General features: G+C 52.7%; 16 protein-coding genes across 30 annotated transcripts; 4 read left to right on the forward strand and 12 right to left on the reverse strand.

Annotated features, from left to right (window-relative positions):
* Nucleotides 1–2643: 2643 nt before the first annotated feature.
* EML2 (EMAP like 2) lies at nucleotides 2644–26898 on the reverse strand. Of its 6 annotated transcripts, none has more exons than XM_068993412.1 (22): nucleotides 26727–26898; nucleotides 23887–24105; nucleotides 23671–23794; nucleotides 23382–23486; nucleotides 21316–21344; nucleotides 20985–21114; nucleotides 17031–17180; nucleotides 16217–16286; nucleotides 15994–16104; nucleotides 14474–14569; nucleotides 13453–13587; nucleotides 12584–12683; nucleotides 11651–11805; nucleotides 11207–11332; nucleotides 8951–9082; nucleotides 6240–6307; nucleotides 5879–5967; nucleotides 5547–5644; nucleotides 4929–5016; nucleotides 4394–4489; nucleotides 3188–3318; nucleotides 2644–2887 (listed from the first exon to the last, which is right to left on the reverse strand). In XM_068993412.1, exons 1-22 carry the CDS (start codon nucleotides 26896–26898, stop codon nucleotides 2762–2764), a joined length of 2550 nt encoding a protein of 849 aa, XP_068849513.1. In that variant the 3' UTR covers nucleotides 2644–2761. The 6 variants fall into 6 exon arrangements, with proteins under 6 accessions (XP_068849513.1, XP_068849514.1, XP_068849515.1 ...); XM_068993413.1 differs by having other exon boundaries at nucleotides 23382–23489; XM_068993414.1 differs by lacking the exon at nucleotides 26727–26898 and adding an exon at nucleotides 24961–24970.
* Nucleotides 26899–37083: 10185 nt separating this feature from the next.
* Nucleotides 37084–46487, forward strand: GIPR (gastric inhibitory polypeptide receptor). The gene is made up of 14 exons (XM_068993095.1): nucleotides 37084–37247; nucleotides 38135–38318; nucleotides 38732–38831; nucleotides 39328–39435; nucleotides 40098–40201; nucleotides 41064–41167; nucleotides 41355–41499; nucleotides 42884–43043; nucleotides 43255–43315; nucleotides 43631–43700; nucleotides 43817–43905; nucleotides 43985–44123; nucleotides 46146–46187; nucleotides 46281–46487. The coding sequence occupies exons 1-14, from the start codon at nucleotides 37084–37086 to the stop codon at nucleotides 46485–46487; spliced, it is 1677 nt and encodes a 558-aa protein (XP_068849196.1).
* Nucleotides 46488–50345: 3858 nt separating this feature from the next.
* On the reverse strand, nucleotides 50346–53146 carry SNRPD2 (small nuclear ribonucleoprotein D2 polypeptide). Its single transcript, XM_068992677.1, has 3 exons — nucleotides 53092–53146; nucleotides 51560–51739; nucleotides 50346–50584 (listed from the first exon to the last, which is right to left on the reverse strand). Coding segments are annotated over exons 1-3 (357 nt in total). The 5' UTR covers nucleotides 53094–53146; the 3' UTR covers nucleotides 50346–50409.
* A 762-nt stretch (nucleotides 53147–53908) lies between these two features.
* Nucleotides 53909–59532, forward strand: QPCTL (glutaminyl-peptide cyclotransferase like). 2 transcript variants are annotated; one of them, XM_068992458.1, is made up of 7 exons: nucleotides 53909–54118; nucleotides 54594–54737; nucleotides 55474–55755; nucleotides 57356–57508; nucleotides 57609–57708; nucleotides 58240–58356; nucleotides 58807–59532. In XM_068992458.1, the coding sequence occupies exons 1-7, from the start codon at nucleotides 53909–53911 to the stop codon at nucleotides 58950–58952; spliced, it is 1152 nt and encodes a 383-aa protein (XP_068848559.1). In that variant the 3' UTR covers nucleotides 58953–59532. The 2 variants fall into 2 exon arrangements, with proteins under 2 accessions (XP_068848559.1, XP_068848560.1); XM_068992459.1 differs by lacking the exon at nucleotides 55474–55755.
* A 4473-nt stretch (nucleotides 59533–64005) lies between these two features.
* On the reverse strand, nucleotides 64006–76191 carry FBXO46 (F-box protein 46). Its single transcript, XM_068992895.1, has 2 exons — nucleotides 76090–76191; nucleotides 64006–66011 (listed from the first exon to the last, which is right to left on the reverse strand). The coding sequence occupies exon 2, from the start codon at nucleotides 65932–65934 to the stop codon at nucleotides 64117–64119; it is 1818 nt and encodes a 605-aa protein (XP_068848996.1). The 5' UTR covers nucleotides 65935–66011; nucleotides 76090–76191; the 3' UTR covers nucleotides 64006–64116.
* MEIOSIN (meiosis initiator) lies at nucleotides 69972–101831 on the forward strand. Its single transcript, XM_068993096.1, has 15 exons — nucleotides 69972–70062; nucleotides 78828–78934; nucleotides 80780–80858; nucleotides 87412–87557; nucleotides 92001–92112; nucleotides 93327–93461; nucleotides 94480–94725; nucleotides 96076–96184; nucleotides 97040–97140; nucleotides 98090–98245; nucleotides 98664–98737; nucleotides 99665–99829; nucleotides 99920–100161; nucleotides 100973–101062; nucleotides 101666–101831. The coding sequence occupies exons 1-15, from the start codon at nucleotides 69972–69974 to the stop codon at nucleotides 101829–101831; spliced, it is 2019 nt and encodes a 672-aa protein (XP_068849197.1).
* Nucleotides 101832–102587: 756 nt separating this feature from the next.
* On the reverse strand, nucleotides 102588–106521 carry SIX5 (SIX homeobox 5). Its single transcript, XM_068993326.1, has 3 exons — nucleotides 105719–106521; nucleotides 103958–104754; nucleotides 102588–103700 (listed from the first exon to the last, which is right to left on the reverse strand). The coding sequence occupies exons 1-3, from the start codon at nucleotides 106519–106521 to the stop codon at nucleotides 103084–103086; spliced, it is 2217 nt and encodes a 738-aa protein (XP_068849427.1). The 3' UTR covers nucleotides 102588–103083.
* Nucleotides 106522–107432: 911 nt separating this feature from the next.
* Nucleotides 107433–117015, reverse strand: DMPK (DM1 protein kinase). 6 transcript variants are annotated; one of them, XM_068993329.1, is made up of 15 exons: nucleotides 116736–117015; nucleotides 114592–114683; nucleotides 114246–114329; nucleotides 114060–114155; nucleotides 113626–113774; nucleotides 113404–113497; nucleotides 112899–113105; nucleotides 112569–112817; nucleotides 111792–111877; nucleotides 110369–110477; nucleotides 109440–109597; nucleotides 109254–109351; nucleotides 109047–109093; nucleotides 108639–108724; nucleotides 107433–108303 (listed from the first exon to the last, which is right to left on the reverse strand). In XM_068993329.1, exons 1-15 carry the CDS (start codon nucleotides 116893–116895, stop codon nucleotides 108144–108146), a joined length of 1875 nt encoding a protein of 624 aa, XP_068849430.1. In that variant the 5' UTR covers nucleotides 116896–117015; the 3' UTR covers nucleotides 107433–108143. The 6 variants fall into 6 exon arrangements, with proteins under 6 accessions (XP_068849430.1, XP_068849432.1, XP_068849428.1 ...); XM_068993331.1 differs by having other exon boundaries at nucleotides 108639–108728; XM_068993327.1 differs by having other exon boundaries at nucleotides 112554–112817.
* A 1229-nt stretch (nucleotides 117016–118244) lies between these two features.
* DMWD (DM1 locus, WD repeat containing) lies at nucleotides 118245–125171 on the reverse strand. Of its 3 annotated transcripts, XM_068992062.1 has the most exons (5): nucleotides 124731–125171; nucleotides 123297–123479; nucleotides 120006–121274; nucleotides 119124–119198; nucleotides 118245–118778 (listed from the first exon to the last, which is right to left on the reverse strand). In XM_068992062.1, the coding sequence occupies exons 1-5, from the start codon at nucleotides 125169–125171 to the stop codon at nucleotides 118731–118733; spliced, it is 2016 nt and encodes a 671-aa protein (XP_068848163.1). In that variant the 3' UTR covers nucleotides 118245–118730. The 3 variants fall into 3 exon arrangements, with proteins under 3 accessions (XP_068848163.1, XP_068848164.1, XP_068848165.1); XM_068992063.1 differs by lacking the exons at nucleotides 119124–119198; nucleotides 123297–123479; nucleotides 124731–125171 and having other exon boundaries at nucleotides 120006–121078; XM_068992064.1 differs by lacking the exons at nucleotides 119124–119198; nucleotides 123297–123479; nucleotides 124731–125171 and having other exon boundaries at nucleotides 118245–118761; nucleotides 119983–121078.
* A 1170-nt stretch (nucleotides 125172–126341) lies between these two features.
* RSPH6A (radial spoke head 6 homolog A) lies at nucleotides 126342–150337 on the reverse strand. Its single transcript, XM_068993007.1, has 6 exons — nucleotides 149679–150337; nucleotides 142094–142328; nucleotides 133998–134762; nucleotides 131086–131230; nucleotides 130214–130331; nucleotides 126342–126579 (listed from the first exon to the last, which is right to left on the reverse strand). Exons 1-6 carry the CDS (start codon nucleotides 150335–150337, stop codon nucleotides 126342–126344), a joined length of 2160 nt encoding a protein of 719 aa, XP_068849108.1.
* A 386-nt stretch (nucleotides 150338–150723) lies between these two features.
* SYMPK (symplekin scaffold protein) lies at nucleotides 150724–183725 on the reverse strand. The gene is made up of 27 exons (XM_068992035.1): nucleotides 183649–183725; nucleotides 179556–179679; nucleotides 179364–179429; nucleotides 178063–178116; nucleotides 177896–177969; nucleotides 176058–176184; nucleotides 175185–175434; nucleotides 173683–173853; nucleotides 172245–172484; nucleotides 170382–170536; nucleotides 167942–168092; nucleotides 166568–166772; nucleotides 165577–165727; nucleotides 164397–164632; nucleotides 163294–163375; nucleotides 163029–163142; nucleotides 161682–161829; nucleotides 160460–160620; nucleotides 158874–158982; nucleotides 158442–158542; nucleotides 157769–157859; nucleotides 156616–156717; nucleotides 153013–153200; nucleotides 151930–152106; nucleotides 151624–151719; nucleotides 151069–151395; nucleotides 150724–150904 (listed from the first exon to the last, which is right to left on the reverse strand). The coding sequence occupies exons 2-27, from the start codon at nucleotides 179658–179660 to the stop codon at nucleotides 150767–150769; spliced, it is 3819 nt and encodes a 1272-aa protein (XP_068848136.1). The 5' UTR covers nucleotides 179661–179679; nucleotides 183649–183725; the 3' UTR covers nucleotides 150724–150766.
* Nucleotides 183726–184594: 869 nt separating this feature from the next.
* FOXA3 (forkhead box A3) lies at nucleotides 184595–191218 on the forward strand. 2 transcript variants are annotated; one of them, XM_068992465.1, is made up of 2 exons: nucleotides 184595–184771; nucleotides 189577–191218. In XM_068992465.1, exons 1-2 carry the CDS (start codon nucleotides 184703–184705, stop codon nucleotides 190561–190563), a joined length of 1056 nt encoding a protein of 351 aa, XP_068848566.1. In that variant the 5' UTR covers nucleotides 184595–184702; the 3' UTR covers nucleotides 190564–191218. The 2 variants fall into 2 exon arrangements, with proteins under 2 accessions (XP_068848566.1, XP_068848567.1); XM_068992466.1 differs by lacking the exon at nucleotides 184595–184771 and adding an exon at nucleotides 188889–189241.
* A 7487-nt stretch (nucleotides 191219–198705) lies between these two features.
* On the reverse strand, nucleotides 198706–201002 carry IRF2BP1 (interferon regulatory factor 2 binding protein 1). The gene has a single exon (XM_068992366.1). It carries the CDS (start codon nucleotides 200828–200830, stop codon nucleotides 199076–199078), a length of 1755 nt encoding a protein of 584 aa, XP_068848467.1. The 5' UTR covers nucleotides 200831–201002; the 3' UTR covers nucleotides 198706–199075.
* A 3007-nt stretch (nucleotides 201003–204009) lies between these two features.
* On the reverse strand, nucleotides 204010–210933 carry MYPOP (Myb related transcription factor, partner of profilin). The gene is made up of 2 exons (XM_068993272.1): nucleotides 210435–210933; nucleotides 204010–205153 (listed from the first exon to the last, which is right to left on the reverse strand). Exons 1-2 carry the CDS (start codon nucleotides 210931–210933, stop codon nucleotides 204438–204440), a joined length of 1215 nt encoding a protein of 404 aa, XP_068849373.1. The 3' UTR covers nucleotides 204010–204437.
* A 7571-nt stretch (nucleotides 210934–218504) lies between these two features.
* Nucleotides 218505–218921, reverse strand: NANOS2 (nanos C2HC-type zinc finger 2). The gene has a single exon (XM_068991686.1). The coding sequence runs from the start codon at nucleotides 218919–218921 to the stop codon at nucleotides 218505–218507; it is 417 nt and encodes a 138-aa protein (XP_068847787.1).
* A 21891-nt stretch (nucleotides 218922–240812) lies between these two features.
* NOVA2 (NOVA alternative splicing regulator 2) lies at nucleotides 240813–267112 on the reverse strand. The gene is made up of 4 exons (XM_068992603.1): nucleotides 267015–267112; nucleotides 256338–256481; nucleotides 251080–251246; nucleotides 240813–242221 (listed from the first exon to the last, which is right to left on the reverse strand). Exons 1-4 carry the CDS (start codon nucleotides 267097–267099, stop codon nucleotides 241139–241141), a joined length of 1479 nt encoding a protein of 492 aa, XP_068848704.1. The 5' UTR covers nucleotides 267100–267112; the 3' UTR covers nucleotides 240813–241138.
* Nucleotides 267113–276684: the final 9572 nt, after the last annotated feature.

The raw sequence follows: 276684 nt of genomic DNA on the forward strand, positions 1-276684 counted from the left end.
GGGAAGTCCTGCTAAACCGTTAAACTTTGAAAAGCTTTGTTCTGAAACAATGGATACTGGGAATAGGGGTCTTCAAACTCCCAGAAACGTTGCTGACCCTGCCCTCCGGTGTGTCACTCACCTTGACGTAAATAGGCTGAGGTGGCTGGTAATCTCCATCTCCTGCTCATGTGTTTCCCCACCTCCCTTCCTCTGAAAGAACTCCCCTGCCATTCCATGAGGTGTAGGTGCTGTCAGTCCCAGGTATCATACATTAACCCCTTCCTAAGCAAAGAGGTGAGCAAATGACCCAGGCCTGGCCAATCACATGACCCTAGCCCCTAGGCCAGGGATCCCCAACCTCTGGGATCTAATGCCTGATGATCTGAGGTGGAGCTGATGTCATGATAAAATGCACAGTAAACGTAATGCACCTGAATCGTCTCCAAACCACCCCCCTACCCTGGTCCATGGAAAAATTGTCTTCCACAAAGTCAGTCCCCTAGTGCCAGAAAGGTTAGGGACTGCTGCCCTAGGCCATAGAGACTGGGCACAGGATCCAAGCTGAGCCAATCTGATTCCCCTGGAGACAAGAACACTATGAGGGAAAGACTTCCTCTGCCTTTGTTATCATGTGGCCTGGCAGAATGCCTGCAGTCACGGTGTCTGTGTTCTCAAGTGTAAAAATAATCAGCCAACATTTCTAGAAGGCTTTTTATGTGTCAGGCCCTGTCCTAAGCTTGCCGCAGGTATTTAAGTCATTTTCACAGCACCCCTAGGGGGCAGGTGCTATTATTAACTTCTATTTTATACACCAGGAGACTGAGGCCTTGAGAGGTTAAGAACTCCACTCCAGGGGAGAAGCCAGATCCCAAGAGTTCATGAAAGTGAAGTCTCTCAGTCATGTCCGACTCTCTGTGACCCCGTGGACTGTAGCCCACCAGTCTCCTCCATCCATGGGATTCTCCAGGCAAGAATACTGGAGTGGGTTGCCATTGCCTTCTCCAGGTGATCTTCCCAACCCAGGGATTGAACCCAGGTCTCACTGCATTGCAGGCAGACGCTTTAACCTCTGAGACTCCAGGGAAGCTCATACTCTCTGATTTAAGTTCATACGCTCTGATTTAAAGCAAAAGTGGGCCAACTATCAGTACCACTGTGGACCAAATTGTATCTACTGCCCATCTTTGTATGGCCCATGAGCTAAGATGGTTTCACACTTCTAAACACAATGAAACTAAAACAATGGTATCTCATGACACAGCAAAAATGTTGCGGAACTCAAGTTTCGGTATCCATAAATAGCTTTATTTGAACACTGCCAAGCTCATTCATTCACGTGTTGTCTGTGGTCACTTTCACACGGACAAGGTCAGAGTTACTTGGGACAGAGACTGGGTGGCTTCTTAAGTCTAAAATATTTACTACCTGGCCCTTTCTGGAAAGTTTGCTGACCTCTGATTTAAAGTTCAAAAATGGGTAAAAGTGTTCTATGGTGTGAGGAGTAGGGTAGTGATTATTGAGAGGAGAGGGGAGCAAGGACTAGGAAGGGACTCAAGGGGGCTTTCTGGGGGCTGGGGATGTTCTGTGTCATCACCTGGGAGATGGCTGCATGGATGGGATCCGTTTGTTTTTGTACATTTATGATGAGTGTACTTTTCTGAATGTAACATATCAACACATCAGTAAAAGGTTAAAGTTCAAAATTTGCTCAAGATTACAGATTAAAAAAATTGAGAAATCCCTGATGGGAGAAACCCAATTACCACAGTCCAGCTAGACCCCTCCTGGACTACTCAGTTTCATGACCTGGCAATTGCTTCTTATTGTTTCTGCTGGATGAAATTAGGTTTCTGTCTTTTGTAATGCAGAACGCTCATACCTCATCCACCAGATCTCTATAGTGTCATCACTCCACTTCTCTGAAAACTTTCCTTGCCCTATTTCAACCCTATGGTTCAAATGAGGCTTCCATGTTTTTAATGATTCCATCTTCCTGGCCACAATCATTGGTCCAGGACTGGTCGGCAAATAAGTGGAACTAGCCAATCACAGTAGACCAACCAACAGTCCAGGTTGATTGATTTGCAGATGGGCCAATCATAGCCCTTCTCTGGGATTTTTGGACTTGGGGTTCAAGCTGCCGGGTGCCATCCTTCTGTTGAGTGGAGACTACTATTCCCAGAGGAAAATGCTGGCTTGCAGAAGATCAGAGAAGGTATGGAATACCTTGATTGCCCTCAAACCCTTGGTTCATGGGCCCTGAAAGTCAGAGGGGACAACTGCCTTTCCTTGTTTGGGTATGTTGGCCAACTGGGTACTCCTTTCGCTTAAGTTAGAGCTAGCTTGGTTTCTATCAAGCTTAAAGACCAATTAAGACCTAATAATGGTCTCTCATCACAAACACTAATACACACACACATACACATATACTTATAGACACACTAAATCTATGGATACGCCCATACACAGACCCTGAAACTCCACCTCAGTGCACATGTTTTTATTTCTGGATGATATAAAATAATAAACTTAAAAAAACACTCTGAACCAAACACTCTAACGGCTCCCCCAAATCAATGTGACCCCTCTTCCCACCCTGATAAATAGAGACTTCTGTCTGTCAGTCCACCCGCCCACCCCCATAACCCCCTTTGCTATAGACATACTCTGGGTATATATTACTCTACTCGGCAATAGACATCTCCCGAAAATAAAATTGCAGCCTCACCACCTGACTCTACCTGGGCCCCGTGTTCCTGGGAACCCCACCCTCCTCAGTTCAGACTACCCGCCACTGCAGCACGCTGGTGTCCTTGCCCCCCGTGGTCAGGGCCATGCTGTCATCCCACAAGAAGGCCACGTTTGTCACATGGCTGCTGTGTCCGCCGTATTTGTGGCTGAGGGCCTGTGATAGGGGAAGAAGGAAAGAAAAGGAGTCACCTGTCTTGTCCACTGCTGTATTCCGTGTGCCCCAGTGTATAGCAGGTACTCAATAAATATTTCTTGAGTTAACAGGATAATAGAACCAAAGGTTTCATAATGCAGATGCTCAGAGCTTTAGCACTACAGACTCAGAAATTTATCAAGTTTCAAGTTAAGAAAGGCCCTTGGGATCAAGTCACTGCCCTCTTTGTATAGATGGGAAACTGAAATCCGGAAAGGGCTCCTTGGTACCTCCACCCTGCCAGCCGCCACAGGGACTCACTCGAGGCTGACAGCAGGGGTAGCTGAACAGGTGGACTTTGCCAAAGTCGTCAGCTGAAGCCAGCAACTTCCCATCATGGGAGCGGGCCACAGCATTGATGTCAGTACCATCCGCTCCCTCGGACCAGATCCCTGTGGACAAGATTGGGGGTGGGTGGTGATGGTAAGATGTCAGTCGGGGCCAGGAAACCCCAAGGCGAGCAAGGCCCCAGCTGCAGCCTCCCTGCCTTCCTCTCATCTAGCCTGTCTCTAGCCAGGGATGAGAGTTGGAAAAATCTTTTGGAAATATGTATCTGACCCTATCTTCCATCATTCAAAATCTTCTCATGGGGAATTCCCTGGTGATCCAGTGGTTAGGACTCCATGCTGTCACTGCCAAGGGCCTGAGTTCAAGCCCTGGTTGGGGAACAAAGATCCCATAAGCCACACAACGTGGCCCAAACAAAACAAAAACCCTTCCACTGTCCAGGCTTCTCACCATGACCCCTGTGCTCTGCCAGGCCCCTCACACTGCTCCAGCCTTGCCCTCACCAATGTTTCCCTTGAACTCTGCAATGACTTAGCCATCCTGCCTTCTTGCATTTCTCCAAATAGTAAGCTCTGTCACCTCTGGGCTTTTACACATGGCTATTATTCCCTTTGCTTAGAGGCTGCTTTCCTTCTTCACCACACTGGAATGTAACTCCTCATCCTGCAGGGCCCAATTTGGGTGTCCCTTCCTCCAGGAAGTCCTCCCTGACTCCCTCCTAGACTGGGGCCAGATGTCCTCTCTGGAGTTCCCTGCCTCTGACTGATCTATTCTGGGTTGTCTGGGGACAGGTCTATCTTGCCCACTGGATTGTGAGTCCCACGATGGCAAGGCCAGGGCTGTCACGGTCACCACTGGGTCTCGGCACTGCCCAGCTGTGCAGAGAGGTGCTCAGGGAGTATGTGTTGAGTACATTAATGCCTGAATGAACTCATGACTGGGACACAGGCCGTGCAAATCTCTCTGAGCCAGGCGCCACCCCTCATTTGTTCTCATTTCATTACAGCTACCTTGAACAGTCATTTCACCCTCCTCTTTCCTCTGACACAAATATGGCTGTTCACATGGCTAAAGGAATGAGTTTCCCAGCCTGGTAATAAGAGGCTGTAAAAACCACCAGTGAGGGATATTTCTCAGAACTCCTGTCCTCAGCAAGACTCTGTCCATTCCACAACTTACCAAACACCCCAAACCCTAAGACACAAGTAGCCGTGGCCCATTCCACATTCCTCACAGTTTCGGCAGTAGTGATCTGCTTACAGGTAGATGAATCCCCTGGGGCAGAAAATGGAGGAGAGATGTTCAGAGCATAAAGAACTACTGACAACACACCCATTTCACAGACAGTGGACACTGAGGTCTGAGACAGGAGGTTAAGGTCCCAGGGCTTATTCTACCTCTTCAGACTGGCTGAGGGGACTAGATCCTGGGAGGTGATGACACCCTAAGGCCAGAGCAAGGGTATCTGCTTAGAAACCTGTACCCAACCCATCCAACCAGGGAGGGGAGGAACTGGTTAAAAGCTGGGTCCACCAGGGAGGAAACCAGAAGTCAGGAGACCAGCCCAATAGATCAGCCCCTGAATACACCAGCCAAAGGAGAGGGACTTGAATGCCCTGCCTTTTCTGCCAGAACCCAGGGAAGGCTATGCAAATCGCACATGCGCATTTGGAGAGGCTGAGGGAGGCGTGCCTTTGGGTTTCAGAGAACTCACAGTACAGAATCTCGTAGTCCCCAGAGTTGGTGACAAAGCAGCTGCTGTCCTGGGCCCAATCCAGGTGGGTGATAAAACTGGAATGGCCCTGCAGGGGAGGGAAGGGATGGGTTAGAGCTGGAGAGGGCAGGATCCGCCCAGGATGGGGGAAGGCAAAATACGGAGGTAGAGTGAAAACACGAGGGGTCTAGAGGAAGGGTACACAAGCCTTTGGAGTGTGGGGCCAGACTACCATGGGCAGGGGCAGACCGTGATGGGCAGGGCTAGACAAGGAGGGCTTCGAACACACGGGGAGTTTAGAACAAGTGGGCCGAGCTAGACACAGAGGGGGCGGGCTTTGAATGCAAGGGGCTGGGCTATAACACAGAGGGTGTGTTTAGAACGTGAGGGGCGGGGCTACACGAAGGGGCGGGCTTAGAATGTGAGGGGCGGGGCTACACAAGGGCGGGCTTAAAACACAGGAGAGGGTAAATGTGTGTGTGCCCGGCTAAGACTCCTAGACGTAATCAGGGCAGTCAGTTGAGTGTTGAAGCTGCGCTCCCTTGAGGTAGAAAACTGGTTAATCCTGCACCCCCCGGACGGGGTGGCGGCGCGGGCTGGGGGCCATGGCCCACTCACCGAGCACTTGCCCAAGCGGCTGACCTTTCGGCCGCCTTGGTCCACCGTGTACACGTACACCAAGTTGTCGTGGGAGCCCACGGCCAGGTACGCCCCGTCTGGGGGAGGGGGAGGGGGCTATGAGGAAGCACCCAGGTTCTACCCCCTCCTCTCTCAGATTCAGCCCCCCCACTATCCCAGACAACTCAGTAGTCCCTAGCTCCATCCCTACCACAGTCCTGGCCCCACCCTTAGGCTGGCGCCACACAGGCTCCAACCCTTCCTCCTGCCTGTAAACCAGCTTTTCTGTTCCCAGGCCCTGCCTCTCCAGCACCCCCAGTCGCGTTCCTTACCGGGAGAGAAGCTGACCACTGAGATCTGTTCATTCCCATCAGTATGGATGGCCACCAGGTCATGGGTCTCCGTGTCCAGCAGGAGCCATCTTTAAGGAGAAGGCGTGGTGGGGGGAGGAGGGGTGAGCTGATCTGGTAGAGAGGGGTGGCAATCTGTGGGGGCCTTGAGGGAGGGACCCCAGAAAGACATGGGAGAAAGCGGACTCCCAAAGAGGAATGATGGGAGATTAACTCCTGGCAACCAGCTGGGACCTAATTATCGTTCTCTGTAGGCTTTGGGGCAGTAGGGAAGGAGAGGGGAATCAAGGGATAGTTCCTGGGGGGAGCACAGAAGCCCACCCCAAATGCCCATCAGTGTTACCTGCCAGTCACTGTGCCGACGGCCAGGACAGAGCCACTGGGGTGGAAGCCGGCAGAGCGGGCAGGATCCTGAGGAGGGAGAGAAGAAACCGGGCTGGAAGCTGGGGTCCCCGTCCATCTGGCCCACCTTCCCGGCCTCGGAGCCTGCCTAAGGGCTCTTACTTCCCTCTGCTGCCCTCTGGTAACCCCCTGCCGCAGACACTTAGAAAACACTCTCCTTCCCTTTAACATGTTGGCTCGAACAGAAAACATTCCGCCTATCACTGTGGATTCTGGATCCTTTATCACTCCTGTTCTAAATCCCCACAGTTTTAGTCACCCAAGATGATCTCCTTAGGGACTTTTCTAGACATGAGACTGTTGGGATCAAGACTGTCCACATTCCTAAGACTTTTGATATATCGTGTCAATCTGATTGCCATAAAATTATATCAGCTTATCATCAGGTGTGTCTGAGTGCCTGTTTCCCCGCATCTTTATCTCCAGCAAAAAAATATTTAATTGGAGTGTGGGTATGGGGGGAATTTGGTTGATTTACAAGCAACAGAACACCATGGGATCAGACCTGGCTTCAAACAGTGGCTCTGACACTTCCTAGTATGTGACATCAAATAGGTTTCTCCACTTTGGCTGTGGTTGTCTCAAATGGAGAACATAAACACACACACTTCCCAGGACTGTTATAAGCAAGGTGTAAAGCCCTGAGAATGGTAAGCAAGATGGCCCACGGGAAGCACTCAATAAAGGTCACCTATGATCGTAATTTGGGGAAGGCAATGGCACCCCACTCCAGTGCTCTTGCCTGGAAAATCCCATGGACGGAGGAGCCTGGTGGGCTGCAGTCCATGGGGTCGCTTACAGTCGGACACGACTGAGCGACTTCATTTTCACTTTTCACTTCCATGCACTGGAGAAGGAAATGGCAACCCACTTCAGTGTTCTTGCCAGGAGAATCCCAGGGACGGGGGAGCCTGGTGGGCTGCCGTTTTATGGGGTCGCACAGAGTCGGACACGACTGAAGCGACTTAGCAGCAGCAGCATGATCATAATTACACTTGATGATTTTACCTTTCTGGGCCTGTTTCCAAGTGAGGATCCATCATTCCTACTGCCTTGTGGAGGTTGGGGGCGGAAGCGGTTAAAAAGATGATGTTATCTGCCAGCCTGGATGGGAGCTAGGTTTGGGGGAGATTGGATACATGGATACGTATGGCTGAGTCCCTTCGCTGTTCACCTGAATCTACCACAACATTGTTAACTGGCTATACCCCAATACAAACTTAAAAAAAAGATGATGTGGGTAAAGTGCTAAGGTAGTTTCAAGCATGGTAGGGAGACTGCCTGAATCAGAATAGCCTAAGGGAGCTTGTTACAATCTGCAGAATCTGGGACCAAACTCAGACTTCTTGAATCAGACTTCCTGTGCTTGGAGCTCACGATTCGATTCTTTGTTTCTGACATCTCAGGTGGTTCTGATGCCCTGGCTAGAGAACTGCTGTGCTGAACATGGAACCTGGCATATAGCAGGTGTTCAGTTAGCAGCCAAGGTGAGGATCACTACATATGGCCCCAGTAATTTCTAGGACACACCATCCCTGACTCCTAGAAGTTGAAAGGCCATCAGGTGTTCCAGGATCACAGGTAACCCTGGATTCCTAAAGCAATACCTCAAAAGGTGGTGTGAAGACTATGACAACTGACCTTCTACTCTCCCATACTGCACAGGCAGGGGAGCTTAAAAACTACATTGCCCAGAAGCCCATGCGGCTAGGGTCAGCTGTGATTTGCGTCCAACAATCAGTTACACTGCTGTGGGCTCTGGAAGACGCAAAGTAGAGGCCCCACTCTGCCACTTCCGCTGAAGAGTTAGGTTGTGAAAACATCTGCTGTGCAGCCGAGCAGTCACTAGCCTTGAAAGGCAACGGCACAGAGGATCTGCTTCTGGTCAGTGCAAATATAGCCAGCACTGAGTCACTCTAGATCTCCCCACTGTCTTGCTAGACAGTGCAACAGAACTTTCTACGACGATGGAGATGTTCTGTATCTGCACTTGCCAATTTGGCAGCAAATAGCCACATGTTTTGGCTCAGCAGGTAAAGAATCCGCCTGCAATGCAGGAGACACAGGAGATGCAGGTTCGATCCCTAGGTCGGGAAGATCCCCTGGAGAAGGAAATGGCAACCCACTCCAGTATTCTTGGCTGAAGAATTCCATGGACAGGGGAGTTGGACATGACTGAGCAACTGAGCATGTAACACACACATGCAGTCACATGTTTGGAATGTAGTTAGTGCAAAGGAGAAACTGAACCTTTCACTCTTACATTTAAAGTTAATTTAAGTTGGAATAGCCACATGTACTAGACAGTATAGCTCTCGAGCCAACACTCGAGTGACCACAGCATCCTGATTTCTGGATCGCAGTTATGAGGACAGCATTTTCTTGAACCCAGTGGTTCCTGACTCCCCACCTTCCTCACTGTGGAAGAGGCAGCAGCTCCTCAGGCACGTCAGGTCTGGGGTGTTGTTCTAGGCTTCCTTCCGGTCAAGAACTCACTCCCCCCAGCCCTCCCAAGTGAGTTTGTAAGCACTCAATTCCCTGCATTAAATCTCCTTCTGCTGAAAGACACTGGGTGTGGTTCCTGTTTGATCCCTGATACACTGAGACAGGTGGTCCTGTTAGAAGGGTGTATGAAGTTCCCCAGCCCCTTACCTCGATGGTCCTACTCCACAGGGGCTGGTGGGACTCCACACTCCACAGATGCACCAGCTTATCCTGCCCGCACGTCACAAACTGTGCCCGGCTGGGATGTGTGGCCAGGCCCCACAGCTCTTCCATGTGGCCCTGGCAGGAAGGAGAGGTTATAGCATGGAGATCACCGATCCAGATCTTTCCTCCGCATCCCCCACCTCTGACGCCAGAAAGAAGTGCTGGACTAGCCTCAGCAAGACACTCTCCCCACAGGTGACCCAGGGATGACGCTTTGCCCAGGGTATCTGAAGGAGGCAATGATTGGGCAGATCCCTGCCCCAGTGGGGGGCTCCAGGCAAATGTGCCCCCTCCCCTCAGACCTCTGCTTTCCAGTTTGCACAATGAGAAGCAAGAGACGTGGTGCGTAGGAGCTTGATCTTAGGAGTCAGATGGTGCCCAGAAAGTTGTGGGAAACCATGGAGGGTACTCAGCCTAGTGTCTGACCACATCTCACTTATTGACTATGGCAGTCACCTGCGCAGGTGACTTCTCCTTGAAGCCTTGGTTTCATCTTCTGTAAAATGGGTCCAATCACTGTATGTGTCTCATGGCATTCTGCTTACTCAAATTGTGGATGGAAAGTGCAAATACATGGAAGATGGATGAGGCTGGTACAAACTGCTCATCAAATGAAAGTGGCTGACTATTATTGGTAATAATAACATATCCTATTAATATAGTATTAAAATAACTATGATAATCAACAGAACTGTAATTATTGATAGCAGCATAATGATTAATGGTAAATAATACAATTCTAGTAATATACTAATCATATATAACTTGGGAATTCCCTGGTGGTCCAGTGGTTAGGACTCCGCTTTCACTGCTCAAGGGCACAGGTTCAATCCCTGGTTGGGGAATTAAGATCCCACAAGTGGCCCAGTGTGGCCAAAAGAATAAAAAATTTAAAAATATGTATAACTAATACTGTAAAACATTGATGCTATTATTAGGGGTCTTTAAGGTCCCTTCTGGCCTTGGGACACCTAAGAAATCTCTCTAGCCCTTGTTTTTCTTCATACACATGTGTGTGCTGAGTCACTCAGTCATGTCCAGCTCTTTGTGACCCCATGCACTCTAGCCCGCCAGGCTCCTCTGTCCATGGGATTTCCGAGGCAAGAATACTGGAGTGGGTTGTCATTTCCTTCTCCAGAGGATCTATCTTCCTGAACCAGGAACTGAACCCATGTCTCCTGTGATGCAGGCAGATTCTTTACTACGGGGCCACTGGGAAAGCCCCAAAGAGCCAGAAAGGGGAATATAAACTCAGTTGCATGGATCTCAGCCACCTTGTAAGAGGGAAAATGCATGTCAGGAATGAAGGAAGGGGAAAACCACTGAACAAGGAACTTTTTTTTTTTTCTCTGTTTGGCCATGCCATGCAGCATGGGGATCTTAGTTCCCAGACCAGGGATCGAACCTGTCCGTGCCCTCTACAATGGAAGGTCAGAGTCTTAACCACTGGACTATTAGGGAAGTCTCGGCAAGGAGCAGTTTTGGCCAAGATTCTTTGTGCACTTACTCTGTGCCAGGCATCATTCAAAATGCTGTATATGAATTGACTCACGGAATCCTTATAAAACCCTGTGAGATCAGTTGTGTTACTCTCTCGTTGCATAAAGGCACAGAGAAGTTACTCATTTGCCTCATATCACACAGCAAGTGAGCGACAGGGTTGCCTTTCACCCCCAGGCAGTCACTCCCCAGAATTCATATTCTAAGCCATCCTTCTAGACCACCACTTGGTAGCTGGGCTCTTTAAACTGGATGTGGGGTAGGGTTGTGGGAGGAGGGAGGCATGGGCGTCTGAGGAGACTCAAGAGGGCTTTCCTGAGCCCTGGAGCCGGAGACCTGCAAGGTGTGTGGCCCGGGGCCTGTGGGACAACCTGCCAGGGCACTTACAGAAACAGCACACTGCCCTGACCAGCAGGGGGCAGCATAGCTGGAGCAAGGTCCTGGGAAGCCCCTGCTGTGCTACCAGTTAACCCACTGCTGGGCCATGGGGTGTTCTGGGGCAGGAGTCCTAGGGCAGGGGTGGGGTTATAGGTCACAAGCAGGTAAAAGGAAGGTAAGAGGTGTTAACTAGGCCAGAGGATAAGGAATGGGGCAGAGAGGTGAGGAGAGATGGGAGTGGTAAGAGAGAAGTGAATGGTGCAGAGGAGAGGAGAGAGGCAGGTAGGGTTGGAGCGGGGCAGGTGCAGAAGAGATGCTGACCTGGACCAGCAGCGAGAAGCCGGTGTGGACAGAGCCCTGCAGGACGGAGTTGCGGGTGGTCCCCACGTACAGCGTGTCTCCCCGGCCCTCGGCCACGGTGCGCACGGGGCCGAAGTCCTCAGGGACCTGGAGGGGGGTGGCGGTGGGCAGATGTTTAGAACACACATAGAGGTGGGGGGTGAGATGGCTGGATAGCACCAACAATTCAATGGACATGAACTTGGGCAACTCCAGGAGATAGTGACGGACAGGGAGGCCTGGCATGCTGCAGTCCATGGCGTCGCAAAGAATCGGATGCAACTCAGCGGCTGAACAGCAACAACAGAGGTGAGGGCAGGGTGGGGATGGGGGACACAGGCTGGGAGAGCAGGGTCTAGTGTTAGGAGCCCTGGTGCCGTGGTGGGAGATCTCCTCACCTTTGTATGAGTCTCTCCCCCTCCTCACCTCCACCTCCTGCAGCTTGTTGTAGTCGGAACCCCAGAGGACCACCCGCCGATCGCGGCCCCCTCCGGACACCAGCGTCCCGTCCCGCAGGGCGCAGAGCCCAAACACGCCGCCATCATGGGCACCCAGCACTGCCTGCGTGATTCGGTTCCCACCTGCGGGGTGGCCAGGGGCAGGGGTCAGCAGGCGGAAGCTGCCCCACACTGACCCCAGAAAACACCTTAAACTCTCACTCCCACATCCAGCCATTCACTCACCTTTTCTTCTACCTGGCGTCCCATCTACCCAACCACCCTACCATCCATTCTAATAAGCCATCTGGAAAGATAGTGTATTCATTTACTCATTCTTCTATTCACTGAGTAGGACAACCCCTACATTCATTCATTGCCTTATTCATTCATTCCTTTGTCTGGAACAAACCATCTTTCCATCCATCTAACCTGGGTTAACCCATTCATTTACAGTTCAAACTTGATCACCACCAAGGGGTTTGCAGGGGACAAGGGAAGGGATACGTGAAGATTTCGTGCAGGTGGGGATAAAGCTGAACCTTGATGGAGGCGTTAGACTTGGTCAAGTAAGGATTTAACCTGTTGTATCATACCCAGGGCTTCCCAGGTGGTGCTAGTGGTAAAGACCCTGCCTGACAGTGCAGGAGACGTAGGATAAGTGGTTTGGACCCCCGGGTTGGGAAGATCCCCTGGAGGAGGGCATGGCAACCCACTCTAGTATTCTTGCCTGGAGAATCCCATGGACAGAGGAGCCTGGCGGGCTACAGCCTAAAGGGTCGCACAGAGTTGGACACGACTGAAGCGATTTAGCACGCACGCACGCACATCATACATTCCAGCAGGGTCTGAGGAAGGAAGGCACAGCCAAAGGGAGTCAGGGAGGACTGGGTTGGGGACCAAATGGTGGGGTGACACTGACCTTTGCCCCAGACATAGAGGTTCCCCCCAGAGTCCCCGGTGACCACATCGCCACCCTCCAAAAAGGTCACACACAGCACGTACTTCGGTTTCTCGTATTTCTAAGGTGGGGGAGAAGGGGATGGTATCAGAGGGTCACTGAAGCCGGGTGGCCTCCCCGAGCTCACCCACCAGCCAGGACCATGGTCCAGGGGACGTCCTCCCTGCTTCTAGGTGCGGCCCTGTGAGGAGCGTCCTTGTCTCCAGTGTACATCCATGCAGCGTCACATCGCCTAGAGTTTCTGACCCCACTGTCTCCCTTCCCCACCCCAGATTCCCTTCCTCCCTCCTCCCTCTCATCTTGACTTCTGTCCCAGTCTCTGTCCTCAGTTTCCCCTGCTGTCTTCCCCTCTCTGCCCCACCCCTCTCCTCTCCTTCCCTCGCCTCTAGGTCCCTCTCCCTGCCCTGCCCCACCTTCTTCTCAATATCTCCATTTCACCTCCATCTGAGCCTGGTATTCTCAGGGCCTCCTCTGTTGGGGTGGAAGACCCAACTCTCACCAAAGGCGGGCCTCTGGTTCCTGCTGTTTCTCTCTCTCTCCCAGTCACCAGGCTCCGACCTCTCTATTTATCCAGACTATCAACAACCACAGCAACCCATTTACCCAGCATCCACTATCTGATAGGAGCTGCTATACTCTTCATCCCATTGAATCCTCAAAACTTAAGAGTTGAGGAGGACCATCCCCGGTATGAATAAGGGAACTGATGCCCCAGCAGGCAATACCTCAGCATCCCTACACATTCCAGCCTGTGGGGTGTCTCCAGCTGTCTGGGGGGTCCCTGCCAGCCTCCCTCAGGGCCAGCCAGTCCTGGGACCCCTGGCACTCACCTCAAAGAGGCCCTGCCGCTTGCTCAGGCTGCCCCCCTCCAGGTTCCAAAAGTAAATGTGGGATTTCCCACAGGTGATGAGCACGGTGGGATCTGTGGGGTGGAAGGTAGCCACCAGCACGGCCTCGTTGGAGCACTTTAAGGGGTGGAGGAGATTCAGAATGAGGACCTCAAAGCCACCAGGACCACCACACCCATCTCAGAAAGGACTGCCCTAAATACAGCTGTGTGGGTTGTGTACTGCACAACTGACTTGCCTGTATCTCTCCTATACAGGCAAGCTAAAGCACAGGAAGCAGGGCCAGTGAAGCTTTATTGCCTTCCTCACCAACCTAATGGCAGACACGTGGAGAGCCCTTACTTTGCACCAAGCTCCGTGCCAAGCCCTTTACATCCATCAACTCATTTAACCCCACAGCACCCTGTGAGATAAAGCTCATTAGTACCTCCCATTACAGATGACAAAGTGAAGCTCAGAGGGGAAGTCACTTGGCTAAGGACACACAGCCAGACTCCGTCTGGAATCAAATCACTGGGAGCCCAGCCTCTCAACTACTTCTCCTTCCCCAGACCATGGGCCCCCCATTCTAGGTCTCTTGCCCCCAGCCCAGAATGAACATGTGACCTTGGGCAAGTAGCTCTCCCCTCTGCCTCGGGTTCCTCATCTGTAAAACCAGCCAGAGATGCAAGTCAAGGTCTATCTTAGACATCACAGAGCAATTGAAACAGCAGCAGCCACCTTGTACTGGTCCTCCTGTTTGGCCTGGTCTGCCCACCCCATATCCCAACATCAAAGCCAAATTTTCCCTACAGGGGAGATGCTACCATAACTCCCATTTTACAGATGAGGCAACTGAGGCACCAAGAGGGCAAGCCACTTGCCTGAAGTCACACTGCTAGCAAATGGCAAAGCCAGGACTTCAAGGTGAGTCTGCCTCTGGACTCATGAACATTGAGATCTGGCCACCACAGAGGGACCCCAAGGAATGAGGATTGAAAAAAAAAGGGGGGGGTTACTTCACCTTGACATCCACCACCTTGGTCTCCTTGGCCCAGTCCCACACAGAAAGCACGTGATCGTTGGATTCATCTACTGCACATAGGAGGTTGCCTCCATTCTAGGAAGAGGAGAGAGGATTGGGGAGGGGCAGACAGCTCTGGGTCTACCCCGCCTCCCCGCCCCCAACACCAATACCTTGCCCACTGGGGCATTAGCCACTCAGGCCTGTTTTAAGATTTTCAAAGGCCCTGGCCCAAGGCATATGGAACACATTAAAATACACTCCCCATCCAGGGCCACACACATTTTAAAGGCTGTTTATAGTTTTCCTTTTGAAATGACTAGTCCCTAAGAAATTCATCTAATTTCCCCTCAGCAACAATTTCTCTGCAACCAGCACACCCTCAGGAATTCTCACTAAGAGCATCTAACCTGCCTCTTTATTTGTAATAACTTGTATGACTATGAAGTTAAACAACTAATAAAGTTGGGACAATGTTGCTGTTTTATATCTTTAGTTAAGCACAGGTTAGTTTTGATTTTGCTGGCAACAAAATAGCTTTATTTCTCCAAAGGTTTCAGAAAACCTGTAAGGCTTTTAAACGGTAGGTGGGAGGACCAGTTGTTTTTTATTTCCTGATTCGCTGCAGCCACTACTTTGGTGAAATGTGATAAAAATGTAAAATATGATTTTAGGAAAAAACCACCAATCACACACTTGGATGTGTGGGAATGTCAAATTGCTCTACAAATCACTAAAGCCTTACTCTTGATTTTTGTGCTTACCTCCCCCATATCTGCCAACACCCATGTTCTGGATGGTACTAGGAGCAGGGCTGCGCTAGACACAGGGCTTAAAATGCCTACAGATAAGGATCCTTCCAGGATGAAGTGAAGTCGCTCAGTCGTGTCCAACTCTTTGCGACCCCGTGGACTGTAGCCCACCAAGCTCCTCTGTCCATGGGATTCTCCAGGTAAGAGTACTAGAGTGGGTTGCCATTTCCTTCTCCAGGGGATCTTCCCAACCCAGGGATCGAACCCAGGTCTCCCGCATTGCAGGCAGACGCTTTAACCTCTGAGCCACCACGAAAGCCCAGAATGGAAGGTGGTGTGAAAACGTGAAAAGCATTACCTGATCTACAAAGGATCATTGCGGAGTCTGTCTGGGGGCAGACATGCTGTTTTACTGTCGTTTCGTTGCTAAGCCGCGTCTGACTCTTGCGACCCCATAGACTGTAGCCTGTAGGCCCCTCTGCCCATGGGCTTTTGCAGGCAAGAATAGTGGGGCAGGTTGACCACTTCCCAACTCAGGGATCAAACCCACATATACCCACATAGGCCAGCGAATTCTTTACGGTTGAGTCACCAGAGCAGGCCGGTGAGGCTGCAACTGCGGGCACCCAGCCTGGAGGAGCAGGAGGGCCGGGAGTTTGGCCGGGGGCGTGTCCAGAACCCGTGACGTCACGATGAAGGCGTGGCCTCCAACCCAAAGAGGAACCAGGGGCAGGAGAGGGCCCAGGGCCAGGCCTGCACAGGACTTACAGATTTAGAAAAGCCCACACAGCATACAGCTCTGTCAAACACCCCCAGGCCCAGCACGTGTAAGGTGGAGAGGGACACCGAGTCCCAGATGCGCACGTGGGGCGGCAGCGGCTGCAGAAAGGAGAGAGGCCAGTTACCTGGGGGGCCTGGCTTCCTGACACCCCTCACCCCCCACCCCCACAACTCCATTCCAGCCTCCAGGTCCTGCCCGCTTCACTGTTACCTTCCCCTCCTTAGTGGTGCCTGCCACCTGTCCAGTGGCGATGGTGACCATATCAGGGTGGACAGCCAGGCTGAGGAGAGAAGAGCAGGTGGAGGAGACTCAGGGAGTGAGGTGGGGGGCAGGGATGACAGCAGCCCAGAACCCCTCCAGCAGCAGCCACAGTCATGATGGATTATTCATTCCACGGGTGGGTTCAATGAGCTATTTTAATCCAGCAGTCCCCAACGTTTTTGGCCCCCGGGACTGGTTTCGTGGAAGAAAACTATTCTTCAGACGGGGAAGAGGGAGATTGGTTTGGAGATAATTCAAGCGCACTATATGTATTGTGCACTTTATTTCTATTATTATTACATCAGCTCCATCTCAGATCATCAGAGATTAGATCCTGGAGGTTGGGGACCCGTAAATTAGTCAATGAACATTGATGTCGTTCTTCAATAACAATTAGAGAACACTCTCTGGGTACCCTGGCTCAGAAGCAAGACTCAGTCCTCTGGCCTCTAACTCAGAGGCCCACAGGGCTCAAGCCTGAACCACAAATGGCCAAGAGAACACACTCATCGAAAGGGTGGCTGCCACCACAGGATTCCAACACACTGCAGGACTGTCTGGTGTGTCTGCTTGAAGTTTTCAAAAGAAGTGAAAAGTCCAGGTATCAGAGTGAATTCACCGACATCTGAAGTACTGATAATTAATCCACGGTGTCTTCCCCCGACTTCTGCCTGAATTCAGGCCAAGTGAAGACCTGGCCCCACCCACCTCCCCTTCGATGCCCTGTGCGGGAGATGTTTGGCACCCTTCTCCCTGGCCTCACCACTTGATGTCATCGTTGTGTCCCAGGTAGTGCCGCTGCCTCTGCTCCTCCACGCTGTACAGAACGGCCACGGAAGCCACGAAGTACACTATCTCCCCCGTGGGCAGCAGGTAAAGGTTAGCTCTGCAGTCTCGGCCACGGTAACCATAGCTAGAGATGCCCCGGGGCCAGTTAAGGAGTGTCCTTTTCATTGCAGCTATTGGCTGACTCCCAGATGAAGGTCATGGGAGCTAGGTTTTCCTGTTTCCACTCTTACCCCTGTAGGAGGTTGAATAACCGCCCCTCCCCCCAACTAAAATATGTCTACTGTGGGACTTCCTTGGAAGTCCAGTGGTTAAGACTCTGAGCTTCCAATACAGGGGATGCAGGTTCAATCCCTGGTGAGGGAACTAATATCCCACATGCTGCCTGGCCAAATAATGAAGAAAAAAAAAGTGTCCACCAAAGTATTACCACCTGGAAACTGAGCATGTGACCTTACTTGGAGAAGGAGTCTTTGCAAATGTAATTAAGGATCTTGAGATGAGATCATCCTGGATTATCTGGCTGGGCTGTCTAACTCCAAAGACAAATGTCCTTGTAAGAGGCAGAGAACAAAAGGACACTGACACTGGGTGGGATAAGGCAGTGTGAGATTGGAGTAGATGGAAGAGCTGAAAGGCTGTCAGCAGCCACCACAAGCTAGGAGCCGGGGAAAAATTCCCCCAGGACCTCCAGAGGGACCGTGGCCCTGCTGACACCTTGATTAGGGATTTCTGGCCTCCAGAATTGTGAGGTTTTTCTGTTGTTTTAAGCCACCAAGTTTGTGGGCATTTGTTAAGAGCAGCCACAGGAAACTAATCTGTCTACCCTTCTTCCCCAGAGGGATCCTGTTAAAACCTATTATCACTAAGTCAGTTTTCATGTGTCCTCTGCTCAGGCTCTCTACTCAACTGTCAGCTCCTTAGAGAGGCCTTCTCAGCCTCTCCTAAATAGTTCTGAGATATTTAAAACTGCAAACCGGAATTCCCTGTCGGGTTAGTGGTTAGGAGTCAGCACTTTCACTTCCGGGGCCCAGGTTCGATCCCTGTTTGGGGAACTAAGATCCTACAAGTCTTGCAGCATGACCGAAAAGATCCTGCAAACTCAAGACTCCTTGGCAAGCCAGTGGTTGAGACTTCCCCTTCCAATGCAGGGGGTTTGGGTTCAATCCCTGGTCAGGGAGCTAAGATCCCACATGCCTGGGGTCCAAATAACCAAAATATAAAACAAAAGTAATATTGTAACAAATTCAATAAAGACTTAAAAAAAAAATGGTCCACGTCAAAAAAAAAAATCATAAAAAATAAAGAAAACCCATACACCCTCAGTGCCCCCATCCCCCTTCCCTCTCAATTTTCCTGCAGTACATTCATCAGCATCCCACATGTTCTGTTTTTGTTTTTGTTTTCGCCACATCCCAGGGCAATTCCCCAACCAGGGATCTAACTTGTGCCCCTTGCATTGGAAGCACAGCGTCTTAACCAGTGGACCACCAGGGAAGTCCGTCTGTTTAAGTTATTCTGTGTCTCCCCAACTGGAGTGCCTGCTCCAGGAGGGCATGACCTCTATCTATTCTGTTTACTGATGTACCCCTGGTACACAGCAGACATATGAGTTCAATATTTGTTGAAGGAATGTGACCCCTCTTCTGTTCAGAACTTTCTGTAGCTCCCCAGTTCCCCTAAGAGGAAGTCCAAGCTCCTCTTGCTGGCCTTGTTTGCCCTCCCCTGGTCTTAGCTTCTGCCCTCTGACGCTGGATTTCCCCAAAACACCATGATGATGACCATCACCCAGGTCTTGGCACTAACCGTTCCCTTTGCCTACTACACGCTTCCTGCCACCTTTCTCAGCTGTCACATCCTCAGAGCAGGCCTCAGTCTCACTTCGTCTGCTGGACTCATCCTACTCATCTGATCAATGTGGTAACTGCACCTAGCCCTTGATGAGACTGTGAATTGCATGGCAGCCAAAACTGGGTTGTTTTGCTCTCTTCTGTAACTCCTCCTTCAGGAAGCCTTCCCTGATGCCCAGGCTGGGTCGGCTGCCCTCTCTGGGTTCCCCATCCCAGCTTTGCCCACTCTAAGTTGTCATTTTCATAGATTCTGTGCCCACACTGGACTATAAGCCTAGGAAGGCAGGTTGATACTAATTTGGGGACTGTTGGACTACTACTTAGTCCAACAGAATGTCCTTAGTCCCAGAATGTTCATGAAACATTTGAATGGATATCAATACGCCTATCCCAACCCCATAGAAACTGCTTCACCTTGCAGCCATTTTAGGGCTGGGGAATGAGGCCCACATGGACTTGCTGTCTCAGCTGCTTTTCTCCTGATGCTCACTTATCAAACCAAGCCTGGCATAACAGCATGGTATTCTTCAATTCCTGTGAATATTTCCAGCTGCCTTAAAGAGGTTCTGGGCTCCAACTATTCCTGCCTCCTCCAGAGAAAAAAACCAAGGCCAAGAGAGGAGGACAGGGAGTGGGTCCCCAGGATGCTAACCCCAAACCTCAGTTTGTGTTTTGAAAAAAGCTGCCGTGCAATTGACAGTCTCATCAAGGACTAGGTGCAGTTACCACACTGATCAGAGTCAGAGTTCTGGCCTCAGTTCTGCTCTGACTCCCTAGGACAGGGCTGGGACCCCTCTCGTGGCCTCAGTTTTCTCATCTGGAAAGTAAGGGTAATCATTCCCAACCTGCAGGCCTCAGAGGGCTCTTGGAGAACACTGGCTATAAAAATATATTCTGAACCCTACAAAAGAAAAGGATATTATTCGACGTATTTATATTGAAAGAACTTTGAACAGTGCCTGGCATACAATAAGCGCTCAATAGGGACTTCCCTGGCAGTCAGGTGGTTAAGACTCTACACTTCCAATGCAGGGGACGTGCGTTCAATCCCTAGTCAGGGAACGAAGATCCCACGTGCCATGTGGCATGGTCAGTATGTGCTCAGTAGTGACTAGTTATTATTTTAATCAATTTCTGTTTATAGGGCACATATTATGAGCACATTGTTTCACAGTCTAATGAATCTGAGATCATGACACCACTTTTCAGAGGAGGCTAATCAGGCACAAAATGGCAAGGTGATTTGTCCAGGGTCACAAAGCCAGCCAGAGGCTGGGCTGGCATTTCAACCTATTTCTGCCAGGCTCCAAAGACAGGGTTCTTAACCAATGCCAACATTGGTTTCATTTCTCACATTCACCAAACTCACTCTGGCCACAGAGTCCTTGGACCTGCCGTGCCTTCTGTTCTTCCTATGAAAGTGAAGTGAAACTGTTAGTCACTCAGTTGTGTCTGACTCTTTGTGACCCCATGGACTATAGCCCACACGGCTCCTCTGTCCTTGGAATTCTCCAGGCAAGAATACTTGAGTGGGTAACCATTTCTGGGGATCTTCCTGATCCAGGGATCAAACTCAGGTCTCCTGCACTGGAGGCAGATTCTTTATCATCTGAGCCACCAGAGAAGCCCTGGCCCCTAAATGTTCAATTCTCAGCTCAAATGCCCCCTCCTCAGAGAAACCCAGTTACTCCTCTCACTTGAGCTTAGGTTACTGTATGACTAGCATTTATTACTTAGCTGAAATTATCTTATTTGTTGACTCACTGGCCTTAGTCTCCCCCACTTTAGAAGGGAGCTCAGGGAACCTAGCCTGTGTGTAGAAGAGAATCTGATAGAGGGCACTCAGCAAATGTCTGGAGCTCTAATGAATCATAAAAGTCACGTGAGCTAATCTGCCTCCCTCTGCTCCCTGCAGACTCCAGGCTCTTCCTGATCCCTCACTTCACAGATGCCTGAGAAGTCCCTTTTCCGTACAAAGACCCTCCCTCTAGCTGCGGTCCCAGGGAAGGGCTTCTGTCCCTTCCGGATTGGGGGGGTGGGGGTGGGGGTAGCGGGAGGAAGACATTAAAGTAAAAGGATACACCCAGTCCAACTTGAATCTGCGCGAAGGCAGCTCAGAGCGCGTGTCCAGGCTGTAGGTGGGGACCAGCTCCTCCGGGATCAGCATGGGTACAGGGCGACCCCTCAGGAACATTTTCACCGAGCCCTCCTCTGCTAGGATGCATATTCCCAGAGGTCAGGTGCTGACACCAGTCTGCAACCCCGTAACCTCTCCCCTTCTGACTTCACTTTTTAAATGTTTTTTAAGTAAAAGAAGGAAGGGGTTGGGGGTGGGGATGAGGTCAAAGAGGTTTCCTGACCTCCAGCTCTGGCCTCTCACCCCAGCGAGGCCCTCCCATTCTCCCTACTTACCCATGCTGAAGATAACTTCTTTGGTTTTGCTGTCAGGAAAGGATAAAGAAGGGGCGGGGCGGGGGGGAAGAAAGAAAAGAAAACCCTAATTAGCAGGCAAGTCAGAAACTGGAAGAAACCACTTCCCCCACCCCACGGCTCTCCAGAGGTCTTTAATGAGTAATGGGGGGATGAGGGGCGAGTAAGGAGCGGAGCGCTGCCTCTCTGCAGGCCGTGTGCTTTGCTCGGTTGATCTTGCAGAGCCTAAGACACAGGCCCAGAGAGGCAGTGATCGCCAAAGATCACACAGCACGAAGTGGCAGGGACGCGATCCTGGAAGCGGGGAGTCACAAGGTACCCTTCCCTCCTAAGTCAGCACAGTTCTCCCAACGCTCTCCACCCCCAGTCCCACAGCGCCCCAAACTTCTAACAAAGGGAAGAGGTGAGGGTTTAAGGGAAGGGGCGTGTCTCTACACTCCTTTTTGCTGACGGAAAGAGGTGATGCCCGCGGGTCTGAGTCCTGCTAGTGCAAGGAGGAGGGGGTGTGTGCAAGAGGGTCTCACCCAGGTCCAAAGCTACTCATGGCGGCGGCTGGCGGCGCTTCTGGGCTGGGGGTGGAGCCGGGACCAGCTCCGCCGCTTCCGGCCCTGGGAGGCGCCCGCGCCGCCGCGCCCTGCCCCGCCCTCCGCGGCAGACCCCGCAGCCGGAGGTTAGTGTTCCGGGGCTGTGGGGGTCCTGACACCAGGCTCTTTTGTCGGACGAGGGAGAGTGTTTTTTGAGAACACGGACTCGAGGACGTGTCTGCCTGAGTTCAAACCCAAGCTTTGCCAGTTCCCAGCGTTGTGAACAAGCGGCCAAACCTCTGCCTCGGTTTCTTCACTTTTCACTTGGGGATAATAAACCTCTCAGGCGATTGTGAAGCTTCAATTGCTTAATTCATGTAAAGTGCCTTGTGTAGTACCTGGCACATAGCTCTGTGTACGTGTTTGCTATTATTTCAGTGGGGTGAAATGTGTGGGGTTTTGACTCCGGTCCAGCCTTGACCTCGCCCACCGCATGGGACTCCACATTTAGGTTTTTACACCGCCCAGACATTCAGTCTGGCCCGGCCTCTGGGAACTTGACCTCGCCCAACATTCTGATCATAGTCCCACCTCTCCTTCTGACCCTACCCCTGAATCGACAGCTCCCCCATGGAAACTCCTATCGTCTTCAGGTCTGGACAAGCAAGCAGACCAAGATAACCTTTACCCTTAGTCCCTGCTGACCTACTGAGGTCTGTCCACGTCCACCTATGACCACAGTTCAATTCAGTCGCTCAGTCGTGTCCGACTCTTTGCGGCCCCGTGGGCTGCAGCACGCCAGGCTTCCCTGTCCATCACAATTCCCGGAGCTTGCTCAAACTTATTTCCATCGAGTCGGTGACGCCATCTAACCATCTCATCTTCTGTCGTCCCCTTCTCCTCCTATGACCACACTCAACCTTCAAATTCAAACCGCGCCCATTTCCACCTGGCAGCGCCCAGGCTCCGCTCATCCGTGTTTCTTGCACCGGACACTACTGTACATGATCTCAGCCCGTTACCCTCACCCCAGGTTCTGATTCTGCCCAGTTTACCCTCTGGCCACGCCCTCAAATTCCTTTCACGCTCGTTCCTCTGATTACCCCATTTCCTGCAGAAACTCCTCTTAGAGCCCTGACCTGGCTGCCTCCCGGAGGCTCAACGCGGACTCTCCCTTCACCTTAATAGCCACTCCCACAATCCTGGCTCCTCCCTAACTTCTACTCGGGCTCTTCCTAGAGACTCTGACCATCCACGCCTCCTACGCTCTAGTCCAGCCTCTAAAGCTTTGACCACGCCCCTCAATGTTGGCTCCGCCTTCCCGTGCCTTTCACTACTACCAAGCTGTTTCAAGATTGGTCCCTCCGATCCTCCCGCACCGTTTCCGCTTTCAGAACTAGATGACCATGCTTTAGGTTATTACCTCGTGGCCTGGGGCATCACCCTAGTCTCCCCATCGTTTTCTAAGCCTAACTGAGGTCTTGGTCCCACCTTTTGCTGTACGACCCCGCTTTGGACACTTACCCTTCCTTTTTGGCGCTGCAGTTGCTGCTAGAGGATGTGGTGCGGCTGCGGGGGTCCTCGCGGCGCACCGAGGCGAGGCGCTCTGGTGACAAGTAGCGCCGGGCACTGCTAATAGAGAGCACACAGTTAGGGTCAGAACCTGCGAAGCCAGCAGGCGAGTGCCAGACGCGGGCGAGAATTTTTCAGGACCTTCCCCTGCTGACGTTCAGACACCCGAGTCCATCCCTTTTCATATAAACAGCCTCCGAGGTCTTGGAAGAGGCTATGGATCCCGACTTCCGCGCCTCACCTGCGCCCAGAGGTCGCCTCCTTTTTGGGGGAGGATGGGGATGTGGCATAGCCGCCCACGCGCCGCGGGGGTCCCGAGCCATTGAGGGGCGTCCTGGTGGGAAGACCTTTCAGGAGCTGACACACTAGAGAGATGGAGTTAGAGGACAGAAGAGGATGAGTGTGAGGTCCAGGCCCCAGCCCCGACCACCTCACCCCTCTAGCCTAGTGAGGATACCGGAGGCAGTGGTGCCTAGGCGAGGAGGAGCCCGGCCCTTGGGGGTGCCCCGCGCGCGCAGCGCTGCGCCTTGCTCTTCGCATGCCCGCAGGCGACGCAGCGCGTCAGCCAGCGCCGCCTTTAAGACCGCCAGCTCATCTTCCTGCAGCTGAAGCCGCTGCTCCAGCGCCGACACGCGGTCGTCCACTTCCATCCCGCTCGTGCCCGACAAATTGTCATCTGGAAGGCAAGAGATCACTGCGAGGGCCACCCAGGAGCTCCAACGCCCAAGGGGAAGTGTCCCACCCACCTGCCCGGGGCTAGGTCTGGGGGCAGCCACGCCCCCTTCATCTCCCGCGACCTAGGGCTGGAACGCCTGGATGTGGGCCAAGAAGAGGGGAAGGAAATCCCCATGGCTCTCAACCCTTGCCTGCACACTCCTCTCTGCCGCAGCGCCCTGGAGGCGTGACCTTAGGGAAGTCCCTTCCTCGCTAACTTTCTAAGAGAGTCTACAAATCAAGAGCCTCTCGACTCTGGTTTTAAGACTCTATGACTAAGATGCTAAATACCTATGAGTGATATCAACATCTTAGGGATGACATCAACTTTTCCCGAATGACACCAACATTCTAGAATTGATCCCCAATATCCTCTGACGAATATCGAGATTTTTTATCACGGGTACTAACATCTCCTCTCTGTTTCTAACACTTTTCAAGCCAAAAAGGTCTGTGCCTGGTCCCTCCGCTTTCTCTCCTCACCGAGGGGTTCGACCCCAGAGCCTGCTGCAAGGACAGAATTTCTGCGGCCCCTGGCGGCAAATTTGGGAGTTGCAGGCAGCTCCTCGAAGACCCGAGATTCGCGCAAGAGAATCTGACACCCAAACTAACTTCCCCGACCCAAGCTTCTCTCCTCTGATCCTCTTTTAAAATGTAGCTTCTGTACTCCCACGCCCCTGACTCGGCTCTCCCTCTCCTCTCTACATGCAGCCAAATAACTCCTCCTCCATCTCCCGCGGTCCTCATTTTCCCGAAGTGGGAGGGGCAGAGTACCAAAGTGTTCCCCCCTCCCCCTTTCGTCCCAGACCACTCATACCCAGACTCATTGCTGGCAAGAACCAAGGAAGCCCTGGCTCCCAGTCCGGTGGAAGTAAAGGTGGTAGCCTTAACAGGAACGGGGCTTGGAAGTAGCACCTGCTATCCCCCGTCCATAGGATGCCCCGCCCGTCCGCTGGGCTCCGCAGTGCAGCCATCGGTCCCTCCCCTCCCTCCCCCACCCTCTGCGGCCCAATCGCTTGCCTGGCCTGGCCTGCCCTGCCCCCCACCCAGCGCCACTCTGGTCGGGTGCCTGGACCTGCATTGGAAGGTGGGGGTTAGGTCTGAGGGACAGAACTGTCAGGACTCGGAACTCATAAGAAAAGCAATCTCAGGGGCCTGTTGGCATTGCGTTTTGCAAAAGAGGAAACTAAAGACGGAGAATGGGGGAGAGTATAGAGATCACCGAAGGTCAAACAGGCAATAGGGGAGGTGCAGGAAGGCCTGATCACCTCCTTGTGCCAAGACCCCTCTTACTTACCATTAATAATACTACCCCCCAAAATGAGATTTGTCATACAGAGCTTACACGTGCAAAACACTTAGCATCTCACCTGGCTCTGGTATGTGCTCAATAAATCCAGAATATAATTAAATGTTATTATGGTACCACACTGGAGGAGGGCATGGCAACCCACTCCAGTATTCTTGCTAGGAAAATCCCATGGACAGAGGAGCCCGGTGGGCTACGGTCCACAGGGTCGCGAAGACTTGGACACGACTGAAGTGACTGAGTACATGGTACCCAATGTCCCAGCAACTTTAGTAGCTCTAGTATTATACCCACTTTAGGAGGCAAGAAGATAGATGGGGATTGAAGCCCAGAGAGATGAAGTTACTCGAACATGGACACACACCCTTTCAGCCCCAGAACAGGTATTTGATCCAGGTTTAGGCACCCTGTCAGCCTGCTCTCAGAGGGGCTCAGGAGGACGAAAATGAGCATTCTGGTCCCTGACACTGGGGTGTATGCCCGGAGGTAAGCCTCCAAAAGGGAGTTCCTTCTCAGGGCCTCAGAGTGAAGTGGAGGAACTGTTACTTTGCCCCTGCAACCCCCATCCAGGGAGCCAGCTCCTTCTGAGGCCTTGACCTGCCCACCCACCCCTCACCCACCATGACTCAACTCCTCTGTTCCCTCCTGCCGGTTCATCCCCCCACCTTCAGCTCTTTTGCCCAGAGGGAAGCCCCCACTTCCCACTTCTCCCCTCTGCCTCCAGCTCCCTTCATCCGGGTCTGACACCCACAGTGGTGTTTCTTTTTCATACCCATTTGTCTAGGGAGAACGGATGAATCCTAATGGGCGGGAGGGGTGGGGCCTGAGGACTTGGGGGGTAGTGTGGAGGCAAAGTCCTCTGGTCATCCTGCCTGGTCCCACACCCAGCCCACAAGCCAACACCCAATTCCACTCTCCCTCAATCGGCCCCTCTGCTGAGGAGAAAGGAGAGGGTCCCGGAGGATTGAGAGGAGATGGAGAGAGCAGAGTTCCACACCTCCAGGCCTTCCCTCCTTCAACCCCAAGCTCCTAAAGGCTCTGCTCTCTTCCCTCGGTTCAGCCACCTGGGGAAAAAGCGGAGGGTGGAAGAAGGTGGGGGACTGGGATCAGGGCTTTGGGGATCAGGCACCTTGCTCTGGGGTCAGGGTCCTGCTAGGGGAGAAAGGAGAATCTTCAGCTAGGGGCGAGGATGGGGACTTGGAAGGAGGTTGGGGTAGAAGGAGATAGGTCCAGCCCTGGGCGGGGCCAGGGTCGGAACTGAGGAGGGGTCTCACCGTTGCAATATTGAAGCAGCGAGGACGTGTCGTAGAGGCCGCAGAAGGCCGGGCCGCGCTCCGCCATCGCCCCGCCACATCCACCGCCGGCCCCCCCGGTCCCAGCTCGGGCCCGGTCTCCCCCCACAGGCCCTGCCTCCCGTTGCCATAGCAACGCCCTTCGTTCCAGCATCCCCGGCTCGGCCCGCCCGGCATCAGGCGGCCGACGCCGGGCCTGGCACCGGGGTCATCCCCCAGGATGCCCAGAAAGGGGGAGGGGGTCGGGACACCCCCTGCCAGGCCCCCCAACACAATCCTCGGGCCAGGATTGGTTGAGCCGAGATCCCTCTCGGTACTGTCTGGTACCGCCCACAACAGGCGCGTATTCTCTAGACCCCCTCCTCGCCTGTTCAGGACCAATGAGAGCCTGTCGCGCAGGCCCCCTCCACCAATAGGGATGCAAAAGGATTGGAAGGGGCAGGGCCTTCTCTGCTCTTCAGCCCGAAGCATAGCCCCCAGCTCTTAGAGAAAGGTAGGGTAGAAGAAGACACTCCGACATCCCCCAGACCTTCCTAATCTTTTCCTGGGTTTTCGAGAAGCCCCCTTGCAAGACCAAATCCTGGAGCCTCAAACCCGCCCAGATACCCACAAGCTCCGCCATGGAACTCTTATTCTAGCTCATTTCTTCGAGCTCTTGTTTATTCTATCTATACCAACCCTCAGGGCTCTTAGCTCCACCCCGCCCCGCACCCCGTGGGGGGAGCTAAAGTTCTATTCCCTCCCTCAGAGCTTTTGGCACCGCCCCCTGAGCATCCCAGGGCCAGAGCCCTAGACCCAGCCAACCGATAGGATTGGTTCCACCCTTGAAGTTTAAAGGCCCCGACCCTGTCTGTTAGTCCCGCCCTCACCTTTCCTTCCACTTTCCTATTGGCCAGCCCAGGCCCTTAGCTCCTCCCCCACAGGCTTCATCTCCCACCTTATTATCCAGTCCGGGTTTTGACAAAGGCCCAGTTGTGATGCTTTGGACGGCCGGCGGTGTCAGTCGGAGCTGGCTCCGAAGTTGTGGGAAGAGAAAAGGGAAGAAAACCTAACAATGGATTTAAAGAATACTGGACCGCCTTCTCCAAGTACCCATTGAGAGTCAGCCCCTAGAAATGACCCAGACCATGCTTTATAGTTGGGGGCCAGATATATAGCGACATATGTATGCCAGCCAGCCAGTGCGTGCTCAGTCGTGTCAGATTCTCTGCGACCCCATGGACTGTAGTCCCCACTAGTTTCCTCTGTCCATGGAATTTTCCAGGCAAGAATACTGGAGTAAGTTGCCATTTCCTTCTCCAAGGGATCTTCCTGACCCGGGGATCGAACCCTGGTCCCTTGTGCCTTCTGCATTGGCAGTCTGATTCTTTACCAACTGCCCCACCTGGGAAGTGACCATAAGTCAGAAGATATTTGCTTCTGGACACAGGCAGGCCTTGAAGCTCACGGCTTTGGAACCAAATTGACCTGGGTTTGAGTCTTGACTCCACCAGGGTCTGATTGTGACTCTGAGCCTCAGTTTCCACATCTGGAAACAGCGAGGAAGGGGAGAGTGGAGGTTATATGTCGAACCGACTTCTTTTATTCATTAAAAAATGTTTACTGAGTGCCTATCATATGCCAAGCTCTGTTCTAAGTGCCTGACTTAAGCAAGTCGGCCCCCAGAATTTGCCCTCATGGACCCTGCAGTTTGCGGAGGAGGTTAAACCACAATACACAAAATAAATAAAGAGTGTTAATAATAGCTAACATTTACCGAGCACTTTCTATGTGCCAAGCGCTCAGTTATCTTCACTACAAGCCCTATTTTCATCACCATTTGATAGATGAAGAAACAGGCACAGAGCTTGCAAGATCATTTCAGCTCTTGGCATTAGAGAGATAAAACAGAGTGATATTGTCGAGGATGGGAGGCTGAGGCTAATTTAGAGAGTGTGGCCAGAGAAAGTCTTTCTGAGAAAATGACATTTGAGCTGAGATGTTAATGACAAGCAGGAAGCAATCACACAGGGGCAGGGGGAAGGGGGGTGACTTTCCAGGCAGCGGGAACATGAAGTACCAAGGTCCCAAGGTAGGCATGAGTTTGGCAACAAGAAGGCTGTTGATGATGGAACTGTGGAGAGCTTCCATATGAAGAGAAGAGCAGGAGGTAGATGGCATCAGGAGATAATGGGAGCACCAAATCTTGTAGGACCTCGAAGGCTGTGGCAGATGTTGGCAATTTGTCACTGTATTCTCCATGAGCCCCAGGGAGGCCACATTGGTAAATCACACAGGAGGACAGTGCCTGGCACACAGTAGGCACACGTAAAGGGCAGCAACCCCTGTTCAAGTCCCAGTGAACAACTACTATGTGAGGTCAATAGGGGCTTACTTCCCTAAGACTCCACGCTCCAAATGCAGAGGGCCTGGGTTCGATCCCTGGTCAGGGGACTAGGTCCCACACGCTGCAATTAAAACCCGACACAGCCAAATAAAAATAAATTTTAAAAGATCAATAATACGTTCCAAGTGATGACCAAAATAGACGTGGGCCATTATCATTCTATGATCACAGCTAATTTTCTTACTGAAGAAACAAAGCAGGAACTCAGATTTCTTGCCTTCCTAACTCCCATTCTCCCAGCCTCACCTCTCTCAGCTCTGATTCTAGGAAAGAGGAAATCAGACTCCTGCATACAGAACGATATGCAACGGGCTGAAATGTGCAATGTGCTAAGGGCTGTTACTGGAGTGTCCCCAGAGGATGGAGGGAGCTCAAGGGACTTCAAATCCTGCAGTTGGGGAAGAGGAGGGGAGCAAGGGTGTGAATGAAAGAACCACAGGCAGAGGAGTTTAGGCTGCTGAGCTGTTGAGGGTGGGGTGGGGCAGTAAGGATGACATACCAAGATGTCAGGATTTCCCTGGTGGTCCAATGGTTAAGACTCTGAACTTCCACTGCAGGGCACATGGGTTTGATCCTTGGTCGGGGAACTAAGATCCCATATGCCTTGCAGTTTAGGCGGGAAAAAAGCCTCTGCTGAAGGTCTGTTATGAGGATCAAGTGAGGTACATGCATGTAAAATGCCCAATCTGGTGCTTATTAATAAATATAGCACCTATTATTATTATTTGTTAATTAGTAGTAGCAGTTCTGTGGTGCTGGAGAAGACTCTTGAGAATCCCTTGGACAGCAAAGAGATCAAAGCAGTTAATATCAAAGGAAATCAACCCTGAATATTCATTGGAAGTACTGATGCTGAAGCTCCAGCACTGTGGCTACCTGATGGGAAGATCTGGTTCATTGGAAAAGACTTTGATGCTGGGAAAGATGGAAGGCAGGAGGAGAAGGGGGAGACCGAGGATGAGATGGTTGGATGGCATTACTGACGAATGAACATGAGTCTGAGCAAACTCTGGGTTACGGTGAAGGACAGAGAAGCCTGGCGTGCTGCAGTCCGTGGGGTCGCAGAGTGGGCCACGACTGAGCAACTCAACAACAGTAGTAGTAGCAGTACTTCTATTTCTGATTTGGGACTGTGGTGTTTTTTTTTTCTCTCTCTCTCTCAGCGTCTTTTTTTCCCCTCTGTCTTTCCAACTCTTTCTGTCTTCCTGTTTCTCTTTCTACCTCTCCTTCTGTTTGTTTAGGTCTATGCCTGGGTGGGGAGCTCCGTGAAGGCAGGGAAAGAGCTATCTTGGCCATCGGGATCCCCAGCATTGTCAAGCCCAGGGCCTGATATATAACAAGTACCCAATGAAGGAACCTCTTTATGCTGGTAAAGTAGTTAAGACTCTGAGCTTCAGGTTTGACCCCTAGTCACGGAATAAAGATCCCACACGCTTCACACCATGGCCAAAAAAATGAAAAAACAAGTACCCAATAAAGTAAACCGAACCCAGCTCTGTGCCGAACCAGTGTTGGGAGATGCTGAGGACCCAGCAGTAACTGAGACAGCCCCAGCCCTACTTCCTCAGAGCTCACGATCCAGGAGAGGAAATCATTATTTGTTGAATGAATGAGCTAATTTTGAGGTGAGCTTGGAAGACTGGACTGAAATTGGGTGGAGGTATTTGAGGCAGAGAAAACTGCTGGGACTGAGGTAAGAGAGGGTGGGAAAGAGTCTGAAGAGTGCGGAAGTGATGGAGAGAGGGCTGGAGAGCTCAGCAAAGGCCTGGAAGGCTGTGGAGAGGAACCTGAGCTTTCTTCTCTTGAGGGCACTGGGGAGCCATGGCAAGTTCTGAGCAGGGGAGGGACCACGGCAGGTTTGTGCTTTAGCAGGACCACTCTTACAGCCTGGCTGCCCTGGGGAGGTCGAGGCGGGGGGTGATGGATGGAAGGAAGATGGACATGACTGGGGCAGCAGAACGGGGGGCCAGAAGCGAACTGGATCAGAGTAGGGGCTGGGGGGAGAGGGAGGAAGAGCCAGATTCTAAAAACCAGGACAGGAAATTCCCTCCGCGCTTTCACTGCCGAGAGCCCAGGTTCAATCCCTGGTAGGAAAAATAAGATCCCAGAAGCCCCGCGCGGCCAGAATTAAATAAATAAATAAATAAATAAATAAATAAATAACCAGGAGGAAAATGTCTCGGTCAGCCTGCTTTCCGTGATGCCAGAAAATGGGCTTGACGGCTCACGCACCACCACCAGGGGGCAGCCGGGACTTCAGGTTTGCATTTCCCAGCGGCTTCTCCCCCCGGGGCGGAGGAAAACTGCACCTAGATACCGAGGTGTGGAGAGGTTGAAGTTGTCTTCCGGGCCCCAGCTGAGAGTCCCTCTGCTTTCCTGCTCCACCCCGCAACACACACACCGATCCTGGCCTCTTGGTTCCCTGGAGCCCCTACCCCACCAGCAAGAGATTATGTCAACACAGTCCGGCTGATTCTGTCCAGGACAATATTTGCCCTTAGGATCTGGGAAAGTTGCTATGGAGACTGGGGACGTGCTGCGGGGCGGGGGGCAAGGGAGGAGGAGGAGAGGCAGAGCCAGAGGGAGCACCCTCCCTCCTGGAAGAGGGCGAGGGGAGCCAGGCGTCATCTCTGCCTCACCTCTGCCTGATCGAGCCTTGGGGAGTTGATCCATCCCCACTTATCTGCGTTTTCCAAGTCTTTTCCCCCCACCCTCTGGGCTCTCTCTGGACGTCTCTTCGTCTCTGTCCCTGATTATCTCTCTGGATACCTCTGCTCTCATCTCTCCGAGTCTCTCTCTCTGTCCTCTTGCTTTCTCTCTTTGGGTCTCCATCTCTATATCTCTCCACGTCTTTGTGTCTCTCTAGGTATTTATCCTGTCTATGTCTCCATCTCTCTGGGTCTTTGTCGCTCTCCAGGGTCCCATGCTTTCGGTGTTGGCCTCTCTAGGCCCTCATCTCTGGATCTCTGTCTCTGGGTCCCTGTCTTTCTCTGGATCCTCTGTCCACCTTTCTCTCTCCGTGTGCCCCATCTCTGGAGCTCTGTCTCTGGGTCCCTGTCTGTCTCTGGGTCTTCTGCCCACCTTTCTCTCTCCATGTGCCCCATCTCTGGAGCTCTGTCTCTGGGTCCCTGTCTGTCTCTGGGTCCTCTGTCCACCCTTCTCTCTCCGTGTGCCCCATCTCTGGAGCCCTGTCTCTGGGTCCCTGTCTTTCTCTGGGTCCCTATCTTTCTCTGGGTCCTCTGTCCACCCTTCTCTCTCCGTGTGCCCCATCTCTGGAGCCCTGTCTCTGGGTCCCTGTCTTTCTCTGGGTCCCTATCTTTCTCTGGGTCGTCTGTCCACCCTTCTCTCTCCGTGTACCCCCATCTCTGGAGCCCTGTCTCTGGGTCCCTATCTTTCTCTGGGTCCTCTGTCCACCCTTCTCTCTCCGTGTGCCCCATCTCTGGAGCCCTGTCTCTGGGTCCCTGTCTGTCTCTGGGTCCTCTGTCCACCCTTCTCTCTCCGTGTACCCCCATCTCTGGAGCCCTGTCTCTGGGTCCCTGTCTTTCTCTGGGTCCTCTGTCCACCCTTCTCTCTCCGTGTGCCCCATCTCTGGAGCCCTGTCTCTGGGTCCCTGTCTTTCTCTGGGTCCCTGTCTGTCTCTGGGTCCCTGTCTGTCTCTGGGTCCCTGTCTGTCTCTGGGTCCTCTGCCCACCCTTCTCTCTCCGTGTGCCCCATCTCTGGAGCCCTGTCTCTGGGTCCCTGTCTATCTTTCTCTGGGTCCTCTGCCCACCCTTCTCTCTCCGTGTGCCCCATCTCTGGAGCCCTGTCTCTGGGTCCTCTGCCCACCCTTCTCTCTCCGTGTGCCCCATCTCTGGGTCCCTGTCTGTCTCTGGGTCCCTGTCTTTCTCTGGGCCCTCTGCCCACCCTTCTCTCTCCGTGTGCCCCATCTCTGGAGCCCTGTCTCTGGGTCCCTGTCTGTCTCTGGGTCCTCTGCCCACCCTTCTCTCTCCGTGTGCCCCATCTCTGGAGCCCTGTCTTTCTCTGGGTCCCTGTCTGTCTCTGGGTCCTCTGTCCACCCTTCTCTCTCCGTGTGCCCCCATCTCTGGAGCCCTGTCTCTGGGTCCCTGTCTTTCTCTGGGTCCCTGTCTGTCTCTGGGTCCTCTGCCCACCCTTCTCTCTCCGTGTGCCCCATCTCTGGAGCTCTGTCTCTGGGTCCCTGTCTATCTGTCTCTGGGTCCTCTGCCCACCCTTCTCTCTCCGTGTGCCCCATCTCTGGGTCCCTGTCTGTCTCTGGGTCCTCTGCCCACCCTTCTCTCTCCGTGTGCCCCATCTCTGGGTCCCTGTCTGTCTCTGGGTCCTCTGCCCACCCTTCTCTCTCCGTGTGCCCCATCTCTGGAGCCCTGTCTCTGGGTCCTCTGCCCACCCTTCTCTCTCCGTGTGCCCCATCTCTGGAGCTCTGTCTCTGGGTCCCTGTCTATCTGTCTCTGGGTCCTCTGCCCACCCTTCTCTCTCCGTGTGCCCCATCTCTGGGTCCCTGTCTGTCTCTGGGTCCTCTGCCCACCCTTCTCTCTCCGTGTGCCCCATCTCTGGGTCCCTGTCTGTCTCTGGGTCCTCTGCCCACCCTTCTCTCTCCGTGTGCCCCATCTCTGGAGCCCTGTCTCTGGGTCCCTGTCTTTCTCTGGGTCCCTGTCTGTCTCTGGGTCCTCTGCCCACCCTTCTCTCTCCGTGTGCCCCATCTCTGGAGCCCCATCTCTGGAGCCCTGTCTCTGGGTCCCTGTCTGTCTCTGGGTCCTCTGCCCACCCTTCTCTCTCCGTGTGCCCCATCTCTGGAGCCCTGTCTCTGGGTCCCTGTCTGTCTCTGGGTCCTCTGCCCACCCTTCTCTCTCCGTGTGCCCCATCTCTGGAGCCCTGTCTGCTTGTGCCTCACCAGATCCTGTGTCACTGAACCTCTGTCCCTCCTTCTCTCTAAGGATCTCTCTATTTTCAGCTGCGTCTTTCTCAGTCTCAGTCTGTCTCTGACATTCTGAATCTCTGTTTGTGTGTGTGTGTGTGTGTGCACGCATGTGTGTGTGTCTCTTTCTGAGGCCTTGTCTCTCCACAGTCCTGAATCTCAGGGGGCCATCTCAGCCTCCCATGTCTGGCCTCAGTCCCTATGGGGCCCCCCTCTCCCCATCTCTCTCTGCCTCATTTCTCCTGCACCATCTGCCGGCACTCCAGGCCCCCGCCTGCTCCCTGCAGGCTCTTCTTAGCTGGGCAGCCCCATGGGGGGAGGCACAGCCCCCCCCAAATTCCTCCCCACCATGGCATCCTGAGGTGTGTGGGGGGGGCACACTGCCTGGTCATGGCTAGGGTGGAGGGAACAACAGTCTGGAGACCCGGGACCAGGGGACATGGAGAAAGGGAAACAGACAGACACCCTGAGAGGCGATGGGAAAAGAGGCATGAGAAAAGAGAAAGCTTCAAGACAGGCAAGAAGAAACTGAGCTGGAGGATGGAGTGAGCAAGAGAAATGAGGAGGGGGCAGAAGGAAATCCGGAGGGAAGAGAAGAGAGAAGACAGCCCAGCCAACAAGGGAGGAAGATGGGAAAACTGCACGCAGGCTTGGAGGAAAGGAGAAAGAAGAGATTCTCAGATCAAAGGGACTGTAGGGGGCATGGAAAGAGAAGAAGGGCAAGGGGAGAGGGCATGGCTCCTTCTCTACCTGCAGCTTCCAAAGCCCTCAGCGTGGAGACTGGAGAGGGCCCGTGTGGCTACCCCTGAGGCCCTGTTGCCTCCTCCCCAGGCCCTGGGAGAATGTAAAAGCCCCCAGGAGGGCTGAGATGAGAAGGGGGCCAGTCGGGGACCCAGACACCCCTCCTCCTGTCCTCCACGCCCACCCCGGACCCAGTGCTCTATTCTGCCCAGAGGGACTGATGAGGGAGGGGCCAGGCCGCTCATCCCCAGGCTCCTGTCCGGGTTGTCTCTCCTCAGGGCCCATCTTTACAAACTGTATCTCTTCTTTCTCTCTCCCTTTCTTGGTCCGTTTTGTCTTCCTTGATTTTTTCTCTCTGTCTCTCTCTTTTTGTATATTTCTCTCTACTTGTCTGTCTCTCTTGATTCTTTCTCTTTCTCCTGGTCTCCCTCATCTCTGCCTCTTCCTGCCTCTTCCTGTCTCTGCTCTTTCTTGGTGCTTGGTTTTTTTTCCTGTCTTCCTCACCACCTCAGTTCCTCTCCCCTGCCTCCCCCTCCCACCCCCAGTCTTTCTCCTCCCACTTTCCAGCCTCTCCCCACCTTCCCATCCCCAGCAAGTGACCCCAGACCCTCTTGGGACCAAGGAGAGGCTCCCTCCCAACCCCAGCCTCTTCCCGAGGTGCCCGGCATTCTCAGACTCCTCTCCTCTCCACTCCATGAACCGAGCCTTTCCCAGGACCCAGAGGGCGCCAGGAATGTGGGGCAGAGAGCAGGAGGCCAGCTGGAGGTCAGGAAGCCAGGAGCCCCCATGTCACTCCCCCTCCCCGAGACTGGTTTCCTTCCAGCCTTTAGTGCTGGATCTCACGCCACTCCTTACTCTCTGCCCCTCCTGGGGCCTCTGGGCCTCAGTTTCTTCTCTGCAAAATGGGCAGGCTCACCTCTGCCCCATTTATCTTCCAGCTCCCCGGGGACTGTGTGCTCATGAATGCTACTAGTATGATTAATGTGCAGGAATTGGTGGTTTGCATTCAAGGGGGAAGTGAGTGCTGAGAGCTGGGATTCAGTTTCTAAGCCAAATATTTTCCATATTTTAGGGCAAAGGAAGAGACTGGAAGTGGAGACTCTGAGGAGGTGTGTGAGTCAGTGGTGACTGTGACCGGGAGGCCATGTGAGGCTGTGGGTTCATGCATGGTGGTAGGAGGATAGTGTGCAATCCTGTGCACAACTGTGTGACTGCAGGTGGCTGTATACGACTTGTGAGTGCAAGTGAGGCTGTGATGGAGTTGTGAGTGCAAGTGAGGCTGGATGGTTTTATCCGCAGCCAGGAAAGTTTGATAAGGTCGGGTTCCTATCCGTGATTTGAAAACGCTTTGAGCTGGGAGAGTGGGAAGTCCAAGAGTCACTTCGAGCTACATGCCCTCCTCTCCAAGGTGGTCACCAGGTTCCCTCAAGTCTCAAAGACAAAGAGGCTGTGATGGACAAACTGAGCCCCATACTGTGATGGACAGTATGTCTTAGCACTGGGCGTGAGTAAGGATGACAGTGTAACATCCAGAGCTCATGGGAGTGTGTGCCTTAGTGACACTTGGGGAACATGTGTTGTTGGAATGTGACTGAGGACTCTTGGTAATTATGTGAAGTGTGTGAGACGTTGTGTGAGCATGTTAATGAGTGGAATTGTGTAACATTGTATATATAACTTTCAGACTGTCATTAAAGGATCGTATGACAATCGCCTATAACTGTTGGCCTTTATGTCATCAACAGCCTCTGCTCTGGGCTCCAAATTGTGCTGAGTGACACTGGGGCCCCAGTGGTGACAGATGCCTTCCCTGTCCTCTTGGGGGCACTCAGGCCAGTGGGGGCAGACAGACAGTATCTGTGACATGATTTAATGATGGCGTGAACACATGTGTGGTGGACAAGCATCATGGGAACTGTAGCAAGCTGTGATTGTGTTGCTGTGTGAGTGCAGGAGTCTATGCCCAGAGTGCGTGGCTGTGTGTCACTGTGGACGACTGTCAACCTGTAGGGGAGAACCTTTGGTTCACGGGGTGTGACGCTGGATTGTGGGACTATGAATGAATATGAAGAACACGTTCGGTGAGGCGCAGTATTTAAGACTCTGTGCCTCTTGGCAGCTCAGTGTATGGGATCGTGTGTGACATGGCCCCGCGTGTGGTGGCTGGGTGGGACAGGTGGGACAACGTGAGAGGCTGTGCGCGCTGGGAGAGGGGGTCCTCGGGATGCTCACTCTGTGACTCTGCTCCCCCACGTGACCCTGAGTGGCTGTGATACTCACAGATGACTGGCCCCCTGCGCCAGGTCTCTGCCCCAGCTCCCCGCTCCTGTTCCTTGGCCCGGCCTGGCCCCGCCCCCTACCCCTACCCCAGGCTGTCACCTCCTGCGGAGCCCAGGCGAGGCCGGCGGCGTCAGAAGCAAGTGCTTGAGAGGAGAGCTGGGAGCAGGTGAGGGCTCCCCCATCTCAGCCATTCCCCTGCCCGTCCCCTCATGTCTCCGGATCCCTCTTGCTCTGTGCCTTGGTCTCAGCTTCTCTGTGCCCACGGTCTATGTCCTTCTATCTATCTCTCAGTATCTCTGTCTCCACATCGCAAATCCCTGTTTAGCCGCAAGTTCTTTATCTCCGTCTCTTTCCCCCATTCTCTGTGTCTCTCCATGTCTCTACCTCCTCTCTGTCTCCGAGCCCACATTTTTGTCTCTGTCTTCCTCTCCCTTTTGGTCCCTGATCTCTGGCCGTGTCTCATTCTGTCAGTCTCTGTGTCTCTCCATTTCTATGTTTGTCTCAAGCATTTCTGACTCGTGTGTTTCTGGGGCTCCTCCTGTTTCCTCCTTTCCCTGCATGGGGCCAGATGTGGGGTGTTGGGGGTAGACTGATTTCCAAGCATCTGGGCCCTTCATCTTCCTAGTCCCTAAGGAGAGCCATTGTCCCATTAACTCTGGGTTTTATCCGCAGCCAGGAAAGTTTGAGAAGGTTGGGTTCCTATCCGTGATTTGAAAACCCTTTGAGCTGGGAGAGTGGGAAGTCCAAGAGTCACTTCGAGCTACATGCCCTCCTCTCCAAGGTGGTCACCAGGTTCCCTCGAGTCTCTAGGTCTAGACTGCGGGTGACCCTGGAGTTTCCCTTCCAGCGCAGCTCTAAGGCAACCGCACCCTCCGCAAACACCCCCCTTCCATCACCGCTGCCCCAGCAACAGCCGGGGGCGGGCCGGGGAATCAGGTGTTGGAGATCGGTCTCCGCCTACTCCTCAAGGCTCACCCCCCCTACCTGGCCCCAGATCATCCCTTGTAGTTGTGGGGGGCGCTGTCTCCGGGGTATGTGATTCCCTGAGCGGAGGGCGCTGGCGCTGGGAGAGGAGGCAGAGGCTCCTGATTCTTCCTCGGACCCCCAGACCCGGCTGCCCTCGCGTGACCGGACCCTTCGTTCCCCATGCCCTGCTGCCTACACGATGCCTACCTGTCCACCCTGGTGGCTGCTGCTTCTGCTCTCGCTGTGGGAGCTGCTGCTCCGGAGCGCGGAGGTGAGAACCAGAAGAGCCAAAGATCTCAAGGCTTGGAGGGATGTTGGGGCCGGTTTTAAGTCGTATCCCACCGGGAAGATTGTTTCAAGGCTCCCCACCAGCCCAGATTCAAATTTTAATGGTTGTTTCTAGTCCTTCTTCTTCCCCCACCCCTCACTCCCCTCAAATCCTCCTGATAATTTCCAGCCATCTCCGTCTCCTCATTTTCCTGAAGGTTTTTAGTTCCCCACAGCAACTCCCCTGGACTTAAAAGAGGTTTCTAAGCCACCCAAGACGCCTGAGCAAAACAGGACAGCCGCTTCGAGTCCCTCCAGGGTGTCTCTGGCCCTCAGGGATCTTGCTGCCTGGGAGTTGGGGTCGGGGCGCGGGCCGAGGTGTGGGGGTGTGTGGTCCTTTCTTTTCTCTTTTTGTAGGCAGGCTCTGAGGGGCAGACAGCGGGAGAGCTGTATCAGCGCTGGGAGCGGTACCGCAGGGAGTGCCAGGAGACACTGGAGGCCTCGGAGCCCCCAGCAGGTGTGACAGGGTTGGAGGACTAGGGGCAAGGGAAGGGCTGGGGCTGAGAGGAATGGGCTTGAGGCCGGCTTGGGACTGACACGCCGCCGAGGCCTGAAAGAGAAGTCTGGGGATCTGGGGTAAAAGTGGGCCACGTGGGAGAAGCCAGAGATGAAGCTTGAAAGGGGAGGTGTCTTGGGCGGGGCTTACACTCGGTGGGTGGGACCGAAAGTGGACGGTGAAGGGGGCAGGGTTTGGGGTGGAGTCTAGGAAGGGTCTTGCAGACTGGGAAGCATTTGTTGCGGAAACTTGCTTGGTGGGAGGAACTCAGAGTAAGGCTCGATAGATGGGCGGGGCCTCAGGCCTGGTGGGAGGGGCTACGAAGGAGCTCCACTCCAGGGACGCGACCACTCCCGGTGGGCGGGGCTTGTGCGGGGCTTGTGTGTGCGGGGCAGAGACTCCTTGGGCTCAAGTTATCCCAGGTCTGTCCGAACTCTGGCCCCCACGCCCACCCCAGGCCTCGCCTGTAACGGGTCCTTCGATATGTACGTCTGCTGGGACTACACTGCACCCAACGCCACTGCCCGTGCGTCCTGCCCTTGGTATCTGCCCTGGCACGGCCACGGTGAGCTGCCGGGTGGACCCCAGGCCCATCTCTGACGCAAAGATCTCCCTCCTAACCCTGATCCCAGACGCCACTCCCCCGCAGCTCCCCTGGTCCTCTTGGGCTGGGTGTCTCTCCACATAATGTCCCTTTTCTGTCTCTGTATCTCTCTGACGGCCACCAGGTTATTTTTTTTCCTTTTCATGAGTCTGTCTCTGCACATCTTGGTCTTCCTTGCCTAACTAGCAGTGTGACCTGGGGTTGTTGTTCAGCTGCTCAGTTGTGTCCGACTCTTTGTGACCCCATGGACCGCAGCATGCCAGGCGCACCTATCCTTCACTGTCTCCCAGAGTTTGCTCACACTCATGTCCATTGAGTCAGTGAGGCCATCCAATCATCTCATCCTCTGCCGTCCCCTTCTCCTCCTGCCTTCAATCCTTCCCAGCATCAGAGTCTTTTCCAGTGAAATTTCTTTATGCCTCAACTCCTCATTTGTGAATTGATGTTTATGACAATACCAAGTTCATAAGCTTGTTATGAATATTAAATTATTAGATGTAAAATGCTATATTATGGTTTATCATCATCATCACTGGATATCTCTCTCTGCCTTTGTCTCAGTTTGTCTTTCTGTCTCCATCTCTGTCTGTGTGCCTCTGATTCCCTCCCTTGTTTCCCCTCAGTGGCTAAAGGCTTTGTCCTCCGCCAATGTGGCAGTGATGGCCAATGGGGACCTTGGAGAGACCATTCTCAGTGTGAAAACCCAGAGAAAAATGGGGTTTTTCAGGTAAGAAGAGGAGAGATTTAAGGGTATGATTTCCAGGCAGCAGTAGAACAGCTCAGACAGAGCCTGAAACCTCTTGTACCATTCAGGACTCTGGGTTCCAAGTGATAGAAATTCAACTCCTTTCTTGAAGGAGAAAGAAAAATATATTGGCTTTTGTGATTGAAAATTATAAGGCTACAGCTTCAGGTACAGCTGGATCTAGGTGCTAAAATGATGTAGTTGGGAATCTCTCTCACCATATTGTACTTCTGTTTTTCTCTATGATGGTGTCCTCTTTTCTGTGTGTATGTGTGGGGGTGGTGGAAAAGGTGGCCCCCATCAGTACCAGGCTCACATTCCACCTGCAAGCAACGCTATAGGCAGACTGAGCTTTTTGCTCAATAGCTCCAATTTAATGTCCCAGGACTGACCGTCATTGGCCTGATTTGAGTAGCATACCTGCCCTTGAGTAGTCAATCACTCTGTGTGTGTGTGTGTGTGTGTATGTGTGTGTGTGCATGTGCATGTGGTGTTAGATAGCATGCTTTGATTCATTGGTCACATGCCCAGCCCTGGGGTTGAGGGGTAGAATGCCCCACTCAAAAAAAAGGTTGATAGATCCCCCCCAAAAATTGGGGTGCAAATATGAACAAAGAGCAGCTCCTTTATGGCCTGAGGGCAGGAGTTGAGCTCTATTTCTTTTTAAAGTTTATTCATTAATTTTTGGCTGCACCGGGTCTTCATTGCTTTGTGCAGGCTTTCTCTAGTTGTGGTGAGCGGGGTCTAGTTGCGGCATGCAGGCTTTTCGGTCTGGGCTCAGCCGTTGTGGCTTGCGGGAGCTGAGCTCTGTTTCTGTATCCTCTTCCCCCACCTCCACCCCCAGGACCAAAGGCTGACCTTGGAACGGCTGCAGGTTGTGTACACTGTGGGCTACTCCCTGTCTCTGGCCACACTGCTGTTCGCCTTGCTCATCTTGAGTACCTTCAGGTGGGAACCCCCAACCCTGAACAGAAGCAGCAGAGACTGGGCTTCAGTTTTCCCTGAAAGATGGGGGTAGTCAGGCTCCACCGGCAACAAGTATCCAATGGTGGATCTGTGGGGAGGGCTGGGACGTAATTTAAGGGACTCTGTGTGGCCAAGGACAGGCCCCCAGACTGCCTCCCAAACCCCCCAGGCGGCTGCACTGCACTCGCAACTACATCCACATCAACCTGTTCACGTCTTTCATGCTGCGGGCAGCTGCCATCCTCACCCGAGACCGTCTGCTTCCTCCCCCTGGCCCCTACCCTGGGGATCAGGTCCTTACCCTGTGGAACCAGGTGAGCAACATCCTTCTCTTTCTCAAATTGAGATTCTGCCTCCTCTGGTAGGGCCAGAGGATTCCCATTCCCGGCTTCCCTTGTGGCTCAGAACGTAAAGAATCTGCCTGCGATGCAGGAGACCTGGGTTCGATCCCTGGGTTGGGAATATCCCCTGGAGAAGGGAAAGGCCACCCACTCCAATATTCTGGCCTGGAGAATTCCATGGACTGTATAGTCTATGGGGCCACAAAGAGTCAGACATGACTGAGCAATTTTCACCCTATCAACCGGGCTTCCCTGGTGGTTCAATGGTGAAGAACCTGTCTACTAATGCAGGAGACATGGGTTTGATCCCTGGGTCGGGAATATCCCCTGGAGAAGGAAATGGCAACCCACTGCACTTCTCTTCCCTGGGAAATCCCATGGACAGACAGAAGGGACTAGTGGGCTACAGTCCACGCGCAAGGAAACAACAAAAAGAACAATAATGTTATCCATTGTTAATCTCTCCAGACCCTTCTGACACAACTAGAGAGGGACCCTCCCTACTCAGCCTCCCCCATCATTGAACTCTCTCATCCCGTTATTTCCTCTACTGGAACATTTCCATTCCTTTCTCTCGGTATCTCACCCATCATTGGAGTTTTGCACCAATAAGAGAGGCCCCTGCTAGAGGCGAGACAGAAGTTGGCAGGCTGGGAGAAACTAACCGATGGGGTGATTTGGCAGATACCAATTTGTTCCAGGGAGACAAGGTGGGAGAGACTAGGGGCGGGTGGGGAGAGAACCTGTCTGGCAGCAAGTTGGGCCATACCAATTGTTGAAAGCGAAGGGGGTGGGAGAGTCCATGTGCTGGTGGGTGATGAGAAAAACGTTTTGAAAGGTGGAGCAGTTGAATTCTTAGGAGATGGGGTAGGAGAGTCCATATTCAGGGGAATCTGGGGGGAACTCATGAAATTCTCCAGGCCGGAAAACTGGAGTGGGTAACCGATCTCTTCTCCAGCGGATCTTCCCAATCCAGGAATCGAACCACGGTCCCCTGCATTGCAGGCGGATTCCTTACCAGCTGAGCTTCCAGGGAACATAGATAGATAGTGAAGTCGCTCAGTCGTGTCCGACTCTTTGAGACCCCATGGACAGTAGCCATCCAGACTCCTCCGTCCATGGGATTTTCCAGGCAAGACTACTGGAGTGGGTTGCCATTTCCTTCTCCAGGGAAGATACCAATCGTTAAAGAGGTTAGAGTAGCAGAGTTCATGTACGGAAAGAGAACAGAGCGAGTGAGGAGAGGATAGCTTTATCATCCTTCGGTGATACAGAATGGGAAGAGAATATTTGATGACAAGAGATGGGCTTGGAGGGGACCCTGACCGCCCCCTCCCCCTGTCTGGTCACCCCCTAGGCCCTAGCTGCCTGTCGCACGGCCCAGATCGTGACCCAGTACTGCGTGGGTGCCAACTACACGTGGCTGCTGGTGGAAGGCATCTACCTGCACAGTCTCCTCGTGCTCGTGGGAGGCTCCGAGGAGGGCCACTTCCGCTGCTACATGCTTCTCGGCTGGGGTGAGCCCCGACCCTGCCCCCTGCCCTGCCCAGCGCGCTTCCCCTCCCGCAAACTACCCAGCTGGTCTGCCTGAGGGGGTCTCCTCCCTTCTCTAGGATTCTCTGCCTCCCCTTCCCGGCGGGGGAATTCCGCGGGTCTTGGGCCTGGCAGGGCCCGTGCGCGCTCTGACAGCTGCGGCGGGGTGGGGGGCGGGGGTTGGGGTCTGCACAGGGGCCCCCACGCTTTTCGTCATTCCTTGGGTGATCGTCAGGTACCTGTTCGAGAACACGCAGTGAGTCGCGGGGTCTGGGGGGGCGGGTCTGGGGTGGGCGGGGCTTTGAGGGATGTGGGCGGTCCTTGGAGGGACATGGGCGGGGTGAGACGGAATCGTGGGCAGGTTCTAATTGCTTCTAGGAGCCTGGGAGGGTGTCTAAAGGAACCAGTCGCTTAGGAAGATGGGTTCCAGGACTACTGCAAGGGGCGGGATGAGGGCTGGGCCTAAATAGTAGCAGTGGGTGTGGCCTTAAAGAAGGTGGGGAAGTTAAGTGCTCAATTCTGTGAGTCTAGGGTATTCTAGTCTATCTCAGCTCTACGCCCCCTCCTCCAGGTGCTGGGAGCGGAACGATATCAAAGCCATTTGGTGGATCATACGAACCCCTATTCTCCTAACAATCTTGGTACGGCCGGTCCCATCTCCTCCAGGCTGGTCTCAAGAATTTCCCATCCTGGGAAGCCAAGGTGGCGGGGAACTGGCTCAGTCTCTCTCTCTCCCCTACCCCCCCACCCCCCGCAGATTAATTTTCTCATCTTTGTCCGCATCCTTGGCATCCTTGTGTCAAAGCTGAGGACGCGACAGATGCGCTGCCCGGACTACCGACTGAGGTGGGGACGCAGGGGAGGGTGACTGGGGGCAAGGTGGGGGACTCAGGCCCCCGGGACCACTGCCACCCTCTACTCGCAGGCTGGCTCGCTCCACGCTGACGCTGGTGCCCCTGCTGGGCGTCCACGAGGTGGTGTTTGCTCCCGTGACTGAAGAACAGGCCCGGGGTGCCCTGCGCTTGGCCAAGCTCGGCTTTGAAATCTTCCTCAGTTCTTTCCAGGTGCCTAAGTGAGGTGCAAGAGCTATACCCTTTGAGTTCGGGTCCTCCTACTCAGAGAGGAACGAGGGTTAGAGTCATCCTCTGGTGCAGCCGCAGAATGGGCTGCGAAGATGGGATTTTTTTTTCATTCATTCTATACTTCCCTCCTGACTGGGGAAGCAGGGAGAAGGCAGCAGACCCGGCAGCCACAGCAGTACTGCCTCCTGGTTAAGATCGAGGGCTTTGAGATCAGCCAGGGCTGGGACCAAATCTGGGTCCTCACTTCCCAGGTCTGTGACCTTCACCTCAGGGCCAGGGAAAAGGCGAAGCATATGAAGTGCCTAACATGCCAAATGGAAGGAGATGTCCACTGATATTTAAGGTCAACCCTGCCCGTGCTTGTCCTACCCTAGCCTCCATCCTGCTTTACCTTGTTGGGCCTCAGTTTTCTCATCTCTAAAGTGGGGACAATACTAGTTTCACTTTATAACGCTGTTCATTTATCAATTCAGCAAAAATGGATTGAACACTTACTATATACCAAGCACTTTTCCAGGCTTACTATGGGGATATGGCCAACCCAATGGTCCCTCTCCTTTAGTGGGAGAGACAGATGCTAAAGATGCTATATAAGTAAAATACACAGAATGTCAGATGGTGAGATGTGCCTAAAGGAGGGAGGGATGAGAAGGCAAGAAAATAGAGATGACAAAGAATGGGATAATGGACAGGGGTCAGGGAAGGCCTTGCTGAAAAGACACTAGAGCAGATACCCAAAGAAGATGAGGGAATGAGCCAGGAAGATATTAGGGGAAATGTTCCAGGAAGAGAAATGCCAAGTGCAAGATCCCTGAGGTGGGAGAAAGTACCGATCACGATGGCACTCTCGCGGCCAGCAGGCCTGAAGCAAGGGGTGGGTGGGTAGGACAGAGGCGACATACCTGGGTAGATCCTTGGGCCTAGAGACGACCTTTTGCTTTTCCGCTGAGTCAGTTAGGAGCCATGGGAACACAGGAACGTGATCAGAGCTGGATTTTAATGGGATTGTGGAAAGTGATAATAAGATAAGCGATATCTTACTGCATGCTTAGTCAGTCGTGTCCGACTTTGCCAGGCTCCTCTGTCCTTGGAATTCTCTGGGCAAGAATACTGGAGTGGGTTGCCATTCCCTTCTCCAGGGGATATTCCCGACCCAGGGATTGAACCTGGGTCTCCTGCATTGCAGGCAGATTCTTTACCATCTGAGCCACTAGGGAAGCCCTTGTCTTGCATTAATGTATCAATTACTTTATTAATTATAAATACATTTTATATGTATCTAAATTTCTAAATTATTATAAATATAAAAATAATTTCAAAATTAATTTTTTGGATGTGCCTATTAAAGTTTATTATTATGGAATTTCTTGGCAGTACAGTGGTTAGGAATCAGCACTTTCACTGTCAAGGGCCCAGGTTCGATCCCTGGCCTGGGAACTAGGATCCTGCAAGCCCCGCAGCATGGCCAAATAAATAAATCCAATATGTCATGTAGTAAGTTATGATAAGATTTAGAAAAAGGTTTAACTATGTCCATGCACTAGAGCTTCTTAATAATACCTTAAATCTCAGCTGCTAAGTCACTTCAGTCGTGTCCGACTCTGTGCGACCCCATAGACGGCAGCCCACCAGGCTCCCCCGTCCCTGGGATTCTCCAGGCAAGAACACTGGAGTGCTGTATTATTGTTCCATTTTCCAGATGAAGAAACAGGCACAGAGGGGTTAAGCAGCTTGCCTAAGTGGGGAAGTGGGAAGCCGTGATCACATCCAAGCAGTCAGCCTCTGGGGTTACATGTTCTTAATCTCCAGTCCTGCTGGCTCTGCAAATTGGGGAGGGCAAGGGGAGGGGGAAATTCAGGAGCCAGGGAAAGGGTGACTGCAATAACCTAGGACCGTTGTGGCGACAGGTGAGGTGGTTTGGGCCTGTAAAGGGTCAGAGCTCATTGAGGGGTGTTTATAACCCTGCCCCTGCTCCCAGTTTAACCCCCGCTCCCCCCACGGCAGGGCTTCCTGGTCAGCGTCCTCTACTGCTTCATCAACAAGGAGGTAGGGAGAGCCGCGGCCCGCCGCCCGCGCCCTCTGCCGGCCGCGCAGGGAATGGCACGCGCGCCGCCGCCTCTGAGCGCCGTCCGGTTTCAGGTGCAGTCGGAGATCCGCCGGGGTTGGCACCGCTGCCGCCTGCGCCACAGCCTCGGCGAGGAGCCACGCCAGCGCCCCGAGCTCGCCTTCCGGACCCTGCCTTCCGGCTCCGGCTCGGGCCAGGTCGCTGCCGGCAGCGCTCTGTGCTCGAGGACCCTCCCAGGTCCTAGGGGTGAGGCCAACGACGTCTTAGAAAGTTACTGCTAGGCAGCGGGATTCTTGAGTCTACGCAGCATGTATTTATTGAGCGCCTGCTGTGTACCAGGCTTGGCTTGGAGGGCGCTGGGCAAATGGCGCGGGTTTGGGGCTGGGGGCGGGGAAGGAAACAGAAAAGCCCCTGTTCTCCTAGAGATTACAACTGAGTGGGGGAAACAGGAGGTGAGGCCAAACCAAATTAGACTATGTACACTGTGGAATGGCTTAGGAAGAAAGGTTAGAAGGGGACCTAGTGTGGTCAGGGCTCTCTGATGAAACGACTTTGAAGTCTTCCCCAAAAGAGGTGAAGGAGGCAGCTTTACAAAGAATTGGCGGGCGAGGTTTTAAGGCAGAAAGAAGTACACCCGCGAAGGCCCTGGAGCAAGAAGGAGCTTGGCTGTGTCAGGAAAAGAGAGGTGACCTAGGAGACTGGAGCCGGATAAGTCAGAGCCCACAAATGGGGAGAGAGAACCAGGTGGGGTCAGAAGAGTGGGCATTTTATTCCAAGTTCATGGAAGATTCTTTGGAGTGTCTCCTAGTGGAATGGGCTAAGGTGTTAACAGACCGCTCCATCTGCCCTGTGGGGTGATGGATTATTAGGGGTTATTGGGGCAGCTGGGAGCCCAGTCAGGAGTCTGATAATGGTGGGAGGTGATGTTAGCAGGACTGGGGTGGCAGCCACATAGGGTGTGAAATGGTTGGATTCTAGAGCTAGTTTAAAGGTAGAACTGAGAGGATTTGCTGAAGGAGAGACTTCAGGGATGACTTCTCAGTTTGGGATGGAGAGAGGAAAGAGGGAGGGAGATGGGGTTTGAGGTGGGGAGTACCAGGAGTGCTCTCTGGACTTGTTAAGCTGGAAATAAAGGTCTGGAGCTCACAGGAAAGTTTAGAGATAGAAATGTGAGTGGGCACTGGGGTCCAGAGAGAATTCTGAGTGTGGAAAGAAGCAATTTCATGGCAGGCATCAGAGCTGAAATCTACAATGGGAGGCCAGACCCACTGCCACCTGGAGACATACCCACCCTTTTCGGTGGCCCCTGGGAACTATGAGATTTAGGAGGGAAGCCAGCAGGCTCAATGTGGCCGGGCCACCTATATATATACACACACGACTCACTCCTAAATCGCTCCCCACCACAGACACACACATAGATTCAGTTAGCACCTGGGTGTTGTTGATTCGCTTCCTTGCGGTCCCCAGCTCTCTGGACAGATATGGCTCACAGCTGCTGAATTCAATGTGCTTTGAAGCATGCAGCCCTCCTGGGCCCCTCTTGTGGGTTCTGGGAAGGTGAGGGCCTGAGAGCTGTGTCCTTGTAAATAAAGCATGAGAAAACAGTTGTTTTCGGGGTGGGGAAATCTTGGCCAGGCCATAAAGGAGATGACAGTAGGGAGGGCAGGCTGTGTGGCCAGGTGCCGGTGGTGGCCTTGTGCCCTCTGGAGAGCAGCACTGCCTAACTTCCAAGAGATTCAAGAGTCGCAAAGAGATCATGGACACCATGCCGCCACCATTCTCCATGCCTAAGAGAAGCCCCAACTGGGAATGTTCCTGTGATCTCCTGCTATTCAAACTATTTGTAGTGTGTACGATTAAAATTATGCCCGTGATGATCATGTTCTTTTTTTAAAAAAATTAATTTGTGACCGTGCTGGGTCTTCGTTGCTGCACGTGGGCTTTTAGTTGCAACAACTGCGGGCTACTATCTAGTTGCAGTATGTGGTGTCCTCACGGCAGTGCTTTCGCTTGCTGCGAAGCTTGGGCTCTAGGCACACAGGCTTCTCAGCAGCGGAGGGCTTCAGTAGTTTCAGAATCTTCCCAGAGCAGGGATCGAACCCATGTTAGATTCGGACACAATGCAAGTGTCCCCTGCATTGGCAGGCAGACTCTTAACACTGGACCCATCAGGGAAGTCCACAGACCCAACATTTTCTGAAAGCTGCTTCTCTAGGAAGATGGTGGAGGAATACTAATGCTGCAGGAACCAGCCTGGTTCAAATCTTAGATTGGCTACTATTTAGCTGTGTGACTTGAGGAAAATTCCTAGCCTCTCTGTGCCTCAGGTTCACTTCAGGAAAATAGAAATGATCACACTGACATCCTAGGATGGCCTAAAGTTCCTAAGAGGATCTCACCAGTGCACAGAACACACTTGGCCGGTTTGCCTACTGCTTTTCCTGCAGCCTATTGTCACTTTCATTCACTTGAACTGGAAGAGGGGATTAGAAACTATTTGGGCAGATGGTTGGATAGAGATGACTGATGACAGGCAGGGTCATCAGTTCTAGCCCTAGGCTAGAATCTTTGCTGTCAGCCTGGCAAAGCAGGGAAAGGACCTGCTACTTCCTGGGGAAGACAGGAGGGATGTGTGACTGGGACTCCAACCCAAGACTGTGACCCCAGGGCTTGTGCTATCCCAGGCTCTGATCAATCACCAAATCCAGGGGGAAGGTTTCTGCAGCAGCACTGTCCCCAACCCCCCCGCCCCACCCCGGCTTTACAAGTTAGGATATCATGGCTCCATCCTGCCCCCCTCCCAGTCACAGGGTCTGGCTCCCTAGGTTTGAATTCGGCTCCACTGTTTCCTGAGTGATCCTGGACAAGTCGCTTACCCTCTCTGGGCCTCCGCTGTCTCATCGATAAAATAGGATGGTATCTATCCCTCAGATGGGTGTTTCCATTAGACATGGATGTGTGCCCTTATAACCTCACAGCCACCACCCTGCCTGTGTCAGGCCTTCTTCTACTGCAGGGTCCTCAGCTCTGTTGCTGATGGGCTCTTGGGATAACTCAGGCTGTGCCTTCCAGAGCTCAGTGTGTCAGACATCTCCTTGGATCCTGACCTCATGCCTGGGAACTGCACCAGCCTGGCACTTGGCCCTCTCTGGAGAATCGAGAAGAGAGATGCAGAGACAGAACTGAGAGAGAGATGCGGGTAGGAGGAGCATAATGGATATGCTTCAGAGAAAGACTAAAGGGATTTCCCTTAATCCACCCACAATAAGCCAGGACCACCTTTCCCACCTCCACCTCTCTACATGGGTCAAATTTCTCTCAGGGCTCATGAAGCTGTGATCTGAGGGCAGCAGAGTTCCGGGGTTAAGCCACTGGCTCAGGAACAACAGGGGTTTGAATCACGGCATCACCACTTTCAGGCTGGATTCCCCTGGGGAGGCACCATCACCACTCTTTGCCTCAGTCCCTGCCCCTGGAATTGGAGGTGATGGATCACAGTGCCTGCTCAGAGGTGTACAGACGTAGGAGCAGACAGAGCCTAGGGCCTGGCGCTCGCACAGCTCAGCAGGTGTCAGCGACAAATGCCGTCAGTATTGAGTACTAACTGCTCTAACCTCTGCAACCCACTCCAGTGTTCTTGCCTAGAGAATCCCAGGGACAGGGGAGCCTGGTGGGCTGCTGTCTATGGGGTCGCACAGAGTCGGACACAACTGAAGCGACTTAGCAGCAGTAGCAGCTGCTCAGTGAGGGCAGATTGGGGGCTTTTCTGGGCCCTGCTGTGTCCCCAGCATGGCAACACAGGGCTGGGCACAGACTGTTTGAACAAATGAGAGAAAAACAAAAAAAAGAGTGAAAAAAATTTTGAGTGAGAGTGACTTACTGAGAGGTGGGGAGGAGGAGGAGAAAGCAATGAGAAAGTAGAAAAAAGTTAAAACACAAAAGACCGCAAGAGCTCTCTCTGCCCAAGATGGGAAAATTAAGGCCTGGAGGGGCAGAGACTGGGCCTCTTCACCTGTTCAGAGAGGCCTGAGCCCATGCTTGGCCCCACACCCTGCCACCCCTCTCTGGGGTCTGTTCCGCTCTCTAGGCCCTGGGAACAGGCAGAGGCTGCTAGAAAAAACGCACAGTTTTATTATTTCAAGTACAGAGGGCAGGTCTTCGCAAAACCAGGGGGAAAGTTCTGACAGCAGGGAGGAGGCCCTACTTGCCAGCGATGAGCGGGTTCCTCAGGACCACGATGACAGAGTCCCCACGCAGGAACATCTTGGAGATGTAGCGGTCCTTGTTGACTGGCTTGGACTTCTTCTTGCCCTTGCCGCTCTTGGGGACCTCCGTCCACATTTCCTTCACATTCTCCAGCACCATGTTGCAGTGCCTGGTGGGGACGGGGAGGCAGGAGGACTGAGCTAGGGGTGTGTCCTGACCCTTCCTCTGGGCGGCACTGCCTCTGGGAACGGGGAGAGCCAGGGCTCCGAGGCTAGGGCAAAGGACTTCACCTTCTGTGCCTCAGTTTCCTTCCTCTTCTCTAAAATGGAGACATTCATGGTGCCTGCCTCCTATGGCTGTTGTGAAAATTATGTGAATCAACACACTATTCTTCTTATGGGCATGTGTGATGACAGTGTGGAATAGCTTGGTCAACAAACGTTTACAATGATTAGAGCAATGAAAAAAAAAACCAGGTAAGAGCCCTGTCTTCATGGGCTCTGCAGGCGAGTGAAGGGAGAACACGAAGCAGGTAAACAAAGACACCTGTAATATATTGTCAGGTGGTAGTAAGTGCTATGAAGAAAAACTAAAGCAAGGTAAAGGGATAGGGGGCTTCCCAGGTGGCTCTAGCGGTAAAGAACTTGCCTGCTAATGCAGGAGACATAAGAGATGCAAATTCAATCCCTGGGTCGGGAGGATCCCCTGGAGGAGAGCATGGCAACCCATTCCAGTAGTCTTGTCTGGAGAATCCCATAGACAGAGAAGCCTGGTGGGCCACAGTCCATAGGGCTGCACAGATTCAGACACAACCAAAGTGACTTAGCCCTCATGCACACACACAAAGGGATAGGAGGATACAGGGAACTATGACTGAGTGAAAGAAAGAAAAGAAAAAAGTTGGGAAAGCTCTGTATCTTGCTATATAGTAATCTACGGTGAGGAAAGCACTTCCCAAATGCTAACTAAAGGCTGCATATGTTTACTGAGCATTTATCATGTGTTAGGTACTGAGCCAAGTGCTTTTCATACATAGTATTACTGAAGCCTCATTACTGTTCTGAGGGATATTATTATGATGCATATTTCACAGGTAAGGAAACTGAGGCCCAGACAGCATACCTCCCCAGACCCTGGTGCTCACCTGTCGAAGGCCTTCACGCGGCCCAAGAGCTTCTTGTTGTTACGGCAGTTGATGAGCACTTGAGTGTTGTTTTTGACTGACTGCGTGAGCACGGAGAGCGGCCCCGTGTTAAACTCCTCCTCCTCCCGCTTCTGCAGTTCCTCTGGGGTCATCTCACTCTTGGGCTTGTTGAGGAGACTCCTGAAAAGACAAGTATGGAACCCAGAGGTGAGCAGGCCCATGGCCTGGGTGCTCATGGTCTCTCCCTCGGTGTCTCCCCGACACATATCCCTCTCTTCGTACTCAGTCCTCTCTCTTGCTATCACCACTTGGATGCCTAATGGATATTTCCAATCCTCGCATGACCTAGACTGAACTCCAGACCCCCCATAACCCCAACTTATACTATCCACAGCCTTCCTCATCTCTGTCAGTGGTGACTCCATCCCTCTGGTTCTTTGAGCAACTTGACTCTTTCTTCTCTCACATCCTACATTCAATCTGTCAGCAAATCCTGCCATCTGCCACTAAAACCTATCAGAATCTGAATTTCTTACCTTGGCTTAAACCTCCATCATCTCTTTCCTAGGTCTCCTTGCCTCCACCCACGCTCCCCAACAGTTTGCCCTCCACAGAGCAGTCTCAAGGGTGGTGTCAAGAATCATCTCACTCTTGAGTACCCTCTCAGTGTAAACAGTAAAGCCCAGTTTTACCCTCACTCTGTTCCAGGCACAATGGCCTCTTCAGTGTGGTTCCTGAAGCTATCAGGCAAACCTTCTTGGGCCCCTCTATTCACTTTTCCCTCTGCCTAGGTACGTCCCCAGGTACCTTTGCAGTTTGCTTTCTCACTTTCTTCAGGTTTTTGCTCAAGTGTTGCCTCCTTCATGCGTTCTGTCTCTCACAAGTGACATTCCACGCTGTTTTACCCTGCTCTGTTATTTCTTTATTCAAAACCCTATCCCCTAACACATTCTAGAATTTACGGATTTATTACCAGCACGTTTCCTGCCTGCCTCTTCCCATCCCGTAAGATGTAGAAGAGGATTTTTTTTCCCTTGGGGAGAGTGGAGTAATTCAGTGATATAAGCTATGCGTCTAAAGCAGCCTAATACAAACACTCAATAAATAACTGTTGAGTGAATACATAAGTAAAATCATCCCCATAACTCGTTATCCATACCAATGGCGGATGTGAGCGAAAAGCCAATTGTCTCCAGCTAAGCCTCTTACCTTAAGACCGCTTTTCCTACAAGTCCGTACTCCTCATCTCCCAGGTTTTTAATTCGTAAAAACGCTTCCTCTTAAAATTCACTTCAATAAGATTGCTTATTTGGGAAAGCCCAGCCTGTTATCTGATAAAGCTGTCCCCGCTCCCGAAGTCAGGATCCGTCAAAGGCCCCACGTCCCTTCGCAACTCATCAGTAGAAAGATACGCCACTTTACCCCCAAATGTTTGCTTCCGCGCCCATTTCTGCCTACCCACTTCAACCGGTAAGCGGCCAAACTTACACCCTCAATCCCACTGCCGCCACCCAAACCCAGCCCGGCCTCACATGATGATGATGGTGACCGCGTTTTCAAGCCACTACCGTCTCCTCCGTGGTGTGCCTCCGGAACAGAGAGCCAGAGGCGGGACTTCCTCTTCCTACGGCCCACTTCCGCGCGCGCCTGCGCAAACCAAACCAGCGAGTGGGGCGTGGCCCGTTGCTATAGCGATCTCCGCCTTCCGCGGAGGCTGCAGAGTAGAAGCCTTACTTAGTAAGTAGCTCCAGGCCACCATTCAAGACAGTACTGGGCAGATATTCACGACCATGGAGAGGAAAAGAAGGCGGGACTGATTCAAACCATTTTGTTGCAGAACCGCATAGGTTGAAGGAGGGGAATACTAGCCATTTCCAAATGCCCGCCCGCTCTGCCTTTGGGGGCGCGGCCTTCGCGAAGCCAATCCCCTCCTCGCTTCAGGGATGGGCACCTCCCCTTTCCTTCGGGAACTGTTGATTTACGTGTATATTGGTTTTTCTGGACCGGAGAGAGGGTCCATCCGGGAGCGGCGTGGATTTGCGCCCAGTAAGGCTAATGTTTTCGGTGATCAAACGCTTCTCATTGGCTTCCCCTCCTGCGCTGAGGCGGCGCCTACTTCTTACGCTCTCCCTTTTGGGTTGTGCAACCCGGGGGAACCAACCCCCAAAGCTCCCTGAAGACAAGGAGCCGCGTCCTCAGGCCGAAAGTCCCATTGGCTTTACTGCTCGCGGGAGAACGGATGGTGCAGCCGCTCTTGTTGTTCATTGGTCTGGCTTATTTCATGGGGCGGGACTTGGCTCGGCCTTAACTCTATCCGCCGTCTCCGACCGGTTTCAGGGCCAAGCTGCCATGCGTTCCGGGGGCCGCGGGCGGCCCCGACTCCAGGTCGGAGAACGCAGCCTTTTGGAGCGACCCTCACCGCCCAAGCGCCGCCTGATACCGCGGGCACAGCTGTTGCCCCAGCTGCTGCTGGCTCTGACAGTAGCCTTGGTATTCTATACCATTTGGAGCAGCTGGCATAGCCAGACTGAAGAGCTGCCGCTGGGCCGGGAACTGCGGGTGAGGACGGGCGAGGACACGGGCACTGCGGAAGCCCTTACTCCTTGCCTCCCCTTCCCCAAGGTCTCATGGGGAAGACCCTAGGTTGGGTTGACCTGGCTTTGTCTTTACCGTATGGCCCTAGCTGCAGGTGCCGCCGTCTCCGTTCTTAGAGCGCATACCCCTTTCCAACGCAATGAGGCTTCGGGCTTGTTTTGTAATAGCGGTTACCCCGTAAGAGAGTCTGGAGTAGTAAGACTTGGAGTTCTGGGTTTTAATCCTAAAGTCAGCTATTTGGAAGAGTCCCTTCCTCTCGCTGGGCCTAGATTTCCCTTATCAGGATTGCCGTGGGCTGCGCAGGATGGGTTTGGAGGGACTTCTAGAAACCTCTGATGCTGGAGGCTGCGGCTAGGAAGAGGAGGGCAGCCTCCAGGATATGGTTGGAATGAGGGTCGTTTTCATGCTCTGCTCTTCTCTTCCCTACCTGCTTCCTCAGGGCCCTTTGATCGGAAGCCTCCCCGAAGCTCAGGTGCGGAGGGTAGTGGGGCAACTGGACCCTCACCGTCTCTGGAACACTTTTCTGCGCCCTCTGCTGGTTGTACGGACTCCGGGCAGCCCGGGCAATCTCCAAGTCAGAAAGGTAAAAGGACCCCACCTCTAACCGCTGACCCCACAGCCCATCAGTAAATAGGAAATAGGTATCCTGCCCAAGTGGCAGAGCTGGGGGTCTGCCTGGAGCTAATAGGAGCTCTATTCTGCTAACCACCAGACCACTGCCCTCTATACTGCACACCCCACCCTCAAATCTTATTATATGCATCAGCAACAGCCCTATGAGCCTAATGAGGTGGGTACCAATCTGATCTTCATTGTGTAGATGAGGCAACTGACACCCAGAATAGTTAGGCATTTTGCCCAAATCCCACAGCTAATAAATGGTATGCTTTCAACCCAAATGGCTTGGCTCCAGAGCTCTATATTGCTCCCCAGAAGACACTGAAAGTCTTTTGAACACTACCTGACTTCAAATCCACCTCAGCCACTTGGTATGACCTTAAACTAATTTCAGCTTCTCTGTGCCTCAGTTTCCTCATCTGCAAAATGGAACCATTGTCAGTCCCCACTCCATAGGGGTTCCTAGAACCAGGACTGGGCACAGAGTGAGTGCTATGGAAGGGTGAGCTGTGCTTCGTTTGGGCTTCAAGAGATGGGGGCACTCCATGCCTGGCACTTAGTAGGTACTCAGAGTGTCTCAAGGGAACGATTCAACCAAAGTGGTATTGGTGGGCCAACCTGACTGCTCAGCATGGTTCACATGGCCCTTCTGACCTTCTCCCCAGTCCCCACCTACCCTCCCTCTTTTCTATTGCCACTAGTTCCTGGAGGCTACACTGCGGACACTTTCAGCAGGCTGGCATATAGAACTCGACTCCTTCACTGCCGCCACACCCCTGGGGCTATTGGACTTCGGCAATGTGGTGGCCACGCTGGACCCGGGGGCTGCCCGCCACCTTACCCTTGCCTGCCATTACGACTCCAAGCTCTTCCCATCTGGCTCAGCCCCCTTTGTGGGGGCCACGGATTCAGCAGTGCCTTGCTCCCTGCTACTGGAGCTGGCCCAAGCCCTTGACCAGGAGCTGGGCAAAGCCAAGGAGAGGGTAAGGAGAGCAGGGGTAGGGTGGGGGTGGGTGAATGAGGGATGTCTCTCTCTTGGTCCATACCGCCACCCTCCCTTGCCTGGTCTTATCTTTCTCCACTCCACACCAGAGTCCAGGGGGTCTTTCCATTTCCTGAATGTCAGATTCTGTCCCTTCTCTACCTAAAACCCTCCCATGGCTCCTCCATCATTCCGTGAATAAGCCAGAGTCCTTCTCTTAGCCCATGAGGTGTGCCCTCTCATCTCTCTGGTCTCCTCTCCCACCCCTCATCCCTCTCTCCCTCCATGGTAGCCTCCCACCTCCTCTGTGGACCTCACCCTCAACCTCAGGGCATTTGCACTTGCTGTTTGCTCTGCCTACAGTGTGCTTTTCTCAGATACCTTCCTGACTGGCTCCCACCCTTCATTCAGGGGTCCACTCTGATGTCAAAGAGACCTTCCCAGCCACTATAAAATAGCTCCTTGTCACTATCCCATGCCTCATGGGGCTTTAGGTTGATTTGTCTGTCTCCCAAGCTCAAATAAGCTTCAGATAGGTGGGCCCTTGGCTGTGTTTATTTCCTGTTGTATTCCCTGAATACTGCCCAGAATACTGCCTGGCATAAAGTAGGATGTCAGTAAGAATGTATGGAATGAAAGGAGACACTTCATGCCTCTATCCTGCTCAGATCCCTTCCGTGGCTGAAACCCCAGTGCCCTTGTAACAGAGCCCAAGCTCCCTGGCCCTTGCTGGGCCCTAGGGCCTCTTCTCAAACCTCTTTGGGCCCTTCTCTGTCCCCAGTCCTGGTCCATGCTGCTTCCTCACCAGGGAACACGCTTCCCTCTGCTCCATTTTGCCAGGCCAGGTCTTCCTCAGCCTCAGTGCAGACATATCTTCCCAGCAGACCCAACATTTTCCCCAGGCCAGGTTATGCCCCACCCCCTTGGAGGACGTTTCAGGACCCTGTTATTCTTAGAAGCGTTTGCCCAACTTTATTTCATGGTTTGTGGGTCTGTCTCTTTTGCCAAATGAACTTAAGGAATGGCTCTTACAATCAGAGCTAATCCTTATTTAGTTACTCTGCATTAGGCACTGTCCTAGGCTGTTTTATTGTTGTTGTTGTTCAGTGGCTACATCCTGTGCTACTCCTCCCAACCCCATGGACTATAGCCGGCCAGGCTTCCTTGTCCATGGGGTTTTTCAGGCAAGAATACTGGAGTGAGTTGTCATTTCCTTCTCCAGGGGATCTTCCCAGCCCAGGGATTGAACCTGTGTTTCCCACGTCTCCTGCATTAGCAGGTGGATTCTTTAGCACTGAGCCACCAGGGAAACCTGTGCTGTCTTAGGACCTGGGTTCAAATCCTACCCTATAAAAAGTGGTATTAACTCTGTTTCTACATAAGGAAGTCGATGCTTTGAGAACTTAGTAACTGACCCACTGCTGCTTGGCTACCGAGCAACCCAGCCAGGATTTAAATCCAGGCAGACTGTACTTTTGGCTATCAGGTTCTACAAGTGAGGAGACTGTTTGCCCTAGTCAGCTGTGCAAACAGGCAGGAAACGTGGATGCGTTGAGGTGGCAGGCTGGCACTGAGCTCGCCCTGACCACTGGCCCCCACAGGCAGCCCCAGTGACCTTGCAGCTGCTCTTCTTGGACGGTGAAGAGGCACTGAAGGAGTGGGGACCCAAGGACTCGCTTTATGGCTCCCAGCACCTGGCCCAGCTCATGGAGTCTACACCCCACGGCCTGGGCTCCACCAGGATCCAGGCTATTGTAAGACTAGGGCCCTGCTGGGTGCCGGTGAGGTGGGAGGAGGGAGGCATGAGGTTGGCAGCATCCCGCTGGACTGTTCAGTCCTGGCTTCTCTCCCTAGGAGCTCTTTATGCTTCTTGATCTCCTGGGAGCCCCCAACCCGACCTTCTACAGTCACTTCCCTCGCACGGCCCGCTGGTTCCATCGGCTCAGGAGCATTGGTAAGGGTGAAGGTATAGGCAGACACCTGCCTGGGATGCTGGAGAGAGGACCAGGCACCTGGCCTCTGAGGGGCCATCCAGCTTCCCCTCTACCTCCCTAGCCTCTCCCTAAAGCACTGGGGCAGAAACACAAAAGATCCCATAGCAGTCAAATGAAGTGATTACAGACAGGGGTTCTAGGGTCAGAGAGCTCTGGGTTCAGATTCTGGCTTTCCTTCTTACCAGCTGTGTGAGCTTGGGCAAGTGGTCTCCTCTCTCTGAGCCTGTTTCCCACCTATAAAATGGGCATGATGCTAATAATGGGAGTGTCTGCCTCCTTAGACTCGAAGAAATTAAATGAGACCAGGAACACAGTCAGCCTGCAGTCTGGGTAACTAACATTATCCCAGAATGATGAACTAAACATTCATCCTTATTGACATAATCACTGCTTCACCCCCAAGGCCTCCCACCCTCCTCTGATCTGTGAGCAGGGGAACCTTTGACCCTTAAGGGGCTGACCTTCTGCTTTCTAATCCCCACCACATCCAGAGAAGCGCCTGCACCGTCTGAACCTACTGCAGTCTCATCCTTGGGAAGTGATGTATTTCCAGACCGGGGAGCCCCCTATCTCTGTGGAAGATGACCACATCCCCTTCCTCCGCCGAGGTACCTGCTATGGGAATTGGGGGGCAGGGAGGCCACAGGTAGGACCTGGCCCCTTCCTAGATTTGGGGACTAGTGGCAAATTGCTTAACCTCTTTGTGTCTCAATTTCCTCATCTGTAAAATGGGGATAATTTCTCAAGAGTTGCCGAGGGGACTGAATGTAAAGACCTTTGACCAGTGCCCGGCACTAGCAAGTGTTCAGATCTTCTAGTCTTTTCATAATCCATGAAGTTTTTAGTTTTTTTGATTTGTGTTATGAATATATTGGATGTGTTTTTTTTTTTTTTTTTAATGAACACTTACCCTCACGCACTTAAAATAATTGTTCAGAGTTCTTCAAGTGGCACAATGTCGGGGGCGGGGGGAGAAGGCAGACTTCCCCAGGCGTGGGCCTGGGCTCCTGGGTCAGCTGGGGCCACACATGGGCCTGTGCCTCCTCTTTGCCCTGCAGGAGTTCCTGTGCTCCACCTCATCTCCACACCCTTCCCCTCTGTCTGGCACACATCCAACGACTCCGAGGCCAACCTGCACCCACCCACGGTACACAACCTGAGCCGCATCCTGGCCGTGTTCCTGGCTGAATACCTGGGGCTCTAGCCTGTCCAGGGGATGCCCTGAGGGAGAAAAGCCCAGCAGGAGACAGGCCCAGGCCCACCTGGGCTGTGCTGGCTTGCCCTTTTTAACCCCTTCGGCTCTGTTTGTGCTCTGACCAGAAGATGCTCTTTCTGATCTCAACCTGCCACTCCTCAAAGACGTGGAAGAGAGAGATCACCATGGGGTGAGAGCCAAAGGAATGAGCCCGGCCCCTGCCCTGAGGAAACGCTCGGGCTGCGCAGCTACAGGGGACTGAGTGCCATTCACAGTTTTAATCAGCAGACGGTGGACTGGCATCTGGACCAGCAATACCCTCGACCAAATGAATTCTCTGTGGCTTCTGTTTCCGTGGCAGTTCATTCTCCAGAATGGCAGCCTTGCTACTGCACCAGTCCAGACCTAACTCCCACAGGAATGTGGCATGCGGGGTCCACCGAGGCTCTGCTCGTGAGCAGGGACAGAGCAGGGAGAAGCCATTCCTTGGGAACTCCAGATTCTGCTGCCTCCATGGGTGATAAACCAGTGTTTCTGCAAAACATGTTCTGCACAACTAGCATACGTAGGTGTTGCATGAAAAAGGGGAACAAAGCAGGGTGAGACAATATTAAATGAATTTCTTCATTTCATGGTGTGCCATTTTCATCCAGAGTAAGAATGCAATGTTTCCCCCAAGTATTTCACCACGGAACTCCTTTATTGGGAAGCACCTCACAGAATCTGGGTACCTCAGAAGATATGTTGGGAAACATTGGGTTTTGATTGTTTGAAAGTGCTTATGGTAGAAATGGGTCTGATCCAAAACTCACTATAAAATAGTTACAGCAAACCGTCCTTTCCTTTTTGGCTGTGAGCACAGAAACGAGAGATGACATGTGTAACTGAACTCTAGTGATGGCCCAAGGAATTATTTCCCAGCCCTATCTAATTTTCAGATGCAACTGGGGTGCTTTTTGAAAAATACGGGGAATTCTGTGGCAGTCTAGTGGTTAGGCCTTGGTGCTATTACTGCTGGGGCCCCTGGTCAGGGAACTAAGATCCTACCAGCTGTGCAGTGAAGCCAACAACCAAAAAAAAAAAAATGGATTTAGAGGCTGGGACTGTATAAGCACCTGGGGAATCTTCACGATCAGCACTTTGGGACATGCTGTCCTTAAGGATATACGTTTGGTGCATTTTAGCTGCTTAGCAAACCTGCTCCAAAGAAAGCCTAGGAGAGCACTTAGGCAGGGAGTGTGGTGCTCAGCTCTGTGCCTGCTGACTTTGTGACTTTGATGGAGTCTTGGTAGGCCGCAGGGAGGCCAGGCCAGGGTAGAGGGTTAGAGAGTGAAGGTGGGGCCCTCCCTGGTGGTCTAGTGGTTGGGACTTCACCTTCCAATGCAGGGGGCGCAGTTTCAATCCCTAGTTGAAGACCCCACATGCTTTAAGACCAACAAACCAAAACAGAAACAGTATTGTGAGAAATTCAATAAATGGTCCACATCAAAAAAACCTTAAAGAGTGAAGGTGAACATTGGCTTTCCCAGACAACTCAAGGCTGACGCAAGAGGACCTGTGGGCTGAGGGACAATTTTGGTTCTCATTTTGCAAATGAGGCAGCCAGGGCTGAGAATTACAAACTGTTGTTTACAGAGTTCAGATCCTCACCCACAGCTGTGCTCCTAAGCCCGTGTCCTGCCTCTTTCTAAAAATCACCTGTGCTGGTCCAACAGATGGTTGACCAAAAAAGTAGCTCCTCCTGAGGCTTTTATTTGGCTCCAAGTTACAGTGAGGTTTAGAAGGGCGGGGACTAACAGCCTTTTAGAAGTGGAATTGACAGAAGTCAGAAAGGAAATTGCCAGATATCAACAACTAGGGTAGTAAGAGGGTCTCAAATCAGAGAGTTCCTGTTTGTTCATTTCATGATGCCAAGCACTTAAAACTACATGTCTCCTTATCATCACAGCCATCTCAGAGGTAGGTGAAACCATCACCTCAGTGTTAGAGGAAGCAGTGTGTTCAGTTCCATCCTGGACATCCAAGCCTCCCTGTAAGTCATCTTGCTGAGGGCACCACACCCAGGCACTGGGCAGGACTTTCCACTTGAATCTGGGGTCAGGATCATGAGCCCATTTTACAGATGAGGCTGCTGATGCTTGACAAGTTAATGCTTTCCCCTGCTCCCATCCGTCCCTGAAAGGCAGCCTCCCCCAGCTTCACACTATGAAGGGCCCAAGAGGGGTCTTTGATGGGCACAACTGGTGAGCACTCTAGTGTATCAGCCTTCTGAGGAACTGTCCAACATTCTTTTTCAGATTAAGAAACTGAGGTTCAGAGAAGTCAACTGCTGAAAATCACAGCTGGACACATTCATTGCATATGTCTAGGTACTTGTTTCTAGATTTATTGAGATGATTTATCAATAAATCATCTGCCTGTGATTCACTGCGTGTACCCATCTTTTTATCAGTCTGGAATTTGCAATCGTTGTGTCTTGACATACTATCATTGCACCGTTTCATTTTCTTTTCTGATTCTAGGATGCCAGTTAAATGTGTTAGACTTCCTCTATCCTCCAAAACCGTTTACATTTTCTTTTTGGTCTCTCTGCCACTTTTTCAGACCTTGCTCTAGCTGAATAACTCTTTCATTGTGTCTAATTTGTTTAGCCTAGTCTCTGATTTTTTACTTTTGGTTACTATATACCTTTGTGGGTTTTTTCCTTTCATTCTGGCTAGGCCATTATTCAGGTCTGGGTTCCCTGCCTGTATTTCCAAGCTCTCTTTTTTCTTCTAATCTTGACTGACGGGTCCACCACCTGCAGCCTTTGTGGGTTTGTTTTTGCTCTGTGGCCACAGCTGCTTCTTGCTGCTGCTGTATTTCCATGTGTGTTTGGTTATTTGACTCTTACTGCTCATTGGTGGGGATTCTAGGTGTCAGCCCCTCCCACCAGAGGATTTTTCCGTTTCTGCTAGACATCTTAGTACCCTGGATCACAACAGGTGATGCAAAACCGGGTTGCCTGTGGCCGCAGATTCTCAGGGTTCATTCCCCCACCCCTTTCCTTTAATTTTGTGTTTCCTTCAGCATTTAAAACACCTTCTCTGCAGTGTTCTGGGTCAGTCTTACCTGAGCTTGTAGTTTGGTGGGATCCCAGCTCCTATTATATTCTTCACCTTGGGCAGGCTTTGACTTCTGCTGGCCTGTCCCAAAAAGGCTACAAATTAGAAACCCAGGGTTGTTAACATCGGCAAATGCCCTCAGAGCAAAAGTGGCTTTAGGACCCCTATGGACCTTTTCCTTAAATTTTTGGCTTAGTATATCCATAACTGTGTTTTATTGGCTATTTGAGGCTTTCCAGATTTTACTTCCTGTTTTCAGCAGGATAGTCCAAATAACCCAGCCTTCTCTTTACAGGAATCCAAAATTCCACAAAACCAAGCCAAGTTATAAATCCAGGTCTCTTTGATTCTAAAATCTAAGTATTAAATAACTACTCTGACATATCCCCATCTCTGGAAATTTTGATTCCTTGGTAAGAATGTCAGAGACTGTTAGCCACTGCTCAATATCCATTTTCCCCTCTTCTGTTAGTTAATAATTAGCTGAATATCTTAAAACTTTTATTACAGGGATCTTTATGAGTTTCTGTGTGGGCATAATGCATCTGGCTAAGCATCTGCATTTCCCAGTCTCCCCTGCAGTCCTTCCATGTGGCTAAAGTTCTGATCAGTGAGCTGTGCACAGAAGCATGGTATAGTATTTCTGAGGATACTCCCTTCCCCACAAAATGGTAATGGGTGGAGTTGTAGCAGCCATCTTGGACCATGAGGCTGAGGGCCAAAGGCAAAGAATAATGGAAGGAGTCTGGGCTCCCAGTGACTTCAGGGCCACCATACATTCCCAATGCTGGGTTTCTAAAGAAATAAAAGCTACCTTGTTTGAGTTTCTGTTAATACTATTTTGAGATTTTTGAATCCAAACTGACACAGATGAAGAATCAAAAGTCATCTCAGTCCAAGGGAATTGGCTAAGGATTCTTTCAGCTTTTTCCATCTCACCACGAACTGGCCCATGACTTCCTTCTCTTTCAAACAGCTTCCCTTAACAACACACAAACCAGTCTGGGCCCAGCCTTATAAATATTGATTTTATAGAAAGGACCAATTCAAAATTGGTCAGATGCCACACGTTAGAAGCTTTCCAGAACCACAAGGATGAAAAAACAAAACCAAGAAAACAAAACAAAACAAAACAAAACCCCAAACAGAACAAACAAAAGTACTCCAGATCAAACTGCCTGAAAGTCAAGGTCTTGGTTCACTAAAGGAATCTTTAAAAAAAATATGTGGCTGGGGGATGGAGAGACCTCTAACACCCGAACAAGTACCCAGAGTGGAAGGAAAAAAACAGAAATTGAAACCCTTAGTTCCCGCCCACCGCCCCCCCCACCACGCTGTCCAGAGAGAGGCAAAGGGTTTCACAGCTTTTTTCTGTGGGGGGGGCGGGTGGGATGGGGTCATGGCAATAGCTTAAATATTGGAAGAGAAGTTTTGCACTTCAACTTTTGTTTTCCTCTTGGGGACCTAGAGAGACTGATAGCTTGAGGTTATGGAGAAAACTGATTTTTATTGTTTTAATGGGGAAAATGTCTAGAAATGGCAGGCGGCCATGGAAAGTGTCAAAATGTGATCAGTAATCTGATGGCCCCCAATTCCTAAAGAGGAGGTGAGCCCTGGTGTAGCAGGTTAGGAAGGGTACCAACGCTGGGTGCTGTGGCCTCTTGGGGGAAAAGAACAACTCCAGAGAGAAAGAACTGGGGGAAGGGATGCAAGGGGGCCGGAATGGGGGAACCCTTAAGTAGTACCAAAATTAGCTGCCGTCTGCTCCCTGCTAGTGGGTCCCTGGGGTACGGAAGGTGGCAGGGAGGGCATCGGGGCTGAATGGAGAGGAAATTGAGATGCTCATTAAAAAAAAACACCCAACTTGAGGATCTGAAGAGTAGAAAACCAGTAGGGGTCAATCGGAGTGCTTTCTTGGTCACCCCCATGAACCCCATCTTAGTTCTGGAGGGGGATCCATGCTGCCTGGGCTGGGGGTATGGGCTGGTGACCCAGTCCTGACCCTCGGCTCCCAGGGGGAGGGGGTGGGTGTGGGTGTGGTGGGCTCTTCCCCACCCCCTCCCCCGGCTTCACCTCCCCTCCTCGCGGCCAGCCCGGCCCCCACCAATGCCCGGCCCGTTGCAGGGCAGCACCCAGTTGTTATCATGCAGACCCAGGCGGCAGCCGGGGGTCTCGCGATCGGCTCGGCGGCAGCACATCCAGTAGGAACGTCCGTAAGGCAGGTCGTGGTGGTAGGGCTTGGGGTGCCAGCGGCAGAGCGACACATCGCCCTTCTCGTATCTCTTGCGGCACTGCTTGCAAGGGTCATCGCGGTAGAGTGGGTCGCGGCTCCAGCGCGAGTCTGTGGCCCGCACGCCGAATGCCTCAATGATGCCCTTGAAGTGGTGGCAGGTGCACTTGAGAGCCGCCAGGGCCCGCGTGGGCAGGAAGCTGAAGATCTTGACCAGCACGTGCTCTGGGAGCACCAGCATGTACTGCCGCGGCTCCAACAACCGCTGGATCTTGAAACGGATCTCCAGGAAGTCGTGGGACACGTGCCGGTACAGGCGGCACAGGGAGGTGTCGGCCGTCCCCTCAGCATCGTCCGGGCCTGGCGCTGTGGCCGGTGAGTCGGCTGGCGGAGGCTCGGGGGGCCCGTCCGGCCCCCGGGACTGGAGGAAAAAGAGCTGGCCAGGCGGGGGTGGCTCCTCGGGGCTGACAGTCAGGCACACCGTCTCCTCTTTCACGTTTTTGGTGCTGTCCTTGCCAAAGAAGATGCACTCGTCCACCACCCCTGTGACCACCACATCCACGTGGAAACCTGACGCTCCGCAGTCCCGGGCAGGGGGTGGCGGAGGCGCTGGGGGAGTGTCCTCGGGCCTGGCGGGGGCGGGGGTCTCACCCTCACTGGCTTCGTCTGCCCTAGCCAGCAGGAACTCCACGTTGCTGGGGAGGGCGTCCCGAGATGGGCTGATGAGCTGGTACAGGTCGCAGGTGATCTTGTCCTTGGCCCGGGCTCCAGGACCTGGGCTGCCAGGGTAGGCGCAACCCGGCCGGCCCCCGCTCCCGATGGGTAAGCTGCCATCCGGTGCTCGGGACTCTCTGCCGTTGGAGATCCGGAAGGCGATGCGCACCTCCCCGGGGCCTGGCCCAGGCCGCTCCTCCTTGCGGAGGCCCTTGGCCGGAGGGTTGTCCCGCTGGGCCTCAAAGTGGGCCACTGCCTCGGCTACACGGCTGCAGTCCCCACCGCCAGACCTTCGTTCGGATCCCAGCCCCTTGCCAGGCCCACCCTGCTCAGCCGACACGAAGACCACAGGCGCTGGGGTGCTGGGGCGCGGGTAGCTCTGCAGGGCCAGGGCGGCCCGCTGTTCCACCAGGGCCACCATCTCGGCCACAGAGAGCAGATCCACATCCTCGCCGGCGGAGACTGGGGCCGCCTCCGCGGCAGGGAGCCCGTCCTGTCCCCCTGGGTCGGGCGGAGCCTTCGTAGACTCGAGACAGCGCCTCCTCCGCTTGGCCTTGGAGCTGTCACTGCCCCAGTGCCCCTTGACCTTCATGGAGCTGGCCCTACTGCCCCCACCACACTGGTGGGCCACAAAGAAGGCCACCTTCTCCTTTGTATTCCCTGGCTTGATCACATACCATGTGTCCAGCAGGACTCGACCCTCGTCGCCAGCAGCGGCTGCGGAAAGGAGCGGGGCAGGCTGGGAGGCAGGAGCATCAGAGGCCAAGACCGGGGGCGTGTTCTCAGAGTGGGCAGGGCCATGTTCTGGCTCCGCCCCACCACCAGGCTCGGAGCAGGCTGAGGGCTTGAGAGCTGCAGAAGGCGGGCGTGGCTGGTTCTGGGAGTAGGTGCCAAAGGGCCGGGGGCACCAGAGCTGGAAGGGCAGAAGGCCACCTCGGTCCATTCTGGGAATGGTGGCAGACAGGCGAGGGTTCACCACATCGCAGGGCCTGGATGGCGGTGGGAGGCTCCACAGGTCACCTGGAGACACGGAAGAGGGGGTGGGGGAGCTGGGGAACAGCCAGCCCTGTCAGTTCCTCTCTGACCTCAACCTCTTGGACCTGAGGCGGCAGACCAGGCTATACCACTCAGATCCTGTTCCCGCCCCGCCCTGACCCAGATGAGCAAATGGAGGGCTGCAGAGAGGTTGGGACCTGCTTCTGTAATACCCAGAGTGTGACAGGGGCTGGCAGTTTGCTCCAACCCTCCACTGCCTGACTGGTTTTACTCACGATCCACAGGCCTTCTGCTGCCAGAACTTTAAACAGAATTTAAAGTACCAACTGATGGAAAGCTCCTCCTTTTTCTATTTGATCACCCAATAATAAGTTCCTGAAAAGAGAATTCCCAGCCCTGCCCACAGCTATAGGAGCCTGAACCCATGGAGGAAGGAACAAGGTGGGCTGGGCAGGGGAAGATTAGAGGTAGGAGACAGAGAGGTCCTTAAGAGTGGAGCTCTTCACTCGGCTCTGGTTGTGAGGCTCTTTGGGGATCTATTATAGCTGTGGATCCTCACCCAGAAAAATGCACACACTTGCAACAAGACTGCAGGTTAATTCCTTTAAGCAAAAACGTAGACCCCTGGCATGAGAAGGCCTTTCTAGTCTAGCTTCTTTAAGCGGGTCCCAACTTGCTGAGTTTGAGGCTCAGAGTGGGGAAGGTTTATATATTGCAAAACCAGGCCTTCAAACTTGGTTTCCAGATTTCTCAGTTTAGGGCTTATAATAGTGACCGTTTTATTTTGCAATGACTTTGTGTGCATGACCTAATCTGGAGGCAGTCTTGCTAATAAGCCTGACCCAACTATGTTCTGGGCTTCCCTAGTGGCTCAGAAGGTAAAGAGTCTGTCTGCAATGCAGGAGACCCGGGTTCGATCCCTGGGTTGGGAAGATCCCCTGGAGAAGGAAATGGCAGCCCACTCCAGTATTCTTGCCTGGAAAATCCCATGGATTGCGGAGCCTGGTAGGCTACCATCCATGGGGTCACAAAGAGTCGGACACGACTGAGTGACTTCACTTCAACTATGTTCTACTGCAAAAGTAACAGTCTCAAATCCTCAGTCTTTCCCTGGGGCATCTCCCTCCAGATATCTTGAAACCAAGACACTCTTCAAATGCCGAAACTTCCACATGCTTACAGACCAGTGAAAGTAGTCTGCTGACTCCTGGTTGTACTGTTTTGAGCCACAGGCCAAATCCAGCCCATTGCCTGTCTCTGCAAATAAAATATTATTGAAACATGTTCCTTTGTTCATGACTACTTTTATGCTACTATGGCAGAGTTGAGTAGAGGTGACAGAAAACATATGGCTTGCAAAGCCTAAAATACTCATTATCTGGCCCTTTATGGAAAAAGTTTGCTGACTTCTGCAGTATATATGGTTCCTCTAAATTCAGGCAATACCACAGACACCACTAAATCACCATTTATTTCATGGCCCTATAGCTTTAAGATCTAGACAGCCTTCAAGCACCTCCAAGCACTCACAGATACTAGTCTTAATCCTAAGAATGCTTGCCCCCCATAATTCCCAATCCCACCTACTACTTCTAACACAGCTCCTGCTGAAATCTCTTTCTTGCTTAAAAAAAAAAACAAAAACCATACAGCCCCTAAAACCTATAGATGGCTAAGTTTACCAACAACCAACACATCTAAAATGTCCAGGAACAGGGTTTCCTTGGTGGCTTGATGGTAAAGAATCTAGAGTCTACCTGCCAATGCAGGAGACACGGGTTTGATTTCTGATCTGAGAAGAACCCCCATGTCTCGGAACAAGGAAGCCTATGCACCACAACTTTGAGCCTGTGCTCCAGCGCCGGAGAGCCACAACTACTGAGTCCATGTGCCCTGGAGCCTGTGCCGAGCAACAAGAGAGGGCCCCACAATGAGAAGCCTGTGCACCGCAGCAAGAGCGGCCCCTGCCTGCTGCAACTGGAGAAGGGCCTGCACAGTGATGATGACCCAGCACAGCCGAAAGTAAATAAACAAGATTATAAATAAATAAAATGTCCAGGAATAGAAACTACCACAGCAAAAGCCACTCATTCTCTATAGATGCAAATATATCCTGACCCAAAACATCCAGACCCTCTCAAAATCTTAAAACTTCCAAACCTAAAAATAAACCCTCCAGCTCAGAAAGCCTCAATCTCAATGTAGACCCACACAAATCCCATGCCTACCAAGAACTCCAACACACACAGCAATTTCCCAACCTCACAGATGACCCAAAAGACCAGTTTTCTGAAATTCTATACTTAGCTCAAACTGTCTCTAAACCTCCACGTGCATTACCTAATCCCACAGAAGGGCCCCCGACCGCAAAACAACTAACTAAAACATCAATGCTTCCTAATACATAAAACTAATACAAAACAATTTATTTCTCAAAGTCAAAAAAACCTCCAAAATTCTCCCAAAGAAACCTCACAAAATGTTAATATGCAGACATGAGCTTATGGCACGCTCACTGGCAGTTTACTGGGTACTGTTTTAACAATTCCTGCTAATCCTCCCTCCTCCCTAGGAAGCAGGGAGTGTTATTTGTCCGAGTCCAGATGAGGGGCAGAAAGGTTAAATCCCTGTCCGGAGCCAGACAGGGAGGAAGTCGGGAGAGCTGAAAGCGTTTACATTCTGCGTGCAGACATGGGACTCTCTGCTTCTAAGTCTCTCCGTGGCTCCCCAAATCCTATACCCACCAAACACCCAAACCACATGGGCGATTCCCTACAATACATTTGAATCTTCCACAGTACATAGGAACCCAAACTCAAATCCCAAGGCGCCACCTAAACTCAAGAGAACCCCAAAGTATTCCCATACCCACGAAAAATGTTCCCACTCCCTCCCATTATAGCTTCCCTGGCATCGCCAACCTCTAAGGCTACTCTCAAAACCTAGACACGCCCCCTCGAAGGGCCCCACTAGCGCGCCGCGCCCCCTGCGGGGAGGAGGCGGCACGGGCCCCGCCCCCTCGCTCCTTCCCTCCAGCTGTCGTGCCTGCCGGGCACCCAGCTGGTTTCCCTCCGCCCCTTTGTTGACAGACGTGCGCGTGATGGCCCCAGCCAATGAGCGGCGGCCATTCGGAGCCATGCCCATATAAGGCAGGCCTTGGCGAAGGGGCCCAACTTCGAAAGAGGGTGGAGTAGGCGAGAGGTGACGAACGGGGTGTGGAAACAGTCAAGTGCAAGAGAGTGTGGAACAATTCCTAACTTCCTGCTAAACGGAAGAACAAGGCCAGCACTCAAGCCATGACAATCAAGGAAAGGTTTATTACGACGTTTCCTCTAAACCGGAGCCCTGATTGACAGCTGAGATTTAAAGGGCCAAGCAGCTCAGGGATTGAGACTCCAGGTCCGGAGGAAAGGAAGGGGGCAGAAAGATCTGGAAGTGCCTAGCTTTGGTAGGGAAACCTGGAGGGAGAGATTTCCCGCGGGAGAAACGGAGCAGCAGGATCACCTCACCCTGGAAAACAAATGGGCAGAACTGTCGTCACTAGTCCAAGCCTCTGGGCCTGGCATTCAACGCTCAGGCCGTGTGGCCAAAAGGACCTCTCAGGCCTGCCCTTCCAACCAGGCACCGCAAATAGTACAAGAAAATAATATACTTTAATAATTTTTTAAAATATTGGCTACCTGTTAAAATGAGACTATTTAGGATATAAATGAGTTAAAATGTTTAAAATTGACTTCATCTCTTTCTTTTGACTTTTTAAATGTGGCTACTAGATTTTAAATTACATGTAAGGTTCACCTTTTTTCTATTGAACAGCACTGGCCTAGATCCTTTCAGTGCCAGGCCGGCTCAAGAGACACTCCACTCCTGGCATCTGTCCATTCCCACCACCCTGTCTGCTACCAGCCATCCTGCACATCAGAGCCAGAAGGGTATTCTCAAAATATAAACCTGACTTTGTCCCTACCCTGCTCAGAACCTACCATGACTCCCCAGTACCCCTGGGGAAAAGCCCAGATACTCTCTAACTCTAGCCTCATCCTTCCCCACTTTCCCATGCCCCCAGTGGACCCAGGTAAGCACCTGCTCTGGCCTACAGAATAGTTAGAATACTGAGGCCTTCTCTGATCCTCAGGAGGAGTGGTTATCTCCATTGTATAGATGAAGAAACTGAGGCAGGTCAGGTTGCCTAACTAGCTCAAGGTCACACGTAACTGGTGGGACTTAGAGCAGGGATGGGAACCCAGGGAATCTGATTTTAGATTGCTGTGCTCTTTTGTTTAATTATATATTCTCTGGGGTTTCAGCTCAGCCATCCTCTCCTCCAGGAAGCTAAGCCCCTAAGGCTGGGTCAGGCTCCAGCTCTGGGGTCCCACACTGGCCTCCTTGCTGGATATTCCTCAGAGTCACCAAGCCCTTTCCTCCTATGTTACCTCTGATTGGCATGCTTTCCCCCCAGAAAAGAAAGAGCAAGCCCATATGGTTCTATCCCTTCTATCATTTGGGTCTTAGCTCAAATGTAACTTTCATGGGCCTGTATCTTTAACCAGGAGGCCTTCCCTGAGCTCCCTTTCTGAAAACCTTCCACCCGCCCAGAGAGGTCCTCTGCGTTCCCCAAACCTAGCCCTGTCCACTGTCACTATTGAGGGATGGATCCGTCTGCTCCACTGAATAGTGAATCCATGGGAGGAAAGGTCAGAGTTATCATGGTCGTCATGGTGACCCCAGCAACACTGCCCAGCATGGGATGGAATGGATCAAAGTTCCCTGCCCTAAGGCTCCATGTCTCAAACTCCTGGAGGCCTGGCAGTGTAAACTCTCTTTCACACCCAAATATTCTATCTGGGTCAGAGGTTACTAGGGCAGAATTCTCTAACTTCCCAAACATGAAGCTCCGAACAAGGCCATACCCTAAGGCAATGCTCCGTGAAGATCCACTTATTGAAAAACATCTGGAGCTAAACAGACTGAAAATCAAAAGACGGAAAAAGACTGACCAGGCAAATAAGAACCAAGAATCAAGTAGAGAGGCTTCCGCGGTGGCTCAGTGGTAAAGAATCCGCTTGCCAATTCAGGAGACACGGGTTCGATCCCTGATCTGGGAAGACCCCACATGCTGTGGAGCAACTAAGCCCGCGTGCGCCATAACTATAGAGCCTGTGCTCTAGAGCCCAGAAGCCGGCACTACTGAGCCCATGTGCCTTACAGGGCTGTGCTCTGCAGCAAGAGAAGCCACCGCAATGAGAAGCCCGTGCACCACAACTAGAGAGCAGCTCCCGCTTGCTGAAATTAGGGAAAAGCCCCTGCAGCAACAAAGACCCAGCACAGCCAAAAAAACAACAGTCAAGTAGAGAAGTGACAGTGCTGATTAAAAAAGACAGTTAACAACTGACAAAAGGAAAAAGGGATGATTAGGGACAAAGAATGTGACAAAACAAACTGACCCACTATACACAAAAGTTCTCAACATACGTGCTCCTAATACTATGGCACAAAACAGACAAGGCAAAAAGCAACAGAACGACAGCTTGGCAAGTCCACCACTGTAGTGGGGAACCTTATGTATCTCTTCATAAGACAGTGGTTGAAAAGAAAAAAATCAGTAAGGACCTGAACCACACAATCACCACTCTTGCTGGAATACCCACAATTAGAGAATCCAACTTTATGTCCCTCATCTGACATTCTGAGGTCCTCCTGTGTGCGGGCCCTGGATTGGGTGCTGGAGCTACAGAGATGACACAGAGATCACCAGAAAGAGCTCATGGGAAAGGGGGCAGGCATCCAAAGAAACAGTCATGGCCAAGATGAATGTATTACAGAGGAAATGATGATCACAACAGCAGTTAACACTGGAGCTCTCACCGTGAGCCAGGGTTTGTTCTGAGTGCTTTATAAATATTAACTCGTTTAATTCTCACATCGTTTTACTACTTTTTAATCTCATTTCAGATGTTAGAAAGTAGGGGCACAGAATGGCTAAGTAATTGCTGTCGGACACAGCTTTGTGGCCAAGCTTTGAATCAGAGCCTGGCTGACTCCAGAGTGCAAGCAGCTCCTTCATGGAGTATACGGAGCGATTTTCCTGGATCATCTTGTTCTGTCTGCAAAGCCTTTGCACTCTCTGTTCCTTCTGCCTGGAATACTCTTTCCCAGGTATCCAGAGGGCTCACCCCCCTCCTCAGATCACCTTCATGAGACCTTTCTTTTTAAATTTATTTTATTGAAGTAGTGTCGATTGGGGCTTCCCAGGTGGTGCTAGTGATAAAGGACTCGCCTGCCAATGCAGGAGATTCGGGAGACTCCAGTTCAATCCCTGGGTTAGGAAGATCCCCTGGAGGAGGGCATGGCAACCCACTCCAGTATTCTTGCCTGGAGAATCTCATGGACAGAGGAGCCTGGCAGGGTACAGTCCATAGGGTCTCCAAGAGTAGGACACGACTGAAGTGGCTTAGCACGCATAGTTGATTTACAATGTCATGTTAATTTCTACTATACAACAAAGTGATCCAGTTATACATACATATACACATTCTTTTCCATAATGGTTTATCGTAGGATATTGAATATAGTTCCCTGTGCCATACAGTAGGATCTTGTTGTTCCTGAGAACATCTTGATTGAAAACTGCAGTCCCCACCACAGATAGACATACACACTCTCCCTGATTTTTCTCTTTAGCATGCATTACTATCTACTATACTATAAACCTTATTATTGTCAGCTCCCCTCACTAAAATGAAAACTCCCCCAGACTGGTATTTTTTGCCTAGTTTTTTCTTCCCCACCTCTGCATCCCCAGCTTTTAGAATAGCACCCAGTGGTTGGGTACTGTGAGTGTGGTCCTCAGAGCAGCAGCTGGAGCTGGAAGTGTATTAGAAAGGTAATCTTGGGCTCTCCCCTACACCTGCTGAATCAGAAAGTGCACATCAGCAAGATCTCTGGGGGACTGCACGATTAAGTTGGAGAACCTATGCCCAGGCACACTGCAGGTGTGCAGCACTTGTTGGTTGGAACAAACCCCTAACACTGCCTTACTGTCCGCCTTCTGTACAGATGCTACCGGGGACCTCTTGGGAAAAATGAGCTGGTCCAGCCAAGTCGAGTGGTGGAAATCCTGCTCCCAGGACCAAGGCAGGAGGCCACCTCCTCCAGGAGCCGTGTTGGTGCCCTCCTAAGCCACACAGGGTCTCTTCCTCCTGAGGCCTCCTCTGGCCACACCTGTCATCTGTCCTGGCTGAGTGACAATGACCTGGGTTAGGGCCTCTCTCTCTTCCCTCCATCCTCTGGGTTTCTGGAAGGCTGGATTCTTCCCCCAGAGGCACAGCTGCTTCAGCCTCCGCACTTGGCTCCCTGGCCTGGTTTAGTTCTTCTGGCTCCATCCTTTTCATGGTAGCCAGAAAGATCTTCCTAAACACCGATCAGACCACAGAACTCCCCTGTTTAAAAATCCTTCCATGAGAGGTGCAAGTAGGCAAAACGAACGAACCAACAGAGCAGGCACAGGAACCCTTTCTCGGGAAGCTGCCAAAGGATTTGCTTCACAGAAGTAAAGGAGTAAACCAAGAAAAAGGAAGCTATGAGATCAAGGAGATAAGATGTAGTTCAGAAGAAAGACAAAAGGAAGGACTCCCCAGATGAAGATAAAGGGAGCTCCGAGGACAGCTGTGTAGCAGGTTAAGGGAGAACCTGCTTCCATAAATGCACAGAGAAAGGAAAAAGGCTGCTAATTAACAAGTTAAGCCTTGGACTTAAGAGGCTGGAAACAGGAATTCCCTGGCAGTCCAGTGGTTAGGACTCTGTGCTTTCACTGCCAAGGACTTGGGTTCAGTCTCTGGTCAGGGAACTAAGATCTTGCAAGTTGGAGAGGTCAGGGTCATGCCAGGACAGGGCTGGGCACAGAACAGTGCCCAGGAAGTGTACTTGCCCATTACTACAACAGGCATTGGTGGCAGGACCCTCATGGCACTGCTCCTGGTCTTATTCCTTCAATCCTCCACTCTCTCCACCCTGTCACCCCCCTCTACAACTGTGTCCACAATCCTGATCCATCCATGCCCCTCTATTGGTTTTTTTGGACTCTGGGTCTGCTGGTCTCTCTCCTCCTCTTAAGTTTTCCTTTCTAATAGCTGGTCAGAATCATACAAATCCTCAGCATCTAGAGATCCAGGCCGCAGACAGAATTCAGGCAGCTTTCTCACTTTTAGGGCTATGACTACAGGCAGGGTCCTTATCCCTCTGTGCCTCAGTACCTCCCACCGTAAAATACAGATAGTAACAGTACCCATCCATGGGTTGACTGCTGATTCATTCAGATCAGATCAGTAGAGCGCTCAGTGCCAGCGAGGCACCAAGGAGAGGTTCAGTATGAAGGGACCAGGATTATTTAGAAAAGGTGAGACATGGCTTCCCCGGCGGCCAGTAGTTAAAGACTTCTCCTTACGATGCAGGAGGTGAGGATTATATCCCTGACTGGGGAGCTAAGATTCCATATGCCTGGGGGCCAAAAAATCAAAACATAAAGCAGAAACAATATTGTAATAAAATCAATAAAGTCTTTAACAACAGTTCACATAAAAACGAGGTTTTAAAAAAATAAAAGGAAAGTAAGAAAAGGTAAGACAGGGAATTCCCTGGCGGTCCAGTGGTCAGGACTCTCAACCTCCACTGCAGAAGACAGGGGTTTGATCCCTGGTCAGGGAACTAAAATCCCATCAGCATGGCAAAAAAAAAAAGGGACCACTCAAGAGTCTGGCAACCACCTGATGGAGTCAAAGACTTCTTCCCTGTTTATTTTACATTCTGAAATTAAACCGGTCCTATTCCCCTACAATAATCAAAACGATGGCCATTACTTTGTTACTGTCTGGTACTGGCTCTCACCTAGTAATTAAACAGCATTTACAGAGCAGTTACTATGTGTCAGACACTGTTCTGGGCATCGGGGACATGCAGGACACAGGAGACAGAAATCCTTGTCCTTGTGGATTGGAGACAGGGTAAATTTCACAGTGCTACAGGAAAACAAATATAGTAAGTGAAAGGGCTCAAGAGTGTAAAGTGGGGATTATAATCTTAACTTAGGGGTCAGGAGCAGGTGACAAGCCAAGTCTTTTAGAAAACCTGGGGACTTCCCTGGTAGTCCAGTGGTTAAAAATCTCCCTTCTTATGCAGGGACACTCAGGTTCGATCTTTGGTCTGGGAACTAAGATCCTACATGTCACAGGGCAACTAAGCGCGAGTGCCTCAAATACTGAGCCCGCGTGCTCTGGAGCCCATGTGCCACCACTGAGACCTGACACCACCAAATAAATAAATAAATATTTTAAAAAAGAAAAGAAAACTTGCATTTTTGGGAATAATGCAGCTTTACCAGAGTTTCTAGCAATATACCACTAGCAATAGTAAAGGGAAAAAAAAAACTATATATATATATAATTCTGCACGAGTAAGCAGTTCAGGCGGTCACAAAGAGTCAAACACAACCAAGCGACTGACAAACAACAAAGCTTCAGATAAACCCAGGTTGGAAACACATTTAAGATTTGAGGAAAAGGCAAAGTAACTTGGAAAGCAGACACATTTTTGAAGACAAACAAATAAAGGAAGGAGGCAGGGGAAGCACTGCATCACCAGGGGGCGCCCAGATGTGACAAATGGGTACAAGGAGGAGAGGCTGGCAACTTTTCCCTAAACCAGCGGGGTTCCAGATCCTTCATTGCGACCTGGAAACAAAATGTTAAAAATCCAAGAAAGCTGGGAAAGATTGAAGGCGGGAGGAGAAAGGGACGACAGAGGATGAGACGGTTGGGTGGCAGTACCGACTTGATGGACATGAGTTTGAGCAAGCTCCGGGAGTTGGTGATGGACAGGGAAGCCTGGTGTGCTGCAGTCCATGGGGTCACAAAGAGTCGGACACCAGTGAGCACTGACTGAACTGAACTGAATGACAAACAGGCAGAACTGGCATGAAGGGGCTGAAAATGAATCAGGAGTAGAGTAACCCACACAGAAAAAGGAGCACAGATGCCACCAGAGATGCAAAGCTGCCCCAGAGTTGTGATAGCCGCAAGCACCCCAAGGGGAGGGTGGCAGCCTGTACCTGGGACAGGTGCTGGCAAATAGTAGGTGCTCTATCAACACGGTGGATGAGTCAAGGGATGAACCTCCATTTTCCAGAAGAAGAAACTGAGGTCCTGGGGGGTTAAGTGCCTTGCCCAAAGTCACAGAGCTGGTGGGTGATGGAGCCAGTGTTCAAATCTTGGTGTTATGGTTCTGGAGCACATGCTCAATAAATTTTTCTGGAAAGAATAAAATTAATCAAAATACATCACACTTACAAAGAACTTAATATGCACTAGGCATATTATACACAAGATCTCATGAACTGACAAGAGTTTCATGGTTGGAATGTGGCCCATTTTACATATGAGAAAACGGAGGCCCAGAGTAGGCAAGTAACTTGGCCAAGGACACACAGCAGCAGAGGTGGGGATGGGAACGTGGGCCTACGGGACGCTGATGCTTTTAACCATAAGCTTTCCTATTAGAGCCAGACAATTTAGGGGATAAACTCCGGAAGCCTACAACAAATGAACCAAACTATTTTAACATTACTTACATACAAAGTTGCGAGGTCCCAGTGACCAAAAAGTTGGGAGGGAAAAAAAACACAGTTGTTAGAAATATCTCCTATTCACTGAAATACCTGGAGTCGGGCCAGGCTGGGCATTGGTGAGTGAATTATTTATATTTGGCTGGGGCTAGGAATGGGAATGGGGACAGATTGAGTTTCTGAGCACCCCCTCAGGGAGTCAGGCCTGGGCTTAGGTGCCAGGGACAGAGGGTGGAGAACTAGAAGAGTCAGGACACAGGAGCAACCTGGGAGAGAAAGAAAAAGGCAGTCTGGCTGGTGTCTCCCTCACCAGTCTTTCTCTACCGCCCTCTCTAAGGTCTGCATTTCCCATTCAAAAAAATGACAACCCACACGTATCAAGCACTTATTCAAGCACTTTATATGCTTACCTCCCTGAACTCTCTAACCTTTCTAGGGTTACTGACCCCATTTTATAATAGAGGAGAGGCCAAAAGACTTGCCCAAGGTCACAGAGAATGTAAGTGGCAGAATTAAAATTTGAACTGAAGCCTGCTTCAGACTTCCCTGGTGGTCCAGTTGTTAAGACTCCGGTCTTCTGATGCAAGGGCATGGGTTTGATCCCTGCTCCAGGAAGATCTCACACGTGGTGGAGCAACTAAGCCTGTGAGCCACAACTACTGAAGGTGGTGTACCTTACAGCCCATGCTCTGCAACAAGAGAGGCCACTGCAGTGAGAAGCCCAGGCACCGCAACTAGAAAGTAGCCTCTGCTCACTGAAACTAGAGAAAGCCTGTGGGCAGCAATGAAGACCCAGCACAGTCAGAAGTAAATAAACAAATCTTAAAAAAACCCAAAAAACCTGAAGATGGCTTCAGTTCTCACTCTGCCCTACTCATGACGTTGAACCTCAGTACAGGAGCACAGATTCTAAGTCAGGATGCCTAGGCTGGAATCCTGAGTCTGCCATTTAATGCTGGATGACCTTGGGAAAGTTGCTGAACCTCGATGTGCCTCTGGCTCCTTTCTGTAGAACGGAGCTAATAAGAGCACCTACAACTTAGGGGTGTTGTCAGAATTAAAGGAGTTAGCACATACAAATAGCTAAGAACAAGGCCAGGCACTTCCTAAACAATAAGCGTTAGCTGGAATTGGAATGGCTGTGGGGAAACCCTCTCCCTGCCCACGCACGTTTCTGAACTGGGATGTGCCCAGATCAGTGCCAGGTTTTGAGAAAACGCCCCGGGGGCTCCACTGAAAAGGAGGGAATCCATTAGCACCTGTGACCAAGTCACATTCCTGGGGTGGGGAACTTTCCACCAACTGCTCTGAGACTAAGGACTTATCCTGAGCCAGGAGGACGATCTTATGAAGACTCCTCTCTTCTCAGTGGCATGTTGTTCCCACAACAGATAAGGGCACTGAGTTTCAGAGAGAGGACACTTGCCCAGATCATAAAGGAGTGAAGAAAAGATCTGAATGCTGGACTGCCCGTACACACACACCACCATACTTTTCTAAATCCCACTGGAGAAATGAGTGCAGAAGTCGTCTCTATGGCCTCTTCTGGCCATATTACCCTACAGTTGTGTGGCTGTCCAGTTTATCGCGAGTTTCTGGCTGGACTAAGCAAACTATCGCTACAGGCAGGCCCCTAATCTCTTGCTCCCTACGCTACCCACAGTCCTGGATCCTAACCTACACATCACTCTACCACTGATTTATTTCTTTCACCATCTCATCTTGCCCTCCTGCCCACAATCCGATCCAGAGGCTCCAACCCACCGCTTTCAGAACTGGCCTCTCCCTCGGAGCCTCCAGACCCTCTCATTCATCTAGCACTGACTCCCATGCCTTTCCACATCCTCCCGGCTAAACCCCTCGAAATTGCCCCCTTCTGGGCCTCTGCCTGGACGCCAACTCCCTTCTCCAACTCGGGACTCCTTTCCCCAGCTCTGAGCTTCCTTACAATCAATCCCAAAGCTCGAGTCTCTCCCCACCTTCAAGACCCATCCCCAGCCCCCCTTCTACAATTCCCTCCGGCTCCCGTCTCCCAATCCCCTCCCCCAAGCGATCTCCCCTCACTCCAGCCCCTTCTTTAGCCCCTGCCTCTTCCCTCTCGCTACCGGGTCCCGAATTCCCGCACGGGTTCTCAAGCGCCCCCGGCCCCGGCTCGAGGTTCTCACCATCACCCCGCGCTGCAGCTCCCTCGGCTACGCGAGTTTCCCCCACTCGCTCCTCTCCAGCCTCCCCTTCCGGGTTCCCGCCCCGAAGCCCGCTGGGAATTGGAGTCCTGGAGTCCCCGGACTACATCTCCCAGAAGGCAGCACGGTTAGGCGCGGAGGTGGGGAAGGTAGCAAACTGGGCGGGCTGAGGAAAAGAATGACTCCAACTCCCAGGAGGCAGAGAGGGCGCCTGACAGCGCAGGCGCACAGAGCGCCCCCGCCAGGTGCGCTGGGAGATGCAGTCCAGCCTCCTCCATTTTGGCCCGGGGCCCTTGGAAAAGAAACAGAAAATTGTAAAGGGGCGTTTGTGAGGGGTGGAAACAGCAAATTTACCGATTTCCTGAAACTGATTAACATGATAATTAGCAGTGCTTTGTATTTTCTCAAACACTTTCCCATCTACTTTTACCCCTGATTTTCTTACCACTAATTTACAAATAAAGAAGTTAGCCTTAAACCTTAGGAGGGAGAAAAGCTCCATATACTAGAAATTTGTATATATTATAGTTATAATAGAGGATTCACGAAGACAGGCACCTTTGTGTATCTTGTTCAAACATCCAGAACAGTGTAAATAAGTGTTGAGTAAATATTTATTTCATGCTAATTATATGCCTATTGAATTTGCCTGCAGTGCAGGAGACTCCGTTTAGATTCCTGGGTCAGGAAGATCCCCTGGAGAAGGGATAGTCTACCCACTCCAGTATTTTGGGGCTTCCCTGGCGGCTCAGACAGTAAGGAATCTGCCTGCAATGCAGGAGACCTGAGTCATTCCAGGGTTGGGAAGATCCCCTGGAGAAGGGCATGGCAACCCATTCCAGTATTCTCGCCTGGAGAATCCCCATGGACAGAGGAGCCTGGCAAGTTACAGTCCATGGGATTGCAGAGTCGGAGGCGACTGAGCAACTAAGCACAAATATGTGCCAGACACTCTGCAGAGAATCCAACCATTATCCCAAATTTATAAAAGCTAAGGCAGAAATAAATTGAGAATTTTCTCCATGGCAACACAGCCAGAAAGTGATTTAAACTGAAATGTGCTGGACACCAGTGCCTCTACTTTCCTTTAGGTTGCTAGATCGCCTCCCTTTAAGCAGTATTTTCCTGTCCGTCCTTCTCATAGGTTGTGAGAGCGAACTTTCTAAAATGCAGAGTTTGCTATATTAAGAAACATAACTTCATGAGAGGAACTGCTGTTAAGACCTGATTCCGGCGGCCCTCTTCTTTGAATCTTTTCTCAATTTATCACTTTAACGCAGCCTCTACCTCACTAGATTCTCACAGTTTGTGAGCCTTCCCGACTGCACTAGGAAGGCTGTGGCTAAATCCTCAACTTCTAGCATGGGTCTTGGCACACAGTAAGTCCACATTGCTGCTGCTGCTGCTAAGTCGCTTCAGTCGTGTCCGACTCTGTGCGACCCCATAGACGGTACCCCACCAGGCTCCCCCGTCCCTGGGATTCTCCAAGCAAAAACACTGGAGTGGGTTGCCATTTCCTTCTCCAATGCATGAAAGTGAAAAGTGAAAGTGAAGTCGCTCAGTCCACATTAACCCTGTGCTAAAGGGAAAAGTTGGAAACCGGACACCAGAGGGCAGGAGGGAAGACCAGTCAGATCTCCCTTGCTTCCTTATAGCTGGCAGTTGAGGAGACCCCGCCTCCTCGCTCCGCTCCTTTGGCCTCGGACCTCTGAAGTGGACTAGGGGCGTGGCCAGGAGGGGCGTGGCCTGCCGAAAAGGCGGGAACTGGGCGAGCCCTGATTGGTCGGCCTTTTGGCGCGCACGGGCAAAGACTGACAGGAGGCGCGAAGCCAGGCTCGCGCTGTGCTGGAAGACTGGGACCTTCCCCAGGCGCGCGTGCGCACGGCCACTTGTACCCTGCCGTTTCCTCTCCAGTCTCGCGCCTAGCACACCTTGGCAGGAACTGGTGGGGGCGTAGCCTGGCCTCAAGCGCTCACTTTTGCTCTTCTCTTCAGGCCTCAAGCAGGAACCTCACGCCAAAAGGGACTGCGCCCGCCTCACGCCTGGGCTCGGAACGTGGTGGCCGAGGCCGGCGTGAGGCTCCGGCACGCGAACAGCCTCCGGGGGCCAGCGCGAGACACTGTCCAATCAAGCTTCCAAGTTTGGGGCTGGCGCAAAACCAGAAGGGGGGTCTCTCGAGGCGGATGCTGGAGGCCAAGGGGAATATTTCGGGGGCTTGCCGGTCAGACCGGAGCCTGGGGTCCACTCAGGAACGGCATTTCCTGGCCGTGGCCACTCTGGGAGTTTCGGGGGTGGGGGGAGGGCGGGTGTGCCTTGGGTGCCCAGGCTGTATGCGAGGCGGGACCTGGGCAGCAGAGCCGGAGTTTGGATTTGAGGCAGGGCCTAGGTTTGCGGGACCAGGCTCAAGTTTGACGTATGAAGTGTCTGAATAGTATTGGGGACTTGGGGATCACCGGTTAGGACCTGTAGTCTTGGGATTTGTGTCTGGATAGAACTAGTTTTGGGAAATCTGAAAATCTTGGGTTTTGTCACTGGAACTTTCCTGTTGGAATCAGAGATACTAATGTGGAAATCTAGAAGCCTAGAGTATAATTTGGGGGCCTGAGGTCTAATTTTGGAGAATTGAAGTCTCAATATAGATTTAAGGTCTAGAATCTTAATATAGAGTATGAGATGTGAGATTTAGGGTTTGGAGTCCCAGTTTAGAACTTTAAGAACTGCTAAGGCCTGGAGTCCCCCACATTGAGTATGGGGCTGCAGTTTTAGAGTTTGGGTTTTAGATAGAACTCACATGTGAGATCTCAGTTTAGGCTTGGGGGCACAGTTTGGGGGTCTGAAGTGGCAGTTTGAGGGTCTAGAGGTCTTCGTTTTCAAATCTGAAGTAAATTTTGGGGGGGTGAGGTTTGCTTTTGGGAGCTCGGGTTTCTTTGTTTAGGGTTTGGGTTCTCAATATTAAGGTTTCTGGTCTGTGTTCTTAATATTAGTATTGGGCTTATATTTGGAGATCAGAAGTTGACAGTTTAGGGGTCTAGAATACCTCAGTATTAGAGTTTAAGGCTTTTAGGTTTAGGAAAGTCTCCTTTTAAGGCTCTAGATCCTCATTTTGGACATTTAAAATCATATGGTTGCTGTCTTAATATCATAGTTTAAATATCTTAAGCCACAGTTTTCAGGTCCGCTCTCCACCACAGAGTCTGACATCTCATTATTAAGACTGAAGCTCTGAATCAAAGTTTGGAAATTTGCTGCTTTTAGTTTTAGGTCTGGATCATGATTTACAAGCCCAAACTTCCAATTTGAGATTCATGGACTTCAGTTTAGACTTTGGACATTTTCATTTGTTCTATTGGCCTGTGTTTATGGGGACTCAGGACTTTTTTTGGGATCTCTTGAGTGCTCAGAGGAGCACCGTGGAGGGAAATGAGGCTGCCTATCATACTGTGCATTCTTCTTGGAATCCCAGAGGTCCCTAATAATTCTTTCTTTTCCCCTCTTTGCAGATGTGGGATTCCAGCAAACATGTGTGTTCTCCTGAACAGCCCAGAACCAACTCCCTGAGTCCCAGTGACAGGTAAGGGCTCCCCCAGGCCCACCTCCCTTGCAGCTCTCACCACTCTGGTAGAATGATAATAACAATAGTGTTTACTGAGCATTTATTAGTTTGCCAGACTTTTTGCTAAGCTTTTTGTTTGTATACTCGTTAATCCTGACAACAACTCCAGGAGGAAGTAGGTGCAAATATTACTGCCATTTCAAGATGAGAGAACTCTGAAGTAGTTGGCAAAGATCCTCTCTAAGCCCTTGCAGGTTTTGACATTCTGATTTTTTAAAAATGCCCTTCCTTCCTTTCTTTTATTTACGTATTTATTTTGCCATCAAGCCCCTACCAAGTGTCAGGAATCTAATAGAGAGGTTTTCCCAGCAGATTAGGGTTGGATCAGATTTCTCCCTTCCTCCAACATCTGGATAAAGAAGAGAGCCAAAATTCATCTTATCCCTTATTTTCTTCCCCAGTGACTTTTCATCTACCTGTCTCTTCATTTATTAACTCCAAAAATCAGCATCCGCTCTATTTAGGTTCTCTACTTAGGAACTGTGCTCAGAAGGAGCACGTGAAGACAATGAAGAATTTCTCTCCTGCTTGCCTATTCTTCCTGGAATTCCAGAGGTCACCAACAGTGCATTCTCTTTCCTCGCTTTTTAAATGTGGAGTCATTGTATTAATAAAGACTCAATTGCAATTAACAGAAACTAAGCTAAAACTGGCTAAGGCATAAATGGGGATTTATTGGATCCTTTAAACAAAAAATTCTGGGGCATCATGCTAGGCTGGTTCCAAGTGAGGGGTTAAATGATATGGCCAGAAATCTGCCTGTCTTGGCTCTGCTGTTGTCTGGGTTGGCTCTCCATTTGTGTGGGCAAAATGGCTCCTAAGCCCCTCCAGGTCCATGTTCTGCCAGCCTGACAAGTCTGGCAGAGATTTTCTCCTCAGGATCCATTGACTCTGATTGGTGAAGCCTGTGTTACTACCCAAATCCTCAACCAATCCCTTGACTTCTTGATTAGACTTTGTTTCAGTGCTCCCTAATGGAAGGGAGAAGTCAAGTAATTGGTTCAGGATTTGGGTAGTAACCCAGACTTAGCTAATCAGAGTCAATGGATCCTGGAAAGAGAATCTATGCCAGACTTGTCAGGTTGGCAGGATGTGGACCTGGAGTGACTGAAAGGTCTCTTGCCCTCACAAATGGTGAGCCAACCCAGACAACATCAGAGCCAAGAGTGGAAGGGGAGGTTGGGTTCAGACTCTGTGAACCACATGGACTGAGAGTGGGGGAGGGATCGTAACCCAAAGGAAATTATTACCAGAAAACGGGGATTGGATGTTGGTCAACCAAAAATGACAGTTTTATCAACCATAGTCATCCAATACAATACCTCCACCCTATTCTCCAACATCCCTTATACCTAAATCGTTCCAACAAATGACTGTCTACCTTCTATCTTGAACAAACCTTTCATGAGCACGCCCTTGGTGCTAAACACCTGGACAAGATCACGCTTTCCAGCCAGCTCCATTTTATAAATGAATTATAAACAGGTTTGGAGAGATGAAAGCACTTGTCCAAAATCACACAGCAAGTGGCAGAGCTGGAATTTCAACCAGATCTGTTTGCTTCAAAAGCTGAAGTTTATAATAACCAACTGTTATACTGCTTCTTGGGACTGCCCCTTGCTTTCCCTCATTATGGGGTGGCTCTTAAATTCTTGCACATGTTAAGCAAATTAGAGTCAGGGCCTTGGATTTCACATAGCTGATATGAGAAATTTGGACTGGCGCTTTTTTTTTTTTAAGATTTTTTTGATGTGGATCACTTTTAAAGTCTTTATTGAATTTTTTACAATACTGTTTCTGTTTTATGTTTGGTTTTTTGGCCACAAGACATGTGGGATCTTAGCTCCCTGACTAGGGATTGAACCTGCATCTCCTGCTCTGGAAGTTAAAGTGTTTACCACCAGGGAAGTCCCCTGGACTGGCTCTTGATTAAAGCTCCTTCCAGCTCCTGTAAAATAAAGGAATAGTGAGTGTTTAGGCTGATTAGCTCAGGGAAAAGGAAACCCAAGAATTAGAGTGATTTGCCACTTCAAAGACTGAAAGGCAATCATAAGACAGAATAGCATTCTTTAATTCAACACAATTTTTTGTTGAGCACCTACTAAGAGCCAGGTATTATTCCAGGAGTTAGGAATATAGCCAAAGCCATATATGACTTTTGTGGGTCGTAGGCAGTTTTGCTTTCTTGGGCTCATTCTTTCATTAAAAACACATTAAAAACTGTCATTTATGACAGCATTGGTATAAAGATGAATGTAATCCAAGTTGAATTATATTAATTTTTTTCTCTTCTGATTTCAAAAGAAAACACTTCATGAGCCCCTAAAATTATCACCAGCCTTAGGCACTGTGCTTACCTGTGCCTAATGGAGAAGTCAGTTCAGGATATAGCAATAAATAAAAGGGACAAAAATCCCTGCTCTTGTGTTTATATTTATAAGGGAGAAAGAAGGAAAGGAAAGAAGAAAGGAAAAAAGAGAGAAAGAAAGAGTTTGGATGCCGATGAATGATGTGAGCATGTGACAAAGAATGTGCCTGTTTAGATCAGGTAGTCAGGAAAGGCCTTTCTGGGGTTGTTACATTTAAGCTAAAGGCTGAATGGCAAGAAATCAGCCATGTGAAAAATCAGGGCAAAGAAACATTCCAGGTGGTGGGGATGGGAAAGGCCCTGAAGGCAGAAATAAACTTGGCAGTTGAGAGAAACAGAAAAAGACGTGTGTGGCTGGAACTGACCTGTTCCCCACAGAATCAGAGGGCAGAGCTGGGATTAGTGAGTGAAAATCATAGAGACTGTGAGGAAGACTTGTCTGAAACCAGAACCATCCAGCAAGGAAAGAAGCCCCCTTGGGAGGGAGTGCCCGATTCCCAGAGGCCTCTGTGAGCACAGCCCCGGGTCACACCTATTCAGGACTGTTGCCCAGGAGAGACCAAGATTTTGCAGTTCCTAGTTACCCTTATTCTCCCTCCAAATAAAAAATACATATTTATATGTATTATTCATATATAAATATATATATATTTATATGTATTATACATATAAATATAGATGTTTATATGTATTATTTATATATTTATATATAATTTGTCTGCGCCGGGTCTTAGTTGCAGTGTGCGGGATCTTTGATCTTTGTTGCAGCACCCAGGGTCTTTTTAATTGGGGCGTGTGGGATCTGGGTTCCCTGACGAGGGATGGAAATGGAGCCCCCTGCATTGGAAGGTTGGAGTCTTAGCCACTGGACCACGAGGAAAATCTTCTTATCCTCAGCAAATTATATAGCTGGTTTTGCTTCTAGTTGCCATTTTATGTTGTTTGTGGAACAATTTGATAGATGGATACCTGGCTGTACTGTGGGCTCTAGAAAGAGTTATTGTTTTATAGATTTTTATCCCTGTCACCAATCACATTTCCTGGCACACAGTAAGGGCTCAATAAGCAATTGCTGAATGAATGAGTAAGAATGATTCTTTCAACTTCAGAGTTTGGTTGGGGAGATAAGAGTGCCTCCCACACTGGTCCCTCATGTCCTTGAGGACAGCGAATCGATTTCTCTCCCTTTCCACAGTGTCCAGCACAGGACCTGGCAAAGAGGAGGTATCGAGGGACTTCCCTGGCAGTCCAGTGGTTAAGACTCTTTGCTCCTAATGCAGGGGCAAGGGTTTGATCCCTGGTCAGGGAACTAAGATCCTGCATGCCACACAGCACAGCCAAAAATAAAAGAGGGGGTATCAGTTTGTGGGTCTGAGTAGGAATCAGAAATACATATGTAATCAATTGGAGTATGTTTGGCTTGATCCTGCTTTCAGTCAGGGAGAAAGACGGGAGGCTTCCTGGGGTGGATGGCAATTGAACCAGGCCCTGAAGGAAGATGAGATAAGGATTGGTGGAGACGAGGTGTTCGGGCTTTCCCAAACAAGTAGCAGGAGTAGTGCCAGAAGTGTGTAATTTGGGAGAGAGATGCCAACATCTTTGTGTCTCCATCTGTCAGGAGAAAGAGGTACAGGTGTGTGTACATGGATATATTATGAATTATGGATTCAGGGATTATATCCTGAAAGTTCTGCATCTGCTCAGGAGTTAACTTCTTTCACGCCCTTATTTATCTGTTCATTTAGCAAATAGGCAGTGAGTTCCCACAATGTGCCAGACCCTGTTCTAGGTGCCCCCGACTCAGCTCTCAGCCTAGTGCAGGGATCAGAGAAATGCATGAGCTCAGGGTCAGGGGCCCCTTAGCAGAGGTACCCCACCTGTCCTGTGGAGTTGGGGGCTGTTGATGGGAGAGAACGAAAGGAAGTAAGAGATGAGACCAGAATGATCAGGTGGGCCAAGCCGTGGGGGGAGGGGTGGGCATTATAAGCCATGTTAAGGGTTTGATTTTTAATAAAATCAAGGACTTGATTCTTAATAATGGGATGGCATTGAGAGATTTGAAGTACTTCTTAGGTAACTAAGGTATTCAGTCCTATGGATAACCCTCTGTGCCTTGAAAGAATATCCTCATTCATTTTGCACAGATGAGAAAACCATAGACATTTTTGTGTTTCAGAAAGATCACTCCAGGGACTTCCCTGGTGGTCCAGTAGCTAAAATTCTGTGCTCCCAATGCCAGGGGCCCAGGTTCCATCCTTGGTTAGGGAACTAGGTCCCAAGTGCCTCAACGAGAGATTAAAGATCCCACGTGCTGCCACTAAGACCCGGTGTTGCAAAATAAATATTAAAAAAAAGAAAGAATGATCACCCTGACTCTCAGAGAGAGTATGGTTTGGAGGAGGCCAGATGGGAGGCTGGGAGAACTATGAGGATGTCAACACACGGACTAGAGTAGAGGTGAGGGGATGGAGAGAAGGGATTGGAGGAGGAATGGGCAAAATTTGGTGACTGGGAGTTCCCTGGGGGTCCACTGGGTAAGACTCTATGCTTCCACTGCAAGAGGCATGGGTTCAATCCCTGGTCAGGGAACTAAGCTTCTCTGAGATGGGGAACACTGAAACAGGTGGATTGGGGGGGGGTGTCAGATACCAAATTCCATTTGGGATGTCCTAACCAAAACTGGCTCTTGTCCCAAAACAGGAAGCAGAGGAAAAACCACACCGGCAAACTGCAAGAGCTGGCATTGATGCTGCCAGTGACCCTGAAGACTGGTACCAAGAAGCTCACCAAGGTAAAGGGGCTGAAGGAGAGGAGGTGAATTTGGGAGGCAGATCTGAACATTTCAGCAATTGGGCTGAACTCCCTTGTCCTGGGAAATCTAGACAGACACACAAACCCAGTGACAGCACTGAGATGGCAAGAGTCCTGCTCTGAGTGGGAATTTCTGGGAGTCTGTGATCCCATGACCAGAAGTCTGAAGAATTCTTTCCTGCAAAGGAGGCAGGGGGAGGGACCTCTCTGGTGATCCAGTGGTTGAGAATCTGAATTCCCAATGCAGGGGGCACAGGTTGATCCCTGGTTAGGGAAGATCCCACATGCCATGTGGCATGGCGAGAAAAGAAAAGAAGGCGGGAGGAATTGACAGAGGAAAAAAATAGGCAAGGCACCAGGTCAAGGTCATCTCTCTGGGAGTCAAGACAGTCTGGATCTGAGCCCTCCAGCTCCACACCTGCAGAACTCTGGGCAGCTCACTCAGATTATCAGCCTTTCAAGCCTCAGATTTCTCAGGTATAAATCAAGGAAAAATAACTACTCCTACTCAGAGATATTGTGAGACCAAAAAGACCCAATAGCCGTTACAGGGCCTGAATAAATGTCGGTTCCCTTTCTGACAGCCTTCTTTTGTGACTTCATTGGGATGATTTCCGAATTTGGTTCTTCTCAGAGGTTCCAGGAGAGCATCTGTTTCCTCCCCCTTTGCCAATTTCTGCACATGTGCGAGCTCAGTCACTTCAGTTGTGTCCGACTCTTTACAACCCCATGGACTGTAACCCGCCAGGCTCCTCTGTCCATGGATTCTCCAGGCAAGAATATTGGAGTGGGTTGCCATGCCCTCCTCCAGGGGATCTTCCTGACCCAGGGATTGAACCCAAGTCTCCTGAGTCTCTTGCATTGCAGGCAAGTTCTTTACCCCTGAGACACTGGGGAAGCCTTGTCAGTTTCTAGAGGCAACGTATGGTTTTTGGTTCATGGCCTTTTCAAAGCTAGAAGCATAACAGCTTCTGGTCTCACCTCTATCTCTGCTTTGGTCAGCAGTTTGCTCTCTCTGCCTTTGGCCCTCCTGCCTCCCACTTATAAGGATGCTTGTGATTGCATTGGGCACACTCAGATAAGCCAGAATCAAGAATCATCTCCCTATCTCAAGATCCTTAATCACATCTGCAAAGGCCCCTTTGTCATATAAGGCAACACATGCACATGTTCCGGGGACCAGGCCATGGACACCTTTGGGGGAGGCATTATACAGACCACCACAGTGCTCAAAATTAGCTGAGAAATTTTGCCCTCTTGCCCACTGGAGAATTTGGTGTGCATGGGCTCTTATAGTTCTTGGCAGGGAGGGTGGAGATGGCTGAGACAATCCCTGCACTGGAGGAATGACAGTCAAGTCAGGGCACAGGCAGCAGCATTTCATCACGAGCAGAGGACCACATCCCCATGGTAGAATCCTCTCCAGGTCTCAGTCCACTGTCCCCTCTCTTTTCGTGGCTGCACTGTGCAGCTTTCCAGATCTTAGTTCCCTATCTAGGGACTGAATCTGGGCCCTCAGCAGTGAAAGCACAAAGTCCTAACCACGGGACCACCAGGGAGTTCCCTCAGCTGTCTTAAGGATCCCACTCCTTTCCCGTTTTCAGTTCAGTTCAGTCGCTCAGTTGTGTCCGACTGTTTGCGACCCCATGAATCGCAGCACGCCAGGCCTCCCTGTCCATCACCAACTCCCGGAGTTCACTCAAACTCAACGGCCATCGAGTCAGTGATGCCATCCAGCCATCTCATCCTCTGTTGTCCCCTTCTCCTCCTGCCCCCAATCCCTCCCATCATCTTTCACATGAGGTGGCCAAAGTACTGGAGTTTCAGCTTTACCATCATTCCTTCCAAAGAAATCCCAGGGCTGATCTCCTTCAGAATGGACTGGTTGGATCTCCTTGCAGTCCAAGGGACTCTCAAGAGTCTTCTCCAACACCACAGTTCAAAAGCATCAATTCTTCGGCGCTCAGCCTCCTTCACAGTCCAACTCTCACATCCATACATGACCACAGGAAAAACCATAGCCTTGACTAGACGGACCTTCCTCTCTTAAATTAAGTCCTGGGCCTCCTGCTTTACATACGACCTTCATCCCAGTCAGTCCTCAGTCTCAGTCATCAACTAAGCATTTATTGGTCAACGAATGTATCAGGCTCTATGCTGGGCAATTTTACACACTCAAATTTATTTCATCCTAATGATACTCCTCTGAGCCTGAATGAATACCCTTGTGCCCATTGCACAGATGAGAAAACTGAGGCTCTAAGGAGGTAAAATGACCTGCTCCCAGTACACAGCCAGTAAGTGGGAGGTTGGAGCCAGGACCTAAGCTAATAGTCTTTGGGCTGTGTGCGGTGTGGCCACACATTGTGTGGTGTGCGTGCTTGGTTGCTAAGCAGTGTCTGACTCTTTTCGAGCCCATGGACTATAGCCTGCCAAGCTCCTCTGTCCCTGGGATTTCCCTCAGGCAAGAATACTGGAGTGGGTTGCCATTTCCTTCTCCAGGGAATCTTCCTGATCCAGGGATTGAACCCGCATTGGCAGGTGGATTCTTTACCCACTGAGCCACCTGGGCATCAATAGCCATTAATCCTTAAGTAAATTATAACTCCCTCTGTGTAGCAGGTTCCCTGGTGACTCAGACGGTAAAGAATCCACCTGCAGTGCAAGAGATCTGTGTTCAATCCCTTGGTCAGGAAGATTCCCTAGAGAACGAAATGGCTCCCCACTCCAATATTCTTGCCTGGAGAATTCCATGGGCAAAGGAGCCTGGTGGGCTACAGTCCACGGACTTGAAAAGAGTCAGACACTACTGAGTGACTATTTTTTTTCCCATGGATCAGATTAAACATGTTTAGTGACTATCTGTATTACATTTTATGGAAAAGTTTCACGTATGTCCCTCTTGAGACCATGCTTCCTCTTTTTAAACTAATTTTTATTGGAGTATAGTTGATTTACAGTGTTATGTTGGTTTCTGCTGTATAGCAAAGTGAATCAGTCATACATATACATATATCCACTTTTTTAGGTTCTTTTCCCGTATACGTCATTACAGAGTATTCAGCAGAGTTCCTGGTGCTAAGTTTTCTTGTTAGTTATCTATTTTATATAGAGCAGTGTGTATATGTCAATCCCAGTCTCTCAATTTATCCCCCACTCCCGAGACCATGTTTCCTGATGTGGGGTTTGGAAGATTCCTGCTGACAGTTTTGTTGTTATTCTAGGGATCTATTTCAATCCCAAAAAAAAGTTATAGGTATTCTTTCCTCACCTCCTTACCAGGCTAACTCCTTACACTCTTCGGTTTATTTTTTTTTAATTTCAATATTTTTAATTTTTTAGCCACACCGCACGACATATAGAATCTTAGTTCCCCAACCAGGGATTGAACTTGAACCCCCTGCCCTGGAAGCACAGAGTTTTAACCACTGGACCGCCAGGGAATTCCCCACTATTCAGTTTCAATGCTGCCACTTGAGAGAGGCCTTTTTGGACACCCAAGCCTAATTGCATCATGCTCTTTTATTCCTAATGCTTATCACACAGTCAATAATTTTCTGTGAATTATGAGTTTATTAAGGTCTGCTGCCCTCCCTATATTGTAAGTTCTGTGAAGGCAAAAAAAAAGTTTGTGTACTTCACCCTCCTTGTGGCTTACTGGTTGGTATCTTTTTTAGCTTAGTGTCTCCAGTGTCAACTCAGCCTCGACTTAGTGGCTGGATGGGGGATGCCTGCTGGTGCTATGGGGAAAGAGTCATTCCCTCAGTGATAAATGGCTCCATCACTTCTCCGTTCTGTGTGCTCAGGATCCAGAAATCCATCAGCTACATTCTCTTACTCTCAACGGGTTCAAGGTCAATGGGAGAGAATGACACATCAATGGATAATTATAAAACAGTGTGGCAAGTGCCTTGGTGGAAACAGGCCCAGGGTGTCACAGGAGTGCTGAGGAGGGACATCTGAACAGCCTAGGTGTGGGGTCAGGAGGTCAGGAAAGCTTCTGGAAGGCGGGGAACGCTGTGCCGAGGCTCAAAGAAAGAAGCCAGGGAGAAAAAAAAAAAAGAAGCCAGGGAGGAGAGGGGGACTGTACACGTGCCTAAGGGCCAGGGGCAGGAAGCCCAGCAGCATGTGCCCCCAAAACCACACTGGGAGGCAGGCAGGCCTGGCTTCACACCCCAGCTCGGCCACGCCTTCTCTGTAACCCAGCGATCCCTTCAGCGCTCTGGGCCTGTCTTCAGAGCTGTAACTGTTGGCTCCCTGGGCCACGGTGAGGACTGAAGGGCACAACAGGAACCTCTCTGCCCAGGGTGGGTGGATTGCTGGGATGGGGCCCCAGGGGTCCTGGAGCCTGACTGTCCCTGGTCCCCAGCAGCCTCACGTGATCTTGAGTGCCTGCTCAACCCCGTCTTTCTTTTGGGAGCAGAAGGAGATTCTCTTGCACGTCCTGCAGTACATTCACTACCTACAGAGCAGCATCGATGTGACCAAGGCCTTGCTCCAACTCCACACCAACCATGGGCATGGCGGGCTCAGGGGTAAGTAAGCTCAGCCGACGTTCCCAGTGCCTGCTATATCCAGGCTGTAGGGGACGCTGAAGTGACCTAAATGGTTCCCATCCTCCCCGGATCTCACAGCCTGGTGTGAGTCCAAGATGCTGTGACCCCAGAGGAGTGTGTCTTGGGAAGCTGTGGAGGGAGGGCCTTTAGAGCGGGCCTTCAAGGACAGAGGGGCACCATGCCAGGCAAACAAGAAACAATGTGAGCAGGAGCCTGCAGGCACAAGACACAAATGGAAAGTCTGGGGACAGGTGAGCCATCAGGTGTGACTGGAGGGGCCGTGCAGCACCCAGATCACATGCACAGACTCCAGAGCCAGGTCCAGACTCAGACATATGTGTCTCATGATCTAAACTGCTCTGTGCCTCAGTTCCCTCATCTGCAAAATGGACCAGTACGAGTACTTCCTTTATGTTTGTTGTGAGAATTAAATGAGTTAATACACGCAAGGAGTGTTGTCACACAGTGCCTGGAACATGCCAGTCATCCCACATTGTATGTGCTGGGTGGTGGTGTTACTGGTGTGAGAAATACCCTGGCAAGAAGGGTAGGAGGTGAGGCAGAGATGAGATTCTGAAGGGCCTCGAGAGCCTGGCTCGGGAGGGAGATAGAGAGGATGAAAACGACTGAAGGACTGTAAGCCAGAGGAAAACCACCATCAGAGTGGCTGTTTAGGAAGAGGTCCCTGACATCTAGTGTGGGGGTCATTAAGTAAGAAACGAGTCAGGGAGACCAGCGGAGACACTTCTAGGAGGGACCTGGGCAGGAGACCGCAAGCAAATGCAGCACCATGGCTGAGAGTGTGGGCTGAAGAGGGTCAATTTGGGAGATGTTCACGAGGAAGAATTGCGAGGCCTGGGGGAGAGGCTGTGGAGGAGGTAGGAAGAGGGGTTGGTTTGGGAGGGGAAGATGGGTAAGCATTTGGGAAGCACTGAGTCAGTCTTCTGCCTGGGCCGAGGCCCGGAATGGACCTGCAGATACCTGAGTTTTCACCTGTACTTCTGCCACCTGGCTGTGGAACCTCAGACAAGTCCCATCTCCTCCTGGGACCTCAGTTTCCACTTTTACAAAGTCTGTCTGGAGACTGCAGCAGCCTCCCTCCCCCTGTCCAGTGGGAAGCATTGTCCAGAGGCAGGACTCAGGCTGGATGAAGGTGAGGCCGTCTGACCTGCCTCCTTCTCCATCCTCTGCAGGGCTGGGTTGGAACCCTGCTGCAGGCCCCGCAAAGCAGAGACTCTCCACCCCATCCAGCTCCCCACACTCTCAGAAGTCCCGTCTTTGGGGAGCATGCCGGAAACCTCGGAAGAAAAAGCCTACCCGAGCATCAGGTACAAGTCTGCAGCAGAACAGGCAGCGGGAGTCCCACAGGAATGGGGCTCCTTCTCCAGCGTCGTCGCCACTCCAGGGAGGCCAAGTCAGCAGTCCTGAGCCTGGACCAGGCTCTAGATTCAGACGTGCTTCAGTTCAACTCCTGATGCCCTCCTCTTCCTAGCTCTGAGGCCTGGAGTGGGGGTGGGAGGGTCACTCTCATCCTCTGAGCCTCCGTTTCCTGGTCTGGATATTGGAGTGCCTGCCACAGGGTGGGCCTCAGATTAGGAGCCCATGTGCACACCTCTCAGCAGTGCTTAAGTGGCGGGGCGTGTGGCCAGTGCCCAGCAAATGGAATCTGCTGTCAGCATTTATCATCCCTCTGTCCTGTCATCCATCCCTAGGCCAGGGCAGCAGGGCGCATGGGTGATGGAAGGAACCCTGTGTGGGAGGCGAGGGTCCCAAGTCCCACCTCAGCCATGCTACTGACTCACTACCTGTCTCTTCCCCCTTTTGAGCTCCATTTTCCATGTCTTTAAAAAGGGAGTTTGGGACTTCCCTGGTGTTCCAGAGGTTAAGATTCCGCTTTCAATTCAGAGGGCACTGGTTCAATCCCTGGTTGAGGAACTAAGATCCTGCATGCCACATGACCTAGCTTTGAAAAAAAGTTGGAGCGGGGAGTTGGACCTAATCAATGATTTCCAGCCCTGGCTGCACATCTGAATCACTGGGATGCTTTCCCTGCCTGTGCCTCACACCCAGAACGCTGGGCTTCAGTGATCTGGGTGGAACTTGGGCATCAGTATTTTTCAGAGTTCTCAAAGTGATTCTAACATGTGGGCAGAGGAAGGGGCTATCCGACTAGATGGTCTTTAATTGAGGATCTGGGCTTACCTGAGAAGGACTGAGTGACCCAGCCAGGCAAAGCTTTGAGGCAGGTCATTGGGACCAGAGCAGAGTGTCTCCACCCCAACCCCAACCACCTTCTGGAGACAGTGCCCCCCCGCCCTGTCTGATGCCATCTCTCTCCTCTCCCAGAACGCCAGACCCGGGCCCAGAACCCTCGTCGCTGTCTGGCCCTGGAGAAGCCTGAGAAGCTGGAGACCCCATCTCCAGACCAGAAAGGAGGAAATGTGGTGGGGACCACCACCCCTCCAAGATGCTGGGACTCCTGCAGTCTCCCCAGGGCTGAGGCATCCTCATTTCAAGGTGACAGGAAGGGAGGAAGATGCCAGCTGACATTGCTGGATGTGGCTGAGAACAGCGTCCACTGTGACATCTCAAGTTGGTCTCTTTCCTCTCCACTGACTTAGCCAGTCATTTACACACCACTGATCAGGCACCTCCCAGCGTCCTGGACACAGTCCTAGGAGCCAGGGATTGGACCATGGACAAGGGAGGTGCCGTCTTTTGGCCTCGTTCCCAGTTTCCTCTTCCCTTCAGTCTCGGCTGTGGGTGTAAGGCCAGGGACAGGTTCAGTGCAGCCCTCACGTGAGGGCTGCAGTTCACAGAACTGGGGGCAAGAGCTGGGCCTCCTCCTGAGCCTCCCTTCCCTTGAAGCAGCCAGACAAAAATGCTCCTGTGAGCCAGCTTCAAAGGTGTGACACCCCTAGCAGACTGGAAGGCAAGGCCTCGGGGTCATCCTCTTCCTCTGCCCATTCATTCAGCCCTTCCTCCCAGACCCTATCCTCTGGGCCAGGCCACGGGGATGGTGCTAGTGACTGTCCGGTGATCCCATACGCTCACTTCCTGGGGTCACCCATGAGTGGTGGGTGTTCCAGATCGTCTGCTAATCTTGTGACCTTGGACAAGTTTCTTTAGAGCTCAATGCATCCATTTACTGAACTGTAAATGGGTATTGGACTTCCCTGGTGGCTCAGACAGTAAAGCGTCTGCCTACAATGCAGGAGACCCGGTTTCAGTCCCTGGGTGGGGAAGATCCCCTGGAGAAGGAAATGGCAACCCACTCCAGTATTCTTGCCTGGAAAATCCCATGGACGGAGGAGTCTGGTAGGCTACAGTCCATGGGGTCGCAAAGAGTCGGACATGACTGAGCAACTTCACTTTCACTTTCAAATGGGTATTATAATAACCATATCCTTTGGCAAAGGGGTGCTGAGTAGTATGTAAAATGATTAAAACTGTGCTGGCATGGTAAGTACTATACACTTGTTTGCTACCATCATCTTCATCATCATTATTGCACTTAAATATTTTATCTTCTTTAGAGCTTCTAATAGAGATGTAGGATTCCAGAAACCTGGGGGTGATTCAGGGTACCCTGTGGCTCAGATGGTAAAGAATCTACCTGCAATGCAGGAGAGTTTGATCCCTGGATTGGGAAGATCCTCTGGAGGAGGGAATGGCAACCCACTTCAGTATTCCTGCCTGGAGAATTCCAGACAGAGAAGCCTTGCCGGCTACAGTCCATAGGGTCACAAAGAGTTGGACACAACTGAGCTACTAACACCTTCACTTTCAAACCTAATTCGGAGTCCCCGCCCCCAGCCTGAGGTTTTGGCTGGAGTGGGAGGATGCAGAAGGCTGTGGGAGACCCAGGCACCTCTCCATGTCCCTGTGAGCCCTGGCATCTGGCCCCATCACAGGAGTGACCATTCCAACTTGCCCCCGTAGGCTGCTGTGTCAAATATGATACTCAGGATTCGGGGTCTTATCCTGCTTTTGAGGCCCAGCAAGGGGTCGAGATGATCCATTTTCTCAACAAGACCCAGCCTGGTTCCAGGTAAGGGAAGCTCAGGAGATACGAGTTGGGGAGCTGACGTGTTCCAGGGGAATGGTTAAGACCTGGGGAGAAATGGGGTCAATTTCCACCCTCTGCTGGTATCCGGGGTGACCACCTCTGAGGGCCTAGCTTTGCACAAGGCACTGGGAGCCCAAGGGAAAGCCCTGCTTCCTGTGTGCTGACCAGGGCCACAGCCCCTCCCTGGCCTCCTGTCCTACCCTTCTAGCCTGTCAACACCAGTCACCTGTGTGGCTTTTTTTAACAGAGTCCTTGATCATGTTGGGTTTTGGCTTTAGACTGCTCCCTCTTATTGAGTAGAGCCCAGATATCTTAATTTGCATTTGAGACCCTCTCTTGCCCCAGCTCATCTTGCCAGCCCCTTCCCGTGAATCTTATCCTTACCACTAAATATTCACCACTTTGGAAGGAGCCCCACCTGTGTCCCACCGGGCTTCTCATCCTTGGTTCCATCTTCCTCGAAGCCTGTTCCCCTCGTCCACCTGGAAGAAACTACCCATCCTTCTACCTATCCTTCTAGCCTCAGCATGGTTCTGTGTCCTGCCCTGCCCGCCTTCTCTCTTCCTCCTCAAACCCCTCTCACAACTCTGCCCCCTGTGTCATCAGCTCTGATGACAGCTGTCCTCTCATCTCAAGCCCTGAAGGTCCCTAAGGGCAGGCACCTCAACTGACTAAGGTTTCTGCCCCAGCATTCCCCCAGCGGCGGGCACAGAACCATCCCCGTCTTACTCCACAGTGGGCAACACTGAGACACCCAGAGGGGAAGGGCTCACTCTGTGTGCCACAGTATTTCCAGCCAGGGCTCCAGGTCTGCCTCGTGAATTCCACCTCTTGCAGGCAGAAGCTGGTGTTCTATGATTCTGGCGAGGAGGTGGGCAAGGAGTCCCCAAATGCTGACCCTTGGATTCCTGCCTGGACTGCAGAGGGCAGCCCCCAAGGTGACTGAAGCTCTGTCTCTCCCCCTTGTAGGCGGGTGTGGGGCCTTCTTGGTACCTTCTTCTGAGGATGGCCGGGGAAGCGGGAGAGGGATGGATGTCCACTAAACAGGGACACACAGTGTACTCATTGTCCCTAGCCATTGGTTGCCATGGCGGATGTTGCTAATCAATCCTAACTCTTTCTCTTGATCCCAGAAACTACTTCAGAATCTTTCTTAACAGGGAGCTCCAGCTAGCTCATATCGGTCTGTTGGATCTAGCACAACATCATATACATATATAGGCACTCCACTCCAGTGCTCTTGCCCGCAAAACCCTATGGACGGAGGAGCCTGGTGGGCTGCAGTCCATGGGGTTGTTAAGAGTCGGACACGACTGAGCTACTTCACTTTGATTTTTCACTTTCATACATTGGAGAAGGAAATGGCAACCCACTCCAGTGTTCTTGCCTGGAGGGTCCCAGTGACGGGGGAGTCTGGTGGGCTTCCGTCTATGGGGTTGCACAGAGTCGGACACGACTTAAGCAACTTAGCATAGCATGCCATCCCTAACATAATCCTGGGCTTCCCTGGTGGCTCAGTGGGAAAGAACGTGCCTGCCAAGCAGGAGAGGTGGGTTTGATCCCTGTGCTGGGAAGATTCCCCTTGAGAAGGAAATGGGCAACCTGTTCCAGTATTCTTGCCTGGAAAATCCCATGGACAGAGGAACCTGGCGGGCTACAGTCCATGGGGTCGCAAAGAGCCAGACACGACTTAGTGACTAAACCACCACCACCACCACCATGAATCCAGGCACCGCGCCTCTTAATTTCCTCTTCTAAGCACTCACACTGAGGAACTGACAGAGTCACCTTTCCCCAGTGTGGGGCACCATCTCCTCAAAGCCAGCCGTTGTGTTCTGGGAAAGGGCAACGCCTGACATACCCTCAAGCCTGACATTTCCTTTTCAGAGAGCCCACTGGCCTTGGGGCCTCCCCAGATTACCAACCTGATGGAGACAGACCCCCTGAAGGAGATCCTAGGGCTCAGCCCCTCCCTCTTCAGCTCCCCAGGGAAATTGCTGCCTGAACAGATCTTGGAGGATGGCAATGAATACCTGACCCAAGGTAAGCACCCAGGGCTGGACCTGAGGTTTGGTTCACTGAGAAGGAAAAAACCCGCAGTGATGCCCACCAAGTATGTAGCCCTTTGCTGGGCAGCACTGGATACCCAGGGGTGAATCCTCCCAGGACAAATCCCATCCCATCCCTGGAGCCCACAGCCTGGTGAGGAGTTGCTCCAGGCCAGCCTGGTGTGGGGAAGGCTCCGGGACCCTATAGTAGGGACCTACTCACTCTGCCCAGGCTGGAGGTCCCCCACAGGAGCTGGACTGTGAGCTGGACTTGGACTTGGGCAGTCGATCCCAAAGCACAAAGCCAGAGAAGGGCACTCCAGCTATGGGGACAGCAGGACAGCAGCCCGGTGCCCCGAGAGAGGTGTTTCCGTCCCAGCCACCCTTCTGGTCTCCCTCTCTGTCCCCGACAGCTCTCTTTGAGGAAATACTGTTAGATTCTGCACCTTCACCTTCTGCCTGCATCCTCGAGGAGCCACAGAAGAAGGTAGGTGTCTGCCCACACACCAGTCGCACACCCGTCCATCCTTCCCACCCGCTGATTCACTCATCCGTCCTCTCGACCTTTCTGTCACCCCCACCCCTCAACTCAGCTGTCTGTCCATCATGCTTCTCCTGGTCCTTCCAGAGACTCACCCTTCCATCTGTGCCCTAACCTATCTGCTGGCCACCAGTAGCCCTGCTCTATGCTGGGCCCTTGGAATGAACCACCTGTAAAGAATAAAAGCTAAAAGCTGCCAGGTGCCCAGAAAAGACCCCACTTAATCTTAGGACTGTTCTATGAGGCAGACTTTCTTGTGACCCCATTTAACCAGGGAGGAAAGTGAAAACAGCAGGTGACCCCTGGGATCCTTGGTGCAAAAGACCCTCCCTCCCAGGCCCCAGAGCTGACTTCCGCAGCACCGTCTGCTCCAGCAGCTCAACCTCTGACTGACAAGAGGCGCAGCCTGGCTCTGGTCCCCAAAAGGTTCTCCCTCCATGTGTGGGAAGGTGGCCCCTGCTTTAACGAGTAGCTGATTTCACAGTAGAAACAAAGATAGACAGCCTTAGTGGAGCGCTTGTAAACACTGGCCTGGCCTGGCAGGGGATGCATGGTGACACCATCGTGGATGAAACTGATGCTCAGAGGAGTTAAAACTTGCCTAGGTTGTGCCAGCTCCCTCACAGGGGAATTGAGAGGGAGTGCCCCGGAATAGGAGGCAGAAGCCCCCAGTACACCTCTTCCCGGACCCGCTGTGGGAACTGGGGAACCTTTGCTTGAACTTCTGAGGCGGTGTCTGGATGAGGCTGTTTTGAACCTGAGCTGTTTCCGATGCTCGTGTGACATCCCAGGAAAGCCGCGAGTGGGAGCCATGAAGGGACACCACTGCCCCCCTCTGTCCCTCTCCTCCCATCTTTCTCCTTCATGCCCCAGGACATGCCCCCTGAGGTCCCCAAAGATCCCCCTGACTCCCACGACCTGGGCCAGTCCTCGGTCTCGCTGGACCACTGCTACCTCTCGCTGAGTGAAAATAGCAAGGTGCCGTCCAGCCCCGGCTCAGAGGACATGGACACAGACTCGGTGTGGAGGCAGCAGGAGGTGAGGGAGACGGACAGCCATCGGCCAGGTCAGTCCAGGCCTCCTGCCCGCCCTCACCTATGCCCCCTCACCTCTCTGTGCCCCCACCAGGACACTCAGGCTGACTTCGAGGGCCTGCAGTCCTCCAGCGAAGACGGGGACTACACGTGGACCCCTACCCGGCGGGTCTCGCCTCTGCCCATGGCCGGGAGGAAGGCCAGGAAGGGCCGGGCCAGCCGGCGTCCCTCCAAGTCCAAGGAGAGCAAGAAAGCCCCTGGCACCCCCCAGATGAAGAAGAAGTGTGTCAACGGCTTCATCATGTTCTGCAGGATGAACCGGAAGCAGTACATCCGGTGGGTGGGCGTCCTCTTCGACCCTGACAGGGGTCCTGCCTCACTGTCCATCCACTCCCAGGGCTAGGCCGCCCTCTGCTGCTGATGCGCTCGCCCCCGCCTCCCCTGGCTCCGTGCGTTGTAGGCAGTGAAACTCGCCTCAGACTTATGAAAAAAAGGAAATTAATTGGCTAATATTAACTTATATAATCGATATAACTTATTAATTAATTACTATAATCTGAAAAAAGAGGCTCCACCTTCAGCCGTGGCTGGTCCTGGGACTCCCATGATGCTCTTGGATCTTCACCCCCTTCTGGACTCCACGTTCCTCCCTGCTGGGCCGGGTCGGGAGCGGGCTCACCCCTACCTAGGAGCTTCAGGCTCATGTCCTGTCTCCCACCCCAGCAACCCTGTGGGAAGACAGCTCCTCATTTCTAAGGTTTCAAGCAGAAGTTCTTGTAGCTGAACTTGATGGGATCTGTCAAGCGCCCAACCCTGAACAATCATTGCCAGCCTGCAGCCGGGGGTAGGGGTGGGGGAGGCCCCTCGCGCCTCAGCGAGGAAGAGCTGGTGCTCCTGAGCTGCAGATGCAGACCCTGGGACACCGGGTGGCCCCTCTCCAGCCACCCTTTAGTCCAGCTCCCTCCTCTGTCACCTCTATTCCAGAGGGCACGAAAAGGGAACCCTTTCGGGCAACATGGGAAGATCTGAGTTCTCAGATAGGAAAGTCAAGGCTCTGGGAGGGCCAGGGCCCCTTGTGTGGTTGCCCCTTGCCCGAGCCAGGCAGGAGTGCAGGCACCTCCTCACCTCCTCCCTGCTCCTGCCACAGAGCCTGCCCTGGGACCGCATCCACGGCCGCCACCAAGGAGCTGGCCCAACTCTGGCGGGTAATGACCCTGCAGGAGCGAAAACCATACTGGTGAGAAGCCCCTGCCCAGAGGCTGGGTGGTGGATGCTAGGGCCCTCCCTGCTCCCCTGAAAATCATCAGAGCCTTGAGCTTCGTGATGTTGGAAACAGGATGGGAATCTCCTCAGGTGGGAGATCTGGGTGTCTCCAAAGTTTATGGAAGAGCTGGGGGACAGAAGCAGAGGGGTGCTCTACGCCTGCCTGGAACTTAGAGGGGCAAATAGCTGAATTCTCGATTTGGACCCCCTTGGCCCTAAACTTCCTTTGTGCTCTCTGCTTCAGGGAGTTTCTCAGAGCAGGAAACTGAGTCTTAACTCCCTGTCGCTTGGCCTCCTCCTCTCCCCATCTCGACGCCCCATCCCTCCTGAAACCCCTCTTCTCTACCAACTTCAAATTGCTGCCACCTGCCCAGTCTTCAGTTGCACCCACCTCTGGAAAAACAAGCGCATGCGCAGATCTTAACAGGTCTCCAAGGAGCTAGTGCTTTCCTGGTGGAGCCGAATAAAGCCCTGGCCATCCCCAGCCCAGGCCCTGGTCACTACTGAGCCCAGAGCACCGGGGCTGGGACGGAGGTGAGACGGAGGAAACCCACCCATCCTACCACCTCTCCCCCAGCACCAAGGCGCGCAGGTTCAGTCGCCAGCACAACCGGATCGTGAAGCAGGACCGCTCCAGCAGTGAGGATGAGAACTGGGAGACCCCCAAACCCTTCTACCAGCTGCTGGCCGAGAAGGCCCGAGGCTCCCCAGACCCAGTCTCTCCGGAGTTTCAGCAAGGGTGAGGGTGCCGCGCCCTCCCTCGGGCCCTGCTGTTGTTGAAACCAGGAGCCCGTGATGGTTTCCTGGGCCTCACTCCCGCTAGTGCAGGCCCCCCAGGTTGGCAGGTGGTATTATTTATTGATCCTGATGCTTTGTGTTTGCCTTGTATGGGGTAGTCTGAACTTCTGCCCCAAGGTTGGCAAGCCTCTCACAGACCCCATCTACTCTGGGCGGGGGAATCAGAGAAGCTACAGAGAGGGTGGAAGGAGCCCCCTCCCACCCGAATGAAATGCAGGGAGGTGAAGGTTCCCTCTGCCTGTCCGCTGCCCAGCCCAGAATCCAATGCTTTCCACCTTGTTCAATCTCACCTCACTTTCCTCCTCCTACCCTATTCTATTTATAGATTATTTATTGTTTTCAATGAAATAAAACTTTGTTACCAGCAAGAGACAAGGCCAGCTGCTCTGGGCCCTCTTCCTCAGCTCTGTTCTTCGCAGACATCTCCCCAAACAGCTCCTCCAATCTGACCTTCAGGCCTGTCCCCCCTCAGGGAGCATGGATCACAAAGCCAGAAACTCAAGGTGTGCTCTCTGTACTTTAGCTTTTCCTTGGGCAAGTTGTTGGAAGGTAACCCACACCCCCGGAAGGTTCTAGTTGTTTATTTTAATGGAAATGAAGGCATAACACATCCTAGAAAAATAAAGATTTAGGATACAAACTAGACATAGGGGTCAGGGTTGCCCCAGTGGTCGGGTATCTTTGGTCTGGGGCTGGACAAAGTACCGGGGGTTCTAGTCCAGGAGGTGCTAACCGAGGACCCCGGCCCACACCCCCCATACCTGTGGGCAGGAAGGGCCCAGCTGGGAGGGTCCATGAGTCTCTAGGCACAGGACTGCCCGTCCTCCACCCTGGATTCCAAGCAGTTCTGAGAACGCTGGACATCAGTGGAGCTATTAATAGTGTTTCAGGGAGTGATAGGGAGAGGGCTGGGGGTAGGGGGCAGGGCTTTCAGCTCACAGCTAGTACCAGGTCGAGGGGGGGCAGAGCCCCCAAGTCAGGACCCCCAAATCTCCCCATGTAGACCAAGGAGAGGGCTGTAACAGAGGCAGCATCCCGTCTGAGGACTGGACCTCCAGGGCACGGAGAGGTTGAGCACCCGGCCAGGGAGGGTGTAGTGTGTGTGGAAAGAAGGCAGCTGCTGTGTTTATGAGAGGGCCCCTTCTCCCGGCCTGGATTTCGAGCACCATTGTCAGGGGAGGCCTGGGGGCCGGCGGGTCACAGTTCCAAGGGCTCTTCCACAGGCACTGACTGTAGCTGCGTCAGGACCTTGGTCTCGGCTTCCAGCCCCTCGTCCACCTCACCCCCTGCGGTGGCCCCCAGGAGCAGCCCCTCGGGGTCAGGGTCTGGCAGCCTCAGCACGGTGTGGGGGGCCTGTGTTCCCAGCCCCTTCTCTTCCTCTAGCAGCCCCTCGGTGCCGGCGCTCAGTTCCAGCCCGGCTGGCCAGATGGGCACGGCTGCGGGCGATAGCAGCAGCCCCTCAGTCGGGGGCGCCGGGAAACTGGGCAGGAGGCCAGAGGAGTCTGGGGAGAAGGGCAGGCTTGGGGCGGGGGTGGCGGGGGTGGAGGGCGGCTGGGGTGGCTGCTGCACAGGAGGCGCGCCTAAGGCGTGGGCCTCCGGAAGAGCGGGGCTGGTGGCCACCGGGAGGGCCCCTTCAGGCACCGAGATGGCTGTGTCCGGCTTCAGGGGCAGGGCCAGGCTGGGGGCGGGCGGCAGAACCTGGGAGACCAGCATGCTGGTGGGGAAAGTGGCGGTGAGGATGATCTTGCCCTGCTGCACGGCCACACCTGTCACGATGGGGCTGCCAGACACGGAGTTGGCCAGCAGGAAGTTTCCTGTGGGGAGAGGGGGAAGCCGAGGCGCCCAGGTGAGGATGAAGCCGCTGGAGGGTGGGCACGGGGATTAACCAGAGGCAGAAGGAGCCCCTTGAGGGTGAGGGTGAGGCCAAGCCTTCCTGGCCTGAGCCTCAGGAGGGTCTGGGACCTGCCAAGGAAGAGCTCCCCTCCCCCCACTGCAGTCCCAGGAAGCCCACCAACAACACTCCCCTCTCCCAAACAAGTGCACCCCCAACCCAGCCACCAGAAGGGGTTACCTGGGGTAGTGGCTGAAGGCAGCTGCAGCGCAGTCACGCCCACGCCGGAGTTTATCAAGTGCACATTGGCAGGGCCCGAGGCGCCAGCCACCTTCACTGGGCTGCCTGGCCCAGCTGCCAGCAGCTGCAACGGCCCCACGGCCTGGGGCAGGGTCACCACCTGTGAGGTGGGCACCACCTGGGGCAGGTTCAACAGTGGGGAGGTGGGACCCAGGCCGGCAGGGTAGCCAGGGGGTGGGGAAAGCGGCACCACTTGGGGAGCAGCCATGGAAGTCACTGGTCCTGGGGGCAGTGGAAAGGTGGCTGCCGTAGGGGGGCCAGGCACCACCTGGGGCAGAGGCGTCGGGACCTCCTCTCCAGGGGGCCCTGAAGCAGTCACCTGAGCCCCCTTGGTCTCCGGGGCTTCAGGCTGAGCCTCCTCCAGTCGAACCTCTCCAGTCTGAGGGTCCAGGACCAGGGAGGTCTTGCCCTCGCTGGGCCCTTGGGGGCTGGGCTGTGGAGGAGGGGCACCCCCAGTGAGCAGCAGGGGGCCCAGGCCGGAGGCCTCGCCCAGGGCCAGGCTGTTGATGATGACGGGGCTCCCATTGAGGAGCACTGCTGGAGAGCTGCCGGCCGCCAGGAAGCTCCCATTCACCAGGATGGAGGAGGAGGCAGGGCACGGTGCGGGAGGGGAGGCCCCGGCCAGGAATATGGAGCCTGGCGCTGGGCCCTCGGCAGCCGCCGGAGCCGCCCCCCTCTCCAGGTCTTCAGGACTGCGGCTGGACTCGTCCTCAGTAGTGGGGTTTCCATCAGACTCGCTGGCCAGAGAGAGGATTGTGAGTGGTGGACTCATGCTGTGTTTCCCCACGGGCCAGCCCCATTCCTGCCGGAAGCCAGAGGCAAAGTGCTCGGAGAAAGCACAAGCCGCCCACTGCCTCCCATGTCCCCCAGCCCAAAATTTTGTGGGCAATTTCAGGGAGTTAATGAAACCTCCTCTCTGAGACCCAAGGGAGGAGTCTCTGTAAGCCTGGTCCTGATACCACTGCCCAAAGGTTCAAGCTGAACGCTGAGGGTGGGAGGGGGCCCTCCTCTCCCAACTCCTCGGCTTTAGGGTCCGAGAGGCTGAGCAACTGGGCTGCCCGAAGTCTCCAGAGTCTGCCTGAAAACAGCCGAGTGGCTGTGGAGACACTAAGGAGGGAGTCGCCAGCTCAGTTCCCGGTGCCCAACCCCCCTTCCCCTCCCCCCGGGCGTCGGAGAAGGAGCGAGAGGCCGGCGCGCAGGGTGGGAGGGGAAGGGCTTGGGTTACAGGGAAACCGGAGCTGGGGAAGGTTCACGTTTCACAACAAAGACAGACGACGGACCACGCTGTCTGGGCCCTGGGGGGGCGGGAGAGACGATGAGACAGCCGCGGTCAGGGAGGTACTGACTGCGAAGGGGTCTGAAGAAGCCCCTACGCCCAGGAGCGAGGACAAAGGCCTCTCCTTTCCCGCAGCCCCTTCTTCTCACTGCCGCCCCCAAGCCTAGCCGCGGGCGCGGATGGGATATGAGACGGAGCCTTGAGTGGAATAGAGGCAGGCGGTCTCCCCAGCCTCTGCGAGAGGAGTAGCGGTGTTAGGGTGGAGGGCAGGGCGAGTGCCTAGTTAATCCACGCGGATTCCTCGCGCTCGGCCGGCGCCTGCGGGTGTGAGCTGGGGGGGGGTGGTGGTGTCCGAGGACAACGGGTCTGGGAGAGCGGGGTACGTCCCCGGGAAAGTCGGACTGGCGCCGCCCCGGGCCCCTCACCTCTTGCAGGGCGCGCCGCCGCCGCCCCCGGTCCGGTCGCGCTGTCGTCGGTTCTTGAACCAGTTGCTGACTTGCGTGAGCGAGAGGCCGGTGAGCGTGGCCAAGCGGCGCTTCTCGTCCGGCGTGGGGTAGCGGTTGCCGCGATAGCAGGCCTTCAGCGCGGCGCGGGAGCGCTCCTTGAAGCAGTAGACGGTCTCCTCGCCGTCCCAGATGGTCTTGGGCAGCGGGAATTTCTTGCGCAGACGGTACTTGTCCACTGCGCCCAACGCGCGGCCGCGGGCCCGCTCGGCCTCGTGGTAGCGCGCGCGCAGGTAGAGGTCCTGAAGGAAGGCGTGGTGGGCGGCGGGGAAGGGGCGGCTCTCGAGCAGCCGGTAGAGCTCGGCGTACTCGCCTCGCTGGAAGGCAACTAGGGCCCGAGCGCGCAGCACAGGATCGCTGCCACGTAGGCGCTCGGCCGGAGGCAGTGCGCCCAGGAAGCGGCTCAAGCGGCCGGCGTGGCCCGCCTGTAGCAGCGCCTCGCACACGCACGCCACCTGCTCCGGGGAGAAGCGGAGCCCCGTGGGCGGCTCGGCAGCGGCCTCGGGGGGCGACCCGGGGGCGCCTGGGGATCCGGGGCCCTCCACTTTCACCGCCGTTTCGCCCGCCCCGGCCCCGGCCGCCGCCGCCGCCTCACCCTCGGCCGCCTGCAAAGTCTGCAGGAGCTGGCGCGCTTCCTCCTCCTCCTCTTCGGTCGCCGCCGCCGCTACCACTGCCTCCCCCCCGGCCGCCGGCCTCGCGCTCGGCTCCGCAGGCAAGGTAGCCATGTTTTGCAACTTTGGGAAGTTCCTCCCTCCTTCTCCTCCTCCCTCGGGCTTTCCCCAGCCCCCTTCCCCCGCCCGTCTCCCCTCCCCACCCCACCCCCCACTTCGTGCTTCCCGATCTTCTCCCGCGTACCCGCGTCTCCCCTCCTCAATACCGATGCCAGGCCCAGCTCTCTACTAGGGTCTCTGTCCCAGTGTCTGTGTGTGTGCCCGTCCCCCTCTCTGTCTGTCCGTGATTCTCCCTTTGTTTTCCCTCCGCCTCAGGCCGCGCTTTTTGCCTCCCCCCGCGTGTGCCTCTGGTTCAGGGCCTCAGTTCCCCATCGGGACAACGGAGAAGGTAACGGGCCGTCCTGGAGGGCTAAGGGCGCGAAGCCACCTCTGCCCCGAGACTAAGCTTCTGCACGCCGCCGTCTCCAGGGTCCTCCGGAGGCCCCCCTCGCTCCCCATCTCGGCCCACGCTCCACCCCTCGGAATTCCCGGCTCCGCAGGGGGGCGGGTCTGGTTGGGAGAAGGGGCGGGGGAAACGGGCTGGAAAGTTTGGAGCAACTTTTCTCGAGCTTAAGTCTCAGGAATGGATGAGCGTGGCCCGCGCAGGCGCAGTGGTACGAGGACGGCTGCGCTAGCTGCCAGTCCAGCCCGCCTCTTCAACGATGTCGAATGGCACAGCTGGGCCACAGCTGGACAATGGGCGGTGCCTCCGAGGGGCCCGCTCGTCTTCTCCTATTGGCCGGGTGCCTAGGCCACGCCCCTCAGCCCTACCCCCACCCGATTCGTCTGCTTCGCCTCCCGCTAGCTTCCTGCCAGGCCATTGGCCGTCTCCGCTCGCCTTCCGATTGGCCCGCTGAGCAGCCTCTTGCCCTCGACTCAAGCTGCAGACCCCAAGGAATTTCAGAATTTGGGGCAGACGGAAGGGCCTTTTATTCGCGAGGATCGGGGGTGGGGGTCCTAGGTGGGGAAAGACAATAAATATCGAGGAATGTCGGGGTCTCAGTGCATCCAAAACGTGGATTAGGGTGCTGGGGTCCTGGAGCCTGTCAGCGGGTCAGAGGAAAGGTCAATAAATACCCAAACTGCCGAGGCGGACGGAGCCGGCGGGCTCCGAGAGCAGCGCACGTGAGGAGGAGGGCGCGAGAATCCCGGAAAAAGCAGGGCTGTCAGAAACAAAGATTCCCAAGAAAGCAGGCGGAGCTCGCGCTAGACTTTCGCTGCGGAAAGAGAGCCTTCCTGAGGGGGCGGGGCCTCATGCACAAGGAGGATTTGTGGTTTGCGAGCCGATGTGGGTGGGGGTGCCTGGAGGGTGAGAAACAGATGAGCCCTGGCCCTGCTCCCTTCTCTAGGTCGCAGCTTGCCCATCCAGATCGGGGGCCTCAGCTAGGCAGGCGGAAGAGGTCTGCGATCCCCCCAGCAGCAGCAGCAGCATTCCCCGCTACAAGCCTCCCTGGAGCTGCTGCCCCGGCTCCTCCCTCCCCGGCCGCCAGGGGGCGGGCCCGGATCACGGGGCTGAAGCTGGGGCGGAGACCCACGCTTGGAGTGTTGTGAACTGGGAGGCGATGGGAGGGGCTTCTGGGCCCTGCCTCGGTCACCCAACCCTCCAGCGGAGCCCGAGTGTAGGAAAGGCTCGGGTTCTAGGGTTCAGGCGGAGAAGGCGGCTCCCGGGTGGGGTCAGACTGCGGCGAGATGGCCGGCGCAGGCCACCAACCCAATGCAGCCCAGGGCGGCGGCAACAGCCAGAGCAGCGGCGAACAGGAGCAAGGAACGCGCCTCCGATAGGTCAGGCCTAGGGACCTGCAGGGAGAGAGCGAGGGTCAGCACCCAGCGACACGAGCCTCTGATTGGCTCCCGGGACTTGCCCCGCCTACGCCTAATGGGGTCCACAACCCTGGCACCCGCCCCGCCCCCCTCACAGGGCGGGTAGCTCTGGTTGGCCGGCTCGCAAACCTAAGTCTTGTCCGAACTCATTATTGGCTGCTTCCTAGAGACCTGTGTTGATTGGCTGCCCGAGAATCCTCCCTCCCCACCGCTGGCCTAGCCCCGCAGAGGCGCTGCTAAGCAGAGGCGACTTCGGGTACGTGGAGCTGGGCGGGGGCGCGCGGCGGGCGGGCGTGAGCAGCCGGACGTACCCTGGCAGGGAGCAGCAGGTGGCGGCGGTGCATGGGGCCTGGCCCCACCAGCGGGCATTGGCCCAGAGCCACGGCCGGGGGGCCATCTAGCTGGAGAGAGAAGGGACAGGTGACCCGATCTGAGCCCAGCTCGGCCCGGCCGCCCTCGGCGGGGGGCGAGAGACAGCGAGGGGAGTCGAGGTCGGAGAGGTTATCTAGGGAGACCCCGAATGCGATATCCCGAATGGGGATATGGTGAAAAGCCTAAACGAGGGAGATCTGGTCGATGTGGGGTGAATGGAGAATATCCACTGACTGCAACCACATAGAGAGGGGGGCCCTAAATCTGGACGGGGGTACGGGGTGACAGAGACAGGGGCAGCAAAGAGGGGCAGCAGGCTTGTCGCAGGGGAAAAAGAGGGGTCTTACATGGGAAGGTGGATCCGTAGCCCGGGGACTGGGGACCCCCGTGACAGCTGGAAGGAGAAGAGAGAGGCGTAGGGCGCGTGGAGGGACGAGGAGGGCGGTGGCGCGGCGTGCCCCAGCCTGGCCCCTCGCCCTCCCCCAGGTGTGTACACCTGCAGCGGGCCCACCTCCCCCGGGCACCTCAGGGAAGGGGGCAGGTGAGGGACTCGCCTGCAGCTCCCCCGGCCTGAAGCAACTCCATCCTCTCCTGCAGCTGCCGGACGTGCGCCTCCAGGTCGCGGTTCCGAGCCTGGGCCTCGCGGAGTTGACTGCGGGGAGGTGAGGACCGTGAGCCCTTGAGGCTCTGACTTAAGAGGCTGCTAAAGATGGTGACTGCCCCAGGGCCCCGACCCCGACCTGGCGAAGTTCTGGTTGGCCTTATGGATGGCCGCTAGCTCCTGGCTCAGGCTCTGCCGGGTCAGCACCTCCTCCTCCAGGGCCTCCTGGAGCTCCCGCAGCGTCACCTCCGGCTCTGCCACCGCCTCCGGAATGGTCTCCGGAACTGCTGCTTCAGCCTGGGTATGGAAACGGGGCTTAGGGCGGCCTGAGGCCTATTCAAGGCAGGACTGGGATCCTCCCGCGACCTCTATTCCTGCACCCCCTAGATCCTTCTGGAATCTCCACAGCTCCACAGTGATCCAGACAACCTCCTTTGGAGGGCTAATGCCAGCCCAGTCCTACTCATCTACTCATCTCCAGCCTCTACTCATCTCCAGCCTTTACTCTGTTCTCCTCCCATCCACCATCCACACCAAAACCAAAGGGATGTTCCTATAGCACTGCTCAACTTGACCAGGTCCCTCCTCTGCTCAGATTTTCTCCAGCCCCTCAGAGCCCTCAGGAGGAGGCACACCACACTGAAAGGCCCTGTCTGGTGTGCCTGGGCTGGCCTCAGCCACCCCACTCCTCATTCTTCACGGTCCTTTCTTCTGGAACAGTGCAGCCGTACTACCCTCCTTTCACATTTAAGAGCAAATCAGCTGGTTCCCACCTCAGAGCCCTTACTCTTAAGGTTCTCTTTGCTTTTCCTCCCATGGGTGGTCCTCCTCCTTCTCCGGGGCTTCCCCTCCCTTCAGAGTCCCCCTCCATGCATTAGAAATTAGAACTCAGTGACCTGTTCTAATTTCTTTGTGAGGGTCACGTCTGACCGAAGTAGCCTTGTCTCTACTTGGTCTTCCATCCCTTTCTATGGAGGAAGTTCCGAGGAGGTCCAGCACTCCATGGCACACGGTATCCCTGAAGGCCTCCCCTTCTCGTCCCTCACTGACTCTCCTCCAGGGACTCACCGTTTCCTCTGGTGGGGGCACTGTGGGTTCCAGGCTGGGCTCTTGCAATGGCTCAGGCAATGGCTCGGCCTCCAGTTCCATGGGCATGGAGCCCAGGATCTCATCATCCCTGGGGAGAGGAGGCGGCCGAGGGGTGGGAGGATGAACTGGCCTCACCCCAGAGGCTGCTAATCCCCTGGGTTTAGAGCCAGGACAAGCCTGTGCCCTGGGGCAGCCAGACCTGAAGTCTCCGAGGTTTAAGGAGGGAGAGAGGCAGAGTGAAGGGGACAAATTGCCAGGCTGGGGTAAGGGGAAGGGAACAGGTCCTCCTCTTGTTAGGAAAAGGCCAGCCCCTGGCATGGCCTCAGGCCCCTGGAAGCTGAGCTTCCCTTCTTTGGGAACCTGGAGTCAAGACACCCATGTTCTAAGATCTTCCCTTCCCCTCCGTCTCCATGTCCCCTTCTCAGGCCCCTCTCCTTAGGGACTATGGAAGTGAGGGGCACACTGCCCGGCTCTGGCAACCTCCAAAGAGGTTGTGTTCAGATTGGGTGTGGGATCCCAAGACTGACAGTAGAGAGCAGCCTACCCCCTCAGACCCAGGTGCTGGGAGGAAGACAGATCCTCCCAAGGAATATGAAATTGCAATAAAAGTGATGTTCCCTCCAACCCAGCAGTCCCTCTTACGGAACTGGGCCTCAAGGACCCAGTGACCCTGGACAAGGATAAAGACCTTTGCCAAGACCAATTTATGGCTGTTCATCCAGCTTAGGTCAGGACAGAGAGGCTGGTTGACTAAGTCCTGCCAGTCCAGTGGAGAGAGCACTCCCCAGCAGGTCAGGATTGTGTGGTAGTTTGTTCATGATAAGAAATGGCATTTGCAGTACATTGTCCAATAACAGAACGGGTTAGAATACAGCATGTTCCCACAGTTGTTAAGGAGGTGTGCGTGTGTGAGCCAGGGACCGCCGCTGCTGGCGGGCTTTGTATTTTCTGATATACTTGTGATAGGCAAATATATTATTTGCAGAATCAATGTTTTAAAAAGGCTTTGTTATTATGTAATTCAATGAGTCTGTGTTCTTTTAAGACTGACTTAACAATTCTAAACTCCTAATTTTCTAAGACTGTGAGGTCCCATGACTGTACACTAGACATGGAAAAGTGGAAAGTGAGAAGATTCTGCAAGGCCACGTCTGTGACTCAGGTTTTACAACTGAATCTAAATTTCAGAGTTCTCAGGGTCTGAGAGTTTAAGGTTGCAACTCTGGACTCCTAAAAGTCCTTACTTCCCAAGACGATAAGGTTCCAAGACTGACCCTGCAAGTCTCCTGGGCGCCATCAGGGCAGCATGTGATAACCTGGAGTAGCCCCCCAGGGCCTCTTGGGGGGGCCTTTCCGCTCCCCCCCATCCACTCCTCTCTGGCTGCAAAGGGGCCATGCTTACCTGAGGGCCATGCAGGAGTAGGAGTAGCCCACGAAAGGCAGGTGGACGCCCAGCGGCATGCCTTCCTGCATGTCTGACAGCGTCTCCTAGGCGAGAGAAACACAGATGTGAGGTGAGCAGCAGCTGTCAGGGCTGGCCCCTCACCCATCCCCAGTGTTGGCTTAAGTTCCCACCACCCCCGACCCCAGCCCTGGGTCTATCTAAAGTGGACTCCACATCATTTCATTGCATCCTGCTGCTTCCTTCAGGGCACTTGCCACAGTAAAGGTATATCTTCTCCTGACTGTAAGTAGAGGAGGGCAGGGACCTGGTCCATCAGTGTCCCCAGCAGTGCCCAGCAAAAGGGCAGTCAGACAGAGCAAGCCTGGGGGAGCTTGTACCAACAGCTGAGGGAGAGAAGGCCTAAGGAAGGGAGGGAGGTTCCTCTATGGTACTTTCTCACCTCTCATCCTTCCAGGTCACGTAGCCCCCTCCTCCAGGAAGCCCTCCAAGACCTTTCATGCTGCATCAGGAGACGTGCCCCCTGCACCTCCCTCTCAGCCCTGATCTCTCTGGGGCGTCACTGTCAGGGACAAGTCTGGGTCTCCCACTGGACTGTGAGTCTAGGTCACTGCTGGCTTCCTAGTACTCAGCCCCCACAGAGCAGGGGTTCTAGGGAAGCAGTGATTTCAGGACCCCAGGAGGAGGGTACTCTCCTAACCTCAGTGTTATGGCGGAGGTATGAGGGGTACCTTCTGCAGAGCTGGGGTCGCAGGTACCTACCCCGCCCCCGCTCACCATGGCAGTGAGCCCGTCCTCCACCATATCGAAGTTGCACGTGTCCGTGGCACCCTCGAAATCTGGCGTGAAAGGGGGAACGCTGTCTCGGAGGCTGTCCCATTCAAGGCCAAAGAAGAAAGGATGCTTCCGGAAATCTCCTGCTCCGTTCCGGCCCAGGCGCACCTCCGGAGGACACAGCAGCTGCTGGATGAGGTCTCGAGCCTCCTCGGGGACTCCTGTGTCGGCCAGCGGGAGAGAGAGGTGCTCCTGCTCGGAAGGGGCGGGGAAGAGGGACTGTTATCTGGGAGCCTTCGCGGAGAGGTCACGGGCTCCCCAGGCGGTGCTCACCCTGTAATGCACGATCTTGCCGTAGGTCTCGGCGGTGGAGTCGGCGTAGAAGGGCGTCTGCCCGTAGAACATTTCATAGGCGAACACGCCCAGCGCCCACCAGTCACACTCGGGCCCGTAGCTGCCAGTCCCCGGCCCGCCGCCCACCGCCTGCAGGATCTCGGGAGACAAGTAGTCCGGGGTGCCCACAGCCACCAGCGACCGTACCTGAGCCAAGAGGACCATAGCTGAGCTTGGCCCCGCCCCTCCTATCTCTGACTCCGCCTCCTCCTAACCTCGACCCTGCAGCTTAGTCCCTCCTTCTGCCTGTTCTAACACCGAGCCCCCACAAGGAGGCTTAGTCCTGGGTCTCCTCTTTCCCCTCCATATCTGGTCCTGCCCTCATGCTGGCTCAGCCTGCACACCTCAGGCCCGCCTCACACCCTGCACCTCCGGTTCCGTTCTCCACCCCGACTCCACCCCTTATTGGTCGCCGGAGCTGCCCCAGGACCGACGCACGGCTCACCGTTCCATCCGCCCTCAACTTGAGGCAGGAGCCGAAGTCGGCCAAGCGGATGTGGCCGCAGCGGTCCAGCAGGATGTTGTCCGGCTTGATGTCCCTGCGCGGAGGGAAGAAGGAAGGGGAGGGGGATACGCGAGCCTCTCTCCCGTTGTCTCACCAGGCCCCCGCCCTCTTAAGGGTCACAGCTCTCCGATTCCCGCGCCCCTGGGCCCCGGCAGCGCCCACCTGTGCACGTAGCCCAGCCGGTGCACCGAGTCTATGGCCATGACAATCTCGGCCAGGTAGAAGCGCGCCATCTCGGCCGGGATCCGCTCCCCAAACTTGCTCAGCAGCGTTAGCAGGTCCCCGCCCACGTAGTACTCCATGACAAGGTACTGGGAGGGGGCGTGTTATGGGGGTCGGTACCTCGACTGGGCACCGATCTCTGACATCCCAGGACAAAGACTCCCAGAGACGCCCCATCCCTGGGCAGAGACCCCGCAGGCGCAGCCACAAGAGATTTCCCAGGCCAAAACAGACACCCCCACCCCCAATCCGCGTTCCTCCAGGATGTCACTAGACAGAAATTCACTCCCCACCAAGAAAGGGAGAAAGAGAACCCAAAGACCTTCCCCGATGTCCAGAGTATGGAGCCCACAGTCGCCCGGCCTGGGGCTCACCAGGTAGTTCTCGTCCTGAAAGGCGAAGTGCAGCTGCGTGATCCAGCGCTGGTCCCCGTTCACCAACACGTCCCTCTCTTCGCGGAAGCACGACACCTGCGGGACACCCGGAGCTGAAGCGGGCGAAGGAAGGGGGCGACGCAAGGGGGGATCCTCAGTACCCTACCCACACAGCCCGGCCCTCACCTCGCCTCTCTTCAGCATGTCCCACTTATTCATGATCTTCATAGCGTACACCTGGCCCGTCTGCTTCATCTTCACCACCGCCACCTGAAGACCCAAACAGGGTAACGGGGCGGAGGTGGACGGGAGACTCCCGGACGGGCGGAGATAGGACTCCGCCCCGTAACCCGGCCCAGACATGGCCCGGCCCCCATAAGCCACGCCCACTGGCCTCAAGCCCCGCCTTAGGCTCTAAACTCAGTCATTCATCACTTTCTCAGGCCCGTCTCAGAACTCCTACGTCCCCCGCCCACTGTAGGAAAAGGCAGGTTCCAGCCCCACTGAGCTGCCTCGGCTGCTCCAGGCTCACCTCGCTGAACGCCCCGCGTCCGATCACCTTCAAAATCTCGAAGTCATCCCTCTGCAGTCGGACCTCCTTAAGCCTCGACGCGATGGGCTCCACTGGAGGCGTGCAGGGAACCAGAATCACAGGGACTGACATTGGAGACGAGGCAGTCCCGCCCTCGGTCCCCTGTCCTTGCCTCTCCCCTTAGGGCTGTCTGCCTCCGTCTTCACATAAACGTTTTGTAAGGTTTGGGGGGCCCTAAACTGCCCTCCTATGGAGAGAGGTGTGATGTCTGCGAACCCCTTTCTGGGACAGAACATTAGGCTAGAGGGCTCTCCCGGGTGCAGGATGAACGCGTTGAGGTAACAAGTCTGCTGAAAGGAGTCTGTGATGAACAGAGAGAGACGAAACAGGCCCAGTTCACAGAGCTCCTGGGGCATCAGTCCCTACTCCCAGTGACCTGGCCCACCCCCAGGGCGCTCTCTCATTCAGTCTGTCTTGCGTTATGGCCCAGAGCCTGCAATTTAATCCAGCACCTTAGGCTCAGATACAGGTGGCTTGTGGCCCACACTTTGGGAAATCCCGAGTTTAGAGTTGGGGCCAGGAGAAGGAACAGGAGAGGGAGACGAAGCCAGCGTGGATCTATCTACAGCCTGGGCACCAGTGCTGCAGACGTGGTCAAATGCATGCTGTGTTCTCAACTCCAGGAGGAGGTTTTACTATCACTCCTTATCTACAGATGGGGAACCAAGACCCAAGACAGGTGAAGTCCTCTGCCCAAGGTCCTAGAGCCAGCAATGTGGCAGGGGGCAGTTTGGGAGAGAGCGGGCAGAGGGTGGAGGCAGGAGGGAGAAGGAGATGGGTACAGCTAAGGATGAGAAAGATACTGTGGACTACGGAGAGGGTTTGGGGTTCAGGGAGAGTGGGCCTGCCGGGAAGCAGCAGCCAGGGCCCAGGATGGGGGAGGGTGGAGAGAGCCAAGGCATTGAGCCCTTTTAAGGCAGCGGGAACCCAGGCCCCCTCCCCCGCCCCGGCAGCCTGGCAGGGGAGGGGCCGCAGGATGCTGCCCGGGCCACAAAAGGAGCGCTCCTTACAGGAGTGCTGATTCCTGTCCCCGCCTCAGGTCTCAGTTTATCCTGCAGCAAGAAGGAGGCTGAGAGAGTTACTAAGGGCTGGGGAGAAGGTTCTCCCAGAGGCCAAGTGGTCAAGCACTTGGCCTCCACATTCCCGTCTGCAAAATGGGAAGAAGAGAAGCAGGGCTTGGGTCAGAAAGAGATGGACACGAGAGGGAGCAGAAAGCAGAGAGAGAGGACACAGGGACACCCAGGGCCCCAAGACCAGGAGCAGGCTACTGAGGGCCAGAATGGCAGATGTCAGAGAGACAGAAACCTGAGTGCCCCAGAGCCCCGGCCAGGAAGGGCTGAGGGCAGACAAGCAGGAGGCTGAGGCTAAACCATTTTCCCTGCGGACCTGTCTCCAGGGGAACACTCAGCCAGAAGGGACTTTGGGGGGGTGGGGGCATGCAGCATGGAACCTGCAGAGAAAGTGGGCCCTCCCAGAAGACCCCTGGTTGTCCCTCCTCCAACCAGGGGGTGCTGGGTGATGCCTGTCTGCAGAGCTGGTTCTCCCTGGGGCCTGAGTCACCGCGCCCTCCCAGGGCCTGGGCACCTGTTGGGGCAGCTGGAGAGGCTGGCGCCGAACACCTGCCCGTCAGCCACACCCCTGGCAGCTGCCCTGCTCTGTCTCTCCCGCTCCCCCTGCACTCTGGCAGGGTGGAGGGCCATGGAGCCCATTTTGGTGGTGGTGGTGGGGAGTTCCCCCGGAGACAGGGCTCCCCAGCAGGTCCCTAGGCCTAGACTCGGGGAGGGGGTACAGGGGGGACCACAAAAAGCAGCGCCCAGCCCAGCTGACCACGGCTCCCAAGTCTTGGTTGAGTCATGGCTACCCGGGCCTCTGCTGACCCTGCTCTGCCCTACGCAGTGGAACGCAGGGGGAGGCACACATCGCCCCAAGTACTGGGCTCCTGAATGGGAGGCTCACCCCATGTCCATCCTGCCCTCAGCAACCAGCCCAGACCCACCTCCTCCCTCTGCCCTGCCCCCATCCCCAAACCTGGGCCAGGGGTGGGGAGTTGGAGGGGGAGCCCCTGCAGAAAGGTGGGCACTCACCCCACTCCAAGAAGTCGGCCACATACTTGTCCTGGGCCAGGTCGGAGGCGCCCAGCTCCTGGTGGACGCCCAGGAGAAGGTCGAGCAGGGGCTCCAGCCCCAGGAAGCCGGGGTCCAGCACCAGCTGCTGGAGCCGCCTCAGCCGCACCTCGGCTGACATGTCGGGCAGGCAGCACCATGGCCCCCTCCCCGGGCCCGGGGCTCAGGGTCCTCCCGTCACGGGGCCTGAAGGGCCCTGAGGGGGCCCCGGCCGCATGTCTGCCTGTCCCTGGCTGTCCCCTGGGCCTCTCTGGCCACTTCTCTCCGCTGGCTGCGAGGGCCTCCTCCCTTTCTCCCCACCCCTCGGGCCGGCCCCCTCCTGGCCTTAACCCCTCACAAGCCAGGGCCCCCCCCAACTCCCGCCTCCCCGGGCCCCTCAGAAAGCCTCAGCGTGAGGTGGGGGGGCAGTGGAGAATCTCAACCCTCAAACTCTCCCCCTCTCCCACCAAAAAGACCTGGCACAGGTGTGACCGATGCCAGAGATGACCCTCCCATTCCCCGGAGGGGACCAATTGAGGTTCAGAGTGATCTGGCAACACCCCTCCCAAGCTGTGGAGCTGGGAGGGGAGAAAAAGGGGTGAGGCCTGGGAGGGGGGGGGGCGGGAGGCCAGGGCAGCTTTGCGGGTGACTCAGCCAAGGATTCAGACTTTGGGACGGTTTAAATTTAGCCCTCAGGCCCTCTGTTTTACACTGCCTTTTTTTTTTTTTTTTTTTTTGGCAGGAGGTGGGGAAGGGGCGGTGAGAGAAATGGGAACAGAGGTCCTCAGCAGCCAGGACCAGGGGTGACCCACTGGCCAAAGCCGGGGGAGCCAAAGGAGCCCCCAAAATAGCTCCCTGGACCCTGGCTGCACAGCCACATTCCTGCCCAGGCTAGGATTAGAAACAGAAACATTTCGGGGGGTGAAGGGCGGAGCGGGAAGACACTACTCCATGTGGCTCCAGAGAGCCGCCAGGAGGGATTGTCGTTGTTCTTTCCAGTGCGGACAGTCCTCCCAGAGGAAACTGTGGTCTCTGGGCGGCCCTGGGTGCCAGGCCCCCTGGCAGAACCGGCAGCCCAAGGCTTGTGCTGGTGGCAGGCCACTCGGGGGCTCCCTGGGGACCCCTGTCACTTCTGATTTGGACACTTTGAAAAGGCAACTTTAAAAACGCCCACTGAAGACCTTGAAAGGGTCCTGGCAGCTCCCTTCCCTCTGAGAGTTTGGCGGGGGGTGTGGGGTTGAGGGATCCTCCCCATCTGAAGGGCCCTGCCCCCAGCCGGCCAGAAACTGACCCATCAGCTCTGTGCCCCCAGCACTGCCCTCCTCCGGTCTTTTTCCTGCCATTGAAAGGGGGTTTGGGGGGGAGATTGGGCCTAGCTCTTGCTCTGCATAAAGTGGACTGATTCTAGGACTGCACTGAACACACACACACTCCCTCCACACCTCCGCAGAAGGGAACAGAGACGCGGTGAAAACAGGGAACTTTAGTATAAATAAGAGGTCCCAGGGGACAGGGAGGGCCCCCAAGGGGCTTCCATAATTTAACACTCTTCAAAAGCACAAGGAACAGCAAGGGCAGGGCTGGGGCCAGGGGAGGGGTGGGCTGCCCCCTACCCTGCGCACAGGACGGAGGGGCACACTGCAGAGCTGGGGCTCTTGTGGGGGGCAGTTTCTCCCCCAGGAGTGACCAGTCACATGCTGGGGACAGGGAGGCTAACACTGATGTCTCGAAGGAAGGGGTCATTGTACTTGGCAGTGGGTGGGGACGAGGTGGAGGCCACACAGGCCACTACGTCCCCCCAGTGTCTGGGCCAGTCTGAGGGACCATCTACCCCCAAATCTGTGCAGGGCGAGGGACCGGAGCAGTCCATCTGTCACGGTTAGTCTCGTTAATACGTTGATCTGTGAGTTCAGCGGGAAGGGTTACACTAGGAGGCTGGGGGTGTGGTGTGGGGGGACTCCGACATCCACGGCTTCGTCACACCACTGTGCCGCTTGGGGAGTTGCCTGGCTGGGAGGAGATGCCCTGGGGAAGAGGAGAGGTGAGACAGGCAAGGGTTAGAGACCACCTGGGGTTCTCACCAGTCCCTCGGGGAGGGAGCCAGGCTGCTGCTACCCTGGCCTTGCCCTTGAACCCACCCCAAACACCATCAGAGAGGCCGCTGCTCTGGGCTCAGGAACTTAAATCTCGGCTAGCTTCCCAGTCCCAGCAAGTGGAACTTTAATACAATAATTAAAGTCCTCATTTGAGCCTGAGCAGAGAGGATGGGGAAGGGGTGGGGGAGAGGGAGGAGGGGGGAACTGGGGTCCCCTTCTGACTGGGGAAGGGAACCTGAGATTCTGGTGGGGAAGGACTTAGGGACAGTCCTACCTCTACCACTGACTTGCTGGGTGACCTGGGCCAACTTCCTTCCCCTGTCTGGGCCTCGGTCTCCTCGTCTGTGAACTAGGGAGATAGAGGGGTCTCTTTCAGGGCTCACCAGCTTCCCCAAATCTCGATGCCCCTGCCTCAGAGACTATGCTTTAAGTTCTAGGGATCCAGGAACCTACAACTCTAAAACTCTTCCAGGGAACCAAGGCACAGCCCTCCCATCTGGCCTCCTGGCCCTTGAGCCCGAAGCCCAAGGAGACTCCTGACACCCCAGCTCCCAAGTCACACAGCACCAAGCCCCTACTTCACTCGCTGGGGCTTCTCTGAGCCCCAGAGCCAATCCAGGAGGTGGGCACATCCATCCGCCACCCATCTTCAGGCATCCCTGTCCTCAGAGGTGAGAACGGATAGAAAGAGGCAGTGCCTCACTTGAGGTCACACAGGGAGCCAAAGTGCAAGCTGGAGCCCCGAGCCTGGATCCCACAGCCCACACCTCCGGCCGTGGGCTTGCATCCCAGGAGTCTGACACCCAGGCTGGAAGCTGGAGCCCCACAGGCTTAGTCTTGCCCATAGAGCTGGACCTGCAGCGTTAGAAACATCTCACCATTCCGGTAAGACCTGGCCATGCCGGGCCCACTGACTGCCCTTCAGACAGCTGGCCCCAGTCTCCACCACTCCCAGAGGCTTCTCCTACCTGACCTGCTGGTGATGTTGCCTGGCAAGCATTCTAGAAGCCACTCTAAGACCTGGGGAGCCTTTTTCTGGGACAAGATTTCCATGGCTTCCCCGAACCCCAGGGGGCTGGAAGCTGTGCACTAACAAAGCCCTCTGCCAAGGCCCGCCTCCGCCTGGGTCCTGGTGGGCCGGCGAGGAGAGACTCACCGCCTTGCCCGGCCGGGCCCAGGTGCAGATGAGACCCTCCTGGCAGGCAGTGATGATGCAGTCCTCCAGGAAGAGGAGGACCGTGAGCCGCTCCTGGGCGATCTTCTTGCACACCAGCGGCTCCAGCAGCGGCACCTCGTGGATGCGCGGGCAAAGCGCGGTGCCCAGCACCTTGGCGGGGTCCAACCGGCTTCGGGGGGCGGGACCGCTGGGCTTGTCCCCGCCGCCCCCGCCCCCACTGCCACCCCGGCTGATGTTGCCCAGACTGTGGTAGCGCTTGTGCTCTTTCTCGGCCCCGCGGTCCCGCCGCTCCTGCAACGTGAGCGTGGCGAAGCGGCCGATGCTGAAGGGCGTGCCGGGCTCTGCCGCCGTGCCCGGGCCGCCCGCCTTGCCGCTGCCCGCGGGGTGTGGAAGGCTGTTGGAGCGGGATAGTGAGCGGGGCAGGGGCCCGGGGCCCGGCTCGCCGCCCCTCGAGCCGCTGGCGGTAGGCGGCGTGGTGCCGGGCGTGCCCGGGAGGGTGCGCGTGCGGGCCAGGGGAGGGTGTGGGTAAAGCACGTCTTCGGTGAGGTCCCACAGGCAGAACTGCGTGTCCTGGCCGGCCGAGCCGAAGCGGTAGGTGATGGAGCCGGCCTTGGGCAGCGGGGACAGGGGGGCGCCCCCGCCGGAACCTGTGCTCCCAGCCTCCGGCTCCTCCTCCTCCTCGCCACTCCGCTCCCCGTCGGCGCCCGCGGCCGCCGCCTCCTCCGCCCTCGTGGTGTAGGGGTCGAAGGCCACGGCGTTGACCCAGGACTTGTGGCCGTGGCCCCGGGCCACCACGCGGCCCTCGGCGAAGGACCACACGGTGACCAGGTCGTCTTCACCCCCCGTCACAACGTAGCGCCCATCGGGGCTCCAGCACACGCAGAGCAGGCCCCCAAAGTAGCTCTTCATGAGCCCCCGCAGGAGCATGGAGTCGAAGTGGAAGACGCGCAGGCAGCCATCCTGGCTGACGCAGGCCAGGTGCCGGCCGTCAGGGGAGAAGGCGAACTCGTTGAGGGGCCCCTCGCCTACCGCCCACTTGGCCAGCGGGTTGCGGGGCGCCTTGCTCTTGGCGGCATAGACGGCAAAGCCCTCGCCCTGCTTCAGCAGGCTATACTGGGGCGGCGCCGAGGCGCACGGGTGGCCGACGTTGTACAGGTACAGGTGGCCGCTGGCGTGGGACGCCAAGAACAGGCTCTCTGACTCGGGCAGCCACTTCAGATACGTCACCTTGGTCTTGTCGATGAGCCGCTACCAGGGGAGAGAGCGCGGTTGGGAGAAGGCCACCCTCCCCTGGCCCACCTCCCCCTGAGCCTGGTTCCCGGCAGAAAGTCATCATCCCTAGCCTGGGTCTCCCAGGAGAGGAGGGGCTGAGGGAAAAGGACAGACACCAGCACGGGAAGGCAGAGGGAGAAAGGCTGTGTGAGGAGCGCTGTAGAGTCTCAATGTCCCTTCTTCGGCAGGAGGGCAGTCCTGCATTCCAGAGCAGTGTCTTCTGTCTAAGCCCCTCTACCATCTTTACCGTGTCGTGCTTAAGGCAAGAAATTGATTCACCATCAGCTCCCCTGAGGGAAGGGACCTTTGCTTATTTGGTTCATTGTTCTGGCCCCACAGCGCAGAGCTACGCAGGTAGGAGCCCTGGAAAGTAGTTCCTAGACTCATCAATGACAACCCCCATCCTATCCACTGAGCATCTCTGCTCCTTTTTGTCCTCAGCACTCTCTTCCACACCTGCAAGAAATCCTGTGGGCTGGAGCTTCAAAATTCGCCCAGAAATGGACCTGTTCTCATCTCCCTGCCACCGAATCCAACCACCCTGGTCTCAGCCCTCATCAGGCTTGTGATGGCCTAACCGGCCTCCCGGCCACCACTGCCCAGGTCTCTTCTCTACACCATTGCCAGAGAGATGCGATTAAAACCTAAGCCAGCAACCTAGCACTCTCTCCCACTCTGAACACACATGGTAGCCTTTTATCAGGCAGGGCTCCGGAGAGAACCAAGTCTTAAAGCCCTTAGGCATCCAGTGCCTGTAACAAATTAACTTCTTTCCCAGGTATCTAAGTGGATTCCCATTCTGCATTCTCTGGAGAATTTAGAAATCAATCAAATTGTTTCTGCTTTCTATAACTCAGGTGAACCTGGGTGGCAAGCGTCCATGACCTTCCAGACCCTCCATCTCCTCTCCCTTCCGAGTTGTTTCTGAGAACTCCTCTATTACCCTCCCCCTCAACACTGCTCTGGCCACCCAGCCTTTCTGCTCTCCTGCTTTGGGCATCTGTGCTAGCTGTTCCCTCTATGCAGAACGTCCTTCTCCCCAGTAACTTCTCCTGCCTCCTTCGGGCCCTTTATTTCCCTGTCACCTTCCAGCGAGACCTTTCCTAACCTCACCAAGCACTCCCCATTCGCCTCCCCTGCTGGATTTTCATCCACAACTTGCTGACACACAGCATACTTAGGTAGTTGATAACTATCTGTCTCTGCCAGCGAGATGAAAGCTCCACAAACAGAGGGCCCTCTGTTTTGTTCACTGAGATATAATACTCCTAGTGCTTAGAGCAAAGTCTGGCAATGAACGAGAATGCTCAGTTAATATTTTGTGAATGGATAAACTAGTCCATTTTTGATCCATTCCCCGTTCAACTCACTTTCCTCTGCCATTCATGCTTTCTGTACATTTGGGACACCCTCTCTGAACCCAGGAGAAAGAGAGGACAAGAGTAGTTCTGGACACAGATAAATTCTTCCGCTGACATTTCCCCTTACGCCAGGACTGAGCAATCTCCACGTGTGATTTTACAACAGTCCTGTGAGGTAGGGACAGGAATCCCACTTTGCAGTGGAGGAAAACTGAGGCTCAGGAACAGGCACCTTCCCAAAGCCACACAGTGAGTAGATGATGTAGTCCAGAATTTGAAGAACAAGGGCTCTGGCTTCAAACAAATCCCAACCAGTGACCAGCCTCAGTTTTCTAATTTGCAGAATGGGTCTCACAATCCTAACCTATTGGTTGATGAAAACGCCAGGAGTAATGTGTCCAGCATAGAGCTAACACTGCACAGGGCCTGGGCACCAGAGGTGCACCTGTTATCGCTGGCTGTTATCAGAGTAACTGCTGTCACCCCCCCCAACGTATCTGTCAGTCCTCCCCCGTCTCTCCCTCATCCTGCCCCCACTCAGGCCGACACTGCTCCCCAGGCAGCTGTAGTCTCACACAAACAGCCTGCGGGTGGGTGGGGCGGGAAGGAGTTGTGAGCCATGGGGCCCCATAATCACCTCCTCGTTGAATAGTTTGCTGGTGTCCTTCTTGATGAGATCCAGGTACTGGACTTGGCCGGCTGAAAAGCCCACCAGCAGGGAGATGGTCTCCGTGGCAGCAGTGAACTGGTTGAAGTCATGGCAGGTGGGCTGAGTGCCCTTATAGATCCGCTTGTCAATTGGCTTGTTGAGGTCAATGGACTTGAGTGGTGGGAGAAAACGAGTTAATGGCTTCTACCACTGAGAGGAAGGAACAGGGTGTTGAGGTTGGGGGGAAAACCACTAAGAGGAAGCAGGGCTAAAGCCCTGAGGGAAGTGGGTAGGTGGATGGGTAAATGAGGAGGGAAGGGGAAACCACAGACAGGAAGGACGACCCAAAACACAAACAGAAGAGAGCGCCAGGCAGGAAGGTTCCCCTGCTGCCACCACATGAGACCACTAAGTGCCTCCTTCCCCAAGCTGGACGCCCCTCCCCACCCAACTTCAGGGACTCTTGCCTACAGTATCAGTGCAGGGTCCCCACAGTTCCTGAGCTTTTATACCTTTTTTGTCCTCCTCCATAATTTCAGCAACTCCCCTAGGTCTTAGCACCACAATATTCAAGACCACCAAAACTCAGGATCATCCAATCCCCAGAATGCTAAAGCCCAATGTTCCAGGAGTCTCTTCACTCCGGAGTTCCTAAATCTCAGAATTCTCATCACACAGTTCAGGAACCCATTAAATCTCACAGTCCCCCCAAATTTTAGGTGCCTTCATCACCTCTGAGCTCTCAGGATCCCCAACACTTCCAGAGGCCACCATTTACTCCAAGGGTCTCACATCCTCTAGGACCGACATCACTTTAGAGACACCTGTCATACCTGAGGATATCACCTCCCTATTTCCCATCAGCTCCAAGATTCTCATTTCCTCCAGCACTGTCATTAATCTCCAGAACCCCAATTTTCTTTAGAGTCCCATTCACCTTCATGATCCCTATTACCTCTAAGCCCCAGTCACTTCTAAAATCCTCCTTATCTCTGGGCTCCCTAAGTCCCCCGGACAACCCCAGAATGCAATATCCCTGGGTATCACTTATGAGCCTCCAATTCCCAACACCTGCAAAATGCCTGCCAGCCAGAACCCTGGAGGACCCCACAACCATCTCGAATTCTCCATCACCTCCACAACAGTCACCATCCCAGAAGCCCCACGCATAACCTGGGGATCTCACGTGATCTCAAGGCCTCCCACCACCTCCAGGATGGTCAGCACTCAGGGGGCCTCCACTCACCTTTTAGAACCCTGCATCACCTCCAAGAACCCTTTCCCCCTAGGACTTGCATCACATCCAGGATGCTTGTCTCCGGGCCCTCTGTCATTCAGTTACCCTCCTGTCACTTGTGAATCACCTCAGGGGTCCCCATCCTCTCAGCCTGCACCCAGGGCCCCAAGGTGCAGGCCGCTCACCCGTTGGCTCCCACGGCGACAGCAGCCCGGGTAGAAATAGAGCTCGCGGCCCAAGTTGAAGCAGACGCGGTCTCCCCCGGCGCCCAGCCCCGCGGGCGTGGCGGGCGGCTCCCCGGCCCCGGCGCCGTCGGGCTCCCCGAGACGCACGAGGCTTAGGCGCACAGCAGGCAGCGCGGGCCCGGGCCCGGGGCCTGCAGGCGGAGGGGACGGAGCGGGGCCCGCGGCGCCGGGGCCCGAAGCAGAGGCAGGGCCGGGCTGAGGCTGCGGCGGCTGGGGCGGCGCCGGGGTCTGGGCGGAAGCCGGACCCGATCTGCGGGCGGCGCCGTCGCCGGGGAGCAGCTTGTAGAAGCCCTCGCGGGTGCGGAACTGCGACTTGATCTCCGCACAATCCCCCATGGCGGCGCCGGGGCCAGAGCCGCCCTCCGAGCCGCCCGCCGCCATCTTGGGCGCCCCCCCAACCCCAGCCACGGACCCCGCTGCGGCCGGACCGCCGCCCGCCGCCGGACCCCCTGCCGGAAGCCGGGGTCCGCACCGGAAGAGGTGGGGTCGTCGCCCGGGCAACGCCTTTTCGATTGGCAACAGGGTAGGGAGGTGGGACGACCTCCAGCCGTCGCTCCGGTAACGGTTCTGGGTCTGAAGGCGGGGCTACAAGGTGGGCGCGGCCTTCGTGTCTGCGACCACCTAGTGGTTGGCTGTGGGGGCGGGGCCCTCAGGGAAAGAGGCGTGTCCATAAAAGAGCCATAGTCCCTAGCAACGGCACCCTGGGAACCGTTTGCCTAGCAACGGGAGTACCCTCAAGAGAAGGCCACGTCCACAACTTGTCCTTCCCATGACGTCACAGAAATGACTTCAGGTGACCCTAATGTCTCCTGAAGACTCCCAACATACACCCTCCAGTGTTTTCCACTTACATCTAAAGTCCCCGACTGGCCACAGCATCTCCAACCCTTCCTCCCCACCCTTGATGATCTGCAAATTTCATTGATCTCCAACGTCTCCATAAAACTCCAGTGACTTCATCTGACCCAATACTGATTAACACTAACAGCAAAAAGACCCTGATGCTGGGAAAGACTGAAAGTAGGAGGAGAAGAGGACGATAGAGGTTGAGATGGTTGGATGGCATCACCAACGCAATGGAGCTCTGTCAGTCCTCTGGGCTCCCCCATCTGGGCTGTCATTCCCTGAGGAAGGCATCTGTCTCTCCCGTAGAGTATCCAGCCCTGGGAGAGTAAATCTGGGGTCACTTGGTGGCTCCTGTATCCCCCGCACAGGGCTGGGCTGACCAGGGGCGGCACTTCAGGAGTTGTTTGATGGCCAGATGAATGAATAAATGAACAGATGGGAGAGACTATGCCGGGCAATGTCTGGGTTCACAGCAAAGTGCTACAGTCCTGTCTCTGAGGTCCTGTCAACAGATGTGGTGAACAAATGATTGAGTAACTCACCCAAATGCCCTGGGGAAATTTTATTTAGAGCAGCTGTCTTCCTCTTCTACCCCTGTCCTCTAGGGGCAGAAAGCAAACCTACAGTGAAAAAAAAAATCAAGCTATAACTCTGTATAAGGGAAAACCTACTGGCTACCTGCTTGAGGAAGGGGGCTAGGGGGCCTCAGTCATCCTGGTCCTCATCCTCATCTTCCTCTTCGTCTTCTTCCTCTTCCTCCGCAGCCGCCAGGGCCTGCTCCTGGGCAGCCTTCAGGGCCTGCTCCTCGTCCACCGTGGGGTCGCTCATCTCTATAGTGTCCGGGCCGCTGGGGTACTCGTGCTGAATGGGGGCTGGCAGGGACGGGTTGAAGTTCTCAGGACTGTACTTGTGGCCCCAGCCGATGTAGATGTTCTCAAATTTCCTGGAGGGGCGGAGAGATGCTGGCGAGGCCTCCCTCAAAGACCCCAGCCTGGACTCGTGTTAAAGGTGGGACCCAATGTAGGCACAGCATGCCTGCAGAGCTGTGGGCGGTAGAGAGCAATGTGCCCACCAGGGTTCCCTGTTTGTTTGTTTTTTCACTACTTCCTGGGCATCTTCCTACCTGCCAGACTGTGTCCAGAGCTGCAGTGTCTAATAGCACACACAGCTGGCGAGCGCCTGAAACGGGGCTGGCCAGACGGAGGGACTGAATTTTGAATTTTATTTAATTTTCAGATTTCACTTGTGGTTTCTTCTTTGACCTGTTGATTGTTCAGGATTGTGCTGTTTAATTCCTACATACTTGTGAATTTCCCAAATTTCCTTTTTTTAAGAGAATTTTTTGCTGTTGTTGTGGACTAATTTTTTTTAAAATCTTGATTTAATTTTTTACAATATTGCTTCTATTTTATGTTTTGGTTTTTTTGTCTTCAAGCCCTGTGAGATCTTAGCTTCCCGAAGGGATCGAACCTGCACCCTCTCCGCTGGAAGCTCAGAGTCTTAACCACTGTGCCACCAGGGAAGTCCCTCAAATTTCCTTCTTTGATTGATTTCTAATTTTATTCCAGTGTGGTAAGAGAAGATATTGTATATGATTAATCTTTCTAAAGTTATCATTTGGTCTGTCCTGGGGAATGTTCCATATGCACTCGAATGTGTGTTCTGCTGTTGTTGGACAGTGTGGATTTTATTTAATGTTAATTAATCTAAATTATAAAACCAATACTTCATTTACTGGAAGACATCCAAGTATGTCTGGGACAACCTGGGCACGTGAATCTACTTTTTCAACTGTAAATGTTGTGAAGTCTGAATACAGGTCAAGTATTTCTGATAAAAATTTAGTACCTAAGGGACTTCCCTAGCAATCCAGTGGTTAAGACTCTGCATTTCCAAGGCAGTGGGGTGTGGGTTTGATCTCTGGTTGGGGAACTAAGATCCCACTGGTGTGGAAAAAAAAATTCAGCACTTGAACTGAGATCTGCTGCAAGTATAACCTTCACTCCAGATTTTGAGACAGTATGAACAAAATACTAAGTAGCTCATTAACAATTTTTACATTATTGACTTCAAGTTGTAATAAGAATATTCAGGATATTTGGAGTTGAATACGTTATTAAATAAATTTTGCCTGTCTATTTTTACTTCTTGAATGTGGCTACTAGAAAGTTTAAAATGACATATGTGGCTCATATTTTATAAACATTGGCCAGCACTGGTCTAACTGTGAGAGCCTAGCAGTGAACAAATTAGACAAGAATTAGAATTGCTGGCAGAAACCAAAACAATATTGTAAAGCAATTATCCTTAAATTAAAAACAAATCAATGTTAAAAAAAAGAATTAGAATTGCTGCCGTGGTGCCTACACTCCAGAGGGAGGAGACTAATAATCAAGGACGTAATTGGTTGGGTCCCAGCCCCACCAACTCACCTCTCCCCAGACTTTTAATGGGTGAAGCAAAAAGGAGTAAGTGGGAGAAAAGGGAAGAGACTGAGAGACAGGGAGAGGACCAGAGACTGTCCTGGTGAGCAGTTTGGATTTGACCTTATTTTTCACAGCCTTGCTGTTCCCTCGAGAATCCTTTTCCTCCAAATGGCTTTGTCAGAGGCTTCAAGAATCACTGCTTCCTTGGAAACCCCTGACCTCTGTCAGCCCTGGTTCCTGGGGTCCAGGAACCAGCACCTCACTCAGGAGGCTGCACTTGCTAGGAAGGCAGAGTCTTGGGCTCCAGCCCAGACCTGCTGCTGCTGCTGCTGCTAAGTCGCTTCAGTCGTGTCCGACTCTGTGCGACCCCAGAGACGGCAGCCCACTAGGCTCCCCCATCCCTGGGATTCTCCAGGCAAGAACACTGGAGTGGGTTGCCATTTCCTTCTCCAATGCATGAAAGTGAAAGTGAAGTCGCTCAGTTGTGTTCAACCCTCAGTGACCCCATGGACTGCAGCCTTCCAGGCTCCTCTGTCCATGGGATTTTCCAGGCAAGAGTACTGGAGTGGGGTGCCATTGCCTTCTCCAGACCTAGGGCACCAGAAACTGCGCTTTAACCAGAGCCCCTGGTGAGTCCTATTCACTCGCAGTTTAGGGAGCTCTGGTCTAGAATGTCCTCCTGGGGAGCTCCCTGGATGCCCAGTGGTTAGGACACAGTGCTTTCACTGCCAGGACCTGATTCAGTCCCTGGTCAAGGAACTAAGATCCTGCACGTCTCTCGGCCAAAATAAATGAATAAGATGATTTGAATTGTTAAAAAAACAATAATAAAAGAAGAAGGGGAATGTCCCCTAGTTACTTCTCTCTTTCCCTCAAAGATTTCAGATCAAGGCTGCTTTTCCCAGGAATCCTTCCTTGATCCCTAGACGTGACAGTTGCGAGCTGTCATCTGTCCCTCCACTCTCCCTAGTGGTACTTCTCTCAGTTTGGAACCAGATATTTGACTGGGGTGGGGATTGGGGTGAGGGAGGGTGAGGCTCCATATGCAGTTGACAGCTATGTCTCCTCTGCCTGCTCCCAGATTCATATCTGCTTTTTCAACAAAGTGCTTGGGGCCCAGCATACAGCTGGCCAACAGTGACATTCCAGAGTCTTTTATAAAGAACAAAGTGGGGATGGATGGATGCCTGATTGGGTGGTGGATGGGAGGGTGGATGATGGGTGGTTGGGGACATGGGGGTGGAGGAGGGGTGGGTGAGAGGAGCTCCAAGTTTGGATATTTTGCTTTCAGAGGAATGTTGGCAAATCAGGGTGTGGCCAGAAGAGCATTGGTAAAAGAAAATATGTCTCTTCCACGCTTCTGGAAGTGAAAAAGAAATTGCCAAGAATGTGGATAAATTATGAAGATTACATGAAATCCCACCTTTCCTTGTGAATCCCAGTAGCGAACCCCATGCAGGTTCATCACTGAGATGGAAAAGGAAAAGCTCTGAAAAGTCATCGTGCCATCTGATGGACAGCGCTGGTAAGTGCATGCCGCGTGAGCAGAAAAGCTGCGATGTACCTGGTGAGAGGCGGAGGGACTGTCTGGAGTGTGTAACTGAGGTGGGAGGATATGGAAGTGACTTTGGCTTGCAGACCTTTTGGAAACGACCGGTGAGGGGATCCTGGTGGGGAAGATTTCTGCCCATAGAGAGAAGATCCTTCAGATTGGAAGAACTGTCCAGGAGTCTTAGGGAAGGAGTTAGCTTCCCCAGAGATGAGACTTTGTCCCTCTAAAGGCCACCCCAAAGGGGACATCTGAGTCCTCTCTGGCTTCATGCCTCATACAGCACGGAACCCTGGGCCAGGGGGGTCAGATATCCAGGTTTGAATCTTGCAGGTGCTGTGTGACCCTGAGTCAATTCCTCCCCCTTTCTGATCCTCCATTCTGTCATCCCAGAGGCTCACATCCTCTTGGTTTGGGATTTCTTGGTCTGGGATTTTAATCCTAGTGGGACTCCTCGACTCTAAGTGAAGACATCAGCCCCTAGGGGCTTCCTGAAGGAAGCCAAGCCGAACTTTGCCCACCCTAGTGGGTTGCCCCAGCACGTCAGCCTCTGAGGAAGTTGTAGGAGCGCCCTCTGCTGGGGAAACTAGGAGTAGACCTACTTGCCACTGGCGTAGGCATAGGCCCCTGGCCAAAGATTGGAGCGCACGACCGCCACGGAATACTGCGGGCTGAAGGTGCAGGACAGGCGGGCGGTCCACGGTGCCATGTGCATGATTTCTGTAGGGGAGCAGAGAGCACCAGGGAAGTCAGAGACTGGGCTGCAGCCCCCCTCCCGCTCTGCAATGCACAGCCCACCGCCCCTCCCACCCACCCCCCGCAAGGGAAAGCAGCGAGAAGGATGGAGGGAGCAAAGAGGGAGGAAGCGGAAGGGCATGAAGGGAACTGTGGGAACCAACAGCTCTGGCTTCCGTGTTTGAACCCTGGCTCTGACCACTCTTTCTGTGTGGCCCGAGGAAGCCACTCCACCTCCCTGAGCCTCAGTGATCACACCCAGGCAATGGAGACACTCACCTCCTGTGCAGAGTGGCAGTGAGCCCCAAGGGCCCCTGACAGGGGAGCCGCTGTGATTCCCCTTCTAGGTTGGCCGTCAGTTTGAACCAGGGCTCAGAGGACGGAGTACTGGCTCCAGACTCATGGAAATCTGCATTCACATCCTCACTCTGTCTGCTCACCCACTCTCAGGCTCTCCTCCTTCCTCCCTTCAGGTACCTGAGGTCCCAACCTCAGGAACTTGCTGTCCAGCCTTCCAGCATCCAGCTCAAGTCCTGTCTCCTCTGGGGAGCCCGCCCTCGCTCTCGCTCCCTTTTTCCAAGCCCACGTGGGACTTGAAAGACCACGTGTCACCATCTGGGCCATTGCATGGGCCAGATACGGCTCACAAGACGGACGTGCTCCTACAACCCTATGGGCTGCCCATTTTATAGATGAGAATGTAACAGAGGCTCAGAGAGGCTCTGTGTGGGGCTGTTACCTGCGTCTTCTGAGAGCGGGGTCAGCAGCGGGGGCCCGACCTCCTGCTCCACTTCCTCTACGCCCTCATCTGCCTTCTCTTCCTCCTCCCCCAACTCCTCCTCCTCTTCTGTCTTCTGCAAAGGGTTCACCCAAGTGCAGCGGCCCTGCAGGTGGGGAGGAGGAGATCAGCTGGTAGCCGTAGGGAACAGCCCGGGCTCTGTTCCCTGGGAGGCGGTGAAGGGCCAGGCAGGATGTTGGGGACCAGTCCTATTCCCAGGGACCCAGGTGTGGGTAAAGTTCAGGGTGAGTTGCACAGGCAGGAGGGAGGGGGGTAGAATGGGCCGAGACAGCTGCTGCGGTGAGACCAGAACCCCTCCTCTCTCAGCCTCTGTGGGCTCCGTTTAGGCAGCCATCCATCCATCCATTCATTGTATATTTAAGGAGCACCTACTATATACACGCAGTGCTCCTGGCGCTGGAGTTACCTCCTTGAGAAAAAGAGACCTCCACATCTCTGCCCTTGTGGAGCTGACATTCAACAGCCCATATGATGCTCTGTTTGCTCGTCTGTGAAATGGGGGTGTCATGGGTGCCTCTCTCATTGGATTATTGTTGGGTTGAAGGAAGTACTGAAGAGTCAGTAAACGGTTGTTGAATGAATGAGTGAACCGAAGTGCAGAGCATACAGCAGACCTCAGCTGCAGCAACTGAATGGGGATGGCCTTTATCGGTTCAGTTCAGCTCAGTCGCTCAGTCGTGTCCGACTCTCTGCGACCCCGTGAACTGCAGCACGCCAGGCCTCCCTGTCCATCACCAACTCCCGGAGTTCACTCAGACTCACGTCCATCGAGTGAGTGATGCCATCCAGCCATCTCATCCTCTGTCGTCCCCTTCTCCTGCCCCCAATCCCTCCCAGCATCAGAGTCTTTTCCAATGAGTCAACTCTTCGCACGAGGTGGCCAAAGGACTGGAGTTTCAGCTTTAGCATCAGTCCTTTCATTGAACACCCAGGGCTGATCTCCCTCAGAATGGACTGGTTGGATCTCCTTGCAGTCCAAGGGACTCTCAAGAGTCTTCTCCAACACCACAGTTCAAAAGCATCCATTCTTTGGTGCTCAGCTTTCTTCACAGTCCAACTCTCACATCCATACATGACCACAGGAAAAACCATAGCCTTGACTAGATGGACCTTTGTTGGCAAAGTAATGTCTCTGCTTTTCAACATGCTATCTAGGTTGGTCATAACTTTTCTTCCAAGAAGTAAGTGTCTTTTAATTTCATGGCTGCAGTCGCCATCTGCAGTGATTTTGGAGCCCAGAAAAATAAAGTCTGACACTGTTTCCACTGTTTCCCCATCTATTTGCCATGAAGTGATGGGACCAGATGCCATGATCTTAGTTTTCTCAATGTTGAGCTTTAAGCCAACTTTTTCCCTCTCCTCTTTCACTTTCATCAAGAGGCTTTTGAGTTCCTCTTCACTTTCTGCCCTAAGGGTGGTGTCATGTGCATATTTGAGGTTATTGACATTTCTCCTGGCAGTCTTCATTCCAGCTTGTGCTTCTTCCACTCTAGTAAAGTGATGTGTGCTTCTTCACACGCTAGCAAAGTACTGCTCAAAATTCTCCAAGCCAGGCTTCAGCAATACGTGAACCGTGAACTTCCAGATGTTCAAGCTGGTTTTTGAAAAGGCAGAGGAACCAGAGATCAAATTGCCAACATCTGATGGATCATGGAAAAAGCAAGAGAGTTCCAGAAAAACATCTATTTCTGCTTTATTGACTATGCCAAAGCCTTTGACTGTGTGGATCACAATAAACTGTGGAAAATGCTGAAAGAGATGGGAATACCAGACCACCTGACCTGCCTCTTGAGAAACCTATATGCAAGTCAGGAAGCAACAGTTAGAACTGGACATGGAACAACAGACTGGTTCCAAACAGGAAAAGGCGTACGTCAAGGCTGTATATTGTCACCCTGCTTATTTAACTTATATGCAGAGTACATCATGAGAAACACTGGGCTGGAAGAAGCACAAGCTGGAATGGCCATTATAGCAATCTCAAAAGCAGTTATTCAGAATCCATAATCAATGTTTATCGAATACATGAATGAATAAAAATGTTCCTAGCACACAACAGGTGCTTCCTTGAATGGATAGATAAATGTATGTAAAGTTCAGACAAACTAGGCATTCAGTAAATGTAGGCCCACCACCTCTTATCCACACTTTGAAAATTTGGAAAGCTTTGAAAACCAAAAGTTTTTTCGTGAGTCATTTGGCTGCAGTCCTGACTGACTGATGAGAGGCTTTTCAGTGGTGCTGAAGAAAGTGACACCTGGGCTGCAGCCCCAGCGCCTCCTTGACGTGTTACGTAATATACGGTATGTGTACTGTGTCATCTTTCTGTGTATTTTTAAAGTACTCTTATTTTCATAAGTACTTTTTGCTTTATTTGCCATGCCACTTGTCTTGTCAGATCTTAGTTCCCTGGCCAGGGATCAAACCCTGGCCCCCAGAAGCCTGGAGTCCGCAAGAATACTGGGAGTGGGTTGCCATTTCCTCCTCCAGAGGATCTTCCCCACGCAGGGATCAAACCCAGGTCTCCTGCATTGCAGGCAGATTCTTTACCGCTGAGTGACCGGGGAAAGCCCCTCCTAAGCACTGGACCACCAGGGAATTCCCATATCACCATTTTCAAATCTGAAAAATTCGGGATTCCAAGAGGCATCTGGTTCCAAAGGGCTCTGACTGGGGACTGTCAACCAGTATCTGTTGAATGAATGAATGGATGGATGCACGGAGGACCATTACCGGGCACAGATGCCTCGCTGCCATCAGGTGCTTGGTATAGCTAGTTCTGGAATCACACCCGGTTCTACAGCCCCGACTCGCCACCCCCGGGGCCTGGGCGGCTGGAGTCCCGCCCTCACCTGCGGCAGGATGTGCTGCGTGTGGTGCACCCAGTTGGCCATGGAATCCACCAGCTCGAGGACCGGGATGCCCTCAAAATCGGGGTTCTCCTCGTAGGAGTCGCGCCCGGCTCCACCTTCCTCCTCTTCGTCGCCTTCCTCCTCACCAAACTGGTAGAAGCCGAGGGGACTGATGTGCGTGGCGGCCGAGATGCGGGCGATCTGGGCCCGCAGGTAGTTGGCCTCGTTGCCCGGGAAGGGCGGGTAGCTGATGACCGGCGCGTCCAGGTAACCCGTGAAGAACTTCCTGATTTTGCGGGCCTGCACGATCTGGATCGGCGTGACGTGGGGCAGCCGCATCCACGGCCGGCCCGGCTCGTTGCACACGAAATACAGGTACCTATTGGTGCCGATTCGGCTGTCTTCCTTGGGGATGACAGGAGGCGGCTTCCACGTGGGCTTGGGGACGATGTCCGGGGCCTTGTCCTCGTCCTCGTCGCCCTCCTCCTCGCCGTGCGCCTCCATCCCCTCGCCGCCCTCCGTCATCTCATCCACCTCCTCCTCCTCTGCCTCCTCTTCGCCCTCCCGGAACTCCACCTCGGCCACCAGGTAGCTGCGGCTGAGCCCCAGGACCTTGCCCCAGAAGCGGCAGGTGTGGACGGGCTGCTGCTCCACCAGCTGCTTCAGGGCCATGAAGATGCGGAAACTCTCGTCGGAGCTCAGGCCCACACCGGCCTGCTCGAAGTAGAAGGCCTTCTCCATGATGTTTGGCACCGGGCTCTCAGCCTGCAGCGGGGTGGGGCAGGGGGCGGAAGGCAGAGGGAACCAGGTTGAAGCCCTGCTCCCCATGCTGACTCTCCTAGAGTCCAGAGACTTAAACTACTGGGTAACCCAGTTGCTCAAGCAACCATTTCTGGCCGCTGAAGTAGGGGTATGTGTGCCAAGGAACGATGATGCTTGCTTAAATTGTACCTGTGAGAGTGCTCAGTTGCTCAGTTGTGTCTGATTCTTTTGCAACCTCCATGGACTGTAGCCCACCAGTCTCCTCTGTCCATGGGATTCTCCAGGCAAAATACTGGAGTGGGGTTGACATTTCCTCCTCCAGGTGATCTTTCCAGGCCAGGGATCCAACCTGCATTTCCTGCATTGGCAGGCAGATTCTTTACCACTGAGCCACCTGGGAAGCCCTTAAATTGTATAGCTGATGTAAAAGATTTGGGGACAAATGTATTGCGTTTTTTTCTTAAAGTGCATTTCCATATGCATAATGCATAATCCATATTCCAAACGCATAAAGCATTTCCATTTTCTTCAAAGCTCCATTTGTGAGCTAAGTGTTATTAATAAAAGGAACAAGTCCTGTATTTTCTTTCTATGAATGCTAGACTGGTTCCTTATTCACAAATATTAGAAGTCCCTCTCCACAGGAGGATTGTATATTCCCACCCCCACCCCTGCGCATTCAGGAGTGGTCATGTCACTTGCTCTGACCACTTGAAATGGGAGTGAAAGGGACACAGGTCACACCCAGGCAGGAGCTGTAAGAACCCGTGTGGGGTTTGCTATGCCTTGACTTTCCTGCTCTGCAACTGTGGGAGCCTGAGTCACGGTGGCATCTCCATCACCATTCATCTCAAGTGGCTGATGAGCCGAGCCTCCTAGCCCAGCCTGGATGGGTAGGAAGTGTGAGAGAGAAATAAACTGTGTGATGTTAAGCCACTGGGCTTGTTGCGCTGTTTGTTACCTCAGCTCGACGTGGCACACTCTGACTAATACTCTATAGGAGGAACACCATGATTTTGAAAGTGATTCCGGCAGTTTCCCGCAACTAAAACACAGGCCAAAAGCTTCTTTGCCTAATCGACGTTTACACCAGCAACTCAGTGGGACAGAGTTAAAACTGAATCCCCAGACTCACTGTGCTGCCAGCAGGGAAGCTAAGCGAACGAGCAGAGGAAACCCTCTCTGGAGTGTGTGCCTGGCCCATGAGCCAGTGGCCATCACCTCTTTCCGGGAGTGTCTTCCACCCACTTGGCAGTGGAGTGGCCTCACCAACCATGATCAAATTATGTCACCCTGCCCTCTTGTCACTGTTGATTGGAGCAAGTGAGGACAAAATGGCAGCTCAGGCTCGCCTTCTCACCCCCTGCAATTTGTAACTGGGTGGAGAGAAAGTACAGCTGGTGCCCCCTGCTCAGAGATTACTTCTGTGGGTTGGCTGGGTTTGAACCCAGGTTGGTCTGGCTCCAGAGGCCATAGTCTTAGCCCCTACTCTTTAACTCCTCTATTAACTGTGGAAGCTTCCTTTTTCTTTCTCCCAGTTTCCAGGAAGATCCTATCTATAATCTGAGGGGAAAGATTTCCTACTGGTAACTGGATGGAATTAAAAAAATTAGGAGCAGAGGGGAATCTCCGAATGCCAGCTTGGCCTTGGGTCCAGCTACATTCCTGCCCTTGGGTTCGTTGGGTTCAGTCCACTGAATCAGGACCATCCTCAACCCCCTTCTCCATTGCTTGCTTTCTCCAGGCTGGAGAAGTGGAGAAGTTCCACAGTCACTTTCCCAGCCTCCCTTGCAGCCAGGGATGGTCATGTGACCCAATCTGGCCAATAAGATGCAAGCAGAGATTTTCTGAGGGGCTCCTGATTGACTGATTGATTGACTGGACTGCACTGCCCAGCTTGTGGGATATTAGTTTCCCAACCAGAGATTGAAGCAGCACCCTCAGCAGTGAAAGGGCCAAGTCCTAACCACTAGACTGCTGGGGAATTTCCTTGCTCCCTGGATTTTTTAAAAAGGGGGTCAGTGGGTGGGAGGGAATTTCTTGGTGGCCCAGTAGTTAGGACTCAACCCTTTCACTGTTGTGGCCTGGGTTCAGTCCCTGGTCAGGGAACGAATATCCCACAAGCTGCATGGCTCAACTGAAAAAAAAAAGGGGGTACATACTGAGAAGAGCTCCCCACTCCCCTTTCAGGGCACTGGTGTGGAAATGTGATGTCTGAGGCTGTAGTAGTCATTGTTCAAACATAAAGTGACAAACTCAAGGTACCAAGCATCAACATGATGATAGCAGAACGGAAGGGAGGGAAGTGCTGGGACTCCCCATGATCTCACAGAAATGCTGCCCCAACTGTACCCACTCTCAGCAAATGAAGTAATGAAATGTTCTGCTGGACTGCTTGGGCCAAGTCCCTGCAGCCCAAAGTGAGCTTTACTGATTGCCTTGGTCAGAGACAGGGTTTATGCCCAGACTACTATGATCCTGAAAGGTGCTTTCTTGGTTTGGATGGAGTAAGGGTGAGGGATGAGGGGGAGAGAGGGGAGACGATAGCCCTCAGTATCCCTTCGCTGGGGAGCCACCTTGCCAGCCGTAGACTGCTTGCACCTGACTGTTAGGTGTGAGAAAAACTATCTTGTCTAAGCCACTCATCTTCATTTCTGTGACATCTATTTCCTGTCTTAAAGTGAGTTCTGTTGACAAACAAGTACAAGAATAATACTAAAGCTTCTTTAAAACTATAAATGTGAGACTAGTGAGGAACTTTTCAAAACAGAGGTGCAGTGATGGGGAGCCAAATCTGCTTCGTAGTGATTGTGCACAACAAGCAGGAGAGTCCCAGAACAGAAAACCATCACAGAGCAAGGCACAAAGCAGGGACTCCAGGAACAGCCCGCAGTCCACACAGCTGTAAACCAATGGCAGGGGTGGCATCTTCAAAGCGAGGCAAGGACAGTTTTTCCATAAATGCTCTTGGGGAGCATAAAAGAAACAGAAATTCTTTCCATTTGAAATAGGAAATGAGAGGAATGAGAGCCCCTCATACAGAAAAAGAAATACAAAGTGCTGAACAACAAATTCGATTTTCTTCCTAGAATCATGCACAGGCCACAGATACCCACAAGAATTTTGCCTTTTTACAAACCTCATATTAGGAATAAGCAAACTAAAATGGACTGGGATGGGTGAATTTAACTCACATGACCATTATATCTACTACTGTGGGCAGGAATCCCTTAGAAGAAATGGAGTAGCCATCATGGTCAACAGAAGAGTCAAAATGCAGTACTTGGATGCAATCTCAAAAATGACAGAATGATCTCTATTTGTTTCCAAGGCAAACCATTCAATAACACAGTAATCCAAGTCTATGCCCCAACCAGTAACGCTGAAGAAGCTAAACGGTTCTATGAAGACCTACAAGACCTTTTAGAACTAACACCCCAAAAAGATGTCCTTTTCATTATAGGGGACTGGAATGCAAAAGTAGGAAGTCAAGAAACACCTGGAGTAACAGGCAAATTTGGCCTTGGAATGCGGACTGAAGCAGGGCAAAGACTAATAGAGTTTGCCAAAAGAACGCACTGGTCATAGCAAACACCCTCTTCCAACAATACAAGAGAAGACTCTACACACGGATATCACCAAATGGTCAACACCGAAATTAGATTGATTATATTCTTTGCAGCTAAAGATGGAGAAGCTCTATACAGTCAGCAAAAACAAGACCGGGAGCTGACTGTGGCTCAGATCATGAACTCCTTATTGCCAAATTCAGACTTAAATGGAAGAAAGTAGGGAAAACCACTGGACCATTCAGGTATGACCTAAATCAAATCCCTTATGATTATACAGTGGAAGTGAGAAATAGATTTAAGGGACTAGATCTGATAGACAGAGTGCCTGATGAACTATGGAATGAGGTTCGTGACATTGTACAGGAGACAGGGATCAAGACCATCCCCATGGAAAAGAAATGCAAAAAAGCAAAATGGCTGTCTGGCGAGGCCTTACAAATAGCTGTGAAAAGAAGAGACGCGAAAAGCAAAGGAGAAAAGGAAAGATATAAGCATCTGAATGCAGAGTTCCAAAGAATAGCAAGGAGAGATAAGAAAGCCTTCCTCAGTGATCAATGCAAAGAAATAGAGGAAACCAATAGAATGGGAAAGACTAGAGATCTCTTCAAGAAAATTAGAGATACCAAGGGAATATTTCATGCAAAGATGGGCTCGATAAAAGACAGAAATGGTAGGGACCTAACAGAAGCAGAAGATATTAAGAAGAGGTGGCAAGAATACACAGAGAACTGTACAAAAAAGATCTTCATGACCAAGATAATCACGATGGTGTGATCACTCACCTAGAGCCAGACATCCTGGAATGTGAAGTCAAGTCGGCCTTAGAAAGTATCACTACGAACAAAGCTAGTGGAGGTGATGGAATTCCAGTTGAGCTATTTCAAATCCTGAAAGATGATGCTGTGAAAGTGCGGCACTCAATATGCCAGCAAATTTGGAAAACTCAGCAGTCACCACAGGACTGGAAAATGTCAGTTTTCATTCCAATCCCAAAGAAAAGCAATGACAAAGAATGCTCAAACTACTGCACAATTGCACTCATCTCATATGCTAGTAAAGTAATGCTCAAAATTCTCCAAGCCAGGCTTCAGCAATACGTGAACCGTGAACTTCCAGATGTTCCAGCTGGTTTTTGAAAAGGCAGAGGAATCAGAGATCAAATTGCCAACATCTGATGGATCATGGAAAAAGCAAGAGAGTTCCAGAAAAACATCTATTTCTGCTTTATGGACTATGCCAAAGCCTTTGACTGTGTGGGTCACAATAAACTGTGGAAAATGCTGAAAGAGATGGGAATACCAGACCACCTGACCTGCCTCTTGAGAAACCTATATGCAGGTCAGGAAGCAACAGTTAGAACTGGACAAGGAACAACAGACTGGTTCCAAATAGGAAAAGGACTATGTCGAGGCTGTATATTGTCACCCTACTTATTTAACTTATATGCAGAGAACATCATGAGAAATGCTGGGTTGGAAGAAGCACAAGCTGGAATCAAAATTGCCAGGACAAATATCAATAACCTCAGATATGCAGATGATACCACCCTCATGGCAGAAAGTGAAGAGGAACTAAAAAGCCTCTTGATGAAACTGAAAGAGGAGAGGGAAAAAGTTGGCTTAAAGCTCAACATTGAGAAAACTAAGATCATGGCATCTGGTCCCATCACTTCATGGCAAATAGATGGAGAAACAGTGTCAGACTTTATTTTAGGGGGCTCCAAAATCACTGCAGATGGTGACTGCAGCCATGAAATTAAAAGACACTTACTCCTTGGAAGGAAAGTTATGACCAACCTAGATAGCATATTGAAAAGCAGAGACATTACTTTGCCAACAAACGTTGGTCTAGTCAAGGCTATGGTTTTTCCAGTAGTCATGTATGGATGTGAGAGTTGGACTGTGAAGAAAGCTGAGCACCGAAGAATTGATGCTTTTGCACTGTAGAGTTGGAGAAGACTGTTGAGAATCCCTTGGACTGCAAGGAGATCCAACCACTCCATTCTAAAGGAGATCAGTCCTGGGTGTTCTTTGGAAGGACTGATGCTAAAGCTGAAACTCCAATACTTTGGCCACCTCATGCGAAGAGTTGCCTCATTGGAAAAGACTCTGATGCTGGGAGGGATTAGGGGCAGGAGGAGAAGGGGACGACAGAGGATGAGATGGCTGGATGGCATCACCGACTTGATGGAGGTGAGTTTGAGTGAACTCCGGGAGATGTTGATGGACAGGGAGGCTTGGCGTGCTGTGATTCATGGGGTCACAAAGAGTCGGACACGACTGAGTGGACATGACTGAGCGACTGAACTGAAAAAAACCCCGCCTCCAAGTTCTAAGGTCTGGGGCCTCTGGGGACTTGGCTTCCAAAAGGGCAGAGCCTCCCTCAGGATTATATTTCAGGGGGCAGAGCCGGGGGTGGAGCCTCCAAAGGCACAGCGTTCTAAGGAGGCGGGGCCATCAGGGACTGGTGATAGATGTGGGTGAGATCTGGAGGAGTTGGGGAGGAAAGGTGCAGTTTTCTGCAGTTTCTCCTTAGAGACTTCGAGACTGCTGATCTAAAGTTTAAAACCGTATTTTCAGGTAAAACTGTTCGTGTCTAAGACTTGAATTCCCACCTGCGCTCTGCTCACCCAAGGGCTCATTCCTTAGTCAGATGGTCGTTCCCAGTTCTCTCAGCATCTCACCCCATTGTGGCCAGAGTCCTAGAATTTCAGAAGCATGAGACGTGAGCACAGACCAACAGCATCTGCAAAGATGGCCGAGATGATAGCCCAGGCTTTGGAGGACACAGCCCTGCCTTCTTCGTCCTGGCTTTTCTAGTTTTGAGCCCTCTAAGTCCTTCCTCCATGAACAGGAATAATAAATGGCACTTGCCTTAAGGTTGCTTCAGGGATGACCTGAGCCTACACTCCTAAGCCTAGGAGATGTCAGAATTATCATAAACAGAGAGTTCTCAACAAATGTTTATCTTTCTTTCTTTTTGGCTGTACCACAGGGCTTGTGGGATCTTAGTTCCCTGACCAGGAAAGGAACTTGTGCCCCCTGCATTGGAAGAGTAGGGTCTTAACCACTGGACCACAAGGGAAGACCCCCCAAAATGTTTCTTAAACGAGTGAAAGAACATTTCAGCCAAATTTTAAGCCACCATCCAATGCTGTATCCAGTGCAGCAGATACCATTCAATGCAGGAGACGCAGGTTCAATCCAAGGGTTGGGAAGAGCCCCTGGAGAAGGAAATGGCAACCCACTCCAGCACTCTTGCTGGGAAAGTACCATGGACAGAGGGGCCCGGCGGGCTACAGTCCATAGGGCCACAAAGAGTCAGACACGACTGAGCAACTGAACACAATGCTGGAAAGAAAATCATGGAATTAAATATTCCGAGGATAGTAGAATGTTCATGAGTCGTGGGTGGAAGACTTGTTAGCAGGTCTCAATTTGCAGAAGAGGAAACTGAGTCCAGGGGATAGAAGGCACACTCAGTGTTGAAAAACTCCAGAAGGTAGCAGGCTTCACAGAAAATATCCACGAAGCAGTTATTCTGCAGAAAGGAGGAAAGGACGGCAGGAGAAACCAGCCTCTACCTCCATGTGGCGCCGGAGTCAGGTTTCTACAACTTCCCCTCTGCTTCAAACCCTCTGGTGGTGCCCCAGTGGCCTCGGGAGAAAGCCCAAACCCCTTAGCTTGGCGTTCAAGGCCCTCAGTGACGGTCCCGCCACTCCGGCTCTTTCTGCCGCTCGGGCCTCCGCACTGGCTCACTCACCGTCTCCTCCTCCATCTCCTGCTCGCCCTCGCCGCTGCCGCTCCGGCTGAACAGTGCCTTTTGCCTCTCGGCCATCTCGTAGGTGGGCTGCATCTCCGGGTCGTCCCGAAGCGTATCCAACTTGGGGTGGAACCATTCCCACTGAGTGGTGCGGTTCAGCGACTCCAGGAGGAACAAGGGGTCTTCCGGCCTCTGGTTCAGAATCTTGGTCAGCAGGTTCACCAGGTGCTCATACCTGCCTCGGGGAGAGGGGCGTAGGAGGTGGGGGACACTGATCACCCAGCTTGCTGAGCTCGCTGTTGTGTATCTGGCCGTGTCCCCGGCACTGGGGACATCATAGATAAGAGAAAAGGTCCCTGCCCTGATGAACCTGACAGTTTGGCGATACAGACAGATATTAACCAAATGGGCAAAATATACAAAATATACACAAGTGTGTAGTTATAGGGAGGTAAGCAAAATCAGGAATGGGGACTGGGAATGCCAGGGATAGGAGATGGTTTGCAGTTTTAAATAGGGAGGCCAGGGAGAGCCTCACTGAGGTGACTTTTAAGCTGAGAGCTGAATGATCTTATTCAGTGAGGGGCGGGGTACTGTGCAAATATTAGAAGGAAGAGTGTTTCAGTTGGAGGGAACAGCATACGCATAGGTCCTGAGACATTTCATGAGTCTAACATAATCTTGATATCAGAACTCAGGGAAAGTAGGAGAAAGGGAAAGTCCATGCCAATCTCATGTAGAACTGTGCATTCTGAAATCCTAAGCAAGTGGTGCCTGGCATTCTTAAAAGGATATTATTATGGCTGTTTAGTTGCTCAGTTCTGTCTGAATGTTTGCAACCCTATGGAAAGCCTGCAGGGCACCAGGCTCCTCTGTCCATGGGATTACCTACTCAAGATTATTCAAATAGTTCTGGAAGTCCTAGCTACAGCAATCAGAAAAGAAAAAGAAACAAAAATAATCCACGTTGGAAAAGAAGATGTAAAGCTCTCCCTGTTTGCAGATGACAAGATACTGTACATAGAAAACCCTAAAGATAGTATCAGAAAATTACTAGAGCTAATCAGTGAATTTAGCAAAGTTGCAGGATACAAAATCAATACACAGAAATCACTTGCATTCCTATATACTAACAATGAAAAATCAGAAAGAGAAATTAAGGAATCAATCCCATTCACCATTGCAACAAAAAGAATTAAATATCTAGGAATAAATTTGCCTAAGGAGACAAAAGAACTGTACACAGAAAATAATAAGACACTAATAAAGAAAGGCAATGCCAAAGAATGCTCAAACTACTGCACAACTGTACTCATCTTACACGCTAGTAAAGTAATGCTCAAAATTCTCCAAGCCAGGCTTCAGCAGTACGTGAACCGTGAACTTCCAGATGTTTAAGCTGGTTTTCGAAAAGGCAGAGGAACCAGAGATCAAATTGCCAACATCTGACGGATCATGGGAAAAGCAAGAGAGTTCCAGAAGAACATCTATTTCTGCTTTATTGACTATGCCAAAGCCTTTGACTGTGTGGATCACAATAAACTGTGGAAAATTCTGAAAGTGATGGGAATACCAGACCACCTGACCTGCCTCTTGAGAAACCCAAATGCAGGTCAGGAAGCAACAGTTAGAACTGGACATGGAACAACAGACTGGTTCCAAATAGGAAAAGGAGTACGTCAAGGCTGTATATTGTCACCCTACTTATTTAACTTCTATGCAGAGTACATCATGAGAAACTCTGGGCTGGAAGAAGCACAAGCTGGAGTCAAAATTGCCGGGACAAATATTAATACCTCAGATATGCAGATGACACCACCCTGATGGCAGAAAGTGAAGAGGAACTCAAAAGCCTCTTGATGAAAGTGAAAGAAGAGAGTGAAAAAGTTGGCTTAAAGCTCAACATTGAGAAAATGAAGATCATGGCATCTGGTCCCATCACTTCATGGCAAATAGATGGAGAGACAGTGGAAACAGTGATAGACTTTATTTTTGGGGGCTCCAAACTCACTGCAGATGGTGACTGCAGCCATGAAATTAAAAGACACTTACTCCTTGAAGGAAAAGTTATGACCAACCTAGACAGCACATTAAAAGCACAGACATTACTTTGCCAACAAAGGTCCGTCTAGTCAAGGCTATGGTTTTTCCAGTAGTTATGTATGGGTGTGAGAGTTGGACTATAAATAAAGCTGAGTGCCAAAGAACTGATGCTTTTGAACTGTGGTGTTGGAGAAGACTCTTGAGAGTCCCTTGGACTGCAAGGAGATCCAACCAGTCCATCCTAAAGGAGATCAGTCCTGAATATTCATTGGAAGGACTGATGTTGAAGCTGAAACTCCAATACTTTGGCCACCTGATGCAAAGAACTGATTCATTGGAAAAGACCCTGATGCTGGGAAAGATTGAAGGTGGGAGTAGAAGGGGACAACAGAGGATGAGGTGGTTGGATGGCATCGCCGACACGATGAACATGAGTTTGAGTAAACCCTGGGAGTTGGTGATGGACAGGGAGGCCTGGTATGCTGCAGCCCATAGGGTCACAAAGAGTCAGACATGACTGAGTGACTGAATTGAACTGAACTGAATGACAGAAATCAAAGATGACATAAACAGAGGGACAGATATTCCATGTTCCTGGGTAGGAAGAATCAATATTGTGAAAATGACTGTACTACCAAGTGCAGTCTACAGATTCAATGCAATCCCTGTCAAATTACCAAAGGCATTTTTCATAGAACAAAAAATTTCACAATTCATATGGAAACACAAAAGACCCCGAATAGCCAAAGCAGTCCTGAGAAAGAAGAATGGAGCTGGAGAAATCAGCCTTCCTGACTTCAGATTATACTACAAAGCTACAATCATCAAGACAGTATGGCACTGGCACAAAAACAGAAACATAGACCAATCAAACAAGACAGAAAGCCCAGAAATAAACCCAGACACCTATGGGTACCTTATTTATGACAAAGGAGGCAAGAACATACAATTGGGCAAAGACAGCTTCTTCAATAAATGGTGCTGGGAAAACTGGACAGCTACATGTAAAAGGATGATATTAGATGACTTCCTAACACCACACACAAAGATAAACTCAAAACTGATTACAGACCTAAATTTAAGACCAGAAACTATAAAACTCTTAGAGGAAAACATAGGCAGAACACTCGATGACATAAATCAAAGCAAGATCCTCTAGGATCCACCTCCTAGAGTCATGGAAATAAAAACAAAAGTAAACAAATGGGACCTGATTAAACTTAAAAATTTTTGCACAACAAAGGAAACTATAAGCAAGGTGAAAAGACAACCCTCAGAATGGGAGAAAATAATAGCAAATGAAACAACTGACAAAGGATTAATTTCCAAAATATACAAGCAGTTCATACAACTCAATGCCAGAAAAACAAACAGCCCAATCAAAAACTGGGGGAAAGACTTAAACAGACATTGCTCCAAAGAAGACATACAGATGGCTAACAAACACATGAAAATATGCTCTATATTGTTCATTAGTAGAGAAATTCAAATCAAAACTACTATGAGATATCATCTCATACTGGTCAGAATGGCCATCATCAAAAAGTCTACAAACAATAAATGCTGGAGCAGAGGTGGGGAAAAGGGAACGCTCTTGCACTGTTGGTGGGAATGTAAATTTATATAGCCACTAAGATGGTATGGCGATTCCTTAAAAAACTAGGAATAAAACCCCATATGACCCATCAATGCCACTCCTAGGCATATACCCTCAGGAAACTAAAATTGAAAAAGACACATGTATCCCATTGTTCATTGCTGCACTATTTACAATAGCTAGAACATGGAAGCAACCTAGATTTCTATCAACAGATGAATGGATAAAGAAATTGTGGTACATATACATAATGTTCCACCTGATTTTAGAAAAGGCAGAGGAACCAGAGATCAAATTGCCAACATCTGCTGGATCATGGAAAAGAGAGTTCCAGAAAAACATCTATTTCTGCTTTATTGACTATGCCAAAGCTTTTGACTGTGTGGATCACAATAATCTGTGGAAAATGCTGAAAGAGATGAGAATACCAGACCACCTGACCTGCCTCTTGAGAAACCCATATGCAGGTCAGGAAGCAACAGTTAGAACTGGACATGGAACAACAGACTGGTTCCAAATAGGAAAAGGACTACGTCAAGGCTGTATATTGTCACCCTGCTTATTTAACTTAGATGCAGAGTACATCATGAGAAACACTGGGCTGGAAGAAGCACAAGCTGGAATCAAGATTGCTGGGAGAAATATCAATAACCTCAGATATGTAGATGACACCACCCTTATGGCAGAAAGTGAAGAGGAACTCAAAAGCCTCTTGATGAAAGTGAAAGAGAAGAGGGAAAAAGTTGGCTTAAAGCTCGACATTCAGAAAACGAAGATCATGGCATCTGGTCCCATCACTTCATGGCAAATAGAGTGAGAAACAGTGGAAACAGTGTCAGACTTTATTTTTCTGGGCTCCAAAATCACTGCAGATGGTGATTGTAGCCATGAAATTAAAAGACGCTTACTCCTTGGAAGGAAAGCTATGACCAACCTAGACAGCATATTGAAAAGCAGAGATATTACTTTGCCAACAAAGGTCCGTCTAGTCAAGGTTATGGTTTTTCCAGTGATCATGTATGGTTGTGAGAGTTGGACTGTGAAGAAAACTGAGCGCTGAAGAATTGATGCTTTTCAACTGTGGTGTTGGAGAAGACTCTTGAGAGTCCCTTGGACTGCAAGGAGATCCAACCAGTCCATTCTGAAGAATTAATTCATCACATTAACATGTTAAAAGAGATTATGTGAGATCACCTCAATAGGTGCAGAGAAACTAACATTCAATATCCACTCATGATGTTTAGAAACCTAGGATACTAGGAATAGAATAATATTCTATAATCTCATAAAGAGGAGATGTGTGTAAGCTTCAGCACACACCAAATGTAATGGTGAAAGACTGAATAATTCCCCTATGAGACTGGAAAGGAAGAAGCCTTCTTTTACCACTTCTATAAAATGCACTGTAGATCCCAGTCAATGAAATATGACATGAAAAAGAAAAGAAGCAAAACTACCATGGTTTGCAGATGACATGATTGAGAATGGAGTGTAAAGACCTTGAGCTGAGGGTGTGCCTGGCATGTTGGAGGAATATTGAGGTCATTGTGTCTGGAGCAGAGTGAGGAAGAGGGGTTGAGGTAGGAAAGGAGGCTGGAGTGTTAACAGTACCAGCATGACTTCCATTCCCCTGAGTCAGGCACTCTGCTGGGCCCTTGAATGCAATGTTGAATTCTCACTACATACACCTGAGAGAAAATTATGATCCTCACTCTCTGGAAGAGGAAACTGAAGCTTAGAAAAGTTGAGGTCATGAGGTCACCCAGGGGTAGCACAGCCAGGATTGAAAACCAAGTTGGCCTAATTTCTGAGCTACCTGGTGGCTCAGATGGTAAACAGTCTGTCTGCAGTGAGGGAGACCCAAGTTCAATCCCTGGGTTGGGAAGATCCCCTGAAGAAGGAAATGGCAACCCACTCCAGTATTCTTGCCTGGAAAATCCCATGGAGAGAGGAGCCTGGTGGGGCTACAGTCCGTAGAGTCACAAACAGTCAGACATGACTGAGCAACTCCACTTCCACTTTCACTTGGCCTAATTTCACATCCTGTATGTCTAAGCCTCTTCAGTGTGCAACCATTTGGTAGCAGTGCTGGGTGTGGTTGAGAGCCATCACTGACTTGGGAAGGGTAAGAAGGAGAGAGAGCTTTTCAACAGGGGACTTGAGGGAGCTCACAGGTAACCTACTGGTTAGAATTCAGGCTTTCATTGCTATGGCCCAGGCTCAATCCCCAGTCAGGGGGACTGATATTCTGCAAGCCATGTGGCATGACCAAAAAAAGAAAAGAAAAAGAAAAGACCCATTAAGGGACCTTGAAACTCCCAAGGGCTGGGTGCTGTTGGGGAAGAGCTGTGGGTTATTTATTTATTTTGAGGTTAATTTTGACTAGATTCTAGGATCTGAGGTAGGAGCTGACTAGAGATGATGTTTGGAGAGGGAGGAGGGGTTGAATTACATAGGACCTTGAAGGCTGTTATGAGAAGCAGGAACCTTCTTCTGAAGGCACTGGTGAGCCATGGCAGGCTCTGAGCATGGGAGGAATGGGGGTCAGCTTTGTGCTTGAGCAAGACCTGCTACTCCTCCCAACTCTTTCCTCATTCTCCTGCTTCCTCCCTTGGTTCCAGTTAGACCAGTCTCCTTGCTGTTCCTCAAACATAGCAAGCTCCCAAGCCTTTAAGCTCACTGCATCCTCAGTTCTGCTCAGTTCCGTCGCTCAGTCGTGTCTCTCTTTGCGACCCCGTGCATCGCAGCACGCCAGGCCTCCCTGTCCATCACTGACTCCTGGCGTTCACTCTGTGTCCTATGTCTGGACAATTCTTCCTCCAGTTTACCCATATGGTGCGCTCCCTCACCTCTTTCAGATTCCTGATCAAATGGAACTTCCTCAGAGAGGACTTCCCTGACCTCGTGCGATTTAACACCCACTCCCATCCCCCTTACTCTGCCCTATCGCTCACCTTAGCTGTTACCACCTTATATTTATTGTCCATTCTCCCACGGGAGTGTCAGCTTCATGAGGATGTGATGCGGGCCTATGACTGCATCTACATGGCCTTGGCAAATGCCTTTCTCAGGCAGGAAATGTTAGTGGATAACAGGGCCTCAGGAGCCAAATCATTTGTGCTGAAATCCTGCATCTACCATAGCTAAGCCGTGTTATTTTGGACATGGGACCTAATTTCTCTGTATCTCAGTTTCCCTCCCTGTGGCTCAGACAGTAAAGAATCCTCCTGCAATGCGGGAGACCTGGGTTCAATCCCTGGGTTAGGAAGATACCCTGGAGAAGGGAATGGCTGCTGCTGCTGTTGCTAAGTCGCTTCAGTCGTGTCCAATTCTGTGTGACCCCATAGACGGCAGCCCACCAGGCTCCCCCGTCCCTGGGATTCTTCAGGCAAGAACACTGGAGTGGGTTGCCATTTCCTTCTCCAATGCATGAAAGTGAAAAGTGAAAGTGAAGTCGCTCAGTCGTGTCTGACTCTTCACGACCCCATGGACTGCAGCCTACCAGGGTCCGCCGCCCATGAAATTTTCCAGGCAAGAGTACTGGAGTGGGATGCCATTGCCTTCTCTGGAAGGGAATGGCTAGCTACTCCAATATTCTTGCCTAGAGAATTCCATAGACAGAGGAGCCTGGCAAGCTACAATCCATGGGGTCATAAAGTCTCCGATTGGACTGAGTGACTTTCACTTTTCGTTCAAAATTGGAACAGATGTGCTAAGCTCAGCCAGGAGAACCAGCTGTTAACCTGTGAACTGCTGGCGCAGTCTGGTAAGTAAACGCTAACTAGTGTTATTTATTCCCTGACTCCCAGTCTGAGTTAGATGCCCCCAGAGGGGTCGCTGGTTCTCAGTGAAGAGCAATCTCGTCTAGACGAGGAGGTGGGGCCCTGGCTGAGGTGTCTCCCTGCCTTGTCCCTCCCTCGCCCCACTCCCGGGGCCCTCTCTCACAGGCTGAGGTCGCTGTTGATGCTGGTCTGCAGCAGGTAAGCCTTGGCGTTCTGCACGGCCAGCTCTCGAGGTTCTGGCTCGGGCAACTCCATATTGAAGGACATGAAGCCCAGCTCAGAGGGCGAGAACTGAAGAGTGGGGTCATCCCTCATGTAGGGCCCATGCTGGGTGCCCAGGCTGAGCGGCAGGTCTTCTCTCTGGTACATGGTGAACTGGCCCGGGAGGTCTGCCGCGGGCCCCTGGTAGGTGGACTCCAGTTGCTGGAATAGGCTGCCTTCACTCTGCTGTACCTGCTGCAGCATTAGGCTGCCGTTCTGGCTGGCCTGGAGCCCGCCCTCGCTCAGGTAAGCTTGGGGCTGCACCTCTGCGGGAAAGCCCGGGTTCACGTAAGGGTCCTCGGCCTGGAAAACCAGGTTCTCGTTTGGGGTCAGGCTGGCCCTCTGTGGCCAGCCACGGAGGTTGCTCTGGTTCGACGGCGCCTCCTGACTGCCGCGCAGGATCTGGGGGCCAAGGGGTATCTGCTGCAGCTCCTCGGGGACCAGGGGTGAGACCTGGGGCCTGCTGAGTTCCCGACTGTGCCGCCGCTCGGAGACCTGCGAGCTCCTACGGCTGGAGGTCGGCTGAGAAGGGGGCTCAGGGTCAGGTGGAGGGTCCCCCATAGTTCAAAGGGATCGCAGACTTCCAGGAAGAAGGCTTGCAGATAGGCAGGCCAGATCAGTCGCCCGTGTTGTGTGCACCCAGCAGCCGCTGGGCTAGCTGCGCCGGTTGCTAGGGACGGAGGGGGCGGGCCGTTACCAGGACAGGGCGCGGGATGCGCGGCCAAGCAGCTGCTTTTCGCGCAGGCGCAGCCCCATGCCAGAGGGGTTTGTAGTCTTCCCTGGCGGGTTGGAGGGCCTCCTGGGGGCGCCCACCAGCCTCTGCACAATCCCACAGCTGACACGGAGGAAGGCACCAGAGAAGACACCCATACCCCAAACCAGTGATCTTTTTCACTTGTTTAATTTTTAAAGGCAAAGCACCTTCGGCCAAGCCCCTCCCCGGCCTCCCTGAGCTCCCAGTCCCACTCCCCCAACCCCCAACAAGCTCCGTCAGCTATTTCCCTTGGTTTCCGGTTCGCCCGCTTCCTCAGTGGCAGGGCTGGGGGTCTGCATTGTGTCTTCTCCAGCAGCTGTGAGGGGCTGGGGGCTCCGCTCCTCCTTTGAAAGCAATCCACCTGCTGCAGTTTCCTGGTGACAGAAGAGGGGGCAGGTCAGACAGCGTGGTCGCACCTCCAGTACTTCTTCAGGCCCTACCCTTCCCGCCCCCTCCCCGCTTGGACACTAGGCACACACACTTAACCCGGGGCCCTGATTTTTCTCGCCCTCTGTTGCTCTGGGACGGTCGTCGCTACCTTAGGTAGGGGTCCCTCAAGACTAGAGTCCAGCAGTGCGGCCTCAGTCAGCCCCGAGTCATCGTCCATGCTGATGAAGATGGCCGGGGTCTCACACTCAGGCCCCTCCTCCCGGAAATCAATGGCTTCCTCCGGCTGGGGGGGGCCTGGCCGCACCGAGGAAGAGGACGAGGACGAGGAGGGGGCTCCCAGTCCCCCAGGCTTCAGCTTCTGTTCTTCCTCCAGTTGCCGCTTTAAGGCCTTCTCCTGGGCCAGCCGCAGGCCGATGAGATCTTGAGGGGGTCGGGGGGCCGGAGGTGGTGCCAGGGCCAGAGGCTCTAAGTCATCCTGGGGGTGCGAGGCGACACACAAAACCTCAGGGACGGCTGGGACCCAAGACCCAGGTTGCTCTCAAGGGGATGGTGGGGAAAAGATGGAAACCATCCTGAGGCAGACAGCAGAGAGGGCACGGGGGTAAGGGGCTGCCGTCTCCCCAGCCCCTCCCCGCAGAGATGGCTGGTGTGGGCAGGAGGGATGCGGGGACTTCTGGCTTGGGGAGGGGCTGCAGACCCTCACCTCTTCCAGGGGCCCGGCAGGTGCTTCCTTAGCCTCTGGCTCCTGCTTGCCGCTGGCCTCCAGGATGGCCATGATGGAGTTGGGGATGTGTGCTTGCTAGGGGAAAAGCAGATGGGGGCGCTGTGGAGAGCTCTGACACGGAGACACCCCCCTCCCCCAAGTCCCACTCACACCCTTGGTGTCCTTGACTCTCCAGACTCCAGGACCTTCGTGACACTGCTGGGCTGCCCTCCGCACCCACCCCCCCGGCACCTCAGTCCCACAGGGCTGGACCCATGGGGCCACCCACCCCACACCTGAGGGTACCTGGTGGGGGGTGAAGGAGCGGACGTGGGCCAGCAGGGGCTCCCGGAGCTCTGGGCACTTGTCAAAGACGGCCCCCAGCTGTTGGGGTGGGAGCTGCAGGATGACCTGGAAGCTCTGGGGCTTGGTGCGCTGACAGCACTTGATGAAGCCCTCCCACACCTTGGGATACTTCCACACCTGGACCGGGCAGGGAGGGAGCAGTCGTGAGGGGGCCTGCAGGCAGCGAGCCGCCCCAGAAGTTGGGACAAAAACCTTACCCAAGGCCATGCCTCGCTGCATTCACACCGCCGCCTCTAGAGGGCGACGTTAGCCCTGCTAAACCTACGAGGCCCGGGGAGGTGCGGGAGTCCTCTAGGGTCACACAGGTACCAAGGGCAAAACCGACCCCCAGATCTGCCTGCATCTGCACTTAACCTCTATGCCAGATGTTGCAAAGTGGCAACCCGTGGTCTGAATCCAGTCTGAAGGCTTGTGGATAGACGTTTTTTGTTGTTTCATAAAACATTTCTAGCATCTCTTGAAAACTGGGGCCATCTTTCAGCTCAAGATGCCTCTTGTCTGACTCAGTGCCAAATGATGGGGGGCAAGGGGCAGCCCTGGTGGCTCAGATGGTAAAGAATCCGCCTGCATGTGGGAGACCCAGGTTCGATCCCTGCGTCAGGAAGATCCCTTGGAAAAGGGAATGGCTGCCCGCTCCAGCATTTTTGCCTGGGAAATCCCAGGGACAGAGGAGCCTGGTGGGCTAGTCTATGCAGTTGCAAAGAGTGGCACACAACTAAGTGCCTAACACTGTGAAGGGGCAGCCACACCGCCTGGGACGTGCGCCTCTCGAAGTCCGCTCCCACCACCCAACAGCCTCACTCGCCACCCTGCCCCTCTACAGCTGTCTGATGCAGTGACCCCTAGAGGGCTGTACTGTCTCAGCAGTCTGCCAGTCATGGTAGAGCTTGTCCTCTGCACCAGGGCTCCCTTGGGACAGGGGCCAAACCAGCTGAAAAAGCCTGGGCTTCTGCCTCAAGTCTCCTGGCAGCGCATCCTGCGGCAGTCCCCTGCCTGGGAGCCCAGGGTGGTCGGGCGGGTTACCTGCTTCATGATGAGCCGGGACAGGATGTTCATGACGAAGCCCCCCAGGCGGGGGTACATAGTCAGGGACTGGATGACGGTCCTCATGAGCAGCATGGGCAGGGGGCTCTGCTCCATCAGTTGCTGCATCACCACGGCCAGCACCTCCGACGTGTACACGTTCCGCTCCGCAAAGCACAGGTTGGTGGCTGTGAGGAGGCGGAGAGGGGACCTGTCCCCGTTGCCCAGCAGCCCCTGGGAAGTGGGAGCCCCAACCACCCCTTAGAGAGCCTCAGCTCTGTGATCTGCCCGCCATGAGAGGAGACCCAGCCCCAACTCCCTCAAGCTCCAGGCAAGACAGATTCCCCCCTACCCCGAAGCGGACACTGTGGTCTGATCCTTGGAAAGCCTGGGAGCTGGGGGTGAGGGAGAGGACACATCCATCTCCTGGAAGCCCCACCAGGCCGTGGGAAGACGTTGGCCCTCTCTCTTGGAGAACAATGCCCAGAAAGGGTGAGGGGAGAGACATATGTTGCCTACCCCGGGGGGCCCACTGTGGCTGGGCTGGGATGGCGTGGCACCTCCACCTCTACTGGAAGGAAGCAGCTGTGACTTCCATAAGCAATCCCTCAGGGGACAAGAGCCATGGTCTCCACCAGCAGACTGGTCAAGAGCCTGCCTGCTTTCAACCCAGTGCACGAGGCTCGTGCTGGTTCGGGCGCTACCAAGCCTGGAGGGACGTGGAGGTCACAGGCCACAGAGTCACGAGGGAGGGGCGAGAGGAGGGAATCTGGGCATACGATGAGCACCAGGAAGGGCCTGAGGCCGGCTGGTGTGGCACAAGCCACCGTGAGGGCAGGCCCCTCAGGAGCGCGCTGCGGGACCCCGAGTCAGTGAGATCAGTGGTGCTCGGATCCACTGTTAGTGGGGAGACTCCGGGAACTGCCTCTGAACCCCTTCTGCCCCAAACACCACTTGCCAGGTGAGTCTGTCAACCAGGAAGTCTTTATTGAGCTAGAAGAGAGGCCCCCCGATCCTTGAGAGGCTAATGGAGAACAGAGGTGGGCGCCTATAAAGAATGGGGGCTGGGGAGCTCCCGTAAGGAAGAGGGAGGCTGGAGGCATTGCAGGCAGACAGGCAGGGAGGAGGTTGGAGGCGGGTTACAGGGGGCACCGAGGCTGCAGGGAGCAGAAGGTGAACAAAGGGCAAGAGGACCCGCCCGACAGAGGCTGTTCCTCCTCCTCCTCGAGGTAGCTGCTGGCTTCTGCCTGCTCTGCCAGAAAGCTTCCAAAATCAGCCTTCTTCCTTCTCCTCCCCTTCAGCTCCACCCCAGCCTCCTCCTGGGCCTCCCACCCACCCTCTAATCCACCCTCCATACAGCAGCCTGAGGGGGTCTTTCAAAAGCTCATCCTGACCCTGTACCTGCCACAGGCCCTCAAAAGCGCAAGTCTGACCTTGAACTGGGGTCTATGAGAGACCAGCTGTGGGCAGGGCCTACACCATTATAGCCGACTCCATCCCCCACCTCCATCCTCGCCCAGATCCAGCTGGGTCTGCTCTGTAGTTCCAGGTCCAGGCCTTGCTAGCATGGATCACCTCTCCTGCTTCCTCACCCCTGTTCATCCTGCGGTCTCAGCTCAGGTGTCCCCTCCTCCAGGAAGCCCTCCCTAACATCCCACCCAAGGGAGAGTCAGGGGGCCCCTTTGGGCCCCCTGCCCCAGTCCTGTTCACTCTGGACTGTTACTGGAGGTATGGCCTGTGAGTCCAGGGAGGGCAGGGCCAGGACTGTCCCCATTCCTGCTGTGTTCTCAGCAGGGCCCAGCACAGGGCTGAGCAGAGGTGCGTAGTGAGTCTTAATCGCTAGACAGGTCCAGCTATAGAAAAACTCATCAGAGAGAGGATGGTTTAATGCCAGTGATGACTGCTTATACTGTCAGATAATGGGGAGTCCAATGGGGCACAAAACAGGACCTGAAGCTAACAGTCAAGCAGGGTTACTGGTGCGATGGAGAGAAACACGGGTGCCTGAGCAGAGAAGGTGCTCTGGGATGAACAGCCAGTAGGGAGACCAGCTGAAGGGCTGCTGACAGCTCAGCAATACAGAGGCTCCGCGTGGGCCTGGGTTTGTAGGGAGAAACCATGCGGGGCGTTGCTGACATCTCCAGGGCCTGGGTGCTGGCTGCACGTGTGACCTGTGGTCAAGCCCTTTCCCCCACTGGGCCCCGGTTCCCTTGTGTAAGATCAAGGACTAAACCTAGATCCGTGAATGGGTGTCACTGGAGCGGTGGGCGTGGCCTGCATGGTTACACCCTGACCTCCTTTCTTGACCAGACCCCCGCCCCCAAACCACCATATCCAGCCAGGGTCCGCTCCACAGTTCCAGAACCAGGCCATGCTAGCACAATTTGAGTCCCCTCAAATGGTACATGAGGTCACATGTGGGTACTGTCCTTGGGAATGGGCTCATAACTTTCAGAGGTCACCTAAGGGCCCAGGGTGTGTAAGACAACCACTCCTGGAGCCTCAGCTTTGGGACACTTCACCGCTTCCCCTAGAGGCCTGAGTTCCCTCTCAGTTGTAGCGTGTGGTTAATATTTTCAGAAGCTCCTCTCTTGACATAAAGGTTTCTGAGAGAATCTGCTGAGGAAGACTAAGAAATACGTCAATGAAGCTACTTCAGGCGGGACAAGACACTAGCAAGGAGGGAAAACCCTCCTCCCTGCTTTTCAAGGAGAGAGGAGGAAACAAGGCCAGCTGTCTTCTGAGAAGAGCAGGGGACAGTAAGGGCTCCGGCCTCCATGGGAAAGCATGGTTTCTGGACCTGAAGCCATGGAGGACGTGGAGGGGAGTGCGGAAGGAGGGAGGGGAGCGCGGGGGGAGGGAGGGGAGCGTGGAGGGAGGGAGGGAACGCTGCCCTGGGACCCAGGAGGCCATCTGCAGGCAGAACCAGGTCCCTCAACTTCCGATTCTGTTTTGTCCACTACACCACTTAGCTTCTGGGTGGCCCTGAGCAAGTTACTTAACCTCTCTGGAACTTCCACTCGGACTACAAAACGGAAGTCGGCATACTTAGCAGGAACAGAGTGTTGTGGCTGGGCGGGTGGGCTTGTGAGGCGCTTAGGAAAGCGCGGCCCAGACTAAGCGCTAGGTGAACAGTGGCAGCTGCCACTGGGAAACTGCTCACTGTGATGAGTCGGCCAGGTTGCCACCTACTGCCCTGCCGGGAGGGCCACTCTCCGGGCTCAGCTCTCCCGGTCCAACGACGCCTGCTGTACGCTGTCTGCCCTGCCTCTGACCAGCCTGGCCAAGGGCTCTGTGTTTTTCACTCCTCAGGCCCCTGGGGACCGGGGAGGAGGGCTCTCCCACCTTTCCTGAGGGCCTCGAGCTGGTGCGCAAGGGGTGCATCAGGTCCTCAGATGGGGTGGGGGTGAAGGAAGAAGAGGAGGAGGGATGGAAAGAGCGAGGCTGGCGTCCGGAGCTTTGAGACGGGGCTGTGCAGGGCACAGTCTCCGACTTGGCTGATTCCAGAGGGGGCCGACTCCAGCCCAAGGTTCTTCCCTGGGTCCGCAATGGCCAGGCCACTGAAGAGGGGGTCGGGGCAGGGCGGGGTCGGGGGGGCCTCACCTTTGATGATGGACTTCATGTCACACTTTGCTGAGTCAATGTTGTGTAAGGCGATGAGCAGCTCTCCAGGGTTCAGGGGGGACAGGGCTGAGTTCCCTTCACCTGCAGCAGGGGGAGGCGGGGGAGGAGGAGGAGATAGTATGGAGGCCTGAGAGACAGGTCCACGCCCCCCTAGACTCGGGGAGCAGCAGAGGAAGACAAGGCGCCCTCTAGGATTAGGGGTACAGAGACTGAAAACACCAGGAGGCGCCCCAGTGAGGCGGCAGCTGGCGACCATTCCAACCAGAGGCCTTCAGGCCTTCACTGTGACACCCCGCCCCTGCACTGGGGCCCCAGCATCTCCCCTGTGACTCGACCACTCTCCCCTGTCCCGGCCCAGGCTGTGCACCCACAAGGGCAGGGCGAGGACGAGCTCATCCCAGGTCCCCAGCACAGCAGAGAGGCGCAGGGGAGTCTGCTGGACGGGACGAGAGGGCTAGGCAACAGTCTTGCAAACAGCGCCTGGGCTGAATGCCACAGGGACGAGGCTGCGGGAGACGGCACTCTTCTGGGAGATGTCGAGGGTCCCAGACACTCGCGTGTGTGTCTTGAGTCCCCAAGTCACAGGCGGAACAGACAGCTTCCACCCTCCCTAGCTCCAGCCCCTGGGGTGAGGGCTGAGGAATCTACCCTACATCATCTGGTAGTCTGTCTAGGTTGAAAGTTTTCTTTCTTTTGGACCAGGGCGAGTCCAAACTCGAACAAAAGGCCCCTCACCCACAGCTGGAGGGGTTCAGGCAAGACCTGAGGAAGGGCAGGGATGGAGCCCATGTTTGAGGTCCTGGAAGAGAAGATGCTTATAGAGAGTCAGCCCTCAGTCCCAGAGTTTTGTCCCCAATGTGGATGAAACCATCACCCAAGTGTCACAGGAGGGTGGCCCAGGAGCTTGGGACAGATGTCGAGATGTCGCCAAGTCTAAATGGCAGCCTCAGAGAGCAAGATGAACACCCTCTCACCAAAAGGTGGAGGCATCCCTCCCCCAGCATTCCACATCTCACCTCCGGGATCCCTTCCTCCTGCACCTGAGGTGGGGTCTCCTGGGGGAGCCGCTGGGGAGGGAAACGAGGGCCAGGGTTAAGCTGGCCCCTGGCAGGGAGGCGAGCACATCACCTACCGTGCTGGGTGCCCAGCAGGCGGTTGAAGACTTCTTTCACCACGATGGGGTTGAGCTTGATGAGCTTTGGCAGGGCCTGGATCACTTCCTTCTGCAAGGGCAAGGCAGAGGAGGGCAGGTCAGATAGGGCCCCTGCCCACTCCAGAGAAGCCTCCCCACTGCTCACCCTGGGGTGGTGAAGGGCAAGCTCTGGCCCCACCTAGCCCCCCAGTGCCTTCCCCCTCTCCCTCTCTTCGGTCCCTCAAGCTTTAGCTTTACCAGCTCACTGGGCCTGACCCAGCCCCAGCCTTATCACCCCCGGGTGAGCCCCTGGGCCGGCCTGATGACTCCTCCTCCAAGAGGAGATGGAGGTTCACCCGAGGTCCCACAGCCTGGGAGGAACAAGACTGGGGCAGGGGAAGCACACGCACAAGCGGAGGCGCCCCTGCCCTGCTTCTGTGGCTCCACTTTGTGTATAGGGTGGGGCGGGTCATGGTGGATCACTGGGATATTCACTTACGAGAGGGAGAAGCTGAGGCTCAGAGAGGGGCGGGGCTTGCCGAGTTGAGACTGACCCAGACAAGACCCAGGCTGTGCTGGCTGCATCTGACGAGGGTGCCCGGGTGCCTCCCTCCTCCCGGCCCTGCCAGGCGTGTCCCCGTGGGTGGGGGCATCCAGGCGTGCGGCTCCGTACCTTCTCCAGCCCATTGAGCACTGGGATGAGGAACCGGACGTCTGGCAGTCGCTTGTGGTAGAGATCCCTGACCCGCTTCACCAGCTCCGGGGACGGGGGCACTGCAGGCGGAGGAATAAGCAGGAGGCTCAGGGGCTGGGGGCGGTGGGGTGAGAGTGGACACTGAGGAGAAACGAATGGTGGTGGGTGTGTGGCAGGGGCAGGGAGGGCCTGCTCCACTTCAGAGCAGAAACCCCTGGCCCCTCAGTTTCTCAAATGCGTTTTAGCAGTGCACCCTTCTGCACAGAGAAACTGAGGCCCAAGGATGGGGAGAGACTCACAAGAGGGACAAGCGTCTAGGGACCCAGCGGCTCTGATCCCCAGGTCCTGGGAAGGGAAATGGGGAGGGTCGGGACAGGAGAGGAGAAGGAAGGATGGGGTCCCAGGAGGCACCTTTGTCTGTGAGGCTGTGCAGACAGCGTGTGACCAGTGTCTCCGCCCCCTTGGGACAGTTCTCCACCAGCAGGAGCAGCTCTGGCGAGTTCATGCCCATCCCCCGGATCTACAGGCAAAAGAGAGGGGAGATGCAGAGCGGTGTGAGGGGATGGGGGCCCAGGGGGAGAGCTTGGGGAGGTGTCAGAGACCAGGCAGCTGGCAGGACGCTGGGACTCTGGAGGAGGAACTGGCAAGAGAGGGCGGATCTCAAATATTCTCATCGTTAGACGAAAATCAGTAATTCTTTGAGGTGATGGATGTTAATTAAACTTATGGTAATAATCATTTCATAATATATACATGTATCAAATCACTACGTTGTAGACCTTAAGCTAAGATAATGTTGTATATATCAGTTGCATCTCAATAAAGCAGAGGGAGAAAAGAATAGGTTTCAGGCTTCAGAGAAGTGGGGGAAATCTGGGGAAGGTGGGCAGGGTTGGCAGAAGCGTCCAGGTCTCTTCCACCCGACCTCACACACACACAACCTCTGCAGCTCCTTCCAGCTCTTAGCATGCTGCCCTCCCAGCGGGCAAGCCAGGCCTGGTCTCTGGGACTCAACCTGACCTTTGATGCCCAAGCTGTTCTTCAATTCCTTGGTGAAGACTTTTTTGGCTTCTGCAGGCACAAGTGACCCCTGCCACCTCCCCCTGTGACCACCCGGGTGCCAGCTTTGCTGCTGGCTCAGATCAGGGCTCAACCTGTCTGCAGCCTCCCCCTAACCCTCCCACGGGCACCAAACACAGGGAGCGGAGGAGGGCCAGGTGTCAAGGGCTCGTCCCTTCCTCTGCCCAACTGCAAGTGGAGCCGACAGTCGTTGCCCTCAAGGAGCTCACAGTCCGGTGGGCTCACGGTGACAATGGGGAGAAGAATCTGCTTCCTCCTTACAACCAGATTATTACCCCCACGTTACAGGTAAGGACTCCGTTGACTCTGGGAGGCAGGTACGTGGGAATTAACCTGCCACATTTTCTCCTGTGGTTTATGGTGGAAATTCTCAGTAATAAATGTCAGGAACAGAGATAGAGAAGAGCAGTTTCAAATCTGGCGACAGAGAGGAAGAACAGACGTTCTGAATTTCACAGGCCAGCCTGGACCTGCGCTGCTTCTCCTGTGGGTGACCCTGTGGCTCCAGAGCAGGAGGGACTTGGGCCACGACGAGTAAAGCTCCCTGTCAGCAAGGCAGGGGAGGGATGGCTCCTACAGGACAACAGGGACACAGGTATTCACCGGCACGAGGTCACAGAATTGCTCCAACAAGCTTGCTGGTCTGAATTATCTGCTTGGGTTTGACTGAAGGGTGCAAGGTCACACCGTGAGAAGGAGAGGTGGAATGTGAACCGAGGTCTGTCCGACTGGAAGCTCTTAACTACAGGGCTACCCTGCTGTCTTCTCAGGAGTGGATGGAGGTGGGGTGGGGCGATGACCCTTAGCCTCAGCACTCAGCAGGGGGAGGACATTCGGGGGAGGGGCAGGGCCAGGCTGGAGTTGGCATTCAGCCCCGCCCACCGGTGGGGCAGAGCCTGGCGGGCCAGGGGCCTCACCGGCTGTTCAATGACCCTCAGCACCGTCCTCTTGATGTCAGCGATGGCCTCCGTGTACACGGCCGCCAGCTCGTGGATCAGCTTGTGGTTCTGAGGGAGGAGAGCCAGGTAGAGGTACAGGCACTGCTTCACCGTCTCCTCGGTCCAGGGTGCGGCCACCTCTAAGAGGGCAGGGGTGGGGGGTGAGGATCAGACGGGCCTCACTCCCCCTCACCCCTGCCCAGAGCCTGGCTCTTCCTGGGGGGTGACAGGCACAGAAGGGAGTGGGAGCTGGGCCCGGCAAGCAAACTGTCCCAGGGCAGGAAGCCAGTCCTCTGGGAAACGGGGTGCAACCAGACCTGCTCCCCTTCTAGAAGTCTCTGCCCTACATTCCCATCTGGTCTCCTGACCACCAACCCAGACGGATCTTCCCAAGAGCACGTCAGACCCTGCCCCTCCCCTGCGCTCTCACCACCAACCAGGGCCCTCAGGGGACGCCTGGCCTTGCTCTCCCCGCCAGCTCCTGTTCAGGGCTGCCCTGCCTCTGGGGCTGTGTGCTGGGGTCACAGCCTCCTTCTGACGGGTTCTTGGGGCCCCCACTTTGGAGCCTGTGCACGTGCTGCTCCGTCGCCTAGAACCCTGTGCCCAACTCTTATTTATTTTTAAGCTTACTGTGTGGCAGGATCTTAGTTCCCTAACCAGGGATGGAACCTGTGCCCCCTGCATCGGCAGCATGCAGTCATAACTGCTAGACCACTAGGGAAGCCCCCCAGTTCCTCTTTCTGCACCACCTCAGGGTCACAGAGCCAGCACCTCTCCTGGGAAGTTGGCCCGGCACCCAGGCTGCACTGGGGCTCCTGTGCTCCTAGAAGCCCCCTGCTTTCTGCCACGGCCAGAACCTTCCAGGTTAATGGGCCCTTCCCTGGGGGCCTGGGTCTCCCGGTCTGCAATGCTGGAGGACCTAGAGCTCTACTAAGGGAATGGTCTGCAAAGAACCTGCCTGGCCCTTCCTGGAGTCCCATCACTGGCTCACTCTCCTGGTCCTCGGCTTCCAGCCCAGCTGCCCCCTCTTTCAGGACACTCTCCCTGACCCCTCAGGCTGGGCCAGACACCCGTTCTGGGTTCCCACAGGCTCCTGCTTTTGCCACCTTAGGCCTGCTCGTCCAGCTCTTGCTGTCTGGCTGTCTCCAGCAGCGGGCCATCTCCCCCAGCTCACTACACCTCTGGAGAACCTGCGCCAAACCTGTGTCCTTGTCGGCTCCAAACAGCACCGACGGCGGGTTGGGGTGGACCAAGAGCTGCAGGTAATTGAGGGCAAACTTCTCCACGTACTCTCGCAGCTGTTCCTTTTCGTACATGCGCTTGATGAACAGCAAGGCCTGGGAACGCACCTGAGGAGCGGGGGTGGGGGGAAGGTCGGCTGCTCTGAGCTTGGTGGCATCGGTGTGAAAACAAGCCGAGATCTGAGAGAGGCCCGCTGTGGCTGAGTTACCATGCCCAAGGCTGGTTACCAGCTTGGGAGAGAGGCTTTCTGGCCCAACTCAAGGCCCTGTACTACCCCACCGTCTACCTGCCCCATCCCATCTCTTATCATTCATTCTTGTCTTGCTGCACTCCAACTGCAAGAAGCTTTCCTTAGTTGCTCGAAAAAGTGAAGTCGCTCAGTTGTGTCCGACTCTTTGCAACTCCATGGGCTATAGCCTACCAGGCTTCTCCAACCATGGGGTCTTCCAGGCAAGAGTACTGGAGTGGGTTGCCATTTCCTTCTCCAGGGGATCTTCCCGACCCAAGGATCGAACTCAGGTCTCCCTCATTGCAGGCAGACACTTTACTGTCTGAGCTACCAGGGAAGCCCTCACTTTTCTTAAAGTGACTGCATTCTCCCCAGCTCTGAGACTTGGCACAAAAGGTTCCCACTGCTGGCATGCCTGTCACTGGCTAGATCCTGTTTCACTCAGACATCCCCTGCTGGGAGCCATGTGAACAGGGCCCAGTCTTGGGCACCACGTTGTCCCCAAGAGCATCTTGGGGCCGAGCCAGCAGGGAGGGTTTGCTGAGTGAATGGCCATGAGATGTCAGGAAGGAGCTGGCGGCAGGCAGGTGCAGGGATGGACCGAGGGCCTCTCAATCACACGCTGACCCTCTGTGCAGGGCACACCCGTCCACTCAGTGCAGGTCTTGGCTCACACGACCCCTCCTCCGGAAGTCTTCCTTAGACCGCTTCCCTTCGCTGGCTGCACACCCTACTCCACTCCAGGCGCTGGACGCGCTGTGTGGTCACAACAGCTCCCGTCCTGGGCAGTGCCCCCCGGGTCCCAGCACAGCACCAGGCCTTAAGAGGGGGTGCACCAACACGGGCGGAGTAAGAGCGAAATGGACTGCCATCCTGGGGGGGGGGGGTGTGTGTCTATGTGTGTACATTCTAAGCAGCCTCGTGCCATCAAAAGTGGAAAAGCCACCACCACCAAGTTGCGCAAGAAGGGCAGCAGGCCCAGAAACCTTCAGGGGCATGTGGAAAAGATGGGGCTGGTTACTTGGGACAGAGGACGGGCTGAGTGAGCCCAGCACAGAGCAGGGGTGGGGGGGTCACCTTGTCCTTCTCGTGGGAGCTGAGGTCTAGCAGGACATGCAGGTACTGGAACTGGCGGGATGGGCGCTTGAAGATCAGGTCTCGGAGAGTGGACATGCCCAGGTAGGTGCGACTCTGTGGCAGGAAGGAGGGGAACCGGAGCTCAGGGCACCTGCAGTGTGCCTCTGGGGTGTCTCCCTTGCCTCAGTCAGATCGGGTCCCTCACAGAACCCCCCACCCCAGCCCAGGATGCAGTGAGCATGGCCCCAGTCACGCCCATCCTCACCTCGTCCTCGCAGTACTTGCGAATCACCTCCAGGGCGCTCTCCGTGATCAGAGGTGCCTCCAGCACAACCTTGGTGAAGATCCTGCCAGAGGGGGAAGGACGGGGTACAGCTGCAGAGGAGAGGCCCCTGGGCTTCCCCCTCCTGCTGACTGCAGCTCAGAGCTGGCAGGACTCCTTACAGAGTGCTTGCTCAACCCCCTGCAGACAGAGCTATGGAAGCAACAGAGTCGGGTTCAAATGCTGCCTGGGGAGGCGGGTGGTGACACGGGCAGAGACTGTCTGTTTTGTCCAATGGGGATTCCTAGCTTGTTTAAAAGAGCAATGGGAGGGAATGGTGGGGGGAGTTGTGAAGGGTGTTGTATTTCAGACACAGTGACCACCAAAGGCTGCTCTGAGATGCTTTAGCCAATGCTGGAAGCTAAGAAAGAGCTGGCCATGCAAGGAGTAGGCAGAGAGGACCCCAGGCAGCGAACAGAAAAGTGCCCACCTCGGCATGTGTGAGAACACAGCACTGAAGGCTGGTGCGGCTAAAGTCGGGACAGGGCGTAGGGGGTGGGCAGGGAAAAGCAGAGAGGCCAAAAAGAGGCTCGAGAGGGTTGCTGGCGACTAGATTACACAAGATCTCACGAGGCCTCTTAAGGAAGTGGCATTTTATCTTGAGGACGATGGAAGGTTTTCAGTGGGGAAATAAGAGGCTTTACATTATCAAATGTCACCTGTGCTGCTGGAGAATGGATACGCTGGAGGTCAAGAGCAAGGAGGAAGCTACAGAACCAATTCAGGCAAGAGATGGGGATGGCGAGAAGTTGACCCCCAGAACAGGCCTCTGCAACAGGCACTTAGCACACATCATGGGAGAAAATGGAGGCCCAGAGGTGAGTGACGCCGCTCGGTCAGAGAGCAAGCCGCAGAGCTGGGGGACAAAGCGACACTGCAGAGACCTGTTCTGTGCGTGGGGAGGGCAGGGAGAGGCGGCAGCTCAGGACGGGCGCATGGAGGACAGACTCGGGTGCTGAGGAAGAGCTGCTCGGAACCCAGAAAGCAAAGGCAGGACATGGACGGGGGACCCCTGAGGGCGACAGGCTGCAGGGCCGCCCCCTCACCCGTCCTTCTGGTCCGGCTTCTCCTGCAGGCCGGAGAGCAGGCGGATGAGGCAGTCCTCATACTTGTCCAGGGCACCCTTGACGCCAGCTGCGAGGTAGGCGTTGTACTCCTGGTAGAGCCAGGCGAAGGCCAGGTCCAGGCGGGCCCGGACGTCCTCCAGGATGAAGGACAGGACCTCGGCCTTCAGGCCCGAGTCGAACTGCGTCACCAGGCTGGCCAGGATCTTTATGCGCACCTGAAACGGGAGTGAGGATCTGTGTCGGCGTGGGGTGGTGGTGGGGCAATGCCGGGCACCCCCAACCGTGCCCTGCGTCTGCTCCCGCCTAGCATCAGGGAGCCAGCGCAGACCCAGTGGTAATGAGGAAGGAAAGCTGAAGAACCTTATTTTCAGGAGGTCTCATTTATATGGAAGAAAAAAAACTGAAAAGGGAGAAAAAAACAACACAGAATAAAACTAGGAGTAATAGCTAAAATTTCTAGGAGCAATATCTAAATCATAGATATATAAAATTACAAATAGCTACACTGTATCTCAAGTGCATCTACAATATAAATATCTAAATTTTTAGGAGTATTATCTTGAGTACACAGAAAATGATCCTGAAGGACTCCCCAAGTGCGTTTACTGGTCACTTCTGTCGGGGGGATGGCTTGCAGATGGGGGCCAAAGGAGACTTATGGTCCCTCTATGGCCTGGAAATAATTTGAACAGAAAGCACACATTCATATATTATTTGGTTAACTAAAACTAAACTTCAAAAATTGGGGGAAAAGCCACTTGACTGAGGCTGCAATCCCAGCAACTGGTGGAATCGGGATTTAAAGCAGCTGTGGGTGTGTAAGTGTGTCTGCGGCGAAAGAACGAGAATGCTGTGAACCGCAGCAAGAGCAAGCACCCCAACAGCCCCGTGCAGGGGGCTCTTCCTTGCAGCCCCCCTGTGCTGGGGGACAGAGCACGTGTGTCCACACACGTCTTCTTTCACGTCGTCTGAGGAGCTGCTGCTGTCATATCTGCTTTATGGGAGGTCAGACTGAGGCTGGGAGAAGCGGCTGGTGAGCGCCAGTGCTGGAGTCTGGAGCCAGGGAGGGTTAACCCGGAGGCCCGTCTCTCCGCTGGGACATGCGGCAGGCTCTTGGAGAGAGGGACTGGGAGGAGGGGCTGGGAGGACGCGGGCATACCTGGGCGGCCCCGCTGCAGGCCACAGCCTTCTCGGCCCGCAGGATCCGCTTCACAGCGCCCAGCTTCATGGCCTCAACCTGTGCGTCCGTCAGGGGCTTCAGCACGTCACTTAGGCGGAAGATTTTCTTGCGCCCACCAGCGCCTGCCAGCCTACGTGCAAGAGTACGGACAGGGACGTGGTGACCCCGAACGTCCTTTCTGGAACCCGGGCCCCACCCCAGGACATACAGACAGAGACAACCCCACGCTGTCCCTCCAACTCCCCCATGACCCCAAGGCACTGCAGGGCAACGGGAAGGCAGAGGGTGCTGTTCTGGTTTGGTACATGGTATCTGAGGGGAGGCTGCTGTAAGAAGCAAGCAACGGATGACAACGTAAGTAAGACCTGAATGAAGTGAGGGAATCAGACCCACAAGTGTCTGGGGATGAGCTCTCTAGGCAGAGGAAACAGGGAGTGCAAAGGCCTCCAAGTGGGGACATGCTTGGCCGACCAACAGGTTCGTGTGACTGGAGGAGGGAGCAAGGTGAACAGAGAGGCTGGAGGGGCAGCAGGTCAGGCCCAGCTGGCGAGCCTAGGTTGGGGACAGGGTAGGGAGAGGCTGGACTCTGTGGTCTGCAAGGCAGGTGATGATGGGGACAGTGATGGGAACAGCCAGGAGCACTTCCTACATGCTAGAAACCACGCTAAGTGCTTTCTACCTCATGATCCCTGTCACCCAAGTGTCATCCGATTTAATCCTCTAACCAGCACTGTGAACTCATTTAATTCTCTCTCATCCTCAAAGACAGAGAGATACGATCAGCCCCATTTTAGATACAAGATGGTAGTTTTATATACAAGAAAACAGCAGATAAGGTTCAGTGGGTACGGCACTGACTCTGGAATCTGAGATCCTGGCCCAGACTGATCTCCGTTTATCTGCCTTCGCCTGTCACATACACACCAAATCCAGGCCCCAGTTTCCTGCACCGTGCCGTCAGGGGACTCACCGGGGCTGCGTGACGGGGATAATGGGCTCCGGCCTCCTCTTGGCCTGGGGCGCCTCCTCCTCCAGGGAGGACATGGAGCTCAGGGAGCCCACTACCGAGATGGCCTGGCCCTGGGCGGGCAGGCGCCGCTTGATCAGGACGCTCTCTGGCTTCACCACCTTCTCCTCCTTGGGCTCCTCCTTGCACTGCTTGGTCTGCTCCACGCCTGAGGGGAAGGCAGCAAACAGGCTCTGGGTGTGTCAGAACCACCTGCTCCCACCCAAGGGCCTCCTGTGGGCCAGGTTCCACTCTAAGCCTTGCACATCCGAAATTCATTTACATCTGTAAAGCGTGGGTTGGATCCCTGGTTGGGGAACGAGGATCCTGCAAGCTCTGTTGGCATGGCCAAAAAAGCAAAAAATTAGGAAAAAAAAAAAAATTCTGCAAAATGCTTTTCTGGAGCAGGAACATTTTTCATCCCCACTTTGCAATAAAACGACTGAGGTTCAAACAAGAAACTTCACTGTCTTTTGGTCAGAGTAACATCAGGTATCGCCACTTTAGAAAGCTGATGAGCAGTTTCAAACAGCACCGAACGTGCCCCAAATCAAGACCCAACAGTTCCACTCCTTCGTATAAACTCAGCACAAATGAGGGCACAGCAGCTTTACTCTTAACAGCCAACAACTGTATAAAGAGCCCACATGTCCGTCAACAGAGGAGTGTGGATAAACAAACGGGGGCCTCTTCGCATAAAGCAAGTCTAATGAGCAATAAAAAAGTAAATGCTTGGTTTACACAACAACATGGATGAACTTCAAAAACTTATGCTGAGTTTAAAGTAAGCCAGAGGCTATGATCCCACTGATAGGAAGTTCAAAATGAAAACAACTCACCTACGGAGACAGAAGTGGGGACAGGGGATGCATTGAGTCTCTACTGGAAAGGAGCAAGAAGGAACCTTCCAGAGTGCTGGTGGCAGCCCTCCTCCACCCAGGTAGTGCTTATACTGGCGTGTTCGCTGTGAAAATCCACTAAGTTGTGCACTTTGAGCTGTGAGTTTCACTGTACATCGTTTAAACCTCAGCAGCACTGTGAGAATGGGAAACCACCCGAGGCTTGCAGAGGTTAAGCAACTTGGCCAAAGACACACAGTTATTAAGTGGCTGAGCTAGTCTGAGTCCCCTCAGACCTCACACCCAGGTCTGCTGGGCCTCAAAGCCCAGGGCCTGCAAATATTGAGCACTCACTCTATCTATGGGGCCTGTGACTACCGACAATAAAATCTCACATGGTTCTCCATTTGTGCTTCAACCAAGAGGTGCTCTTCCAGTAAGGAGAGCCCAGCGGCCACAGTGCCAGCCCCGGCCTCAGTCAGCTCCATGCGGCACTCACCTGGCCCCAGTCCTGCAGCCGTCATCTGCGTGGCCATGAGCCGAGCCAGGTGCTTGATCTGGGCTTCGGTGCCTGCTGACTCCACTGGGGTGTAGATCGCTTGGAAGGAGGCGGGCATGGCCTCGGGCAGGTACACCATGCTGATGAGGACCTGCGAGATGCCAGGAACCTTCCTTACTTATTGACCCAATGGACACTGGTTCCACACCCAGACCAATGCTGGCAAAATGGCAGTGATGAGGACAGGCCTGGGCCTCATGGATCACAGATTCTTGTGCGAGTGAGAGAGAAAATGAGTACTGATGCAGTGTGGGTGGCATACGAGAGAAGGGAAGGGGGCCAGGTGTCACACCAGGAAGGCCAAGGACAGCTCTGGCTCCTCCGGGAGGTGGCATGTAGGCTGGGAACTAAGAGGTGGGCCGGAAGCAGACTGACAGAGAGTGAGGCCTTGCAGCGGTGGGGGCAGGTGGGTGGGGAAATTCCAGGTTGTGGGAACGGCATGAGAGAAGGCTAAGAGGCACCAGAGCTGGTACTCTGCCCAGAGATTGGAAGGAGGTTCAGCGACAGAGTATAATATGAGCTAGAAATTGATTTAAAACAAACAAAACACAAAATCAGTACCCTAATAGAACATATCCACGTCTGTCAGGAATCAGTAACAAAAGATAACTTCAACCCCCTACAGGCTTAGAAGTTTGAATGCATGCTCTTAAATAATAACTACAAGAGAAAGATAATGAAATAAAACATGGAAGATACAGGTACTTAAATGGAAAGTCAGACCCTCAAATGCTTACATTGGAAGAAAAGTAAAAGTGAAAGTCACTCAGTCGTGGCCGACTCTTTTGCTCCAGGCCAGAATACTGGAGTGGGTGGCCTTTCCCTTCTCCAGGGGATCTTCCCAACCCAGGAATCGAACTGGGGTCTCCCGCATTGCAGGCAGATTCTTTACCAACTGAGCTATCAGAGACTGGAGACTAATAAGCCAAGCATTTACCTTTGGGGAAAAACATTGAAAGAAAGTAACACGAAAGAAAGAAAGACAGCAGAAAGAAAGAAAAAAGAAATAAAGACAGCAGAAATAAAACAGAAAAGGTTACGAAAGACGATCAAAAAACTTAAGAGCCAGTTCTTTGAAATGGCTTAAAACAAGCAAATCTATGGCAAGAATATACAAAATAAAGGGGAAGGACACAGTATCAGGGACAAAAAAATGGCACGTTACTACAGAGACAGCACGTATTACGAGAGTAAAAGAATCCTATGAACAACTCCATGCCAATAATTTGAAAAAGACAATTTCCTGAAGTGTGACAGGGATAGATAAGGTACAACAAGTTGATGGAAGCCAAATCAGACAGGGCCTAAGGCAAGTTGAATTTAAGTTTTATCTGGAAGGAAGCAGAGAGCCCTGGCAGGGATCTGAGCAGAGGAGCTTCATGACTTGTACTTGACAAAGATGCCTCTGGCTGCCGCAGGGAGAGTAGAAGGCAGAGCCAGGAAGAAGTGGTCCTCTGTGGGAAGAGGGCAGGGCCTGGATAGGGCAGGCGTCAGTCACAGGGATGGGGAAGAGGGGAAGGGCTGGAGGGGAGGCGGAGGAAAAGAGCCGAACTTCCAAGTTTCTGGTGTGGGGACGAGAGGCATGTGTGCCGGGAACACAGGAGGGGCTATGGGCCTGTACTGGAGTGGGAGGAGAAATTTCACAAGCTGAGTTTTGACATGTAAGTCTGAGGTGCCTATAAAACACTCAAGGAGAGAAAGATGCAGGTGGCCAGACATCCAGGCCTGGAGCTCACCCAAGAGATGTGAGCTGGAGAGTAAACTCACTGCCCCAACTGCCCAGCAACTAACCCCCTTGGAGCCTCTAGGGAGAGAGAAGGGAAAGCTGATGGGGACTGCCATCAAGCATGGGAAGAGAGATTCTCCAGGAGCGTCCAACAAAAAGGTCTCGGTGCTGTTACAGCCTGAAGACTGGTGTGAGGACCACCACCCTCCCACGTTCCCGCCCCTCCCCCAGTCCAACTGCCTCATCAACTCAAACCAATGGTTCTGTTACTTCGGAGCAGGACATCTTTGAAAATCTAAAAATAACACTGGTCATCCCACCCCACCAATGCCAATCCCATACCACATAACAAACGAGTCATGGGGCTGATGCTCCAGTTAATAGACCTAATAGGCCCTCCCTGCAAAGGACAGGAGAGAGAGTGGGTGGGTCTAGACCGAGACTTAGAAAACCCGAAGGGGAACTATGATTGGGGGGTGGGCGGTGTGACAAGTGACCTCTTGAAGGAATAAAGATCATCTAAGAAGAGGTCCATCCAAGGTGAGGAAGGCCCAGTGGACCACACCCTCCCAACCCTGAAAACAGAAGGGTTTCAGGTCTGATGTTTTGTGCAAAAGGTGGGCCTTGTGGGAAAAGGCCCCTACGCGTCCTCACCAGATTGGCCACGTTGTCGGGTGTCAGCAGAGGCTGGAGGAATTCGGCTGTGATGTCCGTGTCTGACTGGCCTGAGATCTGGGCTGAGGCCTTCGAGGTTCCCGAGGGGCCTGGCTCCAAGTCCTTGTCCTCATCGTCTTCCCCCAGGTTGGGCTCTAGGATGGAGGAGACGACGAGATGCTGGCTCTCTGGAGGGAGCACTGGGCCCTTCTCTCCTCTCAGGTACCCCTGCCCCCAAGCAGCTTCAGCAAACAGCAGCAGTGTGCCCATGTGACCCTGGGGAACTACCCACCTCTCTCTAGGCCTCACTTCTCCTCATCTGAGAAATGTAAACACCAGCCTGGCTGACCACACTAAGCTCCAAGAAGACAAAAAGGCTAACTAATAAGCTCACAGAGCTTTATTGCCGAAAAACACCTATCTTTGAAATAGTGCTCAGCCTCACAGGGAATCAAGAAAAAGTAAAACATCCTAGTAAGACAACAGATTTGCCTAAATGATGAACAACAACAACAAAAAGTTAGTAGTGACAGTTGTTAGTGGGGGCGTGAACTGTGGAAGTATAAACTGGTATGGCCTTTGGGAAAGACAGTTTGATAGTAGGTCAAAATTTTAAACGTGTATACCTCTTCAACACAGCAGTTCCACTTATAGGATCTACCCTAAAAACTTACAGATATAGCTAAGGTAAAATGCACAGCGAATTCACAGCAACACTGACGGTACAGAGATACAGCATACAAAGTCTATCAAGAACAGGCTGGGTTGAATACAAGCACAGAGGTTCTAGCTCAGGGGAAAAAAACTAACTTAGTATGAACCTTAGAGAAAAAGCTTTGTGTGCAAAGTTGTTCCCTGAAGCTGTAGTTACAAAAGTGGGAAAGCTGGAATGTTCAATAGAATGATGATTTAAGTAGATTAAGGCAAAAATATGACATGTTACACAATCTCGTCAAGTCTGCAACACACGTAACAGAGCTGATACCCTGCATTAACCAAGGGCACCTCCAACTCAATTACAAAAGGCTGAGTAGCCCGATAGGACGGGTACTTCACATAAATGCGAACAGCTAATAAATGTAAAACTCCAAAACAGGCAAGAAAGCAAATTTAAACCAAGGATGCCATTTATACCCAGGGTTTACCCAGTGGGGTATCTGGCACTCACACACTGCTGGGGTGGCACACACTGCTGGGGTGGCACACACTGATGTGATGAAAACTGTGGGAAAGCTGCTATCAGACATTTACAGAATTCCCTGGAGATCCAGTGGTCAGGACTTCCTGCTTCCACTGCAGGGATCGTGGGTTCAATCCCTGGTCAGGGAGCTGAGATTCCACATGCCACAAGGAGTGGCCAAAATAAAGAAAAAATAAATCACGTGGATAAGTGGAGAAAAACAGATCTCTACCTCAATCTTCATACTCAGTAAGTTATTTTTCAAAAAAAAAAATTCCATCCTTTCTTTTTGCGGGGGGAGCCTCATGGGATCTGTGTATTGCAACACAGCACCCCCCCCCCCCGCAAGATTACTTCACAGGAAAGGAGAACTCTACACATCAAAGGCATTTCTGAAAGAAAACCTAAGTGTTAATACTTGTGGCTTTGTTACTTTGGGGGAGAGGGATGAAAGGGAGACTATTTTCATTTTACTCCTTTCTGTATAACTTAAGTAATTACTTTTGAGTATATTATATTCTTTAATAATTTTACTTAGACATCACTTACTATATGTCATATTTATACAATATAATCTGTCATGTAAATTAAGCTTACAGTTTCCTATAAATAATTAGACATTTTGGACGTGGTCAGTCCCTGCCACCACCTCCTGCCCAGCCTGACCCGGCTCCTCAGCTCACCCAGCTTCATCTTCTTGAGCGTGGAATCCGAGTCGTCTCGGGGCCGCTTGCGGGCATCCTTGCTGCTGGGCATGTTGCGGGCGATCTCCACCTGAGGCGTGCCCAGGTCCACCAGCAGGGTGGTGATCTGAGCCTGGAACTCCAAGGACGCTGGGTGCTTCAGCACATTCAACAGGTGCAACTTGAGGTTCTTACGCACGCTGCTCACCTGAGATTTGGCCAGCGTTGGGGGCAGATTGGCTGTGAGCAAAGTAGCGTGAGCGTCATGCTGCGGACAGAGCTCACGGTGCCCTGCCCACCTGCCTTCCTAAGCCCCGCCTTGGGCAGTGGTGGCGGGCATCTCCTGGCAGAGCTCCTTCACTCTCAGATCCACTATGGCTTTCCCCTGTACAAGCTGATATTCCCGAGAGGTCTCCCTCAGTCTTAGTCAGCCTTAAAACAGAAAACCCAGCCTCCCTTTTATAAAACATTAAGTCTCATCTCTCTCTACCTTTGGTCTGGAAATTCGAACACACTTTTCCTAGGGAAAGCAATAATCACCTGCAGAATGTTTCAACTGAGCTGCCACAACAGTTCATTGTTGGTCCCTGACACCAGAATGACCTTCAAACGTCTAACAATCACCTTGAGAGGTGAGTCTCTCCTTTTCCACAGCAAAAGAGGATGCCTGCAATTGTGCCTGCCCAGCATCCTTTCCCACTTCCTCAGCCAACAACACTCCCATTTTCCTTTGAGGGAACCACCCCGGCTCCATTCTCAGTCCAAGGGGGCAAGAGCCTCAGAGCCAGTAAGAACACTGCAATTCCTTGGCCATTGTGATTGGTTGGGAGATAGGCTCACAATGTCTTCTTGGCCAATCAGAAACAATGAGCCCTTGGACCTCTGTTGGAATGGCTGGGAAGGAGACATTCTCTTTCCCATGGGGTTGCCAAGAAGATGGAATGGAAGTCTGGAACAACTGGGGGCCATCTTTTCTACCCTAGGAAAGAGACACATTAGAGCCAGGAGAGGGAGAGGGACTCTTGATCTTCACACACTCACACCTCAGCCCCACACCTTTCAGTTTCACACATGCACAGAAGTAAAGACCAGGGTAACGAATCACCATGTAGCCATCAACATTTCGCTGATCTTGGCACATCTCTCCTCCTGCTTTTTTAGGGGAGACAGGGGAAGAGCTGAAGTATTTTGAAGTACTTAAGACACCAGGTCACTTCATCCACACATACCTCAATGTTAAAAGCAGCTCTGAACTACGTTTCTGTCACCTGCAATCACTGAAAGATATGTTCCTAATCTGGAGAATCCTTCCTTATGTCCATAACCTACTAGATTGATGATGATGAATGCTTTAGGGGCCTGATATTTAGCCCACATTTTCTCAGAAAAGAGGAGACTGGTCTGTGGACAGGGGAAGTAGGAGAGGGGACCAACCTACCGTGGAGGGTTTCATAGGCCTGAATCACCTCCGACATGAACATGGGCCTCTGGCGGGCAATATTGGCCAGGGAGCCCAGGGCTGTGGTCAGGTTGATGGAGGAGATAGCAGGGTGCACCATGAACTTGAGCAGCTGCTCCAAGGCTGCCTTGCCTTCTTCCCACAGCACATCTAACGAGGGAGAGAAGAGGACCAGTTAGTAGGGGGCTTTCTCCCTGGCCTCCACAGAGAGCAGTCTTTGGGACCAAAAGGAGATAGATCCTCATACATGGATGGCTGTGACTGGCTGAAAAAACTCAGGAGATTTAGTGCGTGATGAGTCTGACTATAATACTATTAATAAAAATCGAGAGATGACGCTCAAAGCGTGGGCTTGCAATACTGACAAAGTAGAAATAATTTAACATATCCAACTATAAGGAATCTGTCTGAACTGCACTGATGTAACACTCTGAATATGTATACATGTGGCAACACACAGATAAAGGACTCGAAATTCTCTGAACCACCATGTTCCTTGATCCAGTCACCAAAAGTTAACTCTAAACAACTGTGGCAAGTATCTTTCCTGACATTTATTATGCAAAAACCTACTGGATCCGACATTATACAAAACAGTGAATAAAATATAGAATGTAATATAGCCATTCTAATGGAATATTTTGTAACATCTGAACATGATACTGTTTGGAAAAGATGCAACTTAATTTTTGTTGAGTTCAAAACGTGGTCAAACAATCCAGAAGAACAGCTAATATCTGTGGAACGCTTACTATGCCAGCCATATAAACTCACCAAAAAGCTCGTACTAACACCCTAAAGGAGATGCCATAGTAACGACTCCGGATTTACCAATGAAGAAACAGGCTCAGAGAGAACAGGTCGGGTGCTCAAAGGCAGAGCAGGGATTCAAACACAAGCCATTCCACTTTCATGCCTCTCAGCTGGGAGTATTAAGAATGGCCCTGTTTTCTGTAAACAATAAACCCAACAAACACAGAAACTATGCACACACACATATAAATACCTGTCTTTGCATAGAAAAGGTCTGAAAGGAAACAATACTCTTAGCGGGATTCATCTCTGAGGAGCAGGATCGGGGAAGGAAGTAATTTCCCTTTCTACTCCTCCGTATTTATTGCTTGACACTAAAACGTGCCTGTGCTACTTTTATAGTTTGCAATCAGAAAAACTGTGTAACTAGCTGGTATTTACTACTGAGTGCTCACATTCTCATGGAACAGCACTACAAGCCTGGAAGGGTACTATTACCACTTTCATTTTAGAAAAGCAAGACAAAGTTCAGAAAGAAGTAGTTTGCCCCAGCTCACGTGAGTAGAGAGGTAACGCTGAGATCTGAACGTGGCATCAGGGCTCTTAAGCGCTGTATTAAACTGATTCCAGAAATGAAAAACTAAGAAGAGAGGGGGAAAGGGGGAAGGAGGAGGAGGAGGGAGCCGGTGCAGTGCCAGGCCAATGGGACCAGCTGACGGGGCACTCACTGTACTGGATGTAGGGGTGGTCACGAGGGATGCGGTCCAGGCTGATGTCGTGCTCCTGGCGTCGGGGCACCTCCGAGTCAGCCATGCGGGGCGAGAGGGTGACGATGAGGCCCTCCACGAACTTGATGGCATGGGTACGGATGCCGTCGTTGTCAGAGTCCAGCAGCAGGATGATGTCCCCAGCCATGGCCGACACCATATCCCAGCAGGCCTCCTGGAGCTCACTGATCACCCGTGACTTCACCATCCACTGTGTGTGGGCCAGGGAGGGGCGGACAGACAGGCAGATGGGGACAAGACACCAATCACCGACTCCACCACAACTCAGAGATCCATCGACGATGATAAATACATTCACTGGGGACATATTCACTGAGTTACAACTCCGTCCCTGGCCCTGGGCTAGGTGATGCGGGGGACAGGACCCAGTGGTGACCAGGCCAGGCCTGGTCCTGCCCTCATAAGGTTCAGAGATAGTGACAAGGCTGAGTGTTGGAGGCTCAGATCTTAAAGAGGCCAAAGGAACAACAATGCCGACCTCTCAAGGTGGTGGCAAGAGAGTAAATGGATTTCTTCCTCTCAATAATGTTAATGTACATCACACCACAGTGTGGACCCAGCTGGCCCATTTGGTCACAAGACCTGGTTCTCAGGGACCGTTTGCGGAATGCATAAATGGATGGATGGATGCAGGGAAAGATGGGTTAATGGCAACTCCTGGGCCTTTAGAACTAGAGCCCCTCGTTGTCTGTCCCTAAAGATCGACAGCACATCTTGACCTTGGAAGATGGGATGTGACGCTGGTTGTGGGCTCTAAGAGGCGAATGAGGCCTGTCAGGCTGGGGCAACCCCAGGCGGGCAGGGAGCCCCTACCTGCAGGGCCACCTTGTAGAGCTGGGTCATGGTGAGGATGGCCTTCTTCACCACATTCACATTCTCATCCCTCAAGAGCATGTTGAGGTTCGCGATCAGTTTCAGCAGCAGCTCAATGTCTCGCTTGCTGGGGATGGAAGAAGAAAGGCAAGGTCAAGGTGGCCTTTGTGCAGGTGATGGGAGCCTGCGGCCTGCAAGGAAAGGGAAATCAGGGCCAGTGTGTCAAAAGACTGGGATGCAGATAGGTACCCGTCGTGTCTGCCAGCATCTGGCACCTTCAGACATAGGTGAGCTTGACCGTGGTCTAGGTTGGTCCTGCAACGCCCACTCTCTCGTACTATTAGGGCCCACAGTCCACCTAAGGAGCAGCAGTGCCAGACCACTGGTGTGAATCTGAACAAGCACCTTTGTCTCATTTTGAATAGTTCCTACCTGGAGGCCTGTTGTGAAAACTGCAACAATACATGTAAAGCTCTTAGAAGGGTATAAGAAAGCATTCAACAAATATTAGTCATTAATATTTTAAAGCACTCTGTCTTATGTAATCATGAGTTCTGTTTACTAATTTGTTTACCTAAGATGGAGGGCTCTGAAAGTAGGGGATTCTTTCCCATCTGAGTACTAGTAGATTCTCATTTTTTGTTGAAGGAAAGAATGAAAAGGCCTTCAATAAATATTTGTTCAGTGAATGAATAAATTCAAGGCTACACCCAGAGCTCAGAATGTGAATTTTTACATCATGTTACAATCTTAAGTTAAATATTAAGCTAATCAGTCGAAAAATATGAAACTCAACTATCAGCTACATGAAGGCAGAAACAATATCTGTTTTTATCCAGTTCTATTTCTATAGCCTGACACGAATGCCTGGCACATAGCAGTCATGTGATACATATCTGGAACAAAAAGTGTTTTGGCAAACTCAGAAAACATACCACAGATTGTCCCAGTAACCTATGAAAATTCTGAAATACTATGTTACTTACCTGAAATTAATATATTATAAATCAACTATACCTCAAAAAAATATCACTCTTTTTTGCTTGTTTGGAAAAACAGTTAAATTTTTAAAAATCAAAAGTGCTATATATGCTAACATGTTAAAAAAAGACAAAATAAGCGTTTATCAGTGAGGAGAGGGAATGGGGGAGGGGCAAGATGGGGTAGGGGGATTAAGAGGTACAAGCTACTACATACAAAATAGATAAACTTCAAGGATATACTGTACAGCTCAGAGAATATAGTCAATATTTTATAATAGCTGAGTGGAATATAATCTATAAAAAATTTGAATCACCATGTTGTATATCTGAAACTAATATATTATTATAAATCAAGTATACCTCAATTGGACAAAAAAAACTCTCCCAGTAAAAGATGGGAGATTGAGAATCTGGGCAATGGTGTTATGGACACGGGTTAAAATCCCAGCACTGCCACATACTGGCTGTGTGACCTTAAGAAACTCACTTCACCTCTCTGATTCATAGTTTTCTCTTCAGTTAAATGGGACAAACAAAGAATCCCATGTGTGAGGATTGAATAAAAAAGTGTTTGGTACAGCAAGGGAAATGGTTGAAAAATGGTCGGATGTTGTTTACAGTCTGGAGGCAGGGTCGGCAGTCCTTACTGATGATGTAGATGTGAAGTGTCGAAGAAGCAGAGGAAGAGTGGACGAGTCTGAGACTTGGACCTTATTAAGTATCTGCTGGGGAATCAGGGAGGGAGAATGCGTGTGGGAAGCGGAGGGCAAGACTCTCAGGGCAGGAGCAGGCCAGGAGCCCGAGAGGCCGACTCCAGCAGGGGCGCTCCCACGCGTGCCCTGCAGCGCCGCGTACCAAGCCTCCTCGATGAAGCCGATGACAAACTTGCGCACTTCGATGGACTTGTCTGCCTGGAAAGCGATGATCTCCTGCCAGGGTCAGGAGGAAGGTGGGTCAGAGTTGCACAGTATCCCCTCCCTTATCCCTACACCCATACCCCTTCTCTCCTGTTGGCCACTTACATCCAGGAAGTTGTCCAGTAGTGTGGGATCTTTGTTGATGATCAGTTCCTGCACCTGGAGGCAGATCGGGAAAGAGGGGGACACAAATATAAAACCAGGGTCCGGTCAGTACAGACAGGCACACAGAGGAGAAACCCGCATGGGGGCAGCAGATACGTTCAGCTCAGGTTCAGCTCAACTCCCAGCATGGCCTAGGCAAGCGGCTTCCCTTGAGCCTCAGTCTACCCTTCTGAAAAATGGGAACCAGAAACAATAGCTTACAGGGCTACTGTGAGGCTTCAAGAAGAAGATGCTACAAGGCGGCGCAGGTCCTAGTGGACCAGTGAGCATGTGAGAGGTGCCATGGGACTCCTACCTTCCTGAGGCTCATCCAGCAATTCTCTCCACGCCCCTTCTGTTTCTACTCCCCATTAAACTGCTGCAATTCAGCAGGCATTTTATCACAGGGAGAGCCCATTTCTTGAGGCCTTTGTGTAATACCTGCCAGGCTCTTTGGAATAAGCCCCTCCCAAAAACACTCTCACAGAAGCTCGTGCCTACGAGCCAAGGCACTGTTGGTGAACAGCCCTGACAACCACCCCATAAGGGAGGCCCCGTCAGAACCCCACTCACTGCTGAGGTGGCGGTTGGCTACCCAAGGCCACGTGCAGAACAGGTAGAACTGGGGTCCCCTGAACTCCACCTGCCTCCTGTTCTGAACCACACTCAGCACCCCCTAATTCCTCATCCTCTTTTGCTTCTGTACAAGCTACTCTGCCCTCTGCTCAAGACACTCTCCCTCTTTCCCTTGGCCTGGTTCTCTCCTTCTCCTCCAGGTCTCAGCTCAGACATCCCTCTTCCAGGAAGCCCTCCCTGACTGCCCGCCACTAGGCTGGGTCAGAAGCCCCTCTAGGTTCCACCCTGCCCCGGGCGCCTCCATCTCAGCCCTGCCTACTCTGAGTCCCCACTGTTGGGTCACCTGCAGGTCCTCCCCACTGGACAGGACTCTGGTGGAGAAGAAACTTGAGGATCAAAAGCATAGCATTTGGAGTCTGAATCCAGCAGTCAGGTCCTAGCAGAGTGACCTTGGGCTAATTTAAGCTCTGAGACTCTACTTCTTTCTCTGTAAAACAGAGAAGAAATTACCCTGCCTCAGAGAGCTTTTGTGAGAATTAAACGATGGTGTGGCCGAGCAGCGCTGAGTGCCATATCCCGAGCACTTAGACGTGGATGCTAGCGTCAGTACCCGTGCCCTCTTTGCCGAGGCTCCCATCCCGGCCCCTCTCGTCCTGCTTAGCCCAGCGTCACCCTCTTCCCCTCACCTGTTTGAGCACTGTGATCTTTGAGTCGTTGGTGATCAGTGCCGCCTGGTTCAGGAGATCTACCACCTGGAAAGAGGGTGGAAGGCAGAGTCAGCCCAGCTCCTACGGCACTCCTGAGATCTTCCAGCTAGGGGTGGTGCCCCCAGAGAGGGCCCGGGCCTCCCCATTCCACACCTCTCTCTCGGTACTCACTCTCTCTGATGTGGTCATGCCATCGATGCCTGGCCCCTCCTCTTGAGTGAAGAACTGTGATGCCACGCTCCGGCGTGTGACGCTGTCCCCACTGCTGGCTGCCATGGCTGCGGCCCGGTACCTGCTGGAGAGGAGGATGGAGCAAGCTCTGGGCCGTTATTCCACTGTCTGTGAAGGACCCAACCCTCCTTCCCAGCCTGTTGGGTCCTTTTAAGCCCCTCCTCCTTCCAGAGTCTGGATATGACTGTATGTATTCTTGGGGCTATAATCTGGGGGAGACTGATGTCTCCCGGCTCAGAGGCTGTACCCCGTGGAGAACCAAGCCTCACCTCCAGTACTTTACAGAGAGCAGGCTGACCACAAACAACTGCTGGAGGACTGAAGAGATGCACACCGAGTAGCCACCTCTCTCTGGTCTCAGTGCCCCTCGTCTCTCCAGCTGGGTCCTCCACACAGTAGGTAAGTACTCAATACATCAGAGAAGGCCTAATCAAACAAATTATACTTCTGCCATTTTCTGGAATGTTATGACATTGTGTTTCAAAAGAAGTGGGGGATATTTCTGGACATCTCTCCCAAAGTCACACTGGTAAAAATCAAGAAATAAGAAGGATATCAATTACAACACTATTCCCAGTAGCAAAAGACCGCTGCCAACCCGAGTCTTCTCAAATAGGGAGACGGGCTGAAAAACTGTGATACATCCACAAAATAAAATACTACGCAGCTGTAAAAAGGAATGAGGCAAATCTCTCTGTGTGCTGATGAACAGTGGGCTCCAGCACATACTAAATTAAAAACAAAGTGAAGGCAATCTTCACTCTATGTTCTCTTTTCACAAAAGAAAGGCAAAATATATGTATTTGTTAAAAAAAAAAAAAAAAAAGAGTGGAAGGAAAAACCAAAAAGTAGAAAAGGGAGGAAATAGGGAAAAAAAGGATGGGTCTCAAAGAACTATCATCATGAAAAGATGACAGTGATAGTCTGCTGCCTCCCAGAGGAATGTATACGATTCAACTGATTTTTGTCAAGTTTGTGATGTATGTACACAGAATGACCTGAGGCAAGAAACAGCTGGGTCTCAGCTGTCTCTTCTGTGAATCAGGGATGGCAACAGTGGTGATCTCCCAGAACTATTCTGAGCATTAGATGAGTTAACACACAGAGTAAACATAAGTATAGCTATTTTCACGTGCAGGGAAAGAGATCTGAAGGCTATTGCAGAAAACTGTTAATAATTTGAGGAAGTGAAAAAGATGCATCTTTTGAAAGAACCATAATATACCGTACACAGCAGTTTATACTCAACAGGTATCTGCTGAATGAATGACTGTCCAACAGCCTCCTTCCTGGTCTCCCTGCTGCCTGTCACCCCCACATCTTGCTTAGAGTCAAAGCCAAGTTAAGTCCTCACCACGGCCGGGCAGACCTTACATGAGCTGGCTCTTGTTTCTGCTCTTTCTCTTGGCTCTTTCTGCTCCAGTCACTCTGGCCTCCTCGTCATCGCACCAACATACCCCTTCCTCTAAGCCTTTGTGCTTCTCTTCCTTCTACCTGGATTACCCCTCCCTCCAGATACTGCCACAGCTCCCTTCCTCCTTATCTCCTTCAGGTCTCAACTCAAATATCCCAGCAGCGAGGTCTTCTCTGACCATCTGATTTCAAATTTCCATTTACTCTCCCTCACCGTCTGTGTCGCTTTGTTTTTCTCCATGGTATGGATCATTATAAACACACTACATATTTATAAGCTCCATGAGGGAAGAGGTGTGTGTGTTCACTTTATCCCCAGCATGGAACAGTGCTTGGCACCAAGTGAAGAAGAAGTGAAGTCACTCAGTCGTGTCCGACTCTTTGCAACCCCATGAACTGTAGCCTACCAGGTTCCGCCATCCATGGGATTTTCCAGGCAAGAATACTGGAGTGGGTTGCCATTTCCTTCTTCAGAGATCTTCCCAACCCAGGGATTGAACCCAGGTCTCCAGCATTGTAGGCAGACCGTCTGAGCCACTAGGGAAGTCATCTAGTAAGTATTCAATAACAATCTACTGAGTGTGACTTCCCTGGTGGTCAGCGGTTAAGACTCTGAACTTCCAATGCAGGGGACACAGGTTTGATCCCTGGTAGGAAACTAAGATCGTACATGCCACACAGTGTGACCAAAAGATAAAAAAAAAAAAAAATCTGCTGAGTAAATGTCAAAGGGCTTCAACAATCACTGGGCTTAGTATCCCTCAGTATCCCTTAGTTTGCCCTTTGGCTCTGGGAATGCTTGAAAAATAACAGCTAATATTTATTGAACATTTAATATGCGCTGGGCACAGTTCTCACCCAGTAATTTATTTAAACTTCACAACACCCTATAGCCCATCAAGCTCCTCTGTCCAGGGGATTTCCCAGGCAAGAATACTAGAGCGGGTTGCCATTTCCTCATCCAGGGGATCTTCCCAACCCAGGGATTAAACCTCAGTTTCCTGCACTACAGGCAGATTCTTTGCCACTGAGCCCCCAGGGAAGCCCCAATTCTCATATTACAGATGTGGATATGTGAAATCCAAGGAAGTAAAATCACTTGATCAAAGGCTCATAACTTGTAAGATGCAGACCCAGCAGCCTGGCTGCAGAACCTAGCCTTCTCAGTAGTGCACTGGACTGCGTCTCTAAAAAGAACTGCTTCCCCTGCCCCCCAGCTCTGTTCATGCAAATTAAAGGTCATGGCCACCCAACAATTCAGTATACTGCTGTTTCCCAGCAGAACACAATGAACGCTTTCATGATGAATTTTCTTCTCTTTTCATGATGAGAATACACTGAGTCACCCAAACTTTTTACCTGGTGTCCTTCCTCTTCCACTGTTGTTGTTGTTTCTTTTTTTAAATGTATATCCGTATTTCATTTGGGCTTCCCTGTGGCTCAGCCGGTAAAGAGTCCACCTGCAACGCGGCAGACCTGGGTTCGATCCCTGGGTTAGGAAGATCCCCTGGAGAAGGGAAAGGCTACCCACTCCAGTATTCTGGTCTGGAGAATTCCATGGACTGTCGCAGAGTCGGACACAACAGAGCGACTTTCATTTTCAAATATTTCCTCTACTTTTGTCAAAAAGGAAGCATATGATAAACACTGTTTTCCATTCTGCTTTTCCCTTAATATATGCTGCAGTACATTCTTTGTCTCTGGTTCCTTTTTTACCCCCTTCCCTCATTCCTTTTTACAGTTTCATATTTTATTTTCTGACGGCTATCCGTTTTTTCCCTGCCAATCTCCCTACTAAAGAACATCTGGGGGTGGCCTGTAGTCTTTTGCTATCAACAATAATCATCGTTTCCCCTTCCGTCTCGCTGTGCTCCTTATAGAGTCCTGCCGCCCCACTTCCACCTGGAGTACGACGACTTCCCTTACATACAGAGTGGCCCCCCGAGAATCGTTCATTCATTCAACGAACCTTAACTGGGAGTTTTCAGCGCGATTCCGCAGTGCTGGGAACACAGCGGAGACCGACAGACACCCAGTCCCTACCCACCGTGGGGCTCATGGTCACAGACAGGACTAACAAGCCACACAAATAAAGGTTCAATAACAAGTGAGACCCCCCAGTGACATGAAGGAAAGGAACAGCGACCTATGAGATCGTCCAACAAGCGGATTTCGGGATGGAGGGCGGGAAAGGAGGGCTTCGCAGAGGAAGTGACGTTGGTGCCAAGATCAGAAAGATGAATGGGAGTCAGCCAGGCGGAATGAGTAAAAGGATGTTGCAGACAGAGGGGACGGCATGTGCAAAAAGCCTGAGGCGGGAAAGCGTATGGCGAGTTTGAGGAAATCGAAAGGCCAGTGCAGCTGGGCGAAAAGAGGGACCAGCAAATTGGTGCAGCTGAGGCCGGGCGGTGCGGATGCGCCTTGGCGGCCACGCTGGAACTTTGCCCTGAGGGTACTGGGGAGCCACGGATGGGTCCAAAAGCTGGGCAGAAACTGGGGTCCCGAGCGTCACTGCTCCCTTCTCCTCTCAGTGTCCTCACTGCCCCCGACAGCGCCCCTAGCCTTTCAGAGTCCTTCCTCCCTTCGTCCCTGGCGCCCACGCTGCTCGCCCCCCGCTCACCGCGGCTCCGGCTTCCGTCCCCCTCGCGCCCCCTCAGCAGCGCCTCTTCACAGACGCCGCCGCCATCTTCCGCTCCCCGCCGTGACACTACGCAATCACAGCACTCGGCGGATCGCTGGGAAATGGAGTCCACTCTGTACCAGCGCCTCCGCCCCTACCGCGCGAGCGGCCTTCCGCCCTCCCCCTCTGCGAAGCCCGGGCAGACCTTCATTTCCGGCTTTCGGGCGCCATGCCTCTTGGGAAATGTAGTCCTGTGACAGGAGGCGGGACGGAAAGGGGGCTGGAGGCTTCTGGGAAATGGAGTTCACGGAGACTCTGGTTCCCTGGACGGCTGATGTTAGATTGAACAGAGTCGGGTAGGCGAAGCTCCTAGGTCTTGCAGGTTGTCTGCAGTCTCAGCGGGATCTGAGCAGAGGCCCCGATCCCCTCCACCTTGTGTCCTGGCCATTTACACAATCTGGAGCACTTCCAGTTATCAGACGCTTCAGTCTTCCAGTCCGTCCAAAGGGAAATGTGGTTTCGAGGGTCTCCTACCGGTCTTTATAGTAATAGTAACACAGCGGAGACCACTCTGGAGACCACTCGGCTCTGAGCCCCCTTTCCACTCCAACAAGTCTTGCTGGCTGTTCGCCTGCTCCAGTTGAGATGATGAAAACCCTAAGTAGAAACAACCTAGAGTTCTGCCCTCGAGGCTTTTAGCATGAGCAATTGTTTCCCAGTTAAAGCTCCCGCACTCTTCAGCCGTCCCCAGCTCTCTCGTCCCCGGGCTGCGGATCCCGGCGCCTGAGGTCTGTCTCCTCGCAATCCCGCAGGGGGCGCCCCAATCCGGGCGCACCGCCCTCGGGGAGGCGGGAGGGGAGCCCAGGGCGGGCGAGGGCGGGGGTGTCCCGGCTATAAAGCGTGGCCGCCTCCCGCGGCGCCCAGGACGACTGGGACCCTGGGCGGTCGGACGGACGGGCGCGGGTCGGAACTCGGGCAGTGCCGGCCAAGAGATCCGAAACTCTCGGTTCTCCCCGGGCCGGAGCGGGGGCGGGTGGGGGCGCAGGCCCGGGGGATGCTGGGCTCGGTGAAGATGGAGGCCCACGACCTGGCCGAGTGGAGCTACTACCCGGAGGCGGGCGAGGTGTGTCCTCGGGGATGGCGGAGCGGGAATTGGCGGGGGAGGGGGGGCGGGCAGGAATCAGGGTGCGGGGTTAAATGGGGGTAAGGACCTGGGTGTGGACTCCAACGGTGGCCCCAAATAGAACCTGAGAGCGGGGGAACTGGACACACGGAGACCAGGTGTAAAGAGTCAGAGACGGGGGACAATGCATGGGAGCGCGGTTTAGGCAGGCTTGTCGCCGTGAGGGCTTAAATGGGAGTAAGGAAGATTCTGCCAAGGGTCAAGTCATAGCTCATACGTGAGGGCTGAGTGTCAGGGACCCAAAGTAAAAGGAATTAAAATGAATAAACCAAAGATAGGAATCAGAGCTCCGGGATACGGACAGAGCTGAGGGATTAGGCAACCGGGTTCAACATTAGGGAGAAATATAGTGAATAAGAGATGGGAGGGGGAGGTCACCATTAAGAGAAGTCTGAGTTGAGAGTTCAGGGTTAGAATTTAGTGTAGAATTTAGTTAGAATTTAGACCCCCATAAAGATGGGGGTCTGGGGTAGATGTAAGAATTGGGGTTCTGGGATAAGGATTGGGGTTGAGTTCTATTTTAAAGTTAGAAATAGGGGTAGGTGCTCAAGGATAAGAGATAAAGGTGGTCAGAGATGAAGCTTGGTTTGCAGAGTGTGAAATAACAGGTAATTTAAGAGCTGGGGCTCAGATAGATAAGGCGCCAGATGCAGTCACAGTCGGGATCCTGAGAGCAGGGGGTAGGGGCAACAGCATTGGCAGCAGAGGGGGTCAGTCTCCACCTAGCAGGTCCCTACTCTTGACCCTCACCCCTCCCAGCTGAACTTCAGGGGTCTAAGTGTTATTAGAGAAACCCTCAGCAGGGATTCTCCTTGCTGGAGTCTGGAGGGTTTCAGATTTCGCCCACCCCCGACCCACCCCACCTTCCACTGATCTCCACAAATTGCTAATGTCCTCACCAGTCCCATCTCGGACAGGACGAGACTTCCCTGGAATAGGGGGCAGAGAATAATAATTCGCTTGCCCTAGCTGATGGAAAGTCCTTCCCCAGGTCTAACTTGCATTCCTCTTGCTGCAAGGACTCCGTCTTAGCCTGCTTGCTCTCTAGTCAACATTATGAAGTGGAGGCGGGACAGGGTCCTAGCCAGAAGTTTATGGGGGTCTGGATACTTGGGTTTCTAACCTGGATGGGGACTGTGGGCTTGAGGTGGGATGTGGGACTGCAGGGGTTGAGTTCTCCAAAGACACTAAGATCTGGGGTTTACATGGGCCCCAGCGTGCCTGAGTTCTGGGTCTGGGGTTTGAAGCTGTAGGGTGGGACTCCTGGATACCCAGGCCTGCAAGGCTTGGCAAGGTGCCCAGGAGGGGCCAGTCCTGGGGCTGTGGAGGTGTGAGGTGCACGTGGGGTGGGGCAGGGAAGGGATTGAGAGCGTTGAGAGGTGGAGGCGATGTCGGTTCTAGGGTGGGGAAGGCAGAGACCAGGTTGGTGGTGGAGGCTTCCAGGCAGTAGCAGAATCTCAGCTGAACGCCTTGCATAGTTCAGATCCTGGGGGTGTGCTCTAAGGATACCAACTACAAATCAGTGTTTTGGAGGTGTATCTTAAAAAGTAAATTGCAGGGCTCTAGGCTTAAGGAATCATTATTTGGGGCAAAGCCTGAAGCTTAGGGGACAAGGAGTGTGGAAGTTGTCTCTGAAATTGAGGGACAGTCTAGAGATGGTCATCATTTGGGGGCATATTTTGGAAGAGATGACATGTAGGGGGCTGGAAATGGATGTACTGTGTGAGGGTCTCCTCAACCTTCCCATCAACAAAATCACCTCCTCCACCTGGGTCAGAACAATGAGAGGAGAAACTTCTGCACTCACTCAGCAATTGAGCACTGGGGGGAACCCCACACTGCTTCTTGCCCACCACACCCTTCTGCTGGGGTCATGGCACCCCCCTCCACCAGGCTAGCTCTTTGTCTGGAGAGAAATTGGAAAGTTAGTCCTCAGGCATCCCCCCAGTTCTCACAAGTCAGCTGGTCCAACTGCTCCCCCCACCCCATTTTCTAGATGGAGTACCTAAAGCCTCTCAGAGTGTAGGGGCCACCTGAGGTCCTAGGCTGGGACCAGGATTAGAAACTAGCTTCTGGCTTCACACCGCCTCCCTCTGCTCCCTGTCACACCCTCCTCCAGAGACAATAAGGAAATGAAAGGGGAGAAATTCCAGCCTCCTGGGGTGGGGGTGCAGGTCCCCTCAGGGCTTCCCCCCCAGTCTCAGCCCCGCCCTCACAGGGGAGATCCGGTTCAGACCCGGACACTGGGGGTTCATCCCAGCCCCGGGGCGTGTGAAAGCTGACGGTGGATTAGGGCAGCTGGAGGCTTGAGGTCAGACCTCAAGAAGGACTTCCGTGTGGGTGGGGAGCCAGAAAAGAAGGGCTCTGGGGTCCCAGTCTGTCTTCCTCTGCAATACAAGAGTCTGACTGAGCTGGAGAAGTGTCAGGGGTCATAGGGGGATTCAGGAACTCTCTCTGTGGATCCCCCTGAGTTCCGACACCTCCCCTCTCTCCAAAGGACCCTCTTCCCTTACTTTTGGGGAGGGACCAGAGCCAGCCAACCACAGGGGAGACCAGTGCATGGGGGAGGGGAATAGCTGTGGCTCCAATTTCAATGTGAGACTTCTAGAGAGATGGTGGTGCCCAGGGAAGGGGCAGAGAGATGCAAAGATGTACTGAAGGAGAAAGAAAGAGGGGTGGGTGGGAAAGGAGGAAGGTAATCAGAGAAAGTTCCAAGGACTGGAGAAAGAGGTGTGAGAGAGATGGGCGGGGGCAGAGGAAGAGAGAGGTGGGGGCTGTGTCTTTTTATGTGAAAAGAAAGGCAGAGGAGGGAGAGAAAGAGATGGAGGAGAGAGATGGAGATAAAGGGAGACAGCGTGGGGGCGGGGGTGGGGGGGGGGAGAGAGACAGAGGAGAGAGGGAGAGAGGGAAGGAGTGTAGAGGTACCGAGACGGGGAAGGAGATGAACAGACACATAGAATGCCAACAGGGAGAGTCAAAGAGACCTAAGTAGAAAGAGCTACCTGGATAGACGCACGAAAAGACAGGGGAGAGTTTCTCTACTGGAATGCAGACCTGGGGTTGGTTACCACCTGTCTCTGGCTCCCTGAGTGATCCTGGCAGCTCCTTTTTCCCTCTGGGCCTTGGTCTGTGCAGACTCTTAAGTGACAGAGGGGTGAGATGGGACACACTGACTCAGTGGTGGTTCCCATCAGAGCTAGAGCAGCACCCCCAGTGCCATGAGACCCACCCTACCCCCCGGGACAGGAAGCAGGACAGACAGACAGATGGAATATTGCCAGAGAATGGATGGAAGACTGGATGAAAGGGATAAATGCTCACAGAATGAGAAGTCCCCATCCACCAAGCTTTGTACTTTCCTTACTTACCTTGTTCACTTCCTGCTAGACTGACAGCTCCCTGAGAGCAGGCATTTCTGAGTCTTAGTCACTGCTTTTATAGCTAGATCTAGAACACCCATGTGGAGCCACACTGCCTGGATTCAGAATCCCAGTTCTTCTCCTTCCTTGCTGTGTGACTCCTGGACAACCTCTCTGGGGCCTCAGCTTGCTCAGCTGAAAAATGGGTGTCATGATAGCACCTCCCCCATAGTGTGGTCACAAGGATGAGAGCAGAACTTTCCTGGGAAGTGCCTGGAGTAGTGCCTGGCACACAGTAGGTGGTCAGTTGAATATTTGAGAGACAAGATAGTTACTTACAAAGACATAGCAATGTCTATTATTTCACTGAGAGAAGATGCATGTTTTCCCCCCATTTGAACCTTTCTGAAAATGGAATGGATTTTACAGTCAGTGGTGTCTGGGGATTATAATTGACAATGTTTTCTTCCATTCTTATTGACACTTAAAATACTGCTGAAGCTTAGATTTGATGACATTTAATAAACAGATGACATATATTAGGTGGAAATATGTGATTTCTGATTTTCAGGTGCTTTGACTTATAAAGCTATGATTTTATAACCTAAAAGATGGATAGAAAGTACACACGTAGATTCCATTATTAGATAAATCAGCAGTTCTCAATTTTTTTTTTTTGGTCTCAGGACCTCTTCACACTCTTAAAATTATTGAGGACCCCAAACAGTTTTTATTGATCAGGGTTATATTGGTTGTTACCACATTCAAAGTGAAAACTGAGACATTTTAAAAATAGGCATTCATTCATTTAAAAATAGCAACAATGTGTTAGTATAAGCAGTGTGTATTTTTATTAAAATAACTGTATTTCAGGACATTGAAGGGGAGGAGTGGCACAGTGGCATTTTTGCCCGTCTCTTTAGTGTCTGGTTCAGTAGAAGCCAGCTGGATTTTCCTAGCTGTTTCTACGTTTGGTCTGTTGCAATATTCCATGTCATGTGGACTCTGGAAAACTCCACTGTACGCTCGTGAGAGTAACCAAGTGAAAAAGGTTAGTCATATCTTAGCATTATACGAAAATGGTTTGACCTCGCTGATCCCCAAAAAAGAGTCTCAGACAACTCCCCAGGGTGTCCTGGACCATACTTTGAGAACCACTTAAAGCATGTGCACTCCAGGACATGAGATGTGGGAGGTGGGGTCAGGGAGAGGGGTGCGTGAAGAGGGGGCAGAGAGAGAGACTTGAAGAGACAGCCATTTTCAGAGGCAGGTAATGATGGAAGAGCAAGACGCACAGACAGAGGGTCCCAAAACGGGCCCAGCGACGCTTTGCTTACCAACAGAGTAGAGGCTCACCACTTGCCATCTCTCCTTCTCTCCCTACAGGTCTATTCTCCGGTGACCCCAGTACCCACCATGGCCCCCCTCAACTCCTACATGACCCTGAACCCGCTGAGCTCTCCCTACCCCCCAGGGGGGCTCCCTGCCTCCCCACTGCCCACTGGACCCCTGGCGCCCCCAGCCCCCACAGCGCCCCTGGGGCCCACCTTCCCAGGCCTGGGCGCCAGCACGGGTGGAGGCAGCAGCTCAGGGTACGCGGGCCCGGGCCCGGGGCTGGTCCACGGGAAGGAGATGCCGAAGGGGTACCGGCGGCCCCTGGCCCACGCCAAGCCGCCCTACTCCTACATCTCGCTCATCACCATGGCGATCCAGCAGGCGCCGGGCAAGATGCTCACCCTGAGCGAGATCTACCAGTGGATCATGGACCTCTTCCCCTACTATCGCGAGAACCAGCAGCGCTGGCAGAACTCCATCCGCCACTCGCTCTCTTTCAACGACTGCTTCGTCAAGGTGGCGCGCTCCCCGGACAAGCCGGGCAAGGGTTCCTACTGGGCCCTGCACCCCAGCTCAGGTAACATGTTTGAGAACGGCTGCTACCTACGCCGCCAGAAGCGCTTCAAGCTGGAGGAGAAGGTGAAGAAAGGGGCTGGCGGGAGCTCGGCCTCCAGGAACAGTGCGGGGTCGGCCTCCACGGCCGCCGCCCCTGCCGCCACTGTGGCCTCCACGCCGCAGCCGCAGCCCCCGCCCCCGGAGCCGGAGGCCCAAGGTGGGGACGAAGTGGGGGCTCTGGACTGTGGCTCGCCCGCTGCTCCCTCCACACCCTATTTCACAGGCCTGGAGCTCCCAGGGGAGCTAAAGCTGGATGCGCCTTACAACTTCAATCACCCTTTCTCCATCAACAACCTGATGTCGGAACAGTCGCCAGCACCCCCCAAGCTGGATGTGGGATTTGGGGGCTACGGGGCAGAGGGTGGGGAGTCTGGGGTCTACTACCAGGGCCTCTATTCCCGCTCTCTGCTTAACGCATCCTAGCAGGGGTGGGGTGGGAGCGTGGTGGGTGGGATCCGGCTGTAGCTCATACCATCGGGCTCGGGGCCTGACCTTTTCCCCGGGGACGCCTTGCTCGTCCAGGCTGTCAACATCTTGGCCCGCCTACTGCTCACCATGGTGACTGCCATCACTGGGCATCGTGTTGATCCACTGAGTACTATGATAGCTGCCACTGACATCGTGGTGGGCCCACTGAGTACTGTGAAGACGGCCATACTGATCGATGTGATGAGGTTGACCTGTTGGGTCTTCAGATGGCCACCCTCTGGGATGACTTCTTGGTTGGCTCCTCGGGTGCTGTGATGCCCAGCCTCTCGGCTGAGCCTCTGGATGTGATGGTGGCACCGTTTTGGTTACATCTTCTTTGGCCCATTGGGTGCTGTGATGGCCACCATATTGACCGTCTGCCATCACCCGGGTACCGCTGTGCAACACAGTGGCCACCGCAGCCCCGGTGCTGGCTGTGTCATCCCTGTCTCTGGTGTGAGCTGAGTGAGGGGTAGAGATGAGGATACTCCTTGTTTTTTGTTTTTTTCCTGGAGCCCATTCTCCCTCTGATCCAGGAGAAACCAGAAAGGACTGGTTAGGGTGTGGGGGATTTCTACTAAAGTCTGGTTCTTGCCGAGGAAGGGGGTTACTGGCTGTGTTTGACCATTAAAGGCACCATTTCTGCCTCTTATTGAATGTATCTTTTCCTTAGCCAGTGGGCCCTTCGAAGCTGAAACAACTGAATTGCTGTGTCCTGTCCCCTCTCCTTCCTGCCCCCAAGAGCCGGTTGCCTCTGGGGGAAGGGCTGGGGGAGGCATCGACCTGACCTTTGGCTCTTTGCTGTCCCTGACCCCAAGGACAGTTTGCTCACAGATAGCAGCCCCCGCAGCCATGGGGCCGGGGCAGCAGGCGGAGGTGACTCTGAAGTGACCAAGGCCATCTCCCTGCCCCCACCCTCTCGACACATGCCTCTAGCACTGAGGTTCAGAGAGCCCTGGGACTGCTCAATTTTTGGTGAAGCTGGAGAGGAGGAGGAGGAGGGACAAATGAGGTGCCAACTGAAGGAGGCTGTGTGTGTGTGTGTGCACGCGTCCGTGCGCCTGTGCCTCTGTGGGTCATAGGGTATCGCTACAGCCATTGAGGTCCCCGTGGTCTGCTATGGGTGTTATCTGTGGCTTGTATCCCTTAACTGTGTTAGTTTCTACGTCCATCTTCCGTGTGCTTCCTGGAGATGTCTCAGGATATCAGACTTCTGTGTGTCTGCCTTGTGCTTTGTGTGTGTGGTTCTCTTACACACCTGTCCCTGGGACCCTCTGGGTCTCACACTTGGATGTGTGTCTCCGTATGTCCCTTTGTCTACTTGCCTGCTCCCTCAGAGAGTCTACCTACGCCTTCATTGGCGTTGTGGGTCATTGTGCATTTCATGTGTACTTCCGTGAGTCAGCATCTGTCTGTATGTCTTCCAAAGAGTTATGTCTGTGACTTATGCCTGGCTTTGCCACATCCCTGTCACTGTTGTGGCTGTGTGTGAGTGTATATTGGCTGGCTCTAGTGTGTCTCTGTCTCTTTCACGTGCAGGTGTGGGGGAAAGGAGCTGACCCTTCCTTTGGGCGCTGGGGGGCTTCTGGGGGCCTCTGGGTTTGGGGTCTCGGGACTTCTATTTGTCCAGGTCTCTGAGTCTGCCTAGGCTCTGAGTCTGGTATCTGTGGCTCCAGTGTTGCCGAGGGCATGGCTCTCTGGGAAACACAGGTGTGGTCTTCACGGCCCTTATTTCACAGGGTGGAAACTGAGGCCCAGAATGGGAAAGGCCGGGGCCGAGGTCATGCTGCCAGGCTGGCTGGAGCAGGTGTCTTTTCCTTAGTTTGTATTTGCTTTTCATGGCCGTTGGCTCTGTAGCCACTCATTCATTTAGTCAGTCCATTCAAAGACCAAAAGCTATTTCTGTGTGTGTGTGTGTGTGTGTGTGTATGAGCAGGTGACAGACAGTTGGAGGACAGAAGGGAGAGGGGTGTTTCTCCCACTTCCTGTGTGTCCATCTGTCTGTCCCCTAGTGTCATCTATGTCCCTACTTGTCTCTGTCTTAATCTCTGTCCTTTGGTTTGTGGGCAGCTCGCACATCCTCTGTACATCTGTCTCTCGAACATTCTGCCTTGCTCTCTCTCTCTCTCATCCTCTCCATTCCTCTGAGTCTGTCCCTCCCTCCCTCTCTGAATGCTCCCTCCTTCCCTTGGGGCTCTAAGTCTTCCTCTCTTGGGGTCTGCCTCCCTCCACTCCCTTGGTTCTCCGGCTTCTCTCCTCCTCCTCCTTTGGCCTCCCTCTCCCGGCTCCCTGAGTTTCCGCCTCTACCTGCCACCTCGCAGGCCAGGCCCTCTATTTCTGTCACCATGCCCGCCCTGCCGGCTGCGTGTCACCCCCCCGCCCCCTGCCGTGCTGGCTCCCCGTCAGCCGTCCCACCAGCCTCGCTGTCCTGGGCAGGCTGGGGAATTCCTCCCGGTTCCTGGAAAAAACAACTGGTGCCGAGAGAAAGGCCCTCAGTCTCCCCTGGTGCCCGCCCCCCTCCCTCGGGCCTGGGGGTCTCTCCCAGAGTCGGCCGGCCCGAGGCAGGAAGCCCTGCGGTTTCTGGCTTCTCCCAGGCGGCCTCCGGATCTGGCCCCCGCCCCCCGGCCAACAGCCCAAATATTATTCCGCAGGAGGAGTCGGTGGCGGCCGGAGGAGGCCCAGGCTGAAAGAGGCTTTCAGGGCGGCCAGGCCTGGGGCTTCCTGTCCCCAGGCTCAGGCCTCAGGCCGCCCCAGTGGGGACCTCAGGTGGCCGGAGGGGCGGGTGTTGTTGTAGGGTCCTGGGGGGAGGGTGGGGCCATCCGTCAGGGTGTCTGGTGGCCACTGGCTCGGCTGGCGTGGGCAGGTGTGACCCCCACCCCAGGGACAGCCGGCGGGCGGCCAGTATGGAAAAGTACCACGGTCACACATGGGACACATGGGCAGACATGAAGGCGCTGGGGGTCAGGGATGGAGGGACAGCACGGGGACACGGAGAAGCCTGGGCTGGGACAGATGGACCTGGGCATGGCTTGTAGCTGTGGGTGACGTGGTCCAAGGGAGGAGCCCGTGGGTGGGGAAACAGGGCAAGGCAGGGTCCCTGCTGTAAGCAGAGAGCCACCTGCCTCAGAAAACGTGAGATGATGATGGCGAAGAAGGAAGGAAATGGAACAATAACAACAGTTACTAAGGCGCACCACGAGTCTGGCATCGTGGAAGCACCTGACAGTTAATGGAGCCAGTCCTTCCCACCACCCATTTTATTGCTGGGGAAACTGAGGCATGAAGAAGTAAGTTGTCCAAGGTCACACAGGTGGTGAGTGGGGAGCTAGAACTTGAACCCAGGCCCAGAGCCAGAGCCCTAAATCAGGGCGCTGTTCTAGAGGGGTAAGAGCAGCACAGCGGGGCCCTGGGGTCCCGAGCCCTCCCCCGTGCTCAGCCCCGCTCACACCCCGCAGCCGGACGCCGAGGGGCACCCCAGAAGCCAGCAGTCCGGGAGTCAGTGTCAGCGTGTCCCTTGATGTCAGCGTGTCGCTGTCATGGCATTTGCAGGCTTCCGTGTGACTCCGTGATCTGCGTGGTCAGTGTGTGAGCGTGTGTGGTGTGCGCCCGTGTGTCTCGGCATCAGCGTCTTGTTGCTGGGTTTCCGTGGGTGTTTGTGTCGCGGTGTCTGCACGCATGTCCCCGCGCTGCCGTTGTCTGCAGCGTGTCTGACTGTGTCCTCGGTCTCTGTGTTTTGTCGCCGCATCTAAGCTCAACACCGTGTTTGCCTGCTGCTGTGTCCCGGTGTCTGTCACCGTGTCTATTACAGCGTGTCTCTGTCACTGGCTTCTGTGGGTCTGTTTATGTCTCGGACGCTCTGGGTCTGCCTATATCTGTCCCTGTGTGTCACTGTGTCTGTCCCCCTATGTGTCACCATCTACCCAGGTGTCCCGTGTGTTTTACTCACCGTCCAGGCCACAGGTGGGCGTGTCAGGCCCACTGGTGCCCAGAGCTGCGGCCCAGCCCATCCCACCCTCGCCCTGCCATGGGCCAGGCTGGGCGCCTGTTTGCAATGCCTGCCCCAGGTAAACACCAAGATCCGGAACGCAAGGGCCACCTCCCTCACCTCCGCTCCCTGCCCCTTAGCCTGCCCTGGACTGGGCTGGCCCAGAGCCCCACAGGCGGCACCCCTAAACTGGAGATGTGCCCTGACCCTTCCCCCACCCACGGTCCCCCACCTTCCCAAGCCCCCAGCCTTGGCCTTTGCCTGCCTGCCTGCCTGCTTCTTGTCGCTCCCTGGCTGTCTGCTGGCTTCTCTGCTTCTTTCTGTCCCCACTTCGTCTCACCTGCATTTCTCTGTGGTTCATTCTCTGGAATGACCCTTGTCTTCATTCTGTCCCATCTACTTCGGACTCTTTCTGTCTTTTCTCAGGGAAATCTGATTTCTCTCCTTTCCTGGTCTGTCTCTGAGCCCACCGACTCTCTCTGCCACCTGGTTTTTAACTCGGGGCCACGATCTGCCAGTCTCTTCCTGTTTCTCTCGAACCTTGTAAGCCCCCCTCACCTGGAACCGCTCAGTCTTTCTTGGTCACTGTCTCTGAGGCCCCAGACCCCACAGGAGCAGACCTTTCCCAGGGGCCTTGGGGGGGACTGTGTGGCCCCCAGCCTCCCACCCCAGCCCACTGGTAGATATATATATATAAAGGTATATGTACATATTATTTATATCTGTACCCAGGGGCAGGAGGGGCAGACACTGGGGCCTTTGTGTAGCCGCTGCCCGCTGCCTGCCCGCCCGCCCGCCACTCCTCTCTCTTCGTCCCTGCGCCCGCCCGCCCTTACTCCCCCCGCATAGAAAGGTTCCTGTGGGGCCTGCCAGCTTCCTCTGCCTGAGGTGTGAGTGGGCACGCCACAGGGCAAGGCGGGCAGGGGTGACTGGGGGATTTTTCCAGCTCCTGGTAAGGTTTCCGGGTGGGGAGGCCTCTGGAAGGAATGGGACTTCTCAGCTGGGCTGTCGTCTGTCTGTCTGTGTCTGTCTGTCTGCTGTCCCTGGGCATCCTGGGTCCTTAACCTGGCTTCTCTCTGGGAGTTTGTCCATCCAGCTAATGTCATTCTGACTCTTTTCTCTGTCAAGCTGCCTGATTCCCTCCTGCACACACTGTCTCTGGGCGTATCTACTAGGCCCTCTGTTGAGCCCTGGACACAGAGCTGAACAGGATGCTGTCCATCTCAGCTGATTCTTTGCTTTGTCTGTCTCATTTGCTTCATCTCTTCTCTCAGGGCTTGAAACCCTCTACTTGTTCCCATTAAAAGAAAATCCAAAGTCCTTCCTGTGGACCACAGGACCCTCAATGTGCCCCTACGATCCCGCTGACCTCAGTTGTATGTCTCTCCCTGTTGCCAGAGCTGCACTGACTGCCTGGCTGCTTCTGGAGCGAACCACGCAGGTGCCCACCTCGGGGCCTTTGCACATGCTATTCTCCCAGAGTGTTCCTGGCTTGCTCCCTCACCTCCTTTAGTGTTTAGTGTCATCTTAGGAAGCCCTGCCTCCCCTTTTAAAATACCAATCTCTGGCACTTCCCTGGAGGTCCAGTGGTTAGGACTCTGCACCTCCACCACAAGGAGCGTGAGTTTGATCCCTGGTCGGGAGCTGAGATCCACATTTTATGGGTCTGTATCTCCCACCTGAATGTCAGCTGCATGAGAACAGAGATGGCTTTCTGTTCCCTGCTGTATCCCCAGCACCTACAGCAGGGCTGGTCACACAGTGGGTGCTGAATAAACATTTCTTGAAGGGAAGAAATCCATTAATCTATCCATCCTTTAAACAGCCAGTGCTGGGCAAGACTGGGAATTCGGTGGAACTGAGACAGCCTTGATTCTGCCCTTATGGGGCTTGCAGTGCAGTTCTATTAAGATTTAGAATGCTCAAGGCTGGGATAGGGGAGCAGGAACCCAGAAATGGCACCTAACACAGACTGAGAGTCAAGGAGGGCTTCCTGGAGGACATGTCAGCAGAGTTAAGACCTGGAAGGTGAGGGCTGAGCCAGGTCTTAATATAGGGACCAAGTGACTGAAAGACCCAGCCCTGCCCTTCTTATGTATTAACTCTTTAGTTCAAACCTGTTCCTTTTCCTGATTTCACAGCCTCCCCGCTCCCGCTCCCCTCTTTATCATCCTCTTTTTGACTCTCAGTCTCTTCTCTCTCCTTTCCCTCTTGTTGGGATTTCCTCAGTGTATCTCAGCCTCTCTTAACCAGCTGGGATATTTCTCTTCTCTGAATGTTTGTCTGTCTCTGTTTCTACACCTCCCTCATCTCTGAGGGCCTCTCATTGATCTCTCCTTTTTTCCTCTCTGGGTCTCTGTCTTCTCTCAATGAGCCAGTCTCTACAGCTCCTTCATCACCTCTGTGGCCTCCATCTTTCCCTCGGTCTCTCTCTGTGTCCCTGTCTCTCCTTTCATGAAGCCTCTTCATCCACTCACTGATCCCCAAATCACTCCAGAGCCTTTTGGCTCTGGCCCCACCCTGGCCCTGAATGAAGAGGGGCTGATCCAGCCCCCCACACCCACGCAGTTCAGGCTGTCTGCTCTGTTAATAGTTAACCCAACCTCTATCTAGAATACACACTGGCCAGGCTGGGGGTGACTCCCCTGCCCCCCACCCACCCACCAGCTGTTCTTAAAGGACCCGGTGTCCTCCACAGGTCTTTAGCCCCTAGTGGGGCATAGTGCCCTGGCGTCTGGAGTCCTCTTAACTCTGAGGCTGGGGGCAGGGGGAGCCACTCAATACTTGGGTCTGCAGAGCTGGGTCAGGGGAGGCCACAGATTGCCCAGGAGGGGTGCTCAGGCTTGGAGCTCCATCCAGCGTCTCCCTTGCCCCACGCTTATCGCCTTGGTGTATTTAATCAGGGGTGGTTTTCCCAGCCCTGCCCAGAGCCCAGGCTGGCAGTGCCAGGGGTGACAGAACACCTGAGACCTGGTGCCTGGGGGGAGGGAGGGGACCCCTCAGACCAAGAACTGAGGGTGCTCCAGCTACAGAGGACCAGGCCCCAGGGTCCCTAATATTTGGGAGCTGGGACTTGTGGGTGAGACACCTGGGTAACCAAGATGGGTCTGGACGTTAAGGCCTTCCAGAGTTGGGTGATATAACAGCTGGGTTCCTGACACCTGGGGCAACCTAGGGCCTCACAGCCGTCTGACAGGGCTGTGAGGGGGGGGTGGGGGTGGGCAGGACAGTCACTCCCCATCTCTCTGGCCATCTGCTGGCCTTTGCACCCCGCTTTCCCCCCTTCCCGGAATCTTCACGTCAGGGTCGCGCGAGGGGCGGGGGGTGGGGTAGGGAAGGCCGCTGGGGTGGAGGTTGGGCTCTTGGGGCCGCCCCCTCCCTTTAACCCCTGCTTTTCTGCAGCCCGCTCAGGCCCCTCCCCCTGACGCCAGCGAGCAGGAAGTCCTGGTTAATAATCAGCCGGCCAGGACAGGTGCGGGACAAGGCCGCACACATCAGAGATGACCGCGGGGGGAGTGCCTTCCACCCGGCCAGTCACGGTGTTTCAGGGAGGCCGCCCTTGAGGCTGATCTCGAGATGGGCGTGCAGTTCAGGGCACCAGCAGGCGAGCAGCAGTCACCGTCTTCCCAGGGACCCTGTTTAGTGCACTTCAGGAGGTAAATGTCCTCGCGCAGTTCCCCCTAGCAATCTGGCCTAATTTTCTCCCTATCCAGCAAGAACTCACAGCTCGTCCCTTCTGGGAAGCCTCTTTCCACTCCCCCTCGGGGGCACTGTGTCCTCTACCTTCCGGGGATGGGCCAGACGGGAAACCTAATTCTCGAGCTTGGCTGTGGCTACCATTCAAGAGCCATCCCCTTCCCCCGCCCGGCTCCCCGCGTGAGCCTTAGTTCTGGCATCTGGAAAACGGGCTGATGACTAGAAGGCTCGGCCAGCCTTTGTAAAAACAGCCGGTGAGCCCACCTGAGTGAAGGGCGCCACCTGGAGGCTACAACGCGATGTCCTCTCCCTTGCAGGTTCAGTTTAGTCCCAAAGGGGGCGCAGCATCGCACACAACTAAGGGACCAAGAAGGAAAAAACCCATCTTTCGGTTTATTGAAGGGGGGAAAGGGGGTAAGATGGGGGGGGGGGCAATAAAATGCTTTTGCTTCATTTATAAAGAGCGAGATTTCAGGAGGCCCCTTCTCAAGGGGGAGGGGGCCACCTCTCCCTCAACTACAAGCAGCAGCAAAGCCAAGCCAAGGAGGGGAGAGGGAAACCAGAGGGGTCAGGGGACCCCAAACACCCCCTCGGACAGCTTTCTCCCCCCACCCTCAATGCATCTACCCCAGGGGACCCATCTGGGATAAGGAAGTGGGTATGTACACAGGTGAGGGAGGCACAGGCCTGGGTAGGGGAGGGAATAATTTATCCGCAGCAGCGGTGGGTGGCAAGGGGTGGAGGGGGCCGGGGGTGGATAGGCAGTGGACTGGTGGCAGTGGTGGCCTAGGGGTCCCGTTCTTTCTTAACCTTGATGTCTCCAGCAAGGATGGTGGCGATCTCTCCCTGCATGAAGGCCCAGGGGACAGAGGAGCCCACTAGCGGGCACTTGTCTCCGCTGGGGCAGTACACCTCTCCAGCAGGGCCCTGAGCCTTGATGAACTCGCGGGAGCAGGGAAAACAAAACTTATGTCCGGGCACTGAGGGGCACTGGACGAAGTGGGTGTCTTCCAGACGCTCCCGGCAGAGGGTGCAGCACAGGGGGGCCCCAGGGGTCGCCCCAGTGCCACTACCACCCCCGCTAACAGCTTCCGCCCCTGCTGTGGGGCTCACTTCTGCCTCACCGTTGCGGGCCACTAGACGATGCTGGGCTGGAGGTGGGGCCGTGGAGGAGGCGGCGGGGCTGGCACCCCCGGCGCGCACAGGGCCCCCACTTCCGGCAGGGTCCTTGGGGGAGTGGCCCAGGGCCTCGGCTACGTTCTTCAGGGCGGCGATGGGGGAGGGCACACCAGGGGTATCAGCGGAGAATGGGCCACCGGGTGCCACCCAGTGCCGCTGCTGCTGCTCCTCTGTGGTCATCTTCCCAGCTGCCTCGCCCTCGGGCTCAGGGGAGGCCTTGCGACGGCGTGGAGTGGGAGCCAGATTCCGGGATGGGGCTCGTGGGGGAGGGCCGCAGAGGGCTGCAGGGGCCGGCTCTGGATACTGCTGGGGCAGGGCCTCGGCGGGTGCTGGCTCGCGGAAGCTGCGGACCCCATCCGTGAGCAGCTCTCCCAGCTGGCGCCATTCCCCAGAGCCGTGCCGGCGTTCATATTCGAGGTACTTGAAGCCTGATGAGGCCAGCGCCTTGCCCGGCTCGCGCAGAGCATCATGAAACATCTGGCGAGCGACTGCCAGGACTCCCGCGTACACGTTGCCAGAACCACAGGGGTATTCGGTGAAGAGCTTCAGCTCGAACTCGTAGCCTGGCGGGCGGGCAGTAGCATCGAAGGCGAACACACGTCCCACCAGCCCGTGATCCTTCTTGAAACGGACATTGAAAGGGGCGCAGGCGGACAGCGCCAGCAGTTGTTCCCGCACGGCTTTGGGGCGCCCGTGCCATTCCTCTGCCCGGCCCCTCATGGCCTCGTTCAGTTCTGCCAGACAGTCCGCATTCCTCTGTTGCTTCTCCTTCTCGAAATCGGAGCCAAAAGCTGGACGGGCAGGACTCAAGCCGGGTGCCAGCGTCAGGCCTCGGCTTCCCAGGCCAGACACCGCAGCTGCTAGCAGCCCGGGGGGCACCAAGCCGGGCATGGAGCCAAGCAGGGCCCTTCGCGCCCCCTCCGCCACAGCCTCTTCACGGCCCAGTCCATTGGCCAGGCGGGACCCCAGAGTGTACTCCAGGGCGGGCGAGGGCAGGGGGAGGCGGCCCGACGATGTGGCCCTGTCATAGCGGTCCTGGCCGGAGACAGCGCCGCCTGTCCCCGACGGCTGGGGCTGGGCCTGTGGAGGCGGCAACTGAGGGCCCTGTGCGGCGGCGGCAGCCAGGTCCTTAGTGGCCGGGTGTTTGAGGGCTGGGGGCCCCGGAGAACGGCCCTCGGGGAGCACGTGGCTGCGCTTGAGCTGGCGGGCGGCATCAATGAGCAGCTCGATGCGATCCGCGCCCTCGAAGTTCACGCATCCGCGGCACACGGCTTCACTGAAGTCCCACACCATGGCCCACGGCATCTTGGGCAGGTCGCACAGGTAGCACCACTGGCGGCGGGACGCCTGCACGGACGCCATAGCCCCCGCACGCGCCCGTTCGGGCTCTCGCCTTCCACCCGCCGCCGCCGCCGTTCAATCCGCGCCGCCGCCGTTTGACTCGCGTCCCCGGGACCGCGCGAGCCACGGCCAGGCCTTTCGCTCGGCCTCCCAGTGGATCCAGGCCCGGCCCCCCTTCCCCGCCCCCTGGGCCCTAAGCCTTTTTCCTCACTCCCGCCTCCTCGAAAAGACTGGCAGAGGCACGTCGGCGCCCCCGCCGGGTCCAGGATCCGGGCCGCGGCGCACAGCTCGGGCCCCGCGATGGGCCGCGGGCGCCGCCGCCTCGGGCTCCCGCCTCTCCCGCCGCCGCAGCCGCCGCCGCCTCTTTCTGCCCCAGAGGCCGCTTCGCAGGGAAAGTTACATAACGCACCGGCAAAGCCTTCTGGGAAACGTAGTCCCGCAGGGGCCTGTTCTTAAAGGGGACCGCAGGCTGCAGGAGGGTTGGGGCTCGCTGCCTCTCCGCTGGCGGAACCGTGATTACTCCTCGCCGCGGGGGAGGGAGTTTGGTCGCTCCAAGCAGCTGGAGACCAAGGTTGGGGGCGAGGACGTGATACGGCTGGTGAGAGCCACCGAGGATTCAGAAATTGCGGGAGGTGGACAGGCATCCGGTTTCTACTCCGACTTGCTGTGCAACTTTAGGCAAGTCTTGCCTTCTCTGAGATTCAGTTCCCCGCCCTTCAAAAGGTGGGCCGGCTACCGGTTCGTGGGACGGGGGCGGAGGGGCCTTAACTGGAAGGTTTCAGGGTAGGGGGCGGACGGGAAGCTGGCGACTCAAGCGTTGGGTAGGGCTGTCCACTTGGCACTTGGTCTTGCCTAGAATCTTGGGTATCAGACTCTTGACTGGGGCAAGCGAAAACCGGAGAGAGGAGAGGACTCAAGGTCTCCGCGTCAGTTGCTTTATCTGCCAAAGGGAGTGGTCGAATGCCCCTAACTTTTCCAGTTCAGCCGGCGCGCTCTGGTCTTCAAAGGGTTACGCTGTCAGTTTCTGCGCACCCCGCCGAACTTCACTACAATTCCCGAAATGCTCCGCGGGGCCGACAAACCGACGCACTTCCGCCGCCTGAGAGGTTGATTGAGGCCTTCACGATTCCCGCTGTCTGTCCACAACCCACCCCCCACCTCAATTTCAGGGGTTTCGGAGCGCCGGGTTGAGAGGAGCTCTCGACCTCGACGGCTCACTAATTTGGAAGGAGAAAATGAGGCCAGAGATAGCAAGAGTTGGAAGTGGGGCATAGTTTCCGTGGAGAGAGAGAACCAGACCTCGTTTTTCCAACCTTGAGTGCTTACTACCTGATAGGCAAAAGCAGGCTTTTGGGACCCTCGTGCTTCCCGGCGATGGAACGCTGCAGGACATGCTTGGAGAAGGGGGCACACTGTGGAGGAGAGACAGGTTTCCAGATTCTAACCTACATCAGCCTCTTTTCTCTAGGCCTGGGTCTGTTGTTCTCCAGTCGCTAAGCCTTGTTTGACTCTTTGGCTACCCCATGGATTGTAGGCCGCCAGGCTGCTCGAAGAAGTAGGCATGAAGACTGGAGTGGGTTGCCATTTCCTTCTCCAGGGAACCTTCCTGACCCAGGCAGGCATCGAACCTACATCTCCTTCATTGGCAGGCAGATTTCTTTACCACTGAGCCACCAGGGAAGCCCGGGTCTCTGTTGTGCTCCAAGTATCGTAATAACTTGCCAGGGTTGCATTCATTAGCAGTTTTCAGACTAATCAGGGAGCGTCTGCTTCCCCTCTCCATCCCGTTGCAGTCATAGCAGGTCTGTTTCTGTTAACCCAAACTTCAGTCTCGATGCACAATTCTGTTTACCCCTGTTATCATTAACATTTTTCTTGAAGTTAACTCCTATGGAAAAAGGCTATTTACTTCTGCCTTATCCTACACGGTATTATGTGCATAATTACAGGTTTTAAGTACTAGGTTCATTTTTACAAAATAAAACTATGTGCATATAAAGCCATTAAAAAGGCCATCTATGTATCATGTAAAATCATCTCTGGGTTATTCTTTAGTAAATATTAGAGTGGGATTCAAGAGTTCCAGCCAGACCGGTGAACTGCATTGGGCCCTGACAAATTTAGGGCAAGCCTCTAAACCTTCTCAGGAAAATATGGAGACTCTGGCTTTTCATTGGGTACCTTCAGGTTAAAATGCACATTGCTATCAATGCTGAACATGGAGCCTGGCATAGAAAAGGAGCACCATAAATGAAAGTTGTTTTTAAGCTCCTGTTACTTCAAAGACAACCTGTGATGGGCAATGCTGAGGATGCTGACTAAGATAGCTCAGGCCTTGCCTTGACAAGGCTCACCTGGAGACAGACATTCAATTTAAATGTACTCAAATGATTGTTTAACTCCCTTTCTTTTATAACTGCTGGGGGAGAAAGGTGTTGGGAAAGGCTTTCCTTGAGGGGGTGATATTTGAGCTGTGACCTGAAGGATGAATAGATGTAGTTGTAGCCAGTAAAGACAGCTAAATCTTTATGCCCATATTACAGATGAGGACAATAAAGGCCGGTAGTTACACAGCTGGCCGGGCAGCACCAGGGCTTGAACCAGGTCTGAGTCCAGGGTGATGGCTATTACCTACTTAGCTACCAGGTTCTGCAGCCAGTTTGGGAGTAGAAAAGAACCAGCTCCCCGACTTCATTAAACTGTAGGGGAAGCAGGCTTTAAATAGATAAAGGCATGTGTTCATTTAGGGACCACAGGATGCTGAGGGAAAATCTAAGCAGCAGACCCATCCTAGTCCAGAAAAAGGAATCCAAGACGTTCTCCTAGAGATCACATTTAGCAGGGGGTGTCTGAAGGATGAAAAAAATAGGGTAAGATTTCAACACAGGACTTGATGACTTTAAGGAAAAAAAAAAGTCTAGAAAACTACCAGCCTCCAACTTCAAGGGGGTGTCACCTGCCCACAGAAAGATGGGGCTGGTATAGGTGGTGCAATTCCAGGCCTGTCTCAGGCAGAGCCCCAAATAATTGTATTAAAAAATAAGTTTATTGATATCTAGTCACCACTGGGGAGAACGGAGCAGGTTAAGCTCTGGAGGTCAGAAACCTGCAGTGGGAGGCAGAAGGCTCAACCTCCATCTCCCCAGTGAGAACTCCACCCCCTCCTCCCTAGGGTACAAACTGCAGTCTCCTCTTCATCCTGATTTGTCTTGCAGCCCCCACCCCCTCCAAAGTCTGGGCTGGGGAGGTGGGTCAGTTCTCTTCAAGTCAAGGCCAGGAGTTGTTGGGGGCAGGGGCGTGGGGTAGTGCAGGTTTCCCTCCGCAACCCCCCATATTATTATGTTATATAATAAATAACATAAAATCCATGGCTTAGAAGTTGGGGTTGGGGGAAGCAGCCAGGCAGACAGCGCTGTACTGGAGAAAGGGCTGGGGGCCCATCCAGGAGGCCTCCCCGCCCTAGAATCAGGCACTAACTAGTACAGGGGGTGGGGTGCGTGTGCCCCTGCAGCAGGGAGCCGGGGTGCAGCTGGGAAGGGAAGGTGCATTGCCCTCCTCCACAGGGCTAAGGTTGGGGAGGAGGTGCAGGCAAAAGGTGCGCAGACAAGCTCGAACCCCATGGCAGATTTCAGGGACATTTCCATCGCCCCCGCCTCTTCCGTGCAGGGAAACTTTTCCTCCTTTTGTGTGGGGGGGAGTCATGGGGTGGGAGAGGGGCAGGGGGTGGCCGGGGGGCCTCCTCCTCGCTCCTCGGGGCAATGATCACCCCCCTGGCTGCCACCACCGCCCCATCCACCACGGCTGCCACCACGGACACCGGCTCTGGGGTGACCTCCACCTTGGGGGAGGGTGGGGGCAAGATGGGCCTGGGGGGCGGGGGTGGGGGCGGGGGCGGGGGCAGAGGTGGGGGCAGTGGGTCAGCAGGCGTTCCCGGCAGAAGGGGCAGCAGGGCACTGAGGGCCTCGCTCAGTTTGGCCAGTCCCTGGCGCAGGGTGCCCGCCAGCTCCCGGATGGCATTGGCAGTCTCCTGCTGAGCCCGCAGGAAGTCCAGGGAGGGGTCTGGGGCCGAGGGTGGAGGCAGCGGAGGGCGTAGGGGGCTGGGGGGTGAGGGTGCCACTTGGGCTTGCTGCAGTGGCTGGGGGGGCGAGGGTGGTGGCGGCGGTGGTGGAGGAGCTGAGGGCGGTGGAGACAAGGCCAGGCGGGGCAACTGGACGGTCTGCAGGGCTGGAGGGGGCGAGGACTCACGCTCCTTAGGTGGCTGGCAGCCCCCTTCCTGGGGATTGCAGGAGGCTCTGGCCCAAGGCTCTGGGCTGCTGGAGCCCCCCTTGCTGTGGGCTGGTGTGTCTGTGGAGAGAGAGATGTAGGTAAGACGAGCGGGACCTGTAACGCTGTCATGATTTTCCCTTTCCACCTCCCACCCAGCCTGGCCCCAAAGTCAGCTTTTGAAAACCTAAGTCGGATCATGCCTTGGAGCAGAAGCCCCAGGACCCAAGGGGGAGAAACAATATATTTAACAATAACCTGGTGGCCGATGCCAGCGTTAATGGAAACTGGGTCTTGGAGGTCTCCTGTTGACCCAGGTAGCTCTGCTCTCATTCAGAGTTAAGAACCAACATTCTAGAAGGCTCTGAACTATCCAGACAGAACCATCTCTGGCCACATCCCTGGATACTGGGGAGAAGAAGGGAGGGGGTAGGAGAGCCTGGAAGAGAGGAGAAGTGGCTGGAGCAGGAAAGGGGGACTTCTGGAGGAATCGGGGGTCTCTCCAACCAGGATGACAGTCTCAGCTCTGGCCTGTGCCAGGTCAACCGCAAGCCTGCGGGGCTCCTCCGCCTCTTCTCACCTGGGATGCCATTCATGCTCATGGACACGAAAAGTCTGCATGCACAGGCTTCCAGATTTCCTGAACCTCTCTCTCCGGCTGTGTATATCCCTCCAATAATCTCGTCCAATAATGCCTCCAACTCGCTTGATCTGAGCTCCTGGTTCTCCCCTATACCTGCTCCTCCCTCAGCCACCCCCATCTCAGATGATGGCAGCTCCATCCTTCTAGCTGCTTGGGATAAAGTAAAGTCACTCTTTCTCTTTCCCAAGACACCACTCGTGTACAAATAACCCTTTGTTCAACATCTGTCTGGCTCCATGACCCCCATCCTGGTCCAACCGCCATCATCTCCCCACCTGGGATTATTCACTGGGCTCCCAGCCCCACCTCCACCCCTGAAGAGTCTGTTCTCCACCAGCAGCCCTCAAGGGTCCAACTAAAATACAGGACAGTTATGCTACAGGAAAGTAGCTACTCACAAAGGACCTCATTATCATTCATTTACATGGAATGTCCAAAATGAACAATCTTATAGAGTCAGAAAGTGGATTAGTGGTTGCCCAGGGCTGGGTAGAGATGGAGGGACATGGCGGGGTTGATGGCTAAGAGGTATAGGGTTCCTTTTTGGAGTGATGAAAGTTTCTAAAATGGACTGTAGGGATGGTTGTGCAAGTCTATGAATATACTAAAAGCCCCTGAATTGTACACTTATTAAATCACTGGGTTGTATGGTCTGAGAATTCTCCCTCAATAAAGGTACAAGTGAGATCTGTCTTTTACCTGCTCAAAACCCTCCTGTGGCTATTTTCTCACAGTAAAAGCAACGTTCTCAGGTCCCCACGATCTGCCTCCATTGCCTCCCTAACCTCACGTCTCACTCCTCTCTCTTGTTCCTTTGGTTCCAGCCACATTGACCTCCGTGTAGGTCCTCATACACTTTTTGTTTAAATTTTGGCCACACTGGGTGGCATGTGGGATCTTAGTTTCCCAACCAGGGATCAAATCCGTGCTCCCTGTGTTGGAAGCATGGAGTCCCAACTACTGGACCACCAGGTAAGTCCCAGATCCTCATACACTGTAGACCCACTCCTGCCCCAGGGCCTTTGCACTTGCTTCTCAGTCAGCCTGGAAAAGATCTTCCCCCAGTCACCTGCCAGGCTCCCTCCCTCACCTCCTTAGGCTTCTGCTCAAACCTGTCTCCTTGGGAAGAACATCCACAACCCTCTGTCTGAAGCAGCTCTGTCCTTTTCTCTCTCCTAACCATCCCTGATTTGTTTTATAGCACTTATCTCCACCTGGCATGGGATCGCTCTGTGTTTGTGGTCTGTCTCCTCCTCCTTATGTCAGCTCCATCAGGCAGGGCTTTGTTTTGTTCACTGCTGTTTACCCAGCGCCTAGAACAATGTCCAGCACAAAATTTTGTCTTTAATGAGAAAACAACCAGGGCTTCCTAGGAGTCAGTACTGACTGGGCACCAGGCCCCAAGTCCTGGTAGCAACCCTCCCACAGCTCCCAGCACCCAAGGGGGACAGTCCAAGACTTTCTCTAGGGCTATAAAGTCTCAGCTTTTGCCCCTTTCTATTCTTCTTCTTTGCCTCAAGCCCAGTGTACACACTGTTCCCTCCACCAGGATCACCACCCCCTCCATCCTCTTAGGCCAGGCAGCCTGGACAGGTGGGAGAGGCTGGCATAGCACCAATAACCAGAGGACATCTTCCTGGCCAGCCCTGAGTGCAGTGGCTAAGTTCTCCTCTTCTGTTATTTCACTGAGTCCTCCCAGCCAGTCACTGGGGTAGGTGCTATCATTATTAGCCCATTTTACAGATGAGCTGACTTGAGGCCCAGAGAAGTGTCACAGAGCTGGTGAATGGGAAAAGAGGGCTTTGAACCTAGGTAGGTTTGAGAGCCTATGCTTTTAACCATCCCTTGGGCCAGTGCTATGGGATCCACGGTGGCAAGTCTTCTTCATAAAGCACATGGGAATTGCAGCCTCTTGGAAATAATATGTGACTCCTAGACTCTTCTAGTCCAGAAAGATCCCCTGGAGGAGGGCATGGCAACCCACTCCACTGTTCTTGGCTGGAGAAGGCCATGGACAGAGGAGCCTGGAGGGTTAGTCCATAGCGTCACAGAGAGTCAGACACGACTTCAGTGACTTAGCACAAGTACAAAAATAACAGAAAGGGGCCCAGCCTTCACGCTCACAGGGCTATGGAAGGACCACTAGGAGAGTTAAAAATCAGACTTATTTGCAACCTTTGGGCCTCAGTTTCCCCACCTGTAAATGGATGCCTGTGAACACAGGACCAAGTAATCCTGTAACAGAACATCTCCCCAAGGGTGGTTATAGATGTTAAGTGAATCACCATGGGTACACGGTGTAGGCCAGTGCCTGGCACACAGTTAAGGTCTCAATGTTGTTATTGTTACTGTTCTTTCATTCAAATATTAGGTCACAAGATAAATGATCCTTATCTGTCCTTCCAGTGTCAGAAAAGATTCCTCAGGCTGCCCCAGGCTCTGCTCCTATGCTTCCGTCAGAGCAGTTCCTCTTTTAAGAGTTTTACACAGTGGGTCATCTCTGTGTGAGATTCTAATCAAGGATACTTTCAGCACATACCTGCCTCAGGGCCTCTGCACCTGCTGTTCCCTCCAGCTGGAGTACTCTTCCTCCAGATATCCACTTGGCCCAGTCTCTATTCAGGTCTCTGCTCAAATTTCACCTCCAGAGAAGCCCTTCCTGACTCCCGTCTACCGCGGCCATCCCCCTCCCATTACTCACTATCCTCTTAACATGCTTTGTCTTACCTCTTTTACCACTTCTTCATGTAACTTGAGGGTTTGCTTTGAGGGTTACTTCTTTGTGGTTTGTCTACCGTGGCTAGCATGTCAGTTTCATACGGAAAGGAAAAATGGTCTTTTTCTCCCTAGTATTCGCAGCACCTACCATGGTGCCTATTGAATGAATGAATGAATGGAGGGGTTGCACAGCTTTTGAAGTAATAAGTGTGCCATCTTTGTGCTGGTTCAATGGGGCCATTTCACAGAAACACTGACGTCTGCTTCATACTGAGGACAAGGGTCCCAAGTGATTGTGTCTTTCTCCTGCTTAAGACACTGTCTGCCTCCCAGATGCCGTCAAGATAAAATCCAAAGTCCTGACCTTTATTTACAAACCATGTGTGATCCAGTTCCTGCACACTCATTAACTCTCAGTCAATATTGTCACTGTTGTGTGTTGTTGTTGTGGGCTTCCCAGGTGGCTCAGCAGTGAAGAATCTGCCTGCAATGCAGGAGCCATGGGTTTGATCCCTGGGTCAGGAAGATTCCCTGGAGAAGGAAATGGTAACCCACTCCAGTGTTCTTGCCTGGGAAATCCCATGGACAGAGGAGCCTGGCAGGCTACAGTCCATGGGGTTGCCAAAGAGCTGGACTTGACTTAGCAACAAACAAACAAAAACAATATACATATACATGTATATATCAGGCCGTCTAGTCCCGAGCATAAGTGAAGTTCACGGACTTAACTTGAGTTGGACACAACCTGTATTCAAGTTCTTACTGCTTACTTGCTGTGTATCTTGGATGAGTGAATGCATCTCTTGAAATTATAATACATGATCCTGAGATCCCTTATTGGATGACGTGTCCCCTCTTTCTCTAAACCCTTCAGTGGCTCCCCACAGTACTTAAGATAAAACTGAACTCCTTATCTCAGCCTAAAGGAACTGCATGGTTTGACCTTTGCTGACCTCTTTGCCTCATCTCAAAAATATGTTCTTTTTTCCTTCCTCTCCTCTCAGAAGGCAACATCTCTCAGTTTCCTAAAGTGGCCAAGCTCTCTTGCCTCCAAACCACTATACATGCTCTTCCTTCTTCAGGAACACTTTTCCAGCTCTTTTTCATCCTTGCTCTATCTCAACTCTGATGCCTCCTACTCCGGGAAGCCCTCCTTGACTGCCCAGGCTGGATCAGGTACCTCCCCCTCCCCACCGCAGAACTCCCAGCACCCAGTCCTGCCTGCTCTGAGTCATCGCCGTCTATGCATGGATCTGTTTCCCCCACCGAACTGTGAGTCCAGAAGGGAAGACCCAAGGATGTCTCAGTCACACCTCTGTCCCCAACCCTCGGGGGCAGTTGCCTGGGGAATAGCTGTAGAAAAAAATCATCATTCAGAGTCAAGGCTGCATGGGAAGTTTTGTACTCCACTCTCCCAGGTTCCTCTACTCTGGGCATGACCTTGGGAAAATTACCAAATCTCTCTGAGTCTTTGATTTACAAAATGGTGAAACAATTCTACTTAACAGTGTTGGTAATTGTATCTGGAACTAACAAGGAGGCAATGTGCTAAGCAATTTACACATATTAGCCCATTTAATTTGCCCAGCAGCCCTGTGAGGTGGGGACAATCTTTTATTCCCATTTCACAGATGCAGAAACTGATGAGCAGTAACTTATCCCAAATGACACAGCTGAGTGGCAAAGTAGTAACTGGAGCCCAAACCGTCTGCCTCCGGAATCACTCCCTGCACTACAATTATAGTGAAAATCGTGGGCGAGCTGATGATCCCAGATGTGATTTCTGGAGCCAGATCTCCTAGGTCTGGGTTCCATTCTCGTCTCTGAGTCACTACACTTTTCTGAACCTCAGTCTCTATAGATGTAAAATGGGGATTATAGCAGCATGCCCTTCACATGGTTGTAGTGAGGAGCTGAAGCGCCATAGAAAGGGCTCGGAACAGCGCCAGACACAAAGTAGAATTCGGTTGCTTTTGCTAAGGTGATGCTGAAGAAACTCACCCGCGCGTCGATCCTCCCTGCGATCCTCAGACAGCACATAGCGTTGCGCGCAGGCACTCGGGGCTGGCGGCTGTGAGGAGGCAGCCGCGGGGGGCTGCTCGGCCCCTGCACTAGCTCCTGACCCCGCTACACCCGGTCCCAGGATGGCAAAAATGGTCTCCTCCTCAGCGGAGAAAGAGTCCTCGGCGGCAGGCCCGGCGCCCTGCGTGGAGTGCGGCACGCGGGCCAGCTTCTCTTTGGTGCGGCGCTTGAAATCGTTCCAGCGCTTCTGCACCTCCTGGCCCGTGCGCTTCCAGCTGGTGATGCCGTTGATCTTGGCGGCGATGCCGTCCCACACTCGCCGCCGCTCGGCCACGCTCACCCGACGGCTCTGAGCGCCGTAGAGCTGCGGGTAGTGGGCGCGCACCTCGCGGATCAGGATCTGGTTCTCTTCGAACGAGAAGCGCGGCTTGCGCAGCCGGGTGGTCTCTTCCGCTTCGCCCGCCGCCGCCGAGGCCATGGCGCCCCCCGACGCCGCCGTCCGGCCGCCTGGCGCATGGGGGGCGCCTGCGCTGCGGGCACAGGGCGCATGGCGCTGGCAAGGGGTTCAGCGGCCCCGCGCCTCCCGCCCCACCCCGGCCGCCCCGACACCGGCTCCCGGGTCCCCGGGGACAGGGTTGGGGGCGGAGGGCAGACGGAGGAGACGGGCCGCGGGGGGCCGTCAGAGTGCCTAAGAATAGATGACACCGACTGAGCGCTAGTCTCGCGCCAGGCGCGGCGCAAAGTGCCAGGCCAGGGAGTTGATGAAAATGGGGGGAGGGTCTGGAGGAGTGGAGGGAAATGAGGAAGAGCGGAAGAAGAGGGGGTGTCTGCGGCATTTAGAGAACTGGAGGCATAGAAGAGTGGGAAATGCAAGGAGAATGGGGGTGTCTCGGGGGTCGATGAAACACGAGGGTGATGGGGATAAGGAGATCCTCAAAAGGAGATGCAGCAAGAAGGGGGAGAACTGGATCAGTGGAGCGCTCTGGGGGTTCGGGGGTAATCGGACGTCTGCAAGACCAATAATAGAAGTGGTCCTTAGAAGGGCAGTCCAGAAATAATGGTGAGTTGGAGGCTCCTAGGACAGTGGAGGAGCCGGGAATATAAACTCTTAGGGATTAAGATCTGCGGGGATTGTGGGGGCTCTGGGGATTGCCACGAATCAAGGGGAGCCCTGAGGGTTTTGGGGCTGCGGGACTGGCTCGCGGGGCAACGGGGGCTAGGGGAGACTCCAGGAAGAGTGAGGGTCACGGAGGGTGGGGACTGAGTCGAGCCGCGGATCACTCACCGGCGCCGCCGCAGCCCCCGCCTGCCCGTCGGTCAAGGTTCGGGCTTCTGCGGCCTCTTCCCTCCCCCTGCCGGCTCTCTCCCTCCCCTTCTGGGCCCCGCCCCCGGCCGCCCCGCGAGCCAAGGCGCAGGCGCACCTAGCGCCGGTCGGTCCCCCAACGCCCTTACCGCTTCGGTTTCACGCCCCCCGCCCTAGCGCAAGCGCAGAATTGCCCTCCTTCGGCCTCCGTCAGCGGGCTGCAGTTGCGCAGGCGCAAGGTTAGCGCGGCGCTCGTCCCCTAGCTCCCTGATACCACCAGGGCGCACGCGCAAAACCCTCATACGCATGCGTGCCTCTCTGCCCGCTAGCCTTGGTACCCAGACTCTGTCTCCTGCGCAGGCGTAGCAATCCTTGGAGGATCAGGGAGGGGCCGTGGCGAGCGATGGTACTGCGTAGCTTCATAGCGTTTCGGACAATCTTCCAGCCCACTCAACCCTCTAACTTTGTCTGTGTGTCTCTTAGAGAAAGGGGAGGGAGATGGTGCTGGTAGCTCTTTGTTTCTATGACAACTGTGTGGGTGGGGTGGGGAGCGTCAGAAAACTAGGTTTGCAGCCTCACACACCCGTCCGTGCGCGGGGCTGCTAAAAATCTGCAAACCACCTATTACGCGTAGGGGCGGGGCACCCAGGGGATATTCCGCCCCAGGCGGGTGCAGTAACCATAGTAACTCATCTACCTTCAAGCCCTGCCTAGGGGGACCCTGTCCACTTACGTCACGACTGACACGCGGGGAGGGAGATCAGAGTGAGAGCTTCTTGGCTGGTAAGGGGTGATCCCGGCACAGACACGACTTTAAGCAAATGCATGGAGGCAGAAATGAAGCTAGAACACGGGTTCTAGCTGAGAGGCAGGATGATGGAGTTAAGTCTACGCCGAGAAATTTGTAGCTTACATCCTGCTGGAGTCCTCAAGGTCATTCAACGAACAGTGCTTCATTGATCATTCAAACAAATGTTTATTGAGCGCCTGCACAATTCTAGGTGCAGTGAATACAAAAGACAAAATTTTATACCTTCATGGAGTTCCCTTTTTACTGGGGAGAGTGAGACAATTAGCAAAATAAGATATATAAGTGAAAAAGTGGTAAGTACTATGAAATAAATACAAGTGGGCAAAGGGGTTGGGCAGTGTGGTGTGTGTGTGTCTGTCTAATTTTAAAATGTGGTTGGGGGAGGCCTCTCTGAGAAGGTGACATTTGAGTAGACCCATGAAGGAGGTGAGGGGACAAGTGCAGTCAGAGGTAAGACTAGTGGGAGGCTAGTGGACTGGAGAGGAGGGAGCCAGCAGGCAGGGTAGGGTGAGGAGACAGAGGTTTCCAGGGTCTTGGGGGTCACTGTGAGGATTTTGGGTTTTACAGGAGGTGAGAGCCATGAGCAGAGGAAGGACATGATCTGACTGGTATTAACAGTAGAAACTGACTTTAGGGAGCGTGAGTGGAAGCTGAGGCCCCATGAAGAGGTAGTGGCTCCAGCCAAGGCAGTAGCTGCTGAGATGAGCTGAAGTGGAATTGGGTAGAGGAAGTGAGAGAAAGAGGAGTTGAGGATTACTCCAGTGTCTTTGGCCTGAGTAACAGAAGGATGGAGCTACCAGGAGCAAAGACTGGCAAAGGGCTACAAGAGGATGAAGAGTTCAAGTGTGCCCAAGCACAGATATCAGGTTGGCAGTTGAATATTTGAGTCTGGACTTCAGGGGAGAGGTTCAGTCTTGAGATAGGAATTTAGGAGTTGTCAGTGAATAATGACATTTAAGACTGGGAGAGGCTGGCAAAGGAACAAGTGTAGATAGAAAAGAAATCCATGGCCTTAAGGCTGGGCACTCAGATGTAGAGGGCTGGGATCAGCCAAGAAGACTGAGGAAGAGCAGTCAGGGAGTGAAAGGGGAGATCCAGGGTGGTCTGCTGTCCTGGCAGCTGAGTGAGAAGTGCAATTCGAGGGTTTTATGGTTCATGAGCTAAGTCTTGTCCAGTTCTTTGCACCCTGATGGGGCTGTAGCCTACCACGCTCCTGTGTCCATGGAATTTCCCAGGCAAGAATACTGGAGTAGGTTGGCATTTCCTTCTCCAGTGTATCTTCCTGACCCAGGGATCGAACCTGTGTCTCCTGCACTGGCAGGCAGGCAGATTCTTTACCACTGAGCCACCTAGGAAGTCCAAGCGAGGAGGGAAGGGTTAATGAGGCCAGATACTGCCTAGAAGCCAAGTTCAGTGAAGTCTGAGAACCAATCGCTGGGGCTGGTGACACAGAATTCATCAGTAATCCTGGAAAGGGGAATTTTGGAGGTGTGGTGGGGGCAGGAGCTTAATTGGGTGAGTTCAAAGAGAGATTATAGAGAGATCCAGTGTCGATGATCCTTTCCAGGGAGGAAATGGAGTGGTATCTGGAAGGAGGCTCAGGATCTCAAGAGGTTTATTTAAGATGGGAGATGTCACAGGTATGTTTGTGTGTCTATGGGGTGATCTAGAAAAGGGGAGATTGATGCTCTGGAGGAGAGAGGAGAGAATCACAGCCTCATGTCCTTGAGTGGGCATGATGGGTGGGACTCAGGGCACAAGTAGGGGTTGGTCTAAGGGGCCTGGGCTGTTCGGCCACAATAAACGGGGAGGGGCTATATGGGCACGGAGACAGGCAGGTGTTGATGTAGTGTCAACAGTGTTGGGAACATGCTCTCTCCTGGTTCCTTCTGTTGTCTCAGTAGCGTGGGAAGGAAGGTCAGGGGTGAAAAGGAGGTACTGAAGTTAGCGGAGAGAAAGGAGAAAGCATGAAATAGTGAATGGCCAGGGAAATGGAGACAAATAGAACCAGTTACTTGAGGTCATTGGATGTAAAAGTGTCGGGTCCCCATGATTGTGTGATCTTCTCTGTTCATATTTGTTTCTGAGGGCATGCAGGCACAGAGTAGGGTGGCAGGCTGACTTTCACCAGGGCTGGGTTTAGATGAGGTCCCACCATGTGCCCCATGAAGGATCCATGAATCAAAGGCAGCCCATGCAAGGACCTTATGAGCAACGTTAAGGAGCTTGAATGAGTCAGGATGGGCAGGGTGTGACGTGTGTGTTGGAAAGAACCCCGCCATGGTGTGGAAGGTGGGTGGGAGAGGCTGAGATTATTGGCCAGAGTCAAGGGAGAAGTCTAGGGGGGAGGGCGAAGAGGGGGTGGGAGAGCCTGGGCCAGGGCAGGGACGGTGGGAAATGAATTGGGAGACATTTGAGAGTGTGGTGACTGTCAGGTTGGAGACAGAAAGGGAGGTGTCTAGGTGACATCCAGGTCTCCAGCTCAGGTCCCAGTTGGGGAGATGAGGTCAGTTAGGACCTGGTGAGTATAAGGTGATCCGTGGGTTGAACTGTGTCCCCAACTCCCCTCCCCCCCAAAAAATAATATTGAAGTCCTAACCCCTTCTTCAGAATGTGACCTTATTTGGAAAAGGGGTCCCTGCAGATGTAATTACTTAAGGTGAGGTTGTGCTAGAGTAGGGTGGGTCTTTAAGCCAACATGACAGTGTCCTTATAAGAAGAGAGAGACACACGGAGGGAAGAAGACAGCTCTGTGAAGAGAAAGGCAAAGATGGGAGTGAAGCTGTCAGAAACAAGTAAGGCCTGGGGCTACCAGAAGCTGGAAGAGGCAAGGATCCTGCCCTAGAGCCTTGGAAGAGAATGCAACACTGCCAACAGCTTGATTTCAGATTCCTAGCCTCCAGAACTGTGAGAGAATGCATTTCCAGTGTTTCAAAGTCCCCCAGTTTATGGTCCTTTGTTATGGCAGCCCTTGGAAATGAATACACTGCACATCCAGGGCAGGCACCCAGGATGCTGGGGCTCCATGAGTGTGTGGGCTGAGCGGCGAGTTGGGTCTAAATCTGGTCTGGAGCTTGTGCAGAGGCTGCTGGTAGGGAGCCATCGGCAGAGCGGTATGAAGCTCTTCAACAATGAGGTGCTGGGGGAGATCAAGGTCAGGGGACATTATTCCTCCGGCTCCTTGTGTCCTCAGCTCTTGTCAGAGCTCCCCTGCCACTTAATTATCTGCTGAATAAATGAAAATTCATAAAAAAGCAAAACCAAACTTTGGTCACTAATTGTCTGTCTCCATCCTGTCCTCGGAGCCCCAGATCAGGTCTCCTGGACGCTTTCATCTTGGATGTCCCCAGGCACTTTGTATCCGTCCTCCATCCCAGACTGACCTGAGCATCCTCCTCTCACTTCTCTGGTCTAAAGTGTGCCTCCTCCACCTGACATCATTGCCCTGAGTAATATCACCCCCTTGTTGCTTTCCGTAACTCTTGCCTACCCTTTGCCAGAGTGCCCCACTTCCTCCAAGGCTCGACCTGCCTGTGTGGGCACACCACAGCTCTGGGTTAGGGCATCCCTTCTGGCTGTTTGAGGGATTTGGGGATCTCTGTTGTGGGCAGATCTGCATTTTGGAAAAGGACCTGTGAGCAGAGGTCTCTAGTTTTTTCTATGTAACTAATAGAGTATGTGAGAGCGGAGCCCAAGGTGAATTTCAGAGTGCAAATGTACAATGAAGGTCAGATTCTCACCAAGGTCTGCAAGATTCTGAACTCTTTGCCTACCCTTTATGCCTCTCTGATGTTACTCGGCTGGGCTCCTGCTGCTTCTGCAAAGATTCAGTTTGACCTTAGGGCCTTTGAACTCACTGTCACCGATCCATGGAATGCCCTTCTGGTTTCCTCAATTTATATGGACTCTGCTGAAGTGTCACTTGCACAGAAAAGACCTCCCCTGACCATCTCCCATACAAAACAGCCCTTCCTTCACTCTCCACCCCTTTGCCCTGCCTCTTATCCTTCACTGTGCTTATCACCCACCTGATATGTTGGCCAAAAAGTTCATTCCAGTTTTCCAAAGATCTTTGAAACCCGAACGAACTTTTGATTGTCACCTCACCCCCTTCTCCACTAGAATGTCACCTCCATGAGGGCAGGAACCTTGTCTGCTTTGCTCATTGCTGTAACCAGCAATGTCCAGAACAGCGCCTGGCACAAAGTAGGAGCTCAATAATTACGTGTGAAATGATGGGAAGAAAAGAAGCGCTGGTATCATATGCAACGTTTTGTGGTTATGTGCGTTTCCCCCACCCCAAGCAGGGGCCAGTCCTTTTGGTCACCTCTCCAATGGGCTCTGGGAGTTTGAGAAAGAAAGTGAAAGTGAAGTCGCTCAGTCGTGTCCGACTCTGCCACCCCATGGACTGTAGCCTATCAGGCTTCTCCGTCTATGAGATTTTCCAGGCAGGAGTGCGGGAGCGGATTGCCATTTCCTTCTCCAGGGGATCTTCCCAACCCAGGAATCGAACCCGGGTCTCCCGCATTGCAAGCAGACGCTTTACCGTCTGAGCCACCAGGGAAGCAGATCCTGGATGATCTGGGTTCTAGCAGGGGTGGGAGGGGACCCTGGACAGAGCCCAGAAAAAAAAAAAAGACGAAGAAAGGGATTCTAGGGTCGAGGTGGAGGCTGGGATTTAGGGAACAGTCCACAGGTGACCTGTGTCGGGCGATGTATGGGGAGGCACGTTCGTGGGAGGGACCCGGGTCTTCTTCCTGCTCCGCCTACTGCTTCCAATGTTTTAGCACAAACTCGGGTCTCCCCACCCTCCCCCCACCCCCAGCCTCGGAGGAAACAGACATAGCAATTTCGAAGACAACCAGCAACGCGTTTTATTTATTCACTAAAGCGCAACACCCGGGCCCAGCCCTGAGCTAAAAACCAAACAACTTAAAAATCTGACTGGGGCTTTTCTTTGCCCCTAAAATAAAATCTAGGCGGTTGCCATTCCCCTCCGGGTATTAAAACCCCTTTCTTGTGGGAGCTTCGTTTACTAAACTGTTGGAGGTTGAAAAAAACAAGGGAGGACAGAAAGGGCCATTTTACAAACTGTGGGCATTTGTGGGGGCGGGTGGGAGGTGGCGGAGAGATGCCCTCTCGCTACGGAAAAGACCCGTCGGTGATTTGCCATCACCGTGGGGGCAGGAGCGCAGTAAAAGGAATGAACGATGGGAAGAACAGCGGGGGTGGGGGGGAGTTCAAGGGTACTGGCTCACCCCAAGGCTCTCCAGCCCCAGATAAGCTTGCGAAGACGTGGTGTCCCTCTGACGTGACCGCTCCTTCCTCCAGCTCTTGATGGATAGGATGCTGAGGGCGAGACCCATCCGGTGCCGTCCACGATGAAACGATGGGTCTGCCGGTGGCCCGAAGGAGGCGGAGAAGGCTGGTTTAAGTCAGAATCCCATGTTGAAGTTCTTGTGCTGGAAGGTCCACGCCAGCCTGTTCACTCTGTCCAGATTCTCAGGGGTGTCCCTGGGAGAGCACAGCGGAGTCCTGCAAGCCCGACGGTCCAAGAATTCCTCAAGGAATGGAACCCTGAGGGCTGAGAAGTCAGAGGCAGGGCAAGCGTCCCAGAAGAACTAAAGATCCATGGACTGTGGCCCAGGAGGAGCCACAGGGCTGTGTGGTCCAAGGAGTAGGGGATCCCGCTGCAGCGGAGAATCCACAAACACTCCCAGACAGAGTCCCGAGAGCTGAGAGTTCTAAGGGGCGGCAGGGCTGGCCTGCCTTCCCACTCACTGCCTGCGTTGTTCCAGGATCCAGCAGGGATCGAGTACTGAGAGTCAGACATTGCAAAGGGCCGGAAGAGTCCAGAGATGGGGAGAGTCCAGGGGCTTGGGAGGGCTGAACCAGGGAGGGTTGGGGCTGCAGCGGGTGGGTTACCTGACGGTCTTCAGCGCTTGACCTTGCGGCCGGCTGAGTTGCGCCCACTGCGGCGATAGAGAGACTGCTGCCCCCCGTTGAGCGGGCAGTACTTGAGAGTGTGGGCCTGGTCCCCGGTGGCCCCGCACAGGGGACACACATAATGCCGCAGGATGGGACACACCACCACGCCCTCCGGGGTCTTCAGCTGGTGTGAGGAGTACACGTGGCGAGACTCTCCATTGTGTTTGCAAAAGTTGCACAGGGTGGCCAGGCCCCCACCGGTGCCCCGTCCTCCCTGCCCCTGATCCTGCTCCACATGGGGCCCGGGTCTTAGCTCCCCAGTCCCTTGGGTCTCCAGCCCCTGCCCCCGACTCTGGATCAGTGCCAGCACCACCTGGCTCAGGTTGAAGTAGTCCTTCCACATGTCAAAGGGTGGCAGCTGCATGGCACCCGGGGGAGTGTTGTGGTGGGTGGCTGGAGAGAAGTGGGCTGGGGGCCCGCAGACAGGAGCAGCTGATGGTTTGCAGGAGTGGAGAGGAACTGCACCCCCTTTTATATTCCCAAAGACCCTTCTAAGCAAAGGTGGAGCTTAGGATTTAAAGGGCCCACTCCTTACCGAGACCCTTCTGACTTTAATTCTCCATGGAGATCTGGAAGGGGTCTTTCCTGTTGTCTCTGCTGCTTGCTGGGTCTGCAAGGTGCTCTGTGACCTCTGGAATGACCTGGGCCTCAGTTTTTCTGTCCTTTCAACAAACCTTCATGTCTGCAAATGCCCCCACCCCCATCCTCCCTTATTCCAGGGCTGGGGGCCTGCTCCCTCCATATACCACAGGCCATTCCCAATCATAACAACATAACCCCTTACCAGGAGCCAGACATTGTGCTGCACAGTCTCATTCACAATCTGATCTCATTTTCACAGCAATGCCAGGCGGGTAACACACTTATGATCCCATTTTATTGACAAGTCACTAAAGCTCAGAGAGGAAAACTCAGTGGCCCAGAGTCACATAACAGGTATGTGGCAGAGCTGGGGCTTTAAATCGAGGCCATGTGACTCCACAGCTCAATGCTCCTCCAACCTATTTGGGGTTAAAATTTCATTTTTCATCACATCTGGAACTAGGAGCCACTTACTCACCAAATATCTTCTAAGTGCACACTAGAGTGTTCAATGTTTTGCAAAAATGATCTCTTTGAACCTTGTAACCACTCAAGGAGGCGGATACCATCGTTTCTATTTTATAGAGATGGATATGAGGCTCAGAGAGGTTAAGGAGAGTACTCAAGGTCACAGAGCAGGAAAACTGCAGAGTAGGGATTTGCACCCAGGTCTGCCCCCAGAGAATGGCACTGGGAATTGATCTGAAAAGCAGCAGAGAACCTCGGTATGGCACAGTCTCCCTTAGAATGCCCACCTTTCCCCCTTGGGCTGGTATATTGTCCCAGATCCTTCCTGACCTTCATGTCTCCTGCCCATGTCACCTCCAGGAATATTTCCTCCATCTGTGGTTCCCAGTTGGTCCCCTTGGTCACTCAACACAGAAATCATTGAGGCCCCTTATACTGGGTTCTAGAAACTCAGCAGTGGCCACAGCTACTTTGTGCCTGTGTCATGAACAAGCAGTCCAGTGAGGGAACAGCCGGCAAATGAGAAACAATAGACCATAAAGAGCCAACTATTAATTCATAGCCTGGACTGGGAGAGGGGACCTGGAAGTTGAGACCACATGGAACAATCTTCCAGGAAAAAGAGCACAAGCTCTGAAGGCATGAAGTTTGGGGACAGCAAGCGGGAAGGGGTAGCTAGAATGGAGTGAGGGTCCCAGATGAGGCCAGCCCAGTGTGCAGGGGCTGCTCTCAGACTATAACCTCCCTCAGGAGATGTTTTGGAATTGACGGGGTGTTTGGGGGTTTGATACAGTGATTGGAGGTGTGATTAGATGTAAGACCCAGGGACCAGCAATGCTGAATATCTCAACCATCCATTCAACCAAGGTCTGTCTCAGACTCCATTTAACTTTCCACTGTCTCACTGGCTCAGGGGTAAAGAACCCGCCTGCCAATGGAGGAGATGAGGGTTTGATCCTGGGGTCAGGAAGATCCCCTGGAGAAGGAAATGGCAACCCATTCCAGTATTCTTGCCTGGGGAATCCCATGGACAGAGGAGCCTGGTGGGCTGCAGTCCACGGGGTCACAAAGAGTTGGACACGACTGAGTAACTAAAGAACAATTACATTCCGCTGGACACTCATGTGTGTAGGAAGACCCATTTATGATGAACTGAGTCTAGAGCTCAGCTATGTTTTACATATAAACACTAAGTGCTTCTCTCTGACCTTTCTTGGAACGCAACGTCGGTGTCCATCATGGCCTGCCTGTTCTTGATCTGCTGAGAAATTGACCCAGAGTTGTTCACTCTTTCTAGAAGCCACATCACCCCACGTGCTGTTAACTGTGGTGACCTTCCAAACAACACGCAGATTATTCCTGTCTCATTCATGGTGAGTCTATGCAGAGATGCTATCTGCCTGAAGAGGTGCTTTGTAGAGTGGCCATGCCTGAGCATCTCTAGATCAAAATAGACAATTATTTGATTATAAATTGTTCCCTTTTTGTTAATAGTTAGCCTGGTGGGCTACAGCCCACGGGGTCGCAAAGAGTCAGACACGACTGAGCGACTTCACTTACTCGCTTAAGACTATTTTGGAAAATATTAATTTTGGTATTAATTTTGGAAAATAAAATTTGTGTTGGTGGGCTATATTATCTGTGAGTTTAATTTCAGAATATCAAAGGGACATCTTAAAATGTTAGATACAGTGGATGTCAGATCTCACCTGGTTAAGAACTTGTGGGACTTCCCTGAAGGTACGGTGATTGGGAATCTGCCTGCCAATGCAGGGGACACAGATTTGATACCTGGTCCAGGAAGATTCCACACGCTGCTGCAGAGCAACTAAGTCCTCTAGGGCTGGCGAGCCACAGCTAGTGCGTCTCTGAGCCACAGCTCCTGAACCCCATGTGCCTAGGGCCTGTGCTCTGCAACAAGAGAAGCCACCACGTGAGAAGCCTGTGCACCGCAGCTAGAGAGTAGCCCCCACTCTTGGCAACTAGAGAAAGCTTGTGTGCAGCAATGAAGACCCAGTGCAGGCAAAAACATAGAGTAGTGTGTACATGTAAAAAAATTACCAACAAAATGAACCTGTTATGAAGACTGAGACCATCCCATTGGTCTTTGCCTGCAGAGCAATAGGGAACCTCTGAAGGGTATAAGCAGGGGAAGGACATACAAGAAATACGTTTTAAGATGTTCCTCTGGTTGCTGTCAATTGAATAAAGGCAGTGGGGTTGTTCCCATTAGCTCGTATCAGATCAGTCTAGTCAGAGAGCCAAGTCCGAACGAAGTCTGTTGAGGACTTCCTTTTGGCAGGCAGTATATCTTACCTTTAGAAAGAGCTTATGACTCCCCTCGGAGGTCCAGTGGATGAGAATCTGCCTCCCCAGGGCACAGACTGCGACTATATCTTACCTTTAGAAAGAGCTTATGACTCCCCTCGGTGGTCCAGTGGATGAGAATCTGCCTCCCCAGGGCACAGACTGCGACTGTTTGTAAATAGCACAGTTTGGCTGTGGGGTCTGCATATTCAGTGTTGTTGCTGCTGTTTACTCGCTTAAGTTCTGTCCAACTCTTTTGTAAATCCATGGCTGTAGCCCACCAGGCTCCTCTGTCCACGAGGTTTCCCCAGCAAGAGTACTGGAGTGGGTTGCCATTTCCTTCTCCAGGAGGTCTTCTAGACAGGGATCGAACCTGTGTCTCTTGCTTTGGCAGGCGGATTCTTTATCACTGAGCCACATGGGAAGTCCTATTCAATGTTAGCCATGATAATTAAGACACGAATAAAGTAATAATCTATCTCTTTTGGGGGGGGGGACATGCCACACAGGGCATGTAGAATCTTCGTTCCCTGACCAGGGATTGAACCCGCACCCCCTGCATTTGAAGTGCAGAGTCTTAACCACTGGCCCTCCAGGGACGTCCCTAAGCTAATAATCTCAAGAGCACTTATTTACTGAGCAGCTTCTTAGGCCCCAGACCATGCTCAGGACTCTACCTGGGTGCTTTCCTTGCTTCCTCCCCAAATCCTGTGAAGTAGTGTCTAGCAATGGCCCCATTTTACAGATGAGCAAAGAGAGGCTCAGACAGGCTCAGGGCTTGTCCGAGGCTGGTGAGAGGTAGGCTGCAACTCAAACCCAGGGCTCGAAAAGCAAATCGAGCAAGAGGGGCTTGCCAGGCCCAGGGTCAGAATGAGGTAAGAAACTAGAAAGGATGGGGCGACTGGAATGACATAATTTTCACAGAGAGAACTGTCAATCATTGATGGACGTACCCCAAGGCAGAAGAGACCTGGCTCTGCCTTGTGGAAGAAGGAGGAGGCTCCTGGAGGAAGGAATCGGGACGGGTGTAGGGGGTCTCTACACTAAGCGTTCTCCATAAAGTTACAGCTGAGACCTCCAGCTGGAGAGGCGTTGAGTTCCCTATGTCCAGCAGGGCCGGACCCAGTGACCCAGTCAGTCTGGTCGCTGCAGCTGTGGCATCTGCAGAAAGTCTGAGAATCGATAAGGATTCTTATTGATTGTAACCTCGGGGCAGCAGCTTTGTGACTCCCCTAACAACCTCACCTATTGTTTGGAAACTCTTCATATTCTGCTGTTTGTATTTTTTATTTTTGGCTGCCCCAGGTGGGCAAGCAGGATCTTCATTCCTCAACCAGAGATCGAACTCGTGCCTGCTGATGTGGAAGCACAGAGTTCTAAGCACTGGACAGCCAGGGAATTCTCAGTATTTTTCCTTTATTATTTCTTTGCCCAGATTGTTTTCTTCAAGACTCTGTTACTGGGGCTATGACTACCCTTCCTCCACCCCACCCCACCCCACCCCACCCCCATCCCCTCTCCAACCCCTACCCCCACCCTGCTATGTTTTATGGGATAAGTAACTGAAGGACATCCTCTTCAGACAAGTCGCTTGGGGTGTGGTTGCTGCTGTGTACCAAGAGAAAGTCAGAGATGATACTGATGAGAAATTCATCAGCCTGGTGTTTACTTGATCATAACCTCCACCCCCACAGCTCCCCCTCACCACTCTCAACCGACCAGATTCCACAGCTTCCCTGTTTACTTGTGAGTTTCCATCTCAGGCTCATGTCTGCCAGAAACAGCTCATGGAGTGGGTGGAGGGGGGTTCCAGAGAGGGGTGGGCAGGAACAAGGGTAAGTCAGGAGAAGAGAAACCTTGAGAAAGAGGGGGAGAGACACAGAGGGGCAGCAAAGAATCTCAAAGGGACAGAAGGACACACCTGTGCAGAGACCAAGATGGGGGAGATGGAGACCTGAGTGAGATGTGTGCAATCTCAGGAAACCCTCAACACAACCCTGTCAAGTGGTGGGGTAGTATTCCCATTTTACACAGCAGGAAACTGAGGCTCAGGGAAGTGATATCTCTCATCAATGTTATCCAGTTAGCCTGGACTCCAATCCAGGTGTGCAGAAAAAGGCACATATTCACCCTCACAGGGACTGACAGGGACAGAGGTTCCAGGAGAAAGAGATGGAAATGAGAGGCAGGAAAGGAAAATAAAGTGGCTGGGTGTGTGGCCCCTGTGGCCAGAGGGCTTGGATTTAATCTTGGCACGGCTGCTTCCAGATGTGTGGCTGTTAGCAAGTGATGTCACCCCTCTGGACTTCCGTTTCCTGCATTTCACAAAAAGGAAGAGCACTGAAGACCCCCTACTCTGAGGCTGTTTTGAGGAGGACAACTGACAACACAGCTGAAGTTATTAGAACAGGTACACAGTGAGCTTTAGCCATCATTTAAAATTTTATTCCCTTGCTAAAGATTTGTAGAAGAGTTCTAGGCAGAGCAGAAGAGATTGTGCAGGCACTGAGAGATGGAGGAATATTTGCTCATTCATTCAATGAATATTTACTCACTACATAACTCATGGCTGGCCCTGTTCTAGGTGCCAAAGATAAAGCAATGAACCAGAAATACAAAAATCGCTGCCTTTAGGGAGCTGGAATGTTCTATAGAAAATGAATAAGATAGACAAGTGAAATATATCGCAGGTAAGGCTGTGTGCTATAGAAAAAAGATAGAGGGGTAGGGACACAGAGAGTGGTCAGTGGGGACTTCCCCGGTGGTCCACTGGTTAAGACTGCACACTTCCACTCCTGAGGGTGTGGGTTCCACCCCTAGTCAGGGAACTAAGACCTCGAATGCCACATTGTGCGGCCAAAAAAAAAAAAATTATAACAATTATTTTTTAAAGTATACATGTTTAAAATGTCCTAATCATCCCAACTTACTAATAATGTCTTATTGCAGTGTTTGATTTTTTCCTTTATATCCAGGACCCAATTTAGAATTCATTTAGTTATATCTCTTCAGTCTCTTTTAATTGACAATTCCCCCTTTTTTTCTTTCATGATTTTTTTTTTTTTTAAAGACAGCTAAGTAGTTGGTAGAATGTCCTTTACTTTGGGTTTGTCTGATAACTTCCTCATCATTATATATAGGCATCTGGAGCAATCATAGTACACAGTGCTAGCCTGTCCTGTGCCAGGAGGGCTGTCACAAGGTGGCGGGGGGGGGGGGGGGGGGGACACAGGCCATCAGGGTGTCTGTCACTGGTGATGTCTTAGCTCTCACCTCTGTGTACACTCCCTCTCCCCTTTGTCATTACCAGGTATAATAATTGGTGGGATAACCGTTGGAGGCTAGGTGAAGATCCTGTTTAGGATACATTTTAACATTTTTTAAAAGTGCCTACCATCAGATGGGAGACAGAAATTCTCGATTCTCATCGAGCAAACCTTTTAGCTGGGCGTGAAGTCGGAGGAGGAAGAAGGCAACAGACCAGCAAATAGGCGAATAGTTACACGATGTCGAAGGTGACCCCTGGTGAAGGCAGGGCGTGTGTGTTGTTTACTGCTGAATCTGTGCCTAGAACAGCATCTGGCACACACACTCAGTAAAGACATCTTGAATGAATGAATGGATAGCATTAAGTGCTATGAAGATTGTAAAACAGACTCTGTTAAAGAGGGGTGGGGTGAGGCAGAGTTTGAGGTAGAATGTTAGGAGTGTCAACCTCCCTGTACCTTATAAATGTTTTGTATATATATATATATATATATATATATATATATATATACACATAGCCATGCTGGGTCTTCCTTGCTGTGAGCGGGCTTTCTCTAGTTGCTGCGAATGGGAGCTACTTTCTACTTGCAATCCATGGGCTCAGTTGCCTCTCATGGGCTCCAGAGTGCAAGCTCAGCAGGGGCACAGGGGCTTAGTTTCCCAGTGGCATGTGGAATCTTCCTGGACCAGGGATCGAACTCATTTCCCTTGTATTAGCAGGCAGATTCTTAACCACTGGACCCCCAGGGAAGTCCCAACATCCCTGTGCTTTTGAGTAGGAAAGAAGGGGGGAAAGCAAATATAAAAGGTTCTTGAGACTAGACAACATTTGATATATTCGATGAGCAGAGAGATTGCTGGGGGAGGGATTGGGGGCTCAGGGAAGCAAGTGAGGCTGAGTCCAGGTCCCCTCTAGATCAGGCTGGTGGGCTGGTCTGTGTAGCGGGACTCTGCAGACCACATGGGTAGTGAGGACTTTAAGTGCGAACCACTGAGGTGGGGGTGGGGGTTGTAAGCAGAGAGTGATATCTGAGGTCCCTTTCACCCTTGGTTAGAACAGGTCATGTCTTTGTCTCTACCTCTGTGGTTCTCTCACCATTGGGGAATCTTATAAAAACTGTATGGAAACGTATGCAATTTTGTGTGTGATTTCTGGGGGTTCACACTTGGAATGCTCAGGTGCAGAGTGTTTGGGTCTGTGCCGTGCCCCTCACGCAGGTCACCGGAGGCTCACGGCTAGTTATACTACCTCACATCTACATTTAGTGTGTGCCGTGCTTTGCTCTGTGTGCTCTAGGAGCACGAACTCGGTGCTCACAACCCAAGGAGGAACGTCTTGGGAAGGTGCTTGGTGATCCTCGTTATCCAGACAGGAAAATGAGAACCAGAGAGGAAAACTGCCTTTCCCACCATCACGCAGGTAGTCAGAGACAAACCTGCAGCCTGTGGTTTTAGCCATTGAGCCAGGAATCCCTCCAAGTTAATCTCAGTGATCCAGGACTCAGCGGAACTATTCGAGTCTTAGTAAATCAAAGCGTTGACTCGGGAAGGAGATTGTCTGGCTTCACCTCCAACCTCTTGTCTCACCAGCTGGGCGGCTTTGGGGAAGTTATCTTAGCCTCTCTGTGCTTCCTTTTCTGTAAAATGGAGATAATCATAGGTTCTACTTCACAGGGCCTTGGAATTATTCAAGGAGATGGTGCTTGTCAGGTGTCAGGCATAGGGCTCAGCCTGTGGTGGGGCTTCCTCAATGTGGGCGGCCTATTCGATTCAGTGTGTCATTATGCAGTGCGTTCTGGGTGCTTCATTGTGTGTCAGTTGGATGTTATTATGTTTGTCATCCTGTGCATTCCTGAGAGGTTGGAACCGCCACCTCGATACTTTCCGGATCTTCCACTCCCCGGACTAGTTACAAAGTGGGTTGCCATTGCCTTCTCCGAGTTACAAGATTAACCCTCTGCAACCTCTCTCCCATTCCAGCCCAAACCTCGCAAGGCCCGGAACCACGCCCCCTCCTCCACTCCCCAATCCCAGGACTAAAGAAGTCAGCTACCTCCCCTTTCCGGAAGTCCTGCCCTCCTTAGTCACGCCCACAACCATTTGGCCACGCCCCTCACCGCTCCTCCAATCCCAGACATAAAGTCGTTAAGTCACGCCTCCCTGTCAATTCCAGGTCTGGGTCCGCCCAAATTGGCCCAAGGAACGCCTAGCCGGCCCCTCTCCCTGTCTATCACCGTCTCCTGTCCTCTTGCGTTCTACATCCCCACCGTCTCTCCAGGCCCCTCATTGCCCTGGACCTTGAGTAGTCACTATTTTGGATGGATGTGGGTCCTGGAGACTTAGTTGCCCTTGGAAAGGCGTTGCTGTGGGGGGTTGGCGAGGTACACCATTTCCTAGAGCCACATGTATCTCGGGGTCTTGGGGTGGTGTACGCAGAAATAGTGAAGGTCACGCGCCCCCCAGACCTCTGTCCATCTCCACCCCCTTGTCCGTAAGTGATCTTTCAAAAACATCTCAGGAATCGACCTTCTGGTGGGCAGAGAAGAGCTACAGGCACCTGGGGATGTGGGGATAAGTCAGACCTCAATAAAAAAAGAGGAAAAGAGGGTGAGGAGTGAGTTTCTGGGCTCCACCTCTAACCACTCCTCCCTGGATTTCTCTGATTTTGTTTTTTTCTCTCTGGGTCTCTATCCTCCACCTTTCTGTGTATCTGTGGGCTCCCCCATCTCCCTCTCCCTCTGACTCTCCATCCCCTCCTTCCATCTTTGTTCTCATCCTTCTCTGGATCTCAGTCTCCTCCTGTCTCTGGTTCACTTCTCACCCCTGCTCAGTCTCTGTCCCCTTCCCTCCAGGTCTCTGTCCACTCTCCTGCCGTCTCTATGCTCCCCTCTTGGTCTCTCTCTCCCATCTCTCTGTTTCCCCTTGTCTCTGTCCTCCCTGCATCTTTGTTCCCTTGTCTCTCGAAAGTCTCTATCCCTTAGTCTCTCTGAGTTTCCCCCCAATTCTCTCTGATTTCTGATCACTTCTGTCTGTCTCTGGGTTTCTCTTTAATCTCAATTCAGTCCTAATCTTAGCATAATCCTGGCCTTAATGATGATTTTCGCTGTAACCAGAATCTTACCCCTAAACCTCATCTTTACCCTTATTGTACACACTTAAATCCTGACCTTAACCATGATCAAAACCCATACAACCAGGGCTAGTTGTCATCTTTACCTGAGTCTTAACCCTGTTTTCAACCCCAACCAAACCACCGATATTGATTGCTGCTGCTGCTGCTAAGTCGCGTCAGTCGTGTCCGACTCTGTGCGACCCCATAGACAGCAGCCCACCAGGCTCCCCTGTCCCTGGGATTCTCCAGGCAAGAACACTGGAGTGGTTGCCATTTCCTTCTCCAATGCATGAAAGTGAAAGTGAAGTCGCTCAGTTGTGTCCGAGTCTTAGTGACCCCATGGACTGCAGCCCACGAGGCTCCTCCGTCCATGGGATTTTCCAGGCAACAGTACTGGAGTGGGGTGCCATTACCTTCTCTGATATTGATTGCTACTGATCCTTAACCTTAGGCTTTAGACACATTAATATTCCTAACCCTAACTGGAACTCCAATCCTAAGCACTTTATGTGACTTGGAGTCCTCCCTGACTTCTTTTTCTTTCACTCCCCACATCCAGTCTACCAGTAAATGCTGTCAGTGCTACTTTCAAATTCTATCAATATCCAACTGGGCTTCCACGGTGGCTCAGTGATAAAAATCCTCCTGCAATAGAGGAGATGTGGATTCGATCCCTGGGTTGGGAAGATCCCCTGCAGTAGGAAATGGCAACCTGCTCCAGTATTCTTGCCTGGAAAATTCCATGGACAGAAGAGCCTGGTGGGTTACAGTCCATCGTTTTGCAAATTGTTGGACATGACTGAGTGACTGAGCATGTATGAATGTGCCATCCAACTATTCCTCTCCATCTCCAGAGCTGGCATTTTGTCCAGCCACTTGGACTATAGCAGTCACTTTCTCACTGGGCTTCTCCTGTTTATTTTACTCTCTTACTCCCCATTCCCTGCAGAATTTTCCCACATGATGGTCTGAGTGATCCTGTTAAAACCTGAGTCAGCTCACATCCCTCCGGAATCCTCCCACGGCTTCCTTCTCACTAGGAGTCAAAGTCTTGCACTGACCCACAAGACCCTAAATAACATGGCCCCCTTTGTCTCCTCTCTGACCTTATGTCCTTCCACCCTCCCCTTGCTCACTCTGTCCCAGCCACTCTTGCCTCCCTGCTATTCCACACCTTCTCTAAGCACATCCTACCCCAGGACCTTTGCACTTGCTGTTCCTGCTGCCTGGAATGCTCTATTGCCAGATAGCCACAGACCTGCTCCCACCTCTCCTTCAGGTCTTTGATCACATGTTGCATTTTCCATAAAGCCTTGCTATTCACCTTATTGAAAATCACAGTGTCCCTCCCTTCCAGCACTTTCTATTTCCCTTCTCTGCCTCATTTTTCTTTATGACATGTGTCATCATCTCGTGTACTGTATAATTTGGTTATTTATCCTTCTTATTGTCAATTTCCCCCAATAAAATGTAAGATCCTCAGGATAGGGAAATTTGTTATGTCTTCTTATTGCCCAATGTCTGGCAGATAGTAGGTACTGATTAAATGTTTCTGGAATAACCGTGTGCCTCCTGAGAAGGATATAGCTCCATTTCCCTGCAGTTCTAAGATCATTGGGTAAGAAGAACAGTGAAAAGGTAGAAGGTGGAGGTCGCCACAGTTTCCAGGAAGCAGGTTGAGTTGTTAGTTACATCTGACCCACTGAAGACCAGGCTGGGTTCCCATACCCCTGCAACCAACCCGGCTGGGAATTGACCAGCTCAGGCTGGGAATTCACCAAACTCTTTAAGTTCACATTGCCCGCCTGGGGGCTGGATTTTTTCCCACCTGCAGGGAGAGCAGCTGAGAAATTCCATAACTTGGGTCCTCTTTCTGGCTTGTCTGTTGAACTGGGGAGGGGAGGGCACCTATATTTTCCCTCCCTATAGTTCTGAGCCTCCACTTCAACTTACATGGTGTGTGGGTCAAGAGAGAAACTCCCTTAAACTGGAGCTGGAACAGGGGGAAAGAGGTGAAAGGGAGGCGGGGAAACCAGCAGTGAAGAAAGAGAACAGAGAACAGGCTGAAATAAAGTCAGACGGTGTAAAAGAAGCAACAAACACCCAAACACAAAAACCAGATAAGAGACAGAAAGACTGAATGTTAGAAACACATACACATAGGAACAGAGATGGTCAGAGAGAGTGGATGCAATGATGGGGAGTCAGTGGACCCCCTCAACATCTTTTCCACTTAGTTTTAGCTGTTTCATTCTGCTGTTAATAATCTGCCTGCAATGTAGGAGACCTGGGTTCGATCCCGGTCTTGGGAAGTTCCCCCGGAGAAGGCAATGGCTACCTATACCAGTATTCTTTTTTTTTTTTTTTCCCCACTCACTTCAGTATTCTTGCCTCAAGAATTCCATGGACGTAGGAGCCTGGCGGGCTACAGTCCATGGGGTCGTAAACAGTCGGACACAATAGACCGACTAACATACATAACGTACATAACGCGTTTTCTCGGGATTGCAAAGGCTGGCAAGCTAAAAACTACATTTCCCAGAATGCCATGTGGTTGGGCGTTCCGGACGGAGGTTTAGGTTTCACCAATCAGATGCCTTCGCGGGAAGCTTGAATTTCCAACCAAGGTAAGTGGGGTGAAAGGCAGCCCCGAGGCCCAGGCCTTGGAGTGTATGTCTCGGAGAGCTGGTATGGTTGCGGGGCCAGTGGCCGGCTTCCTGATCGCGGAGAGGAGAGCAGTTCCTGCCTGGAAGCTGTTTCTTCTGCCAGGTCCTGCCTGGGTCCCTTGTGTGTGTGTACTTAGTTGCTCGGTGGTGTCCGACTCTTTGCGACCCCACGGATTGTAGCCTGCCAGGCTCCTCTGTCCATGGGGGTTCTCCAGGCAAGAATACTGAAGTGGGTTACCATGCCCTCCTCCAGGGGATCTTTCCAACCCAGAGATCGAACTCAGGTCTCCTGAATTGCAGGCGAATTCTTCATCATCTGAGCCACCTAATAATCCTCTTTCTGCTGGATTTTTTGGCTGTCACTGAGCAATAACAGGTACAGAGACAAGGTAGAAAGAGAGTCAGACACAGGCAGAAACAGGAAAAGTGATCAGAGAGGCACGCAGAGACCTCATCTTCTAGCAGACACTAGAAGAGAGACAGACCTTTCAGGTATATGATGGGATGAAATGAAAAGGAAAAAAAGAAAGAGCGATGGCAAGGAGGAAGATGTGCTGAGTGAGACAGACAGCCAGAGAAATACTGAAGGTAAACTGAGGCAGAAAGGAGCAGAAGCAGAGACAAGGACAAGGGAGCAAAAAGTGACCGAGACCTTCCCTGAATGCTGGCGTGGGAGTGTTGGTAGAGGACCCGTTAGCAACTAAACGTGGGAAGGCACGGCAGCCGGAGGCAGGAGGATGGAGAGGGTGCTGGAGAGGGAGGTCTCTGATTTGTCAGAATCCCCAAGGCCCTCCCCCCATCCCAAGTTTCCCAGAAGAATGATGGAGCATTCTTTTGACAGAAGGTCTCTTTTCCCAAAGCCTAGACCCAGCCCCAAGTTCAACAACCCTGCCCGAGGAAGGAGTAGTGACCCCAGATGCAGTCCTCACGTCTGTCACTTGTCCCTCTGGTCTTACCCTGAAAGACCAATCCCCTGATGACTTGGGAAAGGGTGACAATGCCGACGTAACCACTTTTGATGTCTGAGGCAGATTCCTGAGGGTAGTGGAAAGCTGAAGAACTAAGAGGAGTGGAGGCATCAGAGGGAGGCTTGAAGAGAGGGAGGCTTTGGGAAAAAGAGGGGGCCTTAGAGACAGAGAGTTAAGGATAGTGAGACAGAGATGGAGACCCAGGGGCATAGAGAGGCAGCGAGCTAGGGCTTGCTGGATTTAGGATTCCAGAGCTTGGATGACCCAGCTCCTCTGACTATCTCTGGTTTTATTGTGGTTACTCAGATCTCTCTCTATTCTCCTCCCTCTAGGGTTGCCAGATAAAATACAAGATGCCCAGTGACACTTAACCTAATATATTTTAAAAACCCTTCTGACTTATTTAACTTGGCCACACTGCAATGCGGAATCTTAGTTCCCTGACCAAGGCTCAAACCTATGCCTCCTGTAGTGGAAGCGCACTGGACCACCTGGGAAGTCCTTTGAACTAATATTTTAAGAACTAATATTTTAGTAGATGGATGGCCCCAATATGGCATGGGATGTACTTACACTTAGGAAAATTAATTTGTTTTATTTGAAGTTTAAATCTCACTGGACATACAAGATTCTTATTTGCTACGTCTGGCAACTCTGTCTCCATCTCTGTTTCTGCCTTGTTTGTGCTTCCGGTTTGCCCTTGGTCTCCCTCTCTGCCACCGTTCACGCTTAATGACCTTGTAATGGCCCCTCAGAGCCACCCTGACACCTCTCCCCCACATCCCCACCCAGGCCCCCTCCTCCCTCCATCCTCCCACCCCAGCCCCGTCTCTAGGGCCATCTCTCCTCTGCAGGCAACTCCTCCATTTTCTTTCTTCATCTCTCTTCTCATCGAGGTTCCTCCCCTCAATTCTACCCCTCCCCTACCAGAGGAGAAGATCTAGAACCTTTGGGGAAGTTAGGGATGCCCCCTTACTCACCTGCATCCTGATTTCATCTCCTTTCTTTTCCATCTCCTGGACCAGAGAGGCCATGGGAGTTTTTCCAAGTCACACAGCAGAACTGAGACCAAACTCCATCTCCCCAACCCCCCAGCCCCTCAGCCCTTCCAAGTTTCCAGGTTACTGGTGGAACATTCCTTTACTTTTCCTGAAAATGGGCCTGGCTTGGTGATATTTCTGAATATCAGATAATCCTGGAGGGTCAGAGGCCAGGATCAGAAGTGCCTGTGGCACAAGGGACCAGAGACTTTTGAGCATCTATACTACGTGCTGAGTTGGGGATATGATGCTCAGCCTGTGCACACAAGAGCTATGACTTACAGCAGTCATTGCCATTTCCCCAGGACTGAGAACATAGTAGGTGCTCAATAAATGTCTGTTGAATGAATTAATGAATGAGTGAATGAAAAAACACACCCCAAGCAGTTGAGGATGACTCTCCATGTCTGCCTTGCTCCTCATCCCCGTGGATGTCTCTTACTCTGTCCTAGCCTCACTCTCCTTTTTCCTCCCATCCTGTCTCTTGGTTTCTGCCCTCCTCTAGAATCATTTCTATTGTTATTTTTCAGCTGGAAGGGATGATCCAGTGAATATGATGTGCTAAGTACCATGTATCAGGTCCTATGAAGTGATTTGCTTTTGGAGTCTTTCTGGAATATTCCAGAAGGTAAGTACAGCTTGATTAGGTGTTTTCCAAATGTGGAGATGGAGACCCAGAGAGAGGAAGTGAGATGCCCTGGTTGGTCACACCACAATTACAGCGTGTGTGTGTGCTCAGTCATGTCTGACTCTCTGCGGCCCCATGGACTGTAGCCTGCCAGGCTCCTCTGTCCATGGGATTCTTCAGGCAAGAATACTGGAGTGGGTTGCCATTTACTACTCCAGGGAATCTTCCTGACTCAGGTGGAACCCAGGTCTCTAGCATCTCCCGCATTGGCAGGTGGACTCTATCACTGCGCCACCTGGGAAGCCCCTAAACCCATCTCTTTGTCTCTCCGCCTCAAACTTCATCTTTCCTCTTGCCCAGCACATCATCACCTGCCAAGAGGCATCTCTGACACCTCCAAGATGTAAGGATGTTAGCATTAAACATTTACAACATGGGTTGCAAGCAAAAATGCATCCAGGGGCCAGGCGTAGGACACAAATGAGCAGTAAGGGGGCTGAGACCACCTGGCCCAGATGTGGGGGTGACTGCCTCACTGCCCATCATGACCAGGTGACAGTCAACACTCAGACCACATCTGATTTCTCAAGAGGGGCCCATCTGCAGGAGAAGTCTCCCAAGGTTTAGATGCTGGCACCACACTCACAGGAAATCCTCTTCAGGCCGAATGAGGTGATGTGTGCACCAGACCTGCCTGCAGGCCGACGGTTTGCAACTCCTGAATTGTTTGCAGTCCCATGTGCCAGGCTCTGGGCTAAGGAAGAATCCCAGGTCCCAGCAGTAACTCTGCTCCAGGAAGGCAGAGCTATTTGAGTCTCTTCTGCTAATTGTTTTATCTTCAGCACCTAGAACAGTGCCTTTCTCACAGTAGATGCTCAGTAATATATATATATATATATTTTTTTTTTAGTGAATCCTAGCATAAACTACTAGAAATAATATTTTTAAGAAATGATAAATGGAGGTTCAGCACCTCAAAGTCCCAAAGTGACATAGTAGCACTGGGATCTAAACTCACCTGACTCCAAAACCTTAACCCTGGGCTCTCCTGAGTCTTACTTGGGGTTGTACCTTTGCCATGCTGTGTGTGTGTGAGTGTGTGTGTTGTTGTTGTTGGTGGTGGTGGTGATGTTAATCCTGATTGGACACTGAGGTCCTGGGAGCTAAACCTGTATCACTGGCTCTCTTCAGACACACTTGCTCTGGGGGCTCACCCAGTCCAGAGAGAACAATCCGTCCCTCCCCTCCCCCCTCTGGGGCCCATCTTCAGGGGTCCCCCCACCCGCCTCCCCTAGATGCCCAGAGCCCTGGGGGAAAGAATTCAGGATGAGGGTGGAGGTGGGGGTAGGAGGGAGAGGGAAGGGGATGGGTTAAGAAGGAGTGTGTGATGTCAAGCAAAAAAGACAACATTAGACACAGATGCTGAGATGGCGTTTATCGCGGCAAAAAAAGGTGAAGTCGCCGAGGGAGCAGGGGTGGGGGAAGGGGGTGTGGTGGGGGCTGGGGTGGGGCCATGGAAGCTAATACATGGTGCACTAGGTCACACGACGGACACTGGGCGGGTGGGTGGGGAGGTGGGGGGTGGGCATGGCCCAGGCATGGCAATGGGGGGAGGGGAGAGGGAGGGCAGTGGGCTCCAGCCAGGAGCTTCTGAAGGTGGGTGGTGGGTGGGGGGGGTGGGCGGTGTCTCTGGTCGCAGAGGATGGAAGGAATCAGTTAGAAGGGGTTGAATGGAGGCACTGGAGGCATGGCCACATGGCAGATGGTCTGGACCCAAGAAGTGGAATGTGGGAATTGGGCAGCAGGCAGGGGACCAACCCTGGGCTTCAGGCTTTGAATCTAAGGATTGGGGTTATCCCAGGAGCCTTAGAGGTCCTCCAGTTCCCCCCACTTTCCAAGACAGAGAACAAGCCTGGGAGAAGCTAGAGGTCCTAACAAGGATTTAGCAATCAGCTCTCCAAAGATAGTCCTACCCCATCCCCAGTCTTCTCCTCCCCTATCTGTCCCAGAGAAAGGGGAAAGAGATTCTAATTCCTCTGACTCCACCAGTATTTCATGCAGACTCCTTACTGGACTTAAGAGGATGAGCCCACTTCATAGATGGGGAAAACTGAGTCATCCTTTCCACACCTCTCCCACCTCCCTGCCAGGTGATTTGTGCACCCCATCCCTTTAGGAGTTAATACTGATATACTGAAATCCTCAGCACTGGGGACAGGTGAGGGGGCACGTCTTGGGATTCTCCCAAATCAAACTGGGATGTGGGCCATGCCTCCAGTGGCCTGAGATGCCAACACAAAGAAAAAAATGACTCCCCACGTCCCCTGGCTCAAACCAGTACAAAAGTGACTATTTACAATGAAGGGGTGGGGAGCTGAGGGGGCCACAGAAAGCGGTGGGGCCAGAGTAAGCTCTCCATTCGGAGGCAGCCGCGCCCCGACCCTGCCTTTGAAAGGGACCAAGCCAAACAGCATAGTATTTATAACGGGTCTCTATCCCCAGGCTGGGGAGGACCCTAGGGGTGAGGGATGGGGGTGGGGCATGGGATGGGGTGCGGGTGGGGTGGCAAGGGCGGTGGGAGGAGATGGAGGAAAGGTAGCCATTGCCCCTCGCCTCCCCCCTACCCCCCGCCGGACACACAGTTTTCCGTGGGATGAACACAGAAAGGGTTAATCAAAAAGAGTTCGATGAGCGAGTCTGACGGTCGAGTGGGGCGGGCTGGAGCAATGAAGCCGCAGGTCCCGGTGGCCGGTGGTGATGGAGTCACTTAGAAGATGAGAGGTTGGTGGTTTTGGGGGTGGGGAGGGGAGGAGAAAGGGGAGGGGAGGGGGATAAGGAGGTTCCCCCCGCAGTTATCTCTGGGAGAAAAGAGTGTCCTGGACTGCCTGAGAAGGGGTTAAAAACCAGCAGCCTTCACCACCCCCACCCCCACCGAGACTGTCCCCAACTCCCTCCCTGCCACCCAGCAATTCCCCACGCAAGGGGCAGAGGGCACTGACCCCATACACACACCTGCAGCGGCACCGCGGAGAGAACCCCCACCCCTCCACTACGGCGTCCAGGCGGCTGACTGCAGTGGAGCGGAATCGCGATAGCAGGGCTGGCTGTCGCGACTCCACGAGAGCCAAGACCAGCCTACCCGGCCCTGCAGCGCCCCAATTCGGGCATCGCGCTCCGGTTCTCCCCACCATAACATCCAGTTCGGGTTTTCGAGACAACTAGCTTTTGGGGTTCCTGACAGCAGGGCGGGCAGGTGCGTGGCCAGCAGCGAAAGCCTGCCTGACTCTGGTGATCGGTGTTCACCGAAATCAGCAGCCTGGACGCCCCAAATGCCAAACTCATCGCCACTCTTAGTTAACACCTTTTTCCACCGTTCAGTCTATCACAGCCTCTATTCCTGGTACTGAAAGAGCAATACTCAGCGCGGGGGAATCCTCTCACTTTCCAAACCAGCAGACCACCAATCAGAAACAAAATCAGGAGGGAGAGGGATGGAGGAACAGGCAGCAGAAACAGAACAAGGGGATGTTGAGTGATTTCAGGTTCGGAAGGGGTAGAAGAAATACCACTCTGAGAAAAGTGGTACCGTATTCTTCTGAGTATAAGTCCCCCACTGTCTATTAAGTCGACTCTTAGCAAACTCCATTTGGGCTATCTATAATTCCCACCTACAAGGCATTAGGGCAGATAAAGATGGCACGATCTTTGCCTTCTGATCCCTTAATAATTATTGCAGTGAAGCCTCCTTGCCCATGCAGAGATGGCCGGGACAGGGTGAAAGAAGGTAGCTGGGGCAGGTTGGCTCAGAGCCCCCTGGGACGGGGGATGAAGGAGGTGAATTTGGCACATTGAACCCCTTCTTGTCATAAGTGCTTTGAAGTCCTTCTCTCAAATCCAGTTGGCACCATCCCTCAGGCCAGCAGAGGAGGGGTTCAGCTTGTTTCCCCCTCCCCAATTTCTACAGATTTGCCTGAAGGAGGTGAGTGGGGTTCTCCCCGGCTGGTGGAAATTGGGGGAATCCAAAAGATTAGGAGTTAAATGAAGGGGAAGTTTTTTTTTTTTCTCTCTTTTGTTTTTTCTTACAAAAGATCCTAAGAAAACTTGGGGGTGGGAGGGGTGAGGAAGGGAGACCCAGTTGAGCTAAGTGTCCCACAGTCTTTTTTTCAATGCCTCTTAGGGGCCTCCTCAAAGAGAGATGGTCCCATTTCCTCTCCTCTATCTGAGGTTCCCTCCCCCCAGAGCGGCTCAGTTCCAAGGAAGTTTGGCACTTTTTTTTAATTAATGAGAAACAGAGGAAAGGAAGAGGTTTGAGAGTTGAGGAAAAAGACAGACATAGACAAAGATAGAGACAGGACAGGTAACAATGGGAACCACGGGGAGAGAAAGTGAAAGTCTTAGGGAACCAGAGAGGAAGGAAAATGCTGAGATGGGGTGGGTGTTGGGGGCTGGAGGGCAAATAGGAAAGAACAAGGAAACAATTCAATGCAGCAAACACTTACTAAGCACCTGCTGGGTGCTGAAGAGCAGGGTGCAGGGAGGCCACTCAGAGTCTCTCAGGTCTGACTGGCTAATAGGGAAGGTGGGGGGGGGGAGAGGTGATGGGTTTTTCAATGATTCCCCATCGCTGACCCCACATCTGCGTCCCCTCTGGACAAACTGCAGCACAAAAGATTGAGGTCAGATTGCAGAAGGGACTTTCCAGGGATGGGGAAGACAGTGGAGTGGTAAAATGGGGAAAGGCGTGTGGCTCTCCACTCACCAACACAGTGAGTGAACTAGCTGACTGAGCTAGCAAACTACCTTTCAGATAGCCCTGGCTGGTGGGGTGGGGGTCCCCGAAAAATGTGAATAGGGAGGGGACTGTCACACAGACACCCCAAGGGAACACTTTTCAGGAGGCCCAGCCTCCAGAGATGTGTCTGTGTGAGAGGAGTACTGGATCCCACTGATTGGGACCCAGAAATAGGTCTACAGAAAGCATCTGACAAACTAGAAGGGCAGCTGAGGATGCAAATGATATGCAAATGAGTGCTTTCAAATCCCACCTCCCCACTCCCAGACCTTACTTCACCTCTTCCTGGCTCCTTCCCCTGCTTATGGGGGCCTGGGGAGTTGTAGAGGGGGGATATTCCAGCTCAATACTGCAGTCTCCACATGTGGGTGGAGATGCTGTGAAATACTGTAAGGTCTTTTGAGAGGTGGAGGGGAGCAGTGGCCCATAGGACCACCTCCACCTCCTACCCCAAGAGCCCCCAACTGCAGAAGATATGTACAAGGTTACATCAAGAATTGTTTTGGCACTCAAATCTCCATCCGGGTTTGGTCTGGAGATTAGGGGTGACGGCAGCAGCGATGGGAGGTGAAGGATGGGGAAATGGGGCCTGCCCCCTACCCTGGAGATGAAGAGGGCATGGAAAAAGTCACCCTAGTGCCCAAGCTACAGCCTCCCATCAGGGCTGTGGTGGGAAATTCAGTGCAAGGTACCTTGAAGGCTATTGCTTTCTAGGGATTTTCACATTTTGATTTGGGGGTGGCTCTCTAGCAAGGGGCAGGGGGTCTTCCAGGCTTTAGGGGTAGGAATTGTCTCTGGCTTTTCTCCTCTCCTTTTTTGGGAGAGAGACGAGGAGGCCGGATTCCCCCAAAGCCATGGAGAAGAGAAGGGTCTGGAAGACCTGTGAGGGGGACAATTGGGGGAGACGGTGGGCAGGGGGTGCCCCTCCCCCAGAGATGCTGATGATGGAACCAGGGCACTAGGGTCCCTGCTTTGGGCTGGAGGAAAAGTGGAGGTGGTCTCCATGAGGGAGGGGGAGATGGATGGGGTAGAGGTGGGTCTCAGCTCTCCTAAGTCCATAGGGTTGTCAGGCCCTGAAATCTCAGCCTGCCAACAAGGCCTTAGAGCTGACCACAGCCGCAGTGCCCAGGGAGCCACTCTCAAACCAACTCTCAGGGCTGCCTGGCTTGGCAGACTTCATCAGAACATTCTAGATCCTCAGAGCCTATGGTGAGAGCACCAAAACATTCCGATCCATCAGAGACCACCAAAGTACTCCAGTTTGCTGGAAACCACAAGTCAATCTAATGCATTAGACCACACAAAGCATTCCAGCTCAAGGGACCCTACCATGGCTCACTGCATTCTCCTGGGCCACCGTGGCCTGGAAGAGCCACCATACATTTGGCTCACCAGACTTAATGAAACAAAGCCACGCAGACACAAGCATGCACACAAAAGGCGGGGGTGGGAAAGAGGGTCTTTAACAGTTTTCACCAGCTCCATCTCCCACCCCTCCCTGCCAGGTGAGTTCTGACTTGGTGTGTTTGGATGGAGGTGACCCCGAAAATAGTGGGTCTTTTTCCTTATAGTCCTCCAGATTAGGTCCAAGTCCCACACCTTATTCTTCTAGGAAGACCCCCAGGCCAAGACCCACCACAGAGGGGTGTGGGTAGAGGAGGATCGGTGACTGGCCATGGCCTGATACAGGAAGTACATACTTCATCCTGATGACGTCATAGGAAGTAACCTAGAGACACCACAGGAAGTGCATGCCCCTATGACATCTCAGAAGTAACCTTCAAGGAAGGCTCATTGAGACATCACAGGAAGTACCTGTCTCTCCTATCACAGGAAGTAACCTCTGGGGAACTACTTCCTAAGACATCATACAAAGTGCCAGATGCACCCCAGGAAAGTACTTGACTCAGTGACATCACAACAAAGACCTTCATACCCATTATTCTAGGAAAAGCCATAGGAGATGCCACAGGAAGTTGTTCCAGCCTCTTGCCAGTCTTGCCCACCGGACTGGCCCAATCCCAGAGCCGGCCTTATTCCCAGCAGCACCGCACCCCTCTCCCCCCCATACAATCTGACAACAAAAGAGTTGAAAAGTCCCACCAAGGAGGGGCAACTCCAGCAGGGAGGGAGAGTAGCTGAGAAAATCTAGGAACTCTGGGGTCCTTGCTCCAAATACCCCATTTCAACTCGCACTCCTCCGCTACCTCTGCTTCCATCATGTCCCTCAGATCCGGAGCTGAAAGCAGGAGAGGCGGGTGTTGTTTTGGGGAGGCCCCTCATTCTAGGTGACCCAGAGGCTCCTCCCCTCCTCCCATATGGAAACAAAAAGTTTATAAAGAGGGGAGGGGAAATCCTTATCAAAGGAGGGGAAAAAAAGGAGGGAAAGAAAAGAGAAAATAACGCTTTGTTTTCTATTAAAATCAACAAAATGCAATATATACAGATATCACACAGACCTGGGCCCTGGGAGAGGAGGGTCAGGCCCAGTCAAGCATAGGGAGGAAGGAAAGAAGGGGTCAGTTCAGGGCTGGGGAGGGAGCTTCCTGGCCTCGTCCCCAGCCATCACTCAATCCTGCCTATGACTACCAGAAAAGGGGTGGGGGGAGTGCAGTCAGGCCTACCCCAGCCCCATCCCAAGAGGAGCAGGACTATACCGAGCTGAGGTCAGGAGTTGGGGAGGGGGGGGAGGAGGAGGAGGAGGAGGAGGAGGAGGGGCAGGGAGCCAGGTGGGAGCACACACCACAGGCCTCATCCCACTTTCTGGGGGTTTGAGGCCCTCACTCCCTGCTCGTAGGTGACCCGCTGGCTGATGAGGTATTGAGCGGCTTGCGTGGCCGCGGGGCTGCCCGTGATGGTGACCCGCCGGTTCCGCGTGCCTGGCAGGAACTCGCCCTTCTTGGAGATCTGGATGCGGGCGCCTGTTAGCTCCTGGTACTCCACCAACGTCTTGCCCCCCTTGCCCAGGATGGCTCCCACCAGGTTCTCAGGCACCGCAATCTCCACCAGCTCCTTGGCACTCTCGGCGGCCAACTTCTCCGCCGTCAGGAAGCCCCCAGCCGCGCCCGCTGCGGCCGCAGCGGCCACCAGCGGGCCGCCCCCGCCGCCGGCCCCGCCGCCCGCCCCGGCCCCGAGGTAGCCGTTGGCGGCCGCGGCCAAGGCGAAGGACCCCAGGGCTCCCGGCGGCGGCGGTGGAGGCGGAGCAGCCCCTCCGGCTGGCCCGGCCCCTGCTTCACCGGCGTAGGACGCCAGGAGGTTGGCGGCCGCGGCGGCGGCAGGGTTGGCACCGGCGGCCACGGCGGCCAGGACCCCGGAGGCTGCGGCCGAGTTGAGCCCCAGGCCGAGGGAGTTGGTGTTGTAGCCGTAACTGGCCAGCGTGTTGAGTGCCGTGCTGATGGCCAGCAGGTCGGTGCCCGAGAAGGCAGGCAGGGCGGCCGGAAAGGCCCCCACGCCCGCCAACCCCGCCGGGCCCAGCAGGCCCGAGGCGGCGGCGGCCGAGGCGGCGGCGGCGGCGGGCAGCACGTCGGCGGGGCTGGCGTACGGCGAGCCGGTGGGGTTGGAGTTGGCCACTGGCCCAGCCACGTTGGCGTAGCTGATATTCAGGCAGCTGCTGCTCTGGGGATCTTCCTGTACCTTCTGCACTATGGCGCTCACGGCCTTGTGCACCTGCTCAGGTTCGCCGCTGACCGTCACCACGCGCTCCTGCAGGTTGATGCCCTCCGGCTTCTGGGACAGCTGCACCCAAGCCCCCGACTGTTCCATCACGGCCTTCACGGTCGCGCCCCCCTTGCCGATGATCAGGCCCGCCGTGCTGTTGGGGACGATCAGCTTGGCCTGCGTGGGGAGCCAGAGGGAGGGTCTTTAGGGGCGGGGTTATCGGAGACTGAACCGCAATATTCCTCTAAGACTGGCGGTCTCAAGGTACTTCCCACCCCTGGCTCTCAAGTGTCCAAAATCAGACCCAGCAAGCCCCCTGGATATGCACCAGTATGGTCCTACCGGTTAGGAAAAAAAAATAATTGTTTAATTCAAATTTATTTTTTTGGCTACACAGCATACAGGATCTTAGCTCCTCCATCAGGGATCGAACTTGTGTCCCCTCCAGTGGAAGCATGGATTCTTAACCCTAGACCACCAAGGAAGTCCTTGGCTAGAAATATTGACTTTCTTCGTGGTGCATGGTTAGGAGTCTGCACTTCCACTGCAGGGGGTACAGGTTTGATCAGTGATGGAGGAATTAAGATCCTGCACGCTCTGCAGCACAGCTAAAAGAAAATAAATAAATAAAAATAATAGTGCAGAAATACTGGAATTTTCCATATTTATTAGTTAAAAGAAAAAAGGAGGTAGTACTCCCAACTCCCCTTGGTAGCCTCTCAGCCACCCTGTCCTTGGGACCCCTGGGTCCTCCTTACATCCAGCACCTAAAAGTTTAATGGCTGACCAAGTGGGAGCCCGCCAGGACCCCACTCCAAGCTTGCACTGGTGCCCATGTCCTTCTATATCAAGTACTCTGACTCCCAGCCTCAGAAAAGGCATCATTAGTTTCACTTTACAGATGAGCAACCCAAGGCCTAAGGGGTGAAGGCACTTGCCCCAAAGTTACCCGGAAGGAACTGAACTGCAGCCTCATGGATTACTGTTCCATTGTGCTTTCCACCCCATGACATGGTCACCTGGATTAACCCTTCTGTTGTTACGGATTGAATTGTTGCTCCCATCCATTCTAATTCACCTCTTGAAGTCCTAACCCCTAGAATATGACTGTATTTGGAGATAGGGTCTTTAAACAGGCCTTGAAGGTTAAGAGAGGTCATGAGGATGGACCCTAATCCAATACGGTTGGTGTCCTTGTAAGAAGAGACTAGGACACAGACACACAAAGGGGGAGGACCACGTGAAGACAGGAGTTCTCTGGTGGCCTAGTGGTTAGAGTTCCTGGCATTCACTGCCAAGGCCCTCTGGGCTTTCATTGCCACGGCCCAGGTTCAATTCATAGCTGGGGAACTGAGATCCTGCAAGCCATGAAGTATGGCAAAAAAAAAAAAAAGAGAGAGAGAGAATAAAAAGCCATTTACAAGTCAAAGACAGAGGCCTGAGAAGAAACCAACACTGCCAACACCTAGAGCTCAGATTTCTAGCCTCCAGAATCGTGAGAGAATGAATTCTGTTGTTTAAGCCACCTAGTTTGTGGAACCTTGTTATTACAGCCTCAGCAATCTTATACAGCTGTCTTATCTGTGAAGTGATGGTAACAAAGCTTACATCAGAGAAGATGGAGAAAACTGGTCATGTTATGCGATGGTCCCCCTTCTCAGCTGTAGAGCAGCCCATCCTTTGCAGCTACAAATCAGATCAATCTTAACACCAGTGGGGATATTTCAAAGCCAAATGTCCCCTTTCACATCTCCAAGAGCATGTCTATAGTGCTTCTCCTTTCCAGTGCTTCCCACATCCCCTCAGACCTGTGGGTTCAATCCTTGGAAGCTCTCATCTCTGCCTCTTTGTTTTAACCCCTAAACCTGACCCCAGTGGTGTCTGGGAAATTGTGGCAGTGGTTTTGGTTGCCAAAACAACTGGGGGCAGATGTGGGCATTCAATGGGCAGGGCCAAAGATGTTTGCACACAATAATGTGAGAGTCAGTTCCTCGCAATGAAGAACTGTCACAGGTTCTATATGACTTTTGAATGTTCCCCTGGACATTCATGTTGGTGAAAAGTCTGTTTATAAATCCCCCAACCCAGAACTGAACTTCATGCTACATGTTAAGTACCAAGGATTTTTTTCTTTTGCACAGTTTTAAGATCTATTGAAATTTTCAGGACTGTAACTACAGTATCAGTAAGTCAAGATAAGGGTGTGTTTTGTTTTGTTCTGAACTTTACCAAGAGTCATTCATCATTTTAGAAAACTATGACATCATGCAGACTATTATATATAGAACGGATACACAACAAGTTCCTACCGAATAGCACAGGGAACTATATTCAATACTCTGTGATAAACCATAATGGAAAATAATATGAAAAAGAAGGTATATATACGAACAACTGAATCATTCTGCCGTACAGCAGAAATTAACATAACAATGTAAATCAACTATACTTCAATTAAAAAAAAGAAAACCATGACATTGGTAGTAATGCCATCTGTATCATTTAAATCTCCATTACTACGCTCTGGATCACCATGTTTCTTGCTGTGTCACTCACACCATGTTAGGTGTGAGCAGCTATTTCATTATTTCTTCTACTGTGGCCCTGCCTGAGGATTTACATATTAAAATTCATCGTTAAGTGTTAGCCGCTCAGTCATATCTGACTCTCTGCAACCCCATGGACTGTAGCCCACCAGGCTGCTCTGTCCATGGAATTCTCCACGCAAGAATACTGGAGTTGCCACTCCCTTCTCCAGGGGATCTTCCCCACCCAGGGATCAAACCCAGGGCTCCTGCATTGCAGGTGGATTCTTTACTGTCTGAGCCACCATATTAAAACTCATTTTATAACAAATCACCTTCCTTTCATTTCTCCTTTATGAAAAAATATTTAGGGATATGAGAAATGTACATCTGTACAATGGAAGATTACAGTCAATTTAAGCCAGTTGAAGGACTGATGCTTGCTACAACATGGATGAGCCTAGAAAACATTATGCTGTGTGAACGAAACCAGGCACAGAAGACCACATATTGTATAATTCCACTTATATGAATGTTCAGAACAGGCAAATCTATAGAGACAAAGGAGATTAGTGGTGGCTTAGGGCTGGGGTGGGGAGAGCTGGGAGGATTGAGAGGTGGTGGCTAAGGGGATCAAGATTTCCTTTTGAGGAAATGAAACTTCTAAAATTGATTGCAGTGATGGATGCCCGACTCCGAATACAATAAAGCCACTGAACTGCATACTTTAAATGGGTCCAATGTATTTTTGTGGATTATATCTCAATACAAGTGTTAAAGATCTTAGAGATATAGATATGCTTTCTCTTTATATAAATAGGCTCATTGTATATGTAATTTCAGAGAGTAAAGTGGGCATGGTAAAATATCGGGTTGGCCAATAAGTTCGTTCTGGGTTTTCCATAAAATGCAATGGAAAAACCCAAATGAACTTTTTGGCTAACCTAACATATCCAGGAGAAACCGGACATTGGATCCTTCAAACAATCAAACAGGGCTGAGAACTGGTACTCTCTACATGCTGCGCTCCCTGTTGATCTGACTTCAGTCTTTCCTCCCTCTTGCTTACTTCACTGCAGACACACCAGACTCCCTGCAGTCCCTCCAACTCGCCAAGCTGTGCCCAGACTCAGGGCCTTTGCACCTGCTGTTTCCGTACCTGGAGTGCTTTTCCTCAGAAAAGAGGGCTTCCCACTCTCTTCATTCATTGCACAGATGCACCCCCCCCAGAAAGCCCCTCCCTGCCCACCCAGATTATCAAAGCTCATGTGTATTCATTTTACGTCTCCATCATGGATACCTTCAGATTCATAACTGCTAATTTCACATCTCTCGTATGATGTTGAGTGGACCCCTCAAAAGTCCAAAATGAAACTCATCTTCCTCCTCAAATGTGTTTTTGCCACGGTCTTCTTCATTACAGCACAAGGAAAATGCATCCTACCACTACTTGGTCCCAACCTTTTGGAGTCCTCTCTTTCCTTTACACTCAACATCCAATCAGCAATTTTGTTGGCTCTGCCTTCAAAAATATATCCTAGATTATGCTAGATTAAAAGAGATTAAGGAGGTATAACAGCCAAATGCAGCAGGAACACTGACTGAATCTTTAATAAAAATACTCTATACATTTAAAAGACATTTTGGACAATCTGAATATGGACTTTTTATTAAGCAATATGAAGAATCCAGTGTTAATTTTTATAAGTGTGATAAAATAATATAATAATATAGGAGACTATCTTTGTTTTGGGGAGCTAGACACTGAAGCATTTAGGGGTGAAGAGTCATAAGATCTACAACTTATTTTCAAATAGATCAGCAACAGGGACTTCCCTGGTGGTCCAGTGGTTAAGACTGCATGCTTTCAATACAGGGGGCACAGGTTTGATCCCTGGCTGGGGAACTAAGATCTGGCATGCCTCTCAGTTCAGCCAAAAAAAAGTCAACTTGATCAACAACAAAAAGAACACCAAAGTCAATGTGTATGTCTGTGTGTCTGTGTGTAGAGATAAAGCAAATGTTAATAACTGGTGAGTCTAAGTGCAGTGTATAAGGAGTTCAGTGTACTGTTCTTTAAACATTTTCCAAATAAAAAGAGAAAAAAGGTACCCATACTTCCTTTCCTTTTTCTCCATCTTGTCTTCATAGTACTTTTCACTCTCTGACATCCTATACATTTTATTTATTTGCTTCTTTTCTGATTTCCCAGGGGAGAATTTAAGGACCACAGGGTAGAAATTTTGTCTTTATTGCTTACTGCTGGGTTCTCAGTGCCTAGACGAATGCCTGACACATAACTTAGCCAAGGGTGGGTGAATGATAGTAGGTACACATGCAATGACTGTTGTCCCTAGGGGCAGACCTGCATTTAAATCCCACATCTGTGGTACAGCCACCTAGGAAAACAGTCTTGCAGTTCTTCAAAAAGTTAAACGTAGGTTTTATCATATGACCCAGAAATTCCACCCTACGTATTTACCCAAGAGGACTGAAAACAAATCCACACATTTGTCCATTAGCAGCATAATTCATAATAGCTAAAAAGTGGAAAAATCCTACATTTCTATCAGTTGATGAATAAATAAACAAAATGTGGTCTATCCATACAATGAGGTACTATTTGGCCACAGAAAGGAATGAAGTTTTGATACACACCACAGTGTGGATTTGGGCTTCCCAGGTGGCCCTAGTGGTAAAGAGCCTGCCATCAATGCAGGGGACGTAGGAGTTGTGGGTTTGATCCCTGGGTCAGAAAGATCCCCTGGAGGAGGGAATGGCAACTCACTCTAGTATCCTTGCCTGAAGAATGCCCATGAACAGAGGAGCCTGGCGGGCTACGGTCCATAGGGTCACAAAGAGTAGGACACGACTGAAGCGACTTAGCATGCACGCACGCACAGTATGGATGAATCTTAATGACATTATGTTAAGGGAAGGAAAGCACGACTCAGCATGCCACATTATATATCATTATGTATCTTTCAATTTACATAAACTATTCAGAATAGGCAAATCCATAGGCACTAAAAGTAGATCATTGGTGAAGGGGCTGGGGCAGAGGCACTGGGAAATAGAAAATGACGATTAATGGGTATGGGGCTTTTTTGGGGATGGTGAAAGTGTTTTGAAATTGGACAGTGTTGATCAACGCATGACTTTGTGATTATACTGAAACCACAGAATTAAACACTTTAAAATGGTGAACTTTATAGTATGTGGATTATCTCTCAATATAGCTGTTATTTTAAAGAAATCACTGGAAAAAGGGAAGTCTGACAAGTCAAGGGGATAGAACAGAAGAATGTGCAAAACCAGGCCTAAGAGTAAAGAGCGATTTAGTATGTGATACAGCATTTCAGAGCAACAGGAGAAGGATCAAAACTTTCCACCCAAGAAACTGTGTCCACCAAGGGATGGTGAAAGCAAAAGCCGTCACCTCTCTGTGCCTCCGTTTCCTCACTGCTGACATTGACATTACCACAGCTGCCCTATTCAGGTTTTGGGGATATTCAATGACTAAGGTGACTCCATGGTGGTTGGCACAGGGAAGCCCTCAGAAAACAGTAGCTGTCTTCACGATAGGCCCAGATTGCAAGACCACAGCATCTTAGATCTGCAGATGCAGTCCTGGATGTTAGAACAGTAGAATGTTAGAGTAATACATTCCTCGAATCTTGCAATCACAGAGCCATAGAATTGTAAGTGTCTCAGAGCCAGAAGGACCTCAGAGACCATCTGCCTCAGACGTTTGCAAGTCTGGAGATTTAAAAACAACAGTAACGATAACAGCAGCAGCCACTAACAACTGTATAAAGTAGGTACCATTATTAGCACATTTTATAGATTGGGTGGCTCAGATGGTAAAGAATCTGCCCACAATGCAGGAGACCCAGGTTTGACCCCTGGGTCGGAAAGATCTCCTGGAGAAGGAAATGACAACCCACTCTAGGATTCTTGCTTGGGAAATCCCATGGACAGAGGAGCCTGGCGGATTACAGTCCATGGGGTCGCAAAGAATCAGATACAGCTGAGTGACTAACACGCATAGATTGGGAAAGGGAGGCACCGAGAAGTTAAGTAAATTACTTAAGATCACAGAGATAGTGACTAGCAAAGCCAGGATCTGATCTCAGGCCAGAGTTCATGTTCAGATTCCCAGGACTTCTTCCCAGAAATTTGGATTCAGTGGTCCCAGGCTGGGACTCAGGAATCTGTGTTTTAACCTAGATGATTCAGATACCAGCCAGGGCTGAGAACCACCCGTCTCAACCAGAGGTGGCAAACTGGTGGTGCTCAGGCCATAGCCAGCCGACAGCGACATAATGTTTTAAGAACTGAACCAACCTTGAAAAGTCAATTGATTTCAAATATGTTTGACTTCATTTGAAAAATGTAGAAGACGTTATAGGAAAACTCGAACAAACTTTTGGGTCAACCCAATAACGCTCCATCCTCATTCCCAAAGGGTAAGAATCAAGTGGAGCTGAGCAGCAACTACCACTTTAGGGATAGCATGATACCTCTATGATAAGGCCACATCCTCAGTCCTTTATGTTCCCTTTCTGAACTCCGGAGACATTTCAGTTTATAATCCCAGTCTGACCCAGCTTCTCTACTGTAAAGAAAGGGAAGCTGAGCATCCATAATAGAAGAAGATACAGGGCAACACAGCAAGTCCAAGGCAAAAAGGGAACAGACTTGTCTCCTGACTCAAAAATCCCATAGTAACAACAATAGGAAACATTTTTGGATAATTGCTTTTCAAACATTAATAAACACTAGCCACTACCCTTAAATAAGTACCATTATGAATCTCATTTTACATGGAGAAATCAAGTCACTTGCTCAAGGTCCTGCAGGTAGGAACTATCAGAATAGAATTCTACTCAACATCTGACTCCAGAGTCTGAACTTTCAGCCATTATCTCTTTCATTCTTTGAAGCCCCTGAGTAACAGGCAGAGAAAAAAATCCTGGTTCTATAACTGTTAGACTCCACTATTTCAGAGTTCCTGTGGCTTAGGGAGTGGAGTAAGAGGCTCAGGTGCTAATGGTGCTGACCCCATTTTCCCTGCAACATGCACAAACTTTTGATGAACCCTGAGCCCCTAGCGGCCACGACCAAGGCAGAGAGAAGAGGCAGTACCTTCCCTTCCTTGCAAACTGTAGGGAAGCTGTGGCCTGCTGGTGGGAAGGGATTTAGCAGAGGGCCGGCTGCGCGCGAGGGGCGGAGTTGCTTCAGCACCAAGGACAGCAGCCACGCTCCAAGCCTCAAACTCTCAGGTTTTGGGGGGATCGCTCTGATCCGCAGTATTCTACCAGGGTTTGCTGCCCACCGTTTTCCCCACGAACTGGTAGAAACTCAGACCCGTGGGTTCTTCCATTTCAGGGCAACAGGATTTCTCAGGAATCCCAGATTCCTTTCACCGAGGTCCTCTCTCTTTGCTTCCAGGCAGACATCTGTTCAGGAACCCTCACAAGTGGCCTGTCCGCCTGCTCAGGGCTTCTGGCCCTTTTGCATTGTGTGCACACGTCTACGGGAGTGGACAGAGGGAGAGCAAATGGGGAGTTTACCGCAGCCAACCCCGAGCTCTGCTTCTTCTGCTCGGCCCCCTACCCAGCCAGGGCCATGTTGTCAGGGGCTTTACAGGAAGCCCACCTGCCCGGTGTGCACAGTGGTCTGGTAACCCGCGAGGCCCAGGAAGCAATTGATCCACTCTTGCCACATCCCTACCCCATGGCTTCTGATAATGCAGGCAACCGAAAGGCTCTGCCCTCCTCCTTCCATCCCTCCTCAAGAGGGCTGTGTTGGAGAAAGACCCACCTCCTCACTTCCTAAGGAAACACCATTTTCCCAAAATGGTGGCTAAACTCCTTCCTATCCAATAACTAGTGAACAGAGAGGGTACCAGTACTGTGTTGCCTATGGGTGGGGTGGTTACTTCCGGTGAGAACAGGAAGTGGGAAGCAGGTGGTTTTGAGAGACAATGGGATGAGGTGGAAGAGAGAAGGGGATCTGGTGAATCCTAGGAGGGAGGGATATTTAAGGGGGTCTCGGTCAGATTCTCCCAGACCTTCATGCTCCCTCTGAATCAAATCACTCTAGTAAGAGGTCTGGCGTCCTTAGGCTGACTCTCTTTATGAACCACTACCATGTATTTGATTGATAAATGTTTTGTAACTATTATGCCATTGAAGCAGGCTCCCCACGTGGCTCAGTGGTAAAGAATCTGCCTGGCAAACAGGAGATGTGGGTTCAATCCCAGGATCAGGAAGATCCCTGGAGAAGAAATGGCAACTCACTCCGATATTCTTGCCTGGGAAATCTCCCAGACAGAGGAGCCTGACGGGTTACAGTCCATGGGGTTGCAAAGAAGCGGACAGGACTTCACAGCCAAAACACCACCACCATGCCACTGAGCTCTCATCGCAATCCAGTTACATGGAAGAAGCGCTTTCTCTCAACTCCCACCAGCTTTACGAAAACCCAACCTCTATCCCTGCTAACCTGCTTGGCTCTGTCAGGATTCATTGTGGTTTGGGGTTGAAGGATATTGACCACCTCAGGCTTGGTCATTGCTTGCGGGATTTCTCGGACCTTCTCGGCAATAAAGCTGTGCACAGCATTCAAGGCCTCTGCTGTGCCCTGTACCAGGCATACTCTCTCTGTGGTTCCTGTTGAGCAAGGAAGAGAGGGGTCACACTCATCAGAAGGAGAGTGAGTGGGATTCTTGTTTTATTATTTTCACGTCCTCTCCCTCCCTTAAAACAAACCCAGGGGATGGAAGAATGATGCTTAAGTGCTTTGCTATGCCCGCAACAGCCCTGGGCAAGGGAGACAGGGCTCAGCTGCCTCTTCCCAGTCCTTGCTGGCTCTCGGTTGCTTTGGTAACCATTCACTCACTACCCCCCCTCCACCTCCTAGAAGCCGAGAGCTCAGGCCTGCAACGGTTGCCACAGTAACTGGAACCCCCTTATCGGTGTGGCTGGCCGGGTCCTCAGCCCACCCCCAGGGGGATGAGGGACGAGGCCCCGTTGCCTTGGCAACCCCTGAAAGCCTGCAGCGACGGCCTCTGGGCTTTTGGAGAGGATGGGGAAGGGCTGGGGGATGGGGGAGACAGCAGAGAGGCCTGAGTGCCTGCCTGGACCCACCAGATGGAGGGCTGAGGGGTGGGGGAGGGCAAGGGTGGGGAGAGGGGAGAGCAGAGTGGGTCAAAGACAACTCATGGAATAGTGGAGATGGGGATGCAGAAAGGACGGCAGGGTGCCTCTGCTGGCGATTCTCCAGATATTTGTGGTGGTTCTGACCTGGGCATCCTTGGTGTGCGTGTGTGTGTGCGTGTGTGTACTTGGGGCGGGTAGCAGAGAGAAGAGGTGCTAATTCTAGGTGATGTTGGGATATATACGTATGAGAGAGAGACTCTGGGTGTCACTGACCAATGCAAATACATCTATGAGTATTTGGGTGAGTGGGGTGTGTGTGTGTGTGTGTGTGCATGTATTTTCTTGGGTAGGACTGGCTGAAATATCTATCTGTGTATGTGTGTAAAAGAAAGAGCCGGAGAGACCAGGATACAAACAGACTGCAAGACATAGTGATTTCAGTAAAGATGTCTGTGGGGCGGGGGAAAGACTTTGGATGCCGCTGTGATGTTCAAGGTTATGTACACTCTAAGACTGAGCTGGGTGTGCACGAGGGTTTCAGAGTAAGAAACAAAGAATCCCAGGAAGTGGCATTGACGTTGCAGGATAAATGCATAGCACTTGGAGATGGTAGGACAGTGTGCCTGTGTGTGTGTATGTGTGTGTGTCTATGTAAGGGAGAAAGATATCCGGACGCCTCTGGGTGTTCAAAAGACTACCTGGGCAAATGGTGTGTGGACTGCATATGTACGTGCAAAGGCACATGTACAAGTAACAGGCAAGACACTGTGAATGATGAGGGTGAAGATGAGGAAGAGAAAGAAACCGACAGGCAGACCCAGGGGTCAGTATGTAAGAACTGATATTTGGAGAATTCATGTATTTGTGTGCGTCTCTGGGGGTCTGAATTACAGCCAGACAAAGAAGACTCCACCAGGACTGGCCGGGGTGAAACTGTGAGTGCCTGGATGATACAGGCGTGCTAGGTGTGGGGGGTGTGTGTGTCCCTGGGAAGGACTCTATTTGCAGGACCAGTTAGCTCCTTGGATCTAAAAAGGGTCCTGGGTGCCCAGGCTCCACGTGCCTGCGTGTCTGGGACACTTGGGGGTGAGTGTCCAGTGTCCTGTGGGTAGACCAGTGCAGCACGCTGGTGTTACACCCTGACCCCTCGCTTGCCGTCGCTCAGCCTGGCATGCCAGTCTCGCCATGTGTCTGGGTGTCCCCGTCTTGGGTCACTGGTGTAGCTGACACCCTCCATGTCCTCTGGGCCGCTGTTCCTCACTCTTACTCCCCTCCATCCCAGAACAATGGCTTGGTCTGAGCCAAGCGTGAGTCAGCGCATAGGCTGCCTCCGTCTGGGTGTAAATAGGAAAGGGTGTGGGTCAGGGTGGGAACTTGGGGGATGGGGTGGCCCCAGGGAGAGCCTGGCTGAACTGGCCCGGCTCTCCATCTCTGTGAGGCTTCCTTCCAGCTCAGGGAGTCTGTGATCTCACACCCCCTTGTAGTTCTTAACCAGGATCCACAGGGGCTTTGGGGGACTGAGTTAAACCCTGAAAGAATATCTAATAATAACAGCTGGTGCTTACATAACACCAATTGCCGGGCATCACTCTAAGCATTTTATGTGTATATATATATATTTGTTCACTTTAATATATGAGGCAGGTGATATTATTATTCTTGATTTATTGCTAAGGACACTAAGGCACCTGGGTTTTGTCCAAATTCATTCAGCCAGTAGTGGAAAACCAGGGTTTTGAACCCATGTGTCTGGCTTCAGAGTCTGGGCTTTTAAACATTTAGCCACCCTGTGCTAAACTTGGTGTGGGTAGAGTGTATGTGTGTGTATGTGTTGGGGGGAGGCATACAATGACTGCAATTTTGCTTTTGTATTTTTGATGTTAAAAAAGAATACATAAGATGTTAAACTCAGCCGCAAAGATGTTATAAATCAATACATTTTTTTTTTAAGTGTCTGTTTTTCTTCTGGGGTTAGGGTCCAGGGCTTCAGGCAGCTGTTTAAAATCTGAAGGAATTTTAGAATCAGGAGAAGGTCTGGGTAAGCTACACAGAAGACTGCGTGGCTTGGAGCAGGTGCCTGCTTCCTTCAGGGTCTAAGTTTCTCCATGTATGACTCGGAAGACTTGAATCTGGAGCTTGGGGGTTCCTGTACCAAGGGGGGGGCACCCTTCATGTGTTCTGCCCCCCACACAGATTTTTGTTTCATGGAGTAGATACCTAAGTGCAGACATACGTGTGCGTGTGTGTGTGTGTGTGTGTGTGTGTGTGACCTAACTAGGCCCAGAGGACCCTTTCAGTTTCTCCATTCTCACCTGTCCTTTCACCAGCCACACTGAACAACTAACCCCCACCCCACAGCCTTTGAACATGCTCTTTCATCTCCTCTCATCACACTTTACCGCTCTTTACCTAGCCCACTCTTTCATTATTCTGGCTTCCTCCTCCAGGAAGCCCTTCCTGATCATCTCAGTCTGGGTCAGGTGCTCTGTCTGGGCTCTCTCCATTCTTTGGGCTTCCCCAGTCCCAGCCCTGACCACCCTAAGTCATGACTGGTATTCGGTTTACCTTCCCTAACGGGATGTGAGATCCATGAGGGCTAAGCTGGGGTGTCTCAGCCACTGCTGTGTCCCCATCTCGGTCTGGCATGGGGCTGGGCTGGAGAAGAGGCTCAGAGAATATGAATGAATGGAGGGTATCAGCCAGAAGCAGAGAAACTGCGAGAGCAGCAGCATCTCCATTTCTTATGTTCCTCTGGGCCCTGGGAAGTCCCAGGGACAGGACTGGGATGTAGAGGGCTATTCCTGCATCTCTGAGCCAGGAGCTGGCACATGCTGTATGATCTGGAAGTTCCGAATCGGGGGGGTGGGGCGGGTGGGGAGCAGGACTGGGTGCAAGTCCAGGGGCTGGGGAGAGATGCTTAGCTCACGTTGCTTGTTTGAGCAGTGTTTGGCCCAGGAGAGAGTCAATGACTGGCCCATCCTTTGGGGTTCTCAGCTGCCTGGCCAGTGGGGCGTGTCACTGTGTTGGGAGGGGATGACGTGTGTTATGTCACAGAATGAGATCCAGGGGCAAGGAACCAAGTGTCCTTGGATGGGTGTCGTAAGCAGAGGTCTCATCCGTACCTTGTGGGCTAGAGGGGTGAGGGGAAAACTGGGCCAGGGTGGAAGAGAAAAGGGGGTTGTGCCAGGTTCCCTGGACTGTTCTCTAAACCTCTTGCCAAAGCTGCTTAGTGAGATGGGAGGCAGAGGGCGGGGTGGAGAGAGAGACACACAGGAAGAGAGAATATGAAATTGTCCTGACCCTGGGCTTCAGCTCTGGTGTTTGACCTAGAAAATCCAAGGGGATTAAGGATGAACGAGAACCAGCACGGGACCAAAGACGCAATTCAGGGGCCCTTCCCTGGATTCCTAGATGTTGAAGCTCAGGCATTGGTCTTGGGATAGAATTATGAAGGGGGTGAGAGATATTGAGGGGGATTGGTGAGAGGGGAGGGGCCTGGACAATTTATGATTGGAAGAAGGGAGATAGAGCTGGAGAAGAGGCAGAAAATGGGCTGATTGGGGAGAGAGAGGAAAAAAGATACGAGGAAGCTGAGACTGAGGAGAAAAAGAGGACTGTAAGGGGAGAGATGGGCAAGCAGGGATGGAAAGAAATGAGGAGCAACCCCCTGCAGAGAATGAACCCATTGAGGGGTGCTACTAAATACTGGTTGAATGGGTGACTGGAAACAGATAGTTGGAGAAAAAAAGTGAGATTAAGAGGTGGAGGAAAAGGAAAATATAGGGAGAGAGATGGGAAGACAGAAAGGGAAGAGAAGAGGAGGTGACAGAAAGGGAAAAGCAGAGAGATGGACAGACTGGCTGGGCGGCTAAGAAAACAGAGATGGGGGACCTCCACACGGAACCAGAGAGAAGAGGAGAAACAGGGCATGGGGAGACAGAGAGAAGATGGGAGTGGAGCCTCAGGCAACAAGAGATGAGGAGGTCAGAAACGGAATGAGAAAGGGACTGCCTGGCGGCCCAGTGGTTAAGACCCTGCACTTCCAATGCAGGAGGCGCGGGTTCCATCCGTGGTTGGGGAACTAAGATCCCACACGCCGTGTGGCTCGGCCAATGGACAAGAAAGAAAGATGATAGAAACAGGATGAGAGACATGGAAAGAACCACACAGATGGAGAACCAGTGTGACTCAGATCGGGTGAGATGGGGTGACAGAGAAATCCAAAGGGAAAGACTGAGGGTCTGTGTAACACGGATGGCTGACCCCCAAGCCTTGAGGGACACCCCAACACCTGCCTCCTTGGCCAACCCCCCCAGCTCCTCCAACAGACCCAACGGGGCAGGTGTGTGGGAATGGGTACATCTGCCACCACAGCATGCAAATGAGCTCATGAATATGCAGTAGCCCATTGTCTTGCCCTGCCCCCAACCCCATCTGCTCAGGCCTGGCCCCTGGGGCCCAGGGCTGCTCAGTCCCCTTAGCAGGAGGAGGAGAGGCCCCCTACCACTCTCAGTGCCCCTAGGGGAGCCTTCCCCGCTCCTGGAGGGCCCAGATGGGAGGGATGGGAGGCCGGAGCAAGCGTGCCCCGGGGTTGGGGCTCACCCGGATAGAAGTCTTTGGACTTGGAGAGCTTGATGGTGGCTCCCGTCTCCTTCTGCAGCTGCACGATGGTCTGCCCACCCTTGCCGATGATAGAGCCCGCAGCGTAGCTGGGGATCAGCACCTTCAGGAAGTATTCACCTTCCTCTGCAGGGGCACACAGCAGGGAGGGGAGTCAGGAGAGAGGGGTCTTCACCTTCGGATAGTACCTCCTGGGAGGCACTGGCATGGGCTGGGCTAGGAAACCCGCTGTGATCACAGTAACATACAGAAGCAAGGACTCAAGAGAATAGCAGTAGGGAAATAATACACGTAATGATCCTCACTCACTCATTCATTCATTCATTCATTTCACCAAGAATTCCTGAGCACCTGCTCTGGGCTTGGCACCATTCTAGAGAAACAGCCATGAATAAAACAAAGATCCCTGATTTCACAAATAAAGTCAAGAGTTTTAGTGATTCAGCCAAGAGCACACAGTTACATTCTTCTACAGCAGGGGAGAGAAGACAGTGCATTTCATGTTGTCGGAGGGTGGTAAGTACTGAGGAAACAAAAAGAGGTAGGAAAGAGGATGGTGAGTGCAGGTGCTGGACTGTCAGATCCGGTGGCCAGGAAAGCCCTTCCCAAGCATACAGCATTCTTTGTCGAACAAACACTTCCACAGTACCTAACACATACTAGACTCTGTTCCGAGTAATTTACAATATCATTTTCACACTGATGCTAAGAGGGAGATACTTACAAAAAAAAAAAAAAAAATTCCAGAGATGAGAAAACAAAGGTGAAGGGATTTCTCCCACTCACACAGCTAGTAGATGGTGTCACGTATGTGCTCAGTTGCTTCAGTCTGACTCTTTGCAACCCCGTGGACTGTAGCCCGCCAGGCTCCTCTGTCCATGGGATTCTCCAGGCAAGAATACTGGAGTGGGTTGCTATTTCCTTCTCCAGGGGATCTTCCCAACCCAGGGATCGAACCCACATCTCTTGCATCTCTCGCACTGGCAGGCGGATTATTACCACTAGCAACATCTGGGTACCCATCAGGTACCACCTGGGTAGTGCCACCTGGGAAGTGGTAGAGCTGAGATTTGAGTCCCACCTGGCTCCAGAGTCCCTGCTCTGAACCATTAAAATACACTGTCTCTCAGCTGTGGAGGAGAGAATAGAACAGAACCATGTGGCCGTGTGGAGGAAGGGCAAGTGCAAAGGCCCTGGGGTGAGGGTGTGCCTGGGCTGTGAGGGTGAGATGTCTAGTGTGGCTGGGGCTGAGTGAGACAGGACAAGTGGGAGGAAATGAGGGCTGAGAGAGGTGGGGATGGTGGTGGGGTGTTCAAGCTTGTGGGCCAGGGTGGTTTTTCTTCCAGGTGAGACAGGAGCTTCAGGAAGGCTCTGAGCAGAGGAGTTCGGTCACTCAGTTGTGTCCGACTCTTTTGTGACTCCGTGGAGCATAGCCCATCAGGCTCCTCTGTCCATGGGATTTTCCAGGCAAGAATACTGGAGTGGGTTGCCATTTTCTTCTCCAGGCAATCTTCCCGACCCAGGGATCAAACCTACATCTCCTGCATTGCAGGCAGATTCTTTACTGCTGAGCCACCAGGGAAGCCCCATGTGTGATGTCTTAGGTTTTAAAAAGATCCCCCTGAGGCCCATGAGGGGAGCAGACTCCGACAAGCACAGGTGGAAGACCCCAGTGAAGAGGCAACTGCAATAGTCCAGGCAGGAGGTGACGCTGGTCTGACTGCTGGAAGCAGTGAGGCGGGAGGGGAGCAGAAGGCTGGACTCTGGAGAGGCTCTGACACTCATTACTGACCTGGTGCTGTGCTGAGAGCTTTGCCAGCTTGATCTCACCCATTCCTCACAACCTCCCAGTGAGGTAAGGAAAATGCGCTCCTTTTAAAAAAATTTTTTTTTCCATTGCAACATGTGCTTAGTTGCTCAGTTGTGTCTGACTCTGCAACCCCATGGAGTCCGCCAGGCTCCTTGGTCCATGGGGAGTCTCCAGGCAAGAATACTGGAGTGGGTTGCCATACCCTCCTCCAGGGAATCTTCCCAACCCAGGGATCAAACCCAGGTCTACCACAGTGCAGGCAGATTCTTTACTGTCTGAGCCACCAGGGAAGCCCAAGAATACTGGAGTGGGTAGCCTATCCGTTCTCCAGGGGATCTTCCCAACCCCGGAATCGGACTGGGGTCTCCTGCATTGCAGGTGGATTCTTTACCAGCTGAGCTACCCGGAAGCTCCCTCATTGCAACATAGTTTATATATGCGTTGTTGTTTAGTCACTAAGGGGAGTCGGACTCTTTGTGACCCCATGGACTGAAGCCCGCCAGGCTCCTCTGTCCATGGCACATCCCAGGCAAGAATACTGGAGTGTGTTGCCATTTCCTTCTCTATTATCTTTTTTATTATTATGTTTTACTTATTTTTTATTTTTATGTTTTGATGTGGGCCATTTTTTAAGGTCTTCATAGGATTTGTTACAATATTGTTTCTGCTTTAAATTTTGTAGCTCCCCCACCAGGGATTGAACCCACACCCCCTCCATTAGAAGGCGAATTCTTAACCACTGGACCACCAGGGAAGTCCCCTCCATTTTTACATAAGGGGAAACGGAGGCACAGAGGGGCACAGAGAAGTTAAGGTACCAGCCCAAGGGCACCAAGACAGTTGTTGGGTTGAGATTCAAATGCAATTCTGATTCATTCTTGGTCCGCCCATGCTTAACACTCTTCCCTGCTGGCAGCTGAAGACCGGTATGCACCAGGACAGTCTCCAAGACCTTGAGGTGGGAGGCAGCACCAAGGGTCCTTAATGAGGCTTTGGTTATTCTTTGTTACGAACCAATTTTCTTGGTCATGTGCAAAGCACTTTGTTAACGCAGTCTCAAGGCAACTGCCTAACCTCTGCAATCTTCTAATCAAACTGTTGCCCCCGTGTCCTCCCAGGGAAAAATTCAGGAACCTTCTGAGTCTGATTTGTGATTTGGCCCCGCCCTGTTCTCCAGCTTCACATCCTTATCTTTCTCCCAGAACACTAGATCCACCTTCCTTTTTGCTCCTCAAACTTCCCTTCTCCCTCCCACCTCAGGGCCTTTGCACTTTCTCTTTGCCTAGAACTCTGCTCCCCCAGGGGGCTCAGTGGTAAAGAATCCACCTGCCAGTGCAGGAGGCACAGGAGACACAGGTTGGTCCCTGGGTTGGGAAGATTCCCTGCAGGAGGAAATGGCAGCCCGCTACAGTATTCTCGTCTGAAGAATCCCATGGACAGAGGAGATTGGTGGGCTACAGTCTGCAGGGTCGCAAAGAACGCCCCTCCCCCAGTGAATTCCTTTTGTGCTTCAGGTCTCCCCTCAAATGTCCCATCTTCTTGTAACTTTTCCTGGAACCCTAGGGAGAGGATGGATCTCTGTTTCATGCCTTCAGAAGGATGTACCATGGTCCAGTGTGGGCCACATCACTGAAGCTCTTCCTCACATCCAGGGACTCATACAGTATCCAGCCCATAGTAGGCATATAAACCCTGGGAAGGGCTTCCCTGTTGGCTCGAGTGGTAAAGAATCCACTGCCAATTCAGGAGGTGCAAGAGACACAGGTTCAATCTCTGGGTTAGGAAGACCCCCTGGAAGAGGAAATGACACCCCACTACAGTATTCTTGCCTGGAAATTTTCATGGGCAGAGGAGCCTAGTGCGCTACAGTCCATGGGGCCGCCAAGAGTGAGATGTGACTGAGCAACTGAGCACACACAAATTCTGGGAAACAGAAGGGACAAGCCAGGCCATTTGGTTTCCGAAGCTTAAGGTCTTGGACCATCAATCCCCCAGTGGTTTTCAACTTTTTCTTTTAAGCAAAGGAAATGTAGTTTCAATGTCTCCAATGAAACTCCAACATCCAGAGCAGATAAAAGAGAAACTGCTCTGTTAGAAGCATGGGGCAGGGTCCTGGGGGCTGGGAGCCCTGCTCATCCCCATTTGGTCCCTTAAGATTGAAAGCTCTGGGTTCCCCGGCAATTCCCTGGTGGTCCACTGGTTAGGACTGTGTATTTCCACTGCAGGGGGCACGGGTTTGATCCTTGGTCTGGGAAATAAAATCCTGCATTGTTGCATGGCATGACAAAAAAATAAATAAAGAGAAAGAAAATTCTGGGTACCCTGCCGTGTGAACACGGAGGCGTGGGGGCGAGGGGCTAGATGTGGCTTTCCAGGCAAGGGAAGGAGGTCCAGAATTAAGGGGTTTCCTTTAGCCCAAGGCAATCCTCTTAAATGTGCCTAATCAGATCATTAAGCCTATTAGGTAATTAGCCCCCCAGGGTGCCTCTCCATCCATCTTCCTAAGCAGCCCCCCAACAAATGACTTCCTTCCCTGAGCTCACAGAGGTGGCCCCTTGCCTGCTCTGGCCCTCAACCTGACACAGAGATGGGGCCGGTTCTCCATCTTTGGCAGGTTCAGAAGGATGGGGAGGGTTTCTCACAAGAACTTCATCCTCTTTCCTTCTTTGATTTCATTCCCCATCTTTTCTCCAGCCAGGGCCACTTCCTCAGCTTCCCTCTTGAAGACTGTTCCGCAGAAAACTGGGGACAACCTCACTCCCCTCGCTCCCACTTCCTCAGGTTTTGACTGAGAATCTCTGAATGAAATGACAGAAACAGCCCTCGACTGAGCACGGACTTCTGTCACTGACGGCTGGTGTGGCCTTGGGTGAGTCACCTCACCTCTTTGGGCCTCTGTTTTTTCATCTCTAAAATGGGGACAGGATAGCGCTATCTTCTGGGGTTAACTGTCATTCATTCAATGCTAATCCTTGGAGTACTTAGGATGGTCTCAGGCATGTAGACCACTTTAGAAATGTCAGGTATCTTCATCATCACAATCATCATTTCTACTGTCACCTATTTCATGAACACAGGCAAAGCTCTTATCACAGTGTCTGGCACACACTAAGTGCTCTATCAACGCAGAAATGCACCTCGAAGGTTTGGGGTTTTGTTAGGAAATAAGAGGATGGGGGGACGCCACTTCCTTCATCACCTCTCCCCAGGCGTCTCCCTGCTTTTTGGAGGAGGAAAAGAAACCAGGTAAGAAAACCAGGCTCTGCTTCCACTCACCCTCCAGCATCTACCTCTCTTCCTGAATTGTTGCATCCCGCTGTATTATTATTTCCTTGCTTTTTCTCTCCCTCCCTTCCTTTCTCCCTCCCTCCCTCCAACAGATCCTTCCTGAGCATCCACTACGTGCCAGGCCTTGTTTTAGATCCTGGGGACATAGCAGAGAACAAGACAGACAGTCCATGCCTTTTAAGTCCATTCCCTCTTAAAATGTAAATGCATCTATTTAAAGAGGACATTGAAAAAAATTATTGCTAATAGAGTTCGAAGGACTGGTTATATTTTTTTCCTCCCAAAGCACATTCATCTAAACCCAAAATGATTCCCCCGAAAAAGTCTGTCCACGGAATCCCCGCTTAAACCACCTTGTGGGTGCCTGGTGGTCCCTCTATCAGACTAGTGGAAGTTTGGAGGCCCCTCCTCAGAGGTCAGGGTCCAACAGAGAGTGACCAGCTGAGACCGCCCACCTGTAGAAGCTCAGAATCCTAAGGTTCTGGAGTCCCCATGGCAGCCCATAGTCTGCTCTAGTGCTCTTCAGGTTCTTCTCCATTTCCCATCGTGGGAAGCTCACCTCCTCCAAGAAGGAGCCAGGCTGCTATCTGCCAGCCTGCCTCGAAGCAAAGGGCAGACATGTGACATCAGCTGAACCCGGAAGCCCCCAGACCTCACACAGCCCACCCTGTTGGAACAACCAAGGTTCTGCCTGTGAAAAACTTCTTTCTACTGAAGCAAAATGCCAGAACTTTCCACCCACCTACCCTTCCCCCACCCCCTTAGCTTTTCCCTTGGGGTCCAGCTAGTTGCTCCCTCTACACAGGACGGCAACTAAAGATGCCAATTTCAGCTCTCCTGGTTCCCCTCTGCTGCAGTTTCAGTATTTCCACCTTGGGATCGGGCTGTCTTTCCTTCTTCTAGTCATTCTGGGTTTCTGATCTCCTCCATTCCCATGTCCCTGATCCTCAGGAAAGCTTATAAAGGCTTCCAAGTAGGAACCAATACTCCTCTACCTCCATAAATAATGTTGACTTACCCAAGAGATTTGGGGTGCTATGTATGGGACGAGTGGCCCTCTATTTTTGTTTTTGTTGTTGTTGTTGTTTTTTGGCTGTGTTGTATGGCTTGTAGGATCTTAGTTCCCTGACCAGGGATTAAACCCATGCCCTTGGCAGTGAAAGCAGATTCCTAATCACTGGACCACCAGGGAATTCCCGAGAGTGGCACTTTTCACTCAGCATTGATGCTGAAAGATGGTTTGGATGCAGGATAGGGCTGTTCACGACACAGGTAGGACAGAAGTGAATGGGGCAGAGGTGGGGATTTTGGTGACCGTATGCTTGTGGGGGACCAAAGTAGGGGTGGTGTACTCATGGTACCTGCTCTTGTGTGGGGGTAGGGGTGGAAGCATCAGTGTGTTCTGTGGAGGTCTGAGGAGGCTGGGGTGGGATGCTAATGGGAGTGTGTGAGGATGCTGGTGGTGGAAAAGATGCCAGGGTGTGGTCGGCACCACTGAGGAGGGGCGGGACACTGGTGGGTGATGTCTTTCTGTGAATGATGGTGCTGCCCGCCCTTGCGAGAGATATAATGCAACCAAGACATGCTTCTGAAGGGATGAGATGCTGAGAGATGTGATGCTGTCTTTGAGCTGTGACGCTCTCTCCGACAGAGAGATGGACGGGGCGTGATTTCCTTTGGGCAAATCACCAGTGGATGGTGAATCGGGAACGTGACATTCTCCAGAGCAGTAATAATAATAACGATGGCTATTGTTTATTGAGAGCTTACTATCTGCCAGACCTGATACTGTGTACCAGGCATCTTGCGGAATTCACACAACGGCACTGAACACATACACAATCTCACTGAACCCACACGACAGCCTGGAGTGGTAGAGGTGGATATTACAGTTCCCATTTTCCAGATGAGGAGACTGAGGCTCAGAGGATTGAAAGAACGTGCCCAAGGGTCACACACCAAGCACGTGGCAGTGACGAGATGAACCCTGGAGGCTCTCACTCCAGGGCTAGTAACCTTGGTGATAACTGTTAAAGATCGAGGATCTCAGGAGCAAGGCCTGGCTGGTGTCGGCTACGACTGGGGCGTGAGGTCTGTGCCTGTGTATGGGGGAGTTGATGTTTCTGAATATGTAGGGGTGAGAGAGATGGGAATACAGTCAGGTGTATAGGGGGCAGTCCAGTGGCACCTTAAGAATTATCACCTGTGGGACTTCTCTGGTGGTCCAGTGGTTAGGATTCTGTGCTTTCACTGCCAGGCCCTAAGTTCGATCCCTGGTTAGGGAACCAAGATCCCACATGCCTCATGGTATGGCCAAAAAAAAAAGAATTATCGTCTATACTCAAGGGGGACATCTGTTACTGTGCCACCAGACTGGGACTGTGTTTCTCTGGTGAATTTCCAACTGGAGTCTCCACTCGGCCTCTTCGTTCACGCCAGCCTGTCCGTAGTGCCTCGCCTCCCTCTCAATGACGTCTGCCTGCCACCCACAGCGCCCAGAAGCCGCTTTTAACAGCCACCATCTCCTCTACAAGCCCCTAAGCTGGCCCCGTGGGCAGGAGTTCAGTCTGCTGGGACTTACTGCGAAAGTTTCTCACCCCCGAGCCTCAGTTTCGACTGAAAATGGGGTTCACTATAGTGCCTACTCATGCAATGGACCCAGCCTCCCGAGTTCAAATCTCGGCTCTGCCTCTTATTCACTAACTAACCTTGGGCAAGTTAATTAACCTCTCTGTGCCTCAATGTGTCACCTATAAGATGGGTAACATAATAGAATTGTAAGGATTATTAAACGATTGAGTGCCAAGTGTTTTCCATAATACTTCTGATGTACTGTGGCATCATAAATGTCATTGTTACAATTTACTATTATTATTATCATCACATCATAGAGTGTTGGGAGAATTAAATGAAATACTGCATGTAAGGTATTAAGCAATAAAATTGATAGCTACTATCATCATTCTGATTATTTTTATTTCCCCATTTGGCAGATGGTGACAGTGAAGCTCAGAAAAGGAGTGAGGTTGACCCAGCATCCCACAGACATGAAAGTATTATTGGAAGGAGCCCTCAATTTTGAGATGAAAAGTCCTGGACGCTTGCCCAGCTCTGCCCTTGAGCATTTCTGTAAATGGAGGACTGTCCTTTTGTATCTCCTGGCCTCAGTTTCCCCTGGGCCAACAGACGGGAGGTGGACAAGTCGGGAGGACAGGGTCCCTAAGGGTTCATCCGTTTCCCCGCTGCTGGAGGAGGGCTGAGCACATGGGAACCGGGCAGCCCAGGGTTGGAGAGATCCCACTTCCCCCACTTATGAGCTGTGTGACTTCAGGCAAGTGGTTTCATTTCGCTGAGCCTCAGTTTTCCTCATGTGAAAAAGCAGCTCAAATCATCTCCCCCGAGGATTGTATTGGGAGATTACCCCATGTTTCAGAGCCTGAGTCGTAGTAGGTGCCAAGCGCTAGGACTTCACCGTCCTTGGCAGCATCACTGTTAAATGGTGCTGTTTTGCTCTGACTGCTCAGATTTTGAACATCTCAGCCCCTTTAAGAGAAGACAGGGATGAGTTCTCTTCCCTCCCCCCAGCAGGGGTGGGGCTGGACCACCGGACTGGGCTCAGGACTGACTGCCTGGGTCCCGCGACCCTCTCCAGGACTGGGAATGGCAGTGAGGCAGGAAGGAGGCAAGGAAGTGGCCGGGACACATTCATGCATGTGCTGGGGGTGGGGGAGCAGGAAGAAGGACAGGAAACTCCCTCCCACCCCTCCCCCAACTTCCCTTTCCTCCAATTTCTGCTAGACACCCTCAAAGGCAGCCAGGGGTTCCCCGATTCCTATCTCACATGGACAGGGGTGGCAGGGGGCTGGGATGGGAGGAAGAGACTCAGCTCCCCGTCATCCGAGGAGAGGAGGTGGGAGGTCCCCACCGCACCCACTAGAAGAGTTGTGCTCTGCCCCAGGCCACCCCTTTCCCATCCGGAGGAAGAGGCCAGAGGAAGCGTTAAGATTTTGGCCAAGGTGACCGCTGGGAGGGGCATGTCTGCTCTGGGGTCTCCCTCTTTCCAGGGAGCTAATGGGCTGGGCTCTCTGAGTCCCCTGACAAACCCTACCCCACGGGCAGACATACACCTAGAGTTCCCAGCTCAGCTTTTATTCTCTGGTCCACATACCTCTTCACACACACACTGTGAGGGTCCCTCTTGTCTTCTACACACACCCTTTCTGTGTTGTCAAACATTCAGCCATCACGCACACACACACACACACACACTCTCCCTTGTCATACGCACAGAGAATCATCCCCACGCCAACCATTTCACACACAACCCCTTGTTACACATATATACACACTCGGGTGTCACACACAGACCTTCCCTTTTCAAACCCCTTGGGTGTCACATGCACACGTTCCTGCTCCCTGTCACATGGGCCCCCATCCTTCCCTCTCCTTGTTACACACCCTTGTGAATTTCACCCAGCCTCTCCCCCTTCATACACCCACCTTCCCTTGTTGCACACACCCCCTCTGATGTCACCGTTGCACACCTCCATGTGTCACACCCAGTCACAGCCTCTCTGGAGTCACACCCACACTCTTTTCTTGTCATATACCCTCACCAGCTTCTCCTGGTTCCACCCCACCAGGGACACGCCTGTGTCACACACACTGAATTGCCTTCTTCTCATCCACACGGCCTCTCATGGCTCATACCCAGAGCCGGCCCATTCGGCAGCCCACACACACCCCCTTGCATGTCATACAGACCCTCTCACTCATGTGTCACACTCTTTCACAGTCCCCTCTGGGGTGACATGCACACACTTGTCACACATACCCCTCCAAGTGTCTCAAACATGAAGCCCAGCCCCTTTCATTTCTTACACACACACATAGACACACACACACACACCCTTCTTCCTGTCATATCCATGATCCCTAATGTCACACATCCAGGCCTTACAGGGCTCACACGTATACACATGAACACACACACGCACCTGTCCCGACCACACATTCTCTCACTGAGCTTTCCACACCCACCCTTTCCCCCATGTCACCCAACACACCCACCTAGCTTGTCCCCAGCACAATCCCGCCCGTGGCCCACACATGCCTCCCTCGGGCGCAACCCTGGCTCAGGACATCCCCAGGGAGGCTCCGGGTCCACAGGCCTCCTCAGCTCCTTCCCCTCCCCCCGCCAGGACACGCCAGCTCGGGAACACCCCTGCCCCGAAACGGTCACATCACACACCCCTCAAGGACACAGAGACACCCGCTCGGAGGGACCCACGCCCCCCATCCTTTGCGCGCCCCCAAGGACACTTACCACCCCCTCCCCCTCAGCCCCTCTCATCGCAGACAAAGCTCGCGGGCCCCGGGCCCGCGGAGAGAGGGGGAAGGGGGCCGGTTCCCTCCCCAACTCCCCTCTCCTTTCCCCAGTCTAGGGAGGGGCGCCCTTCCCCTCCCCTGAGCCCTTGCACCTGCCATTTGCGGGGGAGGACGCTGGAGAAAGGCGAGGCCCCCTGCCCGCTCCCCCACGCCGAACCGCAACCCTTTCTCACCTCCCGTGTTGCTGCGCTTGGTGCAGACCACCTCGGGGGGCGTTTCGAGGGGCCTCTTGCGGGAATCCGGGGCCTCGGGCTCCATGGGGGGGGCCTGGGGCGGCGGCTGCTGCTGCTGCGGCGGCTGCGGCGGCGACGGCGGCGGCTGCTGGGGAGGCTGGGGCTGCGGCGGCGGCGGCGGCGGGGGCGGCGGCGGCTGCGGGGCCGCGGAGGCCGTGAAGAGGCCGTGCACCGCGCCGGCGGCCATCATCCTCATGGTGGGGGGGGGCGGGGGGACGGGGGAGGGGGAGGGGAGGGATGGGATGTGGGAGGGGGAGGGGGCGGCGGCGGCGGGATGGGGGAGGGGGAACCCTGGAGAAGGGAGGAGGGAGGGAGCTGGTTCTGGGGGGCTGACAGAGCCCGGAGAGCGGATGTGAGCGGGACGGGAGGGAAAAGGGGGTCTCGGAGAGAGCCCAGAGAGAACTGAGGGGTGGGGTCTGTCGCAAGATCACAGAGGCCGGGGACTGGCCACGCCACTGGAGGGGACGGGACCCCCTTCTTTGCTCCCCGGGCAGAGGGCCGAGCCCCCCAGACCCTGCCCGGGGCGGGGGGCCGGAGGACGGGGCTGGAGGTAGGAGGCCGAGGCGGCCGCTAGTGGGGACTCGGGGGGCGGCGAGCGCGGGCGGCAGCGGCGGCTGGGTTGGCGGTGGTTGCTGGCCCGAGCATCTTCTTCCCGGAGACTCCCACAGAGGCCTGGCCCCTCCCACCCGCGCAAGGTCACGCCCATGCAGGTCAGGGCCACGCCCTTCGGCGCCCCATTGGTCTGCCCTTGAAGCCTGGACCACGCCCCCTGGGATGACCACGCCCCTCCCCTCAGGCACAAGAGGGACCAGGCTACAATAAGGACCCTGAGCTCCTCCGCACGTTCCCCCCCGCCTCGCCGTAATGAGCGTTTATTGAGCACTTACCGTGTGCCAGGTCCGGCTCTCAGTAAGCAAGTCACAAACATTTAACCTTACAGCGACCCACTCTGTGAGGTATTCCTGTTATCTCCATTTTACTGATGAGGAAACTGAGCCTCAGTCATCGGACATCACTTGGTCGCGATAAGAAAGTCTCCCATCCCTGACAGCTGTGAAATTGTTCCTCAAATCTTTCTTCTCTCACTTGAAGAATCAACAAAGTTACTGCAAGGGCTCAGGGAATTGAGTCAATGGACACCTGACTCAAAACATGGAGCGCTGATCCTAGCACCCAACTGACAATCAGTTCAATCGGTAGTACTTAATAAGCCTTCCAAATGCCAGGCACTGTCCCAAACACTGGGATACAACAGGGGACGAAACAGTTTTGGTCCTGAAAGAGTAAGTATTACTATACATGGCATTAAGAAAACCTGATTTTCAGATGACAAGATGGAGGTCCAGGAACTTGGAGTGTGTCTTATCCAAGGGCACACAGGTAGATAGAGGGAAAGCTGGGATTAAAGCACAGGACAAGCTTAATTTCAGAGCCCAAAGTTACTGTAAGTAGGGGGCCCTTCCTGAGAATGGATCATTGCTAATATTCGATTTTGTCTGATACATGAAGATTTTCTTCTCCCTGGATTTCTGGTCTCCAAGGATTCTTGTTCCTTCCTAGGTCAGCCACAGGCAAGATTTGGCTCAGAGGGGGCTTGAATGGGGGTAACTGTGGCAGCAGGGGGCCCCCTCCTTCTGTTCTGTCCCACTCCTGTCCCTCCTCTGCCACACTCTCAGGTCCCCAGGATAGGATGGGGAAGGTAGCAGATGGCCTGGGGTGGATGGGGTGGCCGCCCATCTGTCCCCTCCCCCTGCATTGTCCCCAGAGCCAAGGGGGATGGGAGGGGGTCGTGGTCCACTGCAGTCTGGATCCTCCCCTTCCATCTTCTTGGAGGGAGCTGAGGAGCTGGTTGCCATGGAGACAGGGACAAGGCAGGGGGATGCAGGGAGATACTGGGGTCAGGCAGAGATCCACACCTTCGACCCTTCAGGCCACATATACTCACATCACACAGGTATATATACTCCAACATCCATGGTGTCAGATGTGAAGTTCCCCCCAACACAGAGTCACACGGGGCCCCCCTGCAGACACACAGGTGCACACTCAATAGTTTGACACAGGCACACTCTGATATATGAAGACTCACAGGAGATAGGCATACACTAACACACTAACACACAGATGCCCATAATACATAATGTGCATTCACTCATGTGGACCCAAAGCCACATACAGGCTCTCCTGCACTAAAAGATACATATCTAATATCTGAGTGTGTCCCAGGTGCCCCTGTTCAGAGCCAAAACAACTCCACACTTGGCCACACACACACTGAGAAGTTACAAGTATATGATCAAAACCACAAGACATACACAGCCTATGTTACATAAGGCATACATGTTAGTGACATGTGATATACAGACTGACAAACAGACTCACTTATGTCTTCTACACTAACTGGGGAATCACATACATTTAGATACACAGCCCATGTAGACGAAAGCTCCAAATGCACGGGACTTCACAGGCTACTCAGCGACACTCGTAACACACACGGAGTTCTGTGTGGGGCTCAGCCCCCACCCTCAAGTCATGCCTGCAGTCCCAGCTCCACACCGCACCCCCCCAACAAGCCCTCCCGTTTGGACACATACAACAGCACGGTCGGTCACGCACTCACACTCACACACAAACACAAACCTCCTCCTAGATATTTTTAAACCCAGGCTAGTTCTGCTGCTATGGCAACCGCCCCAAACCCATCACCATAGCAACCTAACGTCAGCTTTCCAAGCACCAAATCCTGGGGGATTGCAGGGCCCCAATCAGAGGCTGGTGGAGAGGGTTGTGGCACCCTCTGCCACCATCCGTGCTACCCCAGTAACCTCACCTTAGACCCTTTAGGGAAGGACTCACCCTAGGCTGTAGAAGGAGGGCTATAAGACCCCTGGACGGAGCTGCAGGCGAGGGCAGATCTCAACTAGCTTTGTCCTCCTGCCCCATCAGAGTTTTATAGGACTCATGGGACAAAGGTCAACCTGGGCTGGACACACACAAGCCTAGCTTTGAAACCTGGCTCTGCCATTTACCTGCTGTGTGGCTTGGGCATGTCCTTACCCTCTCTGAGTCTCCTGTTCCTTAATTTGGAAAATGTTCTTGCTGCTGATGCTCACATCCTGAAGGACTATTCTGACTTAGCGGTTAGAAGCTCAGGCAAATTTGCATCCACATTCTGACTCTCCCACTTCCTAGCTATGCTAACTCAGACAAGAACCTCCTCTTTTCTGCGACAAAGTTGGGGGTCAAATAGCAGTCCAATTACACAGGGCAGTTGGGAAGATTCCCAGTCAAGGTGTGTGGCCACTGATCTAAGAAGTTTGCACAAATCCCACCGTATTTAAGTCTTAAGCATGGCTTTATGGGTAGGTATTATCATTCCTATTTTGCAGAAAAGGAAATCGAGGCTCAGAGAGCTTGCCTGGGATCACACAACTACAAAGTTTTGAAGCAGGTAATTTGAAGCCAGGCAAAGATGCTTCCTTAGCCATTTATCTCTCCTGACTAGAAAAGAGAAGAGTGGATTCTTGGAAATGCTTTCTAACCTGAAAAATGGGGGTTCAAACAGTCCGGCTGGATGGGGTGTTGAATTTGACAGGCTCTGGAGATAAGTTGTTCTTCGGGTTGGTGGGGAAGAGACTGGGAGGGGCAGGGTAAGAGGGCAAGTGGGCAGGCTCAAGAGGGAGGTTGGCTGGGACCTGAGCCCTGCTCTCCTTCTTCCCAGCCTGGGGACCTCAGACTTGAGCATTCTCCAGTATGAGCCTCAGTCTCACCATCAGTCAACTGGGAGTCTTAACAGTACTCCCAGTGTGGCTCAGAGTCCAAGACAAAAGCAGGTAAAATCACTTGGCATGGGTCCCAGCAAAGAGAGAAATCTAAGCCGATATTAACATCATCCATCCAGTCTGTGCATGGGATTTACGAAAGGCAGTCTGTGTCGTGCAGGGTTTGGCAAAATATTTTGACCCACAGTAAGAAACACATTTCCATCGTGATTCCAATGCATAAAACACTGAAACAAAAGTTTCTTAAAATCATACTTCTCCTGTACCTTCACCCATACTACGTCTATACTGTGTGCCCAGACTCTGATCCATTCCAGACTATTGAAAAATGCTGGTTGATTCCACGGTCCCTCAGTGTACGAAAAACCCTGGTAGGGAGTTTTCAAGGTGGAATCCTAGAGTCGTTGGAGGATTTTAAGCAGCGGAGTAACATGGGAATTAAAAGGGCAATGGAGGGGAAGGGGCCAGCCTGAGACAGGAGAGGTTTTTTTGCCTGAATGCCAGTGGAGGGGTGTGATCTCTTTGCAGGGACACGTGCCAAGTGATTTTACCTGTTTTGATCTTGGACTCTCGGCCACACTGGGAGCACTGTCAGGGTACATAGAATAATTCATGTGGTGGATTGAACACAGTGTATTGTGGTTATGAGCATCAGATCTGAAGGCAAATCTTCACTCAGTCCATCCAACAAAGAAATTTTTGAGCGCTTGCTACATGTTGGACATTGTTCTAGGCACTGGAGATGGGGCAGTGAACAAAACAGACACCAATTCCTGACCTCACAAGCTCATGTTTCAGGGAGGTAGAGGATAAAAAGCAAAAGAAGTAACATATAGTCTGTTGGATGATGCTAAGTGCCACAGAGAAAAATAACACCAAGGAGGGATGAGGGATTGGGGTGCAGGGGATGGGAGGGAGGCTGAAGTTTTGTTTTGTTTTTCCCTTTTGAATGAGCCAAGCAGCTTGTTGGATCTTAGTTCTCTGACCAGAGATTGAACCCAGGCCCTTGTCAGTGAAAGGGCAGAGTCCTAACCCTGAGACTGCCAGGGAATTCTCTACAATTTTAAATTGAGTGAGTGACAAGGAAGACCTTGCCAAGGAGGTGACCTCGGAGCAGAAGAGGAAGGAAGTGAAGCAGTGAGCCATGTGGGTCTCTGGAGGAAGAGAGGGTGCAAAGGCCCTGAGGCTGGAGTGCACCTGGCCTGTTGGAGGAAGAAGGAGGCTCCCAGGGAAGCTAGAGAAGAGCTGGGGAGGGGAGAGCAGGAGGGGTCAAGGCAGAGAGGAGTTAGAAAGGGAACGCTGTGTCTGCCTTGAGGGCCATTGTAAAGACTTGGCTTTGACTTCGAGTGAGATGGGCACCGTGGGAGGATTTGGAGGAAGGGTTTGAGTCAACTTACAGGTTTTTTAAAAATTTAATGCTAGCAATGACTTTCTTTTTCTTTCTTTCTTTTCTTAAAAAATTATTTATTTGGCTGTGCTGGGTCTTAGTTGCAGCATGTGAACTTAATTGCAGCTTGTGGGATCTACTTCCCTGACTAGGGATCAAACCTAGGCCCCTTGCATGGGAAGCACAAGTCTTAGCCACTGAACGCCCAGGGCGGTCCCTGAGTTAGGTTTTATCACGAGCTCTTTCTGGCTGTACATGAAGAACACTATGTGGGGGGCTGGGGTAGAAGAAAGGAGCCCAGGGAGGAGATGATGGGGACCATCCAGGTGAGAGGCGCTGATGGCTGGACCAGGGCGGTGATAGCAGCGCAGCTGGGGAGACATCGCTGGAGTCCCTGTTCTCCCGTGTGACTTTCGACTGATCATTGCACCTCTCCAGAGCCTCTGTTTCCCAGTTTACGGATGGGGGTGATAATAAAGCACCCACCTCTCAGGGGGTCCTGTCTGGTCTCCGTGTGATAGAGTGTGGACAGCCGTTGGCACAGCACCGCAAACATGGCCTGCCATTGTCACTGACATTATCTGCCAGGTTCCCAGACCAGGGAGGGTCGGTGTCCTGTCCAGTTGGAGCAAGGATGGGCTTTGGGAGGCAGGATGAAGAGAGGAGGTCTGATCCTGTGGGATTTGTGTTTACCTGAGTCAGAGAATCTTAGAGCAAAAATTCTTGTGCTGAGAGAGACTTGAAGGCCTTCTATTCCTCATAGCTTTGTGTGGAGGGTGGGGGGATGAGGAAGTGAAGATCCAGAGAACAGCTTTATCTTGCTGGGAGCCCACGGTGAGCTGGAGGCTGAGCCAGGGCTAGAGTCCATCCCCACCTGTGTTCCCCATCCTGGATGCCTCTCTGGTGATCACGCCTTCTGACCACATCTCTCCCTCCCCCTCTGCCCCAGCCTCAACATCTTTCTGGGACTTCCTACTGCCTCTGGGATAAATTCCAAACTCTCCCAGTCTCTCGGGCCAAAAACCTTGCATTCGCCCTTGACGTCCCCTCTTTCCCTCACACCCATATCCAATCTGTCAGCAAACCTTGGCTGCGGCACCTTTAGATTTCAAATCTGACCTCCGTCTCGCTGCCTCTATCAACACGACCAAGGTCCACGCCCCCATCTGGGTTCTCACCGGGAGCCCCTGTCCCGAGCTCCTCACTTCTGCCCATCCTCGCCTCTCCTTTTGACAGCAGCTGGAACCAACCTTTAAAAAGGCAAGTCAGGGACTTCCCTGGGGGTCCAGTGGTTAAGACTCCAAGCTTCCACTTTAGGAGGTGCAAGTTCGATCCCTGGTGTGGGAACTAAGATGCCATGTGCTGCGCATCCAAAATTAAAGGCAAATCAGATCACACACTGTGTTGTATGCAAGCGAAATAAAACTGGGGTCTTTGTAAGAACACTGAGGAGTAATATAGAATTCTTGCCTTAAGCTTGGCGGAGGGAGGCGAAGCTTTTTGTGCCATCTCTCCACCTGCTGTGGATAGGGAAACCGAGTCATCGAGAAGTGAAGTCACTTGCCGCAGAGCTGGGAATTGAACCCTGGTAGCCTGGCTGCTGAAGTCCCTGCCCGCCCCCCGAAACTACCGCTTCACTCTACTATACTCCTTCTCTTCCTCACGAGTCCTTCTCTTCTCAGTCAAATTTTCTAGGTGCACTCCCACACCATCCATCATCTCTCCCCTCCCTGGGAACATCGACGCTTCTCGAGCTTAGAACCACAAGTGCAAAGACTGAAGCTGATTTCTGCACAATCATCTTTGGTGGGATTTAATTTTAGTCATTTCCCTTCCATGGTCTTCCTCCTCCTGTAAGCACCCACTTTAGTGTGCTTAATTTTTGGCCTCCAATCTTTCTTCTATTCTTTTACAAAGATCCCTGTGTATCCTTAAGGTCAGTTTTGTCGTCTGTGTTTTAAATTTGCAAAATATCACTGAGTGATGAACCTCATTCTCGTTCTTTTCTAAGAGCTCGCTATGTGGCTGTGCTTATTTCCAGTTCCTGAGGAGTGAGACTTTTTTTTTTTAATTAAAAAAAGTTGGCGGGGGGGCTGTGCGGCATGTGGGATCTCAGGTCCCTCACCAGGGATGGAACCCACGTTCCCCTGCACTGGAAGCATGGAATCTTACCCATTGCACCACCAGAGAAGTCCCAGGAATGAGTCTTATAGACTCTGAAGGGGCTGTCTGGGTTCAACCCAGCCCAGGAGCCCACTAGCTGAATGACCTGGGGCAAGTTACGAACCTCTCTGTACTTTGGTTTCTCTATCTGTAGAATAAAGAAAAGTGAAAGTGAGGTCGCTCAGTCGTGCTCAACTCTTTGAGACCCTGCGACCCCGCGACCCCGCGACCCCGCGACCCCACGACCCCGCGACCCCGTGGACTGTAGCCCGCCAGGCTCCTCTGTCCATGGGATTCTCCAGGCAAGAATACTGGAGTGGGTTGCCGTTTCCTTCTCCAGGGGATCTTCCTGACCCAGGGGTTGAACCCAGGTCTCCCGCATTGCAGGCAGGCACTTTAGCCTCTGAGCCACCAGGGAGGCCCTCCTGTAAGATGGGGGTTGTTAAATCGTGATGGGCTTCCTTGCTGGCTCAGACAGTAAAGAATCCATCTGCAATATGGGAGACCTGGGTTTGGTCCCTGGGTTGGGAAAATTCCCTGGAGGAGGGCATGGCAATCCACTCCAGTATTCTTGCCTGGAGAATCCCCATGGACAGAGGAGCCTGGTGGGCTACAGTCCATGGGGTTGCAAAGAGTCAGACATGACTGAGTGACTATGCACAAATCGTGGTACCTTTCTCATTAGATTGTTGCAAGCTGACATCTTAAAGCATTACTAAGAATGGCATGAATGTCAACTTCTATCTCTTTTTATGGGCTGTCCCAGGATATATTTTATATTCTATTTTAAAAATATTTTATTGAATTATAAATGATTTATACTCCACTGCTTGAGATTTCTTTGATGGCTCAGATGGTAGAGAATCTGCCTGTAATGTGGGAGACCCAGCTTTGAACCCTGGGTTGGGAAGATCCCCTGGAGAAGGAAATGGCAACCTGCTCCAGTATTCTTGCCTGGGAAATCCCATGGACGGAGGATCCTGGCGGGCTATAATCCAAGGGGTTGGAAATAGTCAGACACAACTGAGTGACTAACACTCTTGAGACTTAATGATGGGACATGAAATTCTTTCCAACTCTTTGCTACCTAAAGTCCACTCAAGGCTCATACTCATACCCACCTCATTTGGACGTTAGGGAAATCAGATTGTCTGGCATTCCCAGATTCAATTTCTCAAAGTATTGCCCAATTATTCTCTAGAAAGGATACACCTATTAACACTTCAGTGCCCAATGACCTGTTCTTCCACATACTTCTCCAGAGCTTGGTGTTCTTAAACTGTCTTATTTTCAATCTAATGGATTTCAAAGTATCACTTTATATACTTTCTTATGTAAATCAGTTAAGCTTCTCTGGGTTGCTTTAGTTTTCATCTCCACCTAGGATAACTACAAACTTACCTCTGTGTGTGTGTATGTGTGTATCTTTGAGTATTAACACGTTAAGGTTTTAGCCACTGTCACTGTGGACTTCCCTGGTGGTCCACGGGCTAAGACTCTGAGCTTCCAATGCAGGTTGTGCAGGTTTGATCCCTGGTGAGGGAACTGGGATCCCACATACCACAAGGCATGGCCAAAAAGAATAAGAATAGTACCTCCTTTCTAGTATCATTAAGAGGATTCAGGGTGGTGATAATAGCCCCTCTTTATTATGTATTAACTACATAGCAGGAGAAGGCAATGGCACCCCACTCCAGTACTCTTGCCTGGAAAATCCCATGGGCAGAGGAGCCTGGTGGGCTGCAGTTCATGGGGTCGTGAAGAGTCGGACACAACTGAGCAACTTCACTTTCACTTTTTACTTTCATGCATTGGGGAGAAGGAAAAAGGCAACCCACTCCAGTGTTCTTGCCTGGAGAATCCCAGGGACGGGGGAGCCTGGTGGGCTGCCATCTATGGGATCGCAGAGTTGGACACGACTGAAGCGACTTAGCTTAGCAAGCAAGGATTTTACCTGTAGTAACTCATGTATTCCTCGAAAAAACACTACAAGACCCATGCTCCTGGTATCACTCTCATTTTACAGATGAGAAAACTGACACACAGAGACATTGACTAGAAGGAGCAGAGCTGAATTCAAACCCAGGCAGACACGCTCATTCACCACCTCATTGCCTCTGAATGAGTGGATGCAGAAAAGACACCTAGGGCTTAATGAAGGCTCTGAATTATCACAGCTGTAATCATCACACAGGACAATCCAGAGGGGGTTGGGGGATGTTTGCTAATTGCCTTGGCAAATTGGATAATGGATTCAGCTTTTGGGACATTTTAC

Source organism: Capricornis sumatraensis, chromosome 20 (assembly GCF_032405125.1).
Source record: "Capricornis sumatraensis isolate serow.1 chromosome 20, serow.2, whole genome shotgun sequence".
NCBI lineage: Eukaryota > Metazoa > Chordata > Mammalia > Artiodactyla > Bovidae > Capricornis > Capricornis sumatraensis.

Bases quoted from the DNA above. Each gene is read 5' to 3' on its own strand.
- DMWD (XM_068992062.1), bottom strand. From the start codon at position 125,171: ATGGCGGCGGGCGGCTCGGAGGGCGGCTCTGGCCCCGGCGCCGCCATG. The intron at 121,275-123,296 runs GTGATTATGGGG...CTCCCCTGGTAG, and splicing joins GCAAACTATTCAACGAGGAG to CGGCTCATCGACAAGACCAA. The intron at 118,779-119,123 runs GTAGGACTGTCC...CCTCTTCCCCAG, and splicing joins CCAGCAAGTCAGTGGTAGAG to GGCATCTCCTCCCAGCCAGG.
- IRF2BP1 (XM_068992366.1), bottom strand. From the start codon at position 200,830: ATGGCGTCCGTGCAGGCGTCCCGCCGCCAGTGGTGCTACCTGTGCGAC.
- SYMPK (XM_068992035.1), bottom strand. From the start codon at position 179,660: ATGGCAGCCAGCAGTGGGGACAGCGTCACACGCCGGAGCGTGGCATCA. The intron at 166,773-167,941 runs GTGAGTGCCGCA...CCTTCCCCTCAG, and splicing joins GGCTGCAGGACTGGGGCCAG to GCGTGGAGCAGACCAAGCAG. The intron at 152,107-153,012 runs GTAACCCGCCCG...TGCCCGGTCCAG, and splicing joins CCCGGCTCATCATGAAGCAG to GTGTGGAAGTATCCCAAGGT.
- NOVA2 (XM_068992603.1), bottom strand. From the start codon at position 267,099: ATGGAGCCCGAGGCCCCGGATTCCCGCAAGAGGCCCCTCGAAACGCCC. The intron at 256,482-267,014 runs GTGAGAAAGGGT...GTGCCCCTGCAG, and splicing joins CAAGCGCAGCAACACGGGAG to AGGAAGGTGAATACTTCCTG. The intron at 242,222-251,079 runs GTTAGCAGGGAT...CTCCCCACGCAG, and splicing joins ATCCTGACAGAGCCAAGCAG to GCCAAGCTGATCGTCCCCAA.
- SIX5 (XM_068993326.1), bottom strand. From the start codon at position 106,521: ATGGCTACCTTGCCTGCGGAGCCGAGCGCGAGGCCGGCGGCCGGGGGG. The intron at 104,755-105,718 runs GTGAGGGGCCCG...CTCTCTGGCCAG, and splicing joins GGCGGCGCGCCCTGCAAGAG to CGAGTCTGATGGAAACCCCA. The intron at 103,701-103,957 runs GTAACCCCTTCT...CTCTCCCCACAG, and splicing joins GCCTTCAGCCACTACCCCAG to GAAACTTCCTGCTGGCCAAC.
- SNRPD2 (XM_068992677.1), bottom strand. The intron at 50,585-51,559 runs GTGAGCACCAGG...CGTCCCCACCAG, and splicing joins CGCGTGAAGGCCTTCGACAG to GCACTGCAACATGGTGCTGG.
- EML2 (XM_068993413.1), bottom strand. From the start codon at position 26,898: ATGCTGGAACGAAGGGCGTTGCTATGGCAACGGGAGGCAGGGCCTGTG. The intron at 12,684-13,452 runs GTGAGTGCCAGG...CCCCCACCTTAG, and splicing joins AGCGGCAGGGCCTCTTTGAG to AAATACGAGAAACCGAAGTA. The intron at 11,806-12,583 runs GTCAGTGTCACC...GCCACCCCGCAG, and splicing joins CCTCTATGTCTGGGGCAAAG to GTGGGAACCGAATCACGCAG.
- MEIOSIN (XM_068993096.1), top strand. From the start codon at position 69,972: ATGACTCCCCAGTACCCCTGGGGAAAAGCCCAGATACTCTCTAACTCT. The intron at 87,558-92,000 runs GTAAAGGGGCTG...TTTTGGGAGCAG, and splicing joins GTACCAAGAAGCTCACCAAG to AAGGAGATTCTCTTGCACGT. The intron at 98,738-99,664 runs GTAGGTGTCTGC...TTCATGCCCCAG, and splicing joins TCGAGGAGCCACAGAAGAAG to GACATGCCCCCTGAGGTCCC.
- FBXO46 (XM_068992895.1), bottom strand. From the start codon at position 65,934: ATGGACCGAGGTGGCCTTCTGCCCTTCCAGCTCTGGTGCCCCCGGCCC.
- GIPR (XM_068993095.1), top strand. From the start codon at position 37,084: ATGACTGGCCCCCTGCGCCAGGTCTCTGCCCCAGCTCCCCGCTCCTGT. The intron at 41,500-42,883 runs GTGAGCAACATC...GTCACCCCCTAG, and splicing joins TCCTTACCCTGTGGAACCAG to GCCCTAGCTGCCTGTCGCAC. The intron at 44,124-46,145 runs GTGCCTAAGTGA...CCCCCACGGCAG, and splicing joins TCTTCCTCAGTTCTTTCCAG to GGCTTCCTGGTCAGCGTCCT.
- QPCTL (XM_068992458.1), top strand. From the start codon at position 53,909: ATGCGTTCCGGGGGCCGCGGGCGGCCCCGACTCCAGGTCGGAGAACGC. The intron at 57,709-58,239 runs GTAAGGGTGAAG...CACCACATCCAG, and splicing joins CCATCGGCTCAGGAGCATTG to AGAAGCGCCTGCACCGTCTG. The intron at 58,357-58,806 runs GTACCTGCTATG...TTTGCCCTGCAG, and splicing joins CATCCCCTTCCTCCGCCGAG to GAGTTCCTGTGCTCCACCTC.
- MYPOP (XM_068993272.1), bottom strand. From the start codon at position 210,933: ATGGCCTCGGCGGCGGCGGGCGAAGCGGAAGAGACCACCCGGCTGCGC. The intron at 205,154-210,434 runs GTGAGTTTCTTC...CTCTCTCCACAG, and splicing joins CAGGGAGGATCGACGCGCGG to ACACACCAGCCCACAGCAAG.
- DMPK (XM_068993327.1), bottom strand. From the start codon at position 116,895: ATGTCAGCCGAGGTGCGGCTGAGGCGGCTCCAGCAGCTGGTGCTGGAC. The intron at 111,878-112,553 runs GTAGGTACCTGC...TCTCTCGCCTAG, and splicing joins CCATGGTGAGCGGGGGCGGG to GAGACGCTGTCAGACATGCA. The intron at 108,304-108,638 runs GTACGTCCGGCT...CTCTCCCTGCAG, and splicing joins ACCTGCTGCTCCCTGCCAGG to GTCCCTAGGCCTGACCTATC.
- NANOS2 (XM_068991686.1), bottom strand. From the start codon at position 218,921: ATGCAGCTGCCACCCTTTGACATGTGGAAGGACTACTTCAACCTGAGC.
- FOXA3 (XM_068992465.1), top strand. From the start codon at position 184,703: ATGCTGGGCTCGGTGAAGATGGAGGCCCACGACCTGGCCGAGTGGAGC. The intron at 184,772-189,576 runs GTGTGTCCTCGG...CTCTCCCTACAG, and splicing joins ACTACCCGGAGGCGGGCGAG to GTCTATTCTCCGGTGACCCC.
- RSPH6A (XM_068993007.1), bottom strand. From the start codon at position 150,337: ATGGGGGACCCTCCACCTGACCCTGAGCCCCCTTCTCAGCCGACCTCC. The intron at 142,329-149,678 runs GTGAGAGAGGGC...TCCCCGAGGCAG, and splicing joins ATCAACAGCGACCTCAGCCT to GTATGAGCACCTGGTGAACC. The intron at 134,763-142,093 runs GTGAGTGAGCCA...ACCCCGCTGCAG, and splicing joins AGGAGATGGAGGAGGAGACG to GCTGAGAGCCCGGTGCCAAA.